General features: G+C 57.0%; 18 protein-coding genes, 2 long non-coding RNA genes and 2 other non-coding genes across 51 annotated transcripts; 9 read left to right on the top strand and 13 right to left on the bottom strand.

Annotated features, from left to right (window-relative positions):
• Positions 1-18,093: 18,093 nt before the first annotated feature.
• Positions 18,094-19,640, bottom strand: IER2 (immediate early response 2). Its single transcript, XM_073318655.1, has one exon. It carries the CDS (start codon positions 19,367-19,369, stop codon positions 18,683-18,685), a length of 687 nt encoding a protein of 228 aa, XP_073174756.1. The 5' UTR covers positions 19,370-19,640; the 3' UTR covers positions 18,094-18,682.
• A 4,589-nt stretch (positions 19,641-24,229) lies between these two features.
• On the top strand, positions 24,230-30,649 carry STX10 (syntaxin 10). Its single transcript, XM_073318704.1, has 8 exons — positions 24,230-24,370; positions 24,766-24,935; positions 26,009-26,103; positions 26,651-26,713; positions 27,222-27,338; positions 28,069-28,175; positions 28,678-28,772; positions 29,251-30,649. The coding sequence occupies exons 1-8, from the start codon at positions 24,336-24,338 to the stop codon at positions 29,325-29,327; spliced, it is 759 nt and encodes a 252-aa protein (XP_073174805.1). The 5' UTR covers positions 24,230-24,335; the 3' UTR covers positions 29,328-30,649.
• A 13,751-nt stretch (positions 30,650-44,400) lies between these two features.
• Positions 44,401-66,425, bottom strand: NACC1 (nucleus accumbens associated 1). 5 transcript variants are annotated; one of them, XM_073318427.1, is made up of 7 exons: positions 64,960-65,187; positions 52,647-53,598; positions 51,092-51,274; positions 48,397-48,502; positions 47,948-48,045; positions 46,136-46,391; positions 44,401-45,721 (listed from the first exon to the last, which is right to left on the bottom strand). In XM_073318427.1, the coding sequence occupies exons 2-7, from the start codon at positions 53,548-53,550 to the stop codon at positions 45,703-45,705; spliced, it is 1,566 nt and encodes a 521-aa protein (XP_073174528.1). In that variant the 5' UTR covers positions 53,551-53,598; positions 64,960-65,187; the 3' UTR covers positions 44,401-45,702. The 5 variants fall into 5 exon arrangements, with proteins under 5 accessions (XP_073174528.1, XP_073174526.1, XP_073174529.1 ...); XM_073318425.1 differs by having other exon boundaries at positions 52,647-53,601; positions 64,960-65,186; XM_073318428.1 differs by lacking the exon at positions 64,960-65,187 and adding an exon at positions 54,470-63,435 and having other exon boundaries at positions 52,647-53,601.
• Positions 66,426-68,103: 1,678 nt separating this feature from the next.
• TRMT1 (tRNA methyltransferase 1) lies at positions 68,104-78,404 on the top strand. Of its 3 annotated transcripts, none has more exons than XM_073319447.1 (17): positions 68,104-68,191; positions 70,035-70,419; positions 70,862-70,917; positions 71,595-71,716; positions 72,437-72,624; positions 73,018-73,133; positions 73,488-73,600; positions 74,288-74,436; positions 74,662-74,745; positions 75,108-75,177; positions 75,261-75,395; positions 75,586-75,671; positions 76,069-76,177; positions 76,456-76,532; positions 77,193-77,312; positions 77,919-78,033; positions 78,174-78,404. In XM_073319447.1, the coding sequence occupies exons 2-17, from the start codon at positions 70,055-70,057 to the stop codon at positions 78,255-78,257; spliced, it is 1,989 nt and encodes a 662-aa protein (XP_073175548.1). In that variant the 5' UTR covers positions 68,104-68,191; positions 70,035-70,054; the 3' UTR covers positions 78,258-78,404. The 3 variants fall into 3 exon arrangements, with proteins under 3 accessions (XP_073175548.1, XP_073175549.1, XP_073175550.1); XM_073319448.1 differs by having other exon boundaries at positions 70,031-70,419; XM_073319449.1 differs by lacking the exons at positions 76,456-76,532; positions 78,174-78,404 and having other exon boundaries at positions 77,919-78,008.
• Positions 78,405-78,771: 367 nt separating this feature from the next.
• On the bottom strand, positions 78,772-101,156 carry MAN2B1 (mannosidase alpha class 2B member 1). Its single transcript, XM_073319446.1, has 24 exons — positions 101,009-101,156; positions 99,184-99,286; positions 97,364-97,537; positions 95,063-95,256; positions 94,570-94,702; positions 93,598-93,740; positions 92,550-92,666; positions 92,068-92,150; positions 91,469-91,589; positions 91,023-91,101; positions 90,439-90,548; positions 89,635-89,742; positions 89,283-89,399; positions 88,235-88,453; positions 87,539-87,636; positions 87,045-87,162; positions 86,336-86,454; positions 85,625-85,726; positions 84,913-85,000; positions 82,280-82,360; positions 81,728-81,964; positions 80,242-80,391; positions 79,586-79,688; positions 78,772-79,267 (listed from the first exon to the last, which is right to left on the bottom strand). Exons 1-24 carry the CDS (start codon positions 101,135-101,137, stop codon positions 79,140-79,142), a joined length of 3,054 nt encoding a protein of 1,017 aa, XP_073175547.1. The 5' UTR covers positions 101,138-101,156; the 3' UTR covers positions 78,772-79,139.
• Positions 101,157-102,788: 1,632 nt separating this feature from the next.
• WDR83OS (WD repeat domain 83 opposite strand) lies at positions 102,789-107,393 on the bottom strand. Of its 2 annotated transcripts, XM_073318902.1 has the most exons (4): positions 107,166-107,349; positions 105,569-105,674; positions 104,550-104,647; positions 102,812-103,027 (listed from the first exon to the last, which is right to left on the bottom strand). In XM_073318902.1, exons 1-4 carry the CDS (start codon positions 107,213-107,215, stop codon positions 102,961-102,963), a joined length of 321 nt encoding a protein of 106 aa, XP_073175003.1. In that variant the 5' UTR covers positions 107,216-107,349; the 3' UTR covers positions 102,812-102,960. The 2 variants fall into 2 exon arrangements, with proteins under 2 accessions (XP_073175002.1, XP_073175003.1); XM_073318901.1 differs by lacking the exon at positions 104,550-104,647 and having other exon boundaries at positions 102,789-103,027; positions 107,166-107,393.
• LOC140900913 (WD repeat domain-containing protein 83-like) lies at positions 107,299-113,831 on the top strand. Of its 3 annotated transcripts, none has more exons than XM_073318899.1 (10): positions 107,299-107,399; positions 108,076-108,232; positions 108,688-108,808; positions 109,223-109,328; positions 109,914-109,962; positions 110,082-110,208; positions 110,542-110,609; positions 111,697-111,805; positions 112,241-112,355; positions 112,478-113,831. In XM_073318899.1, exons 2-10 carry the CDS (start codon positions 108,130-108,132, stop codon positions 112,631-112,633), a joined length of 954 nt encoding a protein of 317 aa, XP_073175000.1. In that variant the 5' UTR covers positions 107,299-107,399; positions 108,076-108,129; the 3' UTR covers positions 112,634-113,831. The 3 variants fall into 3 exon arrangements, with proteins under 3 accessions (XP_073175000.1, XP_073174999.1, XP_073175001.1); XM_073318898.1 differs by lacking the exon at positions 107,299-107,399 and adding an exon at positions 107,454-107,536; XM_073318900.1 differs by lacking the exon at positions 107,299-107,399 and adding an exon at positions 107,477-107,489.
• DHPS (deoxyhypusine synthase) lies at positions 112,680-118,474 on the bottom strand. The gene is made up of 9 exons (XM_073318896.1): positions 118,197-118,474; positions 117,727-117,891; positions 117,340-117,461; positions 116,857-116,953; positions 116,293-116,379; positions 115,429-115,534; positions 114,950-115,053; positions 114,535-114,660; positions 112,680-114,394 (listed from the first exon to the last, which is right to left on the bottom strand). The coding sequence occupies exons 1-9, from the start codon at positions 118,398-118,400 to the stop codon at positions 114,299-114,301; spliced, it is 1,107 nt and encodes a 368-aa protein (XP_073174997.1). The 5' UTR covers positions 118,401-118,474; the 3' UTR covers positions 112,680-114,298.
• A 2,628-nt stretch (positions 118,475-121,102) lies between these two features.
• On the bottom strand, positions 121,103-143,593 carry LOC140900910 (F-box/WD repeat-containing protein 9-like). 10 transcript variants are annotated; one of them, XM_073318891.1, is made up of 10 exons: positions 138,053-139,684; positions 136,966-137,102; positions 136,241-136,402; positions 135,581-135,693; positions 132,559-132,650; positions 129,516-129,664; positions 128,142-128,255; positions 127,466-127,555; positions 126,874-126,939; positions 121,103-122,618 (listed from the first exon to the last, which is right to left on the bottom strand). In XM_073318891.1, exons 1-10 carry the CDS (start codon positions 138,570-138,572, stop codon positions 122,583-122,585), a joined length of 1,479 nt encoding a protein of 492 aa, XP_073174992.1. In that variant the 5' UTR covers positions 138,573-139,684; the 3' UTR covers positions 121,103-122,582. The 10 variants fall into 10 exon arrangements, with proteins under 10 accessions (XP_073174992.1, XP_073174986.1, XP_073174984.1 ...); XM_073318885.1 differs by lacking the exon at positions 121,103-122,618 and adding an exon at positions 143,509-143,593 and having other exon boundaries at positions 125,724-126,939; positions 138,053-138,481; XM_073318883.1 differs by lacking the exon at positions 121,103-122,618 and adding an exon at positions 142,700-143,005 and having other exon boundaries at positions 125,724-126,939; positions 138,053-138,481.
• LOC140900915 (guanine nucleotide-binding protein G(I)/G(S)/G(O) subunit gamma-7-like) lies at positions 123,021-124,562 on the top strand. The gene is made up of 2 exons (XM_073318903.1): positions 123,021-123,113; positions 124,374-124,562. Exons 1-2 carry the CDS (start codon positions 123,021-123,023, stop codon positions 124,497-124,499), a joined length of 219 nt encoding a protein of 72 aa, XP_073175004.1. The 3' UTR covers positions 124,500-124,562.
• Positions 143,594-143,613: 20 nt separating the features above from the next.
• On the bottom strand, positions 143,614-148,480 carry LOC140900916 (WD repeat domain-containing protein 83-like). The gene is made up of 9 exons (XM_073318904.1): positions 147,873-148,480; positions 147,310-147,430; positions 146,817-146,922; positions 146,193-146,232; positions 145,944-146,079; positions 145,543-145,610; positions 144,505-144,613; positions 143,914-144,028; positions 143,614-143,782 (listed from the first exon to the last, which is right to left on the bottom strand). Exons 1-9 carry the CDS (start codon positions 147,973-147,975, stop codon positions 143,627-143,629), a joined length of 954 nt encoding a protein of 317 aa, XP_073175005.1. The 5' UTR covers positions 147,976-148,480; the 3' UTR covers positions 143,614-143,626.
• LOC140900917 (uncharacterized) lies at positions 148,178-157,348 on the top strand. 4 transcript variants are annotated; one of them, XR_012155745.1, is made up of 4 exons: positions 148,178-148,931; positions 150,280-150,385; positions 151,363-152,104; positions 153,703-157,348. It is a non-coding gene; the product is annotated as an uncharacterized lncRNA (long non-coding RNA). The 4 variants fall into 4 exon arrangements; XR_012155743.1 differs by having other exon boundaries at positions 148,178-148,939; XR_012155744.1 differs by having other exon boundaries at positions 148,183-148,939; positions 151,363-151,912.
• Positions 155,048-165,900, bottom strand: LOC140900911 (F-box/WD repeat-containing protein 9-like). Of its 4 annotated transcripts, none has more exons than XM_073318892.1 (11): positions 165,467-165,900; positions 162,740-163,168; positions 161,617-161,756; positions 160,881-161,042; positions 160,221-160,333; positions 159,102-159,193; positions 158,748-158,896; positions 157,473-157,586; positions 156,783-156,872; positions 156,198-156,263; positions 155,048-155,801 (listed from the first exon to the last, which is right to left on the bottom strand). In XM_073318892.1, exons 2-11 carry the CDS (start codon positions 163,164-163,166, stop codon positions 155,727-155,729), a joined length of 1,428 nt encoding a protein of 475 aa, XP_073174993.1. In that variant the 5' UTR covers positions 163,167-163,168; positions 165,467-165,900; the 3' UTR covers positions 155,048-155,726. The 4 variants fall into 4 exon arrangements, with proteins under 4 accessions (XP_073174993.1, XP_073174996.1, XP_073174995.1 ...); XM_073318895.1 differs by having other exon boundaries at positions 160,881-161,009; positions 165,467-165,898; XM_073318894.1 differs by lacking the exon at positions 165,467-165,900 and adding an exon at positions 165,258-165,459.
• LOC140900918 (uncharacterized) lies at positions 157,646-162,113 on the top strand. Its single transcript, XR_012155747.1, has 3 exons — positions 157,646-158,079; positions 158,688-159,376; positions 161,300-162,113. It is a non-coding gene; the product is annotated as an uncharacterized lncRNA (long non-coding RNA).
• A 2,751-nt stretch (positions 165,901-168,651) lies between the features above and the next one.
• TNPO2 (transportin 2) lies at positions 168,652-198,845 on the bottom strand. 3 transcript variants are annotated; one of them, XM_073319361.1, is made up of 25 exons: positions 198,650-198,845; positions 196,678-196,791; positions 196,259-196,334; positions 194,834-194,983; positions 193,726-193,832; positions 191,015-191,148; positions 189,575-189,656; positions 188,542-188,664; positions 187,576-187,694; positions 185,879-185,939; positions 183,537-183,705; positions 183,121-183,273; positions 181,996-182,221; positions 181,017-181,188; positions 180,223-180,309; positions 179,853-179,960; positions 179,341-179,499; positions 179,163-179,250; positions 178,418-178,516; positions 177,946-178,041; positions 177,047-177,122; positions 174,969-175,068; positions 174,017-174,091; positions 173,073-173,203; positions 168,652-171,626 (listed from the first exon to the last, which is right to left on the bottom strand). In XM_073319361.1, the coding sequence occupies exons 2-24, from the start codon at positions 196,774-196,776 to the stop codon at positions 173,096-173,098; spliced, it is 2,667 nt and encodes an 888-aa protein (XP_073175462.1). In that variant the 5' UTR covers positions 196,777-196,791; positions 198,650-198,845; the 3' UTR covers positions 168,652-171,626; positions 173,073-173,095. The 3 variants fall into 3 exon arrangements, with proteins under 3 accessions (XP_073175462.1, XP_073175461.1, XP_073175463.1); XM_073319360.1 differs by lacking the exon at positions 198,650-198,845 and adding an exon at positions 197,783-197,919; XM_073319362.1 differs by lacking the exons at positions 168,652-171,626; positions 173,073-173,203; positions 177,047-177,122; positions 198,650-198,845 and adding an exon at positions 197,783-197,920.
• On the bottom strand, positions 181,471-181,541 carry LOC140901144 (small nucleolar RNA SNORD41). Its single transcript, XR_012155778.1, has one exon. It is a non-coding gene; the product is annotated as a small nucleolar RNA SNORD41 (small nucleolar RNA).
• LOC140901148 (small nucleolar RNA SNORD41) lies at positions 184,690-184,757 on the bottom strand. Its single transcript, XR_012155782.1, has one exon. It is a non-coding gene; the product is annotated as a small nucleolar RNA SNORD41 (small nucleolar RNA).
• Positions 198,846-200,376: 1,531 nt separating the features above from the next.
• On the top strand, positions 200,377-207,382 carry LOC140900990 (RING finger protein 11-like). Its single transcript, XM_073319109.1, has 3 exons — positions 200,377-200,626; positions 203,971-204,140; positions 205,508-207,382. Exons 1-3 carry the CDS (start codon positions 200,507-200,509, stop codon positions 205,677-205,679), a joined length of 462 nt encoding a protein of 153 aa, XP_073175210.1. The 5' UTR covers positions 200,377-200,506; the 3' UTR covers positions 205,680-207,382.
• Positions 207,383-209,997: 2,615 nt separating this feature from the next.
• TRIR (telomerase RNA component interacting RNase) lies at positions 209,998-220,130 on the bottom strand. Of its 3 annotated transcripts, none has more exons than XM_073319110.1 (4): positions 219,752-220,130; positions 216,625-216,725; positions 212,136-212,281; positions 210,563-210,667 (listed from the first exon to the last, which is right to left on the bottom strand). In XM_073319110.1, the coding sequence occupies exons 1-4, from the start codon at positions 220,031-220,033 to the stop codon at positions 210,654-210,656; spliced, it is 543 nt and encodes a 180-aa protein (XP_073175211.1). In that variant the 5' UTR covers positions 220,034-220,130; the 3' UTR covers positions 210,563-210,653. The 3 variants fall into 3 exon arrangements, with proteins under 3 accessions (XP_073175212.1, XP_073175211.1, XP_073175213.1); XM_073319112.1 differs by having other exon boundaries at positions 210,578-210,667; positions 212,136-212,213; XM_073319111.1 differs by lacking the exon at positions 216,625-216,725 and having other exon boundaries at positions 209,998-210,667; positions 212,136-212,213.
• Positions 220,131-220,479: 349 nt separating this feature from the next.
• Positions 220,480-230,390, top strand: GET3 (guided entry of tail-anchored proteins factor 3, ATPase). Its single transcript, XM_073319108.1, has 7 exons — positions 220,480-220,808; positions 221,603-221,750; positions 222,374-222,522; positions 225,090-225,240; positions 225,638-225,745; positions 228,970-229,167; positions 229,730-230,390. The coding sequence occupies exons 1-7, from the start codon at positions 220,648-220,650 to the stop codon at positions 229,859-229,861; spliced, it is 1,047 nt and encodes a 348-aa protein (XP_073175209.1). The 5' UTR covers positions 220,480-220,647; the 3' UTR covers positions 229,862-230,390.
• Positions 230,391-232,224: 1,834 nt separating this feature from the next.
• Positions 232,225-243,612, top strand: BEST2 (bestrophin 2). 2 transcript variants are annotated; one of them, XM_073318212.1, is made up of 11 exons: positions 232,225-232,382; positions 234,058-234,094; positions 236,887-237,065; positions 237,342-237,436; positions 237,978-238,211; positions 239,485-239,639; positions 240,516-240,593; positions 240,958-241,110; positions 241,378-241,458; positions 241,700-241,854; positions 242,486-243,612. In XM_073318212.1, the coding sequence occupies exons 3-11, from the start codon at positions 236,914-236,916 to the stop codon at positions 243,063-243,065; spliced, it is 1,683 nt and encodes a 560-aa protein (XP_073174313.1). In that variant the 5' UTR covers positions 232,225-232,382; positions 234,058-234,094; positions 236,887-236,913; the 3' UTR covers positions 243,066-243,612. The 2 variants fall into 2 exon arrangements, with proteins under 2 accessions (XP_073174313.1, XP_073174314.1); XM_073318213.1 differs by lacking the exons at positions 232,225-232,382; positions 241,378-241,458 and having other exon boundaries at positions 233,631-234,094.
• A 3,845-nt stretch (positions 243,613-247,457) lies between these two features.
• On the bottom strand, positions 247,458-270,720 carry HOOK2 (hook microtubule tethering protein 2). Its single transcript, XM_073318265.1, has 22 exons — positions 270,581-270,720; positions 265,434-265,519; positions 264,937-265,009; positions 264,376-264,426; positions 263,694-263,826; positions 262,925-262,992; positions 262,607-262,669; positions 262,340-262,420; positions 259,488-259,636; positions 259,050-259,190; positions 257,797-257,998; positions 257,568-257,678; positions 257,250-257,337; positions 255,168-255,237; positions 254,269-254,406; positions 253,988-254,075; positions 251,649-251,683; positions 251,309-251,391; positions 250,922-251,025; positions 250,446-250,553; positions 249,386-249,457; positions 247,458-249,167 (listed from the first exon to the last, which is right to left on the bottom strand). The coding sequence occupies exons 1-22, from the start codon at positions 270,623-270,625 to the stop codon at positions 249,000-249,002; spliced, it is 2,157 nt and encodes a 718-aa protein (XP_073174366.1). The 5' UTR covers positions 270,626-270,720; the 3' UTR covers positions 247,458-248,999.
• Between the last annotated feature and the right edge of the window lie 502 nt (positions 270,721-271,222).

Genomic DNA, 271,222 nt, shown 5'->3' with positions numbered 1-271,222 from the left:
TCGGCAGCAGTTCTGCAGAAAAGGACCTAGGGGTGACAGTGGACGAGAAGCTGGATATGAGTCAGCAGTGTGCCCTTGTTGCCAAGAAGGCCAATGGCATTTTGGGATGTATAAGTAGGGGCATAGCGAGCAGATCGAGGGACGTGATCGTTCCCCTCTATTCGACATTGGTGAGGCCTCATCTGGAGTACTGTGTCCAGTTTTGGGCCCCACACTACAAGAAGGATGTGGATAAATTGGAGAGAGTCCAGCGAAGGGCAACAAAAATGATTAGGGGTCTAGAACACATGACTTATGAGGAGAGGCTGAGGGAGCTGGGATTGTTTAGTCTGCAGAAGAGAAGAATGAGTGGGGATTTGATAGCTGCTTTCAACTACCTGAAAGGGGGTTCCAAAGAGGATGGCTCCAGACTGTTCTCAATGGTAGCAGATGACAGAACGAGGAGTAATGGTCTCAAGTTGCAGTGGGGGAGGTTTAGATTGGATATTAGGAAAAACTTTTTCACTAAGAGGGTGGTGAAACACTGGAATGCGTTATCTAGGGAGGTGGTAGAATCTCCTTCCTTAGAGGTTTTTAAGGTCAGGCTTGACAAAGCCCTGGCTGGGATGATTTAACTGGGAATTGGTCCTGCTTCGAGCAGGGGGTTGGACTAGATGACCTTCTGGGGTCCCTTCCAACCCTGATATTCTATGATTCTATGATTCTAAGAAAAGACGATTACCTTTTCTGTAACTGGTGTTCTTCGCGATGTCTTGCTCACGTCTATTCCACATCCCGCCCTCCTTCCCCACTGTCGGAGTCATCTGGCAAGAAGGAACTGAGGGTGGGGGGAGCGCGCAGTGCCCCTTCTTCCGCACCACGGTGGCACCACTCCAAGGGTCGCTGGGGCGCTCCCCAATGGGCAGTGCTAGAGGAAAAACTTCTAACACCAGTGCACGTGGCAAGCACATACCCCTATTGTGGAATGGCCACATCTTGAAGAACACCAGTTACAGGAAAAAGTAACTGTCTGTCTCTCCACCTGTCTCCATCTATCCATCCCTATATAGCTCTCTCCACCCGTCTCCATCTATCCATCCCCTACAGATCTCTCCACCCATCTCCATCTATCCATCCCCTACAGATCTCTCCACCCGTCTCCATCTATCCATCCCCTACAGATCTCTCCACCCATCTCCATCTATCCATCCCCTACAGATCTCTCCACCCATCTCCATCTATCCATCCCTTTACAGATCTCTCCATCCCTCTCTATCTATCCATCCCTATACAGATCTCTCCACCCATCTATATCTATCCACCCCTGTACAGATCTCTCCACCCATCTATATCTATCCATCCCCTATATAGCTCTCTCCACCCGTCTATATCTATCCATCCCTATACAGATCTCTCCATCCCTCTCTATCTATCCATCCCCTACAGATCTCTCCATCCCTCTCTATCTATCCATCCCTTTACAGATCTCTCCACCCGTCTCCATCTATCCATCCCTCTCTATCTATCCATCCCTATACAGCTCTCTCCACCCATCTCCATCTATCCATCCCCTACAGATCTCTCCATCCCTATCTATCCATCCCCTACAGCTCTATCTACCCATCTCCATCTATCCATCCCTTTAAAGATCTCTCCATCCCTCTCTATCTATCCATCCCTATACAGATCTCTCCATCCTTCTCTATCTATCCATCCCTTTACAGATCTCTCCATCCCTCTCTATCTATCCATCCCTGTACAGATCTCTCCACCCATCTATATCTATCCATCCCCTACAGATCTCTCAATCCCTCTCTATCTATCCATCCCTTTACAGATCTCTCCATCCCTCTCTATCTATCCATCCCTTTACAGATCTCTCCTTCCCTCTCTATCTATCCATCCCTATACAGCCCTCTCCACCTGTCTCCATCTATCCATCCCTCTCTATCTATCCATCCCTATACAGATCTCTCCATCCCTCTCTATCTATCCATCCCTATACAGATCTCTCCACCCATCTCCATCTATCCATCCCCTACAGATCTCTCCATCCCTCTCTATCTATCCATCCCTTTACAGATCTCTCCATCCCTCTCTATCTATCCATCCCTTTACAGATTTATCCACCCGTCTCCATCTATCCATCCCCTACAGATCTCTCCATCCCTCTCTATCTATCCATCCCTATACAGATCTCTACACCCATCTCCATCTATCCATCCCTTTACAGATCTCTCCATCCCTCTCTATCTATCCATCCCTTTACAGATCTCTCCATCCCTCTCTATCTATCCATCACTATACAGATCTCTCCATCCCTCTCTATCTATCCATCCCTATACAGATCTCTCCACCCATCTATATCTATCCATCCCTATACAGATCTCTCCATCCCTCTCTATCTATCCATCCCTACAGATCTATCCACCCATCTCCATCTATCCATCCCCTACAGATCTCTCCACCCATCTCCATCTATCCATCCCTTTACATATCTCTCCATCCCTCTCTATCTATCCATCCCTACAGATGTGTCCACTGATCTCCATCTATCCATCCCTATATAGCTCTCTCCACCTGTCTCCATCTATCCATCCCCTACAAATCTCTCCATCCCTCTCTATCTCTCCATCCCCTACAGATCTATCCACCCATCTCCATCTATCCATCCATATACAGCTCTCTCCGTCCCTCTCTATCTATCCGTCCCGTTACAGATCTCTCCTTCCCTCTCTATCTATCCATCCCTATACAGATCTCTCCACCCGTCTCCATCTCTCCACCCGTCTCCATCTATCCATCCCTATGCAGATCTCTCCACCCGTCTCCACCTATCCATCCCCTACAGATCTCTCCATCCCTCTCTATCTATCCATCCCTACAGATCTATCCACCCATCTCCATCTATCCATCCCCTACAGATCTATCCACCCATCTCCATCTATCCATCCCTATACAGATCTCTCCATTCCTCTCTATCTATCCATCCCCTACAGATCTCTCCACCCATCTCCATCTATCCATCCCTTTACATATCTCTCCATCCCTCTCTATCTATCCATCCCTACAGATCTGTCCACTGATCTCCATCTATCCATCCCTATATAGCTCTCTCCACCTGTCTCCATCTATCCATCCCCTACAAATCTCTCCATCCCTCTCTATCTATCCATCCCCTACAGATCTATCCACCCATCTCCATCTATCCATCCATATACAGCTCTCTCCGTCCCTCTCTATCTATCCGTCCCTTTACAGATCTCTCCTTCCCTCTCTATCTATCCATCCCTATACAGATCTCTCCACCCGTCTCCATCTCTCCATCCCTCTCTATCTATCCATCCCCTACAGATTTATCCACCCGTCTCCATCTATCCATCCCCTACAGATCTCTCCATCCCTTTCTATCTATCCATCCCTATACAGATCTCTCCACCTATCTCCATCTATCCATCCCTTTACAGATCTCTCCATCCCTCTCTATCTATCCATCCCTATACAGATCTCTCCATCCCTCTCTATCTCTCCATCCCTACAGATCTATCCACCCATCTCCATCTATCCATCCCTATATAGCTCTCTCCACCCGTCTCCATCTATCCATCCCCTACAGATCTCTCCATCCCTCTCTATCTATCCATCCCCTACAGATCTATCCACCCATCTCCATCTATCCATCCCTTTAAAGATCTCTCCATCCCTCTCTATCTATCCATCCCTATACAGATCTCTCCACCCATCTCCATCTATCAATCCCTTTACAGATCTCTGCACCCATCTATATCTATCCATCCCTATATAGATCTCTCCACCCGTCTCCATTTATCCATCCCTATGCAGATCTCTCCACCCATCTCCATCTCTCCATTCCTTTACAGATCTCTCCATCCCTCTCTATCTATCCATCCCTATACAGATCTCTCCATCCCTCTCTATCTATCCATCCCTATACAGATCTCTCCACCCATCTCCATCTATCCATCCCTTTACAGATCTCTCCATCCCTCTCTATCTATCCATCCCTGTACAGATCTCTCCACCCATCTATATCTATCCATCCCTGTACAGATCTCTCCACCCATCTATATCTATCCATCCCTATACAGATCTCTCCACCCATCTCCATCTATCCATCCCCTACAGATCTCTCCATCCCTCTCTATCTATCCATCCCTTTACAGATCTCTCCACCCATCTCCATCTATCCATCCCTATACAGATCTCTCCATCCCTCTCTATCTATCCATCCCTATACAGATCTCTCCACCCATCTCAATCTATCCATCCCTATACAGATCTCTCCACCCATGTCCATCTATCCATCCCCTACAGATCTGTCCATCCGGCTCTATGCAGCTCTATCCTTTCCCTCCCCACACAGATCTATCTGTCTGTGGATCTGTCTATCCGTATCCATCCATCCCTGTTCACACCCCTCTGGTGCTTAAATCCCCAGTTTAGCAAACCACTCAAGCAGATGCTGAACTGCTTTGCCAAGGAGGACCTGACCCTGGGGTCTCGATTTCTCTGGCTCTCAGAGTTCTGCTCCTGCTCCACCAGGTGTTCTCGGACGCTGTGCAGGACTTTCTGGCTGGGTTCTCTGACTTGTGTTCTGCAGCAGGTCAGATTGATCCCATCTAGCTTTAATCTTGAGGTGTTCGGCTGGTGTAAATCAGCAGTGACCCCATTTGAGTCCGTTCACATCGATCTAAACATCAAGGCTAGGGGAGGAAGCACCCCTGAGATTATGCCCTGGTGGTGGCAGACCTGGCGCTTGGAACAAAACAACCTCAGGAGTCACATCCGGAGCTGGACCCTGACCCACCCACCGTGGCAACACCCCTACGAAACTACGCAGAGTCCACTCCGTCCCGCCTCTCTGGATGGGGTTAAGGGAGAAAGCCCTACAAGGGCCCATCCTGGAGGCAGCAAGGAGAGACAGCACCAACCCATCAGCCGGTGGAAATGGACGGAGCTCCACCGAAGAAGCCGACCGAATGACGCCCATTTCCAGCAGTGAGTGGGCCAGCATAAGGAGCATTGGCCGGTGGCTGGGGTGTAGTTAAGACAGAGCATGAGGTGCACACCATTGATTTAATGTCTCCTGACATGATGATCGCTGGATAGCTGCTTAGTCCCCTTCCACGTCCCTTCCCTGGCAGATCTAACTGTGCAGCTGGTTCGCTCAACCCCAGGGGCAGCGTCTAGCAGTTCCCGGCACGCCAGGTGCTTCCTTGATCTGGCTCATTGACCCCTGCAGCCTGTAATCTCCAAGGCAGGTGGGTGTCCCCCCAAAACTACAGAGCCCAACATGCCCTCTCCAGGCACAGCATTGCTCCAGGCTGCCATGCTAAGGCTAAGGGCAGCTGCAACCTGCTCAGTGTCGTGCTGGATTTTCAACTGGGTATCTGCTCTGAGCCGTCAAATTCATCCGTGGTGCTGATGGCTGTGGGGCGGATCTTTATGGAGCTGTTCAGAGGAAGGCAGCCAGCCCACCGAGCCAGATTCATTGGCATAAAGCTGGACTCACCTCTGACTCTATGGACATGGCTTTGACCCAGTTACCTTGGTCCATACCCCTCAAGAGCCATGCTCTGTTGTCCCTGACACGTGTAAAGGCAGCCAGCCTGACTGCAGTCTCACATCACTGTCCCACCAACCTCACTGGGTTTGCACCGGTTTACATGAGGGGAGAATCTGGCTCAGTGGCTTTGAAGGCTCTGCTCCAGTGTAAGCTACCATCTGCTGCTCATTGCCCCCGTGAACCAGCCTTGAAACCATTGTCAAGTACCAGAAAGTGGGGGGTGAGCAGCACTGCTGCTTAGCTCCACAGATTTTATGCCACGCGTCTCAGTGGTGATTTGGACCGACAAACTCCAAAGGGCTCAGCAAACTTAGCAACAGAGCCCTGAAGGGCAGTCTTAGCTCATTGCAGGCATGGCTGGGGCATGGGGACGAAGAGCCCAGGCATGTGTTACGTCAGCTCAGAATTACCAACCTTTCACAGCGCTCAGGAATCTACCGGATTCCAGTCCTGGGTTCACTGTCACCCCAGCGCGGGGTCCCTTCACCGCCGTGGCTTTAAACTCGGCCTCCTCGCGGGCGGGCCGATGACCGGGACACTCACGCCACTTTCATGCTGCTGGCGTAAAACACAAAGCGGGGACGGGGTGGGAGCGCCGTGAAGAGCAGCTCCTGCCGCCACTGAGGTAAAGGGCAAGTCTCCCGCTGCCTTCAAAGGGCCACAGGCTGGGCTCTGGGCCACGAGCCACACCACCGCAGCCACGGGTGCTTGACTCCTGTATGAGACGAGAGCTGAGCCAGTAGCTAACCATCAGCCCAGTGTGGACAGGCCATGAGGCACCGAGCAGGGTCACACAGGCGCCTGGGGCTCACCTCGACCAGCGAGCCAGGGCTCATGTGGCAGCTTGCGTGGCCTGCACTAGGGGGCTAACATGGGTGTCGCTAAGGGGTTAACACAGGGCTGGCTTTTCCGGCCCACACAGCCTGGGTGGTGTTTGGGGGTTAGAGCAAGGTCAGGGGCGGGGGTTGGAGTCAGGACTTCTGGATCCTACACCCAGGTAGTGGGATCCAGTGGTTAGAGTGGAGCTGGGGGGCCAGGAGCTGGGGCTTGTGGGCCATCTCTCCCCAGCTCTAGGAGGGGAGTGATGGCGAGTGGTTGGCGCAGGGGGGCGGTTGTTGGAAGCCAGGACTCCTGGATGGCGTCACTGGACAGCGTTAACCCTTGCCTTCCTGCCAACTTTTTAACTCTGCAGCTCAGTGTATGGGGGGCAGGGGGCCCCAATTCCAGCACTGCCATGCCAGCAGCTAGCCCGACCCCCCCCCCGCACACACACACACACATGCAGATTCTGGCCTCGTTTGATGGGATGGCACCCCTCTGGCGAAGCAGCGTGCTACCGTTGTGCACTCAGGCCACGGCTGATGGAAGGGCAGCGTCACCGCCCATGTGTGACTCCAGGTGCTGCCGCAGGACGTGCTGTTCAATCTTCCTTCAGCTGCAGACCCCCTCAAACATGTCAAATGGAGGTGAGCCCCCTGTGGAAATCTGAGCCACGGGCTGCAGATCACTAGGGTTGAAAACCACTGGCCAAGGTACGTATACAGGCCCCCATGGCCGGAGTGTCATAGCCCCTCGCAGTCGTTACGCTATTTATCGTCACAACCCTGCCCCATGTAAGGCAGAGCAGGGCTACTATCCCCACTGTACAGATGGGGAAACCGAGGCACAGAGAGGCTAAGTGAGTGCCCCAAGGTCACACAGTGAGTCTGTGGCAGAGAAGGGCATTGAACCCGAGTCCCTTGCTAGTGACCCCAACCCCTGCGCCATCCCTCCACAGCCATTGGCACAGCGGGGCTGGCAGGGCGCAGGCTGCAGGCCAGGGTCCTTCCGCTGGCGTGCGGCCAGGGGTCATGCCCAAGGGGCACACACGTGGCTCTGTAGGAGCTGGTCACGGTGGCCACAGGCAGGCGAGCACGAGCCGCTGGTACCTGCGTCTCACCCCGACGGGTGAGTGGGAGGCAGACGGTGCTGGGGGGAGCTGGCAGGTGACTTGCTAGTGGGGAATTTGGGCCTCGCTACGGTAGGAGCCATGGCGATGGGGATGCCCCCGACCCCGGGCAACCTTTCCTCCAGGCCACTGACAGCTGAGGTCATGCAGCATGGCAGGGTGGGTCGACTGCATAAGTGGGGGAGGGGACTAGAACCCAGGAGTCCTGAGGCCCCCCTCCCCCACTCCGCACCCAGCGCTGGGAAGAGAACCCAGGCGTCCTAGCTCCGAGGTCATGGGTCTGGGTCTTACCCCCCCACCACCATGGGTCCCACGCTTCATGGGGGGTGCTAGGCACGTTACCGCCGCTAGGTGGCGCTGTCGGCCTAGGTTCGCTCCAGCGAACAGCTGCGAGCTCATCCGGTCCCCGCCCCCCCCGGGGCTGGCGGGACTCGGGACAATGACCCGCCCCCCCCGCCCCCGCCCCCGCCCCCGGCGTCACTTCCAGTAAAATCCCGCCTCCTGCCCCTGCAAGAGCAACAGAGCTGGGGGGGGCAGGGCCGGGCTGGCGGGGGGCTGCGGGTCCGGAGTGAGGGGCGCCGGCGGAGCTGGGGGGGGGCCAGGCCGGGCTGGCGGGGGGCTGCGGGTCGGGGCGAGGGCGAGGGGAGCTGGGGCCGGGCTGCCGGGGGGCTGCGGAGGCGAGGGGAGCGGGGCCGGACTGGCGGGGGGCTGCGGGTTCGGAGTGAGGGGAGCCGGCGGAGCTGGGGGGGGGCGGCCGGGCTAGCGGGGGGCTGTGGGGGCGAGAGGAGCTGGGGCGAGAGGAGCTGGGGCGGGCTAGCGGGGGGCTGCGGGTCGGGGGCGAGGGCGAGGGGAGCCCGCGGAGCTGGGGGGGGCCAGGCCGGGCTGCCGGGGGGCTGCGGGTCGGGGGCGAGGGCGAGGGGAGCTGGGGCCGGGCTGCCGGGGGGCTGCGGAGGCGAGGGGAGCGGGGCCGGACTGGCGGGGGGCTGCGGGTTCGGAGTGAGGGGAGCCGGCGGAGCTGGGGGGGGCGGCTGGGCTGGCGGGGGCTGTGGGGGCGAGAGGAGCTGGGGCGGGGGGGCAGGGCCGGGCTAGCGGGGGGCTGCGGGTCGGGGTCGAGGGCGAGGGGAGCCCGCGGAGCTGGGGGGGGCCAGGCCGGGCTGCCGGGGGCTGCGGGGGCGAGAGGAGCCGGCGGAGCTGGGGGGGGTAGGGCCGGACTGGCGGGGGGCTGCGGGTCGGGGGCGAGAGGAGCCGGCGGAGCTGGGGGGGGGCAGGGCCGGACTGGCGGGGGGCTGCGGGTCGGGGGCGAGGGGAGCCGGCGGAGCTGGGGGGGGGGGCGCGGGGGGCTGCGGGTCGGGAGTGAGGGGCCATGGTCAGGCCATCACCAGGGACGCCCCGTTTTTAGGGCGGCGCGGGAATGCTGCGTGTTTGCCCGCAGCATTTGGCACTGGAGGGGCTCGAAGCACTTTTTAAAGGGGTGGGGGAGGGGGCTGAAGCCACCCACCGAAGGTTACGCAGACAAGCCGAGTCAGAGTCGGGGACAGAACCCAGGCGTCCTGGCTCCGAGCCGCCCCCGCCCTCCCCCGCTCTAACCACTACACCCCACTCCCCTCCCAGAGCCAGTGGGCAGAAGCACCCAAGTGTCCTGGCCCCAGCCCTGTTCTCCTCACAGCTCAGCCCCACTCCCGCCAAGCCCCCGGGGTTCACGCGCAAAACCCCGGGGGCAGCGGGACTGGTGGCTCAGCCTTTCCCCCTACCTGGAGTGGGGATCATCCCCCCTCCCCAGGCAGGTGTATGGCCTGGCCATTGTGTTACTAGGCGGAAACATCAGTTCCCTGCCCCCCAGCCCAGCACTGGGGACCCCCCCCCCACCAGAGAAACCAGCCCCCTTGGCAGACACACCCTGGTACAAGCTGCATCGGGGTCAATGTCCCCACAGTGACCTGGGTGTGAGGCGGGTTGGGGACACAGGATGTGAGGGGGGGCACATCAGAGCCAGGATCTTGGGGGGAGCATGTAGAGTACCAAGGCCCCCACTGCCCATGCCAAAAGTGGCTCACAGCCCAGCACCCTTACTACGGAGCCCCCCCCATGTCCCCATGTCTGTCCTGGGGCCTGCTTGGTGAGGTGCCAAGATTCCCCCCCGAAGCTCTGTGGAGAACTCAGGGGGGGCACTGTGGGGGGAACTGTGTCTTTAAGAGGGAGAGTAACCCCCCACACACACACACACATCAGAGTCTATTTTAACCATGGAAACTTCTTGCTTCTTCTTGGCTGTCCCTCCCGCCCGGGGAGCCAGGGACCTCCCTCCCCCACACACCTTCTGGGGAGCTCGGCTGGGGGGCAGGGCCGAGGCTCTGTCACTAGGTTGGCATGTGGGGTGCAGGGGAGAACAGCCAGGCACCAACACGTCCACCCCTCCCAGTCTTGCTCCATCTCGGCTCCCAGGTCCCAACGAGCTGTGGGGCAGGGCCCCGCCAGCTCCATGCTGACCTAGATTCGCCTGCTGCCACACGTCGCTGCCTAGTGGTTGGAGCAGGGGACGCTGGGAGTCAGGACGCCTGGGTTCTGGCCCCGCTGCTCGGCTCTGAGGCCGGCGCCCGGCACTCCCGCTTCCCACGCAGAGCCAGGGCGCAGACCGGAGCGGCCGGTTCAGTCACTGACAGTTTCAGCCTGTGGCCCCGGGGCGGGGCGGCTTCATCTGGGGCGCGTGGGCGTGTTCCCCCATTCCAGGGAGGGGAGCGCCCAGCCCTGCCAAGCCAGCCCCTGACCCCACCAGCCCAGCCACACGGACCTAGCTGGGCACCGCACGGCCAACCCGGGGATGGAGCCCAGCACTGGACAGAGTGGGGGGGGGGGCAGACCCAGAGCTTTGGGCTGGCAGTACTAGGGAGGTAAATAGCCCCCCCCCCACAGACACACATAGCCGGAATCCAGGAGTTCTGACTCCCAGCCTACCCATCCCCCTGCAGCACTAACCTGCTCTAACCCCTAGACACCACTCCCCTCAGAGAACCAGGAGGCCTGTCTCCCATTCCCCTGCCCCACATCAGTTTAGCTCTACTAGAGGGTTGTGTGGATCCTGTGTTTGGTCTAGTGCCCCCCCAGACTGTCCTGCTTTGGGACAGGCCCCAGCTCGCTGGGCAATGACCCATGGAGCAAACCCCTCTGCACCCACCCCGCTGGCTCCAAAGGTCGGATGCTGGGCCAGGGCCCCATAGGCAGCTGCCCATGGGGCCGTGAGAGTGACCGGCCTAGGGAAGACACAGGGTGGGGGTGTCATCAGCAGACATCTCCCTCCACACACACACCTCCCCGGGCTGATGGCTGCACCCAGAAATGCAGCTCTGCTCCCAGTCCCCTCCCTCTATCCCCCTGACTTGCCTCCCAGAGCTGGGGAGGGAGCCCTGGCTCCCAACTCCCCCCTCCCTCCCCGCTCTAACCACTCCACCCCACTCCCCTCCCAGAGCTGGGCTAGAACCCAGGAGTCCTGGCTCCCTCCCAGCCCCTTCCCCTGCTGTAACCACGAGCCTGCCTGTAGGTGCCAGCCGATAACAGATGCCCTAGCAGCCCCCACAGGGGTGTGCCCCCCTCTCTACCTGCCACGCCCTCCCCCCATAGCTCTGCAATGGCCTGGGCCCCTTCCCCTGCGGGAGCTGGAGAGCAGGAGGGAAGGGGTTACTACAGAGCAGGGGGGGCTACCCCACCCCCCATTGTTCAAGGCTCCCCCCCCAAGTTTCACCCCCCCCACAGGCTTGGAGCCCTTCCTGTCTGTACAGGCTGCGCTTGGAGGGGTTGGCTGGGCCTCAAGAGGAAGAGGAAGCAGGCGCGGCCTTGGGGGTGGAGGAGGCAGCTGCTGCCTCAGAGAGATTGGAAGCTCCTTTCCCCTCGCAACATCCACTCCTCCCAAGGAGAGAACCCAGGAGTCCTGGCTCCTAGTCCCCCCCCCCCCCCCAACCACTAGACACCACTCTCCCCGAGCCAGGCATAGAACCCAGGAGTCCTAGCTCCTAACCCCCCCCCCGCAACCACTAGACACCACTCCCCTTCCGGAGCCAGGCATAGAACCCAGGAGTCCTGGCTCCCAGCCCCCCCCAACCACTAGACACCACTCCCCTTCCAGAGCCAGGCATAGAACCCAGGAGTCCTGGCTCCTAGCCCCACCCCCCCAACCACTAGACACCACTCCCCTTCCAGAGCCAGGCATAGAACCCAGGAGACCTGGCTCCTAGCCCCACCCCCCCAACCACTAGACACCACTCCCCTTCCAGAGCCAGGCATAGAACCCAGGAGTCCTGGCTCCTAGCCCCCCCCCCCCAACCACTAGACACCACTCCCCTTCCAGAGCCAGGCATAGAACCCAGGAGTCCTGGCTCCCAGCCCCTCTGCCCTCAAAAAATAGTACCTGCCTTCCCCCAAACAGGCTCTGCCTTATATACAACTGTCCCACCTCCCCACACGTGCCCCTGCCTGCCCCCCATCACTACATCATGTACCCTCCATATCCCCCCCCATAAAATACCCTTCAAACCTCTGCACGGGGAAGACTCGCCTGGAGCCCCCTGTGCCCCTCCAGGAAATCCTTACAAAGTCCTTTGGGGCACATGCCAGCGGCCCCCACGCCCCAGCCTGGCGCCGCACCCAGCGTTGGAGCCACCGCCCTGGGCGGGGGACATGAGTGGCCGGGAGCGGCTTGCCATTTTCCCAGGCCACCTCCCTGAGCCGCGGGCATGTCAGCCCATGTGCAGCCAGGGCTGAGCTGGGGGGGGGGAGCCTGCATGGGGGCCAGCCCCCCCCGTAATGCACCCCTCCCTGTGCCCCCCAGGAGAGGACTCATCTCCCTTCCCCTCGCCAGGGAGGAGAATCCCCCACCTGGCCTGGGACAGAATCCCTCACCTGGGAGAGGCAACACAGCCCCCCTCCCCCCGACTCCCAGGGCGGGTGGGGGGAGAGAGAGAGAGTGTGTGTGTGTGTGTGCACACCCACAAACACACAAACGCTAGAATTCAACAACATAGAAACACAATTTACACACACACACCCCTGCCCCCACCTCACCCCTGCTCCAGCCAGAGAGAGAACCCCGGCGTCCTGAGCCCCAACCCCAAGTGGAAAGCTGCATGAGCACGTGTAGATACATGCACAGGGTGTCTCCATCCAGGAGATTTCCGTCTCCTCCCTGGGCCCCTCCGTGTCCTCCCCACGTTCCTGGGGTGTGCAGGGCTCCCACGTTCCCTGCACACCTCAGACCATGGGCAGGGAGGGGCCAGACAGACTTATTACAGAGACCCAGGCTGGGCAATTACACGGCACGCCTCAGACCCACTTAGCACCACCAGGAACCGCCTCCCAGGGAGGTAGCATAGTCTGGTGGTTAGAGCAGGTGATGGGGTCAGGACTCCTGCGGTCTGTGCCTGGGTGTAGGAGGGGAGTGGGGTCTAGTGGGCAGAACAGGGAGGCTGGGAGTCAGGACTCCTGGGATCTACCCAAGCTCTGGGAGAGGAGTGAGTCTAGTAGTTGGAATGACTTGCTGGGTAAGCCACTCTGGCTCTCTGTGCCTCAGTTTCCTCACCTGTTGGAACAAAGATAGCCCTGCATGTGGGGGGGGGGAGGGGGAATTGTGCAAGTCCCATCCCATGGGAATCACACTCTAGAGGCTGCACGTCAAGCCTTGAAGCTCTTTGACCATAAACTCTTTTGGGTCTCTAATCCACTAGCCCCCACTGCCCTCCCAGAGCTGGGGATAGAACCCAGGCATCCTGGCTCCCAGCCCCACTGCTCTAACCATTACAACCCACTGCCTCCCTGGGTGGCAGTTCCCTAGGGCCCTGCTGTTAGAGCAGCAGTATTTGTCCAGCACTGCAGCCCAAGGCAGGGCAGCAATAACCAGGATCAACCACTATCACCCTCTTGGCCCTGCCACTGGGCCTGTGTGCGCTCCCACACACCCCCCCACGGCTCATGGGCGCCCGAGGGTGCCCGGCCCCTGTGAGAACACCGGAACCTCGCCTGTGGCCTGGGAACCAGCGAAGCAGAATGGGCCCATCCGCCCCAGCATCCTGTCTCTGATGGGCGGCTGCTAGGAAGGAAGTCATTCTCTAATACCACTGCACCGAGGGCAGGAGGGCTGGATTCTGCCAAAACCACCCCCTTGTCAGGTCCTGCTGCAGCTGCATGGGGGTGAGGGGTGCTGGATTCTGCCAGACACTCCCCCCCCCCCTCCCCGGCAGCCCACAGCTCTATCCTGTCCCACTGCAGCTGCTTCCCCACCATCTCTCTGCTGCTCTGTTTCCTGCCCAGTCGTCCTTTCCCTTCCTGCCACAAACCTCCTCTGAGCGCGCCCATGGCATTTCCCATCATGCAGGGAGCTGCCGTCTAAAAAGGGGGGCAGGCTGAGCTGAGGCGGGGGTGTTCCTCATATGATCATGACATATGCACACAAAAGCTAGATGAAAACCCCAAAATACTCTTGTGGGAAGGTTGTGACATCTCACAACTTTTATTCTTAGACTCCAGACTGAGAACAAGCAAGGATTTAATTGGGGATTGGTCCTGCTTTGAGCAGGGGGTTGGACTAGGTGACCTCCTGAGGTCCCTTCCAACCCTGATATTCTATGATTCTATGATTCTACCCAAAACCAGAGAGAGACAAATGCAGGCTGCTCCCTAAGGCAGAGAAATGCAATTTACCCCATCGTACTCGAACCTGGCTGCTTGGCCCAGATCACTCACGTCCCTACAGAGCTCCTGCAACCAGGCCCAGGAGAACCCCCGCCAACGTAAAGCGACAGCGTTCACACTGCGCCACAGGAAGCGATGGGCAAACCATAGATTTTGGCTGCTTTCAACCCCCAGTTTTAAAGATCAGCATGAACCTCCAAGTAGGACAGCTATCCTCACTCCTGCCACACACCAGATTTCACAGCAGCAGCTGGGAACAAAACTCATATCCTCCTGCACCCAGGCACCCTTCTTGCTTGAGCGACAGGAGACTCCCCACTCAGTGTTTGCACTACAGGGACTATGACACACCAATGAAAAGTTCAGACTCCAGCCACTAGGGAGGAGCTGCACAGACACAGTAGCCAGCTCTTTAAGCTGGCTACAATATCAACCATGGGGGCTTTATTCTGTTGAAAAAAAAATACACGGATAAGATACTTGTTAAAGGGTGGCAACGCCCGCCCCGGCATTTCATTTATTCGGACTGCACCTATGCAAAGAGAGGCAGGGCAGCCCAGTGGTTAAGCATGAGCCTAGGACATGGGTTCAATTCCCTACTCTGCCTCATGATTACCATGTGACCTTGGGCAAGTCATTTAGCCTCTCCGTGCCTTGGTTTCCCATCTGCACACTGGGGCTAGCCCTGCCCTGCCTATGGCGGACCGGAGGTAGAAACTGACCGAGACGCGTTTTACTCACTTCAAACAAGTGCAAACATGGCACCATCAGGCTCAAAGCACGTGGCGCTGGGGCTTCCTCACAGCTAGGCAACTGTTGGGAAATACAGCCCAGCCTGGAAGTAGCAAGAAGGCTGGATGCCTGGGTTCTCTCCCCAGCTCCACCAGTGACCTCAGGCAAATCCCACCCCTGCTCAGTGCCTCAGTTTCCCCTCCTTCTGCCACTCATCTATGTGAGCGCTCGGGCACACGTGTTTGTACAGCACCCACAACAACAGGGCTGCCGGAAACAGCTACAATAGAAACAAGGAGACGCAGCACTGGGTAGCTGCGTCATGGACCCGTCTGTACTGAACACCTTTGATTTTCACAGGGCTAGGAAGGTCACAGGCTGCATGAGCTATGGAGACTCCCAGCGCGGAAGGCTACTGCTGAACACTCGACGGGAACACACACACAGCCCTTAGGGGGGTCACGGATACACACATCGGCTGTAAAAATCCTGCACCAGTGTAAATCCAGCTCAGATGCATTAACTTTGTTTGACGGGGTCCTTTACACAGGGCTTTTGGGGGGCAGTGGGAATCAACCTGCCTGGCTTCGTGAGGGGCGGGCAATGAGTGGATGCGAAACTGAGGTTCGCCTTGCCGCAGGCTGGATCACGCAGAGCAGAATTCCAGAAGCTCAACGCACCCCCAGCCTGGCTTTAACCACGGCCGAGGAACTGATCTGGTCACCAGTGGCTGGGGTGAGCGGTTCCAGGGAGGGCCTGGGAGACAATACGCGAAGTCCTCGCCCCTTTAACACTGGGGAAATAATAAAAGAAACCCCCACAGGCCTGGCTCAGGTTACCAGCCAACAGTGCTTTAAAGTCCAGGGATCCATCGTTCCCTCATTTGTGCCCCAGCCCAGGCTGGATCACCAGGACACAGGTTACACTTTCAATGCCCGACCAGCAGCAATTGTGAACCTATCCCCAGTCCTGTGACATCTCCCCCCTTCCACAACCCTATCTCCCATCTAGCAACGGCATGTCCCAATCCCCCACCACAGCTGCAGGATCCCTGAGCGCCCTCCCCCCCATTTCTATATAGCTTGATTATTTTGCAGGGGGATCACAGCAAGTCCAGAGGCCGGCTCCCAGCTCACAGGGATTACACCTGCCTCCAGCAGATGTGCTTCGAGCCCACCTCTCTTGTGCCAGGCCAATAAAAGATCCATTTTATCTCGCCAGCTATAATCCCCTTGCAGCCATGCCCAGCTCGCTCATCTACCTCCACGGAAGTCATGCCAGCTGTTTAAGAGAACACAGAACCAACCCCTCCCACAACCTGAACAGTTTTAACTGCCCCCTAGCTGGCAAGATGCCCATGTTTATAAGGGAGTATTTCTAACCAGTTACAAGTCTGCAGTTACTAGGCCACTTAAACCTCTCCTGTTTACACTCCCACCACAACCCAAGGGCACTGTTATGCAACTCGGTATTTCCGTCGCCCTGGCATGGGGTCACCCAAGGTGGGGGGGAAGATCACAAAGGGATATAGAGGCCCAGACTCAGGGGGAGGGAGAGAAGTGGGTGGATGCTGGCTGAGCCAATGGAATGAATCAGCCTCCTTCCATGCTGGATCCTCTACTGTGTATAGCACCAGGGTCCTACTGTAAAACAGAATTCACAGCCAGCCTCATCCACGAGGGGTTAGGAGCCTATCTAGTTTTTGCTCAAGGCCTGACAACAGTGGCAGCTGCATCTGTCCAGCCTGGAACAGGCCAAACCAAAAGAAAAGAAAAACGCATGCCACTAAATTTAGCCAGGCCTTTACACAAAACACACAAAAAAACACCCATTTCCCATTTTCATGACAAATTCAGAGCGCCACAACTTCGCCAGTTTCACAAATGGATTTTATTTAACAAAAAAAAAAAAAAATAAGGACACAAGAGGAGGAAACCCCAGTCCATGCCGTTTTCCCCCCCCCAAGACAATAAAAAAAGGGGGAACTATAGATATAAATTACAAGTATTCAAGACACATGGGTAACATTTAAAAAGAAATGTCTCAACTGTGTAGGGTTTTCCCCCCATTTGTTTAATCCATTCGCTAGTTTCCTCTGCAGGCAACTATCGAACTCAGGAACCAAAGAATGATTTTTGTTCACACATATACGTAAAGCCATCATGACATTCACAAACACAGACTGATCGGCCCCTCCTCTCCTTAGACTCAAAGAGAACTTGAGGGGCATCTGATTTTAAACAAGACAGTGGCGTGGGGAGGGATCTTAGCCCCACCAGCCATGACAACAGAAAGATGGCCAATTCTCAGGGTTTTACAATGGGATTTGAACACGTGACAATTTCCCTTTGAAGATTCCAGGGTGGCGGTGGGTCACCAGGATTTCTGCCCTTCTCAAACACGCTCTTCTCTTTCGATCTTCAGCATTTCAGACCAAGAATTTTAATAATCATATCTTACACAGATTAGTTCAAATAACTCAAAACTCTGAGTAAAGGAAACTTCCCTCCACCACCCCCAGGTGGAAGAGGAAATAAAATACCTCTGGAGTCTATGATTTTCATAGGGTTTTTTAAAATTATTTTTAAGCTTTTATTTGATTTTTAAGAGCAAGCAGCAGAAGGCAGCCTTGTCTCAGTTCCCCTTTACAGGGTTAAATGAGTCAAGCTGACACACACCCCACCCACACCTTGAAAAACCAGCTCCACACACACACAAAAAAATCTACCAGCGGTCTGAACAGGAAATTCCCCGCTGCCTTTCTAGACCCAGTGTGATGCAATGACTGGTCATATGAGTGGTGTGTCAACTTGTAGGCCTGGCTGGAAGTGGGGGAAGTTTCCTTACTGAATCCTGCTTTGAGAGCTCTTAGTTGGTTAAAAGAAAAAAGGCCTCTTGAAAAACAAAAACACACAAACAAAAACACACTTTTTAAAAAAGTACCCCTGAGGAAAGAAATCTAGTAAGTAGGACACCCATCTTCCACCATCCCCCCACTTTCTGGGGGTGCTGGAGAAGGAAGTCTAGGAGGCGGGCGGGAGAAACCCAGCCCTCCCTCCCTCGAGGCAACAGATCCCTTTCTTGAATATTTCTCAGCACTGTTCGCTCTCTTTTAAACCCCTTTATCTCACATCTGGCCACCAGGTCTGCAGCCCCCCCTCTGTCGCCGCCCCCCCCCCCCCCCAGCAACCATGCTGCGATCACAAGGACACAGAACAAGACGGAGGAGAATAGGCCAAAAAGTTTCAAGTTACCAAAAAAAAAACCAAAAACCAAACACCCCAACCCCCGCCCCCCGGGGTGGGGGTTATGGGATAGCACCAATTGACCCCAAGTCCGCATATAGCACGTCTCTACACAAAAATAAACCATCTGTCAGTGAGGAGCAGGCAGGAGAAGCTCGGCCCGGTCTGCGAGTCTCTCTTCCCCATCGTGAACTTGGGCCAGAGCCCCCCGCTCCCACGCACACAAAGCGGCGGCCTCTCTCGGTCCTTTTGTCTCGCCTCCCCCCCTGGACCCAGCAGGGTGGGGAGGGACGTGCGTGGCGGGGGGAAAGTCCGATCCTTCTTCCGCTGTCCTCCCCGGCCTTCGTGTGCCTCTCTCCCGGCCGGCTCCCCGCCCCCCCTCCGCCAGGGAGAGGGGGGCTGCGCCCCCAAAAGCGACCCCCCCCGCCCCATGGCTCCCGCCAGGAGCCGAGCGAGCCGCTGCGCCGCGGGGCAGGTCCCCCAGCCACGAGTCCCCCCAAGCGGCGGGGAAGGGATTTAAAAGGCCACCACGGCTCGGACCAGTATGCTGAGCACCCCGTCCCCGGGCCGGCAGCCCGGCGTGGGCTCGGGGCCCTTGGGCGGGCCGCCCCGCAGCATCCCGGAGAAGCGGGTCTGCAGGACTTTGGCCAGGCTGGGGAAGGGGCCGTCCTGTCCCTGGGGCTGCCGCTCGCCCTCCTCCTCCGCCGCCTCCAGCCGGGCCTTCTTGGTGGGCACCAGCCCGGCCTCGGCCGCCCCCGGCTTGTCCAAGCTGCTGCTCCGCCGCTTCCTGCTGGCTTTGCCCGGGGGCGGCAACGAAACCCCCCGCGCCGGCCGCCTACCCGCCCCGGGCGCTGGAGCCGCCAGAGAGGTGGGCGCCTGGGGCACGTCCCCGCTGCCGTCCTGCGTCTCCATGGGCTCCGGATCGCCGGCGCCCGGGGCGCTTCCACGGTCCGCGGGGGCTGCCCGCTCCTCCGGGGCCTGGGGGCCGGGGGAGGCGGCGGCCGGCGCTGGGGGCTGCGGCCCAAGTCCCCCCTCCTCGTCCTCCTCCAGCTTGGCGGAGAGATAGACCTCCCGGGCGCTCCGCATGACCAGCGAGAGCTGCAGGCTCCGGTGCAGCCGGAGGCCGCCGCGTTGCAGGCGGGAGTTGTACATCTTCCACACCGACAGGGTCATGATGCGCTGGGCTTCCTTCTGCACCTCCATGCCGGGCGGCGGGGGCGCCTGCTCCGGCCCGGGGGGCTGCTGCGCGGCTCTGGCGGGTGCGCGCGGCCGGCGCCCTTTGCACCGACCGGAGAACTGGGGGTGGGGGGGGAGAGAGAGAGGGGGAGGGGCTGCGCCTGGGTCTTCCCGCCCCCGCCGCTGCTGCTCCGCCGCCTTTTGTTGCTGAGCCTTTCGCTGCTGCTCCGCCGCCGCCGCCTCGGACCCGCCGCCCCGACGACTAAGTCCAGCCGCGCCCAGCGCCGCTGCTTTTATACCCCCGGTGATCTCAGCGCCCGGGCCGCCCCCGCCCACTCCGTCAGCCGCATCCGGCCTGTGCAACGCGCCGCCACCCCCAGCGGCTACTGCGGGGGGAGGGGAGGGCGGAAATGCCGGGGAGTGGGGGAGGGGAGGGGAGGCGGAGGAGGAAGCCGCCAGCCGCAGCAAAGCGGCTGAAGGGGAGGTGTCAATGCAACAGGGACACCGCCCCCCCCCCCGGCACGTCCAGCCACTCGCGGCCCCTTTTGCAAAAGCAGCCAGAGGCCCGGCCACTTTGTGTTTTATTTTGCGCGTCCAAGGTCGCGATGGGCGCTGGTCTGCGCGCGCAGTGCAGCAGCTGCCCCCGGGCCGGGTGTGAGGCGCCGGCGCCAACCGGCTGTGCGGAGCCGTCGGTGCAGCAGCTGTTGCACCATGCCCGGGCGCGCGCGATGCATTGAATGCAGCGGCTAATGCACGTGCCCGGGCAACGCGATAAATAAATGCAAAGCCAGTGCACGACGACGTGCAATACAGCCCGCTCCACAATCACGCTGCGTCTGCAACGCAATAACGGGAGCACAAGCACCATCGCTGTGTTAAGTGCAAATGCAATCAGCCAGTGCAGCCTGAGAGCGTAACCCTCACGTGCAGCATCTCTGTGTCTGAGCAAAAAGCCCCATCGCCGTTTAATGCAGTCTGCCAAATCCATCTGTCCCTGCGTGCAATGCAGCAGAAGCAGAGCGTGTGTGAGGATGCAATCTCTGCTAGATAAAAGGCACCTTGTGTACGTGGAATGCAACCTCCAGGGCAAAGGCACACGTCGCTTTCTCTGTGTGTGTGTAAACCGCGCACTCTGTGTTTTTAGCTGCAGCTCTGTTTCAATCCACGGACTGGAGTCACCGCAACCCCTGCGTGCTGGCTGCAAAACGTGGGCCTGTACAATGCAATCGCTGCGTCTTGTGCCGTGGCAATAAACAACCCGTACTACAGCACACCCCAAATCTGAGCCGGAACTCGTCGTGAATGAAATTTTACTCCGTCCGTTTAGGATGCGTGAGCCCGATGCAAGCGGCTGCATTGCAAACCTGGTTCTACGCCCCTCGTCAACCTGCTTTCCCCTCTTTCCCTTCGGATCATAGTCTCGGGGCCGCGGAGAGGCCGCCAGGAACACCTCCCCCGCCCGTCCGCCCGCAGTGAGGGAATGCAACGCAGCGGGCCCCTGCCCTGGCCAGGGGATCGGTGCTGGGGCGCAGGAATGAGGGGGGGGGTTAAAGTCAAGCCCCTCCCCCCCCAGCTCCACGCTCTGCCACCTGCCCCACCGCAGGCCCGGCCCCCCAGCCCGTCTTCCCCGGCCATCGCTTCAAGAGGAAGGAAGAGGAGGAGGAGGAGGCTCCGCCCCACTTTTGAGGTCACCCCAGCCTCCCCCTGGTTACCGTTTCCATGACTATATTAGGGGCCCATGACGACAGGGGGCGGGATCCGAACGCGGCGCGCACCAACGTTCCGAAAGGGGCGACATTTGCAGCCGCCTCGCTTCCTCTTTCCGTATAAGGGCAGAGGCTGGAAGGCCCCGTTGGGGCCTATGGGGAGCGTCCTTCCGGGATCCTAGGGGGAAAAACCCCTCTGCTCGCGCTGCAGATCCCGCCCCCGCAGCCTGCCTGTGCGCACAGCACGTGGGGCTGCACCCATCCCCCCCACTGCCTGTCACCCCACAGCCCCCCTACAGCCCCATCCATCTCCCCAACCCACTCACCACCTGCCTGTGACCCCCCCAGTTTCCCCCCAGCCACCCACTCCCTGCCTGTCACCCCCCCACCCACTCACCACCTGCCTGTGACCCCCCCAGTTTCCCCCCAGCCACCCACTCCCTGCCTGTCACCCCCCCACCCACTCACCACCTGCCTGTGACCCCCCCAGTTTCCCCCCAGCCACCCACTCCCTGCCTGTCACCCCACCACCCACTCACCACCTGCCTGTCACCCCCAACCTCCTGCATCTACCACCTGCCTGTCTCCCTCACAGCCCAACTACTTGACAGCCCCCCACAATCAGACTACACACAGCCAATCTTCCCCCCACAACTCCCTCCATAATGACTACATGACAGAACCCATCTCCCCCACCCACCCACCCACCCACAACCTTCCTGTCACCCCCACAGCCCTCCTACAGGCCACAGCCCCACCAATCTCCCCAACCCACTCACCACCTGCCTGTGAACCCCCCAGTTTCCCCCCAGCCACCCACTCCCTGCCTGTCACCCCCCCACCCACTCACCACCTGCCTGTGACCCCCAACCTCCTGCATCTACCACCTGCCTGTCTCCCTCACAGCCCAACTACATGACAACCCCCCACAATCAGACTACACACAGCCAATCTTCCCCCCACAACTCCCTCCATAATGACTACATGATATGACCCATCTCCCCCACCCACCCAACTCCCCCCACAACCCATCTACACAACACATCCATCCACAATATCCCCCCACAATGCAACTAGATGACACAACCTCACTACACACATCTGAGCACAGTCTGACTGTACAGGGCCTACTTCTCTCACCCACTCACAACTCCCCCACACTATCTGACTACTCACAATCGCCTCTACATTCCCCCACCCACAGCCTCCTTCTACACATATCAGACAACTCTCCCCCAACTCGACTCAATACAACCTGACGACACACATCCCCTCATAATCCAATTGTACACAACCTACCTGTAAACACCTCACACACACTGCCTGTCCCCCCCCACACAATCTGACTACACACATACCCCACAATATGACCACAACCACACCCAGTCTGACTGGACACAATCTACCTGTACACAGCTCAAACACACATACACCGTGACTGCATGCCACACAACTCCCCCACACAATCTGACAACACGCAACCCCCCTCCCCACACACCCTGCCTACACACGTAGCACACCACCCTCACGCTATCCGCCACAACCTGACCATCAACAAATCCCACATATAGCTTGAGATGCACACAGCCCCCCCACACCCCATGGCTACACATAAAAGCTCACCCCACCCGCATGCACCCCGCACCCACCCTGCTGTCCTCAAGTGCTCAGTGTCACCCCTCGCGAGGCCTCCTAGCAGCAGCCCCCTGGGAGCCAGGGGCCCATGGAATCAGCTACCAAGAGTCATGAGAAATCCCCTGGGGCAGGAAGGGGACAACCAGTAACCCCACAGCAGGGACGAGTCCTACTGGCTGGACTGGAATGAAATAACCATGAGGAGGAGGAGCTGGGAGTGGAGACTAGGGGCTGGGGGGGGGGGGGGCTGGGTTCTAGTCCTAGTTGGGGGGCAGAGGAGCTGCGAGTGGTGTCTAGAAGTTAGAAGTGTGGCGGGCTCAGAGTCAGGACTCCTGGGTTCTGTTCTCAGCTCTGGGAGGAGAGTGGGGTCCAGTGGCTGGGGCGGCAGGGTCAGGACTCCTGGGTTCTGTTCTCAGCTCTGGGAGGAGAGTGGGGTCCAGTGGCTGGGGCGGCAGGGTCAGGACTCCTGGGTTCTGTTCTCAGCTCTGGGAGGAGAGTGGGGTCCAGTGGCTGGGGCGGCAGGGTCAGGACTCCTGGGTTCTGTTCTCAGCTCTGGGAGGAGAGTGGGGTCCAGTGGCTGGGGCGGCAGGGTCAGGACTCCTGGGTTCTGTTCTCAGCTCTGGGAGGAGAGTGGGGTCCAGTGGCTGGGGCGGCAGGGTCAGGACTCCTGGGTTCTGTTCTCAGCTCTGGGAGGAGAGTGGGGTCCAGTGGCTGGGGCGGCAGGGTCAGGACTCCTGGGTTCTGTTCTCAGCTCTGGGAGGAGAGTGGGGTCCAGTGGCTGGGGCGGCAGGGTCAGGACTCCTGGGTTCTGTTCTCAGCTCTGGGAGGAGAGTGGGGTCCAGTGGCTGGGGCGGCAGGGTCAGGACTCCTGGGTTCTGTTCTCAGCTCTGGGAGGAGAGTGGGGTCCAGTGGCTGGGGCGGCAGGGTCAGGACTCCTGGGTTCTGTTCTCAGCTCTGGGAGGAGAGTGGGGTCCAGTGGCTGGGGCGGCAGGGTCAGGACTCCTGGGTTCTGTTCTCAGCTCTGGGAGGAGAGTGGGGTCCAGTGGCTGGGGCGGCAGGGTCAGGACTCCTGGGTTCTGTTCTCAGCTCTGGGAGGAGAGTGGGGTCCAGTGGCTGGGGCGGCAGGGTCAGGACTCCTGGGTTCTGTTCTCAGCTCTGGGAGGAGAGTGGGGTCCAGTGGCTGGGGCGGCAGGGTCAGGACTCCTGGGTTCTAGTCCTAGTTGGGGGGTGGGTTAAGAATGGAGTCTAGCAGCGGGGTGGGGGCTGATGTCAGGACTCCTGGGTTCTGTTCTCAGCTTCCGCACGGGAGTGGGAGCTGGAGGTGGGGGATGGGAGAACCCGGACGCCTGGGTTCCATTTCTCTGCTCCTTGCCTCCGTTTGGAGCAGGTCAGTGCCGGGAATTCGGGGTCAGCTCAGCCTGGCCCCTCCCGCGCCTGCCTCTTTCCTCCATGGAGGGTTGTGAATGGGGGGAGCCTCGCCCCTCCCGCTGTAGCTGCCACCCGCCCGGCTGGATCCGCCCCCCGAGTCCGGGCAAGCCCGCCCCGCCCTCAGCAAAGGCGGCGGCCGGAGCCTCGGCTGGGCCGGGCCAGCGCCAGTCACATGGCGGGGAGCGGCGGCGGCAGGCAGCGGAGCCGGGGGCCGGGGCGGCAGCATGGCCCTGGAGGACCCGTTCTCCGCCGTGCGGAGGTGAGCCGCCCCTCCCCCCTTAAAATGGGGCTGAAAATAGCACCGGGGATCGGGACCCTGTGCAGAGAGCCCCGCTGGGAAACCCCCCTCCAGCCCCCTTCCCTCCCCTTTGGAGGAAGAGCCCCCCCTGCCCCGTCCGAGACCCCCCCCCCATCCCCTGTGCTGCGGGAGAGATCCCTTCCCATCCTCCTCTGGGGTGGGGGGCGACCCCTGTTTATACCGGATTTCCTTGCCGGGTGCTGAGATGCAGCCACCTCTGGGGTGGGTGGGGAGGCGGAAGAGAAGCCAGACAGGGTTTGGCAGCACAGTGCCGTCTCCCTGGGGGTCCCCGCCCTGCTCCTCACTAACCCCTCACCCCCCCTTCTCTTTGCCAACCCCCCCCCGCCGCCCCCCAGGGAGGTGCAGAAGGCCGTGAACACGGCCCGGGGGCTCTACGGGCGCTGGTGCGAGCTGCTGCAGGAGACTCGTGTGGTCAGCGCGGAGGAGTTCGACTGGACCACGAACGAGCTGCGCAACAGCCTGCGTAGCATCGAGTGGGACCTGGAGGATCTGGAGGAGACCATCGATATCCTTCTGGGGCCCGGGTTCCCCTGGGGGAGCCCCCCCAGTGCCAGGCCTCTGCCCCGCTCCCCACAGCGCCCCCCGCTGGGAGTAGCCAGGAGCCCCCCCAGTGCCAGGTCTCTGCCCCGCTCCCCACAGCGCCCCCCGCTGGGAGTAGCCAGGAGACCCCCCAGTGCCAGGCCTCTGCCCCGCTCCCCACAGCGCCCCCCGCTGGGAGTAGCCGGAGCCCCCCCAGTGCCAGGTCTCTGCCCCGCTCCCCACAGCACCCCCCGCTGGGAGTAGCCAGGAGACCCCCCAGTGCCAAGCCTCTGCCCCGCTCCCCACAGCGCCCCCCGCTGGGAGTAGCCGGAGCCCCCCCAGTGCCAGGTCTCTGCCCCGCTCCCCACAGCGCCCCCCGCTGGGAGTAGCCAGGAGACCCCCCCAGTGCCAGGCCTCTGCCCCGCTCCCCACAGCGCCCCCCGCTGGGAGTAGCCGGAGCCCCCCCAGTGCCAGGTCTCTGCCCCGCTCCCCACAGTGCCCCCCGCTAGGAATAGCCAGGAGACCCCCCCAGTGCCAGGTCTCTGCCCCGCTCCCCACAGTGCCCCCCGCTGGGAGTAGCCGGGAGCCCCCCCCCCAGTGCCAGGCCTCTGCCCCGCTCCCCACAGCGCCCCCTGCTGGGAGTAGCCGGGAGACCCCCCCCCAGTGCCAGGCCTCTGCCCCGCTCCCCACAGCGCCCCCTGCTGGGAGTAGCCGGGAGACCCCCCCCCAGTGCCAGGCCTCTGCCCCGCTCCCCACAGCGCCCTCTGCTGGGAGTAGCCGGGAGACCCCCCCCAGTGCCAGGCCTCTGCCCCGCTCCCCACAGCGCCCCCTGCTGGGAGTAGCCGGAGCCCCCCCCGTGCCAGGTCTCTGCCCCACTCCACACAGCACCCCCTGCTGGGAGAGTCCATGGGAATGAAGGGCAATCCAGAGAGCTGTTTGAGGTCTATGGGCTGGTTAGGGCCTCGTCCACCCCACCCACGCTCTCCCCTCCTGTGCTCCCCACTCCCACCCCTGGACTCTCCCTGTGCCCCGCGCGCTTGGTCCTTAGCTCTGGCGCACGCATTGTGGAGTCAAACCCTCGCAAGTTCAGGATCGAAGCCAGCGAGCTGACGGAGAGACGGGCCTTCGTGAAACAGATGCGGGACTCTGTCAAGGTGGGGAACCCCTACCCCAATGCACCACGACCCCGTGTCCTGTGTGTGTCTCTGTCTGAGGCATCGGGCTGCCCCCTCCTGGAGGAATCTGGGAACTCAGACCTCCTCTGAGTGTGTGGGGTTCTGCTGCCCTCTAGTGGGGCACAACAGCTAGTGCAGTAGAGGGACCCCAATAGATCAGGGAGGAGGAGAAACTGAGTCAGGGATCATGGTTTCCAGCAGGTTGTTTTGAAACTGTGTGTGTGTACTGGACAGAGCAAGGGGCTGGGAGCTAGGACTCCTGGGTTCTATCCCCAGCTCTGGGAGGGGAGTGGGGTCTAGTGGTCAAGGCAGGGGAAGTCCAGGACACCTGGGTTCTGTTCCTGGTCTTGCTGGCTGACCGTGAGGAAGTGCCTTCCGTTCCCCGTGCCTGCATTTCTGTCTGTGAAGCCGACGGGGAGGGGAACCCCCATGGAAGTGCCCCGGGCTGCTGCTCTCCCAAGTCCCCCTCTCCCCCCCCTCAACAAACCCCTGTGGTTTTTAACCCCTTCCCTTTCCTCTATCGCAGGAGATGCGGGATCACATATCCAGCCCGTCAGCCCTGGCCATCGCTGAGCGGAAAAACAGAGAGGTACCTGGTCCTGTCCTCCCTGAGCAGCAATTGGAGCTCCCGGGGGGCGGGGGGGGGGCACGAGCCCACAGCACCACCCAGGCCACTGCAGGGACTGACCCCATAGAAAGGCCTATAGCACATCCCATGCCCTGGTACGCTGTCCTCTCTGTCTCGCAGCCGCTGATGGGTGAAGCTGGAGTGGCAGCCCCTGGCGGCTGGGATCCTCCATCCGGGGACAAGCTGCCCAAACCCCATGGTTTGTTTGGCCCCCACCCCTCTGGTAATGAGGGTCTTGCTGTGTAGGGGACGGGCTGACAGCAGGGGGAGGAGGCAAATAGCATGGAGTTTGCGTTGCCATCCTCCAGATCAGAGCCAGTGGCCCCTAGAAGGGAAGGACCCGATGTCCCGTTCCCCACCCCCTGAGCCAGCCAGTCCCCATCTCCCCCCTCATCCCGAGTTACTTGCTACCCCCAGCGGTGAGTTGCCTGGATGGGTCCCCGATCAGGGCTCTGCTCTCTCCCCGCAGATGCTGATTGGCGGTGGGGCCAGCCAGAAGCCCCCCCCGGAGCAATACGGCCCGCTGCGGGAGGAGCTGGTGTCCGCCAATTCCCGCTATATTGAGGAGCAGCAACTGCAGCAGCAGGTGGGGAGCTGTCTGAGGCCACCAGCCAGGGCTGGGGGGGCCAAGAGGGGACAGAGATATGCCCTGCTGCGTCCCCAGTCACGAAGATCAGGATGAACACAGCATCTCCCTCTCCCCCCGGCGAGCTGGGAATGGAACCCAGGGTCAGATGTTCTGCTCTTGCTTTAAATCAGAGTGAAACTGATGTCACGCCCCTAAAGCTGGGGTGTGGGGGGGACGATCTGGATTAAACCGGAGGGACTAGAAGCATGACCTGGCTACATGTCAGACCCATGGGCCCATCTAGGTCTGTATTCCACCCCCACCCCCCCAGATCTCTGCCCTCTGGATCAGACCGGGCCCATCTCCCGTCTCCATCAATGGCTGGCACCGGGTGCTCCAGAGGAGGATTTCTCCCTTCCAGCCCCCGTAATGATCAGCCCGGAGGGTGGTGGGGGGCTTGACATCCATCCGCCCCATCGGAGAGCTGGATCTAAAATTACCCAAGCTACCACCCCCCCAGGCCCTCTATGTTGAACCCCCTGCAGCAGGGAGTTCCACAGCCTGGGGATTAACCCAGCAGGCTGGAGGTTGCAAACTTTGAGGGGGTGGGGGGCAGCAATTCCTCCATCCCAGTTCCCTTCTCCCACCACCGTTCTGGTTCTGATCCAGTCCCCCCATAACGGGACCCTGTCGCACATCCCCCCCCCGCAGTGACCCACTGACTTTTCCTACCTCCCTTCCCCGGCAGCTGATCATAGACCAGCAGGATGAGCAGCTGGAGCTGGTGTCGGGCAGCATCCGGGTCTTGAAGCACATGTCGGGCCAGGTTGGGGATGAGCTGGAGGAGCAGAGCTTGTGAGTGGGGTGGGGCGAGGGGAGGCCTGCTCACAGGCCTGGGAATGGGACATGAGGCCTTTTCCCACTAGAGGGCGCCAGCTCTGATCTGGCCCCAGGGCAGGGGACTGGCTGGCTCAGGGGGGTGGGGAATGGGACATGAGGCCTTTCCCCTCGAGGGGGCACCAGCCCCAGATCTGAAAATCCTTCCCATCTGGCTCCATGTGTGAGGTGAGTTTGGCGGGTCTCAGCCCAGTTCTTAGAGGGATGACAGGTTCCCGGAGGAGAACCCCACCAACCTGGGGGAGTGGAGGGAGGGAATGGGACAAGCCCCCTCCTGACACCTTGGCGGGGGACTGAAAGCAGCAGTGGCTGGATCCCCTGACACCGGGAGCCGAGCAGGTGTGGGGGAGGGGCAGGGCAGGGTGGGGTGGGTGTTTCCAGGCCTCTCCCTGCTTGACCACAGCCCCCCCTCTGGGTGGGTGCTGCACCCCAAGATGACCGCTTGACCCTGGCTTGGCAGGATGCTGGAGGAGTTTGCCCAGGAGATGGACAACACCCAGTCCCACATGGATGGCGTGCTGAAGAAGATGGCCAAGGTGTCCCACATGACCAGCGGTGAGGAAGGCGCTGGGCAGGGGCAGATTTTTCAAAGCATCTAGGAAACTTCAGAACCTGAGTCCCCTTCCTGTTTCTGGGAAGGGAGTGGGGTTTAGTGGTTAGATCAGGGAGGGGCTGGGAGTCAGGACTCCTGGCTTCTATCCTTGGCTTTGGGAGGGAAGTGGAGTCTAGTGTTTAGAGTCAAGGGGAGCAAAGAGTCAGGACTCCTAGGTTCTGTTCATGGCCCTGTGTGACTTTTGGGGCAAGTCCCTTCCCCGCCTCAGTTTCCCCTCTGTAAAACGGGAGGGGGGGTAGTGAGCTCTACTCCTGCGATGTGTGTGCAGGTGGGAGGGAGGTTTCTTGAATGCACCCCAGGCAGCCTAGAGGTCCCTAGTGTTGGTGCTTAAGCCAAACCCCCCCATCTCAGAATCGCCCCTGCCACTCCACCCCCCCGCCCACACTCACTGTATCTCCCCCTGTGCTTCCTCCTCCCCAGACCGGCGGCAGTGGTGTGCGATTGGCATTCTGCTCGTTCTCCTCATCGTGGTGCTTATCCTCTTCTTCACTTTGTAATCGACTGGCCAGGACTGCCGGGGCGGGGAGGCAGCATTCTCCTGACCAGCCCCCCCCCATGCACATGCCTCCATCCTTGCTTGGCAAGCAGCCTGGGAGCTGCCCTGCTGGAGCACGGCCCACCCCGGTGCCTTTCTCTGACCCTTGGGGCTGGCACCTGTGGGAAAGAAAAGGCACCTCCAGGTACCAGGGGAGATTCCTGCTGGGAATCTGGTTCAGGTCCCCCCCAGCCTTTGCTTCCACATCGGGGGCATCCTCAGCCTGTAGGGAGCAGTAGCAACATGCTGAATGGGGTGGGAGGGGGGGCGCTTCTGATCTCTCCCCAGATTTGGGAGGGAGGGGAAGCCAGTTAACTGGTACCTCCACCCCCCTTCTGCAAAGCCAGGAGCTGGGAGGAGAAGCAGCTTGCCCATCCCACGTTCCAGGATAGGACGGGGCAGCAGAGCCTGCGCCACCAGGGGGGCGCTGACTTATCACACCAGCTCTCTGCAGCCTGTTGCAGATGGAACAGTTCCTGCGGGCATGAGATGCAGACTCAGCGGTTAATACCCTCCCCTGCTGCGTGGGTTCAGGCCTTCCCCACCTTAAAGCCCAGCTGCGCTTTGCCAGGCGTGTGCTCACTCCTCTCCCCTCCCTGGCGGGGCCGTCACTCATTTTTTGTACGAAAAGCCAAAATAATTCCTCAGGAGGGTTCTCATGCGAAGGGTTTTCCGTTAAAGAAACTGGGGGTCTTGTTGCTGGATTTTTGCTGCCTTAGCGGGGAGGAAGAGACCTGACTGTTGGTTTGTTGTTGTTAATTATTTGTATTATGGTAGGGCCGTGAGGCCCCCACGGTGCTTGGTGCTGTACAAACATAACCAGGATGGACCCTGCTGGTGCCTCTGCCGCGGGGGAGAGACTGCAGTGCATATTGGGAGATGTAGTCTGGCCAGGGAGCAGGGCCCATGGGGGAACCAGGGGCATGAGACACTCCTTTCTACAATTCCCATGATGCACTTGGGCAGTTGGGAGAGACTGCAGTGCATCATGGGAGATATAGTCTGGGCAGGGAGCTTGGCCCACAGAGGAAAACGCGTGGGAGGGGCTCCCAGCTGCTGCCCAGTGGCCGGGCTATTGGGAGTGAGCACAATGCATTATGGGAGATGTAGTCCTGCTCCCTGGCTGGAGGGAGGAAGTAGAGGCGTAAAGGACCTCCAACTACAGCTCCCGTGTGACGGGGGCCTAGAGTCTCGGGGCCTAGCTGGAACCTGAATTTCTAATGTAAAAAAATATTTTTTTAAAAAAACCTTTAAACAAATGCACAATAAAGCAGCAAAACTGAAGACCTGAGCCCAGTTTTTTGTCCCTTTAAAGGCGCCTGGTTTTTGTCGGTGGCTCCGTGTGCTGAGATGGGGCCGGCCTTGGGAGCGTTTAATGCTCCGTCACCGGGGATCTTCGCAGTGCTCTGAGAAGTGACTTTTAAGGCCAGCTTAGCGTGGGGGCCCAGATCCCCAGCTGGTGTAAAGCGGCGTTCTCTCGTCGGGATCAGTGGGCCTGCACTGATTTACACCTGCTGAGGCTGTGACTGTCCCGGTTGTGCGTCTAACATCAGTGGCGGGGCTCCGCAACGGGTGTGAATCCAAGTGGCTCCTTGGCCGTTATGCCAGCTGAGAATCTGGCCCCCGGCCTTCCCAAGTGCTGCCTAGAAACGGGCACAGCCCTGAGCACGCAGCAATCCCGCAGGCAGAGAACGCAATGGCGCCTCTGGGCGCTGCGGGGGCCTTGTTGCGAACACAAAGTCACCGGGGCTGGGTTTTGTCCCTAAGAGGCAACGGACCTGGCTCCTGGGGGGACGGGAGGGCGTAAGGAGAAGAGATCTGGGGGCAGATCCCAGGCACGAGGCATATCTGGACACAGGCCCAGTGTCCAGCGCTTGTAATTGTGGTAACCTGCAGGGTTCTGGGTCTCTCCTGGGGCATATGCCCCCCCAGCCACTCTCTTCTCTGCAGGCAGGAATGGGGCTGCAAATGGTATTGGAGCGGCTCAATGAATGGAGGCAGCTGCTAACGAGGCCTGCCCCTCCCCCCCAGCCCCTTATAAAGGCTGGCTGAGTTTAGGTGACTGTTGGCAGCTGCGGGGGGGGTGCTTTTAAGCCACAGGGGGTCAACTTCTCATGGTGCTACGCCTGGGGGGACAGGCCTGGGCGCTGCTTGGTAATGTAATAATGAATAAGCACATGCGAGCGCCCCAGCAGGGGGCTCCCTCCGCCCTGTCTCCCCCTGCAGGGTGCAAAGGGAGCTGCAATGGGCCTCTCCCAAGAGTTTCTTTCTAGTGCGTGACGGGCCAGAGGCGACTGTGTGTTCAGCCACTGCGCTGCTTCAGAGGATGCATGGACACCCCTGCAAGGAGCCCCGCCTATGCTGTGATGGGGTGTATGAACCCCATACTGGGCAACATGGGGTTAAGGGATTATTTTGGGCCCCGCCTCACCAGAGCTGCAGCAAATGCTCCATCTGCTGGAGGAATTAAAAGGCCGGGAATGAGCTTATTTGGGGGGCAGTGCAGAGGGGAAGCCTCGAGGCCCCGACACAATGAGGGAAGGCTGGACCCACCCCAGAGACAACCAGAGAGGGAAGTATCCTGTGGCCCTTGGACATTGGTAACCACCCCTCTTTCCTTAGTGTGGTTTGGATTTCGCCACTAGGGGAAAGCCTTGGAGTAAGCTGACTTAGTGGGCAGGGGACAAGAGGAAGAGGCCAGCCTTGTTTGCCAGACTGCTTGTAACCCACAGGGGCCTGGGTGGGAGCCCGGTGGAGTGAGAAGGCCCGGGTGCCCCTCCCCACAACCCCATTGGTAGTCAGAGGTAGTGGCCATGACCACTAGGTCACTCTCCCCAACCAGACCCCCAGTGAGGACTATTACACTTGGATGGTACCTGCTACCACATGGGAAATCAGCCCCCACGCCTGCCCCAAACCCATGTGCTGCTTTTCCTGGGGTATCTGAGAAGCTAAAGAAATCTTTGACAATAACGGGGTTTTTATAGTCTCTCATCACCGCTCTCTGTATCACGTTCTACAGTATTTTAAAATTCCAGTGGAAATTGGGTAACGGGGGGATGTCATGGCCTGAGCCAGAGTTGATGAGTCTCCCTGAAATGATCTGTAATCTGCTAGAGGCTCCAGCTGAGGGGGGAAAGTGGGGGGGGTGTCTCGTCCCACAAGGCGCTGTCCACACCCCCCCCCCAGCTGAGATAAGGGCCCTCATCCTGCCAGACACTACCCCCGCACCGCCCTAGCTGAGATCAGGACCCTTGTCTCGCCAGGCGCTGTGCAGATGCGGACAGAGGGTCGCTTGGCTCTCCACGCCTGCTGTCAATCTGGAGTCACTCCGTTACAGCCAGGGGCGTGGCATGGACTGTGCACCAGCTCGGCACCGCTGTGCTTTTCTGTCATGGTTTTCAGTGCCCTGGGACCCATCCTGGCCAGCTCTGCACAAACACGGGAGGCAGCTGGCCGCCCTGATGTGCTAACTAGCCAAGCTAGCCCCCAGGTGGGGACAGAGGGCTGGCCTCCAGGGGCAGTGGACTCGCTGCAGGGGGCACAGGTGTGCCCCCTGCTGGAATCCTGTGCCCAGGCCTGGTGGCCGCACAGCCAGGAGGCTGGGGTTCGATGAGTGAGGGGGGCAGACATGCCACGGGGCAGATTCAAGCTTTGGAAAACCTGCCGGGCGCTCCAGCTGTTCCGCTTACCCAGAAAGTTAGGGGTGATGTGATAACCTCATGCGCACCGCCGGGTGGCATCACGTGGCTTGGCTGCGCTGCCTCTGGACTTGGGCTTCACTCAGACCTGGGAACCGAGAACAAGCTGCCCCCTTAGCGAGGGGGGTCTCATCGCTTCGCTCCTTTTGAAGAGTACAAAGAACCCCCGGGAGTCCCTCAAGTCCAGCCCTGGGGTTACTGCCGACGAGCGGCCCCCCCAGCAGGAGAGCCCTGCTCCAGGTGCTGGGCTGCAGGATGGTGCAAAAGAAACTTGCGCTTCTGGCAGTGGGTTATTCTTCATGCCGGCCCTGGGTTTCAGGCAGCTCCTTGTCCATCCTTTCTGCGCCGGCTGTTTCCCTGCTGGCTTGGCGAGGTGGACAGGAGCGTGCGCATAAGGCCGGACCCCGCCACCAACAGGTCTTTTAGCCGGGCTAAGTGCTTGTTGGTCAATGACCTGCCCAGATGGGGTCCCTCCCTTGGGAGCAGCTCTTCAGGGACGCATCAGGCCCTGCCTCCCCTTACAGGGGCCGGCCAGCCCAGGACATGTGACTCGATCCCGGGCTGTAAGTACCTACATGGGGAACAACTATTGGATAACAGAGGACTGATCAATCTAGCAGCCCAAGGGTCAACACGAGAGCCAAAGGCTGGAAGCTGAAGCTAGTCCAGTGCAGACTGGAAATATGGTGTGAAGGTTTTAACCGGGAGGGCATTTAACCACTGAAGCAACTTACCCAGGGTCCTGGTTGAGTCTCCACCACTGGTAATTTGTAAATCAAGATCAGATGTTTCCCTAAAAGATCGTCTCCTAGTTCAAAGAGGAATTAATTCAGGGAAGTCTTCTGGTCACAGAGAGCCCTTCTGACCCTAAGTAGGTAAAGGGAGCAGAACGATCCCCTATTTTTGATGGGGAAACTTAGGCACAGAATTGGCAATGTCTTGGTCAAGGAACTAAACCCAGCTTTCTCAGGTGCCTTAAACACCAAGCTCCAGCTGTTGGCAAATGCCTGGGGTGTGCGCGTGAAATCAGGATAGAAAATAACCAGCTGGGTGTGCAAATTTGTTACAAACCATTTTATTTTTTATTAACATTTCTGAATTCCTCTTTCTTTTTTTTTTTTTTTAAATCTTTACAGTAGTTAATGTGCAATTGTCGATACTCTCAGGTCACAGGAATGAGGGAGTCACAAAAATTTCTTGGCACTTATAACACAGAACAAATACTGGCATTATTGGGGGGCGGGGGCAGGGTTAGAACAACAGCAGGGGGCGCCGGGGAGCAAAGAGTGAGTTGCATTAAAAAAAAATTTTTAAAGGTTTTTTTGTTTTGTTTTCCTCTTTGTAAGTATGTTATGATGGGGGGGCAGAGACAGGGGCATCGGGGGGAGAAATGCTTGAGATTATAGAAGCTAATTGCATCAACTGAAAGCACTTGGAAGGTGTCCATGCTGCATTGGCACGCGCTTTGAACAATCAGGCGTTCGCGCTTTTTAAAGTGTAAATTAGAGATTTTTTTTTCCCCTCAGTTCGTTCTTTTTTGTTGTTGAAAAAGAAAACAAAACCCGACGATGATGGCAACGAAAGGGAAACCAACCCAAAAGCTGCGAAAAAACCCAGGTGCCGCTTCCCAACTCAAATACGGAAAGTGAAGTCCAGATTGGAAAGAAAACGTAAACAATCGTGAATAAATTTGCCAGCTCAGAAAAAAAAAAAAATCCCATGGGGGGGGGTGATAAGGGCTTCCCACTTGAGCCTGGCGCTGCGGGCGGAAGATAGCCAGGTTTCCAGCATGGTTAATTTGGGGCGAAGGGGTGTGGGCTAACGCACTGTGGCCTGGGGGAGGAGCGTGTGGCTAACATCCCATTCCCAGGCAGGGATCTATGGCATGGGCTCTCCCTTGGCTCCTGGGATAGTGTCAAGTACATTGGGGTGCAGGGGCATCTGGGACTGCCGGCACGTTGCATAAGGCACAGCACCCCCCATCTTTGGGTCTCCCAAGTTACAGTGTCAATCAGACTAGGAGCACGCGGGGAGGGGTGTACGCCCATCTCAGCCCTCTTGGGGCTGGCGGGGAAGAATGGGGGCAAAAAAAAAAGAAAAAAAGAAAATTCGAGCTGCAGAAAGTGAGACCTACTCCCATCTCAGTTCTAGTGTCAAGCCGCAGTCACTCCTCTGAGCTCCGGACAATCCAGAGTCACTCCATTACAACCAAAGCATCAGCGGCGGACTTGCACTGGCATAACCCAGCTCAGCTAAACGGGGCTGCGGCAAACCCATTCCCACTGGGCCCCCTTGCCCCAGAATCCCCTCCCCCTGCGTTATAAACTAAAACCCAGGTCCTGAAAGGCATTCCCATGCCCAGCTCCCCTGGGAAGTAAGCATTTAACTCCAGAATCTGGGACTGAAATCGCTTTTCCCTTTTACAATATTAAATCAAAAGGCCAGTTCCCAAGCAGGGGAAGGAGAGGGGAGTAACCAGCAGAACCAGCCCCCATGCAGAACCAGTTCCAACGCCACCGGATTCCTTATTGTGAGCTACTTTCTCCCCCGACCCCAGAGCTTTCTGGCAGGCCGGCCGGTGTCCGCCCACATGCCTGGGAAGTTTTGGGTCTGATTCCCCAGCAGCACAAAGGGATCTGAAAGTGCCTATGGGGTGCAGAGGGCCTGGGAATTCCACCCTGCATAGGGGCCTTCCCAGGCAGTGGAAAGAGGGGGCAGGTCAGCCTATTCTGTATCTCCCCCTGGCCTGAAGCGGGAGGCCGAGGCAAGGGAGCAGAAAGGGGGCTTAGAGGTTGGGCAGCCCTGCCATGGGGGGTTCAGTTTGATCCACCCAAGAGGACAAGCCCAGGCTGTCTTTTAAGCCGAGGGAGCGGGATTCTGATCTGGCGCTCAGGCCTCGGAGAGAGGAGAACCGGGATGATCCTTGCTCCTGCCACATCCACCCCATCCCTATTCCCTTCCCCCTCAGATCCTCCCCACTGACCCTCGCTCATTACAGGCCTAGATGCTTTAATCTCTAGGTTCCCACCAACACAGGTTAAAACCCACCGGGGAGGAGGGAGTGTTCACTTCAAAAGATACTTCCCCCCTGCCCCATACTGATGTGGACAGTAACAGCACCACCAGGTGGCCCATCTGCGGAATAGCAACATTCAAACCTCTCTCGCCCACCCTTGCCGTGTGGATCGAAGATCATGCCATGGCTCTGCACTGGCTCGGGCTGGGCCAAATCAATCCACGGGCCCCAGTGTCTGAGCTAGGGTGGGCAAGCGGGAGTGAAAGGGTTAAAGGGACATTATTTGGGAAGGGTCTGAGGTCGGGCATGGGAAGGACCTCAGCTCTCCTTTGCAAAGCAGAGACTGGTTCAACTCATCACACGCGAGGGTGCTGACACCCCGACACTTGGAGCCAAAGGGAAAAGTTGGGAGCTCAAGCTCCAGTCAGACGGTCCCCAAACCGCACAGACACCGGACACACTTCCGAATCTCCCCTCCATGACCGAAGCCCTGGGCTGACATCACCCCAGTCGGCAGGGATCCCTGCTATCATCTAGTGCAAGAACAGGGATCGGGGGGATCCTAGAAGCAACCCCCATCCCAGGGGATCTCCTGCTAGCCTCCAGATCTGGCTGCTTTTCCCCAACCCTCACCACACTACGTGCCCTGCCGCGTCCTCATCACAAATACTGTCAGCTTGCACTGTCCTCGTCCCCTGTTGTTCACCAGGCTGGGTCAATATTCCCTCCATGTCAGTGGAGGGGGACTGAGGCACAGAGCTGGAAGGGATTCCTCCCCGTACCAGAGCTGGGAAGAAAACCCAGAAGTCCTGGTGTGAGGGCCACACCTCTGGAGCTAAAAGCTTGTGCCAGATCATCTGCGGACCAGGCCCAGAGAGGGGGCTGCAGGGGGAATGTAATGCACGCTGATCCACAGCTTTCACTGGCCCCCAGTCCCTATCCATCCAGTACTGCCCTGCTCCGTTCACGGGACAGCTCCCGTCCTCCCTGCGTAGAGCGGATCCGATCACAGTACCGGCCCCGGCAGCCTGCGCTAGAAAGTGACGGAGCCTCAGTGCTCTCTAGCCAAAGGCGCTGGCAGAACAGGACCATCCACTGGAAGCTGCGCTATTCTGGTCCCGAAGTCAGATCCTGCCCCACTTCCTGTTCACCAGGGGGGAGGATTTATATCCTGGGCCAAGGAATTTGTCCCAGTCAGCGTAAATGAACGAAACATTACAAACAGCAGCCAGCCAGGCAGCACGGCACAGCGGGGAAGGCACTTGGCAAAGTCAGGAGAACTGGGTTCTGAGTGGGAACGTGGTCTAATGGTTAGCGCCGAAGGAAGCGTAGGAGGAAGAGGGAGCCAGGACTCCTGGGTTCTATCCCTGGCTCTGGGAGGGGAGTGGGGTCTAGTGGGTTAGAGCAGGGGGGGCTAGGAGCCAGGACTCCTGGGTTCTATCCCCAGCTTTTCTACAGATTCCTCTGGGTCCTGGGGCAAGACATCTCAGTGCCTCCCTTTCTCCATCTGTAAGACAGGGAGGGTCTTTTGAGATGCCCAGACTGCAAGCCCCTGCGAATAAGTATTGTAGGAAGGCTCTGGAGAAGTTTGCCCCCCAGTGGCGTAACTATATTACCACACAGGAATCCTACGCCACCGGAATGCAGGGCTCCAGGGCAAATGTGGGACAACCTAGAGCGTCGTGGGGGAAGGATGTGGCCCCTGGCCTGACTGTCCCCACCTGATGGCCGACTCCACCTCTACTCCGGGACTCACAGCCCCATCCCCCACCTAGAGACGAAATGGCTCGCAAGTAAATTCAGTGCAGCAGGGGCCTGTGCTAGGCGGATGCTGGGAAAGTTCAACCGCACCTGTGCCCGGTGCCCCTCAATCCTGACCCGCAGCCCCCTGCTCTCCCAGCCCTGAGCTCCCCCCTGAGCTCTTCCGGTGCCCCTCACTCCCTACCCTCAGGGCCCTTTTGTAAGGACTATGCTATGTGCTTCAGATCAGCATCAGCGAGGGGCAGGTAACAGCCGAGCTGAGCGAGCTCTCAGGTGCTGTATCTATCTAACAACCTAGGCCCCACTTTGATCCCCCTCAAAGCCTGGCTGCCATTTCAGCTGACACCCCAGGGCACGGAACCGGAGACCCCCCCCCAGGGCTAAAAGCAGGAATTGTCACACATCTTCCCTAGCCCCAGAGAGCAACCCACACCCTCTGGCAGAGGAGAGAGACTGGGCAGCTATAGGGGAAGCCAGCTATTTCCCATCACCAGGCGCCTGCCCCCTGCTGGACAAAGGCTGCTAGGACTGTCAAACAACATGGGCCACGCTAAAACAAGAGTCACTCTCACATTTCTTTAAAGGGCTTTTTTACCCCTGCTCTAGGCTCTCTGTTTTCTAGACTGTTTTAATCGCTCTAGAAAAATAGGACTTTTGCGGGTTTGGTTTCAATATTTAAATCTTATCACCTCCCTCCCCTGCCCAGAGGGGAACTCAAAGTGAAACTGACTGGGGAAGAGAAATATTAAAAGTGACCACGAAGCAAATGAACCAGCATGATTCTCCTGTAACACGGCAGGCTGGGGCTATCATGAGCAGAGTAGGAAGATCTGAGTTCTGATCCTGAGGACAAGAAGCAATGGGCTTAAATTGCAGCAAAGAGCGGATTAGGTTGGACATTAGGAAAAACTTCCTGATTCTCAGGGTGGTTAAGCACTGGAACAAATTACCAAGGGAGGTTGTGGAATCTCCATCATTGGAGATTTTTAAGAGCAGGTTAGACAAACACCTGATGGGGATGGTCTAGATAATACTTAGTCCTGCCTTGAGTGCAGGGGACTGGCCTAGATGACCTCTCAAGGTCCCATCCAGTCCTGTGATTCTATGGACAGGGCAGGCATTGTACAATCCTCTCCAGTCTCAGAATCCATGGTGGTTATAAGTAAAACAGCTGAAGACTTTGTAAAAATGTGTTGTAACAAACCTATCGCCTCCCCAGATTTAACTGTTATCACTTGGAATTTTGCAGCGGGATTAGAACTCAGATTCTCCTGTTCTGTACATGAGAACCCCCCAGCCCTCTGTGCTACAGGAGAACCAGGCTCCTAGATTAGCAGTGTTGGGCTCTTGTCCCACAGGTGAGTAGTTCAGATTTTAGCCAGCAGAGCAGCATGGGGTTCCCAGCCATGAGCCTGGCCGCTTCCTGTCAAGCTTCACAGAATGTGCCTCTGTAATGACAGACAGACATCGTCCCATTGGATTCAGTGCCCAGAGTGGAGCGTACAAGCTTGGGGCCCTAACAATGCTTTGACAGTATCCTTTCTGACAGTGAAATAAAGTCAGATTACAGTGTCATTGGGAAGCCAGTTATTCCCCTCCCTCCCCCTTCATAATGATTATTTTTAAATCTAGAGGGGGAGGGTGGATCGTGAAATCAGTAAAAATATGCACCAAAAAAACGTTTCAGACACCACCACGTTTACAAACCACACGTTGAAACAAAGGAGCAATTAAAAAAAGGTTATTTCAAATAACTAACAAACACCACACACTCGTCTTTGATTCCTAGTGAGTTACCATGATCCCAGTGTCTTGGCTTTTAATTTCTTCAAGAGCCAAACTAACCCATGATGCTGATCTAGTGACAAGGTTAACCACGCAAGCCACCAGTAGCCAGACCAACGGGCTCCTGAACCAGAAATCTTTCCAAACAAATTGTGATAACATAGGGATGGGAGGAAAACGAGGGGAGGGGATAGACGAGTGACATTTGGTCCAAATTTGGAGCTGTGACCAAGTTTCAAACTGTGTCCCAGCGTGAAGCATTTTGCTGGGGCTCTTCACAGCTGATCGAAAGCACAGAAAGAAACATTGAGAGGGGGAAAAAAATAAAATCAAAACCTTTTCCTCCAACATTTGGAATTTTGCCAGTGGGCATTGTTTCTGAATTGTAGAAAAATATCAACCAAGCTCTGGGCCCGATCCAGCAAAGCGCTTAAGCACATGCTTAAATTTAAGCATGCGAGTCGTCCCACTGACTTCAACAGAACTTCTGGCTAGCTTAAAGTTAAGCAGCCTCCATGGGGCTTCACTGACTCAGGTCCCAGTGCTCAGCATCTCACAGAAGCAGGACCCAAGTTATCTGAGGGTAATGCACAAGGGGGCAGAGTCTGCTTTTCCACTGACAAGTTGGCACACCTGGCAGAAGGCTGTTCTTAATGGAGCTGCAGCCAATTCATACCAGCTAAGGATCTGGCCCCACTTACTTTATTGGAGCCGCGCAGATTTACATCCGCTGGGGATCTATCCCACTAGGTGGAATTCACACCGGCTCGTGTCTTTTTTGTCATGTAAAATTCTAGTTCAAGAGTGTAAGTGACGCATAGATCTGGAGCCAGCCTGCTGAATGGGGGGTGAATTTTACATATTCTGATTTAAAAAGATCTTCCAATCAAAGAATTATACTTTGATATTATGCTCTTAAAGTGTTAAAAATACATACACTAGAAACGTTTCTGTGGGAAGGCGTCTCCAACCCCCCACAGCTGGTGGCTTAAAAAATATTAAGAGGATTTATGCTCTTACAATTTTTGGAAGCGGAATTTTTGCAGGCAACCGTTTTCCAAACACACAAGACTGGTTCATTTCTTTTCCCCAACTCCTCTTTTCATTAAAAAGAAGATCAAATGGTCAGACATTCCAGGCAAGGAGGAAAAGTTTTTACTAAAAAAAAAAATGTAAGCAAAAAAACCCTCACCCTTTCTTTCTACTGCAGCTGTGTGCGTGAGAGAGAGGGGAATGTATTTCCAGTTAAAAGAAATCATGACTAATAAAGATTGTAAGCAGCTTTCAGATCTGTTGATTAAAAACACTATATTAATAATATCACCCCGCTCTTATATGTAGCGGGAAGATCTGGGTAATTAAAAGTCTGATACAAAATGCAGCTGTAAGTGTGTGATCACCACACCTCGCAGAGTGGGCAGAATGGTTTTACAGCCACTCACACTTTGCATGGGGATATTCGGCAAAGCAGTTTAATAGGGAATGAAGGGCACAGATCCATAGAAATGTGGGGCTGGAAGGGACCTCGAGAGGTCACCACGTCCAGCTCCCTGTGCTGAGACAGGGACAAGTAAAACTAGACCTTCCCCAACAGCTAATTGTCCAGCCAGTCCTTAAAACCCTGCCACCACCTCCCTTGGACGCCTATTCCAGAGCTTAACTCCTCCTCTGGTTGTAAAGCTTTTCCTAATATCTGACCTCAATCTCCCTTGCTACAGATTAAGCCCATTGCTTCTTGTCCTAGCTCCAGTGGACACGTCCCCTTTATAACGGCCCTTAACACATCTGAAGCCGTATCCGATACCCTCCCCGCCAGTCTCCTTTTCTCAAGGCTAACCACACTCAGGTTGTTTAACCTTCCTCATCGGCCAGGTGTTCAAAACCTTCGATCCTTTTCCGTGCTCTCCTCTGGCCTCTCTCCAGTTTGTCCACCTCTTTCCTAAAGTGTGGCAGTCAGAACTGGACACAGGACTCCAGCTAAGGCCTCGCCAGTGACCTTCCCACACCTTACCCACCACCCTCCTGTTAGTACACCCCAGATCGATACAAGGCTTTTTAGCAACTGTCTGGCTTTGGTGGCTCACATTCACCTGTGTCTAGAACCCCCAGATCCTTCTCAGCCGTCCAACCTCCTGCCCAGCTATTCCCCACTTCATAGCTGCACATTTGATTTTTCCTTCTCCAGTGAAATACTTTGCCCTTGTCTTTACTGAATTTTATCTCGCTGGTTTCAGACCAATTCTCCAATTTGACCAAGTCGTTTTGAATTCTAGCCCTGACCTCCAAAGTGCCCGCAACCCCACTCAGCTTGGACATCTGCACACATCATAAGCGCGCTCCTCACTCCATTATCCAAGTCATTAATGAAAATATTGACTAGGACCAGACCCAGGTCTGACCCCTACGGGATGCTGCAGGAGACGTCCTCCCAGTCCTACAGCTATAACTCCTCTTTGAGTCTTCCCGCCACCCATCTTATACTAATTTCATCTAGATCACATTTCCCTCGTTTGCTGATGAGAAGGTCATGGGGGGCTGTGTCAAAAGCCCACCTAAAATCAAGATCTACCATGTCTACTGCTTCCCCCCACCTGCAAGGCCAGTCACCTGTCAAAGAAGGAAATTAGCTTGGTTTGTTCTTGATCAATCCATGCCGGCTATTCCTTGTCGCCCCATTGTCCTCTAGGGGCTTATAAATTGATCATTTAATCATCTGTTCTGCTGCCTTTCCAGGTATCAAAGTCAGGCTGACTGGTCTGTGATTCCCAGGGGCCTCTTTGCTCCCCTTTTAAAGATCGGCACTATGTTTGCCCTTCTCTGGACCTCCGAGATCGCTTAAATCCTAATGACCCTGCCTGGGGTAACCCACATCAAGGGCTCATCCAGCATAGCATTTCCTCCCTGAATGCTATCAGCTTTGCATCTACACCGGGTCATGTGGTGGGACAGCTGTGCCGGGAGGAGGTTGTGATTATGTCACACGCCCAGACAACACAGCTATACCGGCAAACATCTGTAGCTAGACTGAGCCCTACACACAGAAGTTGCACCGGTTTAAGGTTAACCGGTTTAGTTGTGTGTGGACATACTTATATGGGTTTCAAACCAGTTTAGCTTGCCCCTGTAACTTTAGAGGCACGAGCCAGGTTTAAAGTCGTATAGGAATGTCCACACACACACGTACGTTGCATCTAGTTTAATACATCAGTGTGAAAAATCACACCCTTTGATCCAGCAATGTAAGTGCGGACGGAGGGTAGGTTTGAGAGCAGGCGAGTGCTTCTGGCTTCGTCTTCACAGCAGATTTAACCCAGGTTCAGGTGCTGGTTTCCCCCATCACACGCTTCGAATTCAGACACAACTACCCGAGCCACAAGGTGCAGCTGCCACCGGGCTCTGAGACACATGGTGCGGACGCTGAGTTAGCAATAGGAGGGATAAGCTAACTGCAGTCAACAATCCATAGATGATGGTCCTCCAATCCCTTCCCACAAGCCCCCGTCGTGGCCAATGCTGGGTATTCTCTAGCCGTATGACCCAGGGCCAGAAGCGATCTGCCTTCACATGCCTCTGCTTAGCGTCCTCAGGTTCACACCACTGCAGCTTCACCCTTGCTCCCCTCAGGAGGCTCAGGTGAATGCTTCCAGCACAGCATGGCCACGGTTTCAACCCTCCCATCGGGCGGAGCATGGCAGGTGTGAACTTCCCTGGGGACAAGCCAACAACGGTTTTGATTTTCTAGCTTTCTACTAATCCCCTCTCCCCATCCGCTGTCACACGCACAGATCGATCCGACTTGCTACAGCAACAAGAGAGACCGTCCACACAGCGTTACGCCTCCATCCTTAACCTCAAACAGCCGATCACCCCAGTCTGATCCCGCTGGGGTACATGGCTACACAAGGGGGATGGAAGAGGGGGTCAGACCCCAGCAGAGTTACTATTCACAGTCCCCAACCCCTGAAATGCAGATTTTTTTACATTACATTTTAAATGTTTTTTTAAAACCTTTCCCTGTCCCCATAACATAATTATGGGGAAAGTTTTATTTGCTCCAAGGGGCACCAACTCCCAGGGTAGGGCATTGGCTTACGAAGAAAACAGAAGGTTGCAAAAAAAAAAAAAAAAAAAATTCTAAGAGGGATAACAATGTTTTCATGTTGGCATTTTAATTTCCAATTTGGGGGTGTGGGAGGGGAGGAGTGTGGTCGTTTGTTTAAATTTAAAAATGTTCACAGATGCAACAACCACAATAGTAATTATACTTAGCAGCTTTTCCAAGGCAAGAATCATTATCCCCATGTCACAGATGGGGAAACTGAGGCACGGAGAGGGGAAGTGAGTTGCCCAAGGCCATGCGGTAAGTTGGTAGCAGAACCGAGAACAGAACCCTGGAGTCCTGACTCCCAGCCCCCTGTGATAACCACCAGTCCACATGCCATTCCCAGAGCTGGGAACAGAACCCAGGAGTCCCTGACTGCAAAGCAGCACAGAAGTGAAATTGACGAGAAAGGGAAGGTAAAATTAAACAGTGTCATTTCAAGAAAACATACAGCATCAATTCCAGGAATGAAAACAGGCCCTAGTGCTTAAGAAGCAGCATGTGAATAGGTCAATGAACACACACACATCCTAACAGATGAATCCTGCCTGTGTCTGCAGGATCAGGGTCTACATTTTAAAATCACAACTTGGGATCCTGGCATTAACCGGAAGGGATTCAAATAGATTACCCCCATCCCCCCCCCTTTTTTTTTTTGCCCCGACAATGCCCCGTGCTATTGAAAAAACAAGCATAGCCTTGCATATCGCATTCAGGGGCTCATCTATGCTGGATTTTGGTTTTACATCGGCGTAACTATAGCGCCGTCAGCGTCAACTCCAAAAAAATAAAACAGGGAAAAGGTCGTATCAGTCTGAACAAAACCTGTTCACCCCAAAGCAGAATGTTTTGTTTTGCAGCGTTTTTTACAGTATTCCTAAAATAAAATGGAAGGTCATTTCTAAACCAAATGTTACGATGAAACACTGAAATAGATGCATCCGATGAAGTGAGCTGTAACTCCCGAAAGCTCATGCTCTAATAAATTGGTTAGTCTATAAGGTGCCACAAGTCCTCCTGTTCTTTTTACGAATACAGACTGACATAGCTGCGACTCTGAAACCTGAAATAGTTTGAAAATGTCAAAACAAAACGTTTCGGGGGAAGGGGTTGGCCAAAACTATTTGGAGAAACTGCCCAGTTTTGGAGGCAAATCTGCCTTTTCCAGCCAAAAGAAATTTCAGCCAACAATCTCAAATTTCAAGTTAGCGTAACATGACACACCTTGGCTGGGGACTGAATCTCAGACTTGAGGTGATAAAAGCCAAAACTGCTACCAGGTGAGCGAAAAGATATGGCCCGTTAGAGGATTCAAACCTTCACATGCAGCCTGGCCACTCGAGGGAGACAAAGCAACAGGGAATTAGGTTGGCTCTGCCCAAAGTTCAAATGCCCATAGAGGTCACTTGTCAGTCGCTGCAGTAGGATTTTACACTACGTGGTTGGAAGGGGAAAGAAGAAAAGAATCCAGTGTAGACGCAATGTGAAAAGACATTACAGCCAGGAGCGTTGCTCTGTCGCTTGCTTTAAAAAAAAAGCCCCCATTCAGAGACACACACGTTACGACCCATCCTTATTCTCCACCCTTGTCACTGCAGCCTGTGGATGGATGAAAGAAATCAGTGGGACTTGAGCATGTAAGTTGAATAAGGTCAAAGGCCCATTTTGACTGAATTCAAGAGGAACATAAAGAGGTGCTTAAAGTTAAGCGCATGCTTACATGCTGTCTTGAACAGATGCTTTTTAGAAATCAGGGTCTTAAATTCGGATTTTTATTTTCCTGTAAAATCGTACAGCCCCACTTTGTACGAAGGCTCCATTCGTGAGCAGTTTGCACAGGGTTCATAAAGCTTGAATGCAAGGTTAATCAGTTCTCAGGGATGGTTATCAAATCCAATGGGAAGCTTAGACCCAGCTGCAACACATCCGACGCTCCTGTCTTTGATATGCTTGAGACATGATCCATCATTTATCACCCCTTTGCAAACCACCTATAAACAGAACCTGCATATAAAGCGTGATCAATTATTTATAGATCTATTTAACGAGAGGTCATTAAAAGCATGGATCCTGCACAACATGAGGGGGAGGAAGGGGGGAATTTCCCCGGTTTGACTCACAGGGCTACCCAAGAAAACATCCACCTGCCCAGTAAGAACAGCGTGAGATTGAAACTGCCCACGCCACCGACCCCTCTCTCATTACCCACACTGCATTAGGAACTGAGGATGATTTTGTTTTTTTAAAGAGACGGTGCAACGTTTTTCCCCCCCTGGCAAACCGAAAAAAAAAAAAAAACACATTAAAATCAAATCAAAGTGGGACGCTAAAAATAATCAACTTAAGAAATTAAAATAAAATAAATCAGTGAATGGAAAGGGCTAACGGGAGGAAGCGGTTTTTACTGGAGGCTCTCGGCCGAGGTCCCTGCATCCCCGTCGTGACTGCCTGTCTCAAAGCTGTGCTCCACTCCCATGATGTCCGGCTCCATCTTCCCAGTGTCGTTGATGAATGTGGTGTAGGTGTCACCTTCTGCCATCAGCAGCTTGAGCTTGGGGATCCAGCTCTTACGGACCACGCGCCGGGCATTCGTGCACATGTCGGCGGCGATGGCGTTCATCTCGCTCTCCTTGAAGTTGGGGGCGAAGTTCTGGCAGTAGACTGGGGAGCGGGGCCGAAAAAAAAGACACTTATTAGTCGGGCAGCCATGCTAGCACCCCCCGGAAAGTGTGCTGCAAGACCCCCCTCCCAGTGCCGGATCCACAGAGGACAGGAGACAGTTACAGCCCAGTTCGGGGGGCCCAGCGTAATGCCAGGATGGGGAAGCGAGGGGGTGTTAAGTAGAACAGGGCAAAACACTTCCCCCCACCCCAATGAAAAATACAACTTCAGTAACACCAAAGCGTTTTGCAAATTCACGTTCGTTTCACCTAATTGCTCATTTAGGGCAAAAGCCTAAAAAAAAATTATACAAAAAAGAATTGATTTTTCGGTTTGAAAATGACTTTTCGTTTCAATGTTTCCTTCCAAGTTCAAAGAGCGTTTTAAAATGGTCAAACCAAAACATGCTGGTTTCAACGAAACAAAATGTTTCGTTCCACCCAAAACTCTTTTTTTCCCAATCTTTTCATTCGCCAACAATTTCTGAAATTTTTGTTTTCACTCCCACCAGAAACTAAAATTTTTGTTCCACCCAAACTATTCATGGTTTATTTTTACTTTTTGATTCGCCAACATTTTGAAACCTCTCCCCCGCAACTTTTCTAAATTGTCAACAAATGAAAAAAATCTGTTCTTTGTCCTTCTGTAATGTTAGGAACCAACTATCGCAAAGCAACCGACAATAAACAAAAATCCCGTTTTCCAGAGTGATTAAAATAGTCTAAAAAAGTGCCGAGATCAGCTCTGGGGTATAAACGGTGGGAATTATTATTATTTTAAAAAAACAAGAAGCTTTTTAGCTTGGGCCTACGTTTTATGACTATCTCTCTGCAGCCTCTGGCCAGCAGGGGCATGATCTCAGTGATGGGAAATACCTGTCTCTGCCTTTAGTTCCCCATTCTCTACCCTACAGCCCTCCCCCTGCCCTGCCCTCCCCCCTACACACACATAATGAGTGTAATTCTCCCCCTGTGCATCTGGGGTCCTCCTCTGTGCTGTTCTGCAAAGAAGAGTCTGGCCCTTTAACAGGGGGCGGGGCCAGGATTAGCCCACCCCTTCCCCAGATGGAGAGTACAAGGGTCATGTTATGGGGAGCATGTGACTCAGAACTAGGGTGACCAGACAGCAAGTGTGGACGGGGGTGGGGGATAATAGACGCCTACAGAAGAAAGAGCCCTGAATATTGGGACTGTCCCTGTAAAATCGGGACATCTGGTCCACCCTACTCAGAACAGAGACCCCCACCCCCCGCCCTGCAATGTTCAGAACCAGAGCTCCTGGAGGACTTGGCTGTGCCAGCTGGGTCTCTGGGCCTGCCCCCGCTGGTCTCTGGACGCTCAGGCCAGGATCTCCGTAATGAGCCTGATGCAAAGGGCACGACGCTCAATGAGGAAGACGCAACGGGCTAGGCCCCAGAGCGTCACTGGGATGTGGGGCAGTACCATCTGCTGCGAGACAGGCTTTCGGACCCCGGCTCACCCCCCATGGGGCCCGGAGGATGCAGCCTTGTGGAGCCCCTGGGCCCAGCAGAATCACCCCCTGCCCCCTGCACTCACACTTCACGGCATGCAGCACCCTGCTGTCCAGTGGCTTCCGGCTGGGGTCGTTGGTGGACGAGCGGATGCCAGTACCACAGCTGTTTGCCAGAGTGTTCCTAGCCAGGGGAAAGGACGGAGAATTAGAACTAAAGACCCTCTCGCCACTGCCCTGCTCTGACCTCCAGACCCCCATCCCCTACTCAAAGGTGGGCAAAGAACCCAGGAGTCTTCGCTCCCAGTGCCCCCTGCTCTACTCCCGCCAGTTCCTTACCACAGGCTGGGGGGAACCCAGTTCTGATTCCTGGCCCCTTGTGCTCTAACCACTAGGCTCCACTCCCTTCCCGGAGCTGGGGCTAGAATCCCGGCGTCCGGACTCCCAGTGCTGCGTCAGGCCTGGCAGGGCAGGGCAGGGGACAGGAAGAGAGAGACGCAGGCCCACCCCCACAATACAGAAAGCCGAAATTCACCGATCAAAAAAGGACGCCAGAAGCCGCCTCAGAAGCACTTTGTGCCGCGTCCCCGCGCTGACATGGCAGTTCATCAGCTGTGCCCGGGTGATGTACACGTTCGTTCCTAGGCGGGGTGGGGGAAAAAAACCCATTATGACCCAGACATGTCCCTCTGACCCCTCACAAGGGGGCGCCACTAGGGAACAGCCTCGATTCCTGCCGAGCCTGCCCTTGGACCCAACAGAACGGAGCTGGAGCACGAGCCTCAATCCCCGACCTGGCAGTGACAGACAGCGGCTTCTGCGTGGCGAGGGAGGTCCTGGCGTCGGGGCAACACGGAACAGGGGATGGGGCTGTAACACTGCATACTCTAGGGCACGGGAGGTTAACGACGACGGTTGGGGCCCACTGCTGTGCCCAGCACCCCATGAACCTCCATTCAGGGTCCCCTGCTATGCCAGGTGCCCTACAGACACCCCCTGGCTGAGATCAGGGTCCCCTGCTGATCCACATGCCCTATGGACCCCCTCCTCCAACCAAGATCAGGATCCCCAGCTGTGCTGGTCACCCCAAAGACCCCACCCCCAGCCGAGCTCAAGGTTCCCTGTTGTGTCAAGCACCACACAAACACCCCCCAGCCAAGATCGGGGTCCCCCCAACATTAGGGCCCTACCAAATTCACAGTCGATTTGGGTCACTTTCACGGCCACAGGATTTTTAAAACTGTAAATTTCATGGTTTCAGATACTTAAATCTGAAATTTCATGGGGTTGTAACCCTGGGGGTCCCAACTCAAAAGGAGGTCATGGGGACGGAATCGCAAGACTATTGTAGGGAGGGTCGCCGTATTGCCACCCTCACTTCTGCGCATGGTGGGGGGCGGTGTCATAAATATACAGCTATGGGTAGCATAAAATCTCTCCTTTATCTGTAAAGGGTTAAGAAGCTCAGATAACCTGGCTGGCACCTGACCAAAAGGACCAATAAGGGGAGAAGATACTTTCAAATCTGTGGGGGAAGGTTTTTGTTTTATGTTTTTTCTTTGTGTTCTCTCTGGTGAGGAACCAGGGCAGGGAAAATACAACTACTAAAGCCATATCTGAACTAACATCTAAGATTACAAATTGTAAGTAATAGGAAGGAAATGCATTGGATTATCTTTTGTTTTAGCTTGTGAATTTTCCCTGTGCTAAGAGGGAGGTTTATCTCTGGTTTTTGTAACTTTGAAGTTTTGCCTAGAGGGGAATCCTCTGGGTTTTAAATCTTATTACCCTGTAAAATTACCTTCCATCCTGATTTTACAGAGGATATTTTTACTTTTTTTTTTTTCTTTATAATGAAGTTCTGTTTTTTAAGAATCTGATTGGTTTTTAGTGTCCTAAAAAGCCCAGGGGTCTGGTCTGTGCTCACCTTGTTCACCTATCTCGTTGGTAGATTATTCTCAAGCCTCCCCAGGAAAGGGAGTGAAGGCTTGGGGGAATATTTTGGGGAAACAGGAACTCCAGGCGGTCCTTTTCCTGAATCTCTGTCTAACTCCCTTGGTGGTGGCAGCAGTACCCATCCAAGGACGGGGAAGGATTTGAGCTTGGGGAAGTTTTTAACCTAGGCTGGTAGAAATAAGCTTAGGGGGTCTTTCATGTGGGTCCCCACATCTGTACCCCAGAGTTCAGAGTGGGGAGGGAACCCTGACGGGGTGGGGGGGTGTCCTCACTTTTGAGGGGGGGGGAGGGAAAGGCTGGCCTTACGGCCTATACCATGGTTGGGAGGGTGACGAGCCGAAGGCCCCTCTGACCTCCGAACGCTGGGACTCTGGGCCCGGAGCCAGGGAAGGGAGGGGCTGGGGTCGCCCTGGCTGAGGTGCTCCTACCGTATGGCAGGCTCCAGCTGCTGGTCCTGGCCAGGCTGGTGAGGGACGGGATTTCCTCTTCCCCTGCAGGGGCCGCTCCCGGGGTGGGGTCAGATCCATCTCCAGGAAGCTCCGCGGCTTCTGGCAGGGAGCCCAGCTCTGCAGGCAGCACCACCGCCCGCAGCAGCGCAGAAATAAGGTGTCGTGGCAGGGTATTGCCAGCTTCCACCACCCTCCTGCGCCGCCTTCAGAGCAGGGCGGCCGAAGTAAAGGTGGCAACATCGCAACCCCCTACAGTAGCCTTGTGACCCCCCCACAACCGCAGTTTGGGTTGAGACCCCCAGTCTGAGAAACACTGGCCTCCCCCGTGAAATCTGTAAGACCAGATTTCACGGGGGAGACCAGATTTCACGGTCCAGTGAATTTTTTAGGGCCCTCTCCCCAGGCTGAGATTGGAGCCCTTTGTCATGCTGGCTGCTGCATAGAGAGCTCCCGCCCCTGACCGAGCCCCCATCAGTCCAGGCCCTGCACAGACCCAGGATGGGATGGGAAACTGAGGTACAGGGTTGGGGGAACTTGCCTGAGGTCACCCAGAGGGGCAGTGGCAGAGTTGGGAACAGAACCCAGGTCTCGTGAGCGCCAGCCCATTGGGCCTCACTGCCTCTCCTGTCACTGGCTCCCGTCTGCCAACGCACAGGAACACGTGCTCAGCTCCCGGTAAGGGAAGAACCCCACTGAGTTTGGATCAAGCCCTAAAACAGGGGCAGCACATTCACATGCTGCAATTTAATTAGCCCCCCCCGCCCCCAACCCCAGACTGGTCTCTGCCTCCTTCCCCCAGTTGGCCACCCCCCCACACACACACACCTGTCACGAGCTCCAGCTTCTCCGCAGGGTCGCCCTCGTCGTACAGCTTGGGGTGACACCGGTTCCCGATCTGGTTGATGAGCTCGGCCGGCAGCGACGCCAGGTCCTGCCGCACCCGGATCCGGTTGCGAGACTCAGAGGCCACCTGGTCGGGCAGGGCTTCCACCTTCTCTGCGGCCGCTGCTGGTTGGGGCCCGGGGGAGTAGAGGGTGAACACACAGAACACAGCTCCTAGGCCTAAGCATTCAGTCTAGTGGGGTGGGAGGGGGCTAGGAGCCAGGACTCCTGGGTTCTTTACCTGGCTCTGGGAGGGCAGTGGAGTCTAGTGGTTAGAGCAGGGGGGGACTGGGAGTCCGGACTCCTGGGTTCTACTTCCAGGTTTGCCGCCAACTCACTACAGCGACTAGGACCCGTGATTTTTTGTGTCAGTTTCCCTTTCCGGGAGGCGGGGACGATGGCCATTTTTAACCCCTGCACAGATGGGATCTGGAGCGCAAGGGGTTTGTCTCTCCAGCTGGAGAAGAGCGAATTCTCCCCTATTACAATGGGGACCAGCGGCCCAGCTCCTCTCTCCGGCCATGGGTCCGTGTGAATTTATCCCCTGGCTAATCGCCCCCTTGCAGATGGGCTTCTCTAGCCGCTGAGTGGGATGAGCCCCGAGAAAAACCCGCAGCCTCACCACTGAGCCCTGCTTTGATAGCAACCTGGGTGTGCCTGGCCTGCTGGGAACTGGGCTGAGACTCAGCGAAACTCACGACAGAGAGGCTGAGCCTTTATCCAAGGAGAAGCCTGGAACAGCTGGAGAAACCCCAGAAAAACCATCATCTCCAGGCCTCACCCAGGTCATTGATTTAAGGTTTCTACGCCCAGATGTTACAGCTTGTCCTTGTCCTACCCCCGCCGCTGGAGTATTTCTCCTCCCCACACTCCTAGGAGGCAGGGCAGGGATCCCCAGTGTACAGATGGGAAACTGAGGCACAGAGAGACCGAGCAACATGCACACGGTCACACTGGGAACTTGTGGCGGAGCTGGGAATTGAACCCGGGTCTTCAGGGCATGAGGTATCGCCCTTACCACTGGGCCACCCTTCTTCTCGGTGGTTCTCTAAGCTCTTCCAGGCCAGACTCTCCAGCTAGTGTAGCTGGATTCACCGTGCAATGAAAACAAGTCCTTGTCCTCGCCTGCCCATAACCCTGACAGCAAACATGCCACACCCAGCAGCAGAGAAGCCCCGCCCCATCCCTCAGCCACTCCCCAAAGGGGTGGAGCAATAAAAGTCCCTCCTCTTCCCCCAGCCACTGCTGTAGGGAGAGAGCATTATAAGCTCCACCCCTTCCTCTCTCCCTGTGCCATGCCCCCAAGGGGGCAGAGCACTAGCTCTCCTCCCCTTTCCCAAGCCCCTCCCCAAGGGGTGGGGCATTAGGGCCCAAGCCCCTCCCCCAGGGGTGGGGCATTAGGGCCCAAGCCCCTCCCCCAGGGGTGGGGCATTAGGGCCCAAGCCCCTCCCCCAAGGGGTGGGGCATGAAAGGCCCCTCCCCACCCAGCCACTCTCACCTGTCTGCCCTACATTCATCATGCTGTACATCGTGTACATGTTGCAGATCTGCCGGTACTGCTCATCGGAGCCTTCCTCGGCCGCATCCTCCTCTTCATCCTCCTCGTTGTGATAGGAGCTCGGGCTGTCGCTCGTGTAGGCGCTGGACGTGCCGGGGCTGGTCTGGTCGGACGTGCTGGGCCCGCTCACCACACTGGGCCCGCTGCCGCCCCCGCCCCCTGCTGCTGCTTGCGCCCCCTGCTGCTGCTGCCGGTTGCCTCCGAGGTCCTGCGTGGAGAACTTGGCCATTTTGCGGCTCCCGTTGTTGCCTCCTCCCCCGCCTCCGCCCTCCTTCTGGCCGTTGTCCCAGAGCCGCTTGACCACGAAAGTGCACTGGACGGAGTCCGACTCCTGCTGCTCTGTCTTGACGCGGGACACCAGGGGCAAGGGGGTGTTACAGGAGGGCCAGGTGGAGGTCTGGGCCACGGGGCTCTGGGGCTCGGAGGAAGGGGTCTCCTCGGCGTGCAGGCCCTGGGAGTCGCAGCTGGGGGAGCTGACCTTTAGGAAGAACTCAGTCCCTTTCTCCATGATCTCCTGGATCTGGAGGAAGCCGGCCGTGTACATCAGCAGGAACTGGTCTCCCACATTCATGCTCAGCCGGCCCGTGTAGCAGAAGCTGAGGATCTGCTGGAAGGACTGGGGCTGCACAGCCGCCGGCAGCTCCACCACCGCGCTCTTGCTGTTGTTGAAAAGGTCCCGGAAGTAGGAGCTGCTGGCCGCCAGGACGGCCCGGTGAGCCTTGAAGGCGTGGCCTTTCACCACCACCGAGACGTCGCAGTACAGCCCCTGAAGGCGCTGCTCGTTCAGGCACTCCAGGATGCTGTTACCGAAGTTGGGGATCTCCATCTGCAGAGTCTGCGCCATAGTCGTCTCCTCCTGGCTTGGGGTGGGGGTGGGGAGGCGGTGGGGGGTCTGCTGGAGACAGAGAGGAGGGGAAAGACACGTGGGGGGGGGAGAGGAGGAGACGGATGGATGGATACGTGTGACCAGGGGTGGGCATGCACCACGATGGACGGACGGGTGGGTATGGATGCACGGGGACCACAATAAGATACATCAGATGCATGGTGATGGACAGATAGGTATGGATGATAGCAGGTGGAGACAGACAGGTGGGTGGGTAGGTATGATGACAGAGACAGACCAACGGGGTAGATGGATGCAGACATGGAGAGGGGAGAAGAGAAGACAAGAGGAAGGCAAACAGGGAGAGCAAGAGAGGAGTGAATGGGGGGAAGAGAACCAGAGGTGGAGAGACATGCGAAGACACAGGCAAGACATGGAAGCAGGGGTGGGGGGAATGATAAAAGGGAGCAGGGGGCGGGGATATAAAAAGGAAAGTGCGTTAGCTATTTGCCTGGCTGTGGCGGAGCGGCCCTATCCCATCAGCCAGGTTCACATTAAGATCTTTATGATGCTGCTGCGGGGGGCCCGCGTTGTACCTAAACCCCAGGGAATGACACCCGCAGTGGGGTCCAGCGGAAGGGGTTGAACCTGACACCTCTGGATCCCACAGCTGGAGTCCCTCCTGAGCTAAAAAAGAAGCCCATTCGCTCAGAGGCTAATAAAACCCGATCTGTGTCCATAGGATACTTTCACAGACCCCCCCAAGGCCAGAAGCGACCATTGTGATCTGTAGAACTCAGGCCAGAGAACATCCCCGAAAGAATTCCTAAAGCAGAGCTTTTAGAAACAGACCCAGTCCTGGCTGGAAAATGATCAGCGACGGAGAAGCTGTCGGTACCTTGTTCCAGTGGTTACTCTCAGCATGAAAAATGCTCACCTTGTTTCCAGTCTGAATGTGTCCAGCTTCAACTTCCAGCCAGTGGATTGTGTTAGGCCTGCCTCCGCTGGACAGAAGAGCCCGTTACTCCCCAAGTAGATACTCAGACTGTGATCAAGTCACCCCTTAACCTTCTCTCTAATAAGCTAAATGGACTGAGCTCCTGGAGGCAGGTTTTCTAATCTTTTAGATCCTTCTCGTGACTCTTCTCTGACCCCTCTTCAATTTATCAACATCCTTCTTGAATTGTAGGCACCAGAACTGGGCACAGGATTCCAGCTGCGGTTGCCCCAGTGCCGAATGCAGAGGGAAAATCACCTCTCCCTACTCCACATTCCCGTTTATACATCCCCAGACCCCACTAGCTGTTTTGGCCCCAGCATAATGCTGGGAGCTCCTGCTCAGCTGATTATCCACCACCACCAAATCATTTTCAGAGTCCCTGCTTCCCAGGAGAGAGCCCCCCTGCCTGGAAGCACAGCCGACGCTCTTCGTTCCGAGCCGGATACATTTACAGTTAGCTGTATTAAAACATAGTGTTTGCTTGCGCCCAGTTTACCAAAGGATCCAGATCGCTCTGTGTCAGTGACCCGTCATCTTCATTGTTTACCCGTCCCCCAATCGGTGAGAACTGCAATACCTCACCTCTCCCAAACCGTAACGGTTTTATCTTCATAACCTGGCCGGGAGGTAGGGCGGTGCTATTCTCCCCATTGTACAGATGGGAAAACTGAGCCGCAAAGAAGCCCAAGGTCACACAGGGAGTCTGTGGCAGAGCAGGGAACTGAACCCAGGTCTCCCAAGTCCCAGGCTGGTGTCCCACCCAGTAGAAATCCTGACACTTCCAGGGGAGCAAACCTCGGACCCCTGCATCTTAAAGCCTTTGCTACCTCTGCTAGAAGACTCAGCTCTGTCCTCCAAGGCTGGTCCAGGCTCATCAATCTCTAAGTGGCCCAGTCACCACTCCAAGGGGACAGAGCAGCACACCTCATGGGCGTGGTGTGCACGTCCAATCCCTCTTTGACTCTTGCCAAGTTTTTGGCCTCCACGCCATCCTGTAGCAGCGAGTTCCACAGGGTAATGATATGTTGTAAGGACGAGTATTTCCTTTGATCCATTTTGTAATGGTTTCAAAGACACAGCGCGCCCATGTGTGCATGCAAGCTCCTAGCCACACGGCCATCTTTTCTCCACACGCTGGCTAACAAGGCAGGAAATCAGAGCCACGCTCAATTCCACGCTCCCATCCCGTCACTGAGACTTGCCACGCCTAGCAAATCGCTATGGAACGAAGCTGGGGGGAGGGTTAATTTATTTGTGATTAGCAGAGCAATTTGCTAGACTTTTTTTTTTTAGCTAACTGATTTTTTTTAAAAATCCCAAGAGAACAGGAGAGACTCCACCTGCCTCTGACTCACAGGGCGCCCACCCTGGGTCTGGATTGGAGCCAGCACCCCCCAGAGAAGAAAGAGGCAGTGTCCCATTTCCTGGCCCCCTGAACCAACCGCTCCCCTAAGCTGGGGCTGGATGAAAGCTGGCACCCCATAAAGGGGAAAGGGGCTGAATCCCATTCCCTCCTGCCCCTGAGCCAGCCAGTCCCCTAACCGGGGCTGGATCAGAGAGGACCCCCCGCGGAAGGGAAAGGCCCCATACTCCTTTCCCTAACTGGCCCCCGTGCATTGTACGTCTTTTATGGGAGTGGGGGAGGAGAGATGCAGTGAGCAACGCAGGTCTATCCCACACTATTTCCATCTGTGGCAGACACTGACACCAGGGGGGAAAACCGTAAAGCGAGCGAGCGGGGAGCAAACACTGGCTGAACTAGCCATGCAGGGATGCAAAGCAGGAGCGCGGAAAGGTAACCAAGTGAACAGAGTATTGACTTATCCACCACGTGGTGTGCTTGTCTCCACAGACGCTACTGCTGGGAGCCGGGGATGGGCATGTGCTGATCCGAGCGCCCCATCGGCATCTCCCCAACCCTGGGGCGGGGAGAAAACCAAGGCCCCTGTGGCTTTGTTGTCTCATCATCCCCAAGCCCTGATAAGCCGGCCTTCTCTCCAGCCCTGGATTTAGCCATTTCAAGAAAGCCCAGCCACTGTGGGTACACCTAGTGTGTGGGGGGCATCCCACACCCAATTTTACATGGGGGGGGGCGCGGAAGGACGGCGAAGGTACAGGCAGGAGAAGGGATTTGCCTAAAGCTGCAGAGTGAATCAGTGGTGGAGCTGTAGAGAGAACCCAGGAGTCCTGGCTTTTAACTCCCCGCTCTACTCACTAGGCACCACTCCCCTCCTACAGCTGGGGATAGAATCCAGGAGTTCTAGCTTCTAGCCCCGACCCCCACTGCTCCAAACACTAGACACCACTGCCCCCTTAGAGCTAGGCACAGAACCCAGGAGTCCTGGCTTCCTGCCCCTCCTCCCCCATTCTAACAGAACAGAATCCTCCACTCCCTGCCATCCCAGCCTTGTTCCTTGGTAGCTGCCACGGAATTCCACCTCGTCGGCAGCACTTTGTCATAAATGCAAAACTACAATCCCGAGCTCTCGTCTAGCACGTCTCACAAACAGATCTCAAAGAAGGTCACTGTCATCCTTGTTTCACTGATGGAGAAACCGAGGCACAGAGTGGGGTGAGTGACTCGCCCAAGGGCCCCCAGCAGGCCAGTGGCAGAGCTAGGAATAGAACCCAGGCCTCCCGAAACCACTAGGCCGCACTGGGCTAGGCACGGTACAAACGCAGAACAAGATGACAGTCCCACTCTCAAGCAGCTCATGCCCCGTCATAAACTTATTCGTTCTCTGCCAGAATTCTGAATGCAAACCTTTCTGGGCAAAGGCACCATCATCACAAGAGCAAGGGCAAGTTTTTCCTCCGCCTTATTCTGCAGGCTACTTATAAGATTCCGTCTAAAAAAAGAGAAGCAAAAGGAAGGTCTTGTGGTGAAGATAACAGACCGGGACTCGGGGGCCTGGGCTCTGGCATCGCTCGGCCTTGTCTACTTGGAAAACTTGAACTGGTTTAACTCGCTTTTTTGTTTTTTCTTTAAAGACCCAGGGAACCCCTGCATGGATGATCTGATTTCAGTCTGAGTTTAAATCTGTCTCTAACCGACTTGAACCAGCCCCAGAGAAGCCGCTTTTACACCAAAACCGGAGCGCCCCTTGGCAGCACTTTCACCCCAAGTGGCTTACGTTCACACCTTCGCTTCAAAACCAGCACAACTTTTCCATGCAGACAAGTCACTTCACATTTCTGGGACACAGTCCCCTCAGTGATAAACCCGAGGGACCGATCCTGCTTTTGTCCCTTTATTTATAGGGCAGCAGGGTTTAAGACCAGGAGGGACCATTAAATCCTCTAGCCTGACCTACTGTAGGCCCAAGATCTTCAGTTTCACCCATTTACCCCTGTGCTGAGCCCAGCAGCTGTCTTTGGCTACAGCAGAGGCACCAGGATGGATCTGGTGACTTCGCAAGATGTAGATTCCACCTCCTGGAGGTTTGTCCCAATGGTGAATCTCCCTGAGCCTTATTTCCAATCTAAATCCCTCTGGCTAGACTGAAAGCTCATTGGGGCAGGGCCAGTCCCTCACCCTCTGTGTGTGCAGCGCCTGGCATGATGGGGCCCAGCTTTCGGCTGGAGTGGGGTCTGTGCAGTGCCTGGCATGATGCAGCCCCCCATGCAAGACCCAGCATGAAGGGACCCCCCAATCTCAGACGGAGGATGGTCTATGCAGGGCCCGGATCCCTGCGGCGGGCGGGTATCTGTGCAGGTCCTGGCATGATGGAGCATCCAATCTCAGCTGGGGGGTGGGGTGGGGGGGGCGTCCTGTGCAGGGCCCGGCATGAGAGGGCCCCCAATCTCAGTTGGAGGGGTGCACGACACAAGCAGGCCCCAATTTCGCCCAGCACAAGCATCCTACAGAGACAAGGTGATCTTTAGGTGAAATCCTAGCCCAGGACAAGTTATCCTACAGCCCAAACTTTGCTAAGCAACACAGCAAAAGAATAAGACCACGGTCTTCTCAGCCCTGTTCCCCCGACCATCATCTTACCCAAAGGCCAGCCCCTACCCATCAGAGCTGGCTGACCCTCTGCCCTGATCCCACATACACAGCTCCAACTCTGAGCCACACTGGCTCTTAGCTTTGGAGACCTCTGTGGAGTCTGGCTCAGCCCAGCTCCCACCCATCCCACAGGTTGGCTGGTGCTGGATCAGCTGTCTCTAAGACTCTATGTAGCCCCAGCGCAAGACTAGCAACCTAACCTGCCTCTGTGTCTCAGGGACCCGCCTCTGGCGGGGAAGGGAATTTACTTGTTGTCCCTTCAATCCCACTGACTGCAGCAGCCAAGGAAGGAACAAGACTGAGACCTGACAACTCGTTCCACCTAAGGGGCCGCCTGCCAGATCGGGGTGGCTTTCCGCCTCCCCCAGTCCAGGGAAGATTAATACCTTCAGCCCAACCAGCCCCCCACGGTCCCAACCTCTCTCTCCACCCACTCCTGCATGCTCACCACCTGGTTCAGACACCTGATACCCCCAAATCGCAGGAGGAAGGGGTAGGGTAACCGTCAGATCAGAGGGAGCCTTTCACATCAAACTCAGGGACATTGACAGACAGGCTGGGGAAGCAGAGACAGTGGTTCCCTTGAGAAAAAACCCCCTGCACTCGCTATTGATTTGCATTAGAGCCCCTGACCCGCATCCTTGACCCAAAGATCTTTTAGCCTCAATCCACTAAGCACAGACACGATGGCATGCTACCATCTCTGCCTCTCCTGGGAGGGAGAGAGATGCCACAGACTCTTTAGTGGGGGATCCCCTCTGCCAACCCCACTCCAAGCGAGGGGAACCCCCTGGTAGGCAGAGCCCCAGGGCCCCAGATTCCTAGGGAAACTGAGGCACGCAGTGATGTGAGAACAGACCCAAAGTCTTGCCCCAGGGCAGTGGACTCCCCCACAAGGCTGTCTCTGTGCCTTGGGTTTTGGAACCTGGGTGACATTCCGTTTTTAAAGTCACAGCAGCCCGGAAGGGTCACTCTTTTTGCCCGCGATCCACCAGAGAAATCGACTGCCTTGACCTATTTGCAAGCGACAGAGAGGAGGGCAGCAGATGAGCCGGCTTTCCCAGCAGCTGGCACGTATAAGAACGAGACACCAGCAGGTTAGAGCACTTAACAGAACCTCCGATCCTGCAGAAAAGGAAATCAGTTTAAAGGTGCAGTCCCACTGCATGTGCAGCAGGATCTAGCAGGGGCTCGGGACACCTGGGTTCTGTTCTCCACCAAAGACCTGGAGTAAGTCATCCTCTGGCCTCAGTTTCCCCTTCTCCCACTTGTTCACTTAGACTGTAAGTCTGTTGGGACAGCGACTTGCTCTTATAATGTATCTGCAGCACCTGGTGCAGCGGGCACCTGATCTCACCTGCGGCCTCTAGGTGCTACCCGCACACGCCTAATAAGGGTCGAATCCTGCGTTACTGGAGTCCATGGTGCAGGCTCAAGGGATAAGGAGGGGCAGTCCCTGTCCCAAAGAGCCTCCTCACTCTCCTTTACTTTTGACATTTATCTCAGCAGGGCAGGGAGAAAGTTCTTTGTCAGTTTCATCTTCCCTGGTCTGAAATCAAGGAGGTTTGAGAGTCCTGTTTTGGTTTTTTTAGATTAATTTTTAAAACCCATTTAAATCAAAAAGTTTTTCTACCCATAGGAAGTTCTGTAAAACCATTACAAACCCTGACTTCTGGGCCTGTTTATTGTAGACAGTGACAGACTCCGGAAGCCCTAGAGTGATGGTTAAGGGGTGACTTGATCACAGTCTTTAAGTACCTACCTGGGGAACAAAATACTGATCATAGAGGGCTCTTCAGTCTAGCAGACAAAGGTCTAGTAAGAGCTAGTGGCTGGAAGTTGAAGCTAGACAAATAAGACACAAATTTTTAAGAGGGACAACTTACTAAGGGCTACTGTGGATTTGCCATCACTGGCCATTTTTAAATCAAGTTTGGATGTTTTTCCAAGAAATCTGCTCTACTTGCAACCAGAATTAATTCAGGAAAATCCCACAGCCTGTGTATTATACAGGAGATCACACTAGCTGATCACAGTGCTCCCTTCTGGCTTTATAATCTATGAAGAAAATGTAACGATTCTACCTTTAATTTGACTCTCAATAATAAACACCTGATGCTTATTTCTTCCAAGGTTTCACAGTACTCTGCACATGATCATTAACCAGCTTCCATATGCAACCCACACTCCTTCACCCGAGGATGAGTCAGTATCATTATCCCCATTGTATCGATGGGGAAATTGAGGCACAGAAAGGCGAGGTGACTTGCCAGAGGTCACCCAGCCAATCAATGGCGGAGCTTGGAATCTAGAAGCGCTGGTTTCCAGCATCTCCAGCTCTCACTTCCAGACCACAATCTGTGCCAAAGACAGGAATAAGAACGGAGGAGTCCTGGCTTCTACCTTCCTACCCTAACCACTAGATTACAGACACTAGACCTTACTCTCCACCCACCTGGGAACAGAACCCAGGAGTCCTGATTTTCAGTCCTCCATCCTGACACCGATTTACAGGTACCTCCATACTATGGAGCCACAAGGCGCACAACATGAGGGCATCGCCAACCTCACCTCCAACTAATGAGAACAGTTGCCCCCAGTTTGAGATTCAGGAATTTTGGTGGGAGTCAGGACTCCTGGGTTCTATTCCCAACTCCGCCACTGACCTGCTGGGTGACCTCAGGCAAGTCCTTCCCCCACTCTGTGATTCAATTTCCCTTCCCACCTGTGGCTGTGCAGTGTCCAGTGAAGTGGGGTCCCTTGATCTCAGCTGTGGGGGACAGCGCCCGGCGCAGTGGGGGCCCACTGATCTCGGCTGGGGCCTTTAGGAGCTCTTGCAATACAAGTTACTATCATCCAGTGGGAGAAAATAGAATGGCTTTGCCTGATCTGCACCCCCTACAAGCCCTCTTGGTTTTTCTGGGGGCCCCAAGATACCAGATCGGGGCACATTGTGAAGCATGTTTCACACAGGCCACAAGAATAAGACCTGTCTCTAGCTTCCCTAGGCTGTTTTCAGACCTACCCACACAGCCACCCACTGCTGCATGTTTAATATCAAGTATTCAACTCCAGCTCTGTCAGAAGCATCAGAGGAATAAGCTGCCCGTCAGCTGGATCCTTCCCCACCCGATCCAGCACCTACTCCTGCCACTCTCACAAATCAGCCTCCTTCACTGCCCGGGGACCCAGAAAGCCGCATGCCTGGCTCCTGCTGGGATCACAACCCCGACAGTTCTGTTCAGGCTTAAACTCAGCGCTCCCCAAGAAGGCATCGTAACTCATTGACCTCTGTCCTAGGATCTCAATCACCCTCCCATCCAGAGCCAGGAGCAGAGCCCAGGAATCATGGCTTCAAGTCCACTACACCCCACTCCTGGAGCTGGGAGTAACCCCATGCATCCCGACTCCCAGCCGCCTGCTCCGTCCACTAGACTCCACCCCACTTCAGCACTGAGACGAGAACTCAAGAGTCACAGTTCCCAGCACTGTGCTCTAACTATTAGACCACACTGCCTCCCCAGTGCTGTGACAGAGCCCCGAGTTGCTTAGTGATAGTGGCGTAGATTGGACGCTCCACTATACGGTCACAGAGGCAGCCCTCAGACCCAACTCCCGCACGAGGTCTTGACAAGGAGGCAACACTGAGATGCAGGGATCGGGCAGTGGACTGGGGATCTGGAGATCAGCGTTCCATTCCCAGCTCTGCCACTGACTCTGGGCAACCCATTTCTCTGCTCTGTGCCTCAGTTTCCCCTCCCACACAATGTCTATTTAGATTGCAGGCTACTTGGGGCAGGGACTCTCTCGCACCCTGTATCTGTGTAGCACCCAGTACTATCTATTTTAGGTACTTATATGGCCTCCCATTACCAGTATCTGAGCACCTCACTACCCTTACTACATTTATTCTCACCCCTGTGAGGCAGGGCTGAGCTATTATTCCCATTTTACAAATGGGGAAACTGAGGCACAGAGCGAGTATGGGATTTGGAGATCTCTCATGGAGTATGCAGCAGAGGAGGGAATTGCATCCGTATCTCCTAAGTCCTAGGCAAGTGGCCTGACCTATAAGGGGCTGGAGTCTGTGTACCTCAGTGGTAGCCCATATACATAATCCAGCTTGCTACCACTCTGTTTCAACATAGTTGTAACTAACTGGATGCTGATCCTGCCAGGACCGTGGACTGAGCTACACAGAAAAGGTCCAGGGATGAGGTTCAAGCTTAAAAAACAGGATTTATGCACAAGACACAGATACCACAACCTTTCCCCCCCAAATCCATAAAGAACTGCAACCCCCAAATTGCAACCCAATCAAAAACGTATTGAAAAAAATATACAATCTCCAAATAGAAACAGCAACCCAAACAAAACAACGTATTAAAATATATGTGTAATCCAAGCCTGAACACTGCAACCTAAACAAATGGAATAAAAGTGAAATACAACCCAAACAAAACAATGCACTTATTATATACACACACACACAACCTGAAACTTGCAACCCAAAGAAACAGAAAAGGGGAACATGCAACACAACACGTGTGTTATTATACACACTCTCTACATAAACCAGAAACCTGTGACCCAAACACATAGCAAAAGAAAAAAAAAATTAAATTAAATCAAATGCAACCCAAACCAGACAGCTCAACCTGCCCCTGCCCCCTTCAAAATGTAAATAAATAAAAATGTAAACAATTTGCAACAGAAACAAATTGTAAAGCTTTTTTGGTGAAGTGAAGAAATCCTCGCTACACCCTCACCTCAACCCACTCTGGGGTTGTTCCAGTTTCCCGAGCCACAGAGTTGATCCAGGAAAAACTTCCTGGTTTTTTGTTTGGTGGGATTTTTATTTATTTTTTACAGGGGGAGATCACCCCTTTATCCCTCCCTCCCCTTGGCCAAACACCACTAACTCCCAACATATGACAAGGAGAAGGGCAGTCTGCCGCCCCCCCGCCCGCCCACACACACACACACACACACACCCTCCTGGCCTTGCTACCCCCAAATTCCCAAGTAGCTGAAGTTGACTTTAGGCTGGTGGCTTTCGGCCCTTCCCTTGCAGCTGAGTGGGCAAGAAGCAAGATAACGAAACAAAAGCCCATCTAGGCACAGGGGGCTGCTAGGATGGGAAGACCCCAACTACAGCTTGAAGACCCCATAAGAACTGCTGTAGCTCACGAAAGCTTATGCTCAAATAAATTGGTTAGTCTCTAAGGTGCCACAAGTCCTCCTGTTCTTTTTGCAATAGAAGGGTTTCTCCACCCAGGAGCCTGATCCATTGGGGAGATTCATCCTTGACCCCACCCCCTCACTTCTACCCAGAAGGGGGTGCATAGGGGGAGGCCTCACCAGAGTTTATTGTGGGGGGTGGTGATTCTCTTCCCATGGGGGGGGGGAAGGTCCCCTAACGTGGAGGAGATTGGGAGGGTCTAGGAGGAGAGTGGGGGGCAGCTAGAGAACTCCCCAGGGGGCAGAAAGTTTCCTGAAGGCACTGTGGGGTGAGCAGGGAAGCCTCTGGGGGAGAGGCGGGACCTGGAGAAAGGCCTAGCCCCCTCCAGACCACCCAGGGGAAGGGGTGAGTCAGATGGGGGGACTGCAGCAGAGGGAGGCATAGCCAGTCCCCTCAGCATCAGGGAACTGAGATAAGGGACTGCAGCAGAGGGGGAGCAGAGCAGGTCCCCCCAGGATCAGGGGGTTACAGTGGAAGAGTCAGATGGGGGGACTGCAGCAGAAGGGAGGCGGATCAGAGGATGCAGGGGGGTCAGGTGGGGGCTGAAGCAGAGGGGGGCTGAGCAGGTTCCCCCAGGATCAGGGACTCTGGGAGGGGCCAGGGGGGGCTGCAGCAGGAGGGAAGCAGCTCCCCCCAGGATCAGGGGGTGCAGTGAGGGGTGCAGCAGAGGGGGGCAGAGCAGGTCCCCCCAGGATCAGGGGGTGCAGTGGGGGTCAGGCTGGGCGGCAGAGCAGGTCCCCCCGGGATCCGGGGGGCCAGTGGGGGGTGCAGCTGAGGGGGGCGGAGCGGGTCCCCCCGGGATCCGGGGGGGCAGTGGGGGGTGCAGCTGAGGGGGGCGGAGCGGGTCCCCCCGGGATCCGGGGGGGCAGTGGGGGGTGCAGCTGAGGGGGGCGGAGAGGGTCCCCCCGGGATCCGGGGGGCAGTGGGGGGTGCAGCTGAGGGGGGCGGAGCGGGTCCCCCCGGGATCCGGGGGGGCAGTGGGGGGTGCAGCTGAGGGGGGCGGAGCGGGTCCCCCCGGGATCCGGGGGGGCAGTGGGGGGTGCAGCTGAGGGGGGCGGAGCGGGTCCCCCCGGGATCCGGGGGGGCAGTGGGGGGTGCAGCTGAGGGGGGCGGAGCGGGTCCCCCCGGGATCCGGGGGCGCGGGGGGCCCCGCCCCGGGCGCGGGCCGGCTCCCACCTGTGCACAGGGGCGGTCTCCGCGCAGGGCTCAGCTCGCCCTGGCCTCGCGGCAGCAGCAGCCATTCATTGCCAGCCAGGCCGGCTCAGCCGAGGGCCGAGCGCTCCGATGCGGCAGCGGCCGCCGCCGCCAGCCGAGCCTCCCCTTGCATCAGGCGCACACACGCCCAGGCGCGGCTAGCTGAGCCCTGAGCTGGCTGCTCCCTGCTGGGCCCAGGGGCGGCCCAGGGGAGCAGGGCCCCTTCCCCCATCTCCTGGGGGGGCAGGAAAATGCCTCTGGGTGAACTTGCCAGCCAGGCTTTGGGCTTATCCTTGAGGAGGGGGGTGCAGAGAGGGAGAGAGATGGGGTGCATGGGAAGAGTAATAGAATCATATGAATCTATTGCATATACACACAGAATAGTAGAATCACAGAATTATTCTATGTGGCACCTTAGAGACTAACCAATTTATTTGAGCATGAGCTTTCGTGAGCTACAGCTCACTTCATCGGATGCATTCAGTGGACTGCACTGAATGCATCCGATGAAGTGGGTCCACTGAATGCATCCGATGAAGTGAGCTGTAGCTCACGAAAGCTCATGCTCAGATAAATTAGTTAGTCTCTAAGATGCCACAAGTCCTCCTGTTCTTTTTGTGAATACAGACAAAAGCGGCTGCTACTCTGAAACCAGAATTATTCTATGCAACTTCTCTGCAGTAAACTTTTTTACATACTATAAAGCCATATATATACACACTGAATTTCATGTCCTAGCACTAAATATATAAACATATATGTATATAAAGTCATAATATGATATTATAATGATTGTATAATTTTAACACAGCACCAATATACAGATAAAGTTAAGTGCAGAAAAATCGTGTGTATATATAGATAAGAATAATAGAATCATGATTGTATTATACATATATAATTTCTCTGCACTAAACTTATTTTCATATTTATATATACATGCTAAATCTAATGTCCTACCATTACATTTATATATATATATATAATGATATTTTAATCATATGACTTCATATACATGTTTGTTTTAGCACAGCAATATACATATAAAAAGTTTTGTACACAGAAATAATATATGTAGCTATCTATCAAAATAATAGAATCATACATATATTTTCTTTGCACTAAATTTATGCATGTACTTCTCTGCATTAAATTTTTTCCTTCCCTTTATATATCTCAGTGTAAACTTACATATATATATGTATATATTACATTTAGTATCCTAGCACTAAACTGATATATATATGTAATTTTTATAAACCAATATATATAACGTGATGATATATCATAAACATATATATGTGTATAAAGTCAATATATTTTATTATAATTATATACCATTTTATATTTGGTGCAGATAAATCCTATGAAATGGGAGGGTCAGACTCAACAGCTCTATAGGAGAGGCAGGTACCATGCTTAGGAAGTTTGGATCCAGAAGCAAAATGCATCTGCAAAAAAAAAAAAAAAAAGTTGGGAGAGGGGGGTTGTTGTGGGAGGAATGGGTTAGAAGGAGATTTTCCCACCTCTACATTTGGATCCAGGGTTTTCCATGATTAGGCCCAAAATATTCTCTCTCTGTGTCTCACACACACACACACAAAGTAATTTCTGGATCTAGAGTAGGGGGAGGTCATCCCCAGCTTTGGATCTAGAATTGACCCCCCCAAAAAAATAAAATTTGGTGTTTGGATTGAAGGAAGTTTCCCCCAATTTGGATCCAGAACTGACCCCCCAAAACACAAATAAGAGGGGTGGAGTAGGGGAAGAATTAACTCCTGAAACTATAATTTTTGGAGGCAGATTAGAAGGAGGGTTCCCCCAAATTTTGGACCCAGAACTGCCACCTTAGAAAGAAAAATTGGGGTGGTTGAATTAGGGTAAATTTCCCCCATATTTTGCTCCAGAAATGACTCCTTTAAAATCTTAAGAGGAGGGAGGTGATAAGGAGAAAATTCCCTCCAAACTGAGGGGGGGAGTGTAGATTTTCCAGGTGGGGTCTGGATTATTCCTCACCCACATTCCCTTAAACCCCATTTTTATGGCCCTTATCCTGCCAGGTGCACCCCTGATTGGCAGGAGGAGTTGGGTGCGTGGGTGGGTCTTTTTGGAGAGGGATTGGATTTTCCAGTGGGGTCTGGTCCCCTGACCCCTTTTATAGCCCTGGTTCTGCTGGGGGCACCCCAAATTTTCAGGGTGTTCAGATCTGGGTTGCTGAGAGGGCATTTGGATCCTCTCTATATTTTGAGGGTCGTGTTATTATCTGGGGTTCTGGCTTTATATCCTAATCTGTAATTCAAGCCCAGCCAGGAGGAAGACTTGACAGACAGTTGAGTAGCCATATGTGGGGAAGGACTAGGATGGGCCAAAAGGCTTTGTCTAGCGGTGGAGTCTGTAGGCCTGGCATGCACCTGGGGACCCTGGAGGGGGTGGGGAATCAGCTTCAGTTGCAGCATCCCCACCCCTTCCTGGGATGCTGCTGAGGGCTCTCGGAGGGGTTCATGAGCCTCATGGGGGGAGATGACATTGACACCCCCCCCCAAGCCTGTGCAGAGGACTAAGGAATGGGAATACAGATCTATACCCACTGAGCCCCTCTGCTCCGGGGGGAGGGGAGGCGGAGGAGGGGGAGGATAGGGTCAGCTATGGATCTCCACCCCTCAGGTTATGTGCCGATCTCAGGGCATCTGCTGGATCCCGATGAGACTGGGGGTGGGGAACCATAGCTCAGTCCACAAAATGGCCCTTCGAACCAGTGGCAGGTTTTGCACACCTGCTGCCATGCAGCTTCCTTGACATGGCTGCATTTTGCAGGATACTCGATGGATGTCTCACGCCAGCCCCTGTGTTGTGCCATGGTGATTTCTGTCGTCAGGCTGCCTGGGTTGCAGTCATGATGTGGCCACATTAAAGGGGGAGCAGCCTGACAGTGATCCCCAAAAGAGGGACATGCTCCCCGCCTGGCAGGGCTCCTCTTTAACCCAGTCCCTAGCTCAGCTGCCCCCCACTACCCATTCTCAATGGGATTGATTTTCCGGTCGCGTTTTGGTCACAGCCGCCAAGTTGTTTGTCCCTCTAGCCGCCCTGTACATGGCACCTCCCATTGGCCGGATGGGGGTCACCTGATCGCTCCCCGCAGGATACAATATGGCGCCGTCCATGTAGCTGCTCCTGGAAGGCGTGGAGGGAAGGCTAAGCTTGCTGCGCTCTTTGGGTGAGGGAAGCCTGGGGTGTTAATTGGGGGAAGGGGATGTTCTGCCCCGCACCGCAGGGAGGGCCCCGTGGGCTCAGCATTAATTTAGCTTTTTGGGGGGGCACCTCAAATTTCAGCTCTCAAATCCTCTGCTTGGGGGGGGAATTTGGGGATTATTCTTCCCCCTTTCTCCTCCTCTGAGTTATCCTGCACGAGCTCAAAACCTGGCATCGGCGCCTCAAACGGAGTCACCCTCCCCCACTTTAATTCTGAGGGATTGGGGCCTCCTAGTCCTTCAAGCAGTTTTAACTAGCTCCCAAAAAATATCAGGCTTGGGGGGAGGTGGGGATGTCTTTCACTGTCATTGTAAGTCTCATGATACTGGGTGGCTTGTTCTCCCCCCGCCCTTTCCGAAAACCGTGGCTCTTTGTCTTGGGTGACTACGTGAGATCTCAAGCTTTTGTTTTAGAAAAAAATAACCATCCATACTCTATTAGTCGCTACCAAAAGACCCCAAAACCCACCCTGTGGTATCTGAACTGGTTCATCGGGGAAAGCTACTGCAAAAAAAGGGGCGAATATAAGAATGACCCTACTGGGTCAGACCAAAGGTCCATCTAGCCCAGTGTCCTGTCTGCCTAAAGCAGCCAGTGCCAGGTGCCCCAGAGGGAATGAACAGAACAGGGAAGCATCCAGTGATCAATCCCCTGTCGCTCATTCCCAGCTTTTGGTGAACAGAGGCTAGGGACACCATTCCTGCCCATCCTGGATAAGGCCATTAATGGACCTATCTTCCATGACTTTATCTAGTTCTTTTTTGAACCCAGTTATGGTCTTGGCCTTCACAACATCCTCTCCTGGGGAAAACCTAGACTGGTGACCACCCTAGTCCTTGAACTTGTGGTGAAAAGCTTAAAGAGGTGAACACCCATGCCAGAAATCAAATAAAAAGAACCTCATGTGTTTTAAAGAAATCTGATGACTTTAAGCCAACCTCGTGATGACTAATTTTTGGATGCATGGGGCTGACAGTGCTGTTGGATTGCAGTAACTCCTAGGAGTCCAAGCCATGGAGTAGGGTCCTGTTGCGTGAGGCGCCATATGGACACAAAACAAAAAGATGTTTTGTCCTACAGCGCTCATGATCTAAGGGTTTGTCTACACATGGTTTTTGCACTGATTTTTTTTTCCCCTACATATGTAATTAAATCATTGCGACGCCTTTATTGGGGCTGTGGTTATAGCAGTATAAAGATGTGCTGGTAAATTTACCAAAACCAGCTCTGTTGATCTCAAAACCCTTATGGGGCAAGGCTGCATCCCCACCAGATTGTTGCAGCAATTTAACTAAATCAGTTTTTCCGCAAAATGCAGATAACAGCACATGGTGGTCATGAGTAGCAAGACATTAAAGATTGTGCAGTGCTTGGGTACGACAGGAATGAGAGCTGCAGAAGTAGTGTTTGCATGCTCATTGGCAAAGCCACTTCATTGTCCTAAATCAGATTCCTCCTTAACTCTCCTTTGCCATGATGGCTACAAAACACTTGGCATTGGCTGATGTAGAGAGACCGCTGCCCATCACGCTCACTGATACGGTTTCCTTTTGCTCCCCTGTCTACAGCCATCTGTTGCCTTTTCTTATATTTAGATTGCAGGCACTTTGGGGCAAGGACTGTCTTTGTTCTGAGGCTGAACAGTGCCTAGCACAGTGAGGCTGTGGCCTGTGACTCTTAGGTACCACTGCAATACACCTAATAACAAGCCCAGTGCAGTACCACAATACAAACCGTAGTAAGACCGTAGTTTATAAAGTATTTGGGGATCCTTCAGGGACTATTTCTCTCTTGTATTCTGGAGACAGCTGTGACACAAAATGTTCTGATGAAGGCTAAGTTCACTCCACTGGCTTGGTTTATGAGACACTGCATCCTGCAGCCGGGCAGAACTGTAACAAATCAGCTGGCTGGAAGGGGCCGGAGATTCCTGCCACCTGAAGATCTGCCAGCTAGAGAGCTCTGTTCTTCCAAGCACATGGAAGGGGAATGCCCACAGGAAGCCAATGGCTCCCATCCAGAGCAGCGTGAGGAGCAGCCGCCTACATCTGATCTAGCGATGGACACTGGGAGCTGCGCTGGCCCCGTGAAAACTGGGGAGACTGTGATCATGGAGGGGAAAGCAAAGATCATCTTCCCCAGTGCCAACGAAGTGTTCTACAACCCTGTGCAAGAGTTTAACCGAGACCTGACGTAAGTACAACCAAGACGGGGGCCTGGAGCTGTCTACACTTATCTGGCCCCCATCACGGTAATATATGAGCACTTAGCCCTGCCCAGCCTCACAGGAGGGTTGCAATTATCCCAAGACACCAAGGCTAAGTGATTGGCCCAGGTTCACACAGGCAGTCTGTGGCAAAGCACAGAATTGAACCCAGGGCTCCAAAACACCACCGTTCCTCTCCTATTAGCCCATCCTTCTCTAGTGCCAAGCACCTGCTGTTGTGGGGGCCCTTAATGTGTCTCCAGTCAGGGCCCCCAAAATCCAGTCACTTTTGAAATCAGGGCTAATGTGACAATGGAAAGAATTGCTTGGAAAAACTGAGCAGTAGCATGTCTACCAGGGGATGTGGCCTAGATCTGAGCGTTAATGGGCACTAAGGCCTGTGTGTGTCTCTCTGATCTTCTGCCTCAGGTGTGCCGTGATCACAGAATTCATTCGCCTTCAGCTTTCGGCCAAGGGGATTCAGAGTAAGTGGAAATCTCTCTCTCTCTAGAAAATCCCCCGCCCCAATGCAGTGAGCAGGATGGTTAAATTAGTAGGACCGTTACTAGCACGCTAGCTTTTAAGGCCAGACGGGACCACTGTGACCCTCTGGCCTGTTGTCCCTCCCCGAGACTCCTGCCTTGAGCCCGGTGCATCAGGACAAGGGAATGCTGGGGGCTCGGCTCTGATTCTTAGTTGTCCCCTTTCTGTGCCGCTTGCGGGTGGGAATGTTAAGCTGCTCTGTGCTCTCCATAGTTTGGGCTCCACAGGGGCTTCCTTAGCCCAAAGCTGAAGCGAGGCTGCTCTTACACGCTGCTCCCTATCGCCCCTGGGATGCAGGGAACAGCCAGAGTGCTGGACACTTTGGCATAGTGGGCAGATCGGGGTGTGGCTGGGAACAGGGATGGTTCAGGGCCTTCATGTTAGCTCCTCAGCCTGGGAGGGTGCCCTGCACAGAGGGGCATCCCCTCCTTCTGCCCCCCCCCCCCCCCAAACTGCAAGGCCTCTTTGCACATTAGAGCAGCTCAGAGCTAGGCCCCCTAAGGTCTGAACCCAGAGATGCTGCCCAGACCCCTTAACACCCAGATCTGTTGCAGTGCTGGAGTGGGGGGACGGGTGACACCCTTGCATCCGCCCCCACTGCTCGCTCTGTCTCTTGCAGTTGCCGTGCCAGGAGAGGAGAAGGTCGAGAAGGTGGTTGTGGATCTTTCCGAAGGGGAGGAGGCTGGGTCAGAACCAGCACCCGAAGGGGAGGGGGCAGCGGCAGTGGGAGAAGTGTGCAAGGTGCGTATAAACCTAGCACTAGCTTTCCCGTAGTCCCAGGGTCACCGTCTTGCCAGGCACTGCCCAGAGTGAGAAACAGTCCCTGCCTCAAGGTGTATGCGGGCCAAAGAGATGAGGCAATCTCTTTTTGGGTAGGATGGGCGGGTTCCCCAAAATTTCTCCACCCCAGCTGTGGCCCTCCCACTGCCTGATGTCTGATGGAGGGTGTGGGCAGGGGAGAGTCTCCCTTGACCATCCCCCCACCCCAGTTCTTGGGGAGAAGCCGAACCACCTCCCTATTTATGCTGCAGCTTTTTACTGCCTTCATCCACTGCACTGCAAACCGTCTTGCTGCGAGCAACCTCCAGGCAGGTCTGCACTGGCCCCTCCAGCTCCGTGAGCGCGCAGGGTCTTGCTTAACCTTGCAAAGGAATTGGAGTTTGCCTTTCAGGCTGATGGAGAAACTTCCTAATCCAGAGCTGACTGCTGGGCTCCTGGCATCAGTGTCTGGGCAGGAGTCTCCAATGCGCTGATGCATGTAACCCACGTGATGGCTGGGCCATGGGCAGAGGTGGATGAGCCTGCTTCAGCTGTGGCTACAGACCTGGGGCTTGTAGCTCAGGCATCAGGGGCTTGTGCTGTTGGATCCAGAAGTCCCGTGTTCGATTCCCCACCGATCGGTGACCCAGGGGGGTGTGCGGGCTTTGGCTGAGATGTGGTCCCTTCTCCCCCCCGGCACAGGAAGGAGTGCGGATCTTGGAGGCCTTGGCTGCCTCGGGGCTCCGCTCTATCCGCTTTGCCAAGGAGGTGCCCGGCCTCCGGGCTGTGGTGGCCAACGATTTCTCTTCCAAAGCCGTTGAGCTCATGGCGAGGAACATCCAGTTCAATGGAGTTGGGCACCTGGTGACGTCGAGCTTGGCCGATGCCAGGTAAAGTTGGAGGGATGGGCCACTTTGATATCACATGTGCTGAGCCACTCACAGCCACTCACCAGGTTGGCCTGAGCTTCCCAATCCAGCTGGCTCAGAAGCAGGAGGGTGAATGGCCTTGTGCCTGGAGGATTTTGGGGGGGATTTTGTGGTCCAGGGGCTCTGGACCACAACTGGGCACTTAGACGCTACCATATTACACCTAATAAATAACCAGCCAGGGAGACTGTGCCCTATGCAGGGTCTCCAGTGTAGGGGCTGGGGGAGGAGCTGTGTGGGTGGGGGGCTTGGCCAGTCCTGCGATATCCTAAGCTGCGAACTGGCCCCGCAGGCCTCCCTGGCTCTGCACTCGGGGACTCCCCTGCTCAGTGTCTGTCCCCATCCTGCCTGCAGGATGCTGATGTATCAGCAGAAGGCGGAGAAGCATCCGTTCGACATCATCGACCTGGACCCATACGGCAGCCCTGCCACCTTCCTGGATGCCGCCGTGCAGGCGGTGAGTGAAGGAGGTGAGTGGCGGGGTCGGGGGGGAGCATCAGGGCTGCTGGGGGCAGGGGAGGTGGCACTGCGAGCTTCCTCGCAACAGTGACTTGCCACATTTGCAAGCTTCCACTGATGCTTTGGATGTAGGATCTGGTGGGTTAGAGGAGGGTGACCAGGAATCCAGCTTCCTGGTTCTATCTATCCCAAGGGCAGATCACTTCCCTCCTCCACCTCAGAAGTGAGGGCCCCAGCGGCTGTCCCAGGCTCTGGAATCTGGGCGGAGACCCATCTAGGCTGGGTTTTCGCATCCTGGAGCAGGTGATGTCAGTGGCTGGGGGAGGAATCCTCAGCTGACCGCCCCCGGGATGTCTCCCTTGCAGGCCTGCTGTGTGTTACGTGTACCGACATGGCGGTGATGGCCGGGAACAGCGGGGAGACGTGTTACAGCAAGTACGGAGCCATGTCCATCAAGGGCAAGTTCTGCCATGAGATGGTGAGTGGGGGCAGGGTGTCCCTGGGGGTGGGCGGGGCCTCTGCCTCCATGCTCCGCCCCATCCACCTGTCTCTGCTGTGCGCCCTAGGGCAGCGGTTCTCAATCTTTAGCAACCCGAGGACCCCCATTTTGACTTAAAATTTTTTGTGGATGCCCAAGCCAGCTTCTAATTTTCCCTGGGGGTGCGCAAGCCCCCACTCAGCCCCAGGCCCTGCCCCCACTCCACCCCTGCCCCCAAGGCCCTTGCTCCACTCCACTTCTCCTCTTCACCTCCCCTGAGCGCACCCCATTCCTGCTCCTCACCCTGCCTTCCAGAGCCTCCTGCACGCTGCTGAGCAGCTGTTCTGCAGGGTACAGAAGGCACTGGACGGGAGGGAGAGGAGTGGATCGGTGGGGCCGGCAGCCCCAGACATGACTTGTGGGCCCCCTGGAGAACCCTCGCTGACCCCAGTTTCAGAACCGCTGCCCTAGAGGGAAGGGGAGCTCAGCCTGCTCCCTGGCCCCTTTATTCCTTGGACCCTACTTGCGATGGGGACGCTGGTCCTGCTCGGGCTGGGCTGAGACCTGGCGCACTTGTGTCCCAGCAGAGCTGGGCTGGGGAGATCAGGCCCAGGACTGGAAGGGGAGCAGGGCCCCCTCCCCACTCCCGCCTCACAGGCAGCTCCTCGACCCTGTTTCCACACGCAGGCCCTGCGGATCATCCTGCACAGCCTGGACCGGCGCGCCAATTGCTACCAGCGCTACATCATGCCACTGCTGTCGGTCAGCGCCGACTTCTACATCCGGGTCTTCGTGCGGGTCTTCACTGGCCAGGCCACCGTGAAAGCCTCTGCCAGGTGAGCATCTCATCCCTGGGGCGCTGGCCAGAAGGGTTAGCCCGCCCTGCTCTCCACAGCGCCCCCTGCTGGAGAGGCCAGGAGTGGAGTAGCCAGGCGCTCACCCCCACCGCCAGCCTTCCTGCCCTGCAGCACCCCCTGCTGGCACCCCCACTGCTTGCTGTGCCCTGTCCCCACTCCCTGTTCCTGGGCCCATTGTTGCTGAATCTCCTCCTGTCTCTGCAGCAAACAGGCCTTGGTGTATAACTGTGTGGGCTGCGGGACGCACCGCTTCCAGAGACTCGGCAAGATGACCAGCCATGGGAGCAAGTAGGGGGCTCTGGGTTCTCCCTCACCCCAGGACAGTGCAGCTGTCCCCACCCACGGGACAGGGGCTGACTCCAATTCCTGGCCCTGGAGAGCAATGGGAAGGGACTTGTCCTCAGAGCTAGTGTCCACTGGATGGGAGAGTCCAGTGCTGGCCTGTCCCTAAGGAGATGCAGAATGGATGCGGGGAGTGGCGAGGGGATGACTGGTCCCTGGAGGGGGGAGTGGGGGGTCCCCAGCTGGAGGTGGAGCTGGACTAGGAGATCTCAGGTTAGGAAAGGGGGCTTGGAGGGGGGCTGGGATGGAGGGGCAGGGGGAGGGTCTCTGCTCCATTAGATCTCTAATTACTGTTCTGATTGATTCAGTTTTAAATACTCGGCTGCCTCTGGCCCCCCAGTGGGCCCCTCCTGCGAGCACTGCCACCAGCGGCACCAGGTGAGCCCCCCGTCCCCCCCGGTGCACCCCACTCCCTGAGGGCCGGGCACACTGCCCTTACCTGCTCTGTTCTGTTCTCCCAGCTGGGTGGCCCCATGTGGGCGGAGCCCCTCCACGACCTAGCTTTTGTCCAGAGGGTCCTGTCGGCCTTGGGGAGCAACCCGGGACGGTTCGGGACACAGGATCGGATCCAGGGGGTGCTCAGCATGGTGACCGAGGTGAGGGGCCAATTGGGCAGCACCCCCGGGGGAACAAGCGGCATGGGGCCCTGCTGGGGAATCGGGTGGTCTCTTTTGGGTCTGAGTTGGGGAGCAGCTGGGAGGGGGGGACCCCTGGAGCTGGGGGCGTGGCCAGTTGGGTTTCTGGGGGCGGGGCCTGTGCTGAGCCACTGTGTTCCCCTCTGGCCAGGAGCTGAGCGACATCCCGTTGTACTACACCCTCGACTGCCTGAGTAGCACCATCCACTGCAACACGCCCTCCCTGCTGCAGTTCAGGTACTCGGGGCCTTACGGGACCAGCCAGTGGGCGCCGGGCAGAGCCAGGGGCAGCCCCTGCCCCAAAGAGCTTCTGCTCTAAACACCCCTGGAGTGGGCGGGGAAATAGGGCACAGAGCGGGGGCAGAGCTGGGATTGAGACCCAGACCAGGGGCCCCCCGCTCCACCGGGACATGCTGCCTCTAAGGCAGGGAGTGAGGCTGGGGTTGGACACATCACATAATTCCCTTGGGGGAAAGCACCTCCCCTACCCACTCACCACTAGGGGGTGCTGGGCAGGGCCCAGAGGGGGAGGGCGCCCCCTCCTGAGCTGCCACCACCTCGGAGAGCCCAGGGGCCCGCAGGCAGCAGAGGGCTCCCCCCGCAGCATGGCCTGAGGGCTCCCCTCCGGTTCCAGATCCGCCCTCCTCCACGCCGGCTACCGTGTGTCGCTCTCCCACGCCTGCAAGAACGCCATCAAGACGGATGCCCCGCCCTCCGTCCTCTGGGACATCATGAGATGCTGGGTGAGTGGAGGGGGTGGACTTAGCGTTTCTTGTCTGCCCCCACCCCATCGGGTCACCGCTGATGGGGATGCCTGAAGCCAGTGAGCTCCCTCCATGCGAGCCCTGGCTGGCTGTGAAGCTGGTGAAGGTAGCAGGGGGAGGCAGGGTTTGGGGAGGAGCGGGGGGTCCTGTCTGTTGCGGTTCAGGGTTGAGGGGCACCAGCTGAGCTGCGTGTGAAGGGAATCCAGGCCTGTGGGGAGGGGAACTCAAGGGAAAAATGACCTGATCTCTCTCCCCAGGAGAGAATCCATCCAGTGAAGAGAGAGCGACTCTCGGACACCAGCCCAGCCTTCCACATCCTCTCTGTGGAGCCCACGTACGGCATGGGGGTTCGAAGGGAATCAGGCCGGTGCCTGGCCCGCTGCCGCCTTTGCTGCTGGGGGCAGGGGCTGGTGGGATGCAGAGGGGAGGCAGCGTGGCCTAGGGGGGAGAACAGTGGACTAGCACTTGAGACACCTGGGTTCTAGGCCTGGCTCTGCCACTGGCCTTCAGTGTGGGTGGGTCATGTGCCTCTGTTTCCCCATTTGTAAAAGAGTGATCCTGATACTGTGACCTCCTTTGGCGATCGCTGGGTAAGACGCAGGGATGGGGGCTGGTACAACATCTCCAGGGCCGTGGCAGTAGCTGGACCAGGGCCTGCCCCTGCAGTGCAGAGGGTCTGGGGGATGGCCAAGCCCTGCTGCTTCAGGGCAACACAGCCGTCTAAGGCGGACTAAGGAGGAACTTTCCCTAGGACAGGTTATTCCACCAGGTATGTTGCACAACTGGGAGACATGGACCTAAAGTGCCCCCCCAGCCCACTGGTCTGAGCCAGGGCAGCAGGGGATGGTGGGTGAGGAATACCAGGCTAGATGGGCCCATGGGGCTGATCCACTCTCCCCGTGCCTAGTTCTTCAGGATTCCCCACTCCAGGCTGCTCAGGAAGCCCCCCCTGCAAAGCACTGAGCCGTCTGTCTCCCTCTCCTCCATGCCCTAGGCTGCAGGCATCCTTCACCATCCGCGAGGACGCCAACCCCAAATCCAGGAAGCAGGGTCTGAAACGGTTCCAGGAGAATCCCGAAGCGTACTGGGGCCCTAAAGCCAGAGCTAAAGCAGGGTAAGGGAAGCCGATGGACTGGGCCAAGATTGAACGGCTGGGGGAGGGTGCTCAGATGCAGGACTCCGCGGTTCTATTCCCTGGCTTTGTGGGCCAGTTACTTCCTTTCGCTCTCTGCCTCAGTTTCCCCAGCTGTAAAGTGGAGCTAGGACTGACCCTATCTACCTCCCTGGGGCTGGTTGCAAAGTGCATCTTTGATGGGAAGGCACCAACTGGGACAGCTGAAGAGGACACCTGGGGCCCATGGGGAGGAGTTAAGGGGGCTGCTGTTCTACCCTGAATCCAGCTCCGGGCCAGGATGACTCTGGATCCGGATCAGAGCAAGGTCCCACCCCTGTGTGGCTACTACCCAGCCAGGCTGGTAGCCTTATCCTGCTTCCATTTGGTCTCTTTAAAGCCTCCAGCCCCAGTGGATACGTGAACGCTCCTCAGGGCCTGCGGCTTTATGCTGTTATACAGCTGGCGTGCTCCACCCCAGAGCCAGCTGCTGTCACTCCTGCCCGTAGCTGAGCAAACTCCACTGCGGGGCTGGAGCTAACCCTGGGGGTTAAAATAGCACTTCGACCCCAGCAGCCCTCCTCACGCAGCCCCCTCCTGCCTTTCCAGGGGTGGCATTTCCACCTCCCTGCAGGACAAGAGGAAACTGCATCAGAACAAGCGGAAGGAGAGAGCAGAGGACGGGGGCCGCTTGAAAAACACCCCCTACAAGAGGCTCAAGGAGGTGAGGACTGGCCGGGGGGGAGGGGGAGCTAGAGCTGGGATGAAAGGGGCTCGGGGTGGGGGGGGAAGCATGGCAGCTCCTGGCCATGGTGCTGCTGTAATAACCCATAACCCTGACTATAGCTTCTCTCCCTCTGCTAGGGGAGCTGCGCGGGGGCTGAGAAGTGCTGCCCCTCCCCTGAACCAGCCCCCCAGGCTGTGAAGACCGACAGCCCCCCCCCGTAACCCGGCCCTGAGCAGGAATGGAGGCTACGGGGCTTTATTTTTTTAGTTCGATGAGGGTGCAAGCTTTTCGTTTTAAGACTGTCTCCCCCACCCTGAACCTCCATGCGGTCGGCCATTAAAACAAGGGTCTCTCCTTTTTAGGGACAAGCCCAGACTCACGTGTGATGCTTCTGTGCGGGGCACACGGGGGGGGGGAGCTCAGCTCCCACCCCCCCCCCGACACACACACTTCCCAAAGCAGGCACCAAGGGGAAGGCAGGGCTATGCCATGATCCCCCCAGCCTGGCAACTCTTCTTCCCCACCTGGGCTGAGGAAGGGCTCCGTAGCCACAGCCTGGCTGGCTGGACTCCAGGCAGGATGGTGGAGCTACTCTGCCTCAGTTTCCCCACAGGCAATCGATCAGGCATGGGGGGGGGGGGTGACAGGACTCCTGGGTTCTATTCACAGCTCTGCCCCTGCCCTGTTGTGTTCATTCTGCCTGCATCCCCCGAGCAGGACTCAGCCACAAGCACCTAGACCTGAGGTCCTTGTTTATTAACAATGGCACTTAGACCCACACAACCCAGGCTGAAGGGGCAGGTGGGTAGAAATCAGAGGCTGTGCTGAGGAGGAGTTTTTTTTGTTTTTTTTTTGGGGGGGGGGGGGGGGGAGGGCAGCGCTGGACTCTGCCCCTCCCTTCTCCCCCAAAGCTGGCACTGCCTTAAAGCAGGGCCTGACAAGTGCAAGTTTAGCTCTTGCAGCAGCCAGGATGTGCCCCCCTCATTCCCACCAGTCAAGTTCTCAGGTGGACAGGGCCCCACCTGGCTGAGTAGGGGGGCAGTAGTTCAGGACTCCACCTGGATGGCTTGATCCTGGGACGGAGGTGGGGGGCTGTCTTCCCCCTACAGCTCAGCCTGGCCCCCACTGGGGCCCGTGTACTGGATGGTGGCCAGGAAGGTGCGAATCTCCATGGGCTGCAGTGTGACTCCCAGCGGGTTAAGCGGAGGGTAGGCCTGGCGCCTGGCTGCACCTGGGAGAGGAAGCCAGGGGTTAACTGCCCAGGGGCAGCAGCGGGGGTGCCCTGGGCCTAGATGCTGCCAGCTTCTCCACCGGAGGGTGGACATAACCCTCCCCTGTGTCTGTGAGCTCCCCACGCCATGAGTACAGCTGAGGGGCTCTGGCCACATGCAAGACAGGGCCTCCCCCATCCCCCAAGGGCCCAATGTGCCAGCTGCCCACCATCCCCTAGGTAAGGAGGCAGGCACTGGCTGTGCTGGGCAGAACGGGGGGCACAGCATCAGGGCTGCTGGCCTCTGATCCGTGCTTTAGTGCGGGGGTGGTGACCTACCTGTGGCTGGCCTCCAGCTGAGCCGGTTCATGGCATCTCGCTTCTGGTTGGCCACCAGATTCATCTCCTGCAGGGAGGTGATGGTGAAGGAGGAGAACAGGTGCTGGGTGGGGAGAGACATGGTCAGCAACTTCCTCAGGTGAACCCCGCCTCCTTCTGGCCACCCCCAGACCTGCAGGTGAGTAGACAGCAGCAGCAGCTCCACACCCCACCCACCCCGACAAAGGGGACTCCTGCAGGCTGGTGTGAAAACCGGATTCTGTGCTGCCTGTCCTCAGCCTCTGGGTGGGGCTGCTCATTCACGCTCCACCCCAGAGCTGGCTGCATTTCAGTGCCAGGAATGGGAGCCCTGAGGAGTCAAAAGCACCCACCTCTAGGGGCCAGGGGTTAGCATCAAGTGGGTGAGACCCCCCTCCATAAAACAGCTGTCATGCCCTATGCCCACTGCACCTTGTGTCTAAGGATCCCTCTCCCCATGTGGATGTGCAGCCATCTCTGGTGTGGGACTTGGCAGCTGTTTTATACAAGGATCCTTTGTGTGATGCTAAGATCCACCCCAGAGGTGGCTGCATCTCAGCCCTAGGCAAGGGAGACTGTCAAATGCTTTAGATGAAAAAGCCTCTAGGCCAGCGGCTCAGCAAGTCCCAGGTACCTACCAGCAGGTCGACAGTGACGGGCTGGGAGCAGTTTGCACTCTCCCCTCTCTCGAACTGGTGCTCCAGGCGGATGAGGACGGAGCTGGGGTCCCACTGGGCCAGTGTCAGGAGATGGACGGAGGGGGGAAGCTCTTGCTTCAGAGCAGAGAACTGGGGAGGAAGGGGAGACAGGGTGTCAGGCTGCCAGAACAGCACCCCTAAAGGGACAGTTTCAGCAAACTTAAAAAAAAGTCATCACCTGCCCTTGAACTATTTCAGTTCCCCAGGCTCCGTCCGTGGCTGCAGGGCAGCGCAGTGTGGATACAATGCACTCCCCTTCTCCTCGAGGGGCTGGCCTGCAGCTCCCAGCGTACAACAGCGTCCCCCTACCTATGATGGGTTGGGGGGACAGGCGGAGCCCTGCTTTCAGCAGAGAGCGGCTGGCTTGTCACAACCTTTCAGTTTACTTGATCCCTCAATTTTCTGTGGAAGATCAGCTTCGACAGAACAGGTGGTGATGATCCCATCTGCCCTCACAAGTGAGTCACCCCAGCATAGGTTTCACGGGGGGCATGTGTGGTGTGTGTAACCCAATTCTTGGGAGGAGTCGTCCCCCACAAGCAGGGACCACAGGGCCATCAGCTCTAGCCCTTTTTGTCAGGAGATCTCAAAGCACTTTATGCAGGTCAGGCTTATTAGCCCCATTTTACAGATAGGGAAAGTGAGGCACAGGGGGGGAAGGGACTTGCCCCCGGCCACTGTGTGCTACCCACTAGACAACACTGCACAGTCCCTTCCAGGCAGCACAGATTGAAAACAGGTCCCTCGTGTACAGCTGGCAAGGGGGGAGATTGACCAGATTTGTTTTCACCCAGCGAGTTGTTTAGCTGGGGATGGCTATTGCCAACTTAGCAAAGGGAGGAGATGGGAAGAGAGGAGTTTAAAATCCAGTTATATTTAAACAACGCTGACTTAACCCTAAGTCCTGGCCAGGAAGAGGGCAAATACCTCTCCCCCCGCTGAAATTTTCCATGGGGAAAAACTGGAGTCGTCCCGCCCCCCCACCCCCCATCTTGCCCCACAGCAAAGCTTCCCACAAAGGGATTTTGGCCCTAGCAATTTTCCTGCCTGAATTTAACCTAATGAGCAGAAAGGAGGCACCTGCTCCATGGGGGGCGGGGGGGGGTGCTTGGCCATGATGGGCTTAACCTATAGTTCACCATAGCCCTCCTGGTCAGCTGGCCCTGGGCTGTGTTGGGGTGGGGGCAGGAGCTGTAGGACTGGGAGAAAGGGGAGAGGCATAGCGATCAGAAAGACAAGGATTTCCCTCCTTGTCCAGCTCAAAGAGCCCTGCTCTGGCTGGAGGTGAGTTGGGAGCTGAGGCTGAGACCCCCCTACAACTCATTTCACAAGTGGGTGAAGCAGTTGGGAAGAAGCAGCCCCTGGCAGGATTCAAACCAGCAGCTCACCGTTCCCCTCCCTAAAGCACAGAGCCCTGCCCAGGCACCTGCTTGAGGCTGCGCTGCCCCCGGTGGAAGGAAGGGCCCCCTCCAGGTGCCAGGACCAGCTGGGGGGCCATGAACTCCTGCTGGGCCTGCAGCCGGTGCCGATCGGCCGAAGACTCCACTGTGTCCAGGAAGACGAGGTGCCGGCCCCGCACCACCAGGCCGTCGTGGTAGACCCCAGGCTCCAGCAGGGGCTCCCCCACCCCGCGGTTGTCGTCATAGAGCAGCCGTCGGTGCACCTAGCCGCAGGGAGGGAATGTCAGAGCTGGGCGCCCTCGCTGTTCTGCTGTGGGGCAGGGGGTGGGGGGCTGGGAGCTGCACAGGTGCAAGTCAAGGGCACATGGGATTGTAGAGCTAAGGGCGCCACCTGCTGGCACAGCCCTGCTTCTGCAGGAAGGGGGCGATGCACACAGGCTCAGAATGGGGGCGGGGGTGTTGTGGGGGGAGTGGAGTCCACCCTTTCTCTTCCACCCTTTCTCCTCCCCATCCACCTCTGCGGGGAGGGGTGGGAAAGAGGGGCAAGATTCCTCTCTCCCCCTTCCCCAGTCTCTCACCATGAGCTCCACGGAGCCATCGGCCACGCTGCTGCCCCCCTGCGAGCGATCCGTCAGCACCGTCAGCTGGAACTTCTTGTTCTAGAGAGAAGAGCAAGCCCAGAGCTAACGGGGGTGGGGGGGTGTGACGCCCTGCCAGGGAGGGTCACTCCCCAGCATCCTCTGCTCCCTCCAGCAGGTGGCAATGGGAGCATTCCCCCATGCCCCCCCAGCAGCTCTGGTGCTCTTCCATCCTCTTGTGTCTGCCTGCGGCTTCCTGACCCCTTCCTGCGCTGCATTCCCCATCCCTGTGGCTGTAGGGGGAGCACTTGGCGGTGGGGGGGGGGGGGGAGGGCTCCATTTCTTCCTTCTGGAACGGCCTCCCTCGTGTGTCTCTGCAGTGATACCTCCTCCTCTTGTGACACTGCACTCCATATTCCTCATAGTGATATTTCAATACATGGTTATGGCATAATTATGATGCATTTTGCACAAGATGGGTCATGGGAGGTGTCAGTGGAAAAGGGACGATTTGCTGAATGATTATCCTATTTGTATGCATGGATCATTTTTGTATCTGAAGTTATAAATCTTGGCTGGGTGTATTTCAGATGTTTCATTTGAGGCTACGTCTACACTAAGCACCTTTGAGCGACCCAGCTATGCTGCTAAAAGGCGCACGGTGGCAATGCTGTTTGGTGGCAGGAGAGAGCTCTCTTGCCGACAAAAATCTTCCACACAAAAAAAAAAAAAAAAAAAAAAAAAGCAAGCGGCGGTAGCTTTGTGGGCAGGAAAGCGCTCCTGCTGACAAAGCTGTTCATGCTGGTGCTTTTCCTCAGCAAAACTTCTGGTGTTCAGGGGTGGGGTTCACACCCCTGAACGACAAAAGTTTTGCGGACAGAAGTCCAGTGTAGACAAAACCCGAGTAACACCCACAACCAGCCTTTCAGGTACAACAGGGAAAAGCTAGACAGGGCTGCTGGACTATGAAAAGGCTTAGCCTTCTTGTAAATGTTTCAACTGGCCTGTAAGTAACGGCTGCTATGACCCAGCAAGGGCATGAGACCAGATCACAGGATACTGGACTCCATGTTGGGTACCTGTATTTTTCCACAAACTGGGTGGGAACTGTTGTTGGAACAAAGGGTTCCTACCGTATGTTTAAGCTATATAAGGTGGGGTGTGACAGCATCTAGGGGCCTCACTCCCCACCTAAGGGAACTCCTGGAAACACATGAGGACCAAAGACTGAACTGGGGGAAGTGCTGGGCCCAGGCTAAAGGGATTTCTAGCCTGCGAATGGAAACGCGGTGTACTGCTTGGATCAACAGCCACGCTGAGAGATTGTTAATTCATATCCAATCTGTCATTTTAGGCTTCGTTTGCGGTTTTGTTTATTTACTAGGCGATACATTAAGTGATAGCAAACAGATCTTGTCATTAATAAACTTGTTTTTTGCTTTACCTAAGCCAGTGTGTCTTTGAGTGAAATGTCCTGCACCACCCTGATGAGCCAACTGCCCCCGGCTCCCCGCCCCACTGAAACTCACTCCCCCAGCATCTGGATCCCACCATTGAGACCCTCACACCCAGACCCCCTGCCAAGCTCTATCCCCCTGACACCTCCCAAGCCCCAACCACTTTCACCTGGACCTCCCAGCAGATTCCCACTACTGTTGCACCCAGAACCCCCCCTCCCAACAAGCCTCTGTGCATCCAGATCCCCCCGCACCCAGATTGCCCCACACCTGGATCCTTCCACACTTGGATCCTGCCTTTCTGCCCACACCTGGCATGGAGGGGCAGGGCCCTGGGGTGTTTCTGGGGCAGGCTGGGTCCTTGCACTGTGTCAGGGTTGGGTGCAGCCTTATTGCTGAGTGTGTCCCAGGGGGAGCTGCACAGTGATCTCCCACCTCTGTACAGCCAGGGGCCTGTGCGCACCAGTGCCAGGCTGGAGCCTCCACATTTATTTGACAAATAAAATTTGCAGAATTTTAAAATATTGTGCGCAGAATTGTTAATTTTTTGGCACAGAATGCCCTCAGGAGTATCAGGTAGCTCAGTTTGGGTGTGTGGCACCTCCTGCTGTCAAGTTGGGTGATAACAGGGCCTGGTGAGGCTGGCTGTATCTCCAGCACAGCAGTGTGGGCAGGGCCAACCCAGCTGTGTGTCCTACAGGGGCACAGCGGTTCCCAAACTGCACCTCAGAGATGGCAACCCGTCACACCCATCTCTGCCTTTGTTCGAGCCACTGCATGGGCCAGAGCAGATCTGGGGGCATGGGAACAAGTGACCAGCAGCACCACCTGCTGGCCAGCACTGGTGTCTGCAACGCTTCCCCCCCAAGATCTTTACCATATCTGGCACCCACCACTGTAGGAATCAAGCCCTCGCCATCTTTAGGGCATTTACTCCCTCACCCCGTCCCTGTGCAGACAGGACAGTTGTTTATTGATGGGGAAACTGAGGCACGGGGACACAATGTCACAAGCTCCCACAGCAGAGCCAAGAACTGAAGGCCCAGGCCAGTATCGCTACCCCCTGGACCATCCCTGTATCTCCAAGGAGAGGAATCCCCCCCACACACACACACACTACCGTGATGGGGAGGGGACCCAGCAAATGCCAACAGGGGCCCCCAGTGGCCCTGGTACCTTGATATAGATGCGACTGTTGACGGGATAGTAGTTCCCAGCCACCGCCTCCGTCTGGCTCAGGTTCCACGTGGCCCGATAATCCCGCCTGCCATGAGCACCAGAGCCCCATTAAGCCCCGTGTCGGCCATCTCCCCCACTGCCCCTAATCCGGGAGGGGGGGCGGTAGGGCCAGTTTGGGCTGTGCAGTCCGGGGCTCTGGGCAGATCCCAAGCAACAAGGCTCCCAGCCTGGCCCTGGCTGGGGAATGGACTGTTCCACAGCGGCAGAGGGAAGCTCCCCTTATACCTAGCCCTGGGGTATCCCACATGCTGCCACAGTCCACAGCTGACACCCCCCAGGGGAGGCTGCTGGCTAACCATTGGGGGGGTGTTGGCCAGGGCTCATTGGAGTAGCTCATGCAGGGCCCTCCATTCAGGAACGTCAAACAATAATTAAGGCCTGGACGTTCATTAAGACACAGCCCCTTTTTACTAAAATCCACAGCCCCTTTTTACTTTTTACTAGAAGGGACTCGATAATTCAATGGAAGACACGAGAATGGAACCCAGGACTCCTGACTCCCAGCCCTGCCCCCCCGCTCCCCTCCCAGAGCTGCAGGGAGAACCCAGGAGTCCTGACTCCACCCTGGAATCATCCCATCCCATCCCCCCCCCCCCCCCCCGCTGAGGAAGGATCACCCCACTCCCAATGTCTCCCTGCCCCCCTTTACCTCCGCTCCAGAATCTCCCGCCCGTTGGAGTCTGTGTAGAAGCGTCCGTCCGTCTGCAGGGATGTCTCAAAACGGCTGATGATCTCCTTGCCCAGCCCGTCGCTGCGGCAGAGGGGGCAGCAGGGTCAGACGTGGGGTCTGGCAGCACACGGATTCCCCCCACCCCCGACACTTTCTGGGGCTGTTCTGACATTTTCCATCTCAGCTGTGTCAATGGCCGGGGTGCTCCCCATGAAAAGCATCATGGGGATGGACAAATTGATGTGCCGTCAAAACTCCCAAATACTTGCATTTGGCAGCACTGCTGCAGTGCCTCCCACTTTACAAACCTGGCTCCCTGGTCAGACTACACCTCCCATGCGGCGCCAGGGACTCCCATAATGCACCACCTCCTGCCCCCAAGAGGGGAGGCTGTGGTGCATCATAGGAAACGTAGTCCAACCAGGGACCCCAAACCAGAGGGAATGGAAACGTGAGGCATTTGAACTACAACTCCCATGGCGCATTGCACCAGCCCCCACCCCAAGAGGAGAGGCTGTGGTGCACCATGGGAGATGTAGTCCACCCAGGGAGCCCAGCCCAGAAAGGAAGATGGGAGCATGAGGCACCAAAACCACAACTTCCATGGAGCACGGCAGCAGGCCTCCAAGTTGAAATTACTTTGGTTTTCAGGCGGTTTCCTTCCATTTCCCACCCAGCTCTCACACTCACTCTACAGGGATGGGCCCCACCGTCCACTCCAGCTCCACGTAGGCCTGCCCGGCATAGAGCCGCACCACCTGCGAGCACCACGAAGAGAAGTTCTGGTAAACCTCCTGTACCAGCTTGTTCTGGACCAGAGAGAGAGAGAGAGAGAGACACGTGTGTGGGGTCCCCGCACCCAGCACTGCCTTTCAGCCACTTCTGGGTTAGGGCATGGGGGGTGGGCACAGTTTAGAGCAGGATCCCTCATCAGATGCGGAAATGCAGCTCCTTCTGGGGCAGGCTGTTAGCAGCCCACGGAAACTCAGCACAGCGTTGGAGGAGAGTAAGGAAAGGATCCTGTATTCAGCTGGAAGTGCAATGAGGCGTGATTGCAGGATCCTGAAGGGGGTTAGCTTTGATTGAGACATCACGGTAAGGTTAAGGAACATGCAAGGGGATCTTCAATGGTCGTTAGGAGGTGGGACCTTAATTTTAAGTCTTACCCAAGAGCTAGCAACTCTGCTCTAACCCAGTGGACTCCAGTCCCCCAGCCAGACTTGGGAATAGAACCCAGGCATCCTGGCTCCCAGCCGCGCCCCCTGCTCTAACCGCTAGATCCCACTCCCCTCCCAGCTAGCTCAGGGCTAGCGGCATAAGGGAATCAGAGACAAGAGACTTCGGCTCCCACGCCCAGCCCCCTGGAGGTTCCCACACCGGGGATGCCCCCACCACCTACCTTCACCAGGTACGTGCGGGCTCGCCTAGCCACAGGGAGGGGCTCGGAGTGGTTTGGCCGGAAGATATATGCCCCGGAGGCCTGGGCGCTGTCGTCATCACCAATGCTGGCGTTGTACCTTGGCCAGGGGCAAGAGAGGGGAGGGTGGTGAGACAGCAGCCCCGAGGAAGGTCCAATCAGCTGCCCAGAGCATCATGAGCCCCAATGCCAGGGAGAGACACCCCGCCCTACCCACCCACACACAGCTCCAGCACTGGCCAAGAGATCAAACTCTCTCTCCTGGCTATTACCCTGGTTTACAGCTGGGGAAACTGAGGCACAGAGGGATGGGGAGAAAGGTATTCACTCGTGCTCAAATGTGAGCCAATGACAGAGCTGGGAATAGAACCCAGGAGTCCTGATCCCCAGCTCCCACTGCTCTACCCACTAGAGACCACTCCCCCCCAGAGGTGGGGATAGAACCCAGGCGTCCCGACTCCCCCCAGCTCACTGACCAGAAAAAGCTCTGAGACACAGGCAGCGAGATGCTTTTGTCCAGGTTCTGAATCTCCCTCAGGAGCCCAGTGACCGGGTCGAACAGAACCCGGAGGTGCTGTGGGGAAGAAAGCAAGATCATCAATAGACCACGACCCGGGGGCACAACCCACTGCAGGGCCCTCATTCCTCCACCTCCGATTACCCTCCCCTCCACCTGGGGGTCGCCCGGAAGGGACGCCCTGGGTCACACAGTCCAGTCCCCACCCGGTCAGATACTAATCTAGTGCCATCTTAAAGCTCGTTAGGTTGTTTACCTCCCACTGCTCCCATTGGAGGCCATTCCAGACATGGCTGCCTAGAAACCCGCTTCTCATTGCCAGCCTACACTATTTCCTGGACCGTTTATCTCACTTTGTTCGTGTGCCAACATTATCCTTTAGCTTCAACAGTTCTTCCCCTTCCCGAGAAGCCTATTGCACAATATTTATTAGGCATATTACGGTACCGCCTCCGAGCCCCAGTCACGGGCCTGGGCCGTATTGTGCTAGGCGCTGTACGTTATTTATTAGGTGTATTACGGTAGCGCCTCGGAGCCCCAGTCATGGAGCAGCTGGAGGCGGACAGACAAGAACAGAGATAGTCCCTGCCCCAAAAGAACTGACCCGACAAACGAAGTGAAACTGACCGGGCTGCACCCTTGCTCAGGACAGTACCTCATTCTGGAACTCCCTGGGGGACCAGGTGTCCACCCAGGGTTGGGCCTGCTCCCGGATCCGCGTGGCTAGCCTGGAGCGCAGGTCCCTGTTGGCCGTTTTCGAGATGGTGTAGGTGCTGTAGCCCAGGGGAGGGGCCAAGGCTGGGAAGATCAACTCGTGGGTGGCATCTCCCCGGCCTCGCCTCACTGCCCGGGTGAAGTTTGAGACGGGGACAACCTGGAAACAGAAAGAAAAACCGTCTGAGGCCCCATCGGGAGGGTCCGAACAGAGATTGTGCCACATGGGGACACCATGGGGCTGATGCAGGGAGCTCTCAGGTTAAGCAGAGTCAGACTTGGTTAGAACGTGGATGGGAGACCAAGGAAAATCCAGGGAGGGGGCTGTCTGTCAGCTCTTCAGCACTCCCCCCTCACAGTCAGTGCTGGCCCCAATGCCACAGAGCGATGCTAGGGGGCGCTGTGCTGCAGGGAGAGGGGTGGGAGCTCAGGAGGGGCCACTCCCCCCTTGGGGTCAGCACTGGCCCCAGTGTGGCACTAAGGGGCGCTGTGCAGCAAGGACCGGGAGCTCGGTGGGGGGCACTGACCCCAATGCCACAAGTATCTGTGGACACCATCGCCCCCTAGAGGATGCAATCAGACCTGCTCGAGTGCATGCAATCATACCGCCCTCTAGTGGTGGCAGCAGGCAGAGCCTACACGAGCAGCATTGCAGCTCCCCGTTAAGGGGGAGGGAGGGATAGCTCAGTGGTTTGAGCACTGGCCTGCTAAACCCAGGGTTGTGAGTTCAATCCTTGAGGGGGCCATTTAGGGATCGGGGCAAAAATTGGGGATTGGTCCTGCTTTGAGCGGGGGGTTGGACTAGATGACCTCCTGAGGTCCCTTCCAACCCTGATATTCTAAGAGACCCTTCCTTTTGCTAGAAGATGCCCGAGCCCAACCCCAGCTAACAACTGAATCCCCTACAGGCCCACGACACGGGAAACAGGTCAAGCAGGCAGCCGCAGGGAGGAGAGAAAAAGCCAAGAAGGAAGACGCTCTGGCCCTACCTCATTCGGCACCATCTGGCCGTTGGGATCGGTCACCGAATACGAGGCTCCTTTCACGGGCAGCCGGACGTTCCAGCTCACACGCCGTCCCAGCGGGTTGTAGAGGATCACCATGAACTGGACAGACAGACCCAGGTTAGCAAGATGCTCACCCCATCCTCCCCACCGCCAGCCAGAGGGCGCGGGTGCTATTCACTGGCTGAGCCCGGAGAGGATAAAAGCCATCCTACAATCGACACGGTAAGGGCGAGTCTCCTCCAGCTCAAGCAGCGACCTGCCGTCTCGGGGCTGGTGGAGCTGGGTTCTAGGCCGGGCTCCCCTCCCGCGGTCTAAACAACAACAAGGTCCTTACGGTGCCGGCGGATTCAGTCAGCGGGCACACGCTGATATTGAGGTAGTTGCAATAGATGAAGTTCTCCTTGTTGCCACTGATGCTGGCCAGAGCATTACTGACCAGGACCTGCAAGAGGAGAGATGCCTCCCATGAGGTGAGAGACGAGAGATCCACCTCCCCCCACACACTCCAGCTGTGAGTCTGACTCTAAGGGGGGCGCTGTGCTGCAGGGAGTGGGAGGCCCCACTGCCAGTATGGACCCCAATGCAAGAGGGTGGCACTAGGGGGCGCTGTGCTGCAGGGAACAGGGTGGGGCACTTCTCCTCTCATGGTCAGTGGTGGCCCCAATTCCCCAGCATACAAGTAGGGGGCGCTGTGCTGTGCTGCGAGGGGCTTGATAGAGGGGGGCGCTCTCCCCTTGGGCCCAGCATGGACCCCAGTGCCCGAGGGCAGTGCTAGGGCCCCGCTGGGGACTAGAGAGGTTAGCAGAGGATGCACTAAAGAGCATGTTTAGGCCACGAGACAGATATTGCCAGGTCTCCACAGCAAGGCATCACCAGGGCCACCCTTTGCTGAGGAGAGGAGTAGGGAGTTATTAGGGGGGTCCCCTTTAACTGAAGAAATCCCCTTGCCCAGCGCTGAGATGCAGCCACCTCTGGGGTGAGGCCATAGCAGGTCCTTGGCTACACCGACACCCCCCTAGGCTGCCTTTTCCTTGGGCCATCCTGCCTCGGATGCTCGATGCAGGGCGACTAGAGGAGGCAGAGTCAGGTTCCGGGATCTCTGGAGGGGAACAGGGTGCCAAGGAGCCAGGGCACGTACCTGGCAAGCATCCCAGCCGGCAGCCAGGCGCTTGGCGTAGTCATTAGCCACGTGCTGCTTCTCTGTCCCGCTGACGGCGTCATGATGCTGGGCCACCGCCATGGCCCGGCCTGTGGAGGAACAAGGAGCTGCACCAAACCCACGGGATGGGACGATGCAGGGGGCAGGGAAAGGGGGATTGTGGGGCCAGACAGCCCCCAAATCCAACCTCTCCAATAGAGGGCTGGGCCTGCACCTTTCCTGCCTGGCCTGAAGACTCCCCATCGGCCCCCAAGCTCCAGCATCAACTTGGCAACCTGCCCAAGGCCACACACATAGGAGCAGAACCCAGGAAGTCCTGATGCTGTCCCCTGCTCTAACCACTAGACCCCACTCCCCTGCCAGAGCCTAGGAGTCCCGACACCCATCCCTGCAGCACTGGTTCACGTTGCTGGACGTGTGTATGGAGGAGGCAGCACTGCCCTCTGCTGGCTGCAACAGGAGCTCTTCCTTTGTTCCGTCTCCCCCTAGTGGCTGCAGGGGGCAGGATAAATTTGGGGGGAATTGCAATAACGGGGTGATTCACGGCGCAGCAGCTCACGTACGGAGCACGGCACTGTCTCCTTCCCCGTAGGGGCCTGTCCTCGCCACCGGACCGGCCAAGGCTTCCAGCTGGTTGCAAACCTGCAAGGGCAGGGAGGGGGAGCAGTGATGAGAAAACATTTATCAGCATCCGGTAACTCTCCAGGAGGGACTCGCCGCTCCCATTTCATAGAGGGGGAAACTGAGGCATAGAGAGGGGATGGGACCTGCCCAAAGTCACACAGAGCTAGGGATTGAACCCTGGATCCCAGCCCCTCTGCTCTAACCACTAGACCCCACTCCCCTCTCAGAGCTGGGGGACAGAACTCTGGAGTCCGACCCCCTAGCTCAGACCTCCTTGCTGTCCCGCTCAGAGCAGGGTGCTGGGAAGATTGACAGGCAGCAGGTCACAGGGAGAAGGGACGTGGGCGGGATCCCGGACTCCCAGCCCCCAACTGGGGATGCCCACCTGTAGGAAGTTATTGCTCAGTCGCTCGTAGCGTTTGAAGGCCGGCCGGCTGGTGAAGTAGCCTGTCCAGAACTGGTGCGGCCCGTCAGCGTAAGGGAAGAAATCGTCGTATTTGAGGGACCTGTGCGACACCAAAGAGGGTCTCCTCTGCAACTCATGGGTCCAGGAGACCCGGACCTTCTCCCTTCCCCCTCCTCAATCCACCCCACCTGCACACTGCCTGGCCAGAGGGGGGTAGCCAGCCAGCCCGTGCCACAGCTCAGCCCCTGAACCCAGCACCAGCCACTCCCAGGGCCCGAGGAACAGAGAGGAGGCTTATAATGGCATGGAAGAAACTAAAGAGAGATGAGCTCATTTATATACTCCAGTGCGGCGCTAGGGGGCGCTGTGCGGCAGAGAGCAGGGTACAGGCTCAGTAGGGGGCGCTCTGCCCGTCCAGTCAGTCCCCAGGGCGGCTCCATCATTACCCCTCCAAAGGGGACGCACCGGGGGTTAGCAAGACCATCCTCTCCGCCCTAGCATGGGGGGCGTGGGACAGCGCAGGCCACCCCAGGTGGGTTCCTGCCAGCCCCACACCGCCCTCCGGCCCCGGTGCTCACCACGACAGGTTGGCTTTGAAGAGTTCCCACAGGTAGCAGGTGGGGGTGGAGTACAGCACGTGAACCTGGCTCCCGTTGAGTTGCTGGAAGAGACACAAGGGGGTGGAGGAAGCGGTGGGGCAATCGGGCCAGCTGGGGGCTGGGCTCTGTCGTCCCTAGTGGCCAGTCAGGGTAAGGAGTCTGCTGCAGCCTCCAGCTACCAGGCCTCAGTCCGTCGCTCAGGCAGCACGGCCTGCCGCTCCCAGAGCCCGAGGACCCGGGTTCGAGCCCAGCCGTTGCCCCCATCACAGCAGGGCCCTGCCGAGTGCAACAGGCCTCCTGCCTGGGCCACGCGGCTGCCCCCAGGGGCCTGGCCTGTGGGTCAGGAAGTGGGAGCCCAACCCTCTGCGTCTGGAGCGGGGAGCCTCTCCCAGCCCAGTATGCCTCCCAGGCGGGTCCCCACCAGACTGGGAAGCCCTGCACACCCCCCACCCCCCGGTTACCTGCGCGTTGACGTGTTTGATGAGCTTGTCCATGTTCTTGTACCACAGGTTGGCGTTCTCGTACTGGAAATCCGAGCCCATTGTCATGACAACGTGCTTGGTCCGGTAGTGCTTGGCCTGTGACAGAAGGAGACGCTTCAAGCTCCCCGCTCAGAGAGCCCCCCCTCTCGGTACCCAGATCCCGAGCTAAGGCCTCCCCGTGGCGAGAGCCTGGCAGGCAGCCGGCGCAGGGAAAGGCAACATTGTTTTGGCAAAATGGAAGTGTTTTTCTGCAGGAAATTCTGGCTTTGCGAAACGGGCGGTTGGCAGAAAAGTCATTTTGACGCGTTTCTGACCCTGCGGAGCAGAGGTCCCAGGGCACTGGGCCGACACACCGGTCACCGGAGCTAATGACAGAGATCGCCTGGAGAGTCCCCCAGGGAGGCTCCCCCAGTGCGATCTTGGGGCGGAGGAGGAAAATGGAGACCGGTCCAAAACATTCAGCTGCGTATTGCAGCTGACCAGAGACTGGCGGCATGTCACAGGGGCTGGAGCTGTCCCTGAGGCAATCCCATCACAAGATGCGATCCTTACGCTCTTTTCTGGGGCTGGTCTGTTATTTAAGAGGATAGGCACCGCAGTCCATGCTCTACACGAAATTATTATACCAGGGACAGACATTATTACACCGGCGTCCGGCCACGCAAGGGTGAAGCTAACAATGGACCCAAGAAATTCACATCCCCCGAAAGGGGCTTTACTACAGCCCCTCTCTGGCTATAAAATGACACTTTCCCCCATGGACCAGCAATTCCCCACCCAATCTCCAGGCAGCCTCTAAGCGCCAGCCAATCACAAGAGTCGGCCACGAACAGCTGAGCGTCCTCTGATGGCAGAGGCAGGAATCAAACCCAGGAATCCTTACTTCCAGCCCCCTGCTCGAGCCATTACACCCCACTCCCTTCCCAGAGCCAGAAACAGAACCCAGGCCTCCTGGCTCCCAGGCCCTTTGCTCTAACCCCTAGACATAAGGCCAGCTGGCTGCAGAGGGTCCCCTCCCAGCTCTCACCTGGGCAGCCGCAGTTCCCAGGAAATACGCCACCAGGCTGTCCACATTATTCTCATCGCTCACATCATCCACAATGGGGCTGTCGGAGCAGAACTGGTCCCAGCAGAGGGACAGGGGCGGGTTGTAGCCGTTGGGAAGGACACCTGGGTGGAGGGAACAAGATCACCGGGGGCACAGGCACCTGGGTGGGATCCAGCCAGCGATATGAGGGACGATGCGGGTGTCGGGGGCCAGCACAGAGCCAGGGCCCACAGCTCTGCCTTGTGAGGCTGTCCCAGGTTGGGAGTGGGGCCCACCAACTGATGGGCACAGTGGCAGGGCAAAAGGAGCTGGCCTACAGGGGTGTAAATGCCAGGGAGGGAGGGGGCTCTGGGGGAAGGGTGAAATCCAGGCCCCAAGGGGGAAAGATCTGATTCTGTCCAGCCAGGAGTGCAGGCAGCACGGCCCAAGGGTGCTTGCTCCCAGCCCGATGGGGCCAGAGGTGGCAGTGGGGAAGGGTCCCTGTCCCCTCCCCTGATCTGAAAGGGCCCCACACCACCTGGCTGGGCATGGGGGATTCCCAGGTAGACAGGGGAGCGTGTGCTCCCTGGGCACCTCGCCAGCAACCCAATCTCTTCCCCCAGCCCCGATTAGGGATGCCACCTCTGAAGTACAAAAGGGGGGGGGGTGACAAAAAAGCCCAGGGGGAGGGACCCCCAGGCCAGCCCCTCTCCTCCCCTCCATTCCAGGCCCCCAGCTGGACACCCCAGGTCCCATCAGGTGGGTCGGCCTGAGGGCAGCCTTTCTGCTTCTGCCACTGCCTCCCCCTCAACCATGAGTCTACCCCCCCCGCCCCCGACACACACCTGGAGCCCACCCACCTGCCAGCTCTGGCTGCCCACTGGTCCGTGGCACCGTCTGCCTGTGGCACAGGTGCCCCGCCCCCCAAAACTGGGATGTTCCAGACTTGCCAGCACTCCCACTCCAGCTCACCGGTGAAGAGGTCGGCCCCGGGTGGCTGCAGGCTGGCGCTCGCTCTCCAGATCTGCTCCATCTCCTGCAACTGCTCCCGGTTGGCTTTGTCCTGGTAATCCAGTCGGCCGAAAAAGAAGCCATCAAAGCCCATCTGGAAAGGGGACGGCAGCAGGAGGGGTCAACGCCAAGAGCCCGAGAGCCAGCAAATGCTGAGGCAGCAGCGTGACCTCGTGGCTAGAGTGCTAGACGGGAACTCAGGAGACCTGGGTTCTATTCCCAGCTCTGCCACTGACCTGCTGGGTGACCTTGGGGAAGTCCCACCCCTACTTTGTGCCTCGGTTTCCCCACCTGGAAAATGGTGATAATGCTCCTGACCTGCACAAAGCACTTTGAGACCTGCTGATGGAGAGTGACACACACTGTCCCCAGCAGGCTACCCCCTTGGCCTCCAAAGTCCCTGCCCATTTGGGGTGGGGGGTGCACGGTTCCAGGCCCCACCAGGGGACTTCACCTGGGCGAAGAGGGAGGCCTGCTCTCGGGAGTGGCCGAAGGGGTCAATGTGCCAGGCGGCGCGGGGCCGGCCGCATTCCCCGAAGGTCTCCTGCAGGAAGCGCAGCCCCAGCGTCATCTGGTCAATCATGGCATTGTAGTGGGTGGCCGCCTCGTCATTCATGCACCAGCCGCCATTGATAAATTCCAGCCGCCCTGTAGGGAAGGAGAGGGGGCGGGTCGCCCTCAGCGCCAGGCGAGCAGGGAGGCCGGGCACCGCTGGGATCTGCAGCTGCCTGGCAGTGCCGGGGAAGAAGAGAAGCCAGGGACTTTCTGAGGGTGTGGGGCAGCATGGACATAAGATGACACTGGCCAATATCACGTGTGCATGTGAGAGATGCTGATCCACACAAGCAAACACTGTGTGTGTGAGGCAGACACGCACACCCACACGTGTAGGCTACCTGCAGCCATAGCTAGGAGTGTCTGTGATCTGCTTTTTTACACCGTGCCAATAAAGATCTGAATCAAGTTGTGCGAGAGACACAAGATGACCCAAGCAGAAGCCCCACATGTATGTGTGGGACAGAGACACACCCCAGACATTTGCTCCCTCTGTGCGTGTGTGTTATGAGGTACCCACCAGTACAGGCAAAGGGTCAGTGTGCATGGCATGACGCACAACAACCCAGTCAGGCATATTATCTGGGCATGTGGCTTTCACACACCGGCCTCTAGTGACGTTGCACTCCATATGCTTTGTAAAAATATGTTTCTAAGTGTGAATATGATGTAACTGGAATATGCTGTATGCAAAAGGTCTCCTGTAAGGTATCATTACAAAGCTTATAATCCACTGAGTGTGGTCATCCTATTTGTATGAATGTGACCTTCTTTTACCTGAAACTAGGAACCTGAAGTATAACTCTGAGGTCCTATTGTAATTATGCAAAGTGTGGGCCAATTAATGGTGGTTTAGAATCTTGATGGCTCCCATTGACCAGGACAACTTGTTGTAAATGACAGGTTTCAGAGTAGCAGCCGTGTTAGTCTGTATTCGCAAAAAGAAAAGGAGGACTTGTGGCACCTTAGAGACTAACCAATTTATTTGAGCATAAGCTTTCGTGAGTGCCACAAGTACTCCTTTTCTTTTTGGTTGTAAATGGTTTGTTTACCTGCAAGCCTTCCTGTGTACATGTACAGAAGAATGAGGTCTTACAGTGACATGTGATCAACCCCATCTTAAACCTGGTGCTTTTTCCATTTAGAAAGGGGTGTGGGGACCCACAGAGACAAAGGATTCCCGCCTTGTGCCAAAGCTATAAAAGGGAGTGGAACAGAACAAAGGGGACTGCCAGTCATGAAAAATTCCCTAGTTACCACCTGAGCAGGAACTAACAAGGTCTGTAACAGGGGAAAGGATTGGGCCCAGACTAGGAAGGAGTCTAGTCTGTGAAAGAAGGTTATTGGAACATTACTGAGGGTGAGATTTACCTGAAATCAGTTTCTTAACGTATTAGGCTTAGACTTGTGTGTTTTGTTTTATTTTGCTTGGTAACTTACTTTGTTCTGTCTGTTATTACTTGGAACCACTTAAATCCTACTTTTTATACTTAATAAAATTACTTTTGTTTATTATTAAACCCAGAGTAAGTGATTAATACCTGGCTGTGCATCTCTCTCTATCAGTGTTATAAAGGGCGGACAATTTATAAGTTTACCCTGTATAAGCTTTATACAGAGTAAAACAGATTGACTTGGGGTTTGGATCCCATTGGGAACTGGGTGTTTGGGTGCTGGAGACAGGGGACCTGTGAGCAGTTTTTGGTTAAAGTCTGCATATTTGGGGGTGTGGACCAGACCTGGGTCTGCGTTGCAGAAGGCTAGCGTGTCTGGCTCAACAAGGCAGGGTTCTGGAGTCCCAAGCTGGCAGGGAAAACGGGCTCAGAGGTAACTTCAGCACGTCAGGTGACAGTACCAAGGAGATCTCTCTGACCGAACCCCTCACACCACGCACGCCCATTGATTGACCCAGGCATATTATCTGGGCATGTCTCTTTCACACACATGGGCCATGGGCCTGTACTAGTCAGTATTGCACAACATACACCCAGAGACACATGCGTGGTGCGTGTCAGAGAAACACACCCGCAGACCCAACTGAGGCAAAGAATCCCTGTGAGTGTGTCTCTCTCTCCCCATCTCCCCCACCTATGCAGACATCCCTCTGTATGAGCGGGCTGGGGACATCACCAGACCCAGCAGTGCAGGTCACTCCACCTTCTGCCACAAGAGCAGTGCCCAGCTGGGCGGGATCCCTTACCCTCGCTGACCAGCTGCCTCACCGCCTGCTGCATTGGGTTCGTCTGCAGCCGCCACCAGCGGTAGAAAAAGGCCACCTCGACGTAGATAAAGCGCTTAGTGGGGTCGGCCAGGAGCTGGGGAATGACCGAGTCCAGGATGTACTGCACGCCGGCGTGCTGGATGTTATTGCGTGCTGCAAAGGGAAGGCACAGGGCTGAGCGGAGACATCCAGGGACCCATAAAGCAGGGACGGCAGCAAAGCCAGATCCCCCCGACCCAGCCACAGCACCCCCAGGAGGGCCGGATCCCCCACCTTACCACAACACCCGCAGCGCCCCTCCAGAGGGCTGGATCCCCCCGCAGCCATGGACAGCACCCCTGAGAATCTCAGATCTTTCTGTCTCTCCAGAGCAGGGGTAAGCCTCCCTCCCCAGAACTGCTCTGCACCTCCTGCAGTTCAAATATCCGTCTCCCCCCCAGAGCAGGGACAGCATCAGGGTGAGATAAGCTTGCACACACAGCACCCCCGGAGTCTCACCCGTCAACCAGCCAGCCCCCACCCCATGGTCCATTCCCCACCCACTCAATCAGCCAGTCCCCCCTCCCCCCGGCCTTGGTTGAAAGGCCCTATGACCTAGGCTTCTGCTTAAGTCACGCCCGTCCTGCACTGCTTTCTCTATGGCCTGAGAGATCAGATGCTCCAAAGGTATTAATGTTTCCACTAACTATGTGCTGACCTTGACTGATGTCATGGAAAAGCCGCCCACGTGAGACGCGGCCTCTAAAAGGTGAGTAAAACCACGGGCTTATTATGGCCGGGGGAGAACAGCGGGGAATGACAAAGATTCAACATATTCCTTGGCCTAGCAAGGACGGATACAAAACGCTCTGAGGAAGCATGATGTAATGATGTGGGGGGAGGGTGGGGGACAGTGTGTTAGATTCCTTGCTTCTGGGAGAGGAGTGGGGCCTTGTCGTTAGAGCACAGGGGTTGGGGAGACTGGGATTGAGGACTCCTGGGTTCTATTTGCAGGTCTGGAGAGGGAGCAGGGTCTAGTGGTTAGCTCAGGGTGGGGATTTCGGGACTCCTGGGTTCTAATCCCCACTCAGATTCACTGTGTGACCACAGGCAAGTCCTTTCCCCCAACTGTGCCCCGTGAAGCTAGGACGCTTAGTCCGTGAGTGCATGTGAACTGCCATGAAACATTCTGGCAGGCGACACAGACTTTATCAAGTATCTGGCAGGGAGGCAAGGTGGGAGCGTACCCAGGCCTGGGGCAGGTCCCTACAGCCCAGCCAGGGTTGGGAGGTGCTCTCTACCTCCATCAGCAGCAGAGGAAGTAAATATGCTGATGAGAATAAGATCTCTGAGCAGCGCTTCCTCCCCCACCCACATCTTGCTGCAGAAAGGAGCCCTCCCTCAGCTTGGACTCATGCAGGGTCATAGCCAGCTCTAAAGCCAGCAGAAACAGGGATCAGATAGCGACATTGGCCTTCAGATTTGATCCCGCTACGTGGGCTGGCTGGCTTAGTGTGTTTGGGGAAAGGGGATCCGGGGTGTGTCTGTTCTCTGGGACACAGGACAGCCAGAGTCTATAATTCCTGGCTCTGCCACTGGCCTACTGGGTGACCTTCGGCAAGTCTCCTCACTCTGTGCCTCAGTTTCCCCACCTATAAAATGGGGATGACAATACTGACCTCCTTTGTCAAGTGCTTTGAGATGTACTGATGATGAGCCCGAGGTAAGAGACCGGGATTAACCCACCAAGTCTGACTGCAGCAGCTCCGGTGCACAGAAACCCTCCCTCCCGCCCCTTGCGCACAGTCTCCGCCACTTACCTCCATAAAAATACTGATCCACTGTTTTCAGCCAGCCCACATCATTGTGTGTGTGAGGGATCAAGTGGACATTCAGCATATCTGGTTTAGTGGCCGGGCAGGACTACGAGGAGAAAAATAACCAGACATGCTACAAACTGGAAGGGAAGGCCACAGCCCCATTGTAAGAGTTCTCGGGGCCAATAGGAGATACCTATCTGAACGGATATTGCTTGGTGTAGCCAGCGTGGAATGCTAGAGGTGGAAAGAGGCAATTGTCTTCTTGGCAGCCCCCTGCTCAGAGCTGGACTGCTCCCTGCCCTAGATTCTCCAAGGCTTTGGACAAACACTTATTGAAAAATAAATCACGTGCCAACAGCAGACTGAAGGAGTTTTTCCACTGATGTAGTTAATCCACTTCTCTGAGAGTCAGCAGCTAGGTTGACAGAAGGATTCTAGCTGTATCTACGCCAGGGGTTAGGTTGTCCTAAGTCCAGCACTCATGGCACTAAATTTTTCACAGCCCTGAGCGACAGAGCTAGGTCAATCTAAGTGTTCAGTGTAGACCAGGAGTACCTGGCTGGGGAGTCAGGACTCTTGGGTTCTAGCCCCAGCTCTGGAAGGGAGGCAAGGTCGGTGGTTAGAGCAGGGAGACTAGAAGTCAGGACTCTGGGGTTTGAGCTCGGTAGGAAGAGTGGTGTCTAGTGGTTAGAGCAGGTTAGAGCTGGGTTCTACTGTCTGCAACCTTGAGCCGCAGGCTCCCCAGCTGTAAAATGGAAAGATTTCACCCTGGCCAGGGTGCTCAACTTTGCAGAGCTCACAATGGGAGGTGGCTAATTATCGTAATAATCATCTAACTGAGAGGAAGCAACAGTTTAGGGAGATGGTGCGGGAGGAAAGGAAGAGGAACAAGCTGCAGAAACAGACAAAGGCACCAATCTGCACAGTATTATAATCCCCTAGAGCGCCCGCCCCCCACACACACTGCTAGGGCTCAGCCTAAGGTCATGCGTTCAGTGCTCCCTGTTTTACTGAACTCGGGAGGGGTGGGGGTGACCCTGGAAAAGGTTAGTTATCTGCTAATGGGATGAAGCATTGCTTTGAGCCCCAAGCTCCCCGCCAGGGCCGAGAATGGGCGGCGGAGGGGGGATGGAAATTAGACCCAGCCACTGCAACCTGTCCTCTAAACTCTGGACTGTCCTGCCTTCCCCACCAAGCTCCCCCACAAGAGCACCCCCCCACCCCACTACAGAACCTCATCCCCCCCTTCATCCCACAGTCTCAGAACCCCCAATGCAGATGGGCCCTCCTCTCACCCCTTCACCTCCCCCTTCTCCAGCCAAAGCTCACCCACCCCTCAGAAATCCCTCCCCCTTCCCTGAGCCCCCTTTACCCCTTCCCCCGACCCTCCTTCACCCGCTGCTCCCCCCACCAAGAGATCTCCCCTATCCCACCACCGCCCACTTCCCCAGAGCCGCCCCCATGCCTCCCCTTCAGTCAAAGCCCCCTATTTATCCCCTCCGCACAAAGCCTTCCCTTCTGCCTCCTCCAAAAGCTCATCTCCCCAGGCCCCCTACTTCCATTAGCTCCTCCACATGCCCCCACTTCCTGCCCCCCAGACCCTCCCTCTCCCAGCCCCTTTGGCTTCTTCACCCCATCTCGCTCATCCCAAGAGCGCCCCCCCCAGCAGCCCCCTCCCCTCCCGGGGCTCCCTGTCTCCTCCGATTCTCCTCTGCTGCCCACTACCTGCCCCACTGCCCCAGCCCCACACCCAGACCCCCGCGGCTCTTCTTCCCCCCGCCACGGGCCCCGGCGGCTGCTGCTGCTGCTGCTCCCCCGCCCTCACCTCGTAGCCACAGCCGGCCGCGGCCGCCCGCAGCAGCCCCACGCCCAGGAGCAGCCCCACGAGCGGCCCCATCGCCCGCCTGCAACCGCGACCCCCGGCGCCTGGCTGCCGGGCGGCTCCCGCGATCATGTGACCAGGCCTCCACGTGACTCCCTGGCCACGGCATGCGGCTTCTCGCTTCGCCCCCCCGCGGAGGGGCCAATCCGCAGAGACGGGGCGGGGCCACGGCCTTCATTCGCCCCTCAAAGGCGTCAATGCAAATAAGGGACGCGCTGATTGGCTGACGGGGAGAGGGCGGGGCCATGATCCAGCTCCCACAAAATCCCCCCCCCATGCACCTCCATCTAGCCCCCTCCCAAAAGTGACTCCCTCATTGACAGCAGGCCGGAGGGCAGGGAGTGGGGAGGGCTGGGGTGACCCCTTCCCCGGGGGCCAGTCTCTGGGGCAGGGATCTCAACCTCCAATCACCCCAAGGGCCACATGAGGACAAGTACATTGGCCTGAGGGCCGCATCAGTGACACCTTTCCACGCCACCCTATAAAAGCATAGGCAAAAATGAAGAGTAATCTAGTAGGCTACTAAAAGTCAACGAATTCGCTTTTTTTAAAACTGTAAACACTCAGCAATGCACCTCACTCAAAAGACAAAACACACATTTGCTTTTAGAATTACTTCCCTTAAAGCCCCCCCCTTTGCCCCCGGCCTCACCCCCACTCCACCCCTTCCATGAGGCTCTGCCCCTGCCCCGCCTCTTCCCACCTTCCCCAAAGTCCCTGCCCCAACTCTTCCGCCCCCTCCCTGCCCCTATTCCAACCCCTTCCCCAAATCCCCGCACCAGCCCCGCCTCTTCTCCACTTCCTCCCCGGAGCGCACCGTGTCCCCGCTCCTCCGTCCTGGAAAGTCCTAAGCGTCGCCAAACAGCTGTTTGGCGGTGGGAGGCGCTGTGGGATAGGTGGAGGAGAGGGGACGCAGCACGCTCCGGGACAGGGCGGAGGGTGAGGGGAGTTTGGCTGCTGGTGGAGTCAGCGCCTATGGCAGGCCGCAGGAAATAAATCCGCAGGCCGCATGTTTTTCAGACCCCGGCTCCAGGGGATGCCTCCTGAGAGCCAGTGTGGGGCTCCCCCATTGGTGGGCACTGTGGCCTGGAGTGAATCTCCCAGGGAGCTGAGGCTGGCCCCTTTGTGTGAGGATGGGGGCCAGCTGTGCTTTACGCTGTCACCAGGACCCTTGAGGGCTGGGGCGAGGTTTACACCACCCCACCCCTCCGTCCACATGCCTGCTGAATCTGAAGCCTCAGCCCTTCTCTGTGAAACGGTGCGAGTGCTTCCTAATAACCACGTTCCAGGCTCAAGCCCCCAGCCTTTCGCTGCTAGCCTCGGAAGCCAACTATAGCCTGCAGCATCCTGCTGGTTTGAAGCAAAAGTGTGTATTGATCTAGTGCTGGTGAAAAGGTGCCAACAGAACAAACCTCTGAGACTTAAGTCCTCTGTCCAGAGTAGATGCAACGTGGCCAGGAGCCAGCTTAAGCTTCCCCCTTATGCCATCCTCCCAGTGGGCGAGGACCCCACCCAGCAGAGAGCAATCTCTATGGCCGAGTCAACACTTGGCCTCTGTACTGTCAACAAGTCAGTTAGTGCCAGTCATGGTGAATTATTTTTACAATGGGGACTCTCGGAAACTGGACTGAGACCCACAAAATATCAGTTCGATGGTAGGTACTTTCAGCCCCTATGAACTGGTGACAAAGAGATGAAAGGCACCATCCTACATGCGCACAGATTATTTTTTTAAACCAAAGCTCCTACAGCAACAACCCATTTATTTTGATAGCCGAGTGTTACAACACACTGCTTGTACAAACAGATGGTTCTAGCGTGTGAATCCTTCCTCTCTGCCGACAGCGTCTCTCTGGGATTTGCAAGAAGGAGTTGTGCAATGAGCTGTAATCTCTTCACCAAGGCGGGGACATGGGTTGGGGATTCTGGAGATAGGACATCACCACAGCAGAGATAGACAACCTGAATCCAGAGGAAGAAAAATCAATCATTTTAAAAAACAACCAACCATGAGGTTTTTTTATTATTTCAATATCCACCGTCATGTCTGGGTCTTGTACAGCATTAGCATGTTGGTGAACAATTCCCAGGGATTCCAAAGTACTTGCTTTCTCACCCATGCATACGAGGATTGCTCACCCACCCGGAAATGGAGCCATCTCTACAGTGGAAGGGAGCAGCTGCTTAATGTCAAACACTGTACAGTAACTCCCCACTTAACGTCCTCTCGCTTAACGTTGTTTCAACCTTACGTCCCTGCTCAATTACAGAACATGCTCCATTTAAAGTTGTGCATTGCTTCGCTATAACGTCATTTGGCTACCTGCTTTGTCCACAGCTGGCAGCTCCCCATCAGCTCCTCTACGCCCCGCCCCCCATAGCGCCTCCCGCCCACTGGCAGATCCCGTGTATCAGCACCTTTCCCCTCCTCCCCAGGCTTCCTGCCCACGGCAATCAGCTGGCTTGCAGCATTCAGGAGGCAGGGGAGGGAGGGGGAGCCTGCGCGCCAAGTCCTCGCTCCTCCCTCACGAGCAGGAAGCAGGGGAGGGAGGGAGGAGGAGGGAGGACGTGGCATGCGAAGTAAAGGGGGAGGAGGGGGGGAAGAAGAGGTGAGTTAAGGGTGGGGACTTGGGGGAAGGGGTGGACCGAGGGTTGAGCCCCCCACCCCTGGTTCTTGCAGAGTAGAGGAAGCTGCCACTGCTGGTGCACAACAAGCTTCTCCTAGCCTACAGCACCTTCAGCCTCCTTGCCTGCCTCATTGTCTCCAGTGCCAGTGGGCTGTCCCTGTGTGGGGTAAAGTGAGGGCACCTCCCAACTATAGTACTGTACTGTACAGCAAAAAAAAAATTTCCCTGGAACCTAACCCCCCATTTACATTCATTCTTCTGGGGAAATTGGATTCGCTTAACATTCGCTTCACTTAATGTCACATTTTTCAGGAACATAACTACAACGTTAAGTGTGGAGTTACTGTACCAGTTTTTGACGAGATTTTTCATCCAACTGGAACTGCAGCGTAGGTATTTAAGGAAACAGACTGTAGATTCCAGAGTTGGGAATTGGTCAGGACATGGGTTCACAGCTCAGCTTTTAGGAAAAGATGCCATGGAATTTAATACCCAAGAACAAATGAGACCTTGGTTTTGGATCTCATTCAAATGATGGCACCTCCAACAGACCAGCCCTCTATCACCAAAGCACCATGCTGGGGCGCTGGTTCATTGCTGACTAGGATGAAGAGTGCTCCGTACTAATCACCAACACCATTTTATCCCCATTTTACAGATGGAGAAACCATGGCAGCAGGAAAGTGTCAAAGTGTAAAATCATGCAGTATTAGTGGCAGAGTTGGGTACAGAACCCAGAAGTTCTGGCTTCTACTCCTCTGCTCTAACCACAACACGGACAGGCAGGCACATTTGGATGTATGTTTTCCATTCACATGGTGAGTCAATGAGACGGTAAAAGGAAGACAATGACTCACATGAAGCTGCTCATCATCTGTTTGGTGTCCTCTGAGCTTCTGGAGTTGGCAAAGCTAATGAACGAGCAATAGACAGCAATCCAAGCACACCACTTCAGCTAGAAACACAGAGGAACTAATGTGAGAGCCTCAAAGTGGGCACTTATGGGATCTCTCAGGATCTTCAATATCTAATAATACTGGGCAAGTCCCAGAGCTCTTTAAAACATTCATTAAACAAAGATCACAACCCCTGCTCCCTTGTGAAGTTAGTTAGTTTCAGTACCATTTCAATGACTCGCCCAAAGGCACACAGCGAGTCAGTAGCAGAGCTAGGAAGAGGAACCCAAAGTCCTGGCTCCCAGTCCCCTAATTTAACCAATAGGACACACTCCCTCCTCCAGCCAGGAAGAGACCACAAGAGCCTTGACTCCCAGTTCCCTTTTCTACCCACTAAATACTCAGCCTGGAACAGAAGTTGACTCTTTCTCTTCCAATTCTATTTCAGTGCAATGGCTTAGACCACTCTAGGTCTCCCCCTCATCCATCCCCCAAATCATTTAACATAGGGAGGCTCTGGAATCCCTGTCACTGGAGGTTTTTAAGAGCAGGTTAGGCAAACATTTGTCAGGGATGGTCTTGGCATACTTAATCCTGCCTCAGTGGGCTGGGGGGACATGCACAAAGCGGGAGGGTCTTGGAGCCCAGGCTCCCACCTGAGCGGGAACGTCTGCACTCCTATTCTTAGCCCTGCGGCTGAGCCAACTGATCTGGTTCTGAGACTCGGTGCCGTGGGATTTTCTTTGCAATTCAGATAGACACTAGGTGATCTCCTGAGGTCCCTCCTTGCCCAGCATTTCTAGGATTCTGTGAAAGAGCAGCCAGTTGGTTAAGGGAACAGGCACGGTGAGGCTATGGAGTGCTGCAACGCCCAGCTGCACAGATGTCCTTTATAATAAAGAGCAGGCATCTCATGTTTGCGTCACCCTAGAAGGCATCTTATCTATGCAAGAGCTAATGTTCATGCCTTTCCTGCGCACCTTAAGCATTAAGCCGCACATGCTGAAAATCATCCCCAGCAGGTTCATGTAATCTGGAGTGGGATCTTCCAGCGTGGGGTTGTTCTCTGTAGACGGAGGCTTGTACCTACAAAGCAAGCGTGAAATGGCATGTTAGGAGAGAGAGGAGGGAGTGTTAACTCACGCTTGGAAACTATTAGCCCTCTTCTCCATAGGTAACGTGAAGATAAACAGGGATCTGCAGGGGTGCGGAATGGGATAAGGGGCCTTTCATCTCCAGGTCACTGGTATCAGGCCAGCCCTAGCTTAAGCAGACTGGGTGGCTCAGGATGGGGATAAGGAATCAGACATGGGGGCTTTCTCATCTAGAGCAGTGGTTCATATCCACCCCCAGGCCTGAGCAGCTTAGTACACCAGGGAATGAGATGTGGAGCCTTTCACCTCCATTAACCAGGTCTAATGCAGGTAGAGAGGGACTTAAAGTCAGTCCCAACTGAGGTCAGTTCATGGGAAATGAGGTGGCAGGTTTCCGGTTGGTTGTGATTGGTGAAAGGGGTGGTGGTGTCTTGGGAACAAGAATAACCTGGGGTGAGAGATGCCAGTATCTCCACTTCCCTGCTCTCCGCCATAACCCTCTGACAACTGGCCAGATTCCTGCCACCCACCCCTCGGGGTCCCGCTGGGCAATCCCACCGGACACAGACCCCGCGGCGATCACCCACCCCTCGGGGTCCCGCTGGGCAACCCCACCGGACACAGACCCCGCGGCGATCACCCGCCCCTCGGGGTCCCGCTGGCCAACCCCACCGGACACAGACCCCGCGGCGATCACCCACCCCTCGGGGTCCCGCTGGCCAACCCCACCGGACACAGACCCCGCGGCGATCACCCGCCCCTCGGGGTCCCGCTGGCCAACCCCACCGGACACAGACCCCGCGGCGATCACCCGCCCCTCGGGGTCCCGCTGGCCAACCCCACCGGACACAGACCCCGCGGCGATCACCCGCCCCTCGGGGTCCCGCTGGCCAACCCCACCGGACACAGACCCCGCGGCGATCACCCGCCCCTCGGGGTCCCGCTGGGCAACCCCACCGGACACAGACCCCGCGGCGATCACCCGCCCCTCGGGGTCCCGCTGGCCAACCCCACCGGACACAGACCCCGCGGCGATCACCCGCCCCTCGGGGTCCCGCTGGCCAACCCCACCGGACACAGACCCCGCGGCGATCACCCCTTCCCATTTAACAGGAGAATTTGCCCTGCCCCAAGGCTTTGGCTGTCAAGGGGCTGCCATGTGGAGCTCGCTGGCCGCTCGTCCCTCGGGGGCACGCTCCAGCCTTCCCTATGGGGCAGCGCCGTGGCCTCACGACGGGGCCCCAGGGCTGCCAGGCTCAGGGGTTCTCACACCTCTGTCCTGGTGACCCCCTGTCACGGAGCAAGCCTCGGAGTGCGACCCCCGCGCTGGAAACACCGTTTATCTGTTGAACCCCGTTATAAATGCTGGAGGCCCGGTGGGGGGGAGCTGACAGCTCGCGCCCCGCCCCGTGTAATAACCCCCCGTTTGAGACCCCCTGACCCGCACCCCCCCACCCGTCCCGGCCCGGCCCGGCCCGCTCACCTCAGCACCTTGTTGGGCCGCCGGGGGTCGCTCATGCTGTTGCCGGACATTTGCTCCCGGGGGGCGCGGATCGGTGTAACACCCCGCGGCCCGCAGCAATGGTTCCGGGATACCCCCCGCCCCCCGCGCCTGGCCGGGGCGAGCCGGTCCCCGAGCCTGGCCCCACGGCGGGCGGGGGACGAGGCGGGGCCGACAACGAGCCCTGCACCCCGCGGCGGGTCCCGCTGGGAGCAGGTGGGGCCAAGCGGGGCGGAACCAAGGGAGCCGGAACCTGCGGGGCCAGGGGACGGGAATGGGAGGCGGACACAGAGGCCCCTCTCCCCGGTGCTGCGTGGGGGAGAGGAAGCAAAGGGGGGGCCTGGGGCTGGGGGGTGAGTGAGACTGATGGGCTGGGGAGGGCTCTGGGGGCTCGGGAGCGTATAGGGGGATGATTGAGCCTTAATAGGCTGGGGAGGCTACGGGGGTTGGAAGGAGACTAAGGAACTGGGGGCTGTAGGGGGCTCTGTAGGCGCAAGGCTGGGGAGGCCACGGGGGTCTCTGCAAGAGCTGGGTTGAAGGGCGCTGCACACAGCTCTATAGGGGATGGCTCCAAATGTCTGCAGCTCCATAAGGCTCCCTGGGTCTTAATAGGATGACCTCTGTGTCCCCAACCGCGCATCGAACCCAGCCACGGCCTAGATCTAGCGGGGGTTGGATTTTCCCTTTCCCTGCCTCCTGTGGCAGCAACAGGCACCAAATCACTTTCCTGTTGTTTCCTTAGCCAGGGCGGCACCAACCGCTTCCCCGAGCTTGTGAGCGAGTGCCTCCGGCCCCCAGGGAGACATCCCTAAAGCTGGAGTGTGGTGAGAGATTTGTAACCCGCCCCAGCTGACCCCTGTTGTGTCTCGTCCCCCCACCCCCATGCTTACAGAGTCCAGATCTCCCAGATTTAGCCACCATAGGTACAGGCCGCTTGGGTCCCATCATGGCGTTTCCTGAACCGAAGCCCAAGAAGCCAGAGCTGCCAAAGAAGCTGGTGCAGAATCTGGAGTGCAAACAGGGAGCGGTCAGGGCAGTGAGGTTTAATGGTGAGTGTGTCCTCACGGGCCCTGTGAAGTGAGTCAGTGGGGTCTAGTGGGTTGAAATGAGGGCCAGCACTCCTGGATTCTGTTCTCAGCTCTGGGAGGGGAGTGAGGTCTAGTGGTTAGAGCAACGAAGTCAGACCTGTGCGGGGCGTTTCGAGCCCTGTTGATGCCAGCAGATGTCAAAGAGTTCAGACTGTTAATGTGTTGCTTATTGTTGTGTCCTGGTGGGAATGAGGATGTGTCTTAGTGGAGATCTGCCCTTAGTTTCTTCCATCGTTTGGGGGTTGGCTTGGAGGGGGCAGCTGGGAGATCATGCATGGGACTAGCAGGGAGCCATGCGGAGCAAGAGGACAGCAGGGAGAAGAGCACTGCTGTGGGGTGGAAATGCTGGATGTGGGGTTAGTGCCCCTGTGGGTTACGCTGTCCCTTTGCATCATTCTCCATCCCGTCTCCTGCAGTGGACGGAAATTACTGTCTCACCTGCGGAAGCGACAAGTCCCTGAAGCTGTGGAACCCCCACAAGGGGACCCTCCTGAAGACCTACAGCGGCCATGGCTACGAAGTGTTGGACGCGGCTGGGTAAGGGCAGGGGACGGACTCTACTTCTCTCGTAACCCAAGGCACTTCAGGATCAAAACCACTGTAGAGTGTTTGGCACGCAAGTGGTTAACGCAGGTGGGGAAGGGTATTGGCAGAGTGAGGACTCTGGGGTTCTATCCCCAGCTTTGGGAGGGAGTGGTTTTTAGTGGGTTGCGTAGGAGGGACACTGCTGGGAGTCAGGACTCCTGGGTTCTATTATGTCACTGATATGCTGTGTGGAATGTGTCGTGCCCCCCCCCCATTGTGCCTCAGTTTCCCCCATCCGTAAAACGGGGACAGCTACGCTGACATGCCAAAGGGATGCAAAGCCTCATAGATGCACATCTGTAACCTCCCCCTGAGGGGTTGGATCCCAAGATAACACCTAACCTTGTCTCTCTGCTTCCCCCACAGTTCCTTCGATAACAGCCAGCTCTGCTCCTGCGGGGCCGACAAAACAGTCGTCCTGTGGGACGTAGCCAGCGGGCAGGTGATCCGCAAGTTCAGAGGTCACGCAGGGGTGAGGCCCATTTGGTTACTGCAGTGCTGCCCGGGTTGGGGGGTGCTGCAGGCTGATGTCAGCTGGCCTGTACGTGTGGGGAATGACTTGGCTGGGTGTGGGGAGCGGCCAGCCAAGGCCCAGCTACTCTGTCCCTACAGTTGCAGCTGGCTGCCCCATCACTTATTACATCAGGCCAGGGAGGCTCCCTTGCTCTCAGCCAGTGGGTGTGACAGATGGCGACCATAACCCTTTGTGCTACCAGGGTGGGGACTGAATCGAGGTGGTGCTGCCTAGGGAGCGCATAGACAGGTGCAGCAACTAAGTGTGGGCAAGGGGGGAGGGTTTTAGGATGGTGAAGCAGCTCAGGGTTACATTGAGTTGCTTGTAGGGAGCATTGGGAGGGGAGATGTGGGGGCTGTGGGGAAGCTGCAGTCAGGTTCAGGAGGGGCTGAGGGGATCAGTGTGGCTTGGGGGAGATGCTAAGGAGCTGGGGTGATTGCTCGGGGGATGGCCCAGGAACTGCAGGGAGAGCACTCGAGGGCCACGCACCGTGTGCTGAACTTGGCCCCGGTTGTCCTTCCTGACCTGTCTCTCCATCCACAGAAGGTGAACTGCGTGCAGTTCAACGAGGAGGCCACCGTGATCCTGTCGGGTAAGCAGACCGGCTCCGAATCCCCAGCTGACTCATTGCGAGTCCTTCAGGAACTCCGTGGACTGGCAGGGCTAGATCCGGCCAGGCTGTTACTCTGAATCTGCTCTGTGCTCTCCTAGGCTCAATTGATTCCAGCGTCCGCTGCTGGGACTGCCGCTCACGCAGACCCGACCCAATCCAGATCCTGGACGAAGCCAAGGACGGGGTGTCCAGCCTGAAAGTGTCGGATTACGAGATCCTCTCTGGGTGAGGGGCGCTGCGTCAGGGAGGGGGCCGTAGACCCAAGTGTGAGTTAGAAGAGCCAGAGCCCCCAGGACCCAGACCAAACAGCCTTCATCAGGGTAGGGAGAGGCAGGTAACCTCCCCCACCAGGGATGTGCCGTCTCACGTTTGACCCTTGTGGGTTGCCATATTCGGGAATGGAGCTGATTCAGGGGCTTGACTCCCCCCTTCTCCAGCTATATTCCCAGGAGCTGCCCTGGGAGCACCCCAGCTGGGCCTGGGCAGTGTGTGTGTTGGAGGACTGGGCATCACATCCTCTGTACTTGCCCTGTAACCCCTCCCCCGTTGCCCCCCCAGCTCCGTGGATGGCCGCGTCCGGCGCTACGACCTGCGTGCAGGGGAGCTGTACTCGGATTACATTGGAAGTAAGTGAGAGAAAACAGCTACCGCTGGGAGCCCTAGCCACGGAGCCAAGGCCAGAAGGGGGCGTGACTGCCTCCATAGCACAGGCCAGAGAACGTCCCTGGGTTCAGTCCTGCTTGTAGGAGACATCCCACCAGGACTTAAAGTTGCCAGGGACAGAGAATCCCCCAAAAGCGCCGCATGCAGTCTGGGCAGGAATGTCCCAGTGGGATTAAGATCCCCCCCACTGCTGACTAAGGTGTACTTGTGGCACCTTAGAGACTAACCAATTTATTTGAGCATAAGCTTCCGTGAGCTACAGCTCACTTCATCGGATCACTCTCCTTACAATGTGTATGATAATCAAGTTGGGCCATTTCCAGCACAAATCCAGGTTTCTGCCCCCCTCCTCCCCCCACACACACAAACCCACTCTCCTGTTGGTAATAGCTTTGGAAATGGCCCAACTTGATTATCATACACATTGTAAGGAGAGTGATCACTTTAGATAAGCTATTACCAGCAGGAGAGTGGGGTGGGAGGAGGTATTTTTTCATGCTTTGTGTGTATAAAAAGATCTTCTACACTTTCCACGGTATGCATCTGATGAAGTGAGCTGTAGCTCACGAAAGCTCATGCTCAAATAAATTGGTTAGTCTCTAAGGTGCCACAAGTCCTCCTGTTCTTTTTGCGAATACAGACTAACACGGCTGTTACTCTGAAACCTGCCACTGCTGACTGACACCAAGTGCCATGGGGGAGGGGAGGTTGGCTTGGCTTGGCTGATTAAGGGTTAGGGAATGGCCTCTAGGGGGCGCCAGTTCCAATGTTGCTCCAATGTGGGCACTAGACTGTCAGGGAATGTGACACAGGGACCTTCCCCTCTAGGGGCGCTGGTTCCGATCCAGCCCTAGGGCAGGCTGGGTGGAGGTTGGGGGAAATGGGATGCTGGCTCTGATGCGGCCCCTAGGCAGGGGGTGGCTGGCTTGAGAGGTAGGCGAATGAGTCACTGGCTCTGATCCAGACCTGGCTCAGCTTTTACCCAGCACCCCCCTCTGTGCCAACTCCCGGTTTCCATCAGCTCCAGCATCTGCTGCTTTGTCCTTGCAGGTCCTGTCACCAGCGTGTGTTTCAGCAAGGACGGGCAGTGCACGCTGGCTGCCAGCCTGGACTCCACCCTGCGCCTGCTGGACAAAGACACCGGGGAGCTGCTGGGAGAGTACGTGACCCCCTCGCCTTCTGGCCGGGAGCAGTTGGATGCGCATCTTAGGGCACACTTCCCCTCCCCAGGCGCAGAGCTGGGGCTTAACACAGGGGCTCAGCCAGTCCTAGGATCCTTGTTGCACAAGAGTCTCACGCTTGCTCTCTCTGGGGCAACCACTCTCTGAGTCTGGGGTCTTAGACTCCCCTCCCCCCCGCTGCAGCCTCCCAGCCAAACCCCTCAGGCCCAGCTCCTCAAAGGTGTTTAAACACCTGCCTCACTGAAATCCAGGGCCCCAGGAGGGGCCGCTCACTGCCCTAGGGCCCTGTACACAAGGAAAGGTGGCTTCAGGCCAGCCTGGGGCACGGCCCGTGGTGTAATCCAGCTGGGGTACAGCAGGAGGGGTTCCCCATTCTCCCCCATGCAGACCCTGTCTGGTGTGTTCCGCTCTAGATACACCGGCCACAAGAACACGGCCTACAAGCTGGATTGCTGCCTGAGCGAGAAGGACACGCACGTAGCCAGCTGCTCGGAGGATGGGAAGGTGTATTTCTGGGACCTGGTTGAGGTGAGGGGGTGCTGCACAGGGCAAGTCTAGCTTGCAGTGGGTAGAGGCCCCACTCCTTGCCCTCGGCATCGGGCCCCTCCTTTCCTAGCCACTCTCACTGGGGGCCTTTCTATCCCCCGCAGGGCTCCCTGATGCTGAGCCTGCCTGTCGGCAGAGGTGTGGTCCAGTCCCTGTCCTTCCACCCCAGCGAGCCTGGCCTGCTCACCGCCACCGAGGGGCATGTGCAGTTCTGGAGAGAGGAGTCCCACATGGCAGAGAAGCAGCTGCCAGGCTGTTGAGCTGCAGCATTAGGCGTCCCGCCGTCCAATCACACACGGACTCAGCTTTGGGGCAGCTGCTTTATTGAGCCATGTCTCCGAGTCGGGGCGGCCGGGACTCTACAGACTCTGTGGGGGAGCAGCAGCAGCGAGCCCCAGAGCAGCGCATGCAGGAGTGGGGTGAGCCTGCCTTCTTGCCCTACGCAGCAGCTCAGACCCCAGCCATGCAGGAGTCGTGGGCCTGCCCAGCACCGATCTACCAACCAGTGACCCTACAGTCCCCATCTAACCGCCTGGCCCCCCACTATCACCCCACACTCCAGGGGGTGGCTGGACACAGCCCCAGCTGGCTCAGAGGGCCTGAGAGACTTCAGAAGATACTAGGGGCTAACATTAATGGGGAGGCACCCCCCAAGGGCTCTGACCATCCTCCGTCTGGAACTTTGTTTTTTTAAAACTTCCTCAAAATCCATCCCCCAGGGCCTGGGCCCGGCTACTGCTGCCAGGCGTCCTTTCCATCGGTCAAGTACCCCGCAGTGACCCCACTGCTTCAGCCTCAGCTGCCCCGGTCCGTTCCAGGGAGGGCACGACCAGCGCCCCCTGAGGAAACTGACACCTGGGCACCAGGTCCAGACAGGAGCTAAACTCTGGTTTCCCTGCTGCACAGACGCTGCTCTTGAAGAGCAGCGGCCAGTAAATCGCTCCTGGGCAGGGGCCGGAGCTCAGCCCTGCCGGGCGGTTCTCTCTCCGCTGCAGAAGGGGGTATTCCAAGCGCAGGTTAGAACAGCAGGCACCTGGCCTCTCCCCACGGGGGCACAGCTCACATCCCCCCCAGGCTGCCCTTGCGACTGTGCTCAGTTAACCTGCGCTCAGGGCGTTCTCCCCTCTGGGTCGCGGGGCGCGGAACACGCAGCAGGGCAGGTTTAACGCAGCTCAGCCGCTGATGTATGAGGGGAGCTGGGGGTGAGCTGCTAACCTCCATTGAAAGCTGGCCAGCCAGATCTTCGCTGCTGGTTTCAGCTGAGGTTAACACCTGGGGTAGGGCAGATGTCCTGACCAGGTGGGATGGGAACACGGGGGTTCTTTCCCAAAAGCCGAATAATAAAATCGTGTTTGTTAAAACTTGCCATGCATCAGCAGGCCCGGGCCCAGGCCTGGCCATGCTGCCTCCAGCCACCCAAAGCATCCAAATCAGTAAATAAACAACTGGAAGGAAGAACAGGTCCCAGCATGAGTCCATGGGGCCCAAGGTGGATGTGGGTACGGCGGTCCGCAGGTGCCAGGTTCTGCCAACGCCCCAATGCACTGAGCATCACAGCCCCTGAGGGCGGGCAAGGCTACCCCCATTCTACCGGGGGAGGGGGGGTCAGGGGTCACCCAACGAGTCAGCGGCAGAGCTGGGACTCGAACCCAGGAGTCCTGATGCTCAGGCACGCCCCAGCCCTTGTGAATTTGGAAGCAGGGTGTTACAGAGAGGGATGGGGATAAAGCCAGACACTCCCCCACTTCCCTGGGATCCCAGGGCAAGCCCAGCACAGCCACAGGGCAGAGGCAGGGGGAGGTGCAGTGTCTGGTGATGGGTGGGGGTATGAACCTATTTGCTCCTGGGGCCTAGGACTCGACTCCCCTCCCACTCCAGACTCCCCACGCTGCATCCCAGGCCGGGGCTCTGCTGGGCCAGGGGTCTCAGTCATGCTGCTTCTCGGAGCCGAAGGTGCTGGCTTTCTGGGCGAAGGTCTCGGCCACCAGCAGCGGGAAAACCAGGGAGGCGTCGGCATAAACCTGCCACCAGGAGAGCGAGCGGGGATGTGAGTGCAGGCACCCAGATCCTATACCCCCGCCATGCCCCCATCCCCCAATCCCTCCAGCTCCCCATCCCCCAACACGGCCCACACCTCCACCCTCCAGCTCTCCATGCCCACCTTTACTGGCTTGGCGTCTATGCGGATCTTCCCCCAGGACACCGCCTCGTCTGGCCGCGCCCCCGAGTCGGAGCCGTCGAACTCCTGTGCAGTGTTAACGTAGACGGCGTAGTCGGCTCCGTTTCTCTGCAAGGCGGAGAGCGAGGGAGTGTGACACCAAGGCGGGTTTCTCCCAGCCCGCTCCCCCAAGCATGACGGGGAGGGAATGTGCCGTTTGAGGTTATAAATTTAATCCCCAAATAAAATGTTGGACCTAAAACTACAGCACCGCTCTTAGATACACCTAGGTTAACACACATGAGCCCAACGGGGGGAGCAGGCGCGGCGGCCGGGCAGGTGGGCCCACCCGAGCCCAGTCAGCAGGGACACACCCACCCACCCACCCTCCCAGGCCACAGCCCGAGCCCTCCCTCACCATCAGGTTGGCGTTGGCGATGTGGTGCTTGACAAGCCCCCCTCCCAGGATGATCATGCCTGTCTTCTTGGCGAAGATGGCCTGGGTGTTGATTAGCCGGAGATCTGCCGAGAGAAAGAGACCATGGTGACTCCCTTTTTCCTGCCACCCTCTCCCAGGAATAGGACCCAGGAGTCCTGCCCTGTCCCCTCCCCTGCCTTAACCATTAAATCCTACTGCCCTCCCCGAGCTGGGCTAGAACCCAGAAGCCCCTCTGTGCCTTGTCTGCGGTGGGAGGTCTCAGCAGGGGGACAATCTATATGCTCTTCGGTAATGCAGAGAGGGTTCCCAAGAGCTAAGTATGAAGGGGGTCCCCCCCACTAGGAATCTCCCCAGCACTGCAGGCAGGGGGCCTGCGATTCCTGCCCAGTCTAAGCCAGGGGGCTGGGAAGGGTGTGCTACACAGAAAGGACCATGCCTAGGGGGAGGGAGACAATCACCTTCCACGATGTCCAGCACCAAACCCGGGTTCTTGTAGGAGTGGAAGAAGATCATGTCCCCCAGGGATCCGTCCGTCAGGGCCGGGCTCAGCACCGGGATGTTGTTCTGCAAAGGGGCACGAGTGGGGCAGGGAGTGTGGGGTGGGGCAGATGAGATGGGAGGGGGAGTTTGCATTAGATCCCCTGTAGAAATTAACTGGGAGTGTGGGAGGTAAAGCAACAGCCTTGTGGGGGAGAGTCTCCCTCAAAGTAGTGTTTGAGGAGGAGCAGGGCCACTATATTATGGTAGAGCCTAGACCCCCGCCATGCCAGGTGCTGCGCGGACCCCCCCAAACCTTTCCCTGACCGAGATCAGGGCCCCCGGTCATGTCAGGTACTGTGTGGACATATAGCAAGAGATGGTCCCTGCCCTCAAAGAGCTCACAATCTGAAGAGACAAAGGGTAGGAAGGGAAACTGAGGCACAGAAAGGGGAAGGGACTTGCCCAAGGCCACCCAGCAGGCCAGTGGCAGAGCTGGGAACAGACCCCAGCTCTCCCAGTCTGGCCCAGCACTCACCCCACTGGGAAACGCTGCTGGTGGATTTGCCCCCCCAGGTTGAAGCCCCAGGGAACAGCCTGCTGATCCCCGCCCCAGACCAGGTGGGACCCAGGGGGCCATCATTATCTAGCCTGCTCTTAAAGGGGCAGCGCTCCAACCAGCTGGTCACCCAGGCTCTCCCAGAGAGGGACTCAGGGGTGGGGGGGGGATGGCAGTGTGGTTCAGCTAACAATCAATCCTAGCCCAGAAAGGGTTAGCCAGAACCCCAATGGGGAAATGAACAGGACCTCCCGCCCACCCAAATTTCTCCCTCACCCCAACTGACCTTCTGTGCCCAGTAATAGACCGATTCAGGGTTGTTTATTTCCTTGCCCAGCCGTGCGATCATCTTGGACGGTGTCCATTTCACAGCCTGCAGGACCCAGGGGTCAAAGCTGTGGTGAAACCCCACTCTCCTGCCTGGGCGACGCAACCCGACCTCCGCCCCCAGCTCAGAGGGAGTTATCGAGGTTCACGGGCTCATCCTCACAGCTCTCCCCGTTACGGTACGGATAGGGAAACTGAGGCACAGAGGGAAGTGACTCTCCCAAGGAGTAAAACCCAAGAGTCTTGACTCCCAGTGCCCACCCACCCTCTGCTCAACTCACTAGACCCCCAACTCCATTCCCAGAGTCAGGGATAGAACCCAGGCATCCTGACTCCCAGCCCCCCTTTCTCTAACCACTCCCCTCCCATCTACACATGCCAAGTATTTTGGCGAGGCGGGAGGATGTTGGGGGTGTTCAGTAGGGATCAGGTCAGAGACTTTCCCAGCATCCTACAGGCCCAGCACCATCCCTCCCCTGGGACACGGCCTCCCCTGATGCTTCCCCCACCCCCTATCTCTCACCTCCATGTTCTGCTCAGCGACCATCTGATCCAGGATGGGCATAAGCCAGTCTTCAAACTTGCAGTAGTTGTCGTTGGGCACCAGCAGGTTCCCGATCCTGGAGAGAAACAAGCAGGTTCAGCCCCCGGCCCCCTCAAAACCAGCTGGATTCAGCCTCTCCACGAGCCCCACTCTGCCCCAAGGAACAGGGACACAGCTGGCATTTCCTGATCCCCACAGATGCCCAGGGGAGCAGAGAGGATCCTGGCGGAGTGGCTGGGAGCAGGAAATGGAGCCTTTCACCTCTAGAGCATCAGTTCCTGACCCCCAGCCTCCCCACTCTCCTCCCTAGATCCCACTCTTCTCCCAAACCAGGGACAGAACCCAGGAGTCCTGGCTCCCATTCGCCCCCTACTCTAACCACTAAATCCCACTCCCCTCCCAGAGAACCCAGGAGTGCGCCCTCCTGGCTAGACCGGAGCAGCCCCCCTGGCCCCCCTGTACCTGTTGATCCCGCTCTGCCGAAGCTCCTTCCCCCGCAGGCTGAACTCCCCCACGTAGGTAGGTGCCAGGCATTTGATGAGATCCTCTTCCACGCCGCCTGCTGTAGTGACCAGCACATCCACCTGCGCGGCACAGGGACCCCGGCCTGTCAGAACCCCCCTGCTCTGGGGCCCCAGTGCTGGGAGCCCCCAGCTGAAGGGGCAGGGGGGTGGCCGCTGTTCGGGTGTTAGAGCCCAGCACTGGGTTAAGGAGGGATGTGGCAGCAGCCTGGGTGTCAGAGCCTGGCACCGGGAGGGGCCCTCAGGGACACAGGTGCTCAGTGCCAAGGGAGCACAAGGGACACTGGGGGGGGGGGCAGTGCTCAGCGACCGGGTGGGGGGGGCATACCATGTTGTGCTGCACCAGGTAGCGGATGGTCTCGCGGATGCCCGAGCTGATGAGGTTGGAGGTGTAGCCCAGGAAGATGGTGCAGCCCGAGGGCTGCCGGCGGCAGGGGTTCAGGTGGGCGCGGGTCTCCTCCTCCTCGCCCAGCGGCTCCAGCTTCGCCGCGATCTGGGAACCGGAGCAGCCACATGTCAGGGGCACCCGGTCTGGCGGGTCGGGGCACTCACCCCCCCTACAGGTGCCCAAGCTACCGGCCCCCTATCCTCTGGCTCTCCTGTTAGCAGCCTCAAGGAGCAAAAGGGACATGGAGAAACTGAGGCACAGAGTGGGGCAGTGGCTTGCCCGCAGCAGAGAGGTACAGAACCCAGGAGTCCTGACTCCCAGCCCCCATCGTCCTGCTCTAACCACTCGACCCCACTCCCCTCCCAGAGCCAGGGTGGAACCCAGGCGTCCCGGCTCCCAGCCCCCCTCACCATCCTGTTGATCTCCTGCACGGCCTGCCCGAAGCTGGTGGCCTGGAAGCCGGTGGTGAGGTAGGACTGGAGCAGGGCGCGGTGATCCAGCCCGCGGTCGAAGTCGTAGCCCCGCACCTGCAGGCTCTCCTCGGGCAGCCCGGCGCTGGGCTTCAGCACGGCCGCCACGGCCGCGGCCGGGAACCGCTCCCCGGGGCTCTCCATGGGGCCGGGGAGAGACAGGGCGGGTCACGGGCCGGGGCGAGCCCCGCCCGCCCCCCTTTCCGAGCTCCGCCCCCGAGCGAGCCCCGCCCCTCTTTCCGAGCCCCGCCCCCGAGCGAGCCCCGCCCGCCCTCCTTTCCGAGCCCCGCCCCCGAGCGAGCCCCCCCCCGCCCGCCCCCCTTTCCGAGCTCCGCCCCCGAGCGAGCCCCGCCCCCCTTTCCGAGCTCCGCCCCCGAGCGAGCCCCGCCCCTCTTTCCGAGCTCCGCTCCCGAGCGAGCCCCGCCTGCCCCCCTTTCCGAGCTCCGCCCCCAAGCGAGCCCCGCCCGCCCCCCTTTCCGAGCTCCCCCCCAGCGAGTCCCGCCCCTTTCCGAGCTCCGCCCCCAAGCGAGCCCCGCCCGCCCCCCTTTCCGAGCTCCCCCCAGCGAGTCCCTCCCCTCTTTCCGAGCTCCGCCCCCGAGCGAGCCTCGCCCGCCCCCCTTTCCGAGCTCCCCCCCCAGCGAGCCCCGCCCCCTTTCCGAGCCCCGCCCTCCCCGCTCTAAGCTCCGCCCCCGAGCGAGCCCGAGCCCCACCCCCGCTCCAGGCCCCCGGGGAGCGCCACAGAAACCCCGCCCCAGCCCCCGGCCCGGCTCGTACCGGCGCCTCAGGCCCCCGCTAGCCCCGACGCCGGACTGCTGCGCCTGGCCGCCGCCATGTTGACCCCGGCCAGCTACGGCAGCGCCGCTGGGTCACGCGTGCGCCTCGGGGCGGAGCGCGTCCGTACTGCTGGACGCTGCCACCTTGCCCCTCAACTTCCGCAGCGCTGGAACCGTACGCGTGGGAGCCGCCATCTTGAACAGAAGCCGGTTACGGCGGCCCTCAAGGGTCAAGTGTTCTCCAACTCCAAGAGCCTCCTAGCTTAGAGCATCTGCAGAGGTTTCCAATGGGCCAGTCTCAGGCCCGACAAGGAGCAGCCCCCTACCCCGGTCCACAGTACACCCCTATACAGGTGCCCTATACCTAGAGTTGCCAACCTCCAGGATTGTCCTGGAGTCTCCAGGAATTAAAGATGAATCTTTCATTAAAGAGTATGTTGTGATGAAACCTCCAGGAATAAATCCAACCAAAATTGGCAACCCTATCTATACCAGACCAGGCCAGGCAAATCAGATCAGCTTCCCCTCGTGTGGACGCAGGTCTGGCACTACTCTTCCTGTATGGGAAGGGGAATAAGCTACACCAGCATAAGGCACCTTTATCCCAGTGTAACTGTGTCGACTCTAGGGGTTGTCCCATTTAGGTCATCTGGGGGACAGAACCAGCATCCTGTGCGTGTAAATGCATGAGCTGTTCCTACCTGTAGCTCACGAAAGCTCATGCTCAAATAAATGGGTTAGTCTCTAAGGTGCCACAAGTCCTCCTGTTCTTATTGCGGATACCGACTAACACGGCTGTTACTCTGAGACCCAGGCCCTGAGTCAGCAGCCAGCACCACACCGGGCTAAGTGGCTCCTGAAGCACATACCGGAGTCTGTTCCCTCTGAAAGGCAGCATGGCAAAGCAGCCCAGTTCTGTGCCCAGCTCTGCCGGCTGTGAGCGCAGACCAGCTCTCTGTTCTGGGGACCTGTACTCTGGGAACCATCAGCTCCAAGCTGGGCTTTCACAGCACAGAGACGGCCAGGAGGCATACGTGGTGAATAGTGAGGGTAATTAAACACAGGAACACTTTGCCAAGGGTCCTGGTGGAGTCTCCATCCCTGACAGTGTTTAAATGAAGATGGGATGTTTTTCTAGACAATCCACTGTCCTTCAAATGGGAATTGAATCCTACCAGGGAAATCCCATGGCCGGTTAGACAGGGGGTCAGACTAGCTGATCACGCCGGTCCCCTTGGAATCTATGAACTAAGCCCGGCAATCCTGCGCTGGCTGGAACATGTCCCGTCATCCTGAGGCTGCCTGCAGCCAGGGTCGAAGGGCTCATTGCTCAAGCTCTGTTCACGGGAGCGGGCAACACCACACGTGCTACCCCTGCTCCCTTGAGCCACAAAAACGGGGGCAGGCTGTATCGCCTCCACCGCCCCAGCTTCTTTCATCTCTAGGTAGGCTCTTCTACTGCGCCCCATCATGGTGGTATTGAAGTTGCCCCTCTTCCTGGTTCCTCTCCCCCCACCTCTGCCCCTTTACCACCCACCATCACCAGCCGGCGCCCCCTGCCCGCCTGCCACTCTCCGGTGGGGCTGAGGTGTGGGGAGCAGTGGATGCGAGTCCCAGTCGCGTGCTGAGCTGCAGCCATGTGAGGCCCAGCCTGGACAGATCGGGTGTCCTGCTACCCAGGCCCCATGAGCAGACTTCTCCCCGCGCCCCAGCTCGCCTTTACGCCAACAGCCATGACCCCCGGGGCCCCAAGTTGGGGACACGGGTGAATCTCACCCATCCAGATGGGCAGGATGCCCGGTCAAAGGGAAGTCTGTCTTCAAAGCAGAGTGACCGCCGCTGACCTACAACCCTGTCTGCCAACCTCTGGGGGTGCCCTGCAGTCTGGAGGTGGGACAAGGCAGGATATCATGGCTGGTGGAGACCCCGGAAAGCCAGGGTTCAGGGTCCCTGCACAACCACCCCCTTTTCCCAGCTGCAAGGCCCAAGATCCAGCGAGGGACCCCCCCACATTCCTGCCCCATGTCAACATGGGAATGGGGAGGTGCTACAGCCCTGCAGCATCCAGAACTGCCCAAGGGGGACAGATTCCACAGCGGGGACTGCAGCTGTGTCTGAACCAGCCTGGCAGGTTGGAAATGCCCCACCCCTGCTGGTGGGTTAGAGCGGCCGTAGAGAAGCAGCTCCCTGCCCCCCAGATACCCTCGACCTTTGGAAGCAGATTGATTGAACTCCTGCCGCTCTTCCCAGGAGGACCCTGGGGTCCCATAACACCAAAGGTTTGCCTGTGGTCTCATGAACACAGCAGTGCGAGTCAGGACTCCTGGGTTCTTTTCCTAGAGCAAGGAGGGGAGTAGGGTCTAGTGCTTAGAGCAGGGGGGGCTGGGAGCCAGCTGGGACTCCTGGGTTCTAGCCCCAGCTGTGGGAGGGGTGTGGGGTCTAGTGGTTGGACTGAGAAAGAGGGGATCTGGGAAGGACTCCTGGATCCCAAGGCATGATTTCCACTCTCGCCCCTCTTCCCCCACCGCGAGCCCTTCACCCCAGGCCTGGCTGCATTTCGGCTCCGGCTGCTCTCAGGGCTGAGATGCTGGAGCCCCCCTGCTGGGGAAAACGCTGCCCCAGCCCAGCAGGAAGTGCCCCCCTTAGCCCTGGAGCTGCAGCTACACTTTGCTGGGTGACATTTCGCTCTGTGCATGGCCCAGCTGGCTTCAAAGGCATCAAAACATGCGCGGCGGGTGGGGAGGCCCAACTGAACCTCAGCCTCTTGAGAGCGAGGGCAGGCAGGCGGTGGCCTGGGGAGGGAGGATAAATAGGGCAGAGGCGGGGGCATCGGGAGGCTGGTGGAGACTGACAGAAACGGGCAGCGATACAGCACTGGGGAGTGCCCCAGGCTGCAAACTGGGGGGAAGCATTTTGCCATCTCAGGTGAGCAGAGCAACCTTGTCGGGGGCGGTGGGGGGGGTGGGGCAGAAAACAGGCCCTGATTTTGATCCCCCCTCCCCTAAATCGAGACAATGGGGGAGGCCGTGGAATTGACAAGAGGTTCGGATCAGAGCCAGGCTCAAATGCTGGTTCTCAGGACCGGAGGGGATGAGTTTCACTGGCGGCTGGATGACTCAGATGGCTCCTGCCGGCATTGGCCCAGCTCTGGAACTGCCGGTCCCGGGGGGCAGGAGCGACAAATAGGTGCAGGGATCAAACCCCAACAGTGTGTGTGACCCCCATCCTGAGCTTGGGATAGAACCCAGGAGTCTCAGTCTGGGAGGGGAGGGGGAGACCGAACTCCTGGCTTGGAGCCCTGCTTCTGGAAGGGGAAGCTGTCTAGAGGAAGGACTGGGTGTTAGCACTCCTCAGTTCTATCCCCTGTCCTAACCGTGGGGTCTAGTGGTTAGAGCAGGGTGGGGGTGGGAGTCAGGCGTCCTGTGTTCTAACACAGCTCTACCACTTGGTTGGTGACCCCAAGCTAAATCACTGCCATGCTCTGTGCCTCAGTTTCCCCACCTATTCAGTGGTCCTATTACCTGTGTTGCAGAGCAGATAGCAGGAGCGTGAACTAACTTTTCCAAAGTTCTCCAAGACCCTTGGGCATCTGGAGGGATGGGAAAGGATTATTAATGTGACTATAAACAACATGCAGCGTGTTTGCACAACACCCAGCACAACGGGGTCCTGCTCCATGAGCGGAGCGGCTGAGCGCTACCGTAATACAGCTAATCAATAATAATGGAAGGATAAAGGGGATGGGTGCCCAGGCTTCCAGGCCCAAGATTTAGTGCCTGCCCCAAACTGTTGTTGTGCACTGTTATATATCTGCCATGCCCCGCCCCAAAGGTGGCTGCATTTCAGCGGCAAGTCTTCAGCTCTGCTGCCATTTAAATGTCACGTGCTTTTCCCTGCTGCTTTGGTTCTCACGGAGCAGCCTGCGTGCTTGTGGAGCTCAGCATCTTCACCCCCTCCAGTTGGTGTAACCCAGCCCTCCTTTGCCCTGCAGATGTTGGGGAAGGCAGTCAGCTGCAATCACACAAGCCAGGGCCAGAGGGCAGTGGAGCAGCTGCGGACAGAAGCCGGGCTGGAGAGAATGAAGGTGACACGACCCCCCTCACAGTCCCTACACTGGGGAATTCATTTGGTGCTGGACTGGCGGGACCCAGCCTTGCCCCGCTGCTGAGGGTGAGACAGGAGTTCTGCCTCCAGGCCCCGGCTCGGGCTGAGCAGGACTCCTGGGTTCTGTTCCTCGCTCAGACTCTGTTTCTGCCCCACCCCCACTAGAAACCAGCCTGAGGCCTAACAAACCCATGTCATGGGAAGTAGCAGGAGAGGTGATGAACCAGCAGCTGCTGGCCAGCTGGAGCGGAAGATTCAAGGCCTAAATGGGGATGTAAGGCCCCTCTTATCCACACACACCTACCTCGGAAAGGGTAGGGAGGGCGAAATTGACATGGCAGGATCCCAGTTAGAGGGGATCTTTCACCTGGAGCCCCTTTCCTACACCCCTGCCCAGGGCAGCTGTGACACGGTTGTGCAGGGCGGTTCCAGCCCTGCAGCAGCCGGGCTGCATGCCAAGTTCAGGCTGCTCTGTCCTCAGGCCCCTGTTTACAGGAGGGAGTAGCAGGAGCAACACAGCGGGGAGCACGGTAATTGCCTGGGAGGTGGTGGCTGGGTCAGGCCAGCGTGTTCCTTTCAGGCGTGGTTTAGCAGGACGCAGGGCCCAGGAGAAAAACAGATCCTGCCAGGATCAGCTGCAAAGTCGGCTCTGAAAGCGGGAGGCAGTGGGGGGGGGGGGGGGGCGTGGAGGCTCCTGGCCTCTTTCAGCTCTGCTGGGATGGGGCCCTCCCAGCTGGCACCGACCTGCGCCAGGCCCTTACGTAAAGCTTACCATGGGCTCATTCTGCCCAGAGTTGGTTTCCCCCTCAGCGAGATGGTGCTTTGTGGTGGCAAACTGGCTGGGGTTGTGGGGCGGGGGCTGGAAGTCAGGACTCCTGGGTTCTGTTGCCAGCTCTGGGAGGACAGCAGGCTCCAGTGGTTAGAGCAAGGGGGTGGGAATCACGAACTCACACTCCAGGACCTCCCCGAGACAGGGATAGAACTGGTTCCCAGCACTCCCCTGCTCTGGCCACTAGACCCCTCTCCCCTTCCAGGGAGGGTGCTGGGAACCAGGACTCCTGGGTTCTGTCCCCATCTCTGGGAAGCCCTGCAGGGTAAGGTCCTGACTCCCACTTCCCTCCCAGATCTGGGAACAGAACCCAGGAGTCCTGACTCCCAGTGCTCCCTACTCTATCCACTAGCCCTGACCCCCCTCACCCCGCTGTTTGGCTTTGCTCAGCTGCCTTCTCTCCCACTCTAGGTCTCCCAGGCAGCCAGTGAGCTGCTGCAGTACTGCCGGGCCCATGCCCAGAGCGACCCGCTGCTGACCGGTGTCCCTGCCTCTACCAACCCCTTCAGAGACAAGAAAACCTGCAGCATCCTGTGAGGACCCTGGACCTCCAGCCCGATGCGGACAACAGGCAGAGGCCTCTGAAGAGGGGAGCAGGCTCGGAGGGGGCATGACGGGGTTCCTGCTGTGTCCCACCCTACCACCCTGCTCCCCTCCCCACATCCAGGTCAGCGCAGGCTCTGTGTGCAGAGAGCAGGAGACTGTCTGACCCCTGGGGCCCGATCCCTCCTGGTGTAAATCAGGCAAGAGGAGGAGCAGGGAGTTGGGGGAAAGCGTGGCCCTGCTGTAGCCGGGGGAGCTTTACCATCGCTTTCAACGCAGCCAGGCTCTCCCCCAGGTACAGCAATCCCCTCGTCAGTTACAGCCTCTGCACACAGCATGGGGAAGGGGAGCCAGGCCAGGCCTGACTGCAGGGCAGGGCTGGCCAGCCCCAGGGACAAGCCGGCCTAGCAGCCCTGCTGCCCTTGGGGTCCCCATTCACTCCATCCCCCTGGGGCTGGGGGGCAGACTGGCCACTGGACAAGCTGACCCCACTCTACTAAGCTGCCTCATCCCTGGCCGGAGGAACCCACGTTGGGGGTGAGCACAAGGGGGAGGAGCTAAGACCCAGTGGGTCATTCCGTTCTCAGCCCCCCTCCCTGGGGAGATGGATGCCCAACTCCGCCACCGACTCCGTGTGTGACCCTGGGCAACTCACTTCCACTCCCCTGTGCCTCAGTTTCCTCATCTTCCCAGGAGGGGGACTGGGAAGCACTGGGTTACTACAGTGATAAGGGCCTGGTAGGCAGACAGCTACAGCCTGCCGTTCCAGGGAGCCCAGTCAGCGATGGCAGCCGGTTCTGTTGGGTACTGGGCCCGGCCGTGCCAGCTCATTGCACACAGGCAGTAAGGCCCCTAGATCCCCCCTGACCTGGACTGGATCAGACCCAGGAACCTCAAATTGCGTTTTGTCCATTTTGACAGTGAGCTCTTCGAAGCCAGGACCGTCTCACTTTGTGTTTGTGCAACCCCTGGGGCCCTGATCATGGCTGATGCTCTCAAAACACCCCTCCTAATAAAGCATCTGCAGCCCAGTTCCCCCCAGTGCCAAGTGCTTCACTTAGCTTACAGATCGAAGCTAGCCTGGGTCCTTTCGTCTCCTACTTGGCTGGTGCCGGGAGGAAGCCGCCGTGCCTGGATTTTCAAGGCTACAGGGATTGAATTTAAAACTAAACACGTGATTTCACTGGGAAGGGGATAAAAACCCACTGACATCTCTAATCAGATCCTGTCTGGCAGAATAGTTTAATCAACAACATTAGAACGTGCGTCTCAACTGAGTCCCTGTAAGTTACACATCAGCTCTGGACTCCGTTTCGATCTGGTCAGCCCTTGTGTCTGTTTTCCTCAACCTTTAGCAGGAGCACCCTCAGGCTGCGTGGAGCTGGGTTGGATGGTTACTGGTTCTGACCCCTTACGGCCGTCCCCTCCTGCGCTGTGACCTGAGAGATTTTGGGAACCGGCCTCGAAGGAGCAGCAGCAAGAGCCCTGCGCCGTGGAAAAGCAGGTGGGAGGTAGACAGATAAGTAGCACAGGCCGCCTGGCAGTCAGGCCAGGATTGTGATAACGAAGGAGCCCAGAGGGTGGAAAAGGGGACAGCGGTGGAAGAATGTGAGCCAGAGAGAGCTAAGTCAGTGTGTCTAGCAGGGAAAGGCTGGCCAGGCTCCGATCCCTCTGGAAACTCAGGCATGGAAATCGCTCTGGGAACGGCAGCACCAGGGCGAGCTCAGGCTCAGCTCAGCTTTGACCTCCCAGCTCCTTGGGCCTCTTCCAAAGAACAATGAACAAACAAATGCTGAAACTCTGGCCCCTCCCCTGGGCGGGAACACGGTCCCCGGGTGCAGCACCTCCCTCTGGGGCCGCAGCTGCAAGACGTGGCTCTGCGGATCCAGGCCTCCCATCAGGCATCGAGCCTCCAGATTTCCAAGGACAGGCCCCCGGAGGCAGCTACTACTATGTTGCCTTCTGCGCTGACCTGCGGGGGAAGCCGGGAGCGGAGGGGTGGGTGTAAACAGGCGCGACAGGAACCGGGGACTGAGGCCGTTTCAATCCGAGAGGCCAGGGGACCAGCTCCAAGGTTCCTGCTAAATACACCCTGCCCCCGCCCCGAGTTCAGCCACAAGGACAAAGCGTCCAGCATTCAGCACGGCCTCAGATTCACTCCTCCGGGCAGCACGGTCTCTCCCCTGTGCGCAAGGGAGTGCCCCCACTGGCTGATCTGAGTGGTGGCCCGCCCTGGCCAAAGGAAGAGAGCCGAGGAGAGAGAGAGGATTCCACATGGACATTCCCCCACAACAGACAAGCTGGCTGGGAGGGCAGAAAGCTCAGGCACCCTCGTCCCCCAGTTCGGAGTCCGAGCGCCCCTCCTTACCCCATTCAGCACGTTGTTGTGCGTCTGTGAACAGATAGTGCGAGGCGGGTCCGTCGGAACGTGTATCTGGAAAGAGAAAACTCATGGGGGAGGTTGCCCAGGGCCGGGTGAATCCATGGGGAGGAATGGGGGGAGCCCCTCTCTGTGCTATTTTTAGGAGGGCCCACTGGTTCTTTGCTCATCAGCACTAGGGGGCTCCATTGACGCAGCTACCCTGGGACTGGCTACGGGTGGCCGGAAGTGGGGTAGGCAGATCCCAGGCCCAGACGAGGCTGCTATTGACTTGGAATCGGAAATGCCCTATTTGCACAATCCTTGCTGTTCGCATTATAGAGAAGCATGTTCAGGGGATGAAGCTGAGTGTGCAGAGGGCTCTTCCAAGGGCCAAGACACAATCCTCAGAACCCTCCAGAAAGCAGGAATTACCTCTCTTCCCCCAGGTGGGGAAACTGAGGCACAGACAAGGAAAGTGGCTTGCAGCCAAAGTCGTAGAGCTGGGGTCGAGACTCGGGTGTTCCTGGCTCCCAGCCTCTATGAGCAAATCGTGGGGAGTGGGATGGGGGAAGGATTGCTAGAGAAGCATGGACCTTACCCGCAGGGTCTTGTCAGTGGAGGTCGTGTACAGAGTGCCCAGAGAGTGCCAGACCCCAGTGATCTGGGACCGGTGACCCACGTCAAAGTACTGTGGGGAGGAAAGAGACAGTAAGCCCTCTGCATACCTCCAGCTGGGGCTCACCACAGGGGTGAAAGCCAAGGCACCCCTCTGTTGCTAGCCTGTGTGGGTCCCATGCATCTCTCTGTTCCTAACCCATCACCTTCATGCTGGGGACTCTCACGCATATGCATCCAAGCCCAACTAGGGGATCCCACTCCAAGGTGCTTCGGAGGGCCCAGTTTAGGGTGTCGCAGGTCAGATCACACCAGGACCCCATGGAAATCTAGGTATTTTCGGTATTCATCTGGCCCCACCAGTAGCAAGTTACAAATGGGTCATTGAGAGCCATCTCCTCTGCCCTCCAGGGAGGGATGTTCCCTCCAGGGCATGGGGAATCGAGACCCATCCAGCATGGGGTTCACGGAGGAGAGCCCTCAAGTGAAATTGACAGTGGCTGAGTTCACAGCCCCAAGCTGCAGGCAGGCAAACAAGCAGCAGCCCTGGTGTTAATCCTCTGGGGTGAAAAGGGGTGGTGGGGGGGGGGGGAATAGATGTAATGCTTAGCAAGCCTGCATCCCTCTGTCCAGCCCCGGATCAGGGAAGGCCTGCATACCCGGATGCGCTGGAAGCTGCCTCCTCTGTTTTCAAAGACGTAGAGTCGTCCCTGGTTGTCCCCGGCCCACAGCTGCGTCCCCTGGTAGGACATGGAGAGCAGGTAGGATTCCAGCTGGGGAAGGAAAGGAGCAAAGAGAGGATGGCACAGCTCTGGGGGTGGATCGGTGTATGGGGGGGGGGAGCGGATCACACAACACTCTCTGCCTATTCTAAAGGAGTTCCTTGACATTGGACTGCATCAGGCTGCCTGTTTCCTGGTTCCCCACAGGGCAACACATGTCACAGACAACAGAGGCCTGATGAGTGGAACAGGAGAAAGAGGCTCAGGTTTCAGGGGGACCTAGAATGGGGGGGACCCGCAAGCCACAGAGGTTCAGCCTGGGACACCAGCCCTGCAGCGTGTTTAATACCAGTCTGTTTCTTACAGTGCAGCCTCCCTCATTGCTGGTGAATGAGCAAAATGCCTGGTTAATCTGGCAGGAGGAGTTAGAAGTGCTTTATTGCCATTAAGCACCACAACCCTTCCTCTATGAAGGAGGTATCTGTTACCCCACTATACATCTAGGGAAACCGAGGCACAGCAACTGACTTGCCAGAAATCAAACACTATGTCACTGGCAGACGTAAGCCCCGACTCCGTGGGTGCTCTGGGGCTGGAGCACCCTTGGCGAAAAATTAGTGGGTGCTCTGCAACCATTGGCAGCCAAGCTCCCCTCCCCGCCCCCCCCAGCTCCTCCTCCACCTCCTCCCCTGAGCGCGCCGCGTCCCCACTCCTCTGCCTACCTCCCACGGGGTTGGAATGGACCTCAGGAGGTCATCTAGTCCAACCCCCTGCTCAAAGCAGGACCAATTCCCAATTTTTGCCCCAGATCCCTAAATGGCCCCCTCAAGGATTGAACTCACAACTCTGGGTTTAGCAGGCCAATGCTCAAACCACTGAGCTATCCCTCCCCCCCAGAGGCGAGGCCGGGGTGGGGATTTGAGGAAGGGGTCAGAATGGGGGCAGGGCAGGGGTGGAGTCTGGGCGGCCGGGTGGTCGAGCAGCCACCAGCATGAGTAGAAGTCAGCGCCTATGGTGGCAGACTCAGGAGTCCTGACTCCCAGCCCCCCTGCTCTAACCACGAGACCCCACTGCCCTCTCAGAGCTGGGGATAGAACCCAGGAGGCCTGACTCCCTGCACCTCACACCCTCCTTCAGATGCAACCAGTTGGGTCAGGGACTCCAAGGATTACATATTCTCCTCCCCCAAAATATCCTCAGGTAGGGAGTGTCTACAAACTCCCATCTCCCTCCTCTCCGTGGTGATTCCAGGCAACCTCCACTGCCTTCAGCAGGTAGGAGGGAGAATAGTCACCAGCTCCGGCCACCCACCTGCAGCCTCTGGAGGACGCTGTTGGCCCGGCGGTCGAAGACGACCAGCGTCTGGTCCTTGCTGCCTGAGATGATGAAGTGCTCGTCGGCCACAAGGGATAGCACGGCGCTGGAGTGGAGCTTGCAGCTCTTCAACGGGGCGTGGGAAGCTGCCGGGAAGGGAACAATGTCAAGATCTTTGCCGGGACAGAGCTCTGCTGGGGAGGCTGTGGGTCCTAGCCAGGTGATGCCTGCACTGGGCCCTGGGTCAATTTCCCTCCCACTTACCCCCTAATGTGGTTGGGAGGGGAAGTAATGTTCTATCCTGCAGCCCCAACCACACAGCCAGGGGGCCAGCAGATCTGCACCCCACCCCACCCCTGGAGTCATGGGGCAGCAGATCTCCACTTCTAACCCACAACCTGCAGTCAGGAGGCAGCAGATCGTGACAGTCTGTACCCCTATGTTAGCCCCTTTTCGAGGATTATGGTAAAACTTATACAAAGTATGCCTTATGAGGTACCATTTGAAAACTCATGATTTGCTGATCCTTGTTGTCTTGGTAAAATGTGTGTGACAACATTGTATGTAAAGTTACAAGAGATCACGGTGACACATTACTGAGCCATGCTCCCACGTTCTGGAGGGCAGTCACAAATCAGCTCCGCAGAGACAAAAGGCTAGACAATGCCTCAGCTTGGTGTCAACGAGGTCAAGTGGACGATCACCGCATTAAGTGGCCCCTCTTCTGCTGGAGACAGGGTGTGGGCAAAAAAAAAAAAAATCTACATTTTGACAAAGCAGCAGCTTGAGGTTCCTGGCCACCCAGGCTCTCCGTCCCCTGAACTTAGCTGGAGGTGATTCTTGCCCAAGAGAAATGACTCTGTTGGGAGAGTGAATGCCCCAAACCCTCTCTCCTGTTCACTCCGCACAGGGCATCAACACCACTTAAAGAACAAAGGAAGCAGCAATGGATTGGGGAGGGATCCTGACTGAAAGATTCAGCCAGTCAGACTGTTGGAACTTGTGGCGTGAGAGACTTTTGAATTCCCTTCGGGAACGTCTACACTGGCAAGTTTCTGCACAAATCATACCACTTTTATTAAAGCGCTGGAATTAAACCGCGGTTGTGTCCCCACCCTGTGCTCCTCGGGAGGGTGGAGCGCATCCACATTAGCAGCCTTTGCTGCAGCAGAGAGCGCAGTGCATTGTGGTAGCTATCCCACCAAGCACCTGGCCGCAGGCTGCTTTGGGAAGGGTTTGCAGTGCCACATGATGCAGGGTTCCCAATCCCATTGTTCCATGGGCATCCTACTACATTTCCAGCTGCTTTTCAACTGAAGTGGGGGGGGTCAGTGTGTGTGTGGGTGGAGGGTGGGAGAGAGAGTGTGTTTTGGGGGACAAAGAGCGTGACAGCATGCTATCTTGTAAGTTCAGACCACAGTAGGAAGCAGGCAGGGGGGAAACCCCGACATCAGCTCCCGCCTCCCTCCCCAGCTCTCTGCACAGCACTCTTTCTCTCTCTCTCACACACATACACACGCGTGTGTGCGTCCGTGCGTGCCTGCGTTCAACAGCTCGAGCATTCCACACGAATGCTTTGCTTTGTGGCCCGAAGCAGCACCGCACCCAAGGGCGGTCAGAAACAGAGCTTGGAAAGGGGCGGGGCGCACGGCTCCAGGGCCACCCAGTTCAAACAAGGAGCAGAACGGCCACCCAAGGGATTATTTCCAGGCTGTAATGTGTTTACCCTGCTGCGACAGACAGCGCTGGACCCTCTGCTGCAAGGCTTCCCACGCTCATCAAGGTGGTTTTTTCCCCCAACGCTGCAGCTGAGGAGTGTCTGCGCCCAAAGTGGCTTGGCAGCGTGCGCACCTCGGGAGTTACACCGCAGAACCCTGCTTTCCTGCGGCGTATCTTGCCCGTCTAGGCAGGGCCTGAGCTCGTTACGTTAGGTGTTAGCTGCATTTTACTTCTTTGTAACCAATTCTGATTTTCATGCCTCATGACTTGTAATCACTTTCTGGTGTTAAAACAATAAAGCAAACAAATGTATTATCTAAACCAGGGTGTTTGGATTGAAATGTTTTGGAAACTTCATTCGGGATAACAGGATTTGTGCAGATCATTTTCTATTAGCAAGATGATGGACTTTCTGTGAGCTTGGCCTGTTCCGAAGAGGGCTGGACTGTACACGCCCCACATTTCTGGGGGGAAAGCCTGGGCTGGGCGTTTGCCAGTGTTGCCCTTCCGTGCCGTTCAGAGGGGCTGGCCGGAGCACTCAGACAGCATAGCTGGGAGTCACTTACATGCTGGAGGCTGGGTGTGAGCAGACCTGGAGTGGTTACTCCCATGGCGAAGTAGTGTAAAAGGCACCCCAGGTTGGAGAATTGAGGGGCCATAGCTGTCCATCAGTCCAGTCTATACCCTGGGTAAAGTTACACAGATCTTCACAGCCAGCCAGTGGATTTTCCCGCCCAGGTCCCCGCTGGGAGGCAGGAGTATGGGAGGGGTTGCCCCAAGCCCAGGGTGCCCAGAAACCCCACTGAGTAGTGTTCTTGCTACTCAGGCTGAACTGGGCCAGCCCCGCTGAGCAACAAGCTCCAGCAGCACTGGAATCACTCCCCCACCCCACTCCTGCTCATGGGATCCCCCCCTTCGCACAGGTTACATGGGACCCGGATTCCCCATCTAGGCGGGAAAAAACGAAGGGACTGTTTTTTCTTGACTATAAACTGAAAAGCTGGCCTGGGATTCCTGGGGGACTCGCTGCTCACAGGCCCCAGCAGGAGGTGGTTCACGTGCAGCAGGCCCTTTGCACAGCCCTGGTGACTTTTACCCAGAGATCTCAAAGCACTTTAATCGAGCCAGGCGGCTCAGTATCATCAGCCCCATTTTACAGAGCGGAAAGCTGAGGCAGAGCAAGCAAGTGGCAGGAGCAGAAAATGGAGCCTTAGGGTCATGGGACTGTGAAAGGACCTGCTGCATTGGGCCTGCTGGGCTCAAGGGTGCAGGGATGAGCCCAACTGACAGCTGGAGCCTCGATCCAAAAGCAGACACTAACCTCGCAGGTCGTACACCGTCACCTTCTTGTCGTAGGTCCCGGTGACCAGGATGTCGGGCAGGTAGGAGAGACACAGCACGGGAGCTTTCCCACTGGGAGTTGGGGAGACAAGACAGCGAAGGGAGAACAAATATGATCCTTCAGGACGAGCCTTGCAGTTGCCACCCCCCCAGGGCTGGAAAGCCCAAGGCCTTTGGTCCCTCTGTGCCCAGCCTCTGGGTGAGATCCCGATGACTTCTCCTCTGCTGCTCCTCCCGAAGGTACTTATCAGATCCCCATTACCGTAATGTCTGAGCGCCTCGCAATCTGGGCCTCCTCCCCCATTTACCATAATGTCAGAGCACCTCCCAATCTGGGCCCCCCCCTCACATTACCATAATGTCAGAGCACCCGGCAATCTGCTATCCTCCCATTACTGTAATGTCAGAGCACCTCGCAATCTGGGCCCCCAATTACCATGTCAGAGCGCCTTGCAATCTGGGCCCCCCATTACCGTAATGTCAGAGCACCTGCCAATCTTTAATCCACGTATCCTCACTAACCCTGTAGTGTAGGGCACTGTTCCCTCTAAGCTGTGTGTGCGCACACAGATCCTAAACCCCACACACACGGCAAAACACCACATGCACAAAAATGAACTATACATCAGAGCCAGGCTGAAATATCATTTACGGGCAACTTTTGACATTGTTTGCCCGCCATCTATCAACACAGCCAGATTCTACTAGCTGGCAAGGGGGGGAAAGGGAAAGGAGGGCAATGAATCGTACCCCTCCTCGCCAGCATTTCGAATGTGGAACGTTGATCACGTCGGGACGGTCAGGACCCATATATCTCCATTTTCCCGCGTTTTTTTGCCACAGATGCATGGACATGATCGGAGGTATGCACAAACTTCCGGCATCCTGATCTGAATGCTCTCCCGTTTGCCCTTTTGTCGAGTCACGCTGTTAAGCGCATTGAAATAATAGTCATATAATAAAAGTACTAATTTTAAATAAACCAATCTGGTAAAAAAAATCAATCCCAAAATGTCACTGTCTAGAGGTCTAAAGCGTAAAAGAACAGCGACTTCATTTAAATCTGGATGGCTGGATGAGACTATAGAGACGGTTACACTGAAGTCACATAGTGCAATGCTTGTTAAACTTCGTGAAATATTCACATATGATGAGGACAACGGAGTGGTTTGTGTATATTGTCGAGATGCCAGAGCTTCGGGAGAATTTTCAACAGGAAGAATGTGGAAAGATGTATGGAAGTTGGATTTCTTAAAGCGTCATCTGTCAAATCCTTATGTTCAAAATACAAAGACTTTCTTGCTGAATAGATTGTTATAGTCAGTCAGTACAATGACTTCAAGTTTGCAGTAGCCGAAAGAATCTAAAGCCAACTGGTTTTAAGTTTCCCGGATATGGTGACATTTGCTCACCAGAATGAACAGTTTCAGGATCTTGCAAAGTTGACGGGTATTGAAGGAACATTCCTAGCATCAAGTGCAGACTGTGAGCGTGGCTTTAGCTTAACGAACGCTCTAAAAAAACCAAACTACGGAATCATTTACAAGTAGATCCTTTGGACATGCTGATGTGTATTAAAAGTTACCAGCTGGATGGAGGACTGAGAGATCTGGACAGAGTTTATATTGAATGGGCAAATGAAAAAGATCGCAGGGAAAAACAGAAAGGTTAGTTTAGCAGTCTTTGACATTTCGACCAATAAGGAAATTAAAATGCATTTGTAATTACATATCTTATTCTTGGCTGATAATCGTTTATTGATTTTTTTAGGAAAATTTTAAATTTAAAACAAACACTCTTGTTTTTCTTATGATGTTCTCTATCTGAAAACCCATATAAATTGACATGATGGCATACTTATTACATTGTCTTTATTATAGGTTTATCAAAATCTTTTCAGACATGTGTATAGAATGAAAGGTGAAAGTGGACACCAACGGGCAGAAGCCTATGGACTGATAATGATCATGATTAATATGTGCTTGATATATGCTCATGATTGTCTATAAAAAAGATCTTAAAGCATAATGCTTAAAACTAACTTCTACTTCATGAAGAACGCTTAAATTTCCTTTTTCTAAGTATTTAAAAATGACATTTATAAAATAACATGGTGTAAAATTATTATCAAATTACAAATTAAAACTTTTTAAATGTATAAGCATTTTACTCGCTTGGGTGCATTTGCCTCATGGCACACAAATTTGAACTCTGCTTCAAAAATCTGCACAGAAGAAATTTTTCGCGCACACGGCCTGTCAAAAATTAGAGGGAACATTGGTGTATGGCTGTGCAGTTAACCCTACTGTATGTGTGGGGAAATGAGGGCCAGATTTTGATAGGTACCTAGGCACCTAACGCCTCTGGGTCTCACTGGGAGTTAGGCACCGAGATCTCTTTAAAAAGCTGTCCCTAAGTGACTGGCCCGAGGTTCCACTAGACTCTGTGCTGAATCCTGCTCTCGTGTGCCGGGCCAGCGCTCTAACCACTGAACCCTTCCTCCTCTCCTGCCTAGCAGCAGTCTCCATTGATCTTCTTTGCTCTCGGACAATCCACCTGCCCCCCGGCTGCTTTTTAAGCCCGTGATGTGGTCTTCTAGGGGACAGTCTGTCTGGCAGGGACTGCACAGTGCAGAGCCAAGTTGTAGTGAGCCACGCATGGAGGTGCAAAGGAATGGCTTCTCACCCGACAGTCCCCAGCTTCAGCCCACTTCCCCGGCCTGAGCCCTTGGCCTCCCCCACTTCGGTACTCTGGTCTAGACTCTGCCCAGCAGCACCATCTCCTCCCCTCTCCACCGAGCATGGCTGCCCCGACCCCAGTCTCTAAGGCACTGCAGATTCCACTGGTGGCTGAGACTCTCCAAGGTCTCCCTCTCCCAAGAGGCAGAGGCAGGGAGGCAGCTGGGAGCACCAGCCGTGCAGCCGAAGGAGGAGCTGGTGGGAACCAGGCTGGGATCGCTTCCTGGAGGGCCCGTGGTGCAGGGGGAGGAGGGGAAATGGTACCTGATCTCCCCAAACTGCTGCCCGTTGGCCTCTATGTCCCACAGTTTCACCGTGCTGTCCCAGGAGCCTGAGCACACCTTGTTGTCTCTTGAAGCCAGTGACCACACCCAGCCCTGCAGCGGGAAAGGGAGAGAAAAGGGTTAAAGTAGGAGGCTGCCCTTTCCTGGTGTCTTTCTCCGAAGCCCTTTAGCCCCCCAGGCTCCCTGCAATACACAGAGTTAACCCCATTGTACAGACAGGGGAACTGAAGCGCAGAGCAGGGACATGATCACAAGAGGTCCCAGTGCCCCATTCCTGTGCCAGTCACTAGACACGCTGTCCCGGCTCAATCCAACCCGACAGAAGGGAGGAAGAAAGCTCACATTCAGCACAGGCGTGGGCAAAGAGGGCACAGGGAAGGGGGGACTGGGCCAGGGGACATTTCCTGTCCAGGGGTCTCAGCAGGTCTGGCATCCCCAGAACAAAACCCCCATCTCAGGGATACTGGCACCAATTAGCTCCCCTCGTCATGGCAACAGCAAGGGCTGGGGGACAGCTCGCTCTCCAGCTGCTTCGGCATACCCATGCTGGGGACAGAGTGCCATTGGTGCCTTTCTCCAGCTCAGAGGAAGCCTGGTCAGACTCCTCCCTGCCCTGGGAGATTGAAGGTCAGGTTCCCACCTTGTGCGTCCCATTACGCTCCGTGCCCAGTGCTTTCACCAGCACCTTGTCCGGGGACTGGCCCAGCTCCCGCAGATCCCACAGGTCGACGTTCCGATCCAGGGAGCCTGAGACACAGAGAGCCCCACCCTGCAAGAGAAGGAGACAGACTGGCCACGGGTCCTTTGAAATGGGAAAAACTGGTCAGTCATTGGTACAGGAGCAAAGAGATGATGGGACACTCAGAGGCAGGGACTCAGAAGTTAGAGCCGGACGGGGCTGGATGTCAGGACTCCTGGGTTCTATTCTTGACTCTGCCAACAATTTGCTATAGGACCTCAAGCAAGTCGTTTCCCTGGTCCATGCCTCAATTTCTCGCTGTGAAAATGATGTGAGCTGCTCAGATACATGTAAAAGTATCACCTACTCTCACCCTACAGAACTCCTGGAGCCAGAGACCAATGTGCGGAGCCGCCCTAGTTAACAGGGCTCGGAAGATACCACCACCACAACCAACCGTACACGGGTAGAGTCTTCCACACCTACTCTAGCCAATAGCTGTGTGTCATGATTAGAGATCATCAGCTGTTAAACCCAGAAATAGAACCCAGGAGTCCTGACTCTGCTCTACCTCACACCCTTCCCTCCCACAGCCAGAAGTCGAACCCAGGAGTCCTGACTCCCAAGCCCTGCCCCACCCCACTCCCAGACATCAGTGGCCAGCAAAGGAGGAAATCGGATGTCACCTGCAAGAGCAGAACGGAGTTGATGGAGGAGAAGTGGCCGTTGGCGAGGGAGAAGTACTCCGTTCTCCTGCCATCACAGGCCCAGTGTCTGAGATGCTCCTCCAGCTCCATGCAAGCAGCTGGCCAGTCGAAGTCCTCTGCATAGATAGGAAGAGATCGCAAGGATCAGGGTGTCCCACTCTGGGCGTCCCAAAACTGCTGGGAGCTTTGATCCCACAGCCACTCTACATCCCCTGCACCAGGTCGAGGTGGGGCTGTGTAAAAATCGCTTTCTTCAGGGTAGCGGCTCTCAATCTTTCCAGGCTACTGTAGCCCTTTCAGGAGTCTGATTTGTCTTGCGAACCCCAAAGCTTCACCTCACTTTAAAACGACTTGCTTACACAATCAGACATAAAAATACCAAAGTGTCACAGCCCCACTGTTACTGAACAATGGCTTGCTTTCTCATTTTTATCAGAGAATTATAAAATAAATCCATTGGAATGGAAATATTGTACTTACATTTCAGTGTATAGTCTATAGAGCAGTAGAAACAAGTCATTGTCTGTGCGAAATTTTAGTGTTTACTGACTTCGCTAGTGGTTTTTGTGTCACCTCTTGTAAAACTAGGCAAATCTCTAGCTTCCACTCCCCAGCCCCCACTCCAAGGAAGACCGGGGGAGCTATTGCGATTACAGAGGTGAAGCCAAGGCAAAGCAGTGAGGGGACTTGGCCAGGATCACATAGTGACGTCAGCTGCAAAGCAGGGAACAGAAGTCAGGTGTCCTGATTCCGAGTGCTCCCCTCCACTATAACCACTAGACCTCCTTCCAGAGCCAGGGATAGAACCCAGGAGTCCTGACTCCCAGCCCCCTGCTCTAAGTGCTGGGGATAGGACCCTGGAGTTATTGTTACCCTCTCCCACAGCTCTAATCAGCACCAACTAACTCTCAAGATAGTAAAGTTAACTGGGGGACCTCTCTGAGGCCCATGAAATAGCATCTGGTCCTACAGTAGATCCCAGGAGTCCTGGCCCCTAGTCCTGTGCTCAGTCCTTGTGTCTCCTCCAAGTCCCACCTCCAATGAAGAAAGTCCAATGGACATCTACCTTCCACCACCGGGTTACATCTACTGATCCTCTTCTGAAAGCGAATCCTCCAGGTCACTGGGTCCTGCACAATATCCCTGAGGGTCCGACAGACCAAGGGCAAGACCTTCTGAAGAAACCTGGCTTCCAGATAAGAGCAGATCTCCAGGATCAGCTCCAGAGGGAGGGCTAACAGCCCAGAGGTCACGTCGTTGCTTGCAGGAGACTTCTTCAGCTTGAGGGGAGACCTGTGCTCCGATGCCTGGGCCCTGGGCCCTACAGACAGTGACTCGGGAGGTGGGCACTGGGCCTTGTGGCTGGGCTGAGCAGAGCTGAGGATGCGGTCGATGTATTCCTGAGCCTGCGTGTCTGGATCAACCTTGTTCTCTGCGTTGGAGCCATTGTCGGAGCCTTGGGGGTCCTCGGAGGAGCTTGGTGCCAGGTCCATGGCTGCAGAAGCAGTAAGGACAGTGAGAGTGGCGAGCGCAGCATAGAAACCAGTACAGCATATCGTATGTAAGCACAGAGCAGAGCATAACATTGGCCATTCTACCCCATGCAGCCGATACAGCAAGGGACAGGTTCAGTCCACCAGTCCCTTTCATTCTGCCAGCTCATCCGGTAGCTGTATGTGCTCAGGGTTGGAGTTTAAGGCCAGAAGCGATCATTAGATCATCTAGCCTGACCTCCTGTAGATCACAGGCCATTCAGTGACCCCAGTAACTTGTGTTTGGCTAAAGCATCTTTCAGAAAGACAACCTGACTGGAAGACAAGACAAGATGGAGAATCTACCACTTCCTTCAGAGTCTGTTCTAATGGTTCATTATCTTCCCTCTCAAAAATCAGTGTCTAATTTCTCATTTGAATGTGTCTGGCTTGAATTTCCAGGTGTTCGTTCCTGTTCTGCATTTCTCTACTATGGTCCCTCTAGACCCACCATTGCATCCACCTGCTGTACCAGCTCAGACCCACAGCCCTATTTCCTCAGCTTCCCATCCTCTTGTTCTGCAGTGTTTCCCAAACTGTGTGTGTCGGTGGGGGGGAAAGAGAAGTTAGGACTGACAGACTTCTCAATCGTTCTCCAGAATCTCAGCTTTCATCATTAATTAAAGTCTTCAGCTCTTGTGGTTGTGAAAAAAACATATGCCCTGACTGTTACACTCCTGGAGTCTGCAAAGAGCCTGAGACGACGCTGTTGCCTCAAGTGTGACTGACACAGCAACAGTGCCTGAGCCTGCAGAGAGCCTGAGCCCATCGCTCTGAGTGGAAGGTAGGTGCTTCATTCTAACAGGTTCTCTCAGATGTCTTCACTGACAAAGTGGGAATTTTCCTCTGTGTATGTCCTATGTATTTCGCTTGCTACCCAGGGTGGAACAAAAGGGTTATCTACTGTTTGGGGCAGATAAGGAGATACCAGGGAAGGATGTGATGTAACTCTCTGGGGTGGGACGAATGGGTCACTAAAGGACGGCTGAAACTGAGCCATATCTATGGGGAAGCTGGAAAGACAACAGGAACCCCAAAGGCTAAAACAGTCACACCTAGAAACCAAGAAGGAGGAGATCCCCCCTCCCCCAGGATGTGGAGCAAAAGCCCCAGCTGGAGAACGAAGGGGACAGGTGTCAGGGAGAAGGAAGGACAAAATGCGGAAGAGATGGCCAGCCCTCTGTGGAGATAGAGGCGGTTAGGGACTATTTAGAAAAGCTGGACGTGCACAAGTCCATGGGGCCGGACGAGTTGCATCCGAGAGTGCTGAAGGAATTGGCGGCTGTGATTGCAGAGCCACTGGCCATTATCTTTGAAAACTCGTGGCGAACCGGGGAAGTCCCGGATGACTGGAAAAAGGCTAATGTAGCGCCAATCTTTAAAAAAGGGAAGAAGGAAGATCCTGGGAACTACAGGCCAGTCAGCCTCACCTCAGTCCCTGGAAAAATCATGGAGCAGGTCCTCAAAGAATCAATCCTGAAGCACTTGCATGAGAGGAAAGTGATCAGGAACAGCCAGCATGGATTCACCAAGGGAAGGTCATGCCTGACTAATCTAATCGCCTTTTATGATGAGATTACTGGTTCTGTGGATGAAGGGAAAGCAGTGGATGTATTGTTTCTTGACTTTAGCAAAGCTTTTGACACGGTCTCCCACAGTATTCTTGTCAGCAAGTTAAGGAAGTATGGGCTGGATGAATGCACTATAAGGTGGGTAGAAAGCTGGCTAAATTGTCGGGCTCAACGGGTAGTGATCAATGGCTCCATGTCTAGTTGGCAGCCGGTATCAAGTGGAGTGCCCCAAGGGTCGGTCCTGGGGCCAGTTTTATTCAATATCTTCATAAATGATCTGGAGGATGGTGTGGATTGCACTCTCAGCAAATTTGCGGATGATACTAAACTGGGAGGAGTGGTAGATACGCTGGAGGGGAGGGATAGGATACAGAAGGACCTAGACCAATTGGAAGATTGGGCCAAAAGGAATCTGATGAGGTTCAATAAGGATAAGTGCAGGGTCCTGCACTTAGGACGGAAGAACCCAATGCACAGCTACAGACTAGGGACCGAATGGCTAGGCAGCAGTTCTGCAGAAAAGGACCTAGGGGTTACAGTGGACGAAAAGCTGGATATGAGTCAGCAGTGTGCCCTTGTTGCCAAGAAGGCCAATGGCATTTTGGGATGTATAAGTAGGGGCATAGCGAGCAGATCGAGGGACGTGATCGTTCCCCTCTATTCGACATTGGTGAGGCCTCATCTGGAGTACTGTGTGCAGTTTTGGGCCCCACACTTCAAGAAGGATGTGGATAAATTGGAGAGAGTCCAGCGAAGGGCAACAAAAATGATTAGGGGTCTGGAACACATGAGTTATGAGGAGAGGCTGAGGGAGCTGGGATTGTTTAGCCTGCAGAAGAGAAGAATGAGGGGGGATTTGATAGCTGCTTTCAACTACCTGAAAGGGGGTTCCAAAGAGGATGGCTCTAGACTGTTCTCAATGGTAGCAGATGACAGAACGAGGAGTAATGGTCTCAAGTTGCAGTGGGGGAGGTTTAGATTGGATATTAGGAAAAACTTTTTCACTAAGAGGGTGGTGAAACACTGGAATGCGTTACCTAGGGAGGTGGTAGAATCTCCTTCCTTAGAGGTTTTTAAGGTCAGGCTTGACAAAGCCCTGGCTGGGATGATTTAACTGGGAATTGGTCCTGCTTCGAGCAGGGGGTTGGACTAGATGACCTTCTGGGGTCCCTTCCAACCCTGATATTCTATGATTTAAGGGCTGGCCTCTGGGGAGCCAGAGAAGCTTTCGCTTGGGGCTGACAAGGAGACAGACAGGGATGGATTCCACAGCAGCTTTGCTGATGGGCCCGGCTTGGCCAGGATGGCCCATGGTTTACCTCCGCCTCTGGGCGCTAACCGAAGGGCATTCAGATGCTACAGCCAGGTGACTGACCTGCCTGTGCCGCTGGAGGGGGAGCGCACAGGCCACCCGCAGGAGGCTGGCTGGGCTAGGCTAGATTTGCTGCAGGGAGCCAGGAGAGACAGGGCCTGACTCGGATTCCTAGGCCTCTGGCCCCACAGAGTTAGGGCCCTGGGCCCGGCTGGCTCGGGGGGGGGGGGGTCGCCCCCCCCGCAGAGACCTGGGGGCCCGGCTGGCTCGGGGGGGGGGTCGCCCCCCCCGCAGAGACCTGGGGGCCCGGCTGGCTCGGGGGGGGGGGGTCGCCCCCCCCGCAGAGACCTGGGGGCCCGGCTGGCTCGGGGGGGGGGGGGTCGCCCCCCCCGCAGAGACCTGGGGGCCCGGCTGGCTCGGGGGGGGGGGGGGGTCGCCCCCCCCGCAGAGACCTGGGGGCCCGGCTGGCTCGGGGGGGGGGGGTCGCCCCCCCCGCAGAGACCTGGGGGCCCGGCTGGCTCGGGGGGGGGGGTCGCCCCACCCGGAGAGACCTGGGGGCCCGGCTGGCTCGGGGGGGGGGGGGTCGCCCCCCCCGCAGAGACCTGGGGGCCCGGCTGGCTCGGGGGGGGGGGGTCGCCCCACCCGGAGAGACCTGGGGGCCCGGCTGGCTCGGGGGGGGGGGGTCGCCCCCCCCGCAGAGACCTGGGGGCCCGGCTGGCTCGGGGGGGGGGGGTCGCCCCCCCCGCAGAGACCTGGGGGCCCGGCTGGCTCGGGGGGGGGGGGTCGCCCCCCCCGCAGAGACCTGGGGGCCCGGCTGGCTCGGGGGGGGGGGGTCGCCCCCCCCGCAGAGACCTGGGGGCCCGGCTGGCTCGGGGGGGGGGGGTCGCCCCCCCCGCAGAGACCTGGGGGCCCGGCTGGCTCGGGGGGGGGGTCGCCCCCCCCGCAGAGACCTGGGGGCCCGGCTGGCTCGGGGGGGGGGGTCGCCCCCCCCGCAGAGACCTGGGGGCCCGGCTGGCTCGGGGGGGGTCGTGCAGAGACTTGGGGGCCCGGCTGGCTCTGGGGGGGTCCCCCCCCCCCACCCGCAGAGACCTGGGGGCCCGGCTGGCTCGGGGGGTCCTGCAGAGACCTGGGGGCCCGGGCCCGGTCCAGGGGCGCCGCCCAGGGGCTGGCTGCAGCCGGGGCAGAGCTCGGACCGGGGGCAGCGCGGAGGCGGCTCAGGCCGGCGGGGGAGGGGCAATGAACGAAGCCGCCGCCCCCGGGACCAGCCTGGCCCTGCCCCGCCCCGCCCCCCTTCTTACCCCCGGCGGGGGCCGAACCGCTCCCTCTGACAGCGGAGCCCCGCCTCCTCTTGCTCTCCACTTCCGGATCCGGCGCCTCCGCCCCCAGCGTCACAGGGGAGGCGGCTTCCAGCGCCGGAAGATGACGTCACATAGCGGAAGTACTGCCCGCCCCTCCTCCTCACGTGACCGCCCTTCCTGGGGGTGAGATCATCCTCGGCAAGGTCTGGTTCATAGACCCCCCCCCGTGTCATGACGTCAAGGCATTCATGTGACATCATAGGGATGACATAACCCTCTTATGACATCACAGCATGTGTCTTCCCCAGCCTTGGGCAACAGGCTTCGTACACCCCCAGCCAGCCACCCCCCAGCCCTCCCAGGGGCAGCGTGGCAGGAGCCAGGCCCCAGCTGGGCTGCCCACCCCAGCTCCTCTCTGAGACAGACCAGGGCTGGGTCTGCCCTGCCCGAGGCTGTCCCAGACCCTACCCCCAACCGTCACACCTGGGGAGCCCCCCCCCAGCAGCCAAGGAAGCACCTCTAACACCCCACTCACCCCCCCGGTAACCAGCGAGCTGGGCTCCTGGCTGCCTCTTGCAAATCCAGAAGCAGGCCAAGGAAGCAGGGCAGCACTGAAGGCCATCAATGAGGCCAGCGTCCCAAAGCACTTGTGACCACAGTCTAAGAAGTTATCCTCATGCTCCATTTTTGAGATGGGGAAATAAGTAGCTTGCCCAGTATCATACCACTTAATGAACCCAGGTGAGTGCCTTTAAAGCACACCCATGTGCTAATTCATTTTTTCATTTGTTCTGTAAATCTTCACCCACCTTTACAAAGGAGAAAAGTATTATTCCCATTTTACAGATAGGGAAACTGAGGCCCAGGGAGGGGAAGTAACATGCCCAATATCAACTCCCAGGCTGGAGGTATGCCCAATGCTCCAGCTTAACAGCCTGGTGGCTGCTCCTCTACCACGTGGGACTCCTCTCTCCAGAACTGCACGCGCCCCTCAGTGGCGGTAAGCAGGCCAGGCTTGCTGGGGTGGAAGGACAGGGACTGGACCACACCTCTGCCAACGGGCAGGCTCAGCATCAGGGAGCCCTGCGGGGGGAGGAAAGACCCCCAGTGAGAATGACACGGGCGGCTAGGAAAGGAATGGCCTGACCCCCACGGCAAGGAGTGGGGCCTCTGCCCACTGCAGGCTAGACTTGCCCTGCACAGCCCCCCCTCACCTCAACCAGGTCCCAGAAATACACCTTCCCGTCCTCCGAGCAGCTGGTCACGTGTGTGTCCTTCTCGCTCAGGCAGCAATCCAGCTTGTAGGCTGTGTTCTTGTGGCCGGTGTATCTAGAGCAGAATAGACCAGACAGGGTCTGCATGGGGGAGAACGGGGAACCCCTCCTGCTGTACCCCAGCCGGATTACACCACTGGGCTGTGCCCCAGGCTGGCCCGAAGCCACCTTTCCTTGTGTACAGGGCCCTCGTGCAGCGAGCGGCCCCTCCTGAGGGACCAGTGGCCCTGGATTTCAGTGAGGCAGGTGCCTAAATATCTTTAAGGGGCTGGGCCTGAGGGGTTAGGCTAGGGGGCTGCAGCGGCTGGAGGGGAGCTCAGAGTCAGTCGCTGACCTCCAGAGCAGGCGGTGTCTGTCTGAGACCCGAGACTCAGGGAGGGGCTGCCCCAGAGAGAGCGAGCATGAGACTCTGGTGCAACAAAGGTCCAGGGACTGGCTGAGCCCCCGTATTAAGCCCCAGCTCTGCGACGGGGGGGTGTGTGTCTCCCCAACAATGACTGCTCCTGGCCAGAAAGCAAGGGGGTCACATACTCTCCCAGCAGCTCCCCGGTGTCCTTGTCCAGCAGACGCAGGGTGGAGTCCAGGCTGGCAGCCAGCGTGCACTGCCCGTCCTTGCTGAAACACACGCTGGTGACAGGACCTGCAAGGACAAAGCAGCAGATGCTGGAGGTGATGGAAACCAGGAGTTGGCACAGAGTGGGGCGCTGCATAAAAGCTGAGCCAGCCTGCCCTCTGTCCTGGGGCTGGATCAGAGCCAGCGCCCCATTCCCTCTGGGCCAGCCAGCCCCCTGCCCTCAGGAAGCATCAGAGCCAGTGCTGCATTTCCCCCACCTCTCCAGCCAGCCCCCTGCCCTGGGGTTGCATCAGAGCCAGTGCCCCATTCCCCCGAGGCCAGCCAGCCTCCCCTAGGGCTGGATCGGAACCAGCGCCCCTAACGGGGAAGGTCCCTGTGTCACATTCCCTGACAGCCTGTTTCCCATGTTGGAGCAGCATTGGAACTGGCGCCCCCTAGAGGCCATTCCCTACCCCTTAATCAGTCAGAGAAGAAAAATGAGGGGGGATTTGACAGCTGCTTTCAACTACCTGAAAGGGGGTTCCAAGTGGATGGATCTAGACTGTTCTCAGTGGTAGCAGATGACAGAACAAGGAGTAATGGTCTCAAGTTGCAGTGGGGGAGGTTTAGGATGGATATTAGGAAAAACTTTTTCACGAGGACGGTGGTGAAACACTGGAATGCGTTACCTAGGGAGGTGGTGGAATCTCCTTCCTTAGATATTTTTAAGGTCAGGCTTGACAAAGCCCTGGCTGGGATGATTTAGTTGGGGATTGGTCCTGCTTTGAGCAGGGGGTTGGACTAGATGACCTCCTGAGGTCCCTTCCAACCCTGATATTCTATGATTCTATGATTTTTTGAAGTCCTGGTGGGATGTCTCCTACAAGCAGGACTGAACCCAGGGACGTTCTCTGGCCTGTGCTATGGAGGCAGTCAGCCCAGAAGATCGCCACACCCCCTTCTGGCCTTGGCTCCGTGGCTAGGGCTCCCAGCGGTAGCTGTTTTCTCTCACTTACTTCCAACGTAATCCGAGTACAGCTCCCCTGCACGCAGGTCGTAGCGCCGGACGCGGCCATCCACGGAGCTGGGGGGACAACGGGGGAGGGGTTACAGGGCAAGTACAGAGGATGTGATGCCCAGTCCTCCAACACACACACTGCCCAGGCCCAGCTGGGGTGCTCCCAGGGCAGCTCCTGGGAATATAGCTGGAGAAGGGGGGAGTCAAGCCCCTGAATCAGCTCCATTCCCGAATATGGCAACCCACAAGGGTCAAACGTGAGACGGCACATCCCTGGTGGGGAAGGTTACCTGCCTCTCCCTAACCTGATGAAGGTTGTTTGGTCTGGGTCCTGGGGGCTCTGGCTCTTCTAACTCACACTTGGGTCTACGGCCCCCTCCCTGACGCAGCGCCCCTCACCCAGAGAGGATCTCGTAATCCGACACTTTCAGGCTGGACACCCCGTCCTTGGCTTCGTCCAGGATCTGGATTGGGTCGGGTCTGCGTGAGCGGCAGTCCCAGCAGCGGACGCTGGAATCAATTGAGCCTAGGAGAGAGCACAGAGCAGATTCGGAGTAACAGCCTGGCCGGATCTAGCCCTGCCAGTCCACGGACTTCCTGAAGGACTCGCAATGAGTCAGCTGGGGATTCGGAGCCGGTCTGCTTACCTGACGGTGGCCTCCTCGTTGAACTGCACGCAGTTCACCTTCTGTGGATGGAGAGACAGGTCAGGAAGGACAGCCGGGGCCAAGTTCAGCACACGGTGCGTGGCCCTCGAGTGCTCTCCCTGCAGTCGCTGGGCCACCCCCCGAGCAATCACCCCAGCTCCTTAGCATCTCCCCCAAGCCACACTGATCCCCTCAGCCCCTCCTGAACCTGACTGCAGCTTCCCCACAGCCCCCCCCATCTCCCCTCCCAACGCTCCCTACAAGCAACTCAATGTAACCCTGAGCTGCTTCACCATCCTAAAACCCTCCCCCCTTGCCCACACTTAGTTGCTTCACCTGTCTATGCGCTCCCTAGGCAGCACCACCTCGATTCAGTCCCCACCCTGGTAGCACGCACAAAGGGTCACCATCTGTCACACCCACTGGCTGAGAGCAAGGGAGCCTCCCTGGCCTGATGTAATAAGCAATGGGGCAGCCAGCTACACCTGTAGGGACAGAGTAGCTGGGCCTCCCCTGGCGCCTCCCCACACCCAACCAAGTCATTCCCCACATGTACAGGCCAGCTGACATCAGCCTGCAGCACCCCCCAACCCGGGCAGCACTGCAGTAACCAAATGGGCCTCACCCCTGCGTGACCTCTGAACTTGCGGATCACCTGCCCACTGGCTACATCCCACAGGACGACTGTTTTGTCGGCCCCGCAGGAGCAGAGCTGGCTGTTGTCGAAAGAGCTGTGGGGGAAGCAGAGAGACAAGGTTAGGTTTTATCATGGGGATCCGACACCTCAGGGGGAGGTTACAGACGTGCATCTATGAGGCTTTGCATCCCTTTGGCATGTTGGGGTTGCTGTCACCGTTTTACAGATAGGTGGAAACTGAGGCACAAGGTGGGGATGTGCCACACTGCAAACCCGGAGTCCTGACTCCCAACAGTGTCCCTCCTACGCAACCCACTGAAAACCACTCCCTCCCAGAGGTGGGGATGGAACCCCGGAGTCCTCACTCCGCTATTACCCTTCCCCACCTCCTCCAACCACTTGCATGCTAAACATTCTAAAGTGGTATGATCCTGAAGTGCCTTGGGTTACGAGTCAAGTGAAGTCCATCCCCTGCCCTTACCCAGCCGCGTCCAACACTTCGTAGCCATGGCCGCTGTAGGTCTTCAGGAGCGTCCCCTTGTGGGGGTTCCACAGCTTCAGGGACTTGTCGCTTCCGCAGGTGAGACAGTAATTTCCATCCACTGTGGGAGACAGGACAGAGAATGATGCAAAGGGACAGCATAGCCCACACAGGCACCAGCCGCACATCCAGCATTTCCACCCACAGCAGTGCTCTTCTCCCTGCTGTCCTCTTGCTCTGCTAGTCCCATGCATGCTCTCCCAGCTGCCCCCTCCAAGCCAACCCCCAAAATGATGGAAGAAACTAAGGGCAGATCTCCACTAAGACACATCCTCATTCCCACCAGGACACAACAATAAGCAACACATTAACAGTCTGAACTCTTTGACATCTGCTGGCATCAACAGGGCTCGAAACGCCCCGCACGGGTCTGACTTCGCTGCTCTAACCACTAGACCTCACTCCCCTCCCAGAGCTGAGAACAGAATCCAGGAGTGCTGGCCCTCATTTCAACCACTAGACCCCACTGACTCACTTCACAGGGCCCGTGAGGACACACTCACCATTAAACCTCACTGCCCTGACCGCTCCCTGTTTGCACTCCAGATTCTGCACCAGCCTCTTTGGCAGCTCTGGCTTCTTGGGCTTCGGTTCAGGAAACGCCATGATGGGACCCAAGCGGCCTGTACCTATGGTGGCTAAATCTGGGAGATCTGGACTCTGTAAGCATGGGGGTGGGGGGACAAGATACAATAGGGGTCAGCTGGGGCAGGTTACAAATCTCTCACCACACTCCAGCTTTAGGGATGTCTCCCTGGGGGCCGGAGACACTCGCTCACAAGCTCGGGGAAGCGGTTGGTGCCGCCCTGGCTAAGGAAACAACAGGAAAGTGATTTGGTGCCTGTTGCTGCCACAGGAGGCAGGGAAAGGGAAAATCCAACCCCCGCTAGATCTAGGCCGTGGCTGGGTTCGATGCGCGGTTGGGGACACAGAGGTCATCCTATTAAGACCCAGGGAGCCTTATGGAGCTGCAGACATTTGGAGCCATCCCCTATAGAGCTGTGTGCAGCGCCCTTCAACCCAGCTCTTGCAGAGACCCCCGTGGCCTCCCCAGCCTTGCGCCTACAGAGCCCCCTACAGCCCCCAGTTCCTTAGTCTCCTTCCAACCCCCGTAGCCTCCCCAGCCTATTAAGGCTCAATCATCCCCCTATACGCTCCCGAGCCCCCAGAGCCCTCCCCAGCCCATCAGTCTCACTCACCCCCCAGCCCCAGGCCCCCCCTTTGCTTCCTCTCCCCCACGCAGCACCGGGGAGAGGGGCCTCTGTGTCCGCCTCCCATTCCCGTCCCCTGGCCCCGCAGGTTCCGGCTCCCTTGGTTCCGCCCCGCTTGGCCCCACCTGCTCCCAGCGGGACCCGCCGCGGGGTGCAGGGCTCGTTGTCGGCCCCGCCTCGTCCCCCACCCGCCGTGGGGCCAGGCTCGGGGACCGGCTCGCCCCGGCCAGGCGCGGGGGGCGGGGGGTGTCCCGGAACCATTGCTGCGGGCCGCGGGGTGTTACACCGATCCGCGCCCCCCGGGAGCAAATGTCCGGCAACAGCATAAGCGACCCCCGGCGGCCCAACAAGGTGCTGAGGTGAGCGGGCCGGGACGGGACGGGACGGGACGGGACGGGCCGGGACGGGTGGGGGGGTGCGGGTCAGGGGGTCTCAAACGGGGGGTTATTACACGGGGCGGGGCGCGAGCTGTCAGCTCCCCCCCACCGGGCCTCCAGCATTTATAACGGGGTTCAACAGATAAACGGTGTTTCCAGCGCGGGGGTCGCACTCCGAGGCTTGCTCCGTGACAGGGGGTCACCAGGACAGAGGTGTGAGAACCCCTGAGCCTGGCAGCCCTGGGGCCCCGTCGTGAGGCCACGGCGCTGCCCCATAGGGAAGGCTGGAGCGTGCCCCCGAGGGACGAGCGGCCAGCGAGCTCCACATGGCAGCCCCTTGACAGCCAAAGCCTTGGGGCAGGGCAAATTCTCCTGTTAAATGGGAAGGGGTGATCGCCGCGGGGTCTGTGTCCGGTGGGGTTGGCCAGCGGGACCCCGAGGGGCGGGTGATCGCCGCGGGGTCTGTGTCCGGTGGGGTTGGCCAGCGGGACCCCGAGGGGCGGGTGATCGTCGCGGGGTCTGTGTCCGGTGGGGTTGGCCAGCGGGACCCCGAGGGGCGGGTGATCGCCGCGGGGTCTGTGTCCGGTGGGGTTGGCCAGCGGGACCCCGAGGGGTGGGTGATCGTCGTGGGGTCTGTGTCCGGTGGGGTTGGCCAGCGGGACCCCGAGGGGCGGGTGATCGCCGCGGGGTCTGTGTCTGGTGGGGTTGCCCAGCGGGACCCCGAGGGGCGGGTGATCGCCGCGGGGTCTGTGTCCGGTGGGGTTGCCCAGCGGGACCCCGAGGGGTGGGTGGCAGGAATCTGGCCAGTTGTCAGAGGGTTATGGCAGAGAGCAGGGAAGTGGAGATACTGGCATCTCTCACCCCAGGTTATTCTTGTTCCCAAGACACCACCACCCCCTTCACCAATCACAACCAACCGGAAACCTGCCACCTCATTTCCCATGAACTGACCTCAGTTGGGACTGACTTTAGGTCCCTCTCTACCTGCATTAGACCTGGTTAATGGAGGTGAAAGGCTCCAAATCTCATTCCCTGGTGTACTAAGCTGCTCAGGCCTGGGGGTGGATATGAACCACTGCTCTAGATGAGAAAACCCCCATGTCTGATTCCTTATCCCCATCCTGAGCCACCCAGTCTGCTTAAGCTAGGGCTGGCCTGATACCAGTGACCTGGAGATGAAAGGCCCCTTATCCCATTCCGCACCCCTGCAGATCCCTGTTTATCTTCACGTTACCTATGGAGAAGAGGGCTAATAGTTTCCAAGCGTGAGTTAACACTCCCTCCTCTCTCTCCTAACATGCCATTTCACGCTTGCTTTGTAGGTACAAGCCTCCGTCTACAGAGAACAACCCCACGCTGGAAGATCCCACTCCAGATTACATGAACCTGCTGGGGATGATTTTCAGCATGTGCGGCTTAATGCTTAAGGTGCGCAGGAAAGGCATGAACATTAGCTCTTGCATAGATAAGATGCCTTCTAGGGTGACGCAAACATGAGATGCCTGCTCTTTATTATAAAGGACATCTGTGCAGCTGGGCGTTGCAGCACTCCATAGCCTCACCGTGCCTGTTCCCTTAACCAACTGGCTGCTCTTTCACAGAATCCTAGAAATGCTGGGCAAGGAGGGACCTCAGGAGATCACCTAGTGTCTATCTGAATTGCAAAGAAAATCCCACGGCACCGAGTCTCAGAACCAGATCAGTTGGCTCAGCCGCAGGGCTAAGAATAGGAGTGCAGACGTTCCCGCTCAGGTGGGAGCCTGGGCTCCAAGACCCTCCCGCTTTGTGCATGTCCCCCCAGCCCACTGAGGCAGGATTAAGTATGCCAAGACCGTCCCTGACAAATAACCTGTTCTTAAAAACCTCCAGTGACAGGGATTTCAGAGCCTATGTTAAATGATTTGGGGGATGGATGAGGGGGAGACCTAGAGTGGTGCTTTGGTGCTAGAGGGCTGGTCTGTTGAAGGTGCCATCGTTTGAATGAGATCTAAAACTGAGCTCTCGTTCGTTCTTGGATATTAAATTCCATGGCATCTTTTCCTAAAAGCTGAGCTGTGAACCCATGTCCTGACCAATTCCCAATTCTGGAACCTACAGTCTGTTTCCTTAAATACCTACACTGCAGTTCCAGTTGGATGAAAAATTCTTCATCTGTCAAAAAACTGGAACAGTGTTTGATGTTAAGTGACTGCTGCCTTCCACTGTAGAGGTGGCTCCATTTCGGGGTGGGTGAGCAATCCTCGTATGCATGGTTGAGAAAGCAAGTACTTTGGAATCCCTGGGAATTGTTCACCAACATGCTAATGCTGTACAAGACCCAGACATGACGGTGGATATTGAAATAATAAAAAAACCTCATGGTTGGTTGTTTTTTAAAATGATTGATTTTCTTCCTCTGGATTCAGGTTGTCTATCTCTGCTGTGGTGATGTCCTATCTCCAGAATCCCCAACCCATGTCCCCGCCTTGGTGAAGAGATTACAGCTCATTGCACAACTCCTTCTTGCAAATCCCAGAGAGTCGCTGTCGGCAGAGAGGAAGGATTCACACACTAGAACCATCTGTTTGTACAAGCAGTGTGTTGTAACACTCGGCTATCAAAATAAATGGGTTGTTGCTGTAGGAGCTTTGGTTTAAAAAAATAATCTGTGCGCATGTAGGATGGTGCCTTTCATCTCTTTGTCATCGATTTCATAGGGGCTGAAAGTACCTACCATCGAACTGATATTTGTGGGTCTCAGTCCAGTTTCCGAGAGTCCCCATTGTAAAAATAATTCACCATGACTGGCACTAACTGACTTGTTGACAGTACAGAGGCCAAGTGTTGACTCGGCCATAGAGATTGCTCTCTGCTGGGTGGGGTCCTCGCCCACTGGGAGGATGGCATAAGGGGGAAGCTTAAGCTGGCTCCTGGCCACGTTGCATCTACTCTGGACAGAGGACTTAAGTCTCAGAGGTTTGTTCTGTTGGCACCTTTTCACCAGCACTAGATCAATACACACTTTCGCTTCAAACCAGCAGGATGCTGCAGGCTATAGTTGACCCCCGAGGCTAGCAGCGAAAGGCTGGGGGTTTGAGCCTGGAACGTGGTTATTAGGAAGCACTCGCACCGTTTCACAGAGAAGGGCTGAGGCTTCAGATTCAGCAGGCATGTGGACGGAGGGGTGGGGTGGTGTAAACCTCGCCCCAGCCCTCAAGGGTCCTGGTGACAGCGTAAAGCACAGCTGGCCCCCATCCCCACACAAAGCGGCCAGCCTCAGCTCCCTGGGAGATTCACTCCAGGCCACAGTGCCCACCACTGGGGGAGCCCCACACTCATTGGCTCTTAGGAGGCATCCCCTAGAGCAGGGGTCTCAAAGTCGTGGCCTGCGGGCCATCTGTGGACCGCGAACCTCCCCAATGTGGCCTGCGGGGCTCCAGCAGTTTTGGGGCTGGGTCTCTCCCTTGGCCCCACCTGCCGCCCCCCGGAGCTCCCCCCCCAAGCAATTTAAAATGGCCAGGGGCCCTGGCAGTGCAGTGGACCTGAGTGGCGTCTGCCTGCTTGCTACACGTGTCAGCCAGCCCCTCCCTGCGGCCCCGGGGCGGGTTTCTGCCTCCGCATGCTGCCCCCGCAGCCTGTGGGAAGTTATGGGACTGGTGCCTGGGGGCAGCAGCACGTGGAGGCCCCCGAGCCCACCCCACCTTTGAGCCCCAAGTAAGCGCCGCCCCCGCCCCAACCCCAAACTCCCTCCCAGAGCCTGCACCCTAGACCCCTTTCCCCCCCCAAAACTCCCTCCCAGAGCCTTAGTCAGGTGGCGGGCAGGTTCTGGGCGGCATGAGTAACATTATTGGCCCGTTGGGAGGATTTGAGGACTGGCTCTGGGGTCAATTGAGTTTGAGATCCCTGCCCTAGAGACTGGCGCCCTGGGACGGGGTCGCCCCAGCCCTCCCCACTCCCTGCCCTCAGGCCTGCTGTCAATGGGGGAATCAGTTTTGGGAGGGGGCTAGATGGAGGTGGGTGGGGTGGGATTTGTTGGGAGCTAGGAGAGGTGTCCACGGGCAGGGGGCAAAGGTGGGGAGGTTGTGAGCTGGGGGGAGCATGGGAATGTCGGGGGGGGGGCTTGTGCCAGTGCCTGGTGTGGGAGCTGGGGGGAGCATCAGGGGAAGATGGGAAAGTCAGGAGGAGGTGGTGGAACATTGCGGGGGGCGTGGAGGCTCCTGGCCTCTTTCAGCTCTGCTGACACGGGGCCGCCCCGGCTGGCACCGACCTGCGCCAGGCCCTTACGTAAAGCTTACCCTGGGCTCACTCTGCCCAGAGTTGGTTTCCCCCTCAGCGAGATGGTGCTTTGTGGTGGCAACCTGGCTGGGGTTGTGGGCTGGATGACAGGACACCTGGGTTCTGTTGCCAGCTCTGGGAGGACAGCAGGCTCCAGTGGTTAGAGCAAGGGGGTGGGAATCACGAACTCGCACTCCAGGACCTCCCCGAGACAGGGATAGAACCAGGGAGTCCTGGTTCCCAGCACTCCCCTGCTCTAGCCACTAGACCCTTCTCCCCTTCCAGGGAGGGTGCTGGGAACCAGGACTCCTGGGTTTTGTCCCCATCTCTGGGAAGCCCCGCAGGATAAGGTCCTGACTCTCACTTCCCTCCTAGATCTGGGAACAGAACCCAGGAGTCCTGACTCCCAGTGCTCCCTGCTCTAACCACTAGCCCTGACCCCCCTCACCCCGCTGTTTGGCTTTGCTCAGCTGCCTTCTCTCCCGCTCTAGGTCTCCCAGGCAGCCAGTGAGCTGCTGCAGTACTGCCAGGCCCAGAGCGACCCACTGCTGACCGGTGTCCCTGCCTCTGCCAACCCCTTCAGAGACAAGAAAACCTGCAGCATCCTGTGAGGACCCTGGACCTCCAGCTCGATGCAGACACCAGGGAGCAGCCTCTGAAGAGGGGAGCAGGCTCGGAGGGGGCATGATGGGGTTCCTGCTGTGTCCCACCCTATCACCCTGCTCCCCTCCCCACATCCAGGTCAGCGCAGGCTCTGTGTGCAGAGAGCAGGAGACTGTCTGACCCCTGGGGCCCGATCCCTCCTGGTGTAAATCAGGCGAGAGGAGGAGCAGGGAGTTGGGGGAAAAGCGTGGCCCTGCTGTAGCCGGGGGAGCTTTACCATCGCTTTCAACGCAGCCAGGCTCTCCCCCAGGTACAGCAATCCCCTCGTCAGTTACAGCCTCTGCACACAGCATGGGGAAGGGGAGCCAGGCCAGGCCTGACTGCAGGGCAGGGCTGGCCAGCCCCAGGGACAAGCCGGCCTAGCAGCCCTGCTGCCCTTGGGGTCCCCATTCACTCCATCCCCCTGGGGCTGGGGAGCAGACTGGCCACTGGACAAGCTGACCCCACTCTACTAAGCTGCCTCATCCCTGGCCGGAGGAACCCGCGTTGGGGGTGAGCACAAGGGGGAGGAGCTAAGACCCAGTGGGTCATTCCGTTCTCAGCCCCCCTCCCTGGGGAGATGGATGCCCAACTCCGCCACCGACTCCGTGTGTGACCCTGGGCAACTCACTTCCACTCCCCCGTGCCTCAGTTTCCTCATCTTCCCAGGAGGGGGACTGGGAAGCACTGGGTTACTACAGTGATAAGGGCCTGGTAGACAGACAGCTACAGCCTGCCGTTCCAGGGAGCCCAGTCAGTGATGGCAGCCGGTTCTGTTGGGTACTGGGCCCGGCCGTGCCAGCTCATTGCACACAGGCAGTAAGGCCCCTAGATCCCCCCTGACCTGGACTGGATCAGACCCAGGAACCTCAAATTGCGTTTTGTCCATTTTGACAGTGAGCTCTTCGAAGCCAGGACCGTCTCACTGTGTGTTTGTGCAACCCCTGGGGCCCTGATCATGGCTGATGCTATCAAAACACCCCTCCTAATAAAGCATCTGCAGCCCAGTTCCCCCCAGTGCCAAGCGCTTCACTTAGCTTACAGATCGAAGCTAGCCTGGGTCTTTTCGTCTCCTACTTGGCTGGTGCCGGGAGGAAGCCGCCGTGCCTGGATTTTCAAGGCTACAGGGATTGAATTTAAAACTAAACACGTGATTTCACTGGGAAGGGGATAAAAATCCACTGACATCTCTAATCAGATCCTGTCTGGCAGAATAGTTTAATCAACAACATTAGAACGTGCGTCTCAACTGAGTCCCTGTAAGTTACACATCAGCTCTGGACTCCGTTTCGATCTGGTCAGCCCTTGCGTCTGTTTTCCTCAACCTTTAGCAGGAGCACCCTCAGGCTGTGTGGAGCTGGGTTGGATGGTTACTGGTTCTGACCCCTTATGGCCATCCCCTCCCACGCTGTGACCTGAGAGATTTTGGGAACTGGCCTCGAAGGAGCAGCAGCAAGAGCCCTGCGCCGTGGAAAAGCAGGTGGGAGGTAGACAGATAAGTAGCACAGGCCGCCTGGCAGTCAGGCCAGGATTGTGATAACGAAGGAGCCCAGAGGGTGGAAAAGGGGACAGCGGTGGAAGAATGTGAGCCAGAGAGAGCTAAGTCAGTGCGTCTAGCAGGGAAAGGCTGGCCAGGCTCTGATCCCTCTGGAAACTCAGGCATGGAAATCGCTCTGGGAACGGCAGCACCAGGGCGAGCTCAGGCTCAGCTCAGCTTTGACCTCCCAGCTCCTCGGGCCTCTTCCAAAGAACAACGAACAAACAAATGCTGGAACTCTGGCCCCTCCCCTGGGCGGGAACACGGTCCCCGGGTGCAGCACCTCCCTCTGGGGCCGCAGCTGCAAGACGTGGCTCTGCGGATCCAGGCCTCCCATCAGGCATCGAGCCTCCAGATTTCCAAGGACAGGCCCCCGGAGGCAGCTACTACAATGTTGCCTTCTGCGCTGACCTGCGGGGGAAGCCGGGAACGGAGGGGTGGGTGTAAACAGGCGCGACAGGAACCGGGGACTGAGGCCGTTTCAAGCTGAGAGGCCAGGGGACCAGCTCCAGGGTTCCTGCTAAATACACCCTGCCCCCGCCCTGAGTTCAGCCACAAGGACAAAACGTCCAGCATTCAGCACGGCCTCAGATTCACTCCTCGGGGCAGCACGGTCTCTCCCCTGTGCGCAAGGGAGTGCCCCCACTGGCTGATCTGAGTGGTGGCCCGCCCTGGCCAAAGGAAGAGAGCCGAGGAGAGAGAGAGGATTCCACATGGACATTCCCCCACAACAGACAAGCTGGCTGGGAGGGCAGAAAGCTCAGGCACCCTCGTCCCCCAGTTCGGAGTCCGAGCGCCCCTCCTTACCCCATTCAGCACGTTGTTGTGCGTCTGTGAACAGATAGTGTGAGGCGGGTCCGTCGGAACGTGTATCTGGAAAGAGAAAACTCATGGGGGAGGTTGCCCAGGGCCGGGTGAATCCATGGGGAGGAATGGGGGGAGCCCCTCTCTGTGCTATTTTTAGGAGGGCCCACTGGTTCTTTGCTCATCAGCACTAGGGGGCTCCATTGACGCAGCTACCCTGGGACTGGCTACGGGTGGCCGGAAGTGGGGTAGGCAGATTCCAGGCCCAGACGAGGCTGCTATTGACTTGGAATCGGAAATGCCCTATTTGCACAATCCTTGCTGTTCGCATTATAGAGAAGCATGTTCAGGGGATGAAGCTGAGTGTGCAGAGGGCTCTTCCAAGGGCCAAGACACAATCCTCAGAACCCTCCAGAAAGCAGGAATTACCTCTCTTCCCCCATGTGGGGAAACTGAGGCACAGACAAGGAAAGTGGCTTGCAGCCAAAGTCACAGAGCTGGGGTTAGGACTCGGGTGTTCCTGGCTCCCAGCCTCTATGAGTAAGGAGTGGGGTGGGGGTAGGATTGCTAGGGAAGCATGGACCTTACCCGCAGGGTCTTGTCAGTGGAGGTCGTGTACAGAGTGCCCAGAGAGTGCCAGACCCCAGTGATCTGGGACCGGTGACCCACGTCAAAGTACTGTGGGGAGGAAAGAGACAGTAAGCCCTCTGCATACCTCCAGCTGGGGCTCACCACAGGGGTGAAAGCCAAGGCACCCCTCTGTTGCTAGCCTGTGTGGGTCCCATGCATCTCTCTGTTCCTAACCCATCACCTTCATGCTGGGGACTCTCACGCATATGCATCCAAGCCCGACTAGGGGATCCCACTCCAAGGTGCTTCGGAGGGCCCAGTCTAGGGTGTCGCAGGTCAGATCACACCAGGACCCCATGGAAATCTAGGTATTTTCGGTATTCATCTGGCCCCACCAGTAGCAAGTAGCAAATGGGTCATTGAGAACCATCTCCTCTGCCCTCCAGGGCATGGGGAATCGAGACCCATCCAGCATGGGGTTCACGGAGGAGAGCCCTCAAGTGAAACTGACAGTGGCTGAGTTCACAGCCCCAAGCTGCAGGCAGGTAAACAAGCAGCAGCCCTGGTGTTAATCCTCTGGGGTGAAATCCTGGCCCGGCAGGACCTGGATTTCACCCTGGGGTGAAAGGGGGCGGGGGGAAAACAGACGTAATGCTTAGCAAGCCTCCATCCCTCTGTCCAGCCCCAGATCAGGGGAGGCCTGCATACCCGGAGGTGCTGGAAGCCGCCTCCTCTGTTTTCAAAGACGTAGAGTCGTCCCTGGTTGTCCCCGGCCCACAGCTGCGTCCCCTGGTAGGACATGGAGAGCAGGTAGGATTCCAGCTGGGGAAGGAAAGGAGCAAAGAGAGGATGGCACAGCTCTGGGGGTGGATCGGTGTATGGGGGGGGGAGCGGATCACACAACACTCTCTGCCTATTCTAAAGGAGTTCCTTGACATTGGACTGCATCAGGCTGCCTGTTTCCTGGTTCCCCGCAGGACATCACATGTCACAGACAACAGAGGCCTGATGAGTGGAACAGGAGAAAGAGGCTCAGGTTTCAGGGGGACCTAGAATGGGGGGGACCCGCAAGCCACAGAGGTTCAGCCTGGGACACCAGCCCTGCAGCGTGTTTAATACCAGTCTGTTTCTTACAGTGCAGCCTCCCTCATTGCTGGTGAATGAGCAGAATGCCTGGTTAATCTGGCAGGAGGAGCTAGAAGTGCTTCCACGCCATTAAGCACCACAACCCTTCCTCTACGAAGGAGGCATGTGTTACCCCACTGTACATCTAGGGAAACCGAGGCACAGCGACTGACTTGCCAGAAGTCAAACAGTACGTCACTGGCAGACATAAGCCCCGACTCCGTGTGTGCTCAGGGAAAAATTAGTGGGTGCTCTGCACCCACTGGCAGCCAAGATCCCCTCCCGCCCCCCCCTCCTCATCCGCCTCCTCCCCTGAGTGCGCTGCATCCCTGCTTCTCTGCCTACCTCCCAGCATTTGCTGCCGCCAAACAGCTGTTTGGCAGTATAGGAAGATCCGGGAGGGAGGGGGGAGGAGCAGGACAGTGGCAGACTCAGGGTAGAAGGCTAAGCCGGGGTGGGGATTTGGGAAAGGGGTCAGAATGGGGACAGGGCAGGGGTGGAGTCTGGACGGGCGGGTGGTCGAGCAGCCACCAGCATGAGTAGAATTCAGCGCCTATGGTGGCAGACTCAGGAGTCCTGACTCCCAGCCCCACCTGCTCTAACCACGAGACCCCACTGCCCTCTCAGAGCTGGGGATAGAACCCAGGAGGCCTGACTCCCTGCACCTCACACCCTCCTTCAGATGCAACCAGTTGGGTCAGGGACTCTCTAAGGATTACATATTCTCCTCCCCCAAAATGTCCTCAGGTAGGGAGCGCCTACAAACTCCCATCTCCCTCCTCTCCATGGTGATTCCAGGCAACCTCCACTGCCTTCAGCAGGTAGGAGGGAGAATAGTCACCCGCTCTGGCCACCCACCTGCAGCCTCTGGAGGACGCTATTGGCCCGGCGGTCGAAGATGACCAGCGTCCGGTCCTCACTGCCTGAGATGATGAAATGCTCATCGGCCACAAGGGACAGGACGGCACTGGAGTGGAGCTTGCGGCTCTTCAATGGGGCCTGGGTAGCTGCCAGGAAGGGAACGGCATCAAGATCTTTGCCGGGACAGAGCTCTGCTGGGGAGACTGTGGGTCCTAGCCAGGTGATGCCTGCACTGTGCCCTGGGTCAATTACCCTCCCACGTAGCCCCACTGCATTGGGCCTGCTGGGCTCAGGGGTGCAGGGATGAGCTCAACCAACAGCTGGAGCCTCGATCCAAAAGCAGACACTAACCTCGCGGGTCGTACACCGTCACCTTCTTGTCGTAGGTCCCGGTGACCAGGATGTCGGGCAGGTAGGAGAGACACAGCACGGGAGCTTTCCCACTGGGAGTTGGGGAGACAAGACAGCGAAGGGAGAACAAATATGATCCTTCAGGATGAGCCTCGCAGTCGTCACCCCCCCAGGGCTAGTATGCCCAAGGCCTTTGGTCCCTCTGTGCCCAGCCTCTGGGCGGGATCGCGATGACGTCTGCACGAGACCCTTCTCCTCTGCTGCTCCTCCCGAAGGTATTTATCAGATCCCCATTACCGTAATATCTGAGCGCCTCGCATCTGGGCTTCTCCCACATTACCGTAATGTCGGAGCACCTCCCAATCTTTAATGCATGTATCCTCACTAACCCCGTTGTGTGGGGCCGTGCAGTTAACCCTACTGTATGTGTGGGGAAATGAGGGCCAGATTTTTACAGGTACCTAGGCACCTAACGCCTCTGGATCTCACTGGGAGTTAGGCACTGAGATCTCTTTAAAAAGCTGTCCCTAAGTGACTGGCCCGAGGTTCCACTAGACTCTGTGCTGAATCCTGCTCTCTTGTATGCCAGGCCAGCGCCCCAACCATTGCACCCTCCCTCCTCTCCTGCCAAGCAGCAGTCTCCATTGATCTTCTTTGCTCTCAAATGATCCACCTGCCCCCCAGCTGCATTTTAAGCCCATGATGTGGTCTTCTAGGAGACAGTCTGTCTGGCAGGGACTGCAGAGAGCAGAGCCAAGTTGTAGTGAGCCACGGAGGGAGATGCAAAGGAATGGCTTCTCACCTGACAGTCCCCAGCTTCAGCCCACTTCCCCGGCCTGAGCCCTTGGCCTCCCCCACTTCGGTACTCTGGTCTAGACTCTGCCCAGCAGCACCATCTCCTCCCCTCTCCACCGAGGATGGCTGCCCCAACCCCAGTCTCTAAGGCACTGCAGATTCCACTGGTGGCTGAGACTCTCCAAGGTCTCCCTCTCCCAAGAGGCAGAGGCAGGGAGGCAGCTGGGAGCACCAGCCATGCGGCCGAAGGAGGAGCTGGTGGGAACCAGGCTGGGGTCGCTTCCTGGAGGGTCCGTGGTGCAGGGGGAGGAGGGGAAATGGTACCTGATCTCCCCAAACTGCTGCCCGTTGGCCTCTATGTCCCACAGTTTCACCGTGCTGTCCCAGGAGCCTGAGCACACCTTGTTGTCTCTTGAAGCCAGTGACCACACCCAGCCCTGCAGCGGGAAAGGGAGAGAAAAGGGTTAAAGTAGGAGGCTGCCCTTTCCTGGTGTCTTTCTCCAAAGCCCTTTAGCCCCCCAGGCTCCCTGCAATACACAGAGTTAACCCCATTGTACAGACAGGGGAACTGAAGCACAGAGTAGGGACATGAACACAAGAGGTCCCAGTGCCCCATTCCTGTGCCAGTCACTAGACACGCTGTCCCAGCTTCATCCAACCCAACAGAAGGGAGGAAGAAAGCTCACATTCAGCACAGGCGTGGGCAAAGAGGGCACAGGGAAGGGGGGACTGGGCCAGGGGACATTTCCTGTCCAGGGGTCTCAGCAGGCCTGGCATCCCCAGAACAAAACCCCCATCTCAGGGATAGTGGCACCAATTAGCTCCCCTCGTCATGGCAACAGCAAGGGCTGGGGGACAGCTCGCTCTCCAGCTGCTTCGGCATACCCATGCTGGGGACAGAGTGCCATTGGTGCCTTTCTCCAGCTCAGAGGAAGCCTGGTCAGACTCCTCCCTGCCCCGGGAGATTGAAGGTCAGGTTCCCACCTTGTGTGTCCCGTTGCGCTCCGTGCCCAGTGCTTTCACCAGCACCTTGTCCGGGGACTGGCCCAGCTCCCGCAGATCCCACAGGTTGACGTTCCGATCCCGGGAGCCTGAGACACAGAGAGCCCCACCCTGCAAGAGAAGGAGACAGACTGGCCACGGGTCCTTTGAAATGGGAAAAACTGGTCAGTCATTGGTACAGGAGCAAAGAGATGATGGGACACTCAGAGGCAGGGACTCAGAGGTTAGAGCAGGGCAAGGCTGGATGTCAGGACTCCTGGGTTCTACTCTTGACTCTGCCAACAATTTGCTACATGACTGCTGGAAAGTCACTTCCCTGGTCGATGTCTCAGTTTACCCCTGTGCACATGATGTGAGCCGCTCAGATACATGTAAAAGTATCACCTACTCTCACCCTACAGAGCTCCTGGAGCCAGAGACCAATGTGCGGAGCCGCCCTAGTTAACAGGGCTCGGAAGATACCACCACCACAACCAACCGTACATGGGAAGAGTCTTCCATGCTTACTCCAGCCAACAGCTGCGTCTCATGATTAGAGATCAGCAGCTGTTAAACCCAGAAATAGAACCCAGGAGTCCTGACTCTGCTTTACCTCACTAGACCTCACACCCTTCCCTCCCACAGCCAGAAGTAGAACCCAGAAGTCCACACTCTCAAGCCCCACCCCACCCCCGCCACCAGACACCAATAGCCAGCAAAGGAGGAAATCGGATGTCACCTGCAAGAGCAGAACGGAGTCGATGGAAGCGAAGTGGCCGTTGGTGAGGGAGAAGTACTCTGTTCTCCTGTCATCACAAGCCCAGTGTCTGAGATGCTCCTCCAGCTCCATGCAGGCAACCGGCCAGTCGAAGTCCTCCTCTGTGTAGAAAGGAAGAGATCACATAGATCAGGGTGAGGGGTGTCCCGCTCTGGGCATCCCATAGCCTGGGTGGATAGGGAATCTGGGGCTTCCAAAACTGCTGGGAGCTTTGATCCTACAGCCACTCCCCATCTCCTGCACCAGGTCAAGATGGGGCTGTGTAAAAATCGCTTTCTTCAGGGTAGCGGCTCTCAATCTTTCCAGGCTACTGTAGCCCTTTCAGGAGTCTGATTTGTCTTGCGTACCCCAAAGCTTCACCTCACTTTAAAATGACTTGCTTACACAATCAGACATAAAAATACCAAAGTGTCACAGCCCCACTGTTACTGAACAATGGCTTGCTTTCTCATTTTTATCAGAGAATTATAAAATAAATCCATTGGAATGGAAATATTGTACTTACATTTCAGTGTATAGTCTATAAAGCAGTAGAAACAAGTCATTGTCTGTGCGAAATTTTAGTGTGTACTGACTTCGCTAGTGGTTTTTGTGTCACCTCTTGTAAAACTAGGCAAATCTCTAGCTTCCACTCCCCAGCCCCCACTCCAAGGAAGACCGGGGGAGCTACTGCCATTACAGAGGTGAAGCCAAGGCAAAGCAGGGAGGGGACTTGGCCAGGATCACATAGTGACGTCAGCTGCAAAGCAGGGAACAGAAGTCAGGTGTCCTGATTCCGAGTGCCCCCCTCCACTGTAACCACTAGACTCCCTTCTGGAGCTGGGGATGGAACCCAGGAGTCACGAATCCCAGCCCCCTGCCCTAACAGCTGGGGATAGGACTCTGGAGTTATCGTTACCCTCCTCGCACAGTTCTAACCAGCAGCAACTAACTCTCAAGGTTGTAGAGTTAACAGGGGAACCCCTCTGAGGCTCATGAAATAGCGTCTGGTCCTACAGTAGATCCCTGGCCCACAGTCCCGTGCTCAGCCCTTGTCTCTCCTCCAAGTCCCACCTCCAATGAAGAAAGTCCAATGGACATCTACCTTCCACCACCGGGTAACACCCACTGATCCTCTTCTGAAGGCGAATCCTCCAGGTCACTGGGTCCTGCACAATATCCCTGAGGGTCCGACAGACCAAGGGCAAGACCTCGAGAACAAACCTGGCTTCCAGGTAAGAGCAGATCTCCAGGATCAGCTCCAGAGGGAGGGCTAACAGCCCAGAGGTCACGTTGTCGCTTGCAGGAGACTTCTTCAGCTCGAGGGGAGACCTGTGCTCCGATGCCTGGGCCCTGGGCCCTACAGACAGTGACTCGGGAGGTGGGCACTGGGCCTTGTGGCTGGGCTGAGCAGAGCTGAGGATGCGGTCGATGTATTCCTGAGCCTGCGTGTCTGGATCAACCTTGTTCTCTGCGTCGGAGTCATTGTCGGAGCCTTGGGGGTCCTCGGAGGAGCTTGGTGCCAGGTCCATGGCTGCAGAAGCAGTAGAGACAGTGAGAGTGGCAAGCGCAGCATAGAAACCAGTAGAGCATATCATTGAGCCTCATCTATCATATAGAGCAGAGCATAACATTGGCCATTCTACCCCATGCAGCCGATACAGTAAGGGACAGGTTCAGTCCACCAGTCCCTTTCATTCTGCCAGCTCATCCGGTAGCTGTATGTGCTCAGGGTTGGAGTTTAAGGCCAGAAGCGATCATTAGATCATCTAGCCTGACCTCCTGTAGATCGCAGGCCATTCAGTGACCCCAGTAACTTGTGTTTGGCTAAAGCATCTTTCAGAAAGACAACCTGACTGGAAAACAAGACAAGATGGAGAATCCACCACTTCCTTCAGAGTCTGTTCTAATGGTTCATTATCTTCCCTCTCAAAAATCAGTGTCTAATTTCTCATTTGCATGTGTCTGGCTTGAATTTCCAGGTGTTCATTCCAGTTCTGCATTTCTCTACTATGGTCCCTCTAGACCCACCATTGCATCCACCTGCTGTACCAGCTCAGACCCACAGCCCTATTTCCTCAGCTTCCCATCCTCTTGTTCTCCAATGTTTCCCAAAATATGGGAGAAAAGGAGAAGTGAGGACTGACAGACTTCTCAATTGTTCTCCAGAATCTCAGCTTTCATCATTAATTAATTAAGGTCTTCAGCTGTTGTGATTGCAAAGAAAACCTTCAACACATGCCCTGACTGTAACACTGCCGGAGTCTGCAAAGAGCCTGAGCTCATAACCCTGAGATGGGGCTCTTGCCCCAAGTGTGACCGACACAGCAACAGTGCCTGAGTTTGCAGAGAGCCCATTCTCTCAGATGCCCTCTCTGACAAAGTAGGAATTTTCTGTAATATTTGTTTGATTCCTACGTGTACCTCAGGTGCCCTATGTATTTGCCTTGCTACCCAGAGTGGTACGAAAGGGTTATCTGCTGTTTGGGGCAGGATGTGATGGGAAGGACGTGATCTAACTCTCTGGGGTGGGATGAATGGGTCACTGAAGGACGGCTGAAACTGAGCCATATCTATGGGGAAGCTGGAAAGACAACAGGAACCCCAAAGGCTAAAACAGTCACACCTAGAAACCAAGAAGGAGGAGATCCCCCCTCCCCCAGGATGTGGAGCAAAAGCCCCAGCTGGAGAACGAAGGGGACAGGTGTCAGGGAGAAGGGCTGGCCTCTGGGGAGCCAGAGAAGCTTTCGCTTGGGGCTGACAAGGAGACAGACAGGGATGGATTCCACAGCAGCTTTGCTGATGGGCCCGGCTTGGCCAGGATGGCCCATGGTTTACCTCCGCCTCTGGGCGCTAACCGAAGGGCATTCAGATGCTACAGCCAGGTGACTGACCTGCCTGTGCCGCTGGAGGGGTGAGCGCACAGGCCACCCGCAGGAGGCTGGCTGGGCTAGGCTAGATTTGCTGCAGGGAGCCAGGAGAGACAGGGCCTGACTCGGATTCCTAGGCCTCTGGCCCCACAGAGTTAGGGCCCTGGGCCTGGCTGGCTCGGGGGGGGGGGTCGCCCCCCCCCCCCCCCGCAGAGACCTGGGGGCCCGGCTGGCTCGGGGGGGGTCGTGCAGAGACCTGGGGGCCCGGCTGGCTCGGGGGGGGGTCGCCCCCCCCCGCAGAGACCTGGGGGCCCGGCTGGCTCGGGGGGGGTCGTGCAGAGACCTGGGGGCCCGGCTGGCTCGGGGGGGGGTCGCCCCCCCCCCCGCAGAGACCTGGGGGCCCGGCTGGCTCGGGGGGGGTCGCCCCCCCCCGCAGAGACCTGGGGGCCCGGCTGGCTCGGGGGGGGTCCTGCAGAGACCTGGGGGCCCGGCTGGCTCGGGGGGGGTCCTGCAGAGACCTGGGGGCCCGGCTGGCTCAGGGGGGGGTCGCCCCCCCCCCGCAGAGACCTGGGGGCCCGGCTGGCTCGGGGGGTCCTGCAGAGACCTGGGGGCCCGGCTGGCTCGGGGGGGGGGTATCGCCCCCCCCGCAGAGACCTGGGGGCCCGGCTGGCTCGGGGGGGGGTATCGCCCCCCCCGCAGAGACCTGGGGGCCCGGCTGGCTCGGGGGGGGGTATCGCCCCCCCCCGCAGAGACCTGGGGGCCCGGCTGGCTCGGGGGGTCCTGCAGAGACCTGGGGGCCCGGGCCCGGTCCAGGGGCGCCGCCCAGGGGCTGGCTGCAGCCGGGGCAGAGCTCGGACCGGGGGCAGCGCGGAGGCGGCTCAGGCCGGCGGGGGAGGGGCAATGAACGAAGCCGCCGCCCCCGGGACCAGCCTGGCCCTGCCCCGCCCCGCCCCCCTTCTTACCCCCGGCGGGGGCCGAACCGCTCCCTCTGACAGCGGAGCCCCGCCTCCTCTTGCTCTCCACTTCCGGATCCGGCGCCTCCGCCCCCAGCGTCACAGGGGAGGCGGCTTCCAGCGCCGGAAGATGACGTCACACAGCGGAAGTACTGCCCGCCCCTCCTCCTCACGTGACCGCCCTTCCTGGGGGTGAGATCATCCTCGGCAAGGTCTGGTTCATAGACCCCCCCCGTGTCATGACGTCAAGGCATTCATGTGACATCATAGGGATGACATAACCCTCTTATGACATCACAGCATGTGTCTTCCCCAGCCTTGGGCAACAGGCTTCGTACACCCCCAGCCAGCCACCCCCCAGCCCTCCCAGGGGCAGCGTGGCAGGAGCCAGGCCCCAGCTGGGCTGCCCACCCCAGCTCCTCTCTGAGACAGACCAGGGCTGGGTCTGCCCTGCCCGAGGCTGTCCCAGACCCTACCCCCAACCGTCACACCTGGGGAGCCCACCCCCCAGCAGCCAAGGAAGCACCTGTAACACCCCACTCACCCCCCCCGGTAACCAGCGAGCTGGGCTCCTGGCTGCCTCTTGCAAATCCAGAAGCAGGCCAAGGAAGCAGGGCAGCACTGAAGGCCGTTAAGTGCTTTGGGAAGCTGGCCTCATTGTGACCACACTCTAAAAAGTTATCCTCATGCTCTATTTTTGAGATGGGAAATAGAAGCACGGAACTTAAGTAAAAAGAAAAGGAGTACGTGGGGCACCTTAGAGACTAACCAATTTATTTGAGCATAAGCTTTCATGAGCTACAGCTCACTTCATCGGACGCATACTGTGGAAAGTGTAGAAGATCTTTTTATATACACACAAAGCATGAAAAAATACCTCCTCCCACCCCACACTCCTGCTGCTAATAGCTTATCTAAAAGTGATCACTCTCCTTACAGTGTGTATGAGAATCAAGTTGGGCCATTTCCAGCACAAATCCAGGGTTTAACAACTCTACTTGCCCTATATTGATGACATCATCATCATCTGGACCCATGGAAAAGAAGCCCTTGAGGAATTCCACCATGATTTCAACAATTTCCATCCCACCATCAACCTCAGCCTGGTCCAGTCCACACAAGAGATCCACTTCCTGGACACTACAGTGCTAATAAACGATGGTCACATAAACACCACCCTATACCGGAAACCTACTGACCGCTATTCCTACCTACATGCCTCCAGCTTTCACTCTGACCACACCACACGATCCATCGTCTACAGCCAAGCTCTGCGATACAACATTTGCTCCAATCCCTCTGACAGAGACAAACACCTACAACATCTCTATCAAGCATTCTTACAACTACAATACCCATCTGCGGAAGTGAAGAAACAGATTGATAGAGCCAGAAGAGTTCCCAGAAGTCTCCTACTACAGGACAGGCCTAACAAAGAAAATGACAGAATGCCACTAGCCATCACCTTCAGCCCCCAACTAAAACCCCTCCAACACATTATTAAGGATCTACAACGTATCCTGAAGGATGACCCAACACTCTCACAAATCTTGGGAGACAGGCCAGTCCTTGCCTACAGACAGACCCCCAACCTGAAGCAAATACTCACCTGCAACCACATACCACACAACAGAACCACTAATCCAGGAACCTATCCTTGCAACAAAGCCCGTTGCCAACTGTGCCCACATATCTATTCAGGGGACACCATCACAGGGCCTAAGAACATCAGCCACACTATCAGAGGCTCGTTCACCTGCACATCCACCAATGTGATATATGCCATCATGTGCCAGCAATGCCCCTCTGCCATGTACATTGGTCAAACTAGACAGTCTCTACGTAAAAGAATAAATGGACACAAATCAGATGTCAAGAATTATAACATTCATAAAGCAGTCAGAGAACACTTCAATCTCTCTGGTCACGCGATTACAGACATGAAAGTTGTGATATTACAACAAAAAAACTTCAAATCCAAACTCCAGCAAGAAACTGTTGAGTTGAAATTCATTTGCAAATTTGATACAATTAACTTAGGCTTGAATAGAGACTGGGAGTGACTAAGTCATTATGCAAGCTAACCTATTTCTCCTTGGTTTTTCCTCCCCCCCCCCCCCCCCCGACGTTCTTGTTAAACCCTGGATTTGTGCTGGAAATGGCCCACCTTGATTATCATACACATTGTAAGGAGAAAAAAGAAGAGGAGTACTTGTGGCACCTTAGAGACTAACCAATTTATTTGAGCATGAGCTTTCGTGAGCTACAGCTCACTTCATCGGAATCCGATGAAGTGAGCTGTAGCTCACGAAAGCTCATGCTCAAATAAATTGGTTAGTCTCTAAGGTGCCACAAGTACTCCTCTTCTTTTTACGAATACAGACTAACACGGCTGTTACTCTGAAACCTGTCATTGTAAGGGGAGTGGTCACTTTAGATAAGCTATTACCAGCAGGAGAGTGGGTTTGTGTGTGGGGGGAAGGGGGGTGAGAAAACCTGGATTTGTGGTGGAAATGGCCCAACTTGATTATCGTACACATTGTAAGGAGAGTGGTCACTTTAGATAAGCTATTACCAGCAGGAGAGTGGGGTGGGAGGAGGTATTTCTTCATGCTTTGTATGTATATAAAAAGATCTTCTATACTTTCCACAGTATGCATCCGATGAAGTGAACTGTAGCTCACGAAAGCTTATGCTCAAATAAATTGGTTAGTCTCTAAGGTGCCACAAGTACTCCTTTTCTTTTTGCGAATACAGACTAACACGGCTGTTACTCTGAAACCTCTCAGAACTTAAGTAGCTTGCCCAGTATCACACCACTTAGTGAACCCAGATCAGTGCCTTTAAAGCACACCTATGTGCTAATTCATTTTTTCATTTGTTCTGTAAATCTTCACCCACCTTTACAAAGGAGGTATTATTCCCACTTTACATATAGGGAAACTGAGGCCCAGGGAGGGGAAGTGATATGCCCAATATCAACTCTCAGGCCTGTGGCAGAGCAAGAAACAGACACCCCTGCAGGGTTATGAGAAGTATGAAGAAACGTGGCAGCGAGGAATACAGACCACAACTCGTGGTAGACAATACAAGGCCCTATATGTCAGTATACTTCCTAGCAGATTCAGTTGTGCTCTGGAGATGGAGAAGTGAGGGAGCATAGGGATCAAATAAAGTGGGGAGGAGAGAATGGCAAAGTTTACAAACCCAATATTTACTTAAGAAAAAACAATGAGCTTAGACACACCTGTAGAGTGGAGTCACATGAAATTTGCTTTTTTTTTTTTTTTAAGTTGACAAAATTATACATAAAATGAGAAAAATCTCATTTCAGCAAGGTGCAAGCAGCGGCTTCAACACTAGGTACACTGTCACCATAGGAAACAGTACAGCACATTTACAAATATACAAATCCAGGGTTAACAAACAGGAGGCAGAAACTAGAAGCAGTTATACAAAAAAAAAATCCATTTCTAGAGGCAGTCAGGTCAAGTAGCTTAAACTTCACTGTTCGAGAAAGAGTTCACAGCCTTCTTTCATTTTCCTACGCTTTGGGAACTTAAAACAATTTTTTTTTTAAAAAGTGTTTTATATATATAGCAAGCTGGGATGCCAATTTACTTAGCAGTATAGTTCTTGTTCATGCATTTAAAAAGATCACACCAGAACCCTGCTCTAATGGAAATCCATGTTTCATCCCTCTCTGGAGGAGGAATGGAAGGAAAGGGAATGCTTAAAAATAAAGCATCAAAATGCAAAAAAGAAAAACATCTGATAGTTTCCCAGAGACCTGCTCAAGTCTTATACCAATAAAAAATAAAAATAAAAAAGGAGGCTGAATTGAAGGAATGCATCTATTTAGTTCCCCATCCCTTCCTTCCTCTAAGGTAGAGATGCACTTAGGGCTGAATGCTGCTTGAGTCTCTCCCCACCACTCAGATCTTCAGCAGGAGAGACAGCTAGGGGCTACACCAGCCAGTGAAAGCAACAGTAGACACTAAGCCAGCCAGGGTGCCATGCTCAAAATTTTGCGGTGGAAGGCCTATTGGGATGTTCACCCGGTGAACTCCAGTGCAAAAACTTGGAGGGCGTTAAAAGAAAGCTTTAAAAAAAGAAGTAGAAAAAGGAGGGAAAGGAAGTGCTGAAAAATAACCAGGGAGGATGAAGGGAAAGGATCAGTGAAGCTTAAGTTACTGAGTGATCCCACAAACAAATGCTTTCAATAGACACAGGTGCAGCATGACTGATCCTAGAGTGACCAACTGCTGCTTTAGTAAATTGGTTCCCCCCACCCTGCATGACATTGCCACCCAAAAGAAGATGGTGGGTTCCTCACTGCAAGGTACTTTTGCAACAGGTGCGGCTGCAGCCTTGAGAAGGGTCAGACTTTCCACAGTTCAACCACAGGTTCGTCCTGCTGTCACCTGAGTGACTTTCAGTTTTTGATTTTTTTTTTTTTTTTGAAAAAAAAAGGAGTCAGAAAACAGAAATCCAGGAAGGAGTTGGTGAAGAGTTCTCCCCAACCTGCACTCGGAGAAAATCAGCGTCCCAGCGGCGCTCTCCTCTCAGGAGAACTGGAATTTCCCTTGGTTCGTGTCACTTTGGGAAATGATCTCTCTTCATCCCACAGCTCAGTTGATTACAGACAGATCAAGCAGACTCAGACACTTCCTGACAACTGGCAGCACCCCCTGCCCACTCAGTTATTCTTGCACCTTTAAAGGATTAAACCTTCCCCCTTCTTTCCTCCCCATACAGCTGCCTTCTGACTAGTGGCAAGTCAAAAACCACCCAGGCTGTCAAATGATGCTTTCACAGCACATTATCTCATTTACAGTTAAAAAGCTGTGGTTACACCAAGTCAAAAGCTTTCAGCATAACCAAGCCGATTTTTGGGTTTTTTTTTGTTTTTTAAATAAACCGGGGACTAAAATTCATGCGAGTCTTTTGTCAAGACTCCAAATGAGCATGTAGCAGAGTTTATGGACTTGTCTTTAAAATAAATCTGACTGTTGCCTACACAAAGTTACCCTCCCATCCCCTCTGTGCTCCGCTACCTTGACTGCCCTCTTATTTTGTAAACGGAAGTGGCAGAAACTCCATTAAGACAGAAAGCGTAATTAACCGTAATGAATTATGTTACTTGGGACCGAGTGCAGTACATGTCTCCCTGATCAGGTGCTCCATAAACCAGGTGAAGAGTAGATCTCCAGCCTATGCATGATACAACCGCATCACTTACAATCCCACCCTAGTCACTTTCACCTCCCTCTGTCTGTAGCTGAAGGACAGGTTAAGAGAATTCACTGCACTGTGTATGTTGATTTTTTCTTTTCTTTTTTTTTTTTTTTAATATAAAAAACATGCTTCTCCGACAGTATTTGTTACAAGGGCCCCCTTCACAATAGAAATCGACTGGATCTCGGCTCAGGAGGTCCTTACGGGTTGGGGTATTTTGTGCATCGCGTCCAGTAAACAACGCCATGGAACTATTTCAGAAAAGGTTTTTTTCTTGCTGTTTTAAGTTTCTAGATGAAAAACAATTACATGTAATTATGGGCTACTCACAGGATTGCTAGTCTACTTCGGTCACCATGCAGTCTTGAAGAGGTGAGGAAAAGCTGATCTCAAACACCGGTGACTGGTAATATTTATACAGTAGTATAACCTTGGTTTTATTATAGTTTAACCCTTCCATTCTCGACAGCTCAATTTTTAACCATTAGAACTTTTTATCCAATTTTAGCATTTTATTCATATCTTTGTTTTTAAAACCTAGCCTTTAAATGGTTTTTTTTAAAATTATTCTTATTATTATTATAAGCTAGTCCTTTTCTATTATGGCCCTAGTTAGATCCCTTTCTCAGGAAGTGTTGCAGTTTAAGATCGCTCCCCTATTTTGGCCCACGGCCAACCCCCACCCCATCCCCATCTACCAGAGATGACCTCTGAAAAAAAGAGGAAAGAGCCCCTTTCCCAATCACTGAGATTCCCTGGTTGCTTGTTTGAATTGATCTCGGAGGTCCCCCCACTTCAAAATTTCAGGAGATGGGAGGGAAGTCATTTTATGTCCCACAATGCTCCTCCCTTCCTCCCTAACCCCCCATTAACAGGGCTCTGCAACACCTGTGGACGAGTTCCCAGTAACCCTCCCAGCACATACAGGAACCTAGAGGAGAGACAAGAGAGAGGACACCAGTTAGTCAAGGTACACACAGGTCAAATGAAGCCCTCTGAAAAGGACTCAGAATAGCTGCAGTCATTATTAGCCACAAGTCTAATTTCCCCTGCTTTTCCTGGAAGACTCTGGCAATGGGAAAACTAGCAGATTATAGCAGCACATGTGATGCGGAAGAGGAAGAGATTTGTATCCAGGTTGGCTGAAATTTGTCATAACCCAAATGTCCAACAAACAGTTGGGAGACAAGCTCTTGGTTAAAAATCCAACACCTCAGTGGGTGGGCAGACAGAGCTCATAAGCCACAACCTAGACAGCCAAGGAGTCCTCCACCGAAATTAAGGCAGATGAGATCTGATAAGCCCTGCTGTTTCGAAGGCAAAACACAAATGGCCAATCAGGCTGACTTCATATTCCCCCGCTTTGGGGCATCAGATCAGTTTTGCAAACTGTCCATCTGCTAACTTTACATGTCAAAAACTCTTTGTTCCAGGTAAGAGGGTTTTTTTTTTTTTTTTTTTTTGGGGGGGGGGGGGGGGAGACGGACGGACAGGGGGAGAAGAAAAATATTTAAGCCAAAGTTTTAAAGCTTGGGTGCATTATAAATGAGAGACCTGATTCTCAGCACCCAGAAATCCCCAGCTTCAATGGAAGCTAAAGGTCCACAAGGATCAGGCCATTTTTATTTGAGTGTCTAAAGCCTAAATCTGTGTTTAAATTGACCTTCATCTCTTTGTCCGCATGTTAAGGGTGGGCAAACAGATCAAGTGTCTGGGCTGGTAAGTCTGTGTGTGCTACCTCAGGGCTTTCGATTTTTTTCCCCACACTTCACACCTGTTTTGCTCAGAGACCTCAGCACCTCAGAGGAAGACTGAGCAATCATCCTCGTTTTAGAAGTGTGGAAACTTGAAGCAGGAGTCCTGAATCCCATTCTGCCACAGTAACCTTCAGACAACACTGCCTCTCCACACTTCCCAGACACTAAACATTTGGTTTGCTTTTCACCAGTTCTGCTCTTCTTGCCATTAGAAATTGACATTTTGCCCGAGGATCTTAATGCAGGTTCATAAATCACCATAAGTTCCACCCTCAGCCCCAACAAGGGAGACATCACACTTCCACTACAAGATGGAGAAACTGAGGTACAGAGAGGAAGTGACTTTTCCAAGGTCACAGTGAGTCAGTGGCAGATCCAGGAGAATGCCAGCTCCCAGCCCTGTGCTCCAAACCCTTCACCACCCTGCCTTCCCACTTAATCTCTCCATCAACTTCTCAACATGTTAACACTTGAAACCTATTTGCCAGAGGAGTGAAGCGGTGGGGAGGGGCAATGAGTGGTTTTAGCCCCATGAGAATGGGAGCTAAAAGTCTACGCCCATCACCACCACACTGGCTGATCCATCAGAACCAGCCACGGTTCCCTGTGTCCAAACTCACCTGGTTCGGTTTCTCTGCGTTGCCTAGACCCCATAAAACGCAGCTAGCCTCTCCTTCAGCAGAGGAGGGAACTGCTCCGAGAACTGCTGCCAGTTCTCCTCCCCAACTTGGTCTTTGAAGCCATGAAGAATCTGAGGACAAAGAGCAGCAAGATGGGACTGCACAGGCTTGTGTGTGGGCAGGGGAGGTGGAAATACAGGCGCGTGGCTATGCCTACAGCCCTCCCTGTTACTGCAAGGCTCCTGGGTCAGCAGAACGAAGTTAGAGGAGGATGAACAGCCCCACCCACTCTCTGTGCGCTACAGAGGGAGGACGTGTACTCTCCCACTTCGGAGCTGCAAACGGGCCAAGCGCTGCGATCCGCACACACTAACCCGAAGCGGCAGGGATTCATGCTGGGGGCCCACTGTTGAGGCCAAACAAACCCAGCCAACGCTGGCGGTTCCAAGTTCCACCCGATGGCAGCTGCAGCTAAACATGCTTAATAAGGCACTGAAGCTGCTGGAGTGTTTAGTAATGCTTATCCCCCGCACAACTAAGACACAATGACAGTGTCACACTCCAGATGGAGGCCTCTGAGCAGTACACACACATGAACCCTCACCACCACCCTACAGGAGCTGGGCTTCCCAGTTTATAGATAAGGAAGCGGAGGCATAGACAGAGCTGGAAAGACCCCATATCCACCCATGAAAAGAACCCAGGAGTCCTGACCTCCCCAGCTCTAGCCATTGGACAGCACTCCCTCTCCATCAGCAAATAAATGGAGCTAGAGATCAGGCCATCACTTCACCTGCATGCGATGACAAGGAAGCCCCTTGTCAGTTGAAAGCTCAGAAAGAGGCCCCCCTCCCCCCCTCAGTATTAGTCTGCAAAGATCCATAACTGAACTGAGGACTCAGCTGAGGCATCTCTTGCCCCCCTCTTTATGACGCGTTACTTACCTTATAAAACATGTCCCTCAGGTCATCCTTCGGGCTCACCCATGAAGCAACAGCATCGCAGAAGAAAATAAAGTCCTGGAACAGGATAAAGGTGCTTGGGAAAGAGTAGACCCAGACCCCAGCGCAGCGTGAATGAAGAGTCCCATTTTAAGGCCAGACAGGACCTTTAGATCCAGTCTGATTTCCTGCAGAACAGAGGCCAGGGAACCTCCCCCAGCAATTCCAGTAGCAAGCCCAGCGCTTCTGGATGAGCTACAGCAAGTCTTTCCAGGAAGACTCTCTTTTTAAAGTGCTGCTCACCCTTAACGACAGCAGCACTAATTCCACTCGGATACCAACCTTGACTTAAAGGCCACGAACGATGGAAAATCCACCATGCCCCTAAGTAAGTTGCTCAAGTGGTTAATTACCCTACTATTAAAAAAATCACCCCTATTCCTAGTCTGAGTTTTTCTACTTTCAGCTTCCGGCCATTGGCTCTCGTTATGCCTTTTTCCTGCTAGCTTAAAGAGCTGGGTTTATGGTGTGAAGCGACACCGCCGTGGGGACCTGTCCGATATCAGGAGCAAAGCAGGGTCAGGGCTTACCAAGGCAAATCTCAGGTTGCTGCAGGGAAAGGCGTGAGTGGCTTGGGAGGGGGCACTCTTCCTTTGGTCAGTGCTACCCCTTGTGTGGTTCTACAGGGCACTAGGCTGCAGGGTAAGAGACTCAGTGGGGGCACTCTCCCCTTGGCATCAGTATGGACCCTGATACCCCAGTGCAGCACTGTGCTACGGGGAGCAGGGTGGGTGACTGTGTCAGGCACCCACTCCTGGAGTCAGTGCAGGGTTACACAGTTCTGTGGCTGTGGGGGTTCTCTTTGCAGCTGGGTAAGAGGGTGCTGTGTGGAGGGAGGTCCAGCCAGCTACTCCGGCAGTCACACAGCCCTAGAGAATGGCTGACGTGCCGTTACCTGCACAACTCCACCGGGATTCACCCCGATCATCATGCAGATGCCGCGGAAGGCAGAGTCCTTCTCTTCGTTATCACGGATGTTCCGTAGAGACGTACACCTGGAAGGCAGAGCACACCCCACAATCAGTGCCAGAGGGGCCGGGCAGAGAGCAGGGAGGGAGCCGATTAGGCTGAACAGCTGCACATCCAGCTATGCCAGTGCACTGGTGCAACCACAGCTGGGTAGATGAGCCCGTGGCAGTTGAGCCCAAAAAACCAGAGCTAAGTTACTCCCTAGTACTAGTAGAATTAGCACCTGGGGATCCCTGGCATTAGTGCAGAGACACCCCCATGCCAGTATTAGCTTCTCATCCTTCTGTCCCTAGATGCTTGACAAATGGATCTCCCCACACGCAATGGCAGCGTTGGAATTAGAACCCAAACGCCCAGTCCAGTACCTCTCCATTGGCCCATCCTGCCTCCTTCCCCGCTCAGCAACTCATCTGAGGTTTCAGATACTGCAATAACTCAGGGCCTTGTTTCCCTGGGTCGCTGGAAGCCGGCTCTGTGCTATACTTGGCCTCACTCGCCTGCTGGGGCCCGGTCTGAGCCATCATTCATGCAGTTACACTGAGCACTGGCAACCTGGTCAGGACACGGCAGCGTTAAGAGATTAAAAATCTACCTGGGGAAGTTGAGGGGTGGAGGGGGTATTTTTAAACAGGACACTGAGCTAGCAGGAGTCCAACTCCCCCGCAAAAAACTGCTGTAAGATCCCAACCGGGGGTAGGTGGAGATAAGAAGCAAACCAGAAAAGGAGTATTTGTGGCACCTTAGAGACTAACAAATTTATTTGCGCATAAGCTTTCGTGAGCTACAGCTCTGCTCAAATAAATTGGTTAGTCTCTAAGGTGCCACAAGTGCTCCTTTTCTTTTTGCGAATACAGACTAACACGGCTGCTACTCTGAAACCTGTCATAAGAAGCAAAGAGTCTCTATTAAAAGGTAACCAATGCTGCACTGCAGATGAGGCAGGCAAGCTTATCTCCAGAGAAATCAGAGCTGCAGGCTCCCCGGGGGAGGACTCTGCTGGTACTGTTCCCCGCCTTTGTTTATGGAAACAAGCCCCGGATTGTATTCCCTTTCCTCAGGGGACTGGTTTAGTCAGCCACTCGGCCAGAGAAATGGGGGAGTCTGTTGTGGAGGTCCCCCCAGGACATGAGCTTGCTCAGGTACATGCCAGTTCAGTTAGAACCTCTCCCTGGTGTGGGATCACATATCGAGTTTCACCAAACCGCTTGCCATTCCCTTTTGAGAAACTGTGGCGTGCAAGGAGCAGTTGATCCTGACACTCAGGAAGAGCACCAAGGGGAGGAGTTGGGGGGGGGGGGCGGGCTGAATTTATTTCTAAAGCCTGGCAAATCCCCACCCTCAGAGAAGATGGAGGGTGAAGCTCCAGCCACACAGAGAGAGACAGTCGTGCAATACGCAGCCCTCAGCAATAGCAGGTAAGTGTCACACCCACACAGAGCAGGCCCAGGTCTGGACATGTCAAATGCTATCTCAGGTAGTTTCCTGGCCCTGGTTGCTGTAGTATCTGAGAACCTCCCAATCCTCCTCATGCTTATCCTCACAACTGAGACAGGGCAGTGCCATTATCCAGATAGGGAACCTGAGGCAGAGACACTGGGTGACTTGTCTAAGGTCAGTGGCAGAGCAGGGTCCTTAATGCAGGTCCTGTTGAATCCCCATTTCAAGCATAGACAGGCATGAGCGCTGCCCCAGTTCACCCAGCTCCCTCCCACAGGCAGTGTCTCATTTGGAAGTTACCCAAAAAACCCTGCTCCCACAACTGCACTGGGATGTATGGGCTTGGGGCTTTAGGATCCCAGAATGCACCGATGCAAAGAGCTAGGCAGAAGAGCCTGGATCACTGGAAGCTTTTTGCCAAGTTGTCCATCAGGCCGTGCTACATTTGCCCGTCGCTATCACCTGGAACAGACCTCCCCCCAAGGGAGCAGCCAAGAACCCTTCAGCCAAACACCTGTTCTACACCAAACGCTCTCTTTCCCCCTCTCCGACTGCGGTTTCACTAACCAGGGTCTGATAAACTGCTGTAGCATCGGCGCGACCTCTTGAGGGCAAACGTAACCCAGGCGTCCGATGGTGATGGCTGGAAGAGACACAATCCCATCACAGATCTGAGCAGCGAGTCTGGGATTCGAGTATGTCCTGAGGACGCGGCACATGGCAAGAGAAGCAACTAGGGGACTGGGAGAAAGAAACGCCTTTCCCCTCTCGAGTGGCCAGGTCAGGGCCGGCCAAGATTAACAGGAAGCTGATAGGCCGTTTGGTAGCACTGGTCCAGTTCCTCGTGGGAAAAGCATCTACTTTGCATGATCCCACAAGTAGCTGCCCTGTTTTCCTGCCAGCCTCAGCTGCATAACACAAGACTGGATGGACCAAAGACCGAACTCCCATCTTGGCCAGTGGATGCCCTCCAGGGTGGAGCCGATGCCCAGAGGCATGAAAGGGAAGCTTGCCCTGTTGCTGTCAGGAATGTACGTGTAGATTTCGGCTGTTGACTGGCTTCTTTCATCAGGCTCAAGGTCCCTACTGCAGGGAAACCACCTGTAGAAGGATGGTCTACCCCTTAAAGGTCCAGGGACCAGCTGTTCCAGGGCAGAGCCCCTTTAAAAACAGGAGCTTGGCTGTGATTCTGGGATGGTGGACAGGCCAGCAGCCCTACCTCCCCATTTAAGGGCAGCAGCGGGGAGAGCAGCTCCTCCATCCCCCCTACTGACTCCCATTTAGACACTTTTCAGGCTGATGGCAAATTGGTGGCTCCTGGGCCAGACCTTGTTCCCACTGGCGTCCAAGCCAGTTTCGCTCTTGGGAGTGGGATAAACTAGCAGGATTCACTCCAATCACTGTGGTCCCTCCTACGTGCGCAGAGCCAGAGGTTGGGGGTGACATGCTGGGCGTCCCCAACTCACCTGTGTTCTCCAGCAGCGTTTTGGGGGTATTTGGCCGGTTGATAATCTCCACTAGGTTGTTCAGGACCATCTGGACGTACGGCTGCATTTCCGCCCCTGCCAGGAAGGAGAGTGCTGTCAGCTCCATCTTTGACTTGGCTCATTAAGCTTCCCCCTAGACCAGCTGTTCTTAGGACAGATCTCAGTGAATGAATATTCATTCACAGCCCCTCTGAGAGGCAGATCAGGATTAGCTCCACTGCAGATGGGGAAACTGAGGCACGGATAAGGAAATGTCCAAGATCAGTGAGTGGCAGACTAGACTAGGACTAGAACCCAGGAGTCCTGACTCCCAGCCCCCCTCCCCATGCTGTACACACAATGCCAGAGCCACCGCCCCATTGCATGAGGTGGGATCTCGTCCCCAACAGTACTGGTATGGGAGTGAGCAAGCAGCAGATGCCAGGGCCAGCCTGGCTCTTGGCACGCTTACCCATCTGCATGCAGATCTCCCCGATGGCCCAAGTAGCGTTATTGCACACCGAGATAAACTCCGGGTTCAGGTTGGTGCCCAGGATAGGCATGAACTCAGCTGAGCACAGAGGAAGAGGAAGGACATGGGGTTAATACTGGAGAGGTTGCAGGTGGGGCACATACCATGTAAGGTGTTGTACCGCCCCTCCGCCCCACCCATCACCGTAGTATCTGGGCACTTTCTAGGTAAAGTCAATAGCTGCAGCAAAGCCCTTGGTTTGCTTCCTGGAGTCTCTGGCTCTTCTCAGGACCAGCACTGTATGAAGGGGCCTACAGAAGAGCCATTCTTCCTCCACATGGTACTGGCTGGAGCCCCTACCTGAGGCTGGAGCCTCATGGCGCCAGGAACTGCCCAAAACACAGAGCGAGACAGTCTCTGCCCCCAAGAGCTCGCAGGCTGGACAAAGGAAAGGAGCATCACCTCCATTTTACAGACGGGAAAGCTGAGGCCCGTAAGCTATTTAATTACTTGCCCGAAGTCATGCAGGGAACCTGTGGCAGAGCTGGGATTGAACCCAGCGTCTCCCATGTCCCAGCCCTGCTCCACAATCACAAGGCCAGCCTGTCCCGCTCTGCCATTCCCTCTGGATCAGACAGTATGAATACTGGGACAGCTCTGCTCTTTGAACTTCTCCATCATTTCCAGAGGCAAGAGGGCCCCTGTGACAACGGCAGCAAAGTGAGGGCTCGGTGCAGGGACCTACCAATACATGGCTTGACATGCATGAAGCAGGCTTTGGTGAGGTCTCCCAAGAGGGCGAAGGAGCTCTGCCGAACCTCCGGCATGGTGTCCTGCACGGAGCAACAGCGAAGGGTTAGACTGGAAGAGAGTCAGTAGCCACAGGGACACAGCTGTTAAGCCAGGATCTGGAGCCGGCTCACCTGCATGCACTGGAAGAGCAGCGTCATGATGTTGCTTCTGGCCACCAGCTGCTCCACATGGCATCCTAAGCCCTCTGCCAAGCCGCTCAGCAGATCCAGGGCCACGATCATGAAGTCTTTGTCAGGAGCCTCGTACTGGTCTGGTTGCTGATTGTACATCTGATCGGGAGAGGGGTTAAAGGCAAAGTCTTTTTCCAAAGGGAACCCCCAACCCCCACCCCCCATGTGCTCCGGAGGGGAGGGCTGTGCTTTGGATTGGCACTCAAGAGACCCAGGTTGAATTCCCAGCGGAGCACGTCACACCCCCTCTCTGGGTCCCATCTGTAAATCGGGGAGAAGGATGCATCCTTTGTCTCGTCTATTTCAATTGCATGCTCTTTGGGACAGGCTCCTCCCGACAGCTCTTAACAATGGGGCCCCCCCTGCACGTGATGCTTCCAGGCACTACTGCAAGACGAAGGACAAAAGCCCAAGTTCTCTGTCCCACCTGCCGCGAGGAGTCCGGCACTTACCATGGCCTGCGCGAGCGTTTTCTGCACCAGCGTCACGCAGCGCTGGTAGACGGGTTCACAGTATGGAAGGAAGCCACTCTGGAGAGCGGTTGCTACGGACGATAAGCACTGGCAAGAGAGATGCAACACCTCAGAGAGGATGTTCACAGGGGTCCATCAGACCCAAGCCCTCCTTTTATCCCAATCTCACACAGGTCTGTTCCAATTCACACATCACAGGTTTTATCCTTCCGATACCACCTCTCTCCCTCCCCCATCTAAGCCACCACAGTACAACTCAAGCGTCAGCTGCTGTTGAAGTTGGGAGACCCTGATACACAATCATGTCTCCCAGCATGCTTTCTCCCGCCCGTTTCTCACAGTCACTCACTTCTAACAGAGGGAAGAGATCCTTGTCCTCATCCTTCAGTTCATTCCACTTCTGGATCAGAGGGGGCATCAGCTTCTGGATATACTCCTACAGCAAGGGGGCAGGAAAAGAGACCAGTGCTATCATGGGGTGGGTTTTACACTATGGTCTAGCGTGCGTACTTGTATATACCCCTCCCAACCCCGGCATCACTGTCTGATCTGAGTACATTGCACTCTGTAGGACTCTGCTCTTGTCCCCATTTTATAGTTGGGGAACTGAGGCGCAGAGGGGCTAAGTGACTTGCCCAAGGTCTCATGGGGAGTCTGTGGCAGAGTTAGGAACTGAACCCAGGTCCCCATGCCCCAGGCTAGCATGCTAACCACTGCACCATCCCTCTCCAGCAATCTAAGCTCAGCCCAGAACTCTCAGAAAGCCAAAACAGTCCACACACTGCTTCAGGATTCGAATGTCTTGTATTTTCTTCCTTCATCATTGTTCCTGGGTGCAGAGCGGCATGGAGAAAGCACCAAGGGAATTTGGTAATGCGGCTGCAGTGGCTGCTGGCAAGGACGCGCTGCACCGCGCAGCTACTGGTACTCACTCCACCCACGTCAATTGCTATCCCTTCAGCAGCAGCAAGTTTGTAAGGGCAAGGAATGGAGGGGTCAGCGGACATCGGGGAAAGCGTCCAAGCCGCTTTATTACTGTCACGCTGTGCGGGGGAAAGGAGGGGGCAACGAAGCATTGGTGTGTGAATGTTAGTACTGGTACCCCTGGCAATCAGTCGGATGGAGGGTGTAGGCGGCACGTACCGGCTGGTTTAGGTGATGCCCCACAGAATCGGCGAGGGTGCCAATTGCATCGTACAGGATCAGCAGGTTCTTGTGCTGGTATTTCCCAAAGGCAAACACCAGGGTGTCCAGGATGAAGCTGAGGTAAGGAACCAGCTCCGTGCAAGCCTCCTCCTCCAGCGTTGCAAAGGCGCTGGGGGGGGGTGGGGAAAAACAACAACAAGCAGCATTAACCCAAACAAAGAGAACCTGACAGGTCCCAGGAAGCGGCATGAAGCCAGCGGCAAACTCAGCAGTGGGCAGCCAGGTAAGTCCAACTTAGAAAGCAGACGAAACCCACTTCTTGTGATACAACAACCCACGAAGAAGCTCATTCGAACCACTGTGAGCTGGCTCCCCACACCCCACGATAACCACCCCAACTGCTGGCTTTGACCAGAAGCACTGGGCCATCTCCCCACCCCACGGTAATTCTCCGGATCAGACAGTATGAACACACAGTCAGTCATGGTTAAGATCAAACTTCAAGTTCCTCATCATGTCCAGAGAAAAGCACTGCGGGAGATGGGGAAGATCCAGCTTGAGTAGTGACCAGGCCTCAAGCCAGGCCCCACGTCCAGGACCAGTCCAGGCAGACCATGGATGCTGGAGAGAATGGTTCGATGAGAGAGAGTTACTGCTCTCCTCAGTTCACCTGCTGTAGCAGCCATACAGGCTCCAGTGGCTGGTACTGGGAAGCTGACGCTAGCCCCAGATCGTAGCCAGGGTGACTACAGATGCTGGTTAAGAACAGTGGCTTGCGTGGTCACCGGCAAGCCTTCGCCAATATCCCGGGGCACCGGAAGGGCGCGTGATTCAGGATTAAAGAAGCTGGGGACTGCAGCCGTGGAAGGGGCAATCTGATCACAGGACTCTGTCTTTAGCATGGGGAGACCTCTCGGCACTGGTCTGCCACTGCTACAATTCCCACGCCCCAACACCGCCCCACACTCCTGGGTACCTGCAGGCTGCCTCCTGCACCCTCTTGTTGCTGTCGAGGATGCGTTTGAGCAGCTCCGTCATCAGCGGCTTGAGGTGCATGTCGGGGGGCTGGCTCACCACCCAGTGGGCGTAGCGGCTGAGGGTCCAGCAGGCAATGGAGCGCACCAGGGCCTTCTTGTCCGAGAGGCACTGGATCAGGTGCGGGATGAGCTCAGGGAGGTAGGGCACCATGCCCTGCATGCAGCCTGTTATAAGAGGGGAATGCTCAGAGCCCAGAAGAGGGGGAAGAAGGGTATGCCCCTCCAGCCTCTATGGACTGTTCAGCCATGGCTCTCTCTAGTGATGCTCCTAGGTAGTGCTTGGCCTACCCCCAAGCAGGCAGAGCAAGGACACTAACTAACCCTGATCCCCATCCCTTAGCAAGCATTGTGGGGTCTCTGGGGAGGATCAGCTGCTGGGACACAACCCTCCTTGGCTTATTTTAAAAAGTTAAAGGCTATCATGTGACACAAGTTGCTCAGTCCCAAAACACCTGAGTCAGGTGGCAGGAAATACCAGTGCCAGTGGACCTGGGCACATAGAGGATTGCAGGCCAGGGTTCAGTTACAAGCCCCAGAAACCTCTGGAACTCATTGCCACAGGATGCCACTGAAGCCAAGAACCTAGCAAGATTCAAAGAGGGGCTGGATGTTTACATGGATAACAAGGGTAGCCAGAGACAGAGCAGTTAGCGCTAACAAAGCATTGGAAGGACATAAAGCCTCATGCTTTGTGGTTTACGCTCATCTGATAATTAGGGGTCATGAGACCTCCATGGGGGCAGATTACCCCACATCTGCTCCTGCAAGGCTCCTTTGCCTTTCTCTGAGGCATGAGGTGCTGGTCACTCAAAGACAGGATACCAGGCTAGATGGGCCTTGGGCCGGATCCAGTCTGGCAGTTCCTGTTGTTGCACAATAAGGCTACAGGACGAGGAACAGCTGAGAGACGACCACCCAGAGGGAATTCTCCCCCTCCCCACCCTGTACAGCACTGCACACTAGATCGGTTATGTTGCCTCCCAACCACCAAGCATCGACCGGCCCCTGCGGGTTGCTTGGTGGATGTGATCCATCGCCGCAGCTCCCACACACACAGCACTTGCCTTCAGCAATGGCCCCCAGGACCAGAATCCCAGACTCTTTGATGACCCACTCGGGGTGGAAGAGCAGCCCCTTGAGCAGCGGGAGGAGGTGTGGGAGGAGCTCGTCTCTGAACACGTTGGCCAGGACGTCCAGGGCTGCAGCCGAACACTTCCCTGTGGGGATGAATATACGTTCATTATTTATACTATGGCAAAGCCAAGAGGCCCTGACCTCAGCTCAGGGCCCTGCTGCGCCAGGTGCTGCACACACAATCCAGATTGTCCCCAGCAGGCAGCACTTAGGACACCCGGCTTTTCTGGGCAAGGTGAGGACTCTGCTGCACTTCAGCCAATGCCTTGCTATGGTGTCGCCCAACCATCGACAATGCTCTGCCCAAACCAGACCTGGGCGCGAGCCCAGCCCCTCCCCGACCTACTCAGGTTCCAGTCCGACAACGTGTCATCGTCATCGTCCTCATCCTCCCCATCCTCATCATCCTGCGTCCGGTCCTCCTCGTGCTGCAGGGTGACGGTGCGTGACTTATGGAAGCGGGGCTTGATGTCCTGCTCGCTGTCTGGGATGGCCTCGTCCTCTTCCACATCACCCTGGGGCGACAGAAAGCAGTTCGGGTACAACTGACAGCCGTAAGATGGTTCTCAGCGTGGGGTGCTCCGGAGAGCAGCTGCTAGCAACCCTCTGCCATTTCCTTTAAAGGAGAACCACAGTTGGACTCCAACAGGTGTCTGGGGGTCCGGCTACACCTCAGCTGGAGCTGTAATTTCCAGCCCGGAGAGACGTACCTGTGCTAGCTCTGATCGGGCTACAGCACTTAAAATAGCAGCACAGTCACAGCGGCTCAGGCTAAGCATCCTGAACACAATTCTGTCCGAGACCCCGGGTACATACTCAACTCGCTAGCCCATCGTGACTACATGGCTGTTTTTAGCATGCTCGTTTGATCGAAGCAAGTGTGGGTGCATCTCCCGGAGCTGGAAATGCCATGTCCCGCTGCAGTATAGCTGCGCCCTAAGATTCAGCACCTGGGAATTCACAAATACCCCCACCACACGGCTTGCGCAGCTGTATTGCTGAAGTGCTTTGGGGAAATTTTGGGTGCTCACCTGCCCTCTGTGCCTTTGAAATTCACCGCCATGGCTTCACAGCACACTGCTCAAGCCCTCATGCCACATGCATCTGCTCTGCATACTGAGCTTGTGTCAGACCCCACCCTCTACAGGGAAGGCATTGGCACCCAACCAGGAAAGCATTTTACAAGGGAGGGCAGTATCATTATCCCCATTTTACACAGGGGAAACTAAGGCACAGAGCAGAGAGGGACTTGCCCAAGGTCACCCAGCACACCAGTGGCGGAACTGGGAATTGATTCCAGCTCTCCTGAGTCCCAGTTTCCCGTGCTACCCTCCACTAGAAATGAGGGGCTGTAGGATCAAGTCTCTGGGCTCTTGCAGGCACAGTTTTGCAGAGATCTCGCAGCAGGACGGGACGCCCAGCCCCAGCTAAGGCCACGTCTGTACCTAACATGCTCCTGTTTTAGATCCCCCTTCATAGCTGCTCCCAGTCACGCCTCCTTGGATCAGACAGTATGAATACAACAACCATCATTGTCATCAGGTTGGAAATTATACATCACTTCCAGGAGGTCATGAACTGGTACCTCTCCCTAACCTATGACCTATAATAGTGCTAAAAGTCCTCTTCCTTAGCAGGTGTATTACGGTAGCGCCCCAGGATCAAGGCCCCATTTTGAAGACACAGTGCCTGCCCCAAATAGCTTCCACACGAAACAAAGAACTATCCCCACTGCACAGATGGGGAAACTGAGGTGCACAACGATTAAGTGACGTGCTCAAGGTCACAACAGAGCGTCTGTGGCAGAGAAAGAATTGAACCTGGTCTCAGTGCAACACCTTACCTGCCAGCCCATCCTCCCTCTAGGAAGGGTCCCATGGACCAGGGAGCTTCACTGCCAGCAGTCCACAGACATCTCCAAGGCTACCCTTTCAATAAGCATGTGTAACACAGCCTGGACATAACGGTCCTGGAGACTGACACACACTGCCCAGGGTACAGCAAGCCATGCTTCACTCCTAACACCCACCTCACTGTGCCTCAGTAGTTGGATCTCAGTCTGGCCCCCTCCTGACCATGCCACAAGAGGGGGCTAACTAGTGCCAATGGTGTGTGGGTCCCAGGAGGGGACTGAGACCTGGCAACTAGCTTCACTCAGGCTACCCAATGGCCACGGCGTCCAGTAACAAAGACTCAGGTACTAATATTATATATATTACGGTAGCACCTAAGAGCCCCAGTCATGGGCCAGGATCCTACTGCATTGGGTGCTGTACAAACAGACCAAGATGACAGTCCCTTCCCCACAGAGCTCTCAATGCTGAATGCTTTGCTGCACTGCAAACACAAAATGCCCTAATACATCAATACAGCTGGTAGGCAGCTCATTAAAACAGAGAGAGATTCTCTTGATTTGCAAACAATGATCTAGGTAACTTGGAGGCAGATACAGCTCCCTGCCCTTTGAAGGGATGATTTGAGAAGAGAATTTCATACACAGCATGTTTCAGTGATTGTATTTAGCAAGCATTAATCCCATTTTACAGACAGGAAGGACTAAGGCAAAGAGAAAGGAAGGGACATGGTTGAGGCCACAGGAGGAGTCAGTGTCAGAGCTGGGATAGGAACACAGGCATCCTGGCCGTCCCAAGCGCACCCTCCCCTCTCTTTGCATCGACAGACACATACCTTTAGCAATATGATATCGATTTCAGAGTATTTCATTCCATTCACCAAGATCGGAATCAATCTGTCAAAAGGAGGGGGAATAAGGGTGGATTCAAAAATCAAGGTCGGAGGAGAGGGAGGTGGAAATCACAGAGTGGGGCAGGTGCTTATAACCAGCCAGTACTAGAGAACAAAGGGGACAACTAAGCGAGTTGTTTTGTGTTCTAAATGCCTTAAATTGTTCGGTTATTGAAACCACTTGCAACGAGCCAAGAGCTTCAGACTGAATCTGCTTGCGGAGCGGCCTCCTAGCCAACAGCTAGACAGGCACATGACACTGGAGACTGAGACGACACCTAAAACGCTACAGCAGCACTGCTGCAGGGCTTCAGCATAGACTCGCTACAGCAACCATTCTCCCGTCACCCTCGTTAATCCACCTCTGTGAGGGGCGGTAGCTGGGGGGACATAAGAATTCTTCCATTGACCTACCACTGTTTGTTTACTCCAGGGGTTACAACTGCATAGCTGTCTCTGTCAAGAGTGTGGATTTTTCACACCTGAGAGCCATATCTATGCCAACGTAGATTTCCAGCATAGATCAGCCCTGAGCAATAAACAATGTCCAACCCACCCTGTTCAGGCTTATCCAATACTTGGAGCTGTACAGTCAGCTCTCAATGGGTTCTGCCCATTTTACAGACCAGCAAACAGAAGCAGCAAACCAGTGGCAGAGCAGGAAAAAACCCAGGAGTCCTGACTCCCAGCCCCCACCACTCAACTGCAGTCCCTGCCCAGAGCTAGAGATGGAATCCAGGAGTCCTGACTCCAAGCTCCCAACGCACTAGCCCATAAATACCATCTTCAATTATTTAGTTACAAAAACAAACCGTCTTTGCACTAAGTGTTCCTTCTTTTTAAATAGAAGGAAGTGAATTTTACGGTGGTGTCTGCACATTGCATGGAACCTAGGCGTCCTGACTTCCAGTCCCCTGCGCTAAACTCTAGATCACCCCCCCCCCCCCCCCCGCCAGAGTTGGAAATAGAACCCAGGAGTCCTGACTCCCAGCCCTGTGGCTCAGTCCTTTGCCCCTGTCTGGGAAGCCTTATCAAGGCTACTGATCAATTTGCATGCGTCTCATTGGTTTATTGCTTCACCCTGAGGAGGTTAATATGGTCCCTTTACTTTGGGGGGGGGGGGCGGCGCCTTTGAGAGCTTTAATCAATCCACTCAAGGACTGAGCGCTCTGGTGCTGCTTCAGCATGGGGAGCTCAGTGCCTGATCTTTGCCTAGGGTGTGGCAATAAACCTATGCAAACCCGGCTAAGACACAGACGAGCCACAGTCAGTTTCACTGTACTGTAGACAGCCGGTTAGGAGAGCTCACATGCACACACCGCTTACTAGTAAGAGCGGCTGCAAAGCTGAACTGGCAGCAGGAAGGGATGTGTGCCTGGCCTCAATCTGACCACCTGTATCACCGGCCAGCTATCCCTGTACTTAGCCCAACCTCCAGCCCCAACCAAGAGACACTTAAGCATCAGCAGGGGAGCAAACACACCCTCAAAAGCAACAGTATTTGCCTGTCCTTTCCTAGCGTGCCTCCAGGGTTGCTACCAGCCCAGCTCTCTGAACCAGTCGTCCCCTACTGGCCACAGTGGCAGCCCCAAGAGGCTTCCCAACTCTTCCCCGGCTCGTACAGAAGCAAAGCTACTCACTGCACTAGATGCGAGGACAGCACCTCTTTGCAGATGGGCTGCTCTGCTAGCGTCAGCCAGAACTCGCAGGCTTCTAAGGCTACGTTCTCGTCATTGTCCTGGGTCCTCTGCAGCATGTACTGGGGAGAAGAGCAGCGACGATCAAATGCCAGCTTCAGGGCAGGCCCGTGACACAGCAGCTCCCGGCTCAGCTCCCCCTGCACGCGCTTTGTTTCACCCACCGTGAAAGGAGAACCTCATGCACTTGGCTCCAATAACCCAACCAGTCTGAAGACGGAGCTGGATATGTTTCCGAATGTTATTTGACATGACCGCCCGGGGTGGCCTGCGGTAGCAGGGACCTATAGTCCATGACCCAGGAGGTCCCCGACAGCCCTACGTGCTGAAATGCCAGGCGGCGGACAAACCTGGCTGATCTCAACCTACACAGGGCTCAGCACGCTTCACCGTGAGTCTCCATGAAACCTGATGCTAGGGGGCACAGTGTATGGGGCATTAACCAACATCCCAAAGCTCTGTAATCAAGCCACCATCACATCTCCGGGTAGGGGCAGTCACCCGCGTCCTGACCGAATGCCAACTGGGGTGGGAATTGCCTTTAAAACACAGGTGTGAAACTGGATGCTCAGCAAACCAACAGCCTAAGGTCCCTACCTCAGAGGTTATACCAGAGAAGCCCAGCTTCCTGGACTTGTCTGGGCACAAGAGTAAACCCAGGCCGGGTGTGGAGAGGGCAAGCAGCAACCAAAGGGGGGCGCTCACACCAACCTGAGAATCTGATTACAGCATAAGCCAGTTTACTAGCAGGTCTGTTGCTCCTTCTCCCCACCCATGCTTGGGCCACCATTTACATTAACCCCCTCCCCTCAAAGCCTGGAGACAGTTAATTGCTGATTCGATCCACAGTGTCCCCAGAAAGCCCAATCCACCACTGAAGAGCCTGCGGGATTCCGCTCTGGGACACACCTGAATGATACTGTGCATGTGAGGGATCAGACGATCTATCCGGACCTCTAGCAGCATCACCAGCGCTCGGCAGACGTTCTTCCGAACCTCGGGGTCTTCGTCCACCGCCAGAGCGAACAAGTGCTATGGGGAAAGAGGGAGCTGAGACTCCAACACCAAGGGTCCCTAGAGCAGGAATTCCCTTGCTGACTTCCATGGCATGGAAGAGAGAGGCCTAGCCAGTCCCTAGGCTATTGCCTGACAGGGCTGGAGCAGGCTTGGCTTTCAAACAGTGATGTTCTGGTTTAACTTGGGTGGGGGAGGGATTTCTACACACTACGGAGCCTGTGAAAAGCCAGGGGAGAATTCCAGGGTACCAGGCAGTTTTGCGCAGCCCTACGCAGAGGCAGACCTGTAGTACATGAAGCTGCAGATATATTCTGGACTCCTCAGCACAGGCTAGACATCCGGGGGGGTTAAAATGGATGCACAAGTCAGAGGCTAACACAGGAGGGAGATACAAGGTGGTGTTTGTACAAAGGAGCCAGACAAAGCTTGTGAATATTTGTCTTGTGGTCGCCCCGGTCATGGAGACCCTTAAGCATCAGCAGGGGAGCAAATGCAGGGCTCCACGGTGCTCAGCACAGATACAATAATGGTCCCTACCCCCACAAGGCAGACAGCGTGGCTCAGGGGATAGCACTCTGGATGAGGAGGCAAAAGACCCAGGTTCTATTCCTAGCTCTGCTGGGTGACTTATGCAAATCACTTCAGCTCCATGACTCAATTTCCCCCAACTGTAAAACCTCCTACATAAAGCGCTTTGAGCTGTACAGAAGAAGAGCACAATATGAGCTGGGTGTTATCACCACACTTCAGAGCAGCTGGCGTTCTCTGGAATCGCAGGCTGTGGTGCACTCAGGGAGGTTTGCAAACAGATGCCTTATGGGAAAGCTGAGCAGAGCAGCAGCATTAGGCTGGGCACATCTGTCTGAGACCATCCAGACACCTGGGTCTGGCCTGCCAGCAAGAGTGCGTTGAAATGTCTCCTCACCTCGATGAAGGTGTCAATGTTATCCATCAGTGCCTGAGCTCGGTCCATGATGAACTGATTCACACAGGCGATGGCATGGGACCTGATATGTGGGGGTGGGGAGGGAAAAAAAAGATAGTGGGTCACCAAAGTATTCCAGGTGGTGACCCCTGCCACCCTCCCAAAAGGGGATTTTAGTGAAATAGACATTAGGAGGCAGTGTGGTCCCAGTGGATATTCCTGTCTTTGGTGGCTTGGTGACATTGGGCAGGTCACTTTTCTTGGTGCCTCAGTTTCTTCACCTGTAAAATGGGACTGACCTCCTTTGAAAAGCATTTTGAGATCTACAGATGAAAAGCTAGGGATTGTGAGCCCAGCTTCCATGCACAAAGGAGGTATAGGTCACTGCTCAAACAGCAGCCCGTCTAGTCATTTCAGGGCTTGACCTCTGACCTTCCCATGGGCGGGGACGTTAGTGGGACCAGTACACAGCTTTGATCTCAAGGGCTCTCAGCTGTTCTGTAGGCTGCACACACAGCATGCAGGCCCAGCTCAGCCCTTTAGCCTCTGCAGATGATGGAACCCAGTTGCATGTAGCTCACCAGGAGGGGGTTCTTTTGGGAGAGCTTGTAGAAACCAGGGTGTCCTGTCTAGACATTAAAGGGGGTGGGGGGAGGGTTGCCCTGGGGTTCCTGGGCAGAGTTCTCCTCCTCCACTGTGGTGCAGAGGGTAAGTTAGTTGGGTATTTCACCCCAGGAGGGGCAGCATGGAGATTGAGAGGAAGGATGTGTAGTGGTTAGGGCACTACCTAGAATTCAAAGATGCAGGTTCAATTCCCTGCTCTGCTACCTACTCCCTGGATGACCGTGGGTAAGTCACTTAGCCACTCCGTGCCTCAGTTCCCCATCTGTACAATGGGGATAATAGCCCTGCCCTGCCTCACAGGGGGGTGAGGAGGATTAATACATAAAAGATGGTGAATGCTTAGATATTGTAGTGATGGGGGCCAGACAAGTAAGAAAATCTTACAGGAGAGATGCTACTTAAATCTCATCCTGAGCAAAACGCAGCACAACATTGTGTAGCAGGATGGCTGTTCTAACTGACAACTTGAGCAGAATTCTCACTGCTCCTTCTGGGCCAGTTGCTGAACTTTGTTCAGCTTACAGCTAAGCATGAGGCCATGCATTCTGCTTATGAAGAATGAGTCAGGGTGTGGGGGGAGAGATCCTCCAGACACTTGGAAGCTCACTGGCATCTCGCCAGCGATCGTGGTTTGGTTCTGGGACCAGCCGAGAGACATCCCCCAAAGCAGAAAGTGAATGCACTCAGGAAACGGAAGTGGGATGTTACGAAGGGGCGGGCTCCGTTGAGGTTTCATTCACGCATGCCCAACCTGTACCCCAGCACTACGGCAAAGAGCGCAGCGCTCCCCACACCGCCAGGCAAACTAATACACACCTGATCTTGGGGCTGCAGTGCTTGAAGAACTGAAGGAATTTTGGAATCATGATGTTCAGGGGTCGATTCAGAGCATCGCTGTCCAGGAGTTCGGAAGAATCCTCACAGATCTTCTGCAAGGCACCAAAGGCCCCCTAAACACAACAGACTCGTCAGCTCACTCACAGAAGGGTCCACAAGGGAAGAAGATATGTTACAGCCATGTAAATAAGAACCCCAGGTTACTGAGAATTCCTCTAATGCAGAGGTTCTCAAACTGTGGGTCGGGACCCCTTGGGGGTCACGAGGTTATTATATGGGGGTTTGCAAACTGTCAACCTCCACCCGAAACTCCGCTTTGCCTCCAGCATTATAATTGTGTTAAATATGTAAAGAAGTGTTTTTAATTTAAGGGGGGGGGGGGGAGTCCGCACACAGAGGCTGGCTATGTGAAAGGGGTCACCAGTACAAGAGTTTGAGAACCAATGCTCTAACCCAAGATTCCTTTTTAGCCTTCCCTCAGAACCTCAGCCAACTACCCCAGAAAGCAGCCAGTGAAGGGCCCAATTAAACTGAGGGTTCTTGCAAGAACCTGGATCTTCAGATCTTGTGCTATCACACAGCACATTCTGTCCTTCAGTGGGGATACTCCTGAAAGTGACACAGGCTAGCAGTCCGAACATCCCACTGGGAGCCAGGAGTTCTGGAGCCCCTCCCCCAGTTCTAGGGTTAACTCTGTGAGATCAGACAAGGCACAGCACCTCACTTTGCCCACCTGTAATAATCTAGGTATTTATCTAGCCTCCATCCCAGTTTCACCTCCACATCTCAAACTGGGAGGTATTCCTTAAGGCTGGGAAGTACTATCCCACCACAGCTGGGGAAAGGATGCACAGAGAGATTTGGCTAAGGTCCCACAGGGAGTCTGTGGAGGAACTGAGATTGGCACCAGATCTTCAGAGTCCCAGACCAGTGCCCCACCCCAAAGCTGGCAGCTGACTGCAGAGTGAAAGCGAAGATTGATGTTTTTATGGTGCTTGGGAGAACAATGCAAAAATAGCTTTGTACAGACACACGCAGGTGAAATCTAAACTCAACCCATGAGTGTTTACAAAGAAGGGATGGAAAATGTAGCCTGGCTGCTTGTGTACTGCTGTTAGCATTCCCAGACCCAGCGATGTCTTATACAAACGCCAAGCACAATGGCTACCATTAAAGTTGCGGTGATAACCATAGCTATGTAGAAGGCAATGCTATCACCATCATAAACCTGAGGAAGGCAGCATGGTCTAGAGGGTACATCACTGGACGACCTGCGTTGTGACCTTGGGCTTCTCACTCTGTGCCTCAGTTTCCCCCACTCACCCTTTCTCTTGTCTATTTAGACTGTAAACTCTTTGGAACAGGGATCACCACTCTCCCTGGCAACTTGAGATGGAAACAAATTGGGGTTTCACTGTGACTAGACATTAACTGAACCCAAGGGTGTGCCGCTGCAGGAGGTGGGAAAGTACTTGGCAGCTCCTTGCAAGATTTAGCTTTATCTGCATCTCTGCTTTGCACAGAATCCAAGAGTTTCACAACTAAACCCCTTGACCCCTCCCCTGATCGCTTTGGGAAGGTATGCATTTCAAAGGCCAGACAAGGCAATGTAAATGCTTTAAGCAAGGACAGTCTAAGCCCTTGTCTATGTAGGGAAACCGAGTGGATAGCCTTAGCAGAATAGCTAACATGAGTGCTGGGAGGAGTTCTGTCCATTTCCTGTTCTCCTTATGTCCCCCCCAGGTCATCCTGACTCCAAGATGGAAGGATCAGGACTGCCGGGTTGGGGGAAGGTGCAATTTGCCCTGGGCCTCCCTTTGAGAGGGCCTCCAAACTAAGTGGCATTGCAACCTGGTGCTAAGACCCTCTGTGACTGGTCACAACACCACTCACTCAAGTTTGACCCAGCCGTCCTCCATTATGACAGAGGGGCAGCTGAGCCAAGCCTGCAGTGGGGAGCTGGGACCATTCCCCTGAGCAGGAGCCACCACTCAGGGGTGACCTTGCTCTCCAGCATCCCCATCCCAAGTGGTTTTTGTTTTCGTTGGTTTTTTCCTTTTTTTTTTGGTGGGGGGGAGGGGAGGGAAGAGTGGGGGTCTCCACTTTCAGATTTTGCCCCAGGCCCTGAAAAATGCCCGTGCAGCCCTGTGAAGGACAGTACTTTACCCCACCCCAGTGTTTTCCATCTGAGGAATTCCAAGTGCGCTCCCCTCACAGAACCCATGTCTAGGTATTTACCTTGTCTACCAGTGATGTTAGTGAAAAATGAGATGTTTCGGGGGGGTGCGGTCAGCAGGGGGGAATCACACTGGGGACCTCTAGATCTAACAGCACGAACTTCTACTCTCTGGGCTAGAAGACCAAGGTTTGTCAGCTCAAAAGCTATACAGACTCATGAACTATGTATTCTGGTTCAGTCCGACGGCTAGAGAACCACACTCCATACGTGTGGGTTACATTAGGAAAGCAGACCCATTTTACAGAGGGGAAACTGAGGCATAATACCATAATACAGAAACATGGACATTTATACCTATGGGAACCAGACTGAGATTCGATAACTCAGTTCACTTCAGGGCCACCCAGCCGGGCTGGATTTGAGCAGGTGACAGAGTTCGCCTTTTATACGCCCAAGTTGAGAGAGACCCTGATGTAATCCCGCGGCCTCCTCTCCTCCGACATTGTCTTACCTCACACGTGTTGTAGTCTTCAGAGTTCAGCAAGTTGCATAGCTGCGGCAGGAGCTCTGGCCACATCTGAAGCTCCCCCTTGGAAGCTATGGTGGTAATGAGAATCCCTGCCAGTTGGAAACACACAACATTTCACTCCCCATGCAAAGCTTTGGCTGGTCAAATCAAGTGTTCCACTCATTCAGTCTCTCAAGGTCATTTCCCACCCCAAATAGGCATTATCACAATCTCCTCCCCAAAGCCTGCTCTAACACAGTGGGTTTAATCAGGCCCCCAATCCCATAGAACCAGACTACAGTCAGACCCTTCTATCTGTCTGCTACCCCTTTAGCAGTAAGACGGACAGGTCAGTTCTTTCCAGGAACCACGCATTCCAGAAGCGGCGATGCTACCAGACCTGCTAGGCAAAGATCAGGACCGGAGGCTTCTACACAAGATGATTCCCGAGCATTAGATAAGCACACCCGCCTCATTAGAGACACTTTCTTGCTCCACATCTGTTCTGTGCACTTTTGACACACGTGCACTCATTTTACTGACTTCAACCTGACCTACAATTAAAGTTTTACCCACATAACTAGATCAGTGAAAGGCGTGATTATTTTAGCAACAGATCTGCTGGTAGAAGCCCTAATACAGACACTGTATAAGGGGCTTTATATCAGTGTAACTGCATCTACATTAGGAGACAGGTTTACTGCTTTAGTTATGCCAGCATAGTTAAGCCACTACACTTGAGGGTAGACCAGGCTAGAGTGTTTTATTCCTACTGGCCTTGCAGGAAGCGTACAGGAGAGCAAGCGGGGCTGTATCCCACCTCCTGCATCAGCTAAGTTCCCATCACCGATTCTTCATTGCTGGTAAAGCAGGAAGAACTCAGCACCAGCAATTAGAAAAATCCTCTCCTGACAAGGAGACGACACAACATGGGACATTGATGATTTTCCATGGCAGCAAACACAGCCTCGCTTTAATGGGATCATTACAATATACGCCTCTCCCCTACATGCAAATTAACTTACATGACATAAGCGAGTGTCTGTAAACGCTACTTGAAACTGGACTCACTTCCTACAGTGCAACCCAGTCTCTTCCCCACTGCTCTTACCGATAGTGGCTCGGATAAGAGAGGAAGCGTCACCAATGTTGTTCAGACATTCCTGTTTAATGAACTCCGCCACGGGCTGGGGGAAGCTCTGGTAGTGTGCCTTCACATTGTTCTTCAGGATCAGCCCACTGAGCGAGCGAGTCGGTTCATCTGGTTTGAGAGAATTTTTGGAGGGGGGGGGAGAGAAAATTAAAAAATTCCATAAACAGCTGTTGCTGCTCACCTCACAGGTGGCTGCTTAACTGTGAGTGACTGGGTGAGAAGAGATTCCTGTACATATCTAGTCTGTTGAACACTCTGACATGCTGTAGGGTGAAAGGATGACAAGCACGTGGGTTTGCTGCCCAGGTACAGATGCCTATAATCTCAATGCAGGTAAAGGTTTAGGATGCAGCTATCTGCCTTTTGTTGTTATATTCACACTATACCTTCATCTACAAACACAGTGACTTGCCATTCCTCTTCGAACACAACCCCCGCTTCGCAATGCACTCCAAGGCTTTGCATTACCCTGAGACAGAGTACCAGCCCCATTTTGAAGAGGCCCAAAATGAGCAGGTGGTGAACTCAGTCACTGAAGAGGTCTCAGCAAGTTCAGCTGGGAATAGAAGCCAGGAGTACTGGCTCCCAGTGCCCCTATTGTAACCACTAGCCCACAATCTCTCCCACAGCTGGGAACAGAACACTGTACTCTCAGCTTGGAGAGGAAGGCTGGTCCAGTGGTTAGAGCGCTAGCCTGGGCCATGGATTCAATTCCTACTCCACCTGAGTGATCTTGGGCAAGCCATTTAGCCTCATCATGCCTCAGTTTCCCATCTGTACAATGGGCATAACAGCGTCTCCCTGCCTCATGAGATGTGCGCGTGAGAAAGATTATGAGGCATCCAGATACTATGGTGATGGGGGGCATATCAGTACATACCAATCACAGACTTCCCATCTCCTGCTCAACTACTGACCAAGTCTCTCTCTCACAGTGAGGCAGAGAACCTAGGCACCCCAGATCCCTACTCTGAGCACCACCTCAAAGTTCTTAGGAAAGTCAGTAACTTGCCATAGAGCCTCTTTTTTTTTGCAACACCACCTGTGGAAAAATCATTAACTTACAGCTATTCACAAGGAAACATCTGCAGACATTTCAAGTTTACCAGATACTCCAGCAAGAACCTTGAGGGGCTTCAGGTGTCAGGCCGAGATCAGATACAAGCTCATTTAAAAAGCAAGGGGGCCTACTTCAGATGTGTCTGTGGAGCACCATCCCCACCAGGAAACCCACCTCCCAACACTCAATTTTTTATTGGCACGTTCACATGAGTTATCCCAACAATCCCCAGTTGAGGAATTTTGCATACAAGACACACTTAGTGGCATAGGGACAAGTCCCCGTGCATCTTCCATCCACTTTCATCACAGCAGGTAACGTACCTTCCGATTTCAGCCGTGTCAATACAAATATCAGGTAGTTATTGAAGTCGGGGAATTGGTTCAATTGCTTCAGTTTCTACAGCGCTAAGTTAAAGAAAAAGGCGCTCAGCCCAGACAGGGATTTTAAAGGAAGGCTGATGCACAGCATCTGTCTGGACTTTGCAACAGGAAGGACCAGATGGGTGCCCTGCCAAGCTGCATGTCAGTGACACAGATTCTTCTAAGATACAAAAATAAATCCACAGACAGGAGTACGAAAATTCTTTCCCCCCCCCATTTTAAGGCTATGCAAGGCACCTCGACTTACAGGGTATTAGTTTTCAGCACAGTTTACACAGCAATGAGCTAGGGAAGCAAACATACACAACTTGGTTCTGCAAAGACTTTCTAGAGCGTAGCCTGGCTTATTCCAAGGATACATCTTGGACAACCCGCTGCGTGGCAGTGTTAGGAGACTGGGAATCTTTGAGTAACTGCAGCACTTGCTGTAGTCCCTGCTCATCTGGCTGCCAATCCATGGTGCAGAGCTGTAACTACACAGGAAGGAAAAGAGGTTAATGACACTACATTCAGAGCATCTCACTAAACTGCAACGAAGATCATAAGGCATTGCAGAACTCTGGCTGTCAGCCAGGATGGACCTGCACTAGCTATGACTGGACACAGCTCTGATCCATGAGCAGACGGCTCCGTAAGAAAAGGATTTCTCAATGCACGTAGGTCCTTCCTACCTTCATACAGAGGAAAGAAAAGTTTCTGCTGCTTCTGCAGGAACGAGACTTACTGAAAATGCTATTTTTGTTTTAAAGTTTGGAGGGTGGGTTTAGTGGGGATAATATTAGCATAACTTATCACAGAGCTAGAGCACCATCCGAAGCACATTTAAATCAATGGAAGTCTTCCCAGGAGCTTCAGTGGCTGCTGGATCGGGCCCTCTGCTCCCCCAGCAGCATCACATCCATCTCCAGGGAAGTACAGGTCTAGGAATAATGGCAGGGAAACCGATGGTGAAAGTTTAGGTTGAAAATGGGAAAGGTTTCCTTATTACAAGGGATCTACTGCACTGTGGAATTAATTTCTCAAGGGAAGCACCATCATTTGGGATATTTAGAATTGGACTGGAGAACAAACTACTGGGGGGAATCCCCCAAACTTCTATGGTCCCCCAAATGCTTATCACCAGGAAACCTAACCAAATGGGGAGTTCAGCGAAAGGGGAGCACTCAGTGGATTATGAGATGAAGAGATTGGGGGGGGGCATGCCCTCATTGTCTCTCCCTTGAAAATAAGTTAGTGGTAGTTTTCATGGAATCCAGTGCTCACAACCCAGAGAGACACGTGGAGAGAGACTGAGCCTCCACCCTCACCATTTCCTCTCTGCCCCACCCTTTTCAGAGTGGACCCCACTTCCTCCTAACCCACCACTGCTCTGGGCCTGCCTTTTCTAAACAGCCCCCCTTACCAGTCCCTGCTGATCCAGCCCCAAATCCCAAGCTTCAGGATGAGGCAAATTCTCGGGGTTACCTTGCATGGTGCCATTTGGGCTGGTGGGAAAGAAGAGAGGGTCCCATCCTCCCACAGCCCTGAGGCAAGACCACCCCGGCCCTCAGCCCAGAAAGAGGAACAGGCCCGGGACCCATCCATAGTTCCCTGCCCCAAATGCTTCTTTCCTCCCCCGCACCCTACATCCTCCAGTGACTTCCCCCAACCCCAATCTCACCCTGGAGCCTTCCCAACCCCAAATAGCTCATCCCTCCCCGCAGCCACCCTGTGAGACTCCCCCCCCCCCCGCTCCATCCTGGCCTCCCTGCATTTGATCTCCCATCGAACCCCCTTCCACCTGGGCTTACCCAGTTTGCCCCCCCACTCCTCCCGCCCCCCCCATCCTCTCCCCCGCCTGCTCCCCCCGCCCCCCCATCCTCTCCCCGCCTGCTCCCCCCGCCCCCCCCATCCTCTCCCCGCCTGCTCCTCCCGCCCCCCCCATCCTCTCCCCGCCTGCTCCTCCCGCCCCCCCCATCCTCTCCCCGCCTGCTCCTCCCGCCCCCCCCATCCTCTCCCCGCCTGCTCCTCCCGCCCCCCCCATCCTCTCCCCGCCTGCTCCTCCCGCCCCCCCCATCCTCTCCCCGCCTGCTCCTCCCGCCCCCCCCATCCTCTCCCCGCCTGCTCCTCCCGCCCCCCTCCCCCGCCTGCTCCTCCCGCCCCCCCATCCTCTCCCCGCCTGCTCCTCCCGCCCCCCCATCCTCTCCCCGCCTGCTCCCCGCCCGGGGTTCCTCAGCTCCCCCAACGCCCGCCCCTCCCCGGCTCCCCGCGCCCAGGCGGCCACGCTGCCCCCGCCCGCCTCTCGCAGGCCCCGGCGGGCGCTGCGGCCTAGCCGGCCCGGCGCGGCGGTACCTGCCCGGCTGCCAGAGGCGGGCGCGGCGGCCTCTCTCGCTCTGGCGGCGGCTCCGGCTGCCCGGCCCAGGAGGGCGGCGGCGGCGGCGGCAAAACGAGGCGAACGCGACACGCGGGCGCTGACCCCGGCCGGCCGCCGTTCCCCGCCCGCTGGCGGCCGCACCACGTGACGTGAGGGAGGGAAACGGAGGGAGGGTCACGTGCAGGGGAAAGAAACGGGCACCGGTCACGTGATAAGAGGAAGGGGCAGGCTCGGCTCCCAAAGAGAGGTCGTAGCCACGCCCCCTTCCCTCAATCTGTCGAACCAAGCTGTGATTGAAAGGTGGAGCCAGGACGCCTGGGTTCTATCCCTGGGTGGGGAGCCAGGACGCCTGGGTTCTAGCACCAGCTTTGGAAGGGGAATGGGATTTGGGGTTATTTGTATTACAGTAGCATCTAACCCAGTGGTTCTCAAACTTTTTTTACTGACAGCCACCCTCTGTGTGCAACCCCCCCCCTTACAAATTAAAAACACTTTTTTACATATGTAACACCATTATAAATGCTGGAGGCAAAGCAGGGTTTGGGGTGGAGGCTGACAACTTGCAACCCCCCATGTACTAAGTTTGTGACCCCCGAGGGGTCCTTACCCCCAGTTTGAGAATCTCTTATCTAACCTGTCAGATGTGTTGTACATACCTGAGGCCTGGTCTCCACAGTCATACAGGTTTAACTATAGGTGTCATTTTTAAACTAATTTTGGTTAAATTGCTACAACAGTGGATGCTTTTAAATCAGTTGAAACGTGGAAGATGCACAGGCTGGGAGCAGAAATTGAGGCACAGAGAAAGGAAGTGACTTGCCCAGGGTCACATTGCAGGTCAGTGACAGAGCCAGAATAGAACCCAGGTGTCCTGAGTCCAAAGGCAGATTATGGTTTTGTGGGGCCCTGGGCCAGCCCAAGAGGGACCCCTCCCCACCCCTTCTACCTGCAGTCCCAATCTCTCCCCCCACCACCACTCGTACTGGGAAAATGGGGTCAGGGCGTAGGGACTTGTCCATCTCCACCCACTCGCCTGGTGCTCCTGCTGGGGAGCAGGGTTGCGGCACGGGGGCTTGCCCCATTCTGCTTGCCCAGCACTCCTACCGGGGACCCTGCTCCCCTAACAAACCAGCCCTGGTCAGTCACCCCCAGACCAGACAACCTTAACTCTGCCCTCTGTTTGATGCCAGCATGTGATGATGAATCTGCAATCGTATAAGACAAGGAAAAGAAAAAATCTTCCAGGCTTTCTTCATGCACCCTGAAAAGCAAATGAGGGGCAAGTGGGTAGGATCAAGGCAGGAGAAAGTGGCGCATTTAGTCCAAGGTTAGGTATATTCCCAAATTATGAAGGTCATGTGGGGTGAATCAAATCGATTCCCAAATGGATTTTCACCAGTACATCCACCCAAGGAACAAAATGCTGTCAGCCTTTTGTCACTGGGGGGATGTGGGGGGCCCCCCTTCTTTACACCCCCTCTCATCCCTTCCACACTGCCACCTTCCCCTCTTCTCCCCTTTCCCCAGCCCCTTCCTCACAGCCTGTTTTCCCGACCCAGCCACTCCCTGCTCTGCCCCCTTCCTCACTGCCCTCCCCTTCCTCGCTGATGCTCCCCCTCCCAAACCCACACGCTCTCCCCTCTACGCACGCGCGGAGCCCCGCCAAGGGCGCCAGGACTCCAATTCCCGTGATGCCCCGGGACGGAGGGCTGTACCATTGCCAGGCGACGGGCGGGGGGGGGAGCGGACGGCGTCGCTCTCTGCCCCTCCCCCTCCCCCCAGCGGAGGGCCGGGGGTGGCAGAGTCCGGCCGGGAGCCGGGCCCGCCGGGCGGGGATGGGGAACTGCCTCTCCTCGCAGGCGGCCGATGACCTCTCGCTGCTCAACGACTCGGGGGACGGGGCCAGCCTGGGGCCCGGGGACCCGCCGCCCCCCCCGGCTCCACCCCCCTACCAGGTACGGGGCGGGGGAGCCTGGCGGGACTGGGGGGGCGGCCCGAGGGGGCGGGGGAGCCTGGCGGGCTATGGGGCCCGTGGGGGGACTGGGGGGCCATAGGGGGAGCGGCCCGAGGGGGCGGGGGAGCCTGGCGGGCTATGGGGCCCGTGGGGGGACTGGGGGGCCATAGGGGGAGCGGCCCGAGGGGGCGGGGGAGCCTGGCGGGCTATGGGGCCCGTGGGGGGACTGGGGGGCCATAGGGGGAGCGGCCCGAGGGGGCGGGGGAGCCTGGCGGGCTGTGGGGCCCGTGGGGGGACTGGGGGGCCATAGGGGGAGCGGCCCGAGGGGGCGGGGGAGCCTGGCGGGCTATGGGGCCCGTGGGGGGACTGGGGGGCCATAGGGGGAGCAGCCCGAGGGGGCGGGGGAGCCTGGTGGGCTGTGGGGCCCATGGGGGGACTGGGGGGCCATAGGGGGAGCGGCCCGAGGGGGCGGGGGAGCCTGGCGGGCTATGGGGCCCCTGGGGGGCCATAGGGGGAGCGGCCCGAGGGGGCGGGGGAGCCTGGCGGGCTATGGGGCCCGTGGGGGGACTGGGGGGCCATAGGGGGAGCGGCCCGAGGGGGCGGGGGAGCCTGGCGGGCTATGGGGCCCGTGGGGGGACTGGGGGGCCATAGGGGGAGCGGCCCGAGGGGGCGGGGGAGCCTGGCGGGCTATGGGGCCCGTGGGGGGACTGGGGGGCCATAGGGGGAGCAGCCCGAGGGGGCGGGGGAGCCTGGTGGGCTGTGGGGCCCATGGGGGGACTGGGGGGCCATAGGGGGAGCGGCCCGAGGGGGCGGGGGAGCCTGGCGGGCTATGGGGCCCCTGGGGGGCCATAGGGGGAGCGGCCCGAGGGGGCGGGGGAGCCTGGTGGGCTATGGGGCCCGTGGGGGGACTGGGGGGCCATAGGGGGAGCGGCCTGAGGGCGCGGGGGAGCCTGGCGGGCTACGGGGCTTGTGGGAGGACTGGGGGGCCATAGGGGGAGCGGCCGAGGAGGCCGTGGCGGGGGGAGGAGCTTGGGGAGCCATGGGGCCCATGGGGGGCTATGGGAGCCTGGGGGGCTATGGGGCCTGTCGGGGGGCGGCCCGATGGTGAGTATGGCGGCAGGGGAGACAGAGGGGCGGCCCATGGGGGGGAGGGCAAGGGAGAGGCAACGCCGGGAAAGTATGGGGGGAGCCTTGGGGTGGCCTGTAGGGGAAGGAGGGGCTCATGGGCTGGGGGGGAGCTGTGGGGAGCAGTTGGGGGTTGGCTTGGGGTAGGGGGGACCGAGGCCTATGGGGGTGTTCCCAGGAGAGGGATGTATTCAGAGGTGTGGCCCATGGGGCAGGTGGGTTGCCAGGAGAGGTGAGAAGCTGGGAGGCTGAGCTGGGAGGAGGGGGCTACCGCTTATGGGGATGGGATTCTGGGTGGGGAGGGAGGCTGCGCTATGGCCTATGGGAGAAGCTCGCTATGCAACTAGTGGTGTGACCCCTGGGGAGTATGGGGGTTTGCAACCCCGTGGGGGGGAGGGCTCTTGGGGAAGCTGGCTCTGCAGTTGGGGGAGGGGAGCAGCAAGGGGTGTGGTCCATGGAGCAATTCTGGGGGTGGGGGTGCGGCTCATGTGATATGCTGGGAGTGGCCCAGCGTGGGCTTCCTTTGGGAAGGGTATTAGATGAGGGTGGGGTGATGTCTCCTACCTGACTTAGCCAGCAGCACTCCCAGTCCTGTATGGGCGCATGGCTGGGCACCAGGGGCCAGCAGGATCCTCCCAGGAACTCCTGGGTTCCAGGCTTATTCTCTTCCCCTTGCCAGCCTTTGGCAGGCGCTGGCTTTGGACATGGGCCTCTGGCATTCCCAGAGAAGCCAGGCTGTATTTCTGATCAGCTCCCATCAGCACCTCCTGCAAACTGGGAGCCAGAGAATCCTGGCTTGTCCAGATTGGGATTGTCTCCATGGGCTATTTCCAGGCCTTTGGTCCTAGTCTGAAACACCTCAAGCAATGGGGCTTCTCACAGTCTCCCTTGGGCAGACTGTATCCTGATACTCAGCCTACACTGTGCTCAATTTCAGCCTAGCTCCACCCTAAACATTCCTCTCCCAGCTTGGTGTCTCCACCCTGAAGACACAGCTGTCTCCTGGGTGCTGTAGAAACGCCTAGTTAGATTGGAAGAGATCTGCCCAATGCTCAGAGCCATGTAAACTCTAAAGCTGTGTCTACACTCACACTTATGTTGGCAAAACTTTTATCACTCGGTGTGGAAACCCGCCCCCGGTGTTGCCTGCACAAGGGCTTGGATGCACAGCGCTCTGTTGGCGTCTCCCACTGATGTAGCTTCATTGAGCTGGTTTTATTCTGTCGATGGGAGAGCTCCCTCCCATCGGCATATTGTGGCTATGCAAGTGATCTTACAGCGGTACAGCTGTGCTGCTGAAAGCTTGTAAGTGTAGACATGGTCTAAGGCACCTATGGCCTTAGTAGAGATACACCAGATGGGTCTGAAGCCGCATAAACAGCCCAGTCAGTGTTTTCGGTCATTTGTAGGGGGAGGAACGTGTATTACACACTGCGGGTTGGAGGAGGGAATAGCATGTGTGTTTCTGGATGAAGGGCTTGACCCTGTGCCACTCAGATCATGGCATCCGGCTGGGTCTCTGGCCTGGCGTTTTTTCAGGAGCAGCATTGGTGTTCTCCATTGGTGCCTGAGTTCAGTAACACCATGAAGAACTGTCCACAGCCCTGCGGTGGGAGGCAAAGGACAGGGCTCTGAAAACTCCCCTTTCTCATGATGCCTGTAGAAACCTTGACACCAGCTAGGCAGCAGCTGTGCTGAGTGCATTGCTTGTTATGCTGAGCAGTCTGGTTTCCTTGGGCTTCCCTTTCTGTCTATATCCATCTGTCATCCCTTGTCTTACACTTGGATTGGAAGCTCTTTGGACCAAGGACTCTCTTTTCTGGTCTGTTTGTACAGCACCTAGCACATTAGGATCCTGATCCGTGATTGGGGTACTGGATGCTACCGTAATACACCTAAATAATGTACAGCACCTTGCACACTGTGGTCTTGATCCAGGACTGAGGCTCCTGGGTGCTACTGCAGTACAAATAAGGGCACTTCAAGTCTCCTACTTGGATAGATTGCAAAATGAACTCCTTAAATAGCATAATAGAAATGCCAGACCGGAAGGAACCTCAAGAGGTCATCTAGTCCAACTCCCCCCATGCTGAGGCAGGGTTGAGTCTACCTAGCCCATCCCTGCCCGGTTTGTTTTCTCTTAAAATCAGGAGGAGGGGGGACGTTCAGCCCTGGGTGCCTGTTACCAGGGGAATGAGCTCTTGTCTTTTGATTTTGAAGGAACATGAGCCGATCCCAGTGTATCACCCCACGCCGAGCCAGACCCGACTTGCCACACAGCTAACAGAAGAGGAACAGATCCGAATCGCCCAGCGGATCGGGCTGATACAGCACCTGCCCAAAGGGATCTTTGATCCGGGCACGGAACCATCGGAAAAAAAAGTGAAAGAGTAAGTCCTTTGCGTCGGACACCCTTCGTTTCCTCTCTTAGCCCGGGCTGAGCTGATGGCAATCGCCATAAAGCTGAACAATCTGCCCCTAATGCATGTCTAAACAGTCCTTAGAATTTACTGCCTTAGTTTGCAGTAACTCCAAAATTGTCATGGAAACTTCCCAGGCTTGGCATAAAATCCACTCACCCCTCGAGGGAAAACAACTGACTAGCTCCAAGCCTGTGGTATTACACAAGGCTGGATGACGTCTGCCTAGAATGGAAAGTCTTTGAGGACCGAGTCCTTGTCTTCATACCTCTCTGCTAGAGCAGCCAGCCCGCAGTTTGCCCTCTGCAAATATTTTTCTATCCAGTGTGCTGATCCCACTTCTTCCAGACAGCTCCACTTTATCTTCAAACCCTTTCTCAAACATAACCAAGCCTCCATGAAAGCTACTGCTTGTTAAGTTTTGCATTTCAGAGTTCAGCTGGTATTTGAGAGAGTCTCCCATTGGAGGGCTGAGGTGGGAAGTAACCCGTTTTTTCTGTTTAGAATAGGGCACTGGTTGTACTCTCAGTTGTCTCTCATAGAGCTTAAGGTCAGAAGGGACCATTAGATAGCCTAGTCTCACCTCCTGTATATTACAGGCCATTAAAGCATTTCAGTCGTCAGGAGACTAAACTCTGCTCCAGGCAGAGAACAGGCGAGAGATCAAGCTGCCATCGTGCCCAAGGCTCCTGCAATGGCAGGGAATTGATGACCGATGCCTAGATTTCAAATGCTTGAGGAGTTTTCCTGTAGGGGTCAGGAAATCAAACCGGAAAACTGTCCAGTCCAAAAGCCAGTGTATTAAACTTACAGGCATGTGAAAATGAGACTGGAAATCACTTTGCTAGCCTATCTGTTTGCCAACACCTGTTCATCTGGATTCACCCTGCTCAGATAGATGTAGCAGCCCCTACTACATAGATGTGGCCGGGGGGGGAGAGGATCGCTTTCACCTTCCTTGGAAGCAGCTAGTCTGGGGCGCTGTGGGAGGTAGAATACTGGTCTGATGCAGCCTTGCAGTGCCTGGCATCAAGTCCAGAGGCATTTGATTGTACTCAACTCTGTGCATCAGCTTATTGGGTCAAGACTCCTCCCTCTGAGCATGCCCAGGCTGGGAATCTCTATATGCTGCTCTGCTGGAAGAAAGGGGCTTTTCTCTCTTCCCAGGGCTCATGGGAAGCAGAGCATGAAGTAGAGCGGCCTCAAGGCTACTCTAGCTTGACAGGCCCCTGAACATAGGAGGGGTAAAGCCCCCAGGGCATGGATGGAGACAGTGGGGTCAGGTATCTCCCCTGCAGCTGGCAAGCTAACAGCACTTCCCCTCTCTCTGGCCACAGGTGTGTGATCTGCATGCTGGATTTTGTGTACGGAGACCCCATCCGGTTCCTGCCCTGCCTGCATATCTACCACGTGGATTGCATCGACGACTGGCTGATGCGCTCCTTCACCTGTCCCTCCTGCATGGAGCCGGTCGATGCTGCTCTGCTGGCCTCCTACGAGACTAATTGAGGCCAAGCATTGTTGTCGTGGCCCACGCTAATGCTTTGAGGCTGGTGGTGCGGGGGGGAAGTTGGACAAGTGTGGAGGGCTGGGGGCTTTTCATTTTGCACACTCACGGGATACACCAAAGACTCCGGCAAGGAACTCCAACCCTGCTGCCTTGCAGATCATCCAGAGCCGTTAGAACGTGGCTCCGACTGAATGTCAGTTAAAAGCTGCCTCTTACAAGCTCTGTATTTGTGTGTCAGGCTGAGGTATTGAAAGTTCCCTTCCTGGGCCCTCCCAGAAAGCAGCACCTGCCCATTCCATGCAGCCTCTCCAAGTAGCTCCTTAGCGAGCATGGCCCAGCTCTGATGGGGATGGGGGGGGAGGTGCTGTTCAGCTGCAGTCCCTGCGTGAGTGTGACAATATTAGCATAACGCAGGAGTGAAAGAGCAAGAGATAAACGGATGAGGTTAAATAAAAACAGGTACTGATCCCCTTGGTAACAAACAGAAGGTGCAAGAGCGTAGAGGTGCTGGCTGCTCAAGATTGAGCTTGGTTAGGGATTTTTTCTGTTCCTCTCTGCTTTAAATAGTCACAACTCAGCTCCTTTAGCACCTGTTTTTCCCTTCCCCTGAGTGGGGGCAGTTGTGCTTAACCCCTTGACTGACTGAAACCAAACTGCCCACCCCCCAATGGGCTGGAATGATGAAAATAAGCCCCCAAGTGGCTCCCCACCCCCTGTTATTCAAACAGGAGTGCCTGAGAAGCAACCTTCTCCCTGTAGTGGGTGACTTTAAGAAGCAACATTACAGCAGGACTCTGCAATTCTAGCACGACAAAGGGCACCTGTGAAGGCGCTAACCTCCTTAGTGTAAATCTTGGGTTTGAGGAAGGGAAACCAAACCCTGCTCATTTTCTCTCTCCTGCTTTAGAGATTATTCTCACCAATCAGATAATGTTCTAATATTCCACCTGGCACATCTGCCTGAACAAAGCGATTTCCTGGAGGAATTTCTCTCACCCCCAAAAGGTTTTATAGTCCCCAAAATAAATTATTTCCATTAAGCCAAATCTGCTTGGCACAATGTGATTTTTATCGTGTCACAACTGAATGGTTTTAAATAACCAAATGCAGGTTTCTTCCCTAGTGCTATTTTAAGTGCGTTAAGTGTGTGCCAGGTAAAGGGCAGTTGCTTTTTGATGAATTTTCTCCTTTTTGAAGGTAGGGCAGCAATTAATTTGTTCCCTTTGAGATTGCAACTTTAATACCAGTCATTAAACTCTACAGTATGCAGATCTGCTGCCTTAGCTGGCTTACAAGGCAGCAAAGACTGATCAAAACTACAAGAGTAGAAAATTGAAAACAGAGGCCACGTTTGCTCCATGAAATAGGAAGTTTTCTTTCGCATGATGGGAGCACCAGGAGCTTCCCTTGTTGCCTTGAGACTTAAACCTACGCTAGCGAAGCCAGCTTGTTTGCCTTCCACACACTCGGCCATCAGATGCCCCTCGCCATGCGGGAATTGACCCAGCCCACTGGGCTTTGCACAATTTTTTAGTGAGCTGCCAGTTGGATGGGCTGGCCTGTGCTCTGTTAGCAGTTCCCATGTCAGAGGCGTGAAAGGGCTTTTCCAGTTATGTATTGTCCTTAACAAGGATTTAGCGCTTGAATGTCAAGACTGATGTACATTGCCTGGGAAATGAACAATAAAATAGATTGCCTGTGAGCGCTCGGCCGTGTGGATTTCTGGTGGTGAGCCTCTCCTACCGTTCAGCCTCACAGCTTACAAAGGCCTAGGCACAGCACACACCTCTGAAGGAGGGACATGTCAGCCCTAGGCCCCGGTGGGGAACAGAACCCCACAGCCCTGACAAGATGCAACACTAGACCACATTTAAGACTCCTGTAGCCATCTCTGTCACGACCACTTGCATCACTGCCTGGCCCATACAGGAGCCGCTGCATCTACTGTCATGGTTTCCTGGGGGACAGCAATGTACTCCTCATGCAGCTGGAAATTGGTCAGGAGCATGGGCCTAAACTGTGCTCCTGATGGACCAGGTCACGTCACAGAGAATGGCAATGCTAGCTGCTGGAATAGGATGTGCTTGTGGGAGATTTAACCTGGACCTGTGATCTCTTCACCCAAAACTGCTACCCACCCTCACAACGGCTTGCATCAGCTGTGGCTACCACCTCCTGCTGTATCTCTGACCATGTACACCACCTAGTTGTACATGGTCAGAGATACCCTTTGTCTTAGTTGAGGTCTCAAGGCTATATGTCTCCACTGCAGTTAACCTGGGGGAGCAGTGCCTGGGTGTGTGTCCCCAGCACTGAACCATGTCCTCTTGGTTTCTGCACTTGCCTGTGTGTCTGGGGACATATCTCTGGGCTGAGATGCTCTGGGATTCCTTCCCAGTCAATTATGGGAGAAACTGTCTTTCCTTCAAGACGGAATTGGGGCAAGAGCATTGGAGGACAAGTAGCACCCAAGTACTTCAGCCTGCATCCTCACTGCAAAGCCTGGGGGTTCCTGCCTGGGTTCTAATTCATCTCCCCAGCCAGGTTAGCTAGCCTGGCCTTAAAACACCTTCAGACCCACCTCAGACACTTACAGGACAGAAATGTGGTTTGGGAGGATTCTAGGTTAATGGTGCAGTGTAGACACAACCCCCTGCCCATTCCCCCAGGGTATTTCCATAGCTCCTTCTACCCCATGAGCTCAAAGCACTTACCTCAGTCCCAGGAGGTAGGTACCACCCTCTTTCTCCAGCTAGGGAAGCTATGCTGTAGCCAACAGCTTACCATGCTCCTGCTCTGTTTACAGTAGCTGTATCTGTGAATGGCTTTATTGGCAGCAGACAGCTAATTAATTACACATGCAAAACAGAAAACAGACAGAAAACAGAGCAACACTTCCTGTGAAACAGGCCTACAGCCACAGCAGTATGTGCAACAAGAGTTTATTTTAAACAGCCAATCTGGTAAGAAAAAATTGTGAGCAGCTCTGAGCTTGGCCCGTAAGAGTGATAAATCAGGTGGACAGCCACAGGGGATATGTCACAGCAGCTCCAAGGCCCAGCCGTTCACTTAAAGCCTTACGTAGGTAGGATAGGTCAGCTAGGGTACCTGCTATAAGCCTCAGGTCACACTAAATAGAACCTGGCCCAAGAGATTCATGTCACTCATCTCTACCTATTAAGGGATCCAGCTTCCCCCTCCCCCTGACTGGTAGAGAAGATACACTGATCGGAAACTACACTCTTTCCCCAGCTCCTCCTGGCAAGAGCCATTCATGGGGAAAATCTGGCTCCAAAATATTCCAGGATTAATTGGCAACTGCACCTCTCTCTCCTCAAAGGTGCTGCTAGGTAGGAGCATCTCCAGCTGCTCACTGTGAACAGATGAGAAGAGCCAGCTGAAGGCAAGTGGTTGAAAATGGCACAATGGGCCTGAGATTTAAACCCAACTTGATCCCACACTTGAGGAAATAAAGGCCCAGAGCAGAGACCCTTAGGCTGAAGCAGCTGGGTATAAGCTTCAGGCCCTGCCTTTAAGCCATCACTTAATTACAGGTGGATATTTAGTTTGCAATTGCCTCCAACTGGCAGATCATGCTAGCAACACCTACAGCCTTCACCACTGCCAGCAGCTGGAGTTTAAGATGTCACAGCACTGTAGAAACTCTCCTGCCCCAACTTTGATGTAAATATCTTGTGAGTAGGGGAAAAGGCAGAGAGTTGAAATGACTTGGTTGCAGCTGCAGCGAGCCAGGGGTCTGAATTCCAGCCAGGCTTGTGGCCCATGTCACTCAGCCACTCCGATTGAGTGCAAACCCCACCAGGATGACATGGCCCATTTGTGATCAGGCTGCTGTAAGAGGCTTTGCCACAGCTGATTGGAGTCTTCAGGAGCAGTAGCAAGTTTTTAACACTTAGGTCCGTTTCCCCTCCCCACACACATCCCTGACCCTCACTAGACCACCCACTAGTGCCAAGTCTCAAGCTGCTTAGCTTACAGGAGCGACCACAGGCCTCCCATTCACTCGGACAGTTCTGAGAAACACCCCTCCCATTCCACAGGTAGCAATTGGGGGTCGCAGTCGCAGGAGTTTGTTAGGCAGGCAGTGATCGGGCAGTCTGAAACCGCTTGAAGTTGTGTGAAGGAACTGGGGAGAGAAACCACCACATGAGACGGTAACCCAGTAACTCTTGATTGGTCCTGAAAACGCTGAGAAGGGTAACGGAGCAAAGGTATCGCGAGGAACCAACTGGGAACCCTCCAACAGAGCCGCAGGGAATGCAGCACCAGCATCAAAGACACCCAACAAAGCAGGAGCAGCTTAAAAATATCCAAGGTCTTTAATGAATAAACGCAACTGTGGCATCCACATTTACTTTTAATAATGGAGTTTGACGCCCACCCTCTACCGCCTAGAGTTTCTACTCAAAGTTAGCTAGTATGAAGCTCAACTTGCTGAGACGGCTGGAGTCCTCAGTGGGTGAGAGGGAAGAGCAGGGGTGGTGGTTGTGTACAGATGTGGAAGCGAGTTGTATCTCACATGCGAGAGCTGGTGATTAGATTTTGCTTTGACAGCCGCGGAAATATACAACATTGTCGGGATTCCACTAGTTTGGATTCTTTTAAAAAAATAAAAGCTACAACTAATTCAGAGTCCGTACTTCCCAGAAGGAACCAACGAAAAACAAAACTAAGTAAACGACAGACTAATGAAAGTCTCGGTGCGCCTGGGTATATAAAAAACGTCTGTGGGAACCATCCATTGGAGCCAATGCTAGAAACAGCTGTGTTAAGTTCACAGTGACTAGCTACCCTCCTTCGCTGTTTTAAATAAGTATGTACAACAGAGCGTCCTCACGGAAGTCAGCAGAAAGAAGGGCTATTTAACAAGGGGTCTTGTTTTGTCATCATCGCTACACTGGTGAGCTTTGTATTTTTTCACTTCTGCCATGTATTTGGCCCAGGCATCTCCTTTACTTGTCAAAACCTGCAGAGAGAGAAAGGGGAAATTCAAAGGCTGTAACCAAAACACATGCACTGAGTGGATTTTGTTTTCAAAGGGCTTTACACCAATTAGCTACCTGCCAACACCCTCACCAGGTAAAGCAGCAGTTATCCCAAACAGGGACATGGACAGGAAGACTTTTGCCCAAGGCCACAGCAAGCCAGTGACAGGACTAGAACCCAGGAATCTTTACTCCCAACTCTGATCACTAGGCCCCACCCGCCCCTCCCAGAGCTGGGGACAGACCCCAAGAATCCTGATTCCCTGTCCCACCTCTGCTCTAAGCACCAGAGCCCCCTTCTCATGCCAGGAATAGAACCCAGGAGACGTGGCATCCAAATTTCTGTTTTAATCCCATACACACCTTGACTGTTATACTGAAGCCCCTTTCATCACTGACAGTTTAAAGTGCCCACAAGTGACTCCCTGCGAATCTCAGCTGCACAGGACGCTGGTGTACAATTACCACAAGGGCTCTCCAATGACCCACCCTGCCCTCAGCCGAGGTGTGGGACAGGAGCATGGTTAGGTAGCACTGCAGATACTCTCTGCTTCCCAGGGCCATGGGAAACGGTGTAACTTGGAGCAGCTCAGAGGCTCTTCTGTCTGCACAGGGAAATAGCCCAGAACTACCACACTGGAAGTGGATTAATCTAAACAGAAGTAGTTCCACTTATTCCACACTTGGGTGTGTCCACATAGACAGAACAGCTTCAATACAAGGGCAAATAGCCCAGAATAGCTATTCTGAGCTAACGCTCCATGTAGACACTCTTATTCAGTCTCCCTTAACCCAGCCCCAGAATAGGCAAGCATAATGGTGGCTCGAAGTCTCCTCCAAGCAGCATAGGAACTGACTCACTCAGAACTCATTTCACACCAGAACCCGCTGCCCAGATATGCTCTTGGACTGATTTTTTTCAAGAATGTTTATCATCACTAATCACAGTAGAACCTGCGTTTTACAACACCAATCTTACAAATGACCAGTTACACAAACACCTCCCCCTCCATGTCAGATGGGGAAATCACATAATGATGAAGATCATCATCAACTTCCTTCACATTCCGATGCTGTCAATGCATTGGAAACCGCTTTGCAGCAGTTTGAAGGACAAGCAATCAAGCTATGCAGGGCACAATCCTGAACTTATGCACCAGAAACTGTCATTTTGAGACCACCACATTTATGAACTCTTCGGTTCCCAGTTGGTTTGTAAAACAGAGGTTCTGTGGTCATCCCTAGCTCTTCTCTAACATTTTTCCCACCAGAGATCTCAAAGCACTTAAAGATCAGTATCACCCCATGTTACAGATAATGAAATGGAGGCACAAAGGGTCATGAATTGCCCAAGAGCACCCAGCAAAGCAACGCCAGGAGCAGAAGCCAGGTCTCCCCAGTTCCAGTCCAGTGCGCTATCCACTAGGCAACCCTGGCTCCGCCACTTACCTCCTCCTCGGTCTTTTGCTTCTTTGCTACCACTCCTGTCTTCAGGGCTAGTTTGTTGCCACCTCTCCGCTTGCCCACCTGGGTGAAGGGACAGAAGACTGCAACCGTTATACGAGCCCTGGCAGCTGCAAGGGTAATGTTGCCCACTATATAATGGAATAGGGAGTCCTTCAATTAGATCATCTTAACGCGTCACGCCTCTTCTTCAGAATAAAGCTGCCAAGCGTTACCTACAGCCTGCGCCCCACCACAGCCACAGATGCTTGGAGAAGACAAACGCACTTCCAACAGCTAGCTACCGACGCACCGTTTGGTTTAATCCAACCGCAAGCAGATGCCAAGGGAATCGGAATCCTAACCCAGAGTTCTTCCCCATCCCAATACGAGCCATTACAGCAGGGCTGTCCCCCCAGGAAGCTTTCATTTTTCGAGCCTCATGCATCCCCTTCCACCACCTCAAATATGCCTGAAGTGGTTTCACCGTCAGACACTGGCAATCATCAATAGGGCATGCTGAGCATTTCACAGCCTGTCACATGAAGCTCCCTAAACCTATCTGCTGTTAAACTACTGCCTCATGTGTAGTATTAATGTGGATTTTCACAGACTTGAGGAAGTGCTCCGGGCACTCTAGAAATCTCTGTATCAAGCTTATAAAGCTAGTGGGGTATTATTTTTATGCAATGATGTAAGCAGAGGTTATGTGCATTCTGTAATTAGCTAAGTAGAAAGTCAGCGGAAGACAGACATTTTGCATAAGAATAATTATCTCCAAGAGTCATTCTTTCATGGCCAACATCCAGTCAGGTAGGTTGCTGGGACTCCCAACCACAGCCTTGGGGAAACCCTGCTCCTGTTCCTGCTCTGCAGCCTGCAGAAGTATGAATAGTCAGATTCAGAGACTCAGACTTTAAGGTCAGATGGGACCATTATGATCATCTAGTCTGACCTCCTGCACCACGCAAGCCACAGAATCTCACCCACCCACTCCTGCAATAAACCTCTCACCTATGTCTGAGCTATTGAAGTCCTCAAATCATGGTTTAAAGACTTCACGGTGCAGAGAATCCTCCAGCAGTGACCCGCGCCCCACGCTGCAGAGAAAGGGGAAAAACCCCCATGGCCTCTTCCAATCTGTCCTGGAGGAAAATTCCTTCCTGACCCCAAATATGGCGATCAGCTGAACCCTGAGCATGTGGGCAAGACTCACCAGCCAGACACCCAGGAAAGAATTCTCTGTAGTAACTCAGATCCCACCCCCTCTAACATCCCATCACAGGCCATTGGGCCTATTTACCACGAATAGTCAAAGATCAATTAATTGCCAAAATCATGTTATCTCATCATACCATCTCCTCCATAAATTTATCAAGCTTAATCTTGAAGCCAGATAGGTCTTTTGCCCCCACTGCCTCCCTTGGAAGGCTGTTCCAGAACTTCACTCCTCTAATGGTTAGAAACCTTCGTCTAATTTCAAGTCTAAACTTCCCGATGGCCAGTTTATATCCATTTGTTCTTGCGTCCACATTGGTACTGAGCTTAAATAATTCCTCTCCCTCCATAGTATTTATCCCTCTGATATATTTATAGAGAGCAATCATATCTCCCCTCAGCCTTCTTCTGGTTAGGCTAAACAAGCCAAGCTCCTTGAGTCTCCTTTCATAAGACAGGTTTTCCATTCCTTGGATCACCCTATTCAAAGGGCATTCGAGCAAGGCAAGAGGCCATGAAATCCCTGCTTCCTCCTACCCCAAAAAAGGAGATCCCAGCTCCTGTTCCAGCCAAGCTGCAATAATACTGCAAGCCTTGAGTGACAGCCCATCTCCCTCACTGCCAGTCCCAACATGTGCTAGGAATGTGACAGCATGGAGGCAGGGCTCTACAGCACAATGCGTGCAATTGGTACTTCATAACCAATTAATACACATAAAAGTAAAGGGCAGGAAACTCTTTGCACTTGGATTTTCATTCTCTACAATCCCTGTTGATCCTGAGCTAGGGCAGGCAGAGGAAAAATGGGTTTTTGTTTCTCAGTCCATACAGTTCCCTAGCAAACAGAAAAACATGGTCTGCTGTTACAATGAATAAAAGCGCTGTTAGCTCCACATAAGGGAGATCAGATTTGTGCCTCTATCATCATCCAGGTCCAGTTTTCAGAGATCTACTGTACTACGTTCCAACACTCACTGGCCTGCACATGAAACCCCAAAATAGGGTTTAGAACCAGTAAACGTGCAAAATTCATCCTATGGGGTGGCTATTTTCTAAAAGGCAGTTAAACAGCTCTCGCTAACAGCCCTACAGTAAGGTGGCATTCAACATGAAGGGAATAGAAAAACACAGTACCAAAGCCTGTCCTGAACACCATAGAGCAGACAGCTTTACCTTGGTTAGGGCCCGATTCAGCAAGGTACACAGACACACAAATAACTTTTTTGCATATTTATAGCCTCATTACAGAATAATGTTAATATCTTGGTGAATCAGGTCCTATCCAATGCATTAAGCAGGCACCAGGATGGCCAGCAATGCTACTGATTATTAAAGCTACGATTTTTTCAGAGGTCATGGAAGTCATGGAATCTGTGACTTCAGCCTGTGGCAGCCAGGAGCTGCAGGGTCCCCGTGCCGCCCAGCAGGGGTACCCCGCAGCTCCCTAGCCGCTGCGTGCAGTGTGGGGACCCCGCAGCTGAGCTCCCAGTTTTGTCATGGGTATTTTTGGTAGAAGTCATGGGTCACAGCTTCAGTGAATTTTTCTTCATTGCCCGTGATGTGTCCTTGACGATTACGAAAAATATCCTTGACAAAAATCTTATCCTTACTGACTATTCAATGTCCTCTGCTAGGGGGTTCCAAAGGGCACTGTGAGTGACCAGCACTGTAGGAAGGAAGAGGAGGAGTAATAACTGCGGAGGCCAGGTCTGAATGCTGAAGCCCAAAGCAGGTAAGGCTCTGAACCCGTTTAACATTTGCAAACACCACTGCAGTTTTCACGCACACCTATCACCACTTGTACAGCCAGTACCCGAGACAACTGGGAAAGGCAATAGTTATTCTTTAACATTATTTTCTCACTCAGTTTTTGTTGTCCCCATCCAGCTCGCTACAACAGTGTCTGACCTTTGCTGTAGCTAGCATAGTTCAAACTCTTGTGGGGACAGGGCCCAAGATGTATTTAGCCCATCATAGTTTGACCAGTGACCCAGATATTGTAATGGCAGGGCAGGGGATTTGCTTTAGCATCATTGCAATCTTCAGAAGTTACAGCTAACGAGCTTCCAAGCACAACAGGGAAACAGTGCTAATAACTGTTAAGGAAGCACACTATTCAGTGCAAACAGGGCTCAAATAAATTGGTTAGTCTCTAAGGTGCCACAAGTACTCCTTTTCTTTTTGCGGATACAGACTAACACGGCTGCTACTCTGAAACCTGTTATTACTCTGAAGAGTAGTCAATTAAGATGTAAAGATCCAGGGGGTTAAAAAAAAATAATCAGCAAGACATAATTCCACCCACATGCCAGGAAGTGAAAAATGTCATTGTTGGAATAAGTTTCTTCTGTAGCTCTAAAAAACTCTCCTTAGAAAGCAGCTTCATCTAGAGTCTCTATTTGATAAATACCACAAGTATCAGCAATAGCTCATAGCATTTGTGGGCCCTTTACTGCTTCATATTCTCTCAAATCTGTGAAGCAAGAGTAAGGGACTTGCCCAAGGCCACAGAGTCAGCAGCACAGTGGATATTAGAACTCAGGAGCTCCTGGTCCCCAGTCCCACGCTGACAAACCTGCCACAACCTTAAATTCCACAGCACTGACCATTGCACACAAAGCTCTAACTTCTCCAAGCTCAACTGGCTTTCAAGGCAGTGAGGGCCAGCTATTAAAGCAAGGGGCGGGTAACCAAGAACAGTGGGTTTGCCTTTCACATCTAAAGGGGGTATGATCTAGTGGTTAGAGATAGGACTGCAACTCTGGACTGGGAGCGAGCAGGAGTCATGCCTACCAGGTTCTAATCCAGCTTTGCTACTAGCCCAAGAGAGCTTTAGTCTGCTTGCAGTATCTCTTCTGTTCCCTGGGTCAAAATCAGGGATAATACTTACCTCTAAGTAGTGCTCAGAATTAGCTACTTAGCACTGCAATGATCTGAAGCGCTATATAAACTCCAAGGATTTATTAGCCATCTGATAAGGGGACAGCCTTGATGAAGTACAAGCTCTAGTAATTACTTCATTCCTTAATGGGCACTCAGAGCACACACCAGATCAGCTGGAGCCCAGGACTGGCCATTCAAGTTCTACAGAAGAAACTTTGAGGACTCCAGCAACTAACATTTTCCCCCCTGGTCCTGGCACGTGCGCACAGCCAACTAGTTGAAAGTAATCCATGAAGCTGTGCGAGCAGGGGATGGAAAAGGATAACCTCTGTGAGATGCATGCACAGCTTCTCCCGGGGACATTCCAGAGACAAATCAAGTTTGGGGCACCTACCACCAGGCATTGGAGGGAGGAAGAAATGCCACTGCCAGGGAGGAGGAAAAACTTTTCATGTGGGGGGTGGAGAAGTTGCCTTCAGAGAGGGAACTTGCTTCCTAGTGTGGGTGGAATAAGGACACCCAGTGAGGGGGAAGGAGACCCCCCCCCATTATGGAAAGGGAACGAGGATGGGAAATATGGGTTTCCTCACTTGCAGAGGGTTCTAAAGCAGCAGGGGGACCAGGAGAGTGAGTGGCAGGGAACAGCACCCCACAAAGAGGGACAAGAGAGGGAAGGCTGCAGGCTCAGAGAATAAGGATAGGGAAGCTAGCAGGATATGTGGTCCAGGAGTAGATAAATATCATGGGGAAGAGATGTGCTAGAGAAAGTGAAGAAGAGTGCAACCTCCAGTGATGGGGCAGGTGCCGGGGGGGGGGGGGGGAGAGTTATACAGTAAAACGAGGTTCCTGGGAGTTGGGCACAGGCCCCCCTGGGATGGGAAAGTTTGAGGTCCACAGGGCTGATAAGAGAGAATGAGGCCCTGGAGGAGAAAGGAAGTAAAGGCTGGGGGGGTGCGGGAGGGAGAGCAGGGGAGGCCCTGGGAATGAGAGGAGAGGGATGGAAGCAAGAGAACAGGTGTAAAGCCCCATAATGGGTAAGAGAAGAAGTAGAAGAAAAGGAAGGAGAAAGGGGGTCAGGGTCTCCCAGGGGATGGGGTAGGAGAGTGCGACTGGGGGTTTGAGGTCCCAGGGGAGATAGGAAAAATAAAAGTGGGGTGTAGAGGAAGAGAATGGGGAGTGGAGGCCCTAGGGGAGAACAATGGTGGGGGGGACAGGAAGGAGAAGTCGGTGGGGGAGGCTCCAGAGAACATGGGGCAGCAGGCTGGTGGTGTTGATGTAAGGGGGGGGGCGATTCATAGGAACTAGAGGAAGATAAGAAGATTGCAGCTGGAGAGCACGATCAGGGGAAGGCCACAGGGGGAGGGGAGCAGTGTAAGAGAGACTCCAGAAATTGGGGGGGAGGGGGGAGGAGGAGAAGAGATCGCATTGAGGCCAGGGAGGGGAGCGGGGGTAGATGGGATAGGAGAGGCCCTAGGGGGTGGAGGCCAGAGACTGGGGGGGGGGGAGAAAGAGAGGAGGTGAGGCCGGAGAGGGGAGCGGGGGGGGTGTGAGGAGGCAGCGGGAGGCTGGGGGTCGATGGGATGGGAGAGGACCCAGGGGGTGGAGGCCGGAGGGGGGAGCAGGGAGGGGTGTGAGGAGGCAGCGGGAGGCTGGGGGTCGATGGGATGGGAGAGGACCCAGGGGGTGGAGGCCGGAGGGGGGAGCGGGGGGGGGTGTGAGGAGGCGGCAGCGGGAGGCTGGGGGGTCGATGGGATGGGAGAGGACCCAGGGGGTGGAGGCCGGAGGGGGGAGCAGGGGGGGGTGTGAGGAGGCAGCGGGAGGCTGGGGGTCGATGGGATGGGAGAGGACCCAGGGGGTGGAGGCCGGAGGGGGGAGCCGGGGGGGGTGTGAGGAGGCAGCGGGAGGCTTGGGGTCGATGGGATGGGAGAGGACCCAGGGGGTGGAGGCCGGAGGGGGGAGCAGGGGGGGGTGTGAGGAGGCAGCGGGAGGCTGGGGGTCGATGGGATGGGAGAGGACCCAGGGGGTGGAGGCCGGAGGGGGGAGCGGGGGGGGTGTGAGGAGGCAGCGGGAGGCTGGGGGTCGATGGGATGGGAGAGGACCCAGGGGGTGGAGGCCGGAGGGGGGAGCGGGGGGGGGTGTGGAGGCGGCAGCGGGAGGCTGGGGGTCGATGGGATGGGAGAGGACCCAGGGGGTGGAGGCCGGAGGGGGGAGCAGGGGGGGGTGTGAGGAGGCAGCGGGAGGCTGGGGGTCGATGGGATGGGAGAGGACCCAGGGGGTGGAGGCCGGAGGGGGGAGCGGGGGGGGGTGTGGAGGCGGCAGCGGGAGGCTGGGGGTCGATGGGATGGGAGAGGACCCAGGGGGTGGAGGCCGGAGGGGGGAGCAGGGGGGGGTGTGAGGAGGCAGCGGGAGGCTGGGGGTCGATGGGATGGGAGAGGACCCAGGGGGTGGAGGCCGGAGGGGGGAGCGGGGGGGGTGTGAGGCGGCAGCGGGAGGCTGGGGGTCGATGGGATGGGAGAGGACCCAGGGGGTGGAGGCCGGAGGGGGGAGCAGGGGGGGGTGTGGAGGCGGCAGCGGGAGGCTGGGGGTCGATGGGATGGGAGAGGACCCAGGGGGTGGAGGCCGGAGGGGGGAGCGGGGGGGGTGTGAGGAGGCAGCGGGAGGCTGGGGGTCGATGGGATGGGAGAGGACCCAGGGGGTGGAGGCCGGAGGGGGGAGCGGGGGGAGGTGTGAGGAGGCAGCGGGAGGCTGGGGGTCGATGGGATGGGAGAGGACCCAGGGGGTGGAGGCCGGAGGGGGGAGCGGGGGGAGGTGTGAGGAGGCAGCGGGAGGCTGGGGGTCGATGGGATGGGAGAGGACCCAGGGGGTGGAGGCCGGAGGGGGGAGCGGGGGGGGGTGTGAGGAGGAGGCAGCGGGAGGCTGGGGGTCGATGGGATGGGAGAGGACCCAGGGGGTGGAGGCCGGAGGGGGGAGCGGGGGGGGGTGTGAGGAGGAGGCAGCGGGAGGCTGGGGGTCGATGGGATGGGAGAGGACCCAGGGGGTGGAGGCCGGAGGGGGGAGCGGGGGGGGGGTGTGAGGAGGCAGCGGGAGGCTGGGGGTCGATGGGATGGGAGAGGACCCAGGGGGTGGAGGCCGGAGGGGGGAGCAGGGGGGGTGTGAGGAGGCAGCGGGAGGCTGGGGGTCGATGGGATGGGAGAGGACCCAGGGGGTGGAGGCCGGAGGGGGGAGCAGGGGGGGGTGTGAGGAGGCAGCGGGAGGCTGGGGGTCGATGGGATGGGAGAGGACCCAGGGGGTGGAGGCCGGAGGGGGGAGCGGGGGGGGTGTGAGGAGGCAGCGGGAGGCTGGGGGTCGATGGGATGGGAGAGGACCCAGGGGGTGGAGGCCGGAGGGGGGAGCAGGGGGGGGTGTGAGGAGGCAGCGGGAGGCTGGGGGTCGATGGGATGGGAGAGGACCCAGGGGGTGGAGGCCGGAGGGGGGAGCGGGGTCGGGGGGAGGCGCGGGGAAGCGGGGCCCCGGGTCCTTACGAAGCTGAGCGCGCTCCCGCTCCTCTTCTTCCCCTCCGGGGGCCGCTGCTGCTCAGTCCCGGAGTCCCCCGGGGCCGCCCCTGCCACCGGCTCCTCCCCAGGCCCCACCGTCCCGGCGGCGGCCGCTGCCTCCTGCCCCCCCTGGGCCGGCGCCTCCCGCCCCCGCTGCTCCGCCTCCATCTTGCGCTTGAAGAGCTCCAGGAAGCTGCCGTCGTTGGCGAAGATGTTGACGCCGCCCGGGCCCTGCGGAGCCGCCGCCGCCCGTCCCCCTCGGGCCGCCATCTTGTCCGCGGAGGCCGCCGCGCCCCGGGGGGTGTCGGGAAGAGCCAGCGCCGGCCGCGGGGCACGACGGGACAAGCCCCAGCGGGGGTCGGGCGAGCGAGCGCTCTGCGGCCCCAGGGGCTTGCGGGAACTCGCCGGGGCAAGGCACGCTGGGAATGCGAGGGCGTGCCCGTAAGGTACGCTGGTCCGGCACGCGCTCCGGGGGAATGGCGGGCACCACGGCCAATGATCGGCCAGATCGTGACCCTCGACTCCAATCAGGAGCCCTTTGGGTGGAAGTGAGGCTGTCGGCGCCCTATAATCCAACGAACCAATCAACTCCCCTCTCTTTAGCCCAATCACGTAAGGCAGATGTCGTAGGGACCAATCAGAGGAGGCAAAGGGGCGGAACTTTTCCGGGCAAAATCAGGATGGGCGGGCTTGTTGTGTGACCCAGTCAGATGATGAGGGGGCGTGGTCGGACTGTACCATTGCTGTAGACTGCGGGGGACAGTACGGCGAGCGTGACGGGGTAGGGCGGCCCAGCTCCCTCTTCTGTCGCTGCGTGTTCACTCTGTGCTTCCTCCTCCGCGAATGGTCTGGCGCAGCACCGAGTCACGTGAGCCGGTTCCAAGATGGCGGCGGCGGGGTCCGGCTGGGGGCTGGAGGCGGACGAGTTCGAGGACGCCCCCGATGTGGAACCGCTGGAGCCGACGCTGAGCAACATCATCGAGCAGCGGAGCCTCAAGTGGATCTTCGTGGGGGGGAAGGGAGGAGTGGGCAAAACCACTTGCAGGTGAGGGGGGTGGGTTAGACTGTTACAGCTGGCGGAGGGCCTGAGAGCGTGCGTGGCTGTACCACTATGGGGGAAGAAGGGGTGGCAAGGCCACCTGTGGGGTTGGGATGTACCATTATGGGGGGGGGAAGAGGAGCGGTTGGGGCTTGGGAAGGCCACCTGAAGGGGTTGGGATGTACCATTATGTAGAGAGAAGGGGGAGTGGTTGGGATGTACCATTACTTTGGAGAGGGAGGGATGACGGTTGGGAGTGTCGAGGCCCCTAGGAAGGGTTGGATGTACCATCACGGGGGCAGTTTGCGGCTGCCTGTAGATGAGGGCCCAATAGAATGGACCAATGGCAGTATATAGGGAGAATGACACCACCTGTAGGCTAGAAGGGTTGGGATGTACCATTGTGTAGGGGAGAGGTGTGGGAAGATCGTTTAGAGGGGTTGGGATGTACCATGATAGCGAGGTTGGGCATGTTATTACTATGGGGGTGGCGAGGGGGATAACTTGTGAGGAGTGCTTGGGATATACCATTGCACCAAGGAACAAGACTCTTCTACTGGTGTACTTGGTATGTACCAGTATGCTGGGGGGGGGGGAGAATAGGAGAACAGACTACTTGCAGGGGAGCCGGAATCTACCATTGCAGCTGGGCAGGGGGGGTGAGATGCTTCCTGCAGGGGAGAGTTGAAAGTGCCCCCTGCCCCCCTATCCCACGCCTCACCCCTCCTGCTATTCCCAACCCCTTGGATTTCCCAGAGCTATTCTCCTTCTCACACCCACTGACTTGTCCCCCGCAACAGCTGTAGCCTGGCCGTGCAGCTGTCAAAGGTGCGCGAGAGCGTCCTCATCATCTCCACCGACCCAGCCCACAACATCTCTGATGCCTTCGACCAGAAATTCTCCAAGGTCCCCACGAAAGTCAAGGGCTATGACAACCTGTTTGCAATGGTGAGTTAGGGCTGGTGGGCGGGGAGGGGGCAGGAGAGGAAGGAGGAAGAGGATGGGTTTCCAATGGCTCATTTTGCCACATGCAGGGCTGGAGCGGAGTCCCCCAGTGCTTGCAGTGACAGACCCAGGAGTCCTGCTTCCAAGTTGCCTGTTTTAACCACGCGATCAAGCTTCTTAGAACTGGGAAGAGAGGGGGAAGAGTCCTGACTCAGTTTCCCTTCGTTCAGCCTTTAGCCCCCACTTCCCTTTCAGAGGCAAGAGTTAGAGCCTTGGAGTCCTGACTCCTAGCCCGTCCGTCCCGTTCCCCCCACCACCACCACCACTCAAAACACTAGACCACACTCCCAAAGCAGGGAATAAAACCCAGGAGTCCTGGCTCCCAGTTCTCGCTGCTCTAACCACTAGACCCCACTCCCCTTCCAGAGCAGAGAATAGAATCCAGCAGCTCTGGTTCCTAGCCCCTGTTCTAACCCATCAGGCATTCTGAAATGTGTTCATCTCCCCTCTGTCATGCTCTCATGTGGAAGGCAAGAGCTGGTGCTGAGCCAACAAGTCTCCCATCATTTGGACAGCGAAGGCCACTCTTCGCTAAATGCTTGCCCCCTTCTCTTCCCTTTCCCCAGGAGATCGACCCCAGCCTGGGGGTGGCTGAGCTCCCGGATGAGTTCTTTGAGGAGGACAACATGCTGAGCATGGGCAAGAAAATGATGCAGGAGGCCATGAGCGCCTTCCCCGGCATCGATGAGGCCATGAGCTATGCGGAGGTGATGAGGTGAGCTCGGCAGCCTGGCACTGGCCCATGATACTTGCCTGAAGAGATTGGGAAGCTTAGTTGATGTTGGAATAGATCTGACAAAAGGGTGACAAGGGCAGGCCGCCTATCACAGAGGAGGAGAGGTTGGGGACAGACTACCTGTGGTAGGGGAGGAGGGGTTGGGATGTACCATTATGTGGGGAAAGGAGAAGGGGTTGGATGTGCTGTCAAGGCAGGGGTTGAGACCACCTATAGATGAGGGTCACTAGAATGTACGATTACAGCACTGTGGGTGGGAATGAGACCATCTGTCAGTGAAAGAGGACTGTCTTCTATATAGGTTCTCATACTGCACTTGTCACTGGTCTGAGCACCTTCCTGTAGTGTGTTAAGCAATGTGGCTGCACATCTGTCACATGGGGATGGGACGGGGGGTAAGAGACCATCAGCAAGGGGGTGGAGTGTACCATTATAGTCAGAAGGCGGCTATAGGTCTTCAAGGTGGATACGTTTCCCCCCCCACATCCGCATGGCATCATGCTTGGGCCTGTGAGATCTGGGTTCACCTGCTGACTCTGCGTGCGTAGCTGTTGGCAGGGTCAGAGGGATGACCTAATGGACAGGGCATAAACTCAAGACCTCTATTTGCCCGAGGTGTCTGCTGTGACTACGGGCTAGTGGCTGTGGCTGTTAGGGCCTCGGTTCCCCAGCTGTAAAGCGGAACTAAGAGCATTTCCCTTGTCCAGCTCTTCTGTTTGCCCTGCAAGCTCTTTGGGGCAGGGCTTCCCACACTGTGCAGCACCTGACACAGTGGGACCCTGATCTCTGCTCGGGCCTCTAGGCTCGATCATAATATTACAGTTATTGAGAACAATCACAAAGGCTTCTCAAAAAAAGAAAAGGAGGACTTGTGGCACCTTAGAGACTAACCAATTTATTTGAGCGTAAGCTTTCGTGAGCTATAGCTCACTTCATCGGATGCATACTGTGGAAACTGCAGAAGACATGATATACACAGAGACCATGAAACGATACCTCCTCCCACCCCACTCTCCTGCTGGTAATAGCTTATCTAAAGTGATCACTCTTCTTACAATGTGTATGATAATCAAGTTGGGCCATTTCCAGCACAAATCCAGGTTTTCTCACCCTCTGCCCCCCCCCCCCCCCCCAAAAAACACACACACACACACTTGCTCTCCTGCTGGTAATAGCTTATCCAAAGTGACCACTCTCCCTACAATGTGCATGATAATCAAGGTGGGCCATTTCCAGCACAAATCCAGGTTATCATACACATTGTAAAGAGAGTGGTCACTTTGGATGGGCTATTACCAGCAGGAGAGTGAGTTTGTGTGGGTGGGGCGGAGGGTGAGAAAACCTGGATTTGTGCTGGAAATGGCCCAACTTGATTATCATACACATTGTAAGGAGAGTGATCACTTTAGATAAGCTATTACCAGCAGGACAGTGGGGTGGGAGGAGGTATTGTTTCATGGTCTCTGTGTGTATATAATGTCTTCTGCAGTTTCCACTATATGCATCCGATGAAGTGAGCTGTAGCTCACGAAAGCTCATGCTCAAATAAATTGGTTAGTCTCTAAGGTGCCACAAGTCCTCCTTTTCTTTTTGCGAATACAGACTAACACGGCTGCTACTCTGAAAGGCTTCTCAGCGAAGCATTTGGAAATGTAAACCAAGCAGAAGCAAAACCCATTCCCTCCGCAGCGTGTAGTTCACCTGGGACTCTTGACTATGGGAATGAAATTCTAGGTAGCCAATCCCAGTCCAGATCCACCCCCATCTGACAGCTGATTGAGCCATCCAGCTCCTGTCTAACGTGGCCAGAGTTCTGGGAATCCACCCACTGTGCCACCCACTGTGCCAATTTGTGCCAAGCATGGAAAGGACCACAGAGGGTGAACTCCCCGCTAGGTGCCACTGCTCAGCCTGTGTGGGGGCCTATCTAGGGGACTTAGTTACCCAAGTGTGAGTTTATTACAGTAGGGAGGGGAGATATGGAGAACAAGCCCCTCCCCTGCACGTGGAAGGGCACTCTAGGCCAGTGGTTCTCAAAGCCGGTCTGCTGCTTGTTCAGGGAAAACCCATGGCACGCCGGACCAGTTTGTCTACCTGCTGCGTCCGCAGGTTCAGCCGATCGCGGCTCCCACTGGCCACGGTTTGCCGCTACAGGCCAATGGGGGATGCGGGAAGGGCGACCAGCATGTCCCTTGGCCCACACCACTTCCCGCATGCATCTGATGAAGTGAGCTGTAGCTCATGAAAGCTTATGCTCTAATAAATTTGTTAGTCTCTAAGGTGCCACAAGTCCTCCTTTCCATTACAGAGAGGTGCTCTGGGATGTACCATTATGCAGGACAAGATCACCTCCAAAGGTGAGGGAGGGAGGACAGAGCCCTCTGATATATACTACAGCCAGGGAGGCGGGAGACTGGTTTGCATAGTCTGACACCTTTTACCAGCACTAGGGAGAAGGGAAGGGGGGTTCCCCAGAGTCTTGTGGGAATGAGCTGAGTGGGGTTTTGCTCCCAACCCTGGTGCTAATGTCTGTCTGGCACATACAGGCTGGTGAAGGGGATGAATTTCTCCGTGGTGGTGTTCGACACAGCCCCTACTGGGCACACACTGCGACTGCTCAACTTCCCCACTATCGTGGAGCGGGGCCTGGGACGCCTGATGCAGATAAAGAACCAGATCAGCCCCTTCATATCTCAGGTAAGTGGGGAAGGGAGCTGGGGAGCCATTGCATGGTTCTTCTCGGCAAGTAGCTTTCTTTCTAGATCTGGGTGGGGTTGAGCTAGACCGTGGGCTGGGCCCTGGTGTGCAGCGTTCGATTGCTCTGGCTTGGGTCATGGTGTGTCGCACTCAACGGCTCTGATCTGGCGTGGGCCCTCATGGGTATGGCTCTGTATTCCTCTGGCGTAAGTCAGGTTGGGTTTGGCTGGGGCTATGGGACACCCCGTCCTGGGGTCCAGCTGGCTGAGCCTGCCGTGGGACTGCATCCAGCTCATGGCCCTGTTGGGCTCGGAGCGCTAGCTACTGGCCGGTTCTCTGAGCTGAGCTGTGGCATTGAATCACTATTAACCCTGCCTCCCTCCCCGTCTCTCTCCAGATGTGTAACATGCTTGGCCTGGGGGACATGAATGCCGACCAGCTGGCCTCCAAGCTGGAGGAGACGCTCCCCGTCATCCGGTCAGTGAGCGAGCAATTCAAAGACCCGGTAAGAACTCAACAAGGGGGAAGTGGCGGGTCCATCGTTGCCTTTTTTGTCTGAGCCCAGCACCCGCACAGAACGCAGTGAAGACTCAAGGCACGTAGTGCTTAGACACTGTCACAATTAGTATCTGTCTGTATTCCAGTAGCACCCAGAGGCCCCGACCCGGCCCCATTGTGCTGGGTGCTGGGACCTACACGTATAGATCCTAAGGCTAGAAGGGAGCAGTGTGATCATCTAGTCCAGGGGTTCTCAAACTTCATTGCTCCACGACCCCCTTCTGACAACAAAAATTACGACAGGACTCCAGGAAAGGGGACCAAAGCCTGAGCCCACCCAAGCCCCACCACCACGGGGGGAAAGGGGGCCAAAGCCACACTGCCCCAGGCAGGGGGCCTATAACCTTAGTCCCTCTGTCCAGGGCTTGGGCTTTGTCCCTGGGCCCCAGCAAATCTAAGCCAGCCCTGGCAACTCTATTAACATGGTTTGAGAACCGCTGGTTAGTCTGACTTGTAGGGCACCGGCCTGAATTCATTCCTGTCTGAACTAGAGCAGAAAAACAGCCAGTCAAGAGTTAAAAATTGCCAGTGATGGAGGATGCACCAGAGCCCTTATTAAGTTCTTCCAGTGATAAATTACCCTCCATGCCTCCACCTTTCCATCTGAATTGTTCCAGCTTCCGCATCCAGCTGTTGGAGTTTGTTGGGCAGTTCAGTCTAGCAGACAAAGCTCTATGATCTGGTCCCCAGGGATGTACTTACAGACTGTGATCAGGTCAGCCCTTAGCCTTCTCCTTAATCTAAATAGACTCACTCCTTGAGGCCAGCACTGTAAGGCATGTTTTCCACCCCTTTCCTCTCATGGCCGTTCTCTGAACGGTATCAAAGAGCTTACAGTTAAGGCCTCTGTCTACGTTCTTACCTGGCTCTTGTGGCCTGAGCTTGTCTACACTTGCGAGTTAACGCGGATTAACGTACGATGCAAATTTAAAGTACACCAGCTGTTCCTGATGAACTCTGTGTTCTTTGTTCCTGTTTAGCTGAACCTATTTTGAAATCTGTTGTGATGGGCTCAGATCCAATCTTTGCAGCATCCCTGCGAGGAAGGGGGGAAGCTCCCGCCCCATTTTCACATGAGGCACAAAGAGGGTTAAATGATTTGCCCGGGGCTCTGTTGCAGAGCCTGGGGGAGAGCCTAGTTTCTTGAGTCCCAGGCCAGTCTACACCCAAAAGTTAGACCTAACTGTGTCGTACAGGGCTATGAAAATGTGACGCCCTGAGTACTGGAGTGAGATCAACATGTGTAGTCCAAGGGAAGGATTCTTTCATTGACCTAGCTACTGCCTCCCGGAGAGGTGGATTCCCTACATCAAGGGGGAAAAACTCCTTCAAGTGTTAGTAGCCAGGATTGGGTAGGAAGGGGAGGGATCTTTTCGGTTGGGATGGCAACATCCCTGCAGCACCTGTCACCCAGACATCTCAGCAGTCCATTGGCGCTCTTGACATTTGTTTGTCCCTCCCTTTGGGACAGTGAAACTGGACCGGTCAGTTTGACCCCCTTGGTTGGTCAATTTCCAGTTCTCTGGCACTAGCCCAAGGCTAGTTGCAAACAGGCTTTGGAGAAAGGTGCTCTGTCTGGTATTTGATGCAAACTGGAGTCTGACAGAGTTGGGCTGATTCCTGGTCCCTTTGTTCCTGCACATGGGGCAGGGATGAAGGACACGGCTTCCGGTCACTTTTGTGCTCCCTGCGTTATTGGGGGCCCTGCTGGTGCAAGTTAGAGAAGCCTTGAGGCTGCTCTAGTTGGTGCTGTGATTCCTATGAGCTCCGGGAAGCAGAGAATAGCTATAGGGCATAGGGTTGCCAGTTTTGGTTGGATGTATTCCTGGAGATTTCTTCACGTGACATAATCTTTAATTAAGGACTAATATTAATTCCTGGGGACTCCAGGCCAATGCTGGAGGGTTGGCAACCCTAATAAGGCAGCATACTCCAGCCACCCCACACAGGTGTGCATGGGCAGGGAGGAGGAGTTTCTACCTTTTTAAGGCCCCCTTTGGGCTGCTCCAGCAGCACAATGCAACTGAGCATCAGACCTGGTATTGCCAACGCCCCTTGGGGCGACAGTGAACCCAGCCCCACCAGTCCCTTTGCATTCCTGCGAGGCTGCTGTGGAATTCGCTGCCGCAGGGGGAACCCTCCTGTCTGCCACCATCTGTCTGCCCTGAAAAGCAAAGGGCCGGGCGGGGGCCGTGTCACTTCTCACCCATTATCTGCTGCTCCCAGCTCTGGATGCTGCAGGGCAGACGCTGATTGCCTGGTGGGGTCAGGCAGGAATCCCTTCTCTTCCCACCCCACCCCCACGGGTGCAGTCTTCTCTGATTTAACCTCTTCCCTCCCCTGCCACTGAGCAATGTGGGCTGGGTGGTTAGGACCCCCACACACACAGGTGAGGATCCGGTGAACCATTGGTGGGATCTAGTGTGGCAGCAGTGACCCTGGGCAAGAGGACACGGTGGGTCCCATCCTGGGAGCGGGGATGGGACAGGGCGCTGGGTGGGCCTGTTGATCTAATCCTGCCTGGGAAAGCTCTTTTCTTTTAAAAGCGACTGTGTGTATTTATTTAGTGTTTTGCAGTAGCACCCCCAGCGCTGGCTGCTGGACAGACACAGGACAGACGGATAGCCCCTGCCCCAAAGAACTTCCCAACTAAGCATAAGAAAAGATCATTTTAAATCTGCTCTTAAGCTATGCTGTCCTTGGTTTGGGAGCCTGCCTGGCTTTTAAGTTCCCTTAACAAACTCTTCTTCCTGTGCGTGTTTCCTGCGCAGGTCTCAATCAGTGACATGGGTTTTGGGAGAAGGTTGCATACAGGTCAGTGGGGTGAGATTCTCATTAGCTTTGTACTTTGTTTGCCTTGGGAAGGGAGCATGGTCTAGTGGGAAGAGCAGTGGGGACTCCTGGGTTCTGTTCCCAGCTCTGGGAAGTGAGTAGGGCCAGCAGGTTAGAGTAGGAGAGCTGGGAGCCAGAACTCCTGGGTTCTATCCCCAGCTCTGCCATTGATGTGTTGTGTGATCCTAGGCAGATCTCTTCGATTCTTGGTTTCTCATTTTTCCCCCTCTGTCAAATGGGGGCTAACAGTGCTCCCCCAACACCACCACCCCCCCTCCCCGCTGGGGGTCCTGGAAGGGCCCTGAGAGCAGAGTAACAGTGTCATCCCCCGCCCGGCAGGAGCAGACCACCTTCATCTGCGTCTGCATTGCTGAGTTCCTGTCACTCTACGAGACCGAGCGCCTCATCCAGGAGCTGGCCAAGTGCAAGATCGACACCCACAACATCATCGTCAACCAGCTGGTATTCCCGGACCCGGAGAAGCCCTGCAAGATGTGCGAGGCCCGGCACAAGATCCAGTCCAAATATCTCGACCAGGTAGGGAGGGGGCTGGGCAGCTTCCCCCTGGACCCATACCTCTGGGTTCCCTCTAGCAGACTCCCTGCCCCTGGACTGGGCTCCTCATGGCCTTCTCTACCTCCCCTTCCCGCCTTCCCCACTGGGCAGCTTCCAGCCTTCTCAAACTCCACCCCCCAGGGGCTGGAGTAGGCTCCTTCTCTGGCACGGGAGGCTGAGATCAGTGGGTACAGAGGTGTCCCAGCAGCCAGAACCCCTTTGTTATGGATTCCAGTGGCTCCAGGCGTCTGCCAGCCCAGCCCTGGGGGCCTTAACCCTCCCTGCTGCGACATGAGACCGAGCACTGGCGTAGCAGCTCAGCCCCCCCCCCCCCCCGATCCGGCCTCCAGCTCTGCTGCCCAGTGCCAGCGTGTGACACAGCTTGTCAGGCCTCAGCTCAGCTCGTGGTGGGGCCATGGCACCAAGCAGCGAAGCCCCTTGAGCAGAGAGACCAACGGCCAAATGGGACCACAGAGCCTGTGCCCCCTCTGGGGTGGGGGTGGGGGGAGGCTGGTTCTCTCTCACCTCTCCCCACCCCCCGCAGATGGAGGACCTGTACGAAGACTTCCACATCGTCAAGCTGCCGCTGCTGCCCCACGAGGTGCGAGGAGCCGACAAAGTCAACACCTTCTCCAGCCTCCTCCTGGAGCCCTACAAGCCGCCCAGCGCCAACTAGGGATGTGCGGTCGCTGCTCCGGTCTGGATCATTCCACTTTGTCAGTTACACACCAGGACCCCGCCTCCCCCCCTCGCAGAGCACAATCCTTCCTGCCCTGTCTGTCACATGATAGGGAGGCTTGCAGTCAGCAGGGGTGGGGGGGGGTCGTATTTATTTCCCCTTCCAAGGAGGGGCAGGATCTCTCTGCCACAGGGAGAATACTGGATTCCCTCCCTCCCCTTAACACAGCCCCCCCCCACCCCCCCGGTAGTCTCAAGGCTGCATTAAAAACCAGCAATCCACGTCCTTCTCCCCCTTCCCTTCCGTAGGGGGCTACACCACTACAGGTCACTAGATGGGTCCCTTGTCTTTCCCCTCCCCTCTTTCTCCCAGCATGCTCTGCTGCTCCCCCCCTCGCTGGAGGGGGTTCTCCGGGTGCTGGGAGTCAGAGGGGGCTCTGCCAGGTGTTGTACAAAGCCGAGGCCCCAAAGCTTAAGGAAAAACATGTAAATAATAATAATAATAATAAAAAAATCTGAGGAAAGTATAGCTGTGGGGTGTTCTTGCGGGGAGGGGCTGGGACTTTCTTTGCGTGAGAGAGGGGCTGCACATGGGAGTGGGGTGCCCCTTGGCCCAGCAGAGGTGGGTGTCAGCAGGGAGCCTCTACATGGCACAGCCCACATGGCTTCCTGCAGGGTGGTCGCTGTCCTGTGTGGGGACTCAAGCCTTGATTTGGAGGCAGTACCATGGGGGGGTGCGGCGAGGGCTCCCTGGTTCTGGTTCCCAGCTTGGAAAGGCGTGGGGTCTAGCGAGTGGTTAGAGCAGGGACACGGGGCGTCAGGATGCCTGGGTTCTGTCGCCCCCACTCTCTGCACCAGTGACGCAGTGCAGAGGGGCTGGGGAAGGACAGTCATCCCTCTGTGGGTGCGATTGATCTATTGACAAGGGGGTTGGTGTGGGGATGGAGCCTAGTGACTGTTCTCCCACAGAAGGGAGAAAAGCAACTCCTGGCACTGGTGGGGGAGCAGGGCTGGATTCTCAGTCACTCCATCCTTGCATGTGGGCTGAGGGGGTGGGGCTTCAAGTCCCCTTGGCGTTCCCTGTATTCTGGGCCCCAGCATCAGTTAGAGCAGCCCATCTGTCGCTCGGCTCCCCTTGCCTCCTGTGGGCAGCTTCCTCCAGCGTGGAGGGGGATGCAGCTTCCTGTTCAAGTCCGCATCTCCTGGCAAGGCAGGTTGGCGGCTGAGGCCCTCAAACTCATGACCCCCAAGCTCTCTGTACGATGAGAGCCCCAGTCTTCCGTGGGGGAACCTCTCGACCCCCTAGAGAGCTGTAAGGTTGTTCATCCAGGGAGGGCTGGATGAACAATCATCCGGTGGATAATGATTTCAAGTGCCAGCCAGGAGGCCAGGCCCTCCGACAGGATCCCCCTGCAATGGCTGGGAACAGGGAGCAAGCCAAGATGCCATTGTTCCCTCCCCCCCCCCGGCACTGGAGACCCCAGATCTCGAGTGGGGGCTGCCCCCAGAAACCCCCCTTCCCTCCATGGGTTTGGTGACCTGGTTCCTTCCCTGACAGCAAATGGAGCAAACTGGGGTGACCCCGGTTTGAATCCAGCCCCCTGTCAATTGCCTCTGCTTGGTGGAATTGGGCCCGGAGGCTGTTATTAAATTGGGCTTGGCAGGGTGCTGGGGGCCTACCCCCTGGCCCATCTCTGCTGCCCTGCTCTGCCTGGGCACTGGGGGAAGGGGACCAAGCGCCTGTCTTGTTTGCCTGGCTCCTTCCCAGCCGCTTGAGGCTCTGCCGGGAAGCTGGAGGGGGGATTGCACCAGCCTTATCTCCAGGGGCTTCAAATGATGGTCATTAACGAGGAGGGTGGGTCTTGTGCAGGGGTTCTCAAACTGGGGGTTGGGGTTGTGAGCTTATGACATGGGGGGGTCACAAGCTGTTGACGTCCACCCCAAACCCTGCTTTGCCTCCAACATTTATAATGGTGTTAAATATGTAAAAACATGTTTTTAATTCATAATGCGGGGTTGACCCCCTTTCACATGGGAAGCCTCTGAGTGCACCAGGACAACAGATTGAGAACCCCTGGTCTTGTGGATCAAAGCCAACAGTAGGAGCCAGGACTCCTGGGTTCTCTCACTAGCTGAGGGGGGAGTGGTGTCTAGGTGTTACAGCAGGGGGGCTGGGAGCCAGGACTCCTGGGTTCTCTCACTAGCTGAGGGGGGAGTGGTGTCTAGGGGTTACAGCAGGGGGGCTGGGAGCCAGGACTCCTAGGTTCTAGCACTGGGGGGTGGGGGGAGCAGGGCCTAGTAGTCAGAACAGCACAGTGGGAGCCAGGACTCCTCGGTTCCCTTCTTAGGTGGGGCCGTGGCTGGGCCTCCCAGACTCTGGCTTTGCCTGGGCCGGAAGGGCAGGCTACAGCTTCTCCCGCTGCCGTCTCTGCCCGCGCTCGCCCGCAGCAGGGCTGTGAGGCGTCAGCGATGGGGTCGTGAAACACGTGGGGCCCCGTGTGCGTCCAGGAGGGGGTTATGTAAGTCTCTCCGCGTCCGTGTCTGGAACTTGCGTCTGCCCCAGCAAGGGGCTGGGGGGGCTCATTAGTGCCGACCCGCTCAGCCGTGTGTCTCCAAGCTGCCCAGCAAGGCGGTGGGCACCAGTGCTGATCTTAAAGGGCAAGTGCCCTGCTCATGGCTATTTCCTGTTAGTGCATGAGGGGGTGGGTTTCAGAGCTGGGGTGTTGACTCTGCCCAGTAGGGCCTGCTCTGGGAGGGGAGTTGGGTTGAGGGGTTAGGGCAGGGAGTCAGGACTCCTGGGTTCTACAGCCATCATTTGCAGGGGTGCCGGGCTGCCAGAACAGTATCAGCCCCACTCCCTTGTGCTGGGAGTGATGCCTCCCTTCCCCTCCACGCTACCCACCCCACTGCCTAACCCGGCACAAGCTGCCCCCTCCTCGCTTGCCAGCCCTGGCTTTGCAGACAAACAGGAAGGGGGGTGGGGGGGAGTGCAGGTAGGTCCATGTGCCAGGGAGGAGCTGGGAGAGGAGATGATGGGGGAAGGGGGGGTTCAGGCCTGGTATTGCATCAACCTCTGGCTAGGTGCTGCCCCAGTGACCCCTGCCAGCCCATGTGTGGGGAGGGGTTGATGTGTGTTGCTCTGGGGCAGGGCTGAGCTCACCCTGCCCTAGGCCACCAGCAGGGAGCCCCCAGCCCGCATTGTTTCCAGAGGGCAGGGCAGGGCTGATGGGGGGGGGGGGCAGCTGGGTGCTTAGTCAGATATGTGCTGGGTTTGCACCAGCCCCTGCCCACAGGCACAGCAGCTGCCTTGCTCATTATGGTCGTGATCATCACCCCACTTAGCAGTGCCCCAGGGCCCTGCTCGCTTGGGTCACACCTGGCCAGGGGCTGAGGGCAGGACCCAGCACCCCCCTCCCAGGAATCCTGGCTACCAGTCCACCCTTGCTCCAACCACTAGACTCCATTCCCGCCCCCTGGCCAGGGAGAGAACCCAGGAGTCCTGGCTCACAACCCCCCTGCTCCAACCACCAGACCCCACTCCCCTCCCAGAGCCAGGTATAGAACCCAGGAGTCCTGGCTCCCAGTTCCCCCCTTACTCCAACCACTAGACTCTCTTCCCTGCCCCCACCCCAGCCAGGTATACAACCCAGGAGCCCTGGCTCAAAACCCCCCCATTCTACCCACCAGACCCCACTTCCCCCCTCCCCCCCAGAGCTGGGGAGAGAACCCAGGAGTCCTGGCTGCCCTGCATTTCTGGGAAGGGGGGTTGCAAAACTCTGGAGAATGTGCTGGGGGCTTTGGAGACTCCCGGCTGGAGAAAGTCCATTGTCTGGGCTGTTTGCCTACTGAGGAATCAAGCCTTGGAGGTGTTGACTTGTCAAACAGAGCCAAGGAAGAAGCCAATACAGGAGGGAGGGAGCCGGTTGCCTCAGGCCCCATGTGTAGGGGGGGTTCTGAGAGGACAAAGGTCAGAGGGGTGGGCACTGAGGTATTTAAACAGCAGCCCAGGGGAGTGGGGTCTCTTTAAGCAGCTGCAATAGCTCCTTGGTGTCCCGCTGCCAGCTGCTGGAGGTCCCTGGGTGTCTTCACCTGCTTAGCAGCCAGCTCCTCCCCAGGCCCTGTCTCCTTTTGCCCCGCCCCAGGAGAAGAGTGGGGATAGATTTGCTGCCTTCAGTTTAATTTCTCTTCCACCAGCGTCTGATTGCAAAGAGACCCGGAAGATCCAGACAAGGTCAGTGCAAAGCTCCCCCAAATCCGAGGCCCCTGCCGTGGTGGGAATGGCGGGTGGGAGTGTGCGGTGCGGAGCAGACAGTGGGGACTTTGGGGTGGGGGGAGTGAGCCTGTATTGGGATCTCCACAGACACCCCCTCTTTCCCCATGGGGAGCTCCGCAGACCTGGCCCTGGGCTGAGCTCCTTTCCAGACTGGAGCCTTGAGCCCTGCCTGTCAAGTCCCAATCCTGCAAAGGATTAGGTGTCATTATGGTAGCGCCCAGGATCAGAACCCCATTGTGCTGGGGGCTGAACAGTATTAGGTGTATTACGGTAGCACCTCAGAGCCCCAGTCATGCTGTACAAGCCCGGGGGTGTGTGTAACTGATGTCAGTAAGTGCCCCCCCACCCCACGCCACCAGTCACAAAATCTCCAGACAGGCGCTGACAAACCTGGTCACCTGAGGGCTGTTTTTATTGGCCCTCTGCTGTCGCAGCTGCTGGAGCCGGACACTTTCAAGCCTTTTTCTGTAGCTAGCAAGGCGAGAAACTCCGGGGAGCGTCTGCTCATCACATGACTCCGGGAGCTGAAGCTTGAAGGACAAAAAGACCCGAGATCAGAAGAATTGTGGTTAAAACAAGGAGTCTCGGAGCAGTTGGGCTAGTTTGAAAGGGGCTGCAATAAAATCCCAATAACGAGTATGAAAATCATTTGGGGGCTCAGAGAGATGACAGGCCTGGCAAGACAGTGAGATCATGAATCTGACCCCTGTCACCCACAGATAGACCCCTGCTAGGTGTTAGAATACTTTGGGAATATTTTTCATAATTGCTCTTTAACTATTGAAATGTGCTCGTTTCTTGTGGTTATCAGACTGGCTGAGCTGGGAATATGATGATAACGGACGGGTTTAGTGGTGGCTGTTGGCGAGCTTGGGAATATGCTGTTAATAGTGACGATCGAATTATTCTTGGAAAGTTTAGTTAGTTGAAGCTTTAAAAATTTACCACTTTAAACCCCCTCCCCCACCTGGATACATTTTGTAACGTCCCTTTGTGGAAAATGGTTTAAACTGGGAGCCAGGACTCCTGGGTTCTATCCCAGCTCTGGGAGGGAATGGGGTCTAGTGGTTAGGGCTGGGGGGAATGGGAGTCGGGATTCCTAGATTCTGTTCCCAGCAATGGGAGGGTGAGTGGGGTCACCTGGTGGTTAGAGTAGGTGGCTGGGAGCTGTGAACAGAACCCAGGAGTGCTGGCTCCCAGCTGCCATGTGTCCCCCTCCTACTCTAAGGGCTAGACATCCCTGCCCAGCTCTGGGAGTCTGATCTAGAGCTCAGAGCGGGGGGGGGGGGGGGGGGGCTGGAGGGTGGGTTCCCTGCTGTATGCAGACCCCGGGGTCACTTAGCTCTGCTGGGAAAGAAGGAATGCTTTTACAAAAGGCCCCTTTCCCCTAAGGCAATAATTGTAGGTGCCTTTTAAGAGCCGGGCAGGTGCGGCTGTGACGACATGGGGGACAGGAGCACAGACTTGCTGCCTCACTTGTATTTTCCCCAGCCTCTTTTCATGCCACTTGCGGGCCGCGTTTGCTCTCTGCCAGCTATTTCAGCCACTTCCTCGATTTCCATTGGGGTCCCGATCTTAGAGGTGGCTGGAGTCTCCCAGCCTAGGGAAATGACCCGCCCCAATGGGCTTACACCCCATTTTGACAGAGGGGTGTTAAGAAGGCAAAAGTTGCTGATCGCCCGTCAAATTCCCTTGGCTCGATCTTGCCTCTGTGTTTCCCTGCGTGTAACTCTCTGGCTTGGGAACACGCCGGCCGCCCTCGGCCCTGTCTTAACCCAAACCCTCCGATAACATTGGCCTTTTCATGGCCACCTGGGCTAAACATAGGGCCTGGCCTTAAAATCTCGATCCCCGGTGCAAAGGAAGGTTCTGGGCTCCTTGCGAAAGGCAAGACAAAGAGGAGGAGCGGGGTGGCATCTTGTGAGTGGAATTTCTTTCTGCAAAGGGCTTTCAAACCTTGCTGGGGGGGGGGGGGAAGCAAAGCAGGCTGGGGACATTAATAATGAATTAGCTGATTCCTGAGCAGTCCAGAAAGGGGGCTGGGTCTGAGATCCTGGTGGGAAGGGACAGACTTGCCATGGGCTGAGTTTCTTTTTTCTTTTCTTTTCTCCCCAATTTCGGGCAAACATCTGGGGGTGAGGGGGAAATTTACAAGGTGGGAATAGTGACTCTGAGTTTACGGGCCGGGGGGGTCTCTTTCGCTGAGGACTGGTTAACATACAGTGAGTTACTAGTGGGTTACGTGAAGTCCCAGAGACTCCACATCCCCCCACCACCCTGCAAGCTGCCTGGGTAGCGCCCCTCCCATCCCCCTCTGTGTCAGGGACTCCCTGCCCCCCATGCCTGGTGCTCTGTGACCCTTCCCCCAGGCCAAGGGCTGTGTGCTCCCCCATTATCCACTTGCACCCTTACTAGGGTCCACATTCTGCCCCCCCCCCCACGCCAGGGGTTCCCTGGGCTCCCCTGTTCCCTCCTTATTTGGATTACGGGAGCCCCAGTCCCGGCCCAGGACCGCACTGTGCCAGGCGCTGTACAGACCCTGCCAACAGACAGGGTGTGCGGGGGAGGTGACACAACCAAGGCTCTAGCGGGGCCACACCTGGCGTGCAGGTGGGTGGCACCAGGCTTGACGAGGGTCGCCCCCAGTCCTGGCACAGGGCGACCCACCTGCCCTCCTGAAATCCCTTCCGCCCTTTCCCGTCTCTGATTTCTCTGGCCCCGTGGCCATCGCTGTCCATGTGTCTCTGCAGGGCCCGTGTCCCCCTCACCACCCCGCCATGACCGTCACCTACACGGCCCGCGTGGCCAACGCCCGTTTCGGGGGCTTCTACAAACTGCTCCTGCTCTGGCGCGGGAGCATTTACAAGCTGCTGTACAAGGAGTTCCTGGCCTTCTTCGCCACCTACCTGGGGCTCAGCCTGACCTACCGGTGAGGGGGGGCCCTTTGCACGCGCGTGTACCCCTGGGCCTGGGCACAGCTGTGGTGGGCGTGCGACTTGCACCCACGCTTGTGGCTCTTTGCACACGTGGGTGGAGAGCAGGCCCCCGGCCCCTCGCACGCTTGTGTGCTTGCACTCTCATGGGGGGGAGGGGCGGGCATCACTTTGCACGTCTGTGTGGGCGCCCCATCCCCGTGCGCGGTCTGTGTGGAAACCCCACGGGCGAGGGCACCGAGCTTCTTGCATTTCTCTCCCTCCCGCCGCAGCTTTGTCCTGGCCGAGGATCAGAAACGCTACTTTGAGAAACTGGTGATTTACTGCAACAACTACGCCAACCTAATCCCCGTCTCCTTCGTGCTGGGTACGAGCCGGGACCCCCCACGTTCCCCGCCCAGCCCCCTGCGTGAGACAGGTGCCCTCCTCCCCCAGGCCCTTTGCCCTCTCTCAGGGCAGGCACTGTAGGGTATATGGGCCCTACTGGATCCCCCCTGTGAAAAAGTGCTGGGAGGGGGCAGAATACTGGATCCCCCCTGTGAAAAAGTGCTGGGAGGGGGCAGAATGCCCCTCTGGGCTGTTTGTAGCGCCATGAGGGGGGATGGGGGGGCGTGGGCTGTGGGTGGGGGCTCAGCTCTCCCACCAGGGAGGGACCAGCCGTGGGTTCGAATCCCGCTAGGCCCCTCAAGCCAGGGCTGGGACCCTCCAGTCGAATGGGGATGAGAGCGAGCGACTCCTGCTGGCCAGCTGGGGAAGGGGCACTAACGGAGCCTCTCCCAGCCCCATTGGACCCCGCTGACCTGTCTGGCTTTGGGGCTTGATGTCCCCGGGCAGGGCTGGGGGCCAGGACGCCGGGGTCCTGTGGCCGGCTCGGCCCCTGACTCCAGGGTTTGTCCCTTTGCCTGCAGGCTTCTACGTCACGCTGGTGGTGAATCGCTGGTGGAGCCAGTACACCTGCATGCCCCTGCCCGACCGCCTGATGTGCACCATCTCCGGCACCGTGCACGGCGGGGACGAGCGAGGCCGGCTTTACCGCCGCACCCTGATGCGCTACGGCAGCCTCTCGGCCGTGCTCCTTCTGCGCTCCGTCAGCACGGCCGTCTTCAAGCGGTTCCCCACCATCGACCACGTGGTGGAGGCAGGTCGGTGCCGGGGGCGGGGGCTCAGCAGGGGGCGCGCGCCTGCCCCGATCAGCTGGGAGACAAAATCCAGGGCCCCTCGCGGCCAGTAAAACGCCACTTCGCATTCGAGCCGCGGGGGGCGCGTTGAACCCTGGCCGGCGTCCGGCACCGGGAATTCCTGACCGCCTCCCGAACGCCCTCCCGCTGCTTCAGCCGTGCCCAGGTCTCACGTCGCGGCCTGATCAAAACCTTGGCGCGGCCGTGCAGCTGTGAAGCAGCCTCCGTGCCAAAAGCAGCCGCATCTCGGCGCCGGGCCAGGGGTCCCTGGATAAACAGCCCCTGCTCCACCCCAGAGGAGGCTGCATCTCAGGGCCGGGCCAGGGGTCCCTGGATAAACCAGCCCCTGCTCCACCCCAGAGGAGGCTGCATCTCAGGGCCGGGCCAGGGGTCCCTGGATAAACAGCCCCTGCTCCACCCCAGAGGAGGCTGCATCTCAGGGCCGGGCCAGGGGTCCCTGGATAAACAGCCCCTGCTCCACCCCAGAGGAGGCTGCATCTCAGGGCCGGGCCAGGGGTCCCTGGATAAACCAGCCCCTGCTCCACCCCAGAGGAGGCTGCATCTCAGGGCCGGGCCAGGGGTCCCTGGATAAACCAGCCCCTGCTCCACCCCAGAGGAGGCTGCATCTCAGGGCCGGGCCAGGGGTCCCTGGATAAACCAGCCCCTGCTCCACCCCAGAGGAGGCTGCATCTCAGGGCCGGGCCAGGGGTCCCTGGATAAACAGCCCCTGCTCCACCCCAGAGGAGGCTGCATCTCAGGGCCAGGCCAGGGGTCCCTGGATAAACAGCCCCTGCGCTCCACCCCTGAGGAGGCTGCATCTCAGGGCCGGGCCAGGGGTCCCTGGATAAACAGCCCCTGCGCTCCACCCCAGAAGCAGCTGCATCTCAGTGCCAGGTGAGGGGTCCCAGTGTAGCATCTGTTTAAAGGGTGGGGGGACTGTCCAGGGAGGCTGACGAAAGGGGCGTCTAACTGGGGGAGGGGCAGGCGGTAACAATCCTCCTCCCCTCCCCCCCCCCGCGCATTGAGGTTGGGGGAGTTTGTGCCCCAGGGGTCCCGGGTGCTCATGCTGGAGGCGAACCCCATGTGCCTCTCCTGCTCCCCCTGGTGGCCAGACCTCGCAGAGACATGTGAGTCCCTGCAGCTGGGGCCGGAGGGGCTGCAGGGCGCAGAGGCCGCAGGTTTGGTCCCCGGCCTGGGTTGTGGGGGCGGCTGGGTGACCCCTTCCTCTCGCCCGCAGGCTTCATGACCCGGGAGGAGCGCAAGAAATACGAGAACCTGACCTCGTCCTACAACAAGTACTGGATCCCCTGTGTCTGGTTCACCAACCTGGCGGCCCAGGCTCGCAAGGAGGGGCGCGTCCGGGACAACTGCGCCCTCAAGATGCTGATGGAGGTGGGTGGAAACGGAGGTGGGGGACTGACTGGGGACGCCTGGGTTCTGTGCCCGGCTCGGGGTGTGGGAGCCCCGGATGCCTGCGTTCTGTGCCCGGCTCGGGGTGTGGGAGCCCCGGATGCCTGGGTTCTGTGCCCGGCTCGGGGTGTGGGAGCCCCGGATGCCTGCGTTCTGTGCCCGGCTCGGGGTGTGGGAGCCCCGGATGCCTGCGTTCTGTGCCCGGCTCGGGGTGTGGGAGCCCCGGATGCCTGGGTTCTGTGCCCGGCTCGGGGTGTGGGAGCCCCGGATGCCTGGGTTCTGTGCCCGGCTCGGGGTGTGGGAGCCCCGGATGCCTGGGTTCTGTGCCCGGCTCGGGGTGTGGGAGCCCCGGATGCCTGGGTTCTGTGCCCGGCTCGGGGTGTGGGAGCCCCGGATGCCTGGGTTCTGTGCCTGGCTCTGGATGGGGTGGGAACCCTGGCACCAGGGGTTCTGTGCCCGGCTGTGGGTGGGGAGGGGGGTGGGTCAGCCCTGGCCACCTGGGTTCTGGGTAGGGGCGTGGGAGCCCCGGATGCCTGGGTTCTACCACTTGTCCTACCTGGTTTGAATCCAGGCCCTGGTGGTGACTGGCAAATCCAGGGCCTCATCTGCCAGGTAATGAGTTTGCTGGGTCTCTGCTCAGCCCCCGGCTGGCTGTGTTCTGTCAGCACTAACTGGGGGCTGATGGGGGAGACTGAGCCCTCCCCAGCTCTAGAGGGGACCCCAGTGTGGGGAGACACCTTAGCAGTGGTGGGGGCTCTGCTGGGCAGGGGGCATTTCGTGGGGATGCCCCGAGTCTGTCCCTGGGGGGCTGTAGAGCTGCCCCCCCAGCAGAGATCTGCTCCCCTTTCCCCCCCACAGGAGCTGAATCACTTCCGTGCAAACTGCAGCATGTTATTCCACTACGACTGGATCAGCGTCCCCCTGGTCTACACACAGGTGAGCTCCGACCCCATGGAGTGGAGGCTGGGGGAGCCCGGACGCCAGGGTTCCGGGCCCAGTGCTGGGATGGGGAGGGGCAGGGCTGGGGAGCCCGGACGCTGGGATGGGGAGGGGAGATGATGGGGAGGGGAGGGGCAGTCCGGACGCCGGGGTTCCAGGCCCGGCCCTGGGATGGGATGAAGAGCGGAGGGGCAGGGCTGGGGAGCCTGGACGCTGGGATGGGGAGGGGAGGGGAGGGGCAGCCCGGACGCCGGGGTTCCAGGCCCTGGGATGGGATGGGGAGGGGAGGGGCAGGGCTGGGGAGCCCGGACGCCGGGGTTCTGGGCCCGGCGCTGCCCTGACTCTCCGCCCCCGCCCCCAGGTGGTGACCATTGCCGTGTACAGCTTCTTCGTGGCCTGTCTGATCGGGCGTCAGTTCCTGGACCCAGCCCAGGGCTATGAGGGCCACGACCTGGACCTGTGTGTGCCGGTCTTCACCCTGCTGCAGTTCTTCTTCTACGTGGGCTGGCTCAAGGTGTGGGGCGGGGGGCTGTTCTCTGGCTCCTGGGGGGCGGGGGCAAGACAGGGGTGCAGGTTTGGGGCTGGCAAAGGGGGTCAGGCAGGGTATGAGGGTGGGAAGACTCCCAGAAGGGGTTGGGGGGGCAGGAAGCTGGGGGGGGCGGGACTGGTAGGGGTGTTGGGGGGGCAGGGAGAGGGGCAGGACTGGCAGGGGTTTTGGGGGGGCAGGGAGCTGGGGGAGGGTCTGCCCCCCCCCACTCCAGTTGAGCCCTGCTCCCCCCAGGTGGCTGAGCAGCTGATCAATCCCTTTGGGGAGGACGACGACGACTTCGAAACCAACCTGCTGATCGACCGCAATTTCCAGGTGCTTCCCCCCACCCCGCTGCCAGCCCCATAGACTGTGTGGTCCTGACAGACACCCAGCAGGGACCCTTCCCCCAACTTAGTGTCTGGCTCCAGCTCACCCAGTCAGTCTGGGGCAGAGCCAGGGATAGAACCCAGGAGTCCTGGCTCCCAGCCCTGCCCCCGCTCTAACCACTGGCCCCACTCCCCTCCCAGAGTGGGGGCTAGAACCCAGGGATCCTGACCCCTCCCCTGCCCCCCAGGTCTCCATGATGGCGGTGGACGAGATGTACAATGACCTGCCCCTGCTGGAGAAGGACCGTTACTGGGACGCCTCCAACCCCCGCGCCCCGTACACGGCGGCCACCGTCTTCCTGCTGCACCAGCCGTCCTTCCAGGGCTCCACCTTCGACATGACGTAAGCCTGGGGGAGCTCCCTTGGTTGGCCCCTGGACCACCAGGATCCCAGGGGCACTTGGGCGTCTCTGCTGAGGTCTGACTAAGGCGGATAGGATGGTAACGATGCCGCCCCTTCCTGGAACCTGCTTAGTTCGGAGCCTCCCACCCCAGAGCTGGCTGCAGCTCAGTGCCGGGTGAGGGATCCCTGTATAATGAGGGGCCGTGCCCCACCCCAGAGCTGGCTGCAGCTCAGTGCCGGGTGAGGGATTCCTGTATAATGTGGGGCCGTGCCCCACCCCAGAGCTGGCTGCAGCTCAGTGCCGGGTGAGGGATCCCTGTATAATGAGGGGCCGTGCCCCACCCCAGAGCTGGCTGCAGCTCAGTGCCGGGTGAGGGATTCCTGTATAATGAGGGGCCGTGCCCCACCCCAGAGCTGGCTGCAGCTTAGCGCCGGGTGAGGGACCTCTGTATAGTGAGGGGCCGTGCCCCACCCCAGAGCTGGCTGCAGCTCAGTGCCGGGTGAGGGATTCCTGTATAATGAGGGGCCGTGCCCCACCCCAGAGCTGGCTGCAGCTCAGCGTATGTAGAATGAGCAGCTTTGCCCCACCCCAGAGGTGGCTGCATTCCAATCCCCGGTCTCTCCGTTGCAGGCTGCCCAAGGAGGACATGCAGTTCCAGCCGCTGGAGGAGATCGAGGAGGGGCTGGAGCCGAGCCGCCACGTCCCCCTGCACCTCCTGAACCGGCTGCTGTCCGCGGGGCCCGCCCCGGGCAGCTTCGGCCGGCGCCTCTCGCTGCTGCGCCGCAAGAACAGCTGCGTCTCGGAGGCCTCCACCTCCTACAGCTGTCTGTGCCAGGACACGCAGAGCACGGACTGCAGCTGTGGGCCCCCCGCCCGCCGCCTGCCCCTCAGCGAGGGGCCCTTCGCCCCGGAGCAGCGGGGCTGGGAGGGGGGCGAGGAAGCCGGGCACTGGGCCACAGGCAGCCACGAGGAGGCCTTGCCCGAGGAGTCGGACCTTGCCCAGCAGTCCCAGGTCTCCTTGCTTCACCCCGACAGCGCCGCCCCTGTGGCCGGCGGCTTCCCTTCGCCGCAGGATACGGGGCCCCTCGTGGACACATCCTTCCTCTTGCAGCCTGGAGCCGCCAAGGAGTCCCCCGCCCGGAGCAGCCCCCCCAGCGCCGGCTACCGCCCCTGGCTGCAGAACCCCATCGAGGAGGAGACCACGGCGTGAGCCGGGACGTGCCGCGCAGAGACGCCCTGTGGCCAGGGGAAGGAGGGGCCAAACCCCAGAGCCAGGTGGCCCCCCATAGCCAGGGGGCGCGGCCCCGACACCTAGATGAGATGGCAGAGAGGCCTGGTTCTGGGCCAAAGGTAGCTGAGCCCAGACAGATCTGGTGCTGCCAGATGAACGGTTCAAATGGGGGGGTGCTAATTGGAGGCTCATCAGTGCTCCCCCCCCATCCCCAGCAACCCAGACCCGTCTGCTTCCTGTCTCCCCAGCTACGGGCAGGGCCCTGGTGGTGCAGCACCCCCTGCTGGCTGATCCATGCTGGACCCAGCTCTGGTCCCCTCAACTCTCATCCCCGAAAAACAGGGGGGGGCCCTGCTGCAAACTTCAATCTTGGAGGCATCGTTTCATTAGCGCTGGGTTGCCCCGGCCTCTACCCTCACTCGCCAGCCGGGACTGGACATGGGGGGGGAGGCGGCTGAGATGCGGGGGGAGCCTCACCCCTCTGTGGCTGGGGGAAATGGCTCAATCCCTTTTCTTTCACAGTCTGGCTCCTGCCTTTTTAAATATAATTTTATTAAGCTGCTCTTCAGTGGGGTCTTGTGCAGGGGAGGGTGGTGGGGGCATTGCTGGGAAGGCTGGCTGCAGTATGGCAGGAGCAGCTGTGTGCCTCAGTTTCCCCCTCTGCCACAAGGAACTACTATCACTCAGATCTCTCGTGCAGGGCTGGTGCGCTCTGCTGGACAGAGGCGATGGGGCCAGTCCCACCTCCAGAAACTTAGCTCACGTTTAAAATAAAGTGGGCTGGTGAAGGGGGCGGGGTAGCGGTGCAGGAAACACAGGCCAGGGCCTCTTGACCCAGGTGTTACTGTCTCAGTATCCTCCCAGGGCTGCACCAGGGCTGGTGGCCCCTCTTACCAGCCCAGTGCCTCTGGCTCACATTCCCTCAGTGGGGTACGGAGCCTGGGCTAGGACCCTGCTGGAGAAGTGATGTCGGCCTGTGGCTGGACCAGGAATGCCCCAGGGTGGGACCTGCCCCTGGGCGTAGATGAGGGAAAGGTCCTCATCATTAGCTACAGCACTGCTCCTGCGCACGGCCCTGTTTTCTCACGTTTGTGCCATGGGGGTGGCAGTGGGGAGCTGGTATTTGGCCCCTGGGGGCAGGAGTAGAACCCGGGGGGGGGCCCTGGATGGGGGTGGGCCCTGGATGGGGGTGGGCCAGCAGGTTCAGAGCCTGAGCCTAGTTTGAACAGCTACATCTTCTGCTCTGAGTTGCATCTCAGTGCTGGGCGAGGGAGCTGCATATAAGAAGCAGCTGTGTCCCACCCCAGAGGTGGCTGCATCTGCATATAATAAGGAGCAACTCTCCCAGGTGGTGCTTGAAACCGTTCTCCCTGGGCCCCTGGAGAGCCGGTCTCCCACCGCCGAGCTCAGGGCTTAAAAACCGCTCACATCTGGTAGTAGTCCATGCTGCCCTCACCGCCCTGGGTCGACAGCTCGCGGGGGGCAGGCTCACGTCACGCTCCTAAGAGCCACTGCAGGGCGTGGACAGAAAAACCCCTTGGCTGGCTGCTCCTGGCTGGTAGCACCCAGACCGGCCCTGAGCTCAGCTCACAGGGAGGAGATTCCTGCTGGCCCCCGAGCTCACAGCTGGGCTGGCCAAGCCCCTAAGAGAGAGGGGGCAGAACCAGGGCTGATGGATTGCCCATTGGGGGCAGTTTTTAAGCCCAGACTGACCCCTGGCCTACGCAGCCGAGGGCCCGCTCAGCCAGAATTTGTGCTTGATCTGGGGGGTGGAGTTTGTGGGCGGGTGGCTGGAGATGGTCCCAATTTGCCCTTCTGGTCTCAACCCAAAAACACCTTGAGGGGGTGTAGCTGCTTCACCCTCCCGCCCCCCAGGGCTGGAAAGCCAGGCAGAGCAAGAGCCGGGCCAGCATTGAGGGCACCTGCCCCAACCCGGTTTGATCTGCAGCTGAGTGGCTGGGCTCACAGAAATGCCCAGGGCCAGCTGCTGTGATTAAGAGCGGAAAGGTGGGGGTGTCGTCTCCTTTGAGGGAGGGGGAAAGCAAGGCACAGCCGCTCAGGGCCTGCTTTCGAAGCAGGGAGCTGTCCACATCCCCTGAGTCTGGAGGAATTGGGGGGCTGGACTGAGATGGGTACAGAGTTGGCTCAAGGGCCCCCGGGGCCTCACCGGCCCAGCAGGGAATCACCGTGTCCTTTAACTCCAGCCTCAATCCACCTTCAGCCAAACCAGGTCAAAAAAACTCCAGGCCCCTTAACTCACAGCCAGGTTTTCAACTGAACCAACCCCCCCCCCCCCCCAATTGTTTGGCTCCAGTTGAAATTGGCTCAAACCCAGTTTGAATTAAGCCAGAGCAGCTGCTGTTTAGCAAAGGCCAAGGGAAGCAGCCTCAGCCCAGGGGTCCTGTCCAGCTGTGTCTGCGAGAGTAGGCCCTGCTCTCCTGCATGGATGGATGGTTTTAAACCTGCCCCCCCCTGCAGGGCTCACCACGTTGTACAGAGAAAGCCTGTGAGGGCCTGGGGCTGTGGGTCGATCCTGCCACAACTTTTAAACGCCCCAGCTGCTACCTTGCAAACTTTCAGGGCCCGGTCAAGGCAGAGAGAGCCAGATGCCTCAAGGGTGGGGAAACCTAGTGGGGGAGGAGGAATACAGGGGACACGGGGAGCCCCAGCCAGCAGCTTAGGACCACTCCTGCAAATAGAGTTTCCACAGCTGGCTGTAGGGTCCAGACCCCACCTCCTCTTTGCCCCTGGGGCTGAGAAATTGGGAGATTCACACACAGATTTAGCTCCCAGCCAGGAGGAGGAGTAGAGCCTGTGGGACAAGCCCCGAGCAGCCCCAGCCCAGGGGAAGAAGGGGGGTGGGGAAATCTATGATATGAGCTGGAAGGAGTAAATAGGGGCAGAGAACGACGGGCATGGGGGAGTCCCTCCGATGGTGAGAGGTGGGCAGCCAGGGGCGTGGGGGAGAAGTGGAGGAACACACAGGCCCTGCTCCAACACCCTCTCTCTCCAGCAGCACCCAGAGCTGCTCTCATGTTGCAGGAGAGAACTGGGCAGCTGCCCAAGTGCCGGGGGCTCTGCTCAGAGCACGGCAGCTCCTGCCTCCCGTCCTGCTGTTCTCCACCAGCAGCCCCTGGCGCTATGTGCCAGCTTCCCCTGAGGGGGGAAGTTTGTCTCCCCTCGAGCTGCACTTGTTAAGTCCCAGGCCCAGGAGTACCAACCACCCAATGGGAGGGAGCGGGGCTGCTATTCTCTTCTGCAGGCTGGAATCTAGAAGCCGCAGGGAAGATCTATTCCCAGCTCTGCCCCGGGCCTGCTGGGCACCTCAGTTTCCCCATCTGCTAAGTGGGGCTAACACTAGCGACGTTGTCTGGGGACCAGGGAGCTCTGCAGCTGAACAGCGCTAGAGAAGAGCCGATGCTTGGCCGCAGGACTGCGCTGATCCGCCAGGGCCGCTGGAGATTCTCCTGGCACAGGGCAGTTGCTGGGATGGGATGGGCGAGACAGGCCCCAGCCAGATCTCCTGCCTTCAGCTCCAGCGGGCATTGCCTGAGGCAGAGGGCAGGGCTCCCCAGGGAGGGTTAACGCCTCCAGAGGCCAGAGAGAGGGAGAGGTGAGATGGCCCCCGGTGTTGCAGATTGCAGGGAGTTAAGTGCTCCCTGGGCACAGCACACCCTCCCTCCCAGTGCCACACTGGGGGTAGCACTGTCCGGGGGGCAATTACCCTCTGCTGAGCCCCACCCACCTGCAGCACCACTGCCCGTGACCAGCTGGGCTGCGGGCAAGGAAAGGAGTTCAGTTTGATGCCCAATTCCAAGCCAGCAGCCAAGAGCCAGCCCCAGGCCTTGGCTAGGGCAGGAGCCCATGTGAGATGAGTGGGTTTTTTTTGGGGGGGGGGGGGGTCTCAGCACAGGCCCCAACCAGGCAGGGAAACATGCTGCAGCTGCCCCTGCACAGTGCCACCCACCATGGGCCCTGCTCCGTGACTGGGGCTCCTACGCGCCAGACACTAGTTATTATTAGGTAGATTACGGTAGCACCTAGCACTATGGGGTCTACCGTAGTACACCTAATAATCCGTGGACACCTGCTCTCAGACCCTAGGTGCTACTGTAATACACCCAATGCACAGCCCCCAGAAAAATGGGGTCCTCTTCCAAGAGGAGGATGCCTCCCCACTACCATAATACACCAAATAATCCATGGAGGTGGGCTCCCAGACCTTAAGTGCTACCATAATACACCTAGTTATAGCATCCAGAAAAATCCATGCGGCTACCGTAATTCACCTAATAATCCACAGAGACCTGCTCCCAGACACTAGGGGACAGAGCAGCCAGATTACTGGGTCTCAAGAGACAGATGAGCAAGAACGATTCTAGCATCTTTATTGGTAGTGTAAAGATTCTGCACAGGAGCCAAGATGCCCCCGTGCGCCATTGCAGGCTGCCCTAGAGTAGAAAAATAAAAGACACGGGGCCCAGACCCACAGAACCCCTCATCGCTACCCCCGTCAGTTTTACAAAATATACAGTTTCCGTCTTTAAAACCCCAGCAGCGTTTGCCTAAAATCATATTCTAAAATGAAAAGAAAAAAAAGAGGGGGGGCTCAGCGCAATCTGGACCCCCCACCACTTAAAAATAAAACTCAATCCACTTCAACCCACACAGAGCAGAGGTAAAAATACAGCAGATCACTTTAAAACCAAAAGATGCTGCTAGACCCGGCCTCTGAGAACGGCTACAGAAACCCCCAGTGCCGGAGAACAAGAGGCAGGGGGGTTGCAACAGGCTGTAGTGACTGACTCTGGGACCTGCCTTGCTTTAGTGTTGAAGGAGAGGTTTGAAGCATCTCCTTGCCGGTAGCTTTAGCCTCTCAGCCCAGGCCCCTAGCTGGCCAGTTCTGTTGGAGGGCAGGGAACGGAGCAGAACCCAGGCAACAGGGATCCAAGATCCCCAAAGTGAAGCCTGGGAACAGGTGACACCTGATGCCACAGCAGCTAGGAAACGGACAAGGAAGTGGGGAAGAGTCATGGTGTGTGAAGATGCCGGGAAGGGGGTGGCTGGCACAGCAAGTCAGAGGCTCCAGCAGGGAATTATGAAGGGGGCAGACCCCAGCCCAGAGGCTGCAAGCCATCTCCCCTCACCCATGGGCACTGGCTGGGTGGCATGAAGCAGCAGAATCTGCCCAGCCCCTGACACTGATGGGACCAGCCATGAGCGCAGGAGCTGTGGTGCTGGCAGAGACCATCCTGGCGTTCAATGCCCCCAGCCGCACCGGCGCCCACCGTGGCTCAGCCCTGGAGAGGAGTTCAGCTGTGTTGCCACGTATGCCCCGAACGCGAGCCAGCGCCCCCCCAGCCGGCATGGCCACAGAGGTTGACTGCCAGGTGCCTCAGCAGAGGGGCTCGTATCGCTGCGCTCAGGAGAGTGGCCAAGAAGGGGTTAAAATTCAGGGGGGTTCTTTCAGAGGGGGGAGCGAAGGGAAGGGATCAGCTCCATGCTGGTGCTCAAAGGGACCAGCCCAGGGAGCATGGGGGAGTGTGTGTGTGGGGTCAGGGGCACTGGTTAGGGGCTGAGGCTCAGGGAGGGTCCTGGCTGATCCCCCTGCTTGCTCCCCCCCCAGCATTCTAGTAGTGCAAAGGAATGGGGGCTTGCAGCAGGGTGTCTCCCCCCCGCAAGATCACGGGCAGATCCACTCCCCCCAGCAGCATAGGTCGTTCTACCCCATCTCTGGGGGAGGGCAGAGGCAGAGTTAGCCCCTTGCTGACTCCATTCCCCCCCCCCGCAAGTGACAGATGGCACCACTGGGGGTGGGTGCCACAGGGCAGCAATGGGCAAGGAGCTCCAGTTCCAAGACCCCCCCCAACCCCACGCAGCCATGGAGGGGGGTGGGAGTGGGAGGGGCTCCAGTCAGTGCAGCTGTGGGGGCTTGTCTCCGTACTTGGCCAGCAGGGGCTGGGTCCGCCCCAGATGCCCCCTGCGGGCGTTGGTGGCCTGGCGCTGCTGGGCCAGGAAGGACTGGGCACTGCTGGAGGTGGCCGATCGCTCCTCCGTGGCTTGCTGGTGGAGCACCATGCCCTGCAATGGGAGGGGGGAGGTCAGCGTGGGGGGCACAGGGACAGCCCCTGGGCACAGCCTGGCACCGAGGCCTGGCTGGGAGCTCAGCCCCCACCAGCAGGAGTCATGGGTTGCTGGGGCAGGGGGTCTGGCCCAGCCAAGGTGCTGTGGGATTCAGTTGGCACCACCCCCCTTGCCCCCCAGAAGGCCCGGCAGCCTGGCACACCCCCTGCGCTCACCGTGTTGTACCAGGCGCTGATGATCAGCTTCTCTTCCTGCTCCCGCTGGGATCTCGTTTTCTCCAAGTTGGTCTGATGGGGGGGAGAAATGGGAAGGGGGAGTTAGTGGGGGAGGAGGAGCCAGGCTGGCTCCTAGGGCTCAGGGTGGGCAGATGGGGTGCTCTCCCCCCACCCCCAGCTTTGGGTCCCGGAGGCCACATGGGGGCCTCCTGCAGCCTTTGGCTCAGGAAGCTGAGACCTTGGGAGGGGAGGAAGCTGGTGATGGGGGGGGGCACCTTGGCTCCCCCTTCTATTCCACAGCACAGGCTGCCTGAATAATCCAGCAGCTGGTTCAGGGTGCTTGGCCGTGGCCACAGGTATCCCCCCACCTGGGACTGGATCCCTCCCTCTGGCTCAGCCCAGCTACCCCCCATTCCTTTGCAACCCCACCCCCAACCCCCAACTTGCTGGCTGCCTCTCTCGCCAATGGAGCCCTGCACTGCCCACGTCCAGAGGGTCCTTCCAGGGCACCACCCAGACCATCTGCACCTGGGATCAGATCATCCAGTCTGACCTCTTGGCTAGCACAGGCCACCCCCCCCGGCAAGCCCAGCAGCTGGAACTGGGGGGTGTCACCAGTGCCCAAGCCCCTGCAGTGGCAGGAAACGGATTAGACGCACCCAGATAACCACACCCGGTGCCCTGCGCTGCAGAGAAGGTGCCCGTGACCCCCCACCAAGCTCCCTGACGATCTGACATAGGGGGAAGATCTGGTGACCCAGATGAGCCAGACCCACCAGCCAGGCACCTAAGCAGTGGATTTTCTGGCCCCTCCCGACTGGAGACCAAACCCTGATGCTTTGGAGGAAGGCAACCCACCCACCCTCCCAGAACACAGATGTGCCTGGTGGGGGGGAGGGGGTTTCCTTCCTGACCCCTGCAGATGACCGCTGAAGCCCTGAAGCAGGAGGCTGGATTCCAGCCATCATCGCGATACAAGCGTCTGAGGGCAGCTGCGGCAGTTCTGTCCTCTCCGGGCCCAGGAAGGAAAGAGACTAACCCCACAGCCCAGCGCCCTCACCTCCAGGTGATGGATCTTCACCTCCTTCTCCTGCAGCTGGTTCTTTAAGGCCTGGATCTCGGGGGGGGGCTTGGATGGCTGCTGCTTGGGGTGCAGCGTCTTAATGACCTGGAATAGAGTGGATACAGTCAGAGGCGTTACCGGGGACATCTCCCTGCCCCCATCCCAAGCCCGGCAGGCCAGGGGAGACCCCACCCTCCCCCGCCCGGGGCAGGACTCCTGCCGTGGCTGTCCGTGTTGCAGAGCTTCCCAGAGCAGCGCCCCTTGTGGGGAGGTACAGGGAGGACGGCCCCAGTGGCGCTGGGGTGACGGGGCCCGGCTCTGCAGCCCTGCCATGGCTTGGGCCACTCGGGAGCGTCCCAAGGGATGGAGCCGGCCCAGCCTGGGGCTCCCGGCCCCGGCCCAGCCTGGGGCTCCCGGCCCCGGCCCAGCCTGGGGCTCCCGGCCCCGGCCCAGCCTGGGGCTCCCAGGCTCACCGTGCAGGCCTTGTCCATATAGCGCTTGTACCGCTCCTCCATGGCCTTCATGTCCTCGTCCTTCTTCTTCAGACACTCCTGCAGCTCGTTGATCTTCCTGGCGTCTGGGGGGAGGGGAGCATCAGGAGGGGGGCCACATGAAGCATCCTCCCCCCAGCCCATGTGGGGAAACAGAGGCACAGAGCCACCCCAGGAGCACCTGGCTCCCCCAGTCCCGTGCTGTTACCAGGAGCTTCAAGTCACCCGCTAGGGACATGCTGTGGACACGGCGTCATGGGGGGAGCGACTGAGGGGCCAGCCCGACCAGAGCCCCCTCTCCACCCCCCCCCGTCGGAACTGAAGCCTCCCCCTCCCTGTGCGTCCACCCCTCCCCCCCAACCCCCATACTTGTGCTGTCCACTTTGGGCTCCAAGTCCTCAATGTATTCCCGCTTCTTCTGCAGCTCCGAGTGGGCCTGGTGCAGCTTCTCCCTGGGGCGGGGAGGAGACCAGGGCTGTCAGATGCCCAGTGCCCCACTCCAGCCCAGATCCTCCTCTCAGCCTTGATACCTTGCCCCAGCTAATGAAGGGTCAGGCCCCCTGCTCGATTCCTGCCCCTGCCCCACCACTCTCCTTGGAGCTAGCTGGGGGACACCCACCCCTGCGGCCAGCTCACAATCCCGACTCACTGAAGGTACCATGCCCGCCCCATCCCGCCCCGCAGGTACTCACAGAACACCACAACTTACAGGTGCTCTTCCAGCTTCCTCTTCAGCAGGCAGGACTAGGGAGGAAGAACAGGGGAGGGTGAAGATCGAGAGCCCAGACCACGCAGGTTCTGAGGGGCTGGGAGCTGCCATGGCAGCTGGGCCCCAGTGTTCACGGCCCCTCCCCGCTCCGGAGAGCTTCGGGGGGGGGGGGGGGGGGGGCTGAGACGGAGAGACAGCGCCTCCAGCGTCTTGGGGTCACCAGCTGGGCCCCCACCCACCCCTGCTCAGCTCTCCCGGAGCCGGCCCAGCCCGAGACGGGTGTGGCACCATTGGCAGGAGTGGACACAGGCCAGCCTACGCCAGCCGGGGGCGGGGGGGGGGAATCCAGCCCTTCCTGCTCTGAAGCCCAGCGTCCTGGCACTGCGAACGCCCGAGCTCAGGCTCTGGCGCTCCACACTGCAGGGGAAGCCAGAGCCACGCAGAGCGACTGTCACAAGCCTCTAGCTAGTCCCGTGACCCCGTCCCCACCCCGGGCCTGACAGAGCAGAAGCGATTTTACATTGATTGAGACAGTGGGGGGGGGGGGGGACGACACACACAAAACAAAACTGAAAACCCCCCAAAACCCCAGGGGTTTAGATGGTAACCATCGAAAGTGCATCTTAAAGGCGGTTTGCAACAGCCGGGAGACACATGTAACCAGGGGGCGGCTATGATGGAGCTAGGACCCGTCCGTTCAAATCATGGGCTTAGCTACATCTAGAAAGGACACACGCCACGATTTTCTGGGCTGCTCTTTAGAGCGAGTGTCTCCGTTTATAGCTAGGCCTGGAAGGAAGGAGTTGATTGTGTGTCGGAAAAAATCCAATTCACCCCCCCCACCCCATGAGGAAATCTTGACAGAGATAATCACCAACGTGCAGACAGGCCAAGTACGATAAATGTGGGTTGAGAACTTGTCAGTCTGGGATTGGAGGAGATTTACTGGGGATCTGCGGACAAGTTGTGTTCTCGAGCTTTAGCTTTCTGAATCACAACGTCTGCCATTTGTCCGACCCCTCGCCTCGTTTCCCGCAACTGGGAAAACTTAAATGGATAAAAAAAAAATGTAAATTATAAACAAAGGGGGAGAGTGTTCTGCCCAGTCTATGTATAAACCTAGGGCTTGTAATAGGGCTCGGCTCCCTGCAGAGGCCGATGGGTAGCCAAACGGGCTGGAGGCACAGAATATTCCGCAGTTTCTCTTTCTATATACAGCTTGGTGCAATATACTCATATCTCCCAAGGGAGGTTAATAAGCCAGGAAGCGAATTAAGCAGCATTAACAGGCTACAAATAACAGTCAAGATTTCCGACAGCAACTAGCAGTATTTTGAGGGGAGGTCCCCCAACTCAAGACCTCTTATAAGCCGCCCAGTCCCCCACTCTCAGGAAGGGCTGGGCATCCACCCCGGAGATCAGGTGTCATGGGCTGGGCCCAAAACTTGCCATCCCCTCGCCCACGCAATAGGAAAGGAGCACAGAGAAGCAAGGTGGATTTAAACGAGGGGCTGGTTGGTACTTACAATGGCCTGTAGGGGTAGGGGGACAATCAGCCAGCGAGACAGAGGGGGTGGGGGAGAGAGAGAGGTGTTAGCGTGATCACAGCACAGAGTTGGAGTGCGGGGGGCACACGAGATCGCTGTGACGATTTCACACACAGAGGCAGCAGCACCTGGGGAGGATGCGGCTGGAGGATAGCAGCGAGTGGGCTCCCATCCCCCCCCACAGGGGACCCCAAGAGAACAGTGGGCTCCCCTTCCCAAGAAGGAGAAATCAGGGGAGGCTGAACCCCTTTCCAGCCGCCTCCTCCCCGTCATGAACAGATCTCCAGCTCCCCCCCCTCCCAACAGAGCTGTGGGGCAGACCACGCCCAGCTGCTCAAACCCAAGGGCACCCCTTCCCCCACCCCCCAAACCCAGTGCATTGAGTGGCAAGCTACTGCAGGTGCACTCAGCCACCCGGCAGCCTTTAGCCAGGGCAGAAGAAACGCAGGAGACCTTATTCCAAGTTCTCACATTTGGTTGGGCGCCCACATGGGGAGGGGCGTAGCCCCAGGGGCCCTACCATGGTGCCCGTGCCATGCCCGCATACCCCAGGCTGAGCAGAACGAGCCGTTAGCTGCTCCAGTGGCTTCGGCATGGGAAAGGGATGGATCAAGGGGGACAAAACCGATCAGTCACGGGAGAGGGAATCTTTCCCCAATGCAGCAGGGCCTGAGGGTGCATAGCCCGGCACTGACAGTCCAGAATCTGCTCCCAGGAGGCAGGTCAGAGCCGCAGGGCGATGGGGCAGAGGTCAGGGAAAGCCATGTACAGCCCGTCCTCGGCCAGACTCACATCCTCTGCCTTGGTGCCCTGCTCCTGCAGGGCCTTCTGGAGCTCCTCCACCTGGGCCTTCAGCTCCGAGATCTGCTGCTGGTGCAACCTGGAGAGGGAGGAAGAAGGGAGAGGAGGCCAGCTGAGTGGAGGCAGTGGATGGCACGACCTGGACCCTCCCTGGGCTGAGGCTCCCACCCGGCTACAGGGAGCCAGGGGCCTCAGGTGAGATAGGTTTGGGGGAGGTCTCAGGTTACTTAGATCAGCAGCCCCTCCCAGCCTGGTCTCCCCGCCCCCGTTACCTCTGCTGGGTCTCCAGCCGGTTCTTGGTGCGGTTGGACTCCTCCAGCTGCCCCTGCAGCTCAGCCAGCTGCTGCCGGTACGTCGCCTCCTGCACGCACAGCATCTTGTTCTCGTGCTGCAGGCGCACGATGGTCTCCCTGGGGTTGGGGAGAGGGGTGAGGTCAGGAGGGCAGATGGCCCAGGGGCCCCCCAGCCTGCTGGCCCAGGGGCAGCTCCTGGGGGACCACAAGTCCCAGCATGCAACGCTGCATCTCAACCCAAGAGCCAATCACCGGCTTGGACTGAGAGGCGGCATTGCATGCTGGGACCTGTAGTCCCCCAGGGGCTGCAGCTCCTCATTGGGGCATCTCCAAGCCGCCCTTTGGCTACTCACAGGCCTCTGCAGCACCAGACAGGGAGGCTGCAGGAGCTAATTCAGCCAGCCCAGGCAGAGGTTTGGGGAAGCCCCAGCAACCCCGGGGGAGGGTGGGTGGGGGCAGGCTGGGAGACCCCTCCCTAAGGTGGGAGGTGCAGCAGTGCTAAGAGCTGCCCCTCGCCCCCCTGCTGCGGGCACCAGGCAGTCTGGCTGTGCAGTGACATGACAGGCATCGTGCCCCTGGGCCAGGTGGGCGTTGGCCTGCTCCAGTCCATTTGCCCCCCCCCCCCAGCCCAAAGAGTCATCACCCCGAAGAATTTAACCCTTTTACTCCTGGCTGCACAGACAGCTGGGAACAGCTCATGAGCCTGAAGGTCAGCAGCAGAGACCCTCCCCGCAAAGGGGACTAGCAAGATTCTGCAAACGCAACACACTGAGGGCTTGACAGGAACAGCCCCCCCACCCCCCCCCAGGTACGGTGGCCTAAAGGTGCCAACAGACACCACACCCCTCTAGCCCGAGGGCTCCAGGGCGGGAGCCTACTTGAGTTCAGTCGGCAAGATTTCAGCGGCCAGGTTGTCCATGGGAGAAGAGACTCTGTCCAGCAAGGCATCTGCAAGAGGAAGGGGGTGGGTGGGTTGTGTGTGGAGGAGCAGGGATCAGCCCTGACTTGGCAGCTCTCTACTAGCCCTGAGCATGGGCGGGTGGGGGGGGGGAATTCTTCTCTGCCCCTGGCCGGGACTAGGGACGCAGAGATCCCAGGCTAGGGTCACAACCAGCAGCCTCCTGCTCTGGGCTAGTAGCATAGGCCATTCATGAAGCTGGAACAACGCCCCCCGTTCAGTGGGAGAAAGTTGAGCCCAGGACACGGCCGGCAGGGGCCAGGGAGGAAAGAGTAAGAATGTCCGCCCCCAGCAGAGAGTTATGAAAATCTTGCTTATGTGGGGCAGGGTCTCTTTCCTAGTGTCCCCCCTCCCCCAAGTTAGTTTATGTGCGGTAGCATGGGGGGCTCGCTTAGAAATGGGATACAGTTCTTGAATTCAATATCTTGTGGCAATGAGTTCCACAGATTCTGTATCACAGTTAAAAAAAACAACCCAATGAATTAGAGTTGGTCAGAAAATGGGCTCCCCACCCCAGGGTCGGGGCAGGGAGAAGTTTGAACTAAAATAGATTAACAATTTCAGGGGGTTTGGGCAAAATATTTCAGATTTAGAAGTGCCACTGCAGTGCCCCATGGGAGTTGTAGTTCTGGTGCCTTGTTCTACCATTCGGGCCACGCTCCCTGATGGGACTGCATATCACCCACCTGCCCCCATGAGGTGAGATAGGGGTGCATCATCAGAGAAGTAGGCTGGCTGGGGAGCCCAGCCCATGGAGGAAAATAAGGAAACAGAACTATACCTACACATCCTCATTCTTCTCTCTTGGCCAGGGAAGCTGGCCCACATTCCTATGATGCACCTTGATCTCGCCTCATGGAGAGGGCGGGTGGGTGCATCATGGGAGATGAAGTCCAAGGAGCTCAGCCCATAGAGGAGAACAAGGACATGAGGAAACCAAACTTCAGCTCCCACAAGGCACCATGGCGGTACAGCCAATCTGCCTAGTTTGACGGCAATACACAATTTTTCCACGGAAAGCAGGTGCATGTCCCAAAACAAGTTTGTCTCGCCCAAACTCCCCTTCTCCACCAAAAAAAAAGTTGACCAAAAATTTTTGACCAGCCCCATAACAGACGCTTCCAACAAGGAGCCGGCTCGAATTCCATTCTCCAGTCCCTCGCACCCAGCCGACGAAATGGGAGCTGGAACGTTCCCAGTGGGAACACGCCGTGCTCAGGAACGAATTGAGGTGGATGTGCCCTGCTTGTTACTACTCGCCTTCCATCAGCTGATAAGCTGCCGAGTGTAAAGTTCAGACACAAGGTTGCCACGAGTTTGTGGACGACAATGCAGCTTGGAAGGAGAAAAAACCCAAACATCACGTTCTTGGCTTCTTGGCTGTGCAGATTCCTGGCCTAGGGAGCGGAGCCGAGTCATGTGGAAACGCAGCCTCTGACCAAGGCCTTGGCTTTGTACTTGGCTTTATTCCTGATCTCAGCTAATTGTCTGAGGCTAGATCAGGGGGTGTTGGTAGCTGTGTCTCCAGCTCTGGGCCTGCTGCTGTTTGTAAGGGGGGGTCTGAATTACAGCGAGGCCCTGTGACGGCGGGTTTGGTTTGAGCTGCAGTTAGAGCAAGAGGTTTGACAGCTTTTTAAGCATCACGCGTTTGTGGGCGCTCAGCACCTTGGAAAAGTCAGACCCTGGGTGTTGTGAGTCAGATCCCCAAAAGTGTGAGGGGCCTCCCCCAAGCCTCCAAACAGAGGCAACTTCTGAGAGTTTCCCAGCACTTATGGCTTCAAGGGAAGCCTGAAGAAGCCCCAGTGCAGGGATGGCTGCCCGAGTCTGCAGAGAGCGTGAACCAGCTCAGAGGCGCGAACAGACATCTCGTTACGTCTGTCCCCTCCCTGCTCCAGGCCAGACAGGAGAGGGGCAATTGCAGCAGGAGAGGCAGCTGCTGCTCCCGCCCCCAGCCCGCCCGCACAGCTCCAGACCGTTCCTATTCCAGCACAGCTGCACCCACCTGCTTGGCTCAGGTACGTCTGCTGCACTTGGATGCATCTGAGCTCCTCGTTGGCCTCGCGGAGGGAGTGCCGCTCCTCAATCAGGCGCTGCGGGGAAGGGGGTGAGGGAGCAGCGGGGGGTCAGCAGAACCCTTCACCCAGGCGGAGAGCAGGATCGCCTCACTCCCAAACCTGGGACTCCCCACGCCCAGGCGGTCGGCTCTAACTGCTAGGTGCCACTCCCCTCCCGGAGCTGGGGATACCGGGCAATTCCAACTCCCAGCCCCCGCCCCCCCCTTTAACCACTAGACCCCCCCCGACCCCGCTCCCGGCCTCACCTCCTTCTCCTTCACCAGCGCCTCGAACTTCTCCTTGAGGTTCCTGAACTCAAACTGCCACTTCTCGGCCTTCAAGGCCTCCTCCGAGTGTTTGCTGTGCAGCTCGTGCACCTGTGGGGTGACAGGGACGGGGTCCGACGCAGCCACTGCTTCCGGGTGCAGACCTCGACCCCCCAGCTGGGACGCCAGCCCCCCCCCCCCCACTCTGCCCGGGGAGCCCCAGCCCCACCTGTCTCCTGTGGGTCTCCAGCTGGGAGCGGACGGCATTGGCCTTGTGCAGCTCCTCCTCCAGCTTGCAGGTGCGCTGCATGTAGACCGTGTTCCGCTCCTCCAGCAGCCGCACCTGCCGCCGCAGGTCGCCCAAGTCCTCCAGCTTCTTCTTGTACGTGTCCACCGCGGCCTCCAGCTTGCCCACCTTGTCCGACGAGTGCCTGCCGGGGGCGGGAGGAGCTCGGCCGTCAGCCAGGGGCCCGGCTAGTGGCACCCAGTGCAAGTTCTATAGCCCCTCCTCTGTGGCTGCAGCAGATCACCGGGTCATTGGGAGTGGGCCGGGGGAAGAATACTCTGAGCCCTGGCTCCCAGCTCACCCCCTGGCTCTAACCCACTGGACCCCAGCGCCCCCCAGAGCCAGGATCAGAACCCAGGAGTCCCTGGGAGGACCGCGGCATGCTCTCCATTCCAGGGAGAATGGCCACACTGGGTCAGACCAACGGCCCATCTAGCCTGGTAGCCTGTCTCCCGACAACGGCCGGTGCCAGACGCTTTAGAGCAGTGGTCCCTGCTACGCTGCCCGCCAGGGCATTTTTGTGCGCCCACAGGACACCGCGCTGCCGAAATACCGCCCGCCAAAACGCCGCCGAGAAGCACTGCCGTTTCTCGGCGGCATTTCGACGGTGGGGTGGCCGGCGCCTGCCAGTCTTCTGGGAATAGCAATATGCTATTCCCACAGAAAGGCTGGGGACCGCTGCTTTAGAGGGAACAAAGAGAGCAGAGCCATTCTCAGGTGCTCTGTCCCCTGTCCCAGAGATTTAGGGACACCCAGAGCGTGGGGTGGTTTGAACAGCTGCTGGGTCCAAGGCCAGCAAACCCAACTCGAGAGCACGGAGCCCTGCTTTGCTCAGTGAGCCAGCCGCACCTCTAGCCCCATCTGGCAAGTGGGGAATCCAACCAAGAATCCCTGGCACCAGAAACTCAGCCGCTCCCTCTGGAGCTGGAGGGCCTCCTCTGTTAGCTAGCAGTAGTAGACTCTTATCTTCAATGTGGCGTGCTCCTGTGCACACACCGGGGGTAGGAAAAGAGGAGAGAACAACATGCCCTTAACCAGTGAGATTGCATCAGAATCCCGCAGGGGGAGACTTCCTGCCTGATCCTTGCCCTGGGGCATGAGGGTTACCTCCCCCCACCCTTAGAGTTTTAGGGTGCTGTGGTTACTCACCTGCTGGGCAGGTGAGGGGGGAATCCCATCAGACCCAGGGCTCTCACCTCAGCACATCCATCTCGTCCTTCAGGGCCTGGGCTTCCTCGGCCAGGCTGCTCAGTGCCTCGTTCCGATGCTGCAGCTCGTGCACCTCCCTCTCCAGCTCCTCACAGCGTGTGCGGAAGTCCTCCTTCCCGCTCTCCAGCCTGCGGGGGGTAGGCAGCCCCAGACAAGACACTGAACCTAGCTCCCCAGCTCTAACCCCTAGGCCCCACTCCCCTCCCAGAGCCGGGAACCGAACCCAGGAGCCCTAGCTCCCCAGCTCTAACCCCTCGACAGCACTCCCCTGCCAGAGCTGGGAACCGAACCCAGGAGCCCTGGCTCCTGGCTCCCAGCTCTAACCCCTCGACAGCACTCTCCCTGCCAGAGCCGGGAACCGAACCCAGGAGCCTTGGCTCCCAGCTCTAACCCCTAGGCCCCACTCCCCCTGCCAGCCCACCCACCTGAAAGTTTCCTCCTGCAGCTGCGTGATCTGAGCCTGCAGCAAGAGCAGTTTCTTGCCACCTGTATCTGACTCCAGCCGGTTCTTCTGCTCCTTCAGGGTCTTGTTCTCCAGGATCAGGGTGTTCTTCTCTTCCACCAGGAGGGAGATCTGCGGGCCAGGAGAGGGAGTCAGACCCCCCCAGCCGATGGGGACAGGCAGACAGCAAGGAGATACCCCTTGGCCCTCCCTCAGGACATGAGCCTTTGGACTCGGTGCTGTCCCAGAGCCAGCGGCTTCCGCCCACCCCATGCTCTGTGCACTAGTGTAAACGGGGATCCTGAAAGGGCGCACCCGAGACCAGTCAGAGCTGGGGAGGGAACCCAGGAGTCCTGGCTCCCAGCCCTGTGCTCAGACTGGGCCTTTGCAATGCAGAATTTGTGAAGCTTCCACGCTACAGTGGGGCCCTCGGACCCACTCCGATGGACCCAGGAGTCTCGTACCAGCAGCGCGGGGGGATGGCTCGGGACTCGGCTGCATGGTCCCGGGCTTCCTGGTATCCTGGATTCAGGCTGTCTATGGCCACACTTATGCCGGAGCCCCCCCACCCACAGGAGTAGATTCCAGGCTGGGGGGTGGGTGGGGGGGAAGGATACCAGCTCTCCCAAGGGGGTCAGAGCTCCCCTAAGCCTGGCATCCGAGTTAGGTCCTTGACTCAAGGCGTCTAAGCAGAGGTGGCGGGGTGGGCTGCACCCCTTTATGAAAACAACAGATGGGGATACAAAAATCAAGGAACTCCCACCCTTTCAGGGCAGGGTCACAGCTCTCCAGGGGGTCACGCCCAGGGCGGAGGACACGGCAGGCTGCCTGGCACATGCCTTGAGTAGGTGAACCCCAGGTACTGGATGCCCTCAGTGTGGGCGGCCCTAGCTGCTCTAACTCTGGCTACCCTTGTTAGACACACAAGCATCCAGTCCCCTCTTCTGATTCCTGCCCAGCTCTTGGCCTCAACGCCATCATGTGGCAGCGAGTTCCACAGGCCAACGACTGGGAAAGAGCATCTTTCTGTTGATCTGCGAAACTGGAAGGCCATAAATTCAAATCCGAGCGCCCCGTCACTCTGGTGCTTCTGGAGAAGGGAGAACAGACACTTCCTTCTCTACCCCAGTCATTTTAGGTTCGATTTATCACAGCCCCACTCTCACTGCATCTCATCACTGAGGAGCATCCCGCTCTTTCCACAGAGTTTTCCCAGGGCCTCAGATAATTCTAGTCCCCTTCCTTGGAACCCCAATAATTCAGCAGTATGCTTTTAGAGACGTCGACCCCCCCCGACTTTGCAGAGAGGGGAAGACAGTTTGGAGCACAGAGTTCTGGAAGGATGTGAGTAGGTAAGTGAGCCGCGCCAGGGCCGTTTCAAGCAGGTCCATGACACACATGCTCATGCAGAGGAAACGAACACGATGGCGTGCGCAGCTTTGTCAGTAGCTCTGTTACTGCAGGGGAGAGAGGGGGTGGGGGCGAACGGCGAACTCACCTTCCCGCTGGGGAACTGCGTCTCCAGGGATACGTTAGCACCTTACGGGAGCAAAGGGGGGGGTTTATGGAGAGCGGGTGGCTGGGAGACCATTGCACTTTGCACCGCAATGGGGAAGGCTCTTGCTATATGGGCATCCGAAGCGGAAACCCACCCTGATCCTCTGTAACCGGGGAGCGAGGATTTCCCATCTATCCTGGTCAGTGGCGGGGCTTTAGCGCCAGCCAGGAGCCCTCTTCATTCTGGAGTCAGACACCTTCCCGCGCGCACCCAGCTGGGATCTTGTGCCCCAAAGCTGACGAATCGCTAGGATGGCTACAGAGGCTCAGCTACCTGGGGAACTCCTTGCTGCAGGAGGTGTACCCAGAACAGAGCTGGGTTTCCTTCCCCACAGTTCAATTTGCTGCCTTCACATCGTTGTGGATCTGTTCTCATATTAGGGGATGAAGGTAAACAAGAGCCTGACTGGCATACTGCTGCTAACACTGGGTCTCTCCAGCCACTTGCTACCCCAAACCTGGCTCTGCGGTAGCCATATTGGACCCCCGAGGGGCAGGGAGATGGCCAGGGTTGCCCGGCCACTCAGCGGCAGAGCCAAACAACAGAACCCAGCCATGCAATCTGTGCTGAGGGCACCCCCACCAGAAGACCTGGGTTCGATTCCTGGCTCTGCTACCGCCTCCCTATTGGAGTCACTTCATCTCTGTCTCAGTTTCCCTCCTCTGAAGCAGGGAGAACAGTCCATCCATTCACCCCACCCTTTGCTCGGCTATGTAGATTGAGCAGCTGTCTCTGCTCAACGTACGTACAGAACCAAGCACAACAGGGCCCCAGCCGTACAGAGAACTCAGGGGTCCTGACTGAATCTCATTTACATCACGCCAGACCTGATCTAGCCCCCGTCGGATAACCCGCCCACCCCTCCCAAAACATACCCAGCTCCAAAAGCTGGAGAGCTACACCACTGGGTGGGGAGAGATGCAGAGGCCCACACGCCACGCAGCCCCGGAGCGGACACACTGCAACCACAAGCCAGCCGGAGAGGAGACACCCAGAGAGTGCAGACGGGACCATTGGTGGGTGGGAGGGTTCCTTGGGCCCGCCTGACAGCTGCTGCAGCAGGGATCAAACCGGGGACGCCCGGAGCCCCTACAACTTCAGCTGGAGACTAAAGGGTCTGGAGCCAAGAGAGCAGCTGACCCTCTGGGGGCTGGGCTGAGACACAGCTGCGTTGCCTGGGGTCCTTTCGAAGCCAGCTAGCCAACCCCCCAGGCCTGAGTTGGGTGAGATTAATTCTGGCTGCCCCCAGCCCAGAGCCAAGCCAGTGAGGAGCCCACCTGTTGCTCCAGTTCCTGGCAGCGCTGCTGCATGTCATCCGGCTCCTCCAGGTCCTCGCTGAGGAAATAGTACTTCCGGGACTGCAGGACAGAGGGGGTGACGTTAGAGAAGGGGATCACAGACAGATCTCAGCACAGCACCTTTCCCACCGGGGGCAGGGATCAGGAGACCTGGAGCCAGAGATGCTCCACCCCCTCCTGACAAGTCACAGCCATGGCCCCCGAATTCTCCCCTCTTTTACAGGTGGGGAAACTGAGGCACGGTACCTGGCTATCGAAGTTGCCGTACGTCTCGGAGGCCAGCGTGTCCAGCGGGTCCTTGGTCATCAGCTGCAGGAGAAAAAAGGTTACAGATGTTCAGGAGGCAGCTGGCAGGAAGCAGATGGGCCAGCACAAAGCCAGGCAGTGGCTCCGCAGTGGTTGCATGGGGGGGGGGGGTGAGAGAGCAAGGGGCTGCGGGTCAGGAGGGAGGAGCACCATTGGCATCAGTCTCATACCCATGAGTGCCAGCCCCAACGAGCCCCCCATCCCCCAGCAAGCCCCCCCACCCCACCCTCCCAACCCAGCTGGCCGGCCCCAGCTCACCTCCTGAATGGCAGCCATAACCACGTGCTGGACGGACTCCTCCAAGGTCATGATCTGCTGGATGTGCTCTGGGATGGAGGAAGGGTAGCGGCTGAGTCCCTGCCCCTCTTCCACCCGCCCCCCAACCACGCCAGCCTCTCCCTCCAGCATGAGCCTCTTTCCCCCTGCACAGCGTGGGGGCCAACCCCCATCCCAGGGGTATGGAGGCCAGCCCCCCGCCCCCATGCCGCATAGGCTCCCAACCCACATGGCACAGATGCCAACATCAGAGGCCTCTGTGCCAGGTGCCATGGGGCTGAGGCCGGAGGCACAGAGCAGCAGCCCCCAGGGTAATTCCACAGGGGGATCCCTGTGCTGCGGAGAGGGGGAAGAAGGATTGGGGGAGGGGAAAGCGGGGAGGCCACATGCTCAGGCTCAGCGAGGAGAAGGCTCCTTTGCCAGCCACCTCCCCTGGGGGTGGGGCGGGGCAGAGGGGAGCTGGGATTCAATCCCCTCCCCTGCACTAGCCATGCCATTGGGGAACAGACAGGGAGCTGGGTCTGTCCTGGGGGGGTGGGGGGAAGGAGGTGGGGGAGATCTGAGCTAGTTTGTGGGAGGGGACTCTGCACATGGAGACCATGGAGCCCTTAGGTGGGGGGAGGATCATGCTGCTTTTTAGGGACCCCAGAATGGCACCTTCCAAAAATCACATGCAAAGACACCGCACCCCGGGCAGGGAGTAACCACCTGCCTCTCCCCCACACTGAGCCAAGCCCCTGTAGTCTCACACCTTGCTTCTTCTCACAGCTGATGGCACACCCCAGCACCAGCTGCAGCAGCTTGCCCAGCTCTGAGGTGTCCGAGAACTCCCCGATCAGGTTGACGTCTGGCAGGTGGCGCTCTGAGATCTGGTGACCCAAGACCTGGGGGAGAGATGGAGGGTTCTGGGGAGGCAGCAAGGGGGCCCAGAGACACCCCCTGCCCCCCACAGACACCTGCCCCTCCTCCCTATGTGCTCAAGCCGGTGCCCAAGGGGGTCGGTGCATAGACCCACCAGACTGGGGCTTCCAGGCTGACCTACCAGAGCCAGCTGCAGAGCCCCCCGGGACCAGGCCTATTGGGGCAAGGAGGCACCCAGAGGAAAACAGACACTTTAAACCTACCTCAAGACATACAGGGTGAGTGAGGGTACCATCCAGGGGCTGTTAGAATACCCCCACCCCCATCAGAAAGGGCAGCGTGGTCTAGTGCACAGGACATGGGCTAGGAATCAGGACATCTGGGTTCTAGTCCCAGCTCTGCCATGGACCTTGGGCAAGTTGCTTTCCCTGTGTGCCTCAGTTTCCCCTCCCATCCTGTAGGACTCTAGACCATGAGCTCCGCAAGGCAGGGGGCTGATCTCAGCCAGGGCCCTCTAGGTGCTACTGTAGGGCACCTAATAGCCACCCCCCCATTCCCTCGGGGACACTCACATCTTGGGAGTACTCCAGCACGCTCTGCAGGATCTTTTTCAGGTTGCTCACCTGGAAGAGAGAGTTTTGCAGGATTCTATTGCCGCACACACCAGATCCAGGGAGAACTCCCCCGCCCCCTCCAACTGGGCTGACGCTGATCTCGCTGGGGGCAGGGCTGAGAACCCACAACTCGGCTCAGGCAGCTGCCAGACCAGACCGGCGCTCAGTAGGGGAGCTGCAGGGTGGGCGCTTGGCCTGGGAAGGGCACACAAGGCAGCGCCACGGCTGGCTCGTAAGCAGGGTGAGGGGCAGCCAAGCCCCCAAAGAGGATGGGAACAGCCAGCTGGAAAGTTGCAGAGTGGGGAGGGGATTCAGTCACTTCGTGCTCGCCAGACCCCATGGCAACCTCCTGCCTCACACATCCTACAGTCCCAGGGGAATGGGAACAGATTGAGACTGTCCACACCTAGCCCTGCTTGAGAGGATACCAGGACCTTCACAATTGAGGCGGCGGGGGGGTGGTGGTGGTGTGAAGAGATGGTTTAAAACTCTCCCCCCATCCCCATTCAAGCCAGTTACCTTGAGCCTCCAGTTGTCACTGGTGTCATCTTTGATCCGCAGCAGCCAGGTCTCATTGAACCAAGAGGAGTCTCTGAAAGGGAGGAAGGGACAGGGCAGGGTGGAATGGGGGGGATGCGGAATGGGAGGGGAATTCCTGGCCTGACTGGAGCAGCTGCCACCTTGGGGCAGGATCCGGTTTCCCTGCTGGCTGCCCACGCCCAGGGTGGGCCGTAGGCAGGGATCTGGAATCTTGCTGGGACAAGGGTCAGGAGGGGGGGGCAGACGTGGGCACAGGCTTCCTGTCAGCTCCACTCTGCCCTCCCTACAGGCCCCTTGCTCCAAAATCCTCCCCCCCAGCCCCAGGAGCCCAAAGCACCAGAGATCCAAGCCCAGTTGCCCCGGGTCTGGACAGAGAGGGATGAGCCCCAGTCTAGCACCCCGCCCCCACATCAGCCCTGCCACCCACTCTAGCTTTAAACGGCTCCCGCCTCTGGGGGCTGCAGGCCAGTACTTACATCCTGTGCAGGACCTGGGCAATGGGGACCCCGCTAGTCAGATCCTGGTAGGTATGGCACGGAGATGGGACGTGGAAGGTCTGCAGCTGGGAAGGAGGACACAGAGGTGGCTCAGCAAGGCAAAGAGTGAACGAGATTTGCAGGGGACAGGAAAAGCCACCCAGAGACCCAGCAGGGGTAACCCCTGCACCCTGGGCAATTGGCCAGGGCTGAGGATTGAACCTGGGACCTCTGGATTCTTAATGCCGGAGCTAGCTGTTAGCCAAGGCAGGAGGACGGCATCATCCCTCCCTCGCACCCAACACAGCCCCACCCACCAGGGAACACTCCAGAGCAGGCACAGTCTATGGGGCTGATGGTTCGGGACGTCCAACTCCAGCAGAAGCTGGAGGGAGACACAAGGAACTCCCCCACCCCCAGGGCAGCCAGCCAGCACCCCCGCCCTTGGGCAGGTTTGGAGCCAGTGCCCCCTAAAGGGGAAAGGCCCCATAGCCCGGTTCAGGTGTCGCCCAGGGACGAATCCAGATCCTAGTTGCTCACCCTCCCTGCGGGCCAGTCGTGCCCACATCTTACCCCCCACCCGGCCTTCCCGGCCATCGAGGCACAGACCCACCCTCTCCGGCACGCCACACAAGACAGGTGCTAGCCCAGTGTTACAGCCTCCCCTGGATCACGCTGGGCCAAGGGATGGGACCAGCCACCCCTGACTAACCCAGGTGCTGAAATCCCCCCCCTCCATCCACCCCCCTGCCCCACATAAAACCGGCACCCCAAACCAAGAAGGAACCAGCCGCTAGCCCAGCAGCCGAGTAGGATTTCACATTCAGGGCAGCGACAGGACGCTCGATCAAGCTAGTGTCCTCCCGCCCATCCCCCCATGCTGTGACTCCCTCTGCATGCGGCAGGTTCCCCCTTAAACCTACCCCCCGCCTCCTAGAGAGACCCCCCCACTCTGGCCTGGGACCCGGCTTCAGTTTCTAGCCACCTGTTGCAGAGGCTTCCTAAAGCTCCCTCCCACTTTGGGGTGGTGCTGGAGGGAGCGAACTGCCAGCACCCCCCCATCACCGGGCAGGAGCTCCCCCCACCGAGCCCGCTGGCTGAGTCACTGCACTCAGCTGCCAAGCAGGGGCCCGGAGGGCAGACCGGGCTACAAAGCCACAGGGCAAATGGGGGCAGGGCCCCTTCATTCCCCCCCCCACTTCGGAAAGGGGTAGAAAAGACACACACACGCCCAGCAACAACAGCCCCTCCCCGGCTGGCTGGCTACAGACTTAACCAGGCAGCATCAGCACTCCTGTGATCTCCAGGTCAGACTAGATAATCAAACAGTCCCCTGCAGGCTGGAGAACTACGAATTGCTCCCCCTGGCCCCAGCCCCCACACCTTGGCCCATCCCCAGAGGGCCCCCCCACTCCCACTCCTCTAGCTAGGGGCAGTTATCAGTCTCTGGTGCCCCCACAGCCTCACAAAGGTGACCTATGCAGCTCCCATCCCCATGAACTCCAGCCATGCTGGGGGGTTAGCACCATGGGTTCCTGCTGAGACCCAGAAATTTGTTTCATAGATGGGCCACTGAGCGGTCATCAGCCGGAGTGATTGTCTGTCGTGTTCCCCCCGTGTGCCCCAACAACTCAGAATCAATGCCACAGAGGGAAAGGCCCAGTACCCCATTCCTTGAGCCAGCCAGCTCCCTTGTCCTGGGGCCAGATCAGAGCCAGCATTCCCTGGAGGGCAGAGGCCCCATACCCCATTCTCCACCCCCGCCCCGAGCCAACCAGTCCCCCGCCCTCTAGAGGGCACACATACCCCATTCCCCAACCCACCACTACAGCGAGACTTCCCGCAGCCCCAGGCAAATTAACTGCCCTGCTACTGCAGTACGGTCATTAGTTAATGGGGTTATTACAGCAGTGCCTAAGGGCCGGCCGAGATCACGTGTACAGCTCCTAGCGCACCCCCAGTAGCAGACCCCCCCACACATCGAGGAGCTAATCAGCTACGGGATGTTGCTGCCATGGTTTTATGACCGAGGTGCAAGGCAGTGACTGGCTCGCCTGGTGATTGCCGGGGCGGGGGCTTGGGGGTTAAAACGCTGCTGTCAGGGCAGAGCCCGAGCCATTGGTGTTGTGTAACTGCCCCGGGATGGTACCAATGGGTTGGGAAAGGTCTGGCTGGAGCCGCCCCAGCTCAGGGGAGGATCCGGTACCTGACCCACTGACAGGGGTGCCCCAAGGGACTGTTTAAGAGTAATGCACCGACCCCATGGATCCGTGACTCCAAGGTGGGGGAGAAGCGCAGAACACACAAGCCCCGGATGGCAGAGTCCCCGTGGCCAGATCTCCCCTGAGCAAGAGCGGCTCAGCCGTGACCTCCCAGCGCCCCAGAAGCCTGAGCAGGTCTGGCCGGGTTTTCCTAAAACATAGTACTTGAGCAGGGCAGCTTTGATCTCCTGGCCTGATCTCCCAGTTCCATAATCCTCCCTGGCAGGGCTGGGCAGAGACACAGGAAGGGCCTTCAGCTCAGGTTCAGCCATGTGGGCCTTAAACATGGTCAGGGTGGGCCGCCTCATCCCCAGTCTTCTCTCCTCTGTCCTGGTACAAGTCACCCCTGCTTGTCTTGCCACCAGAAGTATTAGCCAGGGCACTGCTGCAGGGGAGCTCGCAGCACCAAAGTCTGCGGTTAGAGCCATTGTCTTCTTCCTGCAGACCTGTGCCGAGCTTACCTGTCCTGCCCACTGGGGGTTGGGACAGGAGGTATCAGGTGTTCAGCCGTTGGAGCTCCCACTGTCTGGCCAGAACCTCCAGTGACCTGGGCCGGTTTCAGCCAGACCTCTCGGCCTATTCACCCCATCCCATCCCCCTCTCAGACACCTCCCGCCCCGGATCCCCCCCAACAGCAGCATCCTAACCCACCGCGCTTCCCGGATAGCAATCCCCGGGTGAGCCAGTCGCTGCCCTGCGCTCCAGAAAACGCCCCAGCACCCTGGGGGCCAGCCTGTGGCCAGGGGTCCCTGCTTGGGTCAACTCTCCCTTTGCAGCTCCTGCTCCAGCGAGGTGCACCCGAGGCTGTGAACATCAGCAGGCAGTGCCCCAGGGTGCTCGGGGGAGAGGGGTGCAGGGCGCATTGGGGAAAACCGACGGGTCTGGAGCACTGTAACTGGGCGCGGTACGGTAGGGCTCTAAGGCAGGAATGGAGATGTGGGGGTCTGGAGGGATTGGGGAAGGGTTGAGCGTACAGACCCCCTCACCCTACACGGAGGGGGGGGGGCGCACAGGACTGGAACTTGGCTGTGATGCTCAGAGGGGCAGGGTGGATGGGGGAGGGGAAATGGGGTATAACATGTGTACAAGAGGGGGACTGCGTAGGGGGGGCATTGCCCATGGCAGAGACCAGGGGGCTGGAGGAGACTCAGCTCATGGAGGCAGCCAGTACAGACCCATAATACCCAGGGCAGGTGAAAAGGGGGGACGGGGGAGGGGAACAGCCCAGGATTAGCGCCCCCCCCCACTGATAGAGAGAGCACAGCCATAAACCAGAGGCAGCCCCGCATTCCCAGCTACCCCCCCAGCCTAGGGTCCACGCCCTCCCCCCCATTCCCAGTTCCCCCCCCAGCCCAGTCCTCCCCCCATAGCCCAGGGGGCCACCCCATAGCCTAGTCCCCCCCCCCACAGCCTGGGGGCCACGCCCTCCCCCCCATAGCCCAGGGGGCGACCCCCATAGCCTAGTCCCCTCCCCCCACAGCCCGGGGGCCACGCCCTCCCCCCCATAGCCCAGGGGGCGACCCCCATAGCCTAGTCCCCTCCCCCCACAGCTCGGGGGCCACGCCCTCCCCCCCATAGCCCGGGGGGCGACCCCCATAGCCTAGTCCCCTCCCCCCACAGCCCGGGGGCCACGCCCTCCCCCCATAGCCCGGGGGGCGACCCCCATAGCCTAGTCCCCTCCCCCCACAGCCCGGGGGCCACGCCCTCCCCCCCATAGCCCGGGGGGCGACCCCCATAGCCTAGTCCCCTCCCCCCACAGCCCGGGGGCCACGCCCTCCCCCCCATAGCCCGGGGGGCGACCCCCATAGCCTAGTCCCCTCCCCCCACAGCCCGGGGGCCACGCCCTCCCCCCCATAGCCCGGGGGGCGACCCCCATAGCCTAGTCCCCTCCCCCCACAGCTCGGGGGCCACGCCCTCCCCCCCATAGCCCGGGGGGCGACCCCCATAGCCTAGTCCCCTCCCCCCACAGCTCGGGGGCCACGCCCTCCCCCCCATAGCCCGGGGGGCGACCCCCATAGCCTAGTCCCCTCCCCTCACAGCTCGGGGGCCACGCCCTCCCCCCCATAGCCCGGGGGGCGACCCCCATAGCCTAGTCCCCTCCCCCCACAGCCCGGGGGCCACGCCCTCCCCCCATAGCCCGGGGGGCGACCCCCATAGCCTAGTCCCCTCCCCCCACAGCCCAGGGGCCACGCCCTCCCCCCATAGCCCAGGGGGCGACCCCCATAGCCTAGTCCCCTCCCCCCCATAGCCCGGGGGCCACGCCCTCCCCCCATAGCCCGGGGGGCGACCCCCATAGCCTAGTCCCCTCCCCCCACAGCCCGGGGGCCACGCCCTCCCCCCCATAGCCCGGGGGGCGACCCCCATAGCCTAGTCCCCTCCCCCCACAGCCTGGGGGCCACGCCCTCCCCCCATAGCCCGGGGGGCGACCCCCATAGCCTAGTCCCCTCCCCCCACAGCCCGGGGGCCACGCCCTCCCCCCCACAGCCCGGGGGGCGACCCCCATAGCCTAGTCCCCTCCCCCCACAGCCCGGGGGCCACGCCCTCCCCCCCACAGCCCGGGGGGCGACCCCCATAGCCTAGTCCCCTCCCCCCACAGCCCGGGGGCCACGCCCTCCCCCCATAGCCCGGGGGGCGACCCCCATAGCCTAGTCCCCTCCCCCCACAGCCCGGGGGCCACGCCCTCCCCCCCACAGCCCGGGGGGCGACCCCCATAGCCTAGTCCCCTCCCCCCACAGCCCGGGGGCCACGCCCTCCCCCCATAGCCCGGGGGGCGACCCCCATAGCCTAGTCCCCTCCCCCCACAGCCCGGGGGCCACGCCCTCCCCCCCACAGCCCGGGGGGCGACCCTCCCAGCAAGGGGGCCACGCCCAGGGCACCAGCCCTCACCCAGGTGAGCAGGGACCCGCAGAGCTCGGCCTTGTCCACGCTCATGGCTCCGGCCGCCCCCGGGGCCAGGCACGATCCGGCCGCCGAGCGCCTCGGTCCGCCAGCACCATAGACACCGGGCCCCGCTCCCCGCCTAGAGCGACCCCGCCTGGCGCACGTCGTCCGCTCCGCCCACCGCCGACATCTTTAGCCCGGGCAGGCGGCGCTCTAGCGTAGCTCTGGGCTGCGAGTCTCTATGGCGAAAGGACGTTCTAGGCACGTGGAGGGTTGTTCTCTGTGGTCTCTTTGCTGGAAATTAGAGGGGACTATTTATCATAGAAACTCAGGGTCGGAAGGGACCTCGGGAGGGTCCAGTCCAACCCCCTGCTCCAAGCAGGCCCAACCCCAACGACATCATCCCAGCCAGGGCTTTGTCACGCCGGGCCTTAAAAACCTCTAAGGATGGAGACTCCACCACCTCTCAAGGGAACCCGTCCCAGGGCTTCCCCACCCTCCTCGTGAAACAGTGTTTCTAATATCCAACCCAGACCCCCCCCTGCACCTTGAGACCATCGCGCCTCGTTCTGTCGCCTGCCACCCCTGAGAGCAGCCGAGCTCCCTCCTCTCTGGAACCCCCTTCCGGGAGTGGAAAGCAGCTATCAA

Source organism: Lepidochelys kempii, chromosome 20, assembly GCF_965140265.1.
Source record: "Lepidochelys kempii isolate rLepKem1 chromosome 20, rLepKem1.hap2, whole genome shotgun sequence".
NCBI classification, from domain to species: domain Eukaryota; kingdom Metazoa; phylum Chordata; order Testudines; family Cheloniidae; genus Lepidochelys; species Lepidochelys kempii.
Note: the sequence above shows the minus strand (reverse complement) of the source record. Positions and strands in the feature narration are given on the sequence as shown.

Coding starts and splice junctions, on each gene's coding strand:
- LOC140900910 (XM_073318881.1), bottom strand. CDS start 138,572: ATGTTATGCTCTGCTCTGTGCTTACATACGATATGCTGTACTGGTTTC. Junction 137,103..138,052: donor ATGTAACCCGGTGGTGGAAG/GTAGATGTCCAT, acceptor CTATCTATGCAG/AGGACTTCGACTGGCCAGCT. Junction 128,256..129,515: donor GCGTCCTCCAGAGGCTGCAG/GTGGGTGGCCGG, acceptor TTCCTTCCCCAG/CTGGAATCCTACCTGCTCTC.
- LOC140900911 (XM_073318892.1), bottom strand. CDS start 163,166: ATGGACCTGGCACCAAGCTCCTCCGAGGACCCCCAAGGCTCCGACAAT. Junction 158,897..159,101: donor GACGGTGTACGACCCGCGAG/GTTAGTGTCTGC, acceptor CCTTCCTGGCAG/CTACCCAGGCCCCATTGAAG. Junction 157,587..158,747: donor GCGTCCTCCAGAGGCTGCAG/GTGGGTGGCCAG, acceptor TTCCTTCCCCAG/CTGGAATCCTACCTGCTCTC.
- IER2 (XM_073318655.1), bottom strand. CDS start 19,369: ATGGAGGTGCAGAAGGAAGCCCAGCGCATCATGACCCTGTCGGTGTGG.
- DHPS (XM_073318896.1), bottom strand. CDS start 118,400: ATGGAGAGCCCCGGGGAGCGGTTCCCGGCCGCGGCCGTGGCGGCCGTG. Junction 117,462..117,726: donor ACCTGGTGCAGCACAACATG/GTATGCCCCCCC, acceptor TGTGCCGCGCAG/GTGGATGTGCTGGTCACTAC. Junction 114,395..114,534: donor TAGACGCCAAGCCAGTAAAG/GTGGGCATGGAG, acceptor TCCTGGTGGCAG/GTTTATGCCGACGCCTCCCT.
- NACC1 (XM_073318424.1), bottom strand. Junction 48,503..51,091: donor GAAGCTGGAGCTCGTGACAG/GTGTGTGTGTGT, acceptor CACCCCGCCTAG/GAACGAACGTGTACATCACC. Junction 48,046..48,396: donor CTGGCGTCCTTTTTTGATCG/GTGAATTTCGGC, acceptor TCCCCTGGCTAG/GAACACTCTGGCAAACAGCT.
- TRIR (XM_073319110.1), bottom strand. CDS start 220,033: ATGGCGGCCCGAGGGGGACGGGCGGCGGCGGCTCCGCAGGGCCCGGGC. Junction 216,726..219,751: donor GCGGGAGCGCGCTCAGCTTC/GTAAGGACCCGG, acceptor CACCCACACTAG/GAAGCAAGTTCCCTCTCTGA. Junction 212,282..216,624: donor CCTCCCTCCAATGCCTGGTG/GTAGGTGCCCCA, acceptor TCCATTATATAG/TGGGCAACATTACCCTTGCA.
- MAN2B1 (XM_073319446.1), bottom strand. CDS start 101,137: ATGATCGCGGGAGCCGCCCGGCAGCCAGGCGCCGGGGGTCGCGGTTGC. Junction 92,667..93,597: donor TGGGAACTGCGGCTGCCCAG/GTGAGAGCTGGG, acceptor CTTCTGTCACAG/GCCAAGCACTACCGGACCAA. Junction 91,590..92,067: donor TTCAAAGCCAACCTGTCGTG/GTGAGCACCGGG, acceptor GGTGTCGCACAG/GTCCCTCAAATACGACGATT.
- GET3 (XM_073319108.1), top strand. CDS start 220,648: ATGGCGGCGGCGGGGTCCGGCTGGGGGCTGGAGGCGGACGAGTTCGAG. Junction 220,809..221,602: donor GTGGGCAAAACCACTTGCAG/GTGAGGGGGGTG, acceptor CCCCCGCAACAG/CTGTAGCCTGGCCGTGCAGC. Junction 225,746..228,969: donor GCGAGCAATTCAAAGACCCG/GTAAGAACTCAA, acceptor CCCGCCCGGCAG/GAGCAGACCACCTTCATCTG.
- LOC140900915 (XM_073318903.1), top strand. CDS start 123,021: ATGTTGGGGAAGGCAGTCAGCTGCAATCACACAAGCCAGGGCCAGAGG. Junction 123,114..124,373: donor CCGGGCTGGAGAGAATGAAG/GTGACACGACCC, acceptor CTCCCACTCTAG/GTCTCCCAGGCAGCCAGTGA.
- TRMT1 (XM_073319447.1), top strand. CDS start 70,055: ATGAAGGCTAAGTTCACTCCACTGGCTTGGTTTATGAGACACTGCATC. Junction 72,625..73,017: donor TCGAGCTTGGCCGATGCCAG/GTAAAGTTGGAG, acceptor TCCTGCCTGCAG/GATGCTGATGTATCAGCAGA. Junction 76,533..77,192: donor ATCCTCTCTGTGGAGCCCAC/GTACGGCATGGG, acceptor TCCATGCCCTAG/GCTGCAGGCATCCTTCACCA.
- LOC140900990 (XM_073319109.1), top strand. CDS start 200,507: ATGGGGAACTGCCTCTCCTCGCAGGCGGCCGATGACCTCTCGCTGCTC. Junction 200,627..203,970: donor CGGCTCCACCCCCCTACCAG/GTACGGGGCGGG, acceptor TTGATTTTGAAG/GAACATGAGCCGATCCCAGT. Junction 204,141..205,507: donor TCGGAAAAAAAAGTGAAAGA/GTAAGTCCTTTG, acceptor CTCTGGCCACAG/GTGTGTGATCTGCATGCTGG.
- LOC140900916 (XM_073318904.1), bottom strand. CDS start 147,975: ATGGCGTTTCCTGAACCGAAGCCCAAGAAGCCAGAGCTGCCAAAGAGG. Junction 146,923..147,309: donor GAAGTGTTGGACGCGGCTGG/GTAAGGGCAGGG, acceptor CTTCCCCCACAG/CTCTTTCGACAACAGCCAGC. Junction 143,783..143,913: donor ATTTCTGGGACCTGGTTGAG/GTGAGGGGGGGC, acceptor CTCCCCCCGCAG/GGCTCCCTGATGCTGAGCCT.
- HOOK2 (XM_073318265.1), bottom strand. CDS start 270,625: ATGAGCGTGGACAAGGCCGAGCTCTGCGGGTCCCTGCTCACCTGG. Junction 259,191..259,487: donor CTGCAGGAGGAAACTTTCAG/GTGGGTGGGCTG, acceptor TACCCCCCGCAG/GCTGGAGAGCGGGAAGGAGG. Junction 257,679..257,796: donor TGGAGACCCACAGGAGACAG/GTGGGGCTGGGG, acceptor GTCACCCCACAG/GTGCACGAGCTGCACAGCAA.
- STX10 (XM_073318704.1), top strand. CDS start 24,336: ATGGCCCTGGAGGACCCGTTCTCCGCCGTGCGGAG. Junction 24,936..26,008: donor GGATCTGGAGGAGACCATCG/ATATCCTTCTGG, acceptor GCTCTGGCGCAC/GCATTGTGGAGTCAAACCCT. Junction 28,176..28,677: donor GAGCTGGAGGAGCAGAGCTT/GTGAGTGGGGTG, acceptor CTGGCTTGGCAG/GATGCTGGAGGAGTTTGCCC.
- WDR83OS (XM_073318901.1), bottom strand. CDS start 107,215: ATGTCCGGCAACAGCATGAGCGACCCCCGGCGGCCCAACAAGGTGCTG. Junction 105,675..107,165: donor CGGCCCAACAAGGTGCTGAG/GTGAGCGGGCCG, acceptor CTTGCTTTGTAG/GTACAAGCCTCCGTCTACAG. Junction 103,028..105,568: donor TGTGCGGCTTAATGCTTAAG/GTGCGCAGGAAA, acceptor CTCTGGATTCAG/GTTGTCTATCTCTGCTGTGG.
- LOC140900913 (XM_073318899.1), top strand. CDS start 108,130: ATGGCGTTTCCTGAACCGAAGCCCAAGAAGCCAGAGCTGCCAAAGAAG. Junction 108,233..108,687: donor CAGGGCAGTGAGGTTTAATG/GTGAGTGTGTCC, acceptor CGTCTCCTGCAG/TGGACGGAAATTACTGTCTC. Junction 111,806..112,240: donor ACCGGGGAGCTGCTGGGAGA/GTACGTGACCCC, acceptor GTTCCGCTCTAG/ATACACCGGCCACAAGAACA.
- TNPO2 (XM_073319360.1), bottom strand. CDS start 197,902: ATGGATGGGTCCCGGGCCTGTTCCTCTTTCTGGGCTGAGGGCCGGGGT. Junction 179,500..179,852: donor AAACGCTCGCGCAGGCCATG/GTAAGTGCCGGA, acceptor TCTCCCGATCAG/ATGTACAATCAGCAACCAGA. Junction 177,123..177,945: donor AACGCTGCTGGAGAACACAG/GTGAGTTGGGGA, acceptor TGTCTCTTCCAG/CCATCACCATCGGACGCCTG.
- BEST2 (XM_073318212.1), top strand. CDS start 236,914: ATGACCGTCACCTACACGGCCCGCGTGGCCAACGCCCGTTTCGGGGGC. Junction 239,640..240,515: donor CCCTCAAGATGCTGATGGAG/GTGGGTGGAAAC, acceptor TCCCCCCCACAG/GAGCTGAATCACTTCCGTGC. Junction 241,111..241,377: donor TCTACGTGGGCTGGCTCAAG/GTGTGGGGCGGG, acceptor TGCTCCCCCCAG/GTGGCTGAGCAGCTGATCAA.